Genomic DNA, 224,616 nt, shown 5'->3' on the forward strand with positions numbered 1-224,616 from the left:
CCCGTGTTACGAATGCGAGGTCCTCGTCGGGTCTTTCTTCCCGTGTTACGAATGCGAGGTCCTCGTCGGGTCTTTCTTTCCATATTACGAATACGAGGTCCTCTTCGGGTCTTTCTTCCCGTGTTACGAATTCGAGGTCCTCGTCGGGTCTTCCTTTCCATATTACGAACGCGAGGTCCTCGTCGGGTCTTCTTTCTTCCCGTGTTACGAATGCGAGGTCCTCGTAGGATCCTTCTTCCCAGGTGACACCCCCGTCGAGTTGGCGATCTTGTAAGCGTTCCCTTTTACCTCCGCGGGATGTTTATGGGTACTCGTCGATGATTTCCTCGGCGGTTTCGTGATCTGTGTGGTCGATAGACCGCTCACCGGGTACTTGTTCCTGCTGGAGGCGCCGCCGTTGGTCGTTCTCGCGGCGTTCTTCGCTGACGTCGACGAGGTCGCCTCGGTGGGATGTTTCGGCATCACGAACGCCTTGGTCTGTTTCAATAGATAACGATCGTTGCACAACGCCGATATCAACGGCAGATCGAGGTTACGGCTCTTCTCGCGGAGCGTGCGTATGTCCAACATTCCGTCCTCCTTTCCCTCTTCGTGTTCCTCCGTTACGCTCGACTTCGACGTCTTCTTCGGCGAGGAGGACGACGAGGAAGCCGACGGAAGCGGTTGATTCTTCTCGAGATTCTGCAACAAGGAAACAATATTTGTAAATAGATTGAGATCAGGACTGGATCACCTTCGTTTCGGTTCAACGAGTCGTGTCACCGGTTGGATTGTTTCTACCTGATGAAAAAATAAACGAAGGATTACTATAAATAGGACAACGAAGGGTGAAAGAAAATGTAAGGAGTGAAATCGATTTGAAGTAGCGTTGTTGATTGAGAAATCTCCTTAGATTCATTGTACAATATTTATTTCAATATATGGAATGCTGATAGAAGATCAATAATAACTGTTGCCCCTTAAAAAGATATTTGGCCTAGAAATGCTGTGGCTATTGATTATATATAAATTAATAGACCTATTGTCCGTACTGAAGTTTGTTCGAACGAATGGGAGTAAAAACTCCAAAAATACGAGTTGGAGTAAAAGTACTCGAATACACGAGTAAGTAAATACCCATCGGGTCGAATCCCGAAGGTTCGTCGAACGCATAAATATGTTCCGCTAGCCATACATTCCAAACGAAATTCTTGATTCGTTACACTCCGTTCGAGACGCGATTGTCAACGATTGTGAAACAATTCCTAGCGATCTCAAGTTCGGAAGGGTTTCGGTAGGTCGTGACTCGTATCTAAGAATCCCTAAAAAAAAAAGAAAAGAAACAGAAACCTGGCGAGAACCAGAACCGTACCTGTATCTCATAAGGAGGCGGCGGAGGTGGCGGCGGTAGCCTACGGTGCTTGAGCTGCGGCAGAGACTGCAACTTCATGCCGGGTGGAGAGTCGAAACACTTCAATATGTTCTCGTCGCTGCGTGTCCTCGAGAACGCGTGAAGCGTATGAGGGTGGGCCGGTGCCGGTGGTTCTCGTCTGAGGCTTTGACTACCCGCCGACGAGCAGGTGGCTCCACTGTAGAGGGAGCTGGTGCTGGCGGCGTAGTGGCTGCTCAGATTGCTGTGCGGCAGATAATTGTTGGAGCTGGTGTCGCTGCTGCTGAGGTTCTGATTCGAGGCGTACTTGGACGGTGAGGAGAAGGACGAACCGGGTAGGTACGGGGTGCTGCGATACATTATCAAAGATTTGTTATTGAAGGAAGGATAAGGGGGCGGTGGATAGGCGGCCATGGCCGCCAACAGGGAGCCCTGTTTCGCGTCGATGTACTCCTGCTTGGACACCGCGGGATCTTTCAACGGGAACATCACGTAATCGACGTCGGAGTAGAGCTGCTGTTTATACTGTTCGATCTGCGATCTGGCCACCTGGCTGGTGTAGACGGTGGCCAAACTGGGCGGCGGTGGTGGCGGTTGTCTCGGATGTACCATGGGCGGTGGTGGGGGCGGTGGTGGCGGCGGTGGCGTCAAGTAAGGCAAGAGAACCGGACCGCCGCGGGATGCGTGCACGTCCAGGTAATTGTTCGGTCCTACGACGAGTGCGGCGACGGGTGCGTGAACCGGCGTGGGTTTCATTTTGTCACCGGGATAGGTGGGCGGTTGGATTCTGGGAGGCGGTTTTGGGGCGAGGGAGGCAACGTCGTTGACCTGGGTAGCGATTGTCTTCGACGATGCCAGACCGACGTTCGCTTTGCTGTTCGCGAGGCTGGTTTGGATCTTGGTCGAGGTGACCCTCGAGACGATCTCCTCGCTGGTGGTCGGATAGAGGGTGGATATCGCTTCCTGACGCGTGACCTCGGATACCTCCGGGTACGGAGGTGGTGGCGGTGGTTCCCGTGGAGTGACTGCGTCGTTACGCGGGGGTGTGGGCGGCGGTATCTGTATCCTCTCTCTGGGCGAGGTGTACGGCGGCGGTGGGGGTGGTTCCGTTCTCCTGGGCGGCAGGGGTACGAATTCGCCGCGTGTCGCGTTGTACGGGGGCGGGGGCGGTGGTTCTCGATCGATGTCCGGTATCTTGGATCGGGACGAGTTGATCGTCGCGTAGTCCATGCTCACCGGATAGGGAGGCGGCGGTGGTAGCTGCCGGTCGCTGTCCGTCCGCGGCGGTGGGGGCGGTGGTGGCATGGTAACGTAGTCGCAGTCGGAGTCCATGGAGTTGCTGATGGTCTTCCGTGGCGGGTAACGTCCGACGATCAGATCCGAGAGCTCGTCGGCCGAGAGGAGCGGTCCCACGCTGGACGGATCGCTACCGTCCCCGCGGAAGCTGCCCGCGCTCAGTATGCTGTTGCTGCGCGATCTAGGATCGTCGAGTTGTTGGTCCAGTGAAACGGCGGTCATCGTTGCGACGACGTTCGCCACGTCGTCGTCACCCTTGCAAACGCTGTAAATCGGTTCCTGGTCCTCCGTGCTGACATCCTCCGTGTATACGTCGCTGGTCTCGGATCGTAGACCGCTGTGGATGGTGTAGAAACCGGACGTCACCGATGCCTCGTCGGTCGTGGACTGAACGGTGCTCAGGGCGCACACGTCGCTCGCCGCCGAGGATTCGTTCGCGTCACCGGTCGGCGAGTACAAGTCGCCTATTCTCTCGTCTTGCATCTCGCTGCTTCTCAGCGTGTACACGCCGCTGGTTTCGCTCGCGATGTCCGTACCTGGAAATTTCGCGTGTCGCGACGCGAGCCGTTATTAGCTAGTGTTTTCTTTTTCTCCTTTCGTTTCGTTTCGTTTCGTTCGTTTCTAGTCTCGAGAGAGACACGCGACCGGAAGAGAAACTTGTAAAAATTGTTTCGCTCCCGACGGGAAGGAAGAGAGCACACGTCGAACCTCACCTGCATATTTGCCAGCTTTTTTGCACCTGTCGTAAATGGCGCCAGGAAAGCTAGCGGTTTCCGACGAAACCGCTGAATTCTGTGCCGTATGCGAATAACCCAGCTCCAGACTGGATGTTGCCGATGTGCGCCGCATTCGCGGCGGTCCACCAGCAGGTGCGTTCACGACCACGACCGTGCTGCAGCTGCTGCTACATTGCGACCCCTCGGCCGCCGTCGCCGCGCTCGACGCCAACCTCAACGCAGTCGTCGTAGGTGTGCTATCCGCTCCGTCTACTTCTAAAAATCGTGCAATTGTTTTTAGAATACTCGAAACAGAGTTGCTGGTTATCGACGAGATCAATTTTCAACGATCCCGGGAGGGTGCATTTACGAGCGAACGTATCCCCGACCATTAGCCGATAAGAGCGCGTCCACTCTTGCAATGTAAGAGTATAAATACACTTTGGACGCGTTCCGTGTATATGGTCGAATTCCGATCGTTCTTCGGGGATATATTAATCGATGCGTTTCGAATTGGAGGGAATTCCGCCTTAGTTTTCACGATGTTACCGTTCTCTCTCTATATATATATATCTATATGTGTGCACGTGAACGGCGGTAAATAAAATGTATTAAATAAATTAACGTTTCGTTCCCACGATCGAGCGCAGCTACGACTATTGAAAACTAAGTGCCCAATAAGCGAACCAGATAAGAAGCAAAAACGAAGAAATTGCGAGTTCGAAAGTGGAAAATGTTCCCGTATCTTCTTCTAATTGCTTCCACGTATTAAGAACGAGAGAGAAAAGGAAACGGAGAATATTTCCTCGGACCTACCACTGGAAAATCACTCGTCGGAGAAGCGATTAACTTACCACGAGTGCAGCGATACAACGATGCTAATAACTGTAATTAACCCTTTCGCTATGAGGAGTAACTATGGTCGATCCGCGCAAAACCAAACATTACACGTTATAATTTTAACGTCGATCTATGTATACGCCCGGTTGTAAAACTATGTACGTACACCTCGTAAATTGCAACATTACGGGCAGGGAGGTTTAAGAACGGCGCCCATTTAAGACCAACGTCAACGTGTACGCGTTATTCGATATACGGTTCAAACGTGGATGCGTCCACCTAACCAGCCACGCATCGACATTCTCGGCGAGAATGTTTTGCCGGTACGACGACGATCGCACACCGATCGCGTGCTGTTCGTGCGGTGACAACCAGGCGGTCGGTTCCCTCCAACGTGTCGCGTTATCGCTTCGAGAAATTAATAGAAATGGTATTCAATTTTATACGACGCGAGACGCCGCAAAACATATCGGGAAAATATTCTCCAACGAATACTTCTTCAATATCGAAGTCCGACGCGATCCATATTACGGAAGGTTGCGCAATATGCAGATGAGTTACCAACGTATCGATATCGACACGTCGGATGTGCGGTAAACAATATCAACGCGCGGACAACCGACGGTCAGTGGTTCGATACTATTCGAATCGATTTTACGCGTGAGCAAAATAGGTCGGATATCTTCAGCTAAGGTAGTATTCGTGAACAAGAATCACGAATCGGTCGAATTCCAAAACAGAGATAGATGTCACTCCAGAAAACGGGTGCCCTCCGATCGCGAAAACAAAAACAGTCAACAAGAACGGTCTGTAACAGTCGGTCGATACGAGTCACAGTCAGTCGAGTTTTGTCCATTAATCGTTCCTACTAACCATTGTCTTGCGTACCAATCCTAAATTCGTAACCTCCGTCCCGTACAATACGGTTGTCCGATAGGATTTGCCCGTTACGAAAGTATTTGATATTTCCCCGCAAAATTGACGCGTATCTTCGACTTGTGCTTACCATCCACGGTGGAGACTGGCGACGAAGGCATGGAACGATCCTCGACGTCCGCGTTCGTACCGTTCACGACGCTCAACTGAACCCCCGGGTGCGAGGTGTTCTCGGTGAGCCGCGGCAGACACTCGGTCGAGGCAGGCGCCGTGTCCGGTTCGTCCTCGCTGTGAACCCGGTCGCTGACAATTCCAGAAGTCGTGTTGGACGACGTGCTCGAGATAACAGAAATTCGTTGATCGCCGCGCGCCCCGCGGGCCGTTAAGCTCAGCTTGCAACGTGCCGGATACATGTAGCAGTCGCGGAGAACCTTCCTCTCTGTTGGTCGCACCCGAAAGAAATCGTAAATTCGTTTTCGCTCGAACGATATATACATATACATATATATATTCACGGGAACTCCAATATAGTACCCGTGATAAATTACCGAGTCCGGTTAACCGACCGTACACCGTGCCGGAGTCACTGGTTCCGATCGAACTCTCCGTCCTCGGAGAACAACTCGCGCAGCAGCGTCACTGCGCGCACGTCAGTTGCAAATGATCGAACGACGATCTGCTACGCATCGAACTACCGTACCGACGCGAAAGATTCTTTGCGTTACCGTTTTTCCGTAATTTTTCCATCGAAAACGACGAAGAGAGACACACTAGGCGATTCGCGCTAGAACTAGCAAAGTGATGAATTTTACTTGTTTCGAACTTCTTTTTAAAATTACCTGATCATTCACGAAATCATTGCTCGCGATATTCTCGGATAAAATGGACAACCGATGGTACCCGTGAGTCGATTTACCCTTTCCCCGTTTAACATCCAAGATACGTACGTGGTCCGATACAAACGATAACACGATCGGTGGTTCGAGCGTTAACATCGACGCGAGTCGAGAATAATTCCGTAATCTCTGATCGAAAGAGTCAAAGGTAGCCGATCTCAGTCTCTCACCTTCCTCCTCGCGCCTCTTCGCCTCGTTCACTCGCGGTGCTATGGCCATGGAGAACTGATGGGTGTCGCGACAGAGTCCCAGGAGCAGCTTGCTCTTGTCGTCGCATCCGCTGTAGAGGGTGAGCTTGTCCGGCTGATCGACAGCCCGTATCTCGAACTTCTTGCGCTGGACGGAAGAGATCGTGGGTCAGACGGTAAGGGAAGTATTGTCCGTCGAATCGTGGACGTCACGGTAACACGAGAGAACACGACGAGTGGATCGATAGAGGGTGAACACTACTAACGTCGAAGCAGAGCTTGCCGATGTTGTTCCAGGCGAAGACACGCGGTGTCTCCTCCTCGGCGTACACTCGCACCCCGCGAGCGCATATCGCGAGGAGTATACGTCCCGGGCCCGGCTCGTTCTTGCTCCGTCTGAGCCGATAGAGGTGAGCGTTGAGCGGCGCCTCCAGCAGCACCGCCTCCCGGATGTATTGGAGCTCTGCCTCCTCCCTCGATAAGCCCCGGTTGTCTCTATGCTGAACCGCGAGCACGGCGAGCACATTCGACTCGAGGCACATCTGAAGCCCACACGATCATTGATTACGTTTAATCGGGGGATCCGACTACTGTTGCCGCTAAACTGTATAGCGTTCTTAACGGACTGCTTATGCAAGCCATCGAACTGTCCAGCAGGCTACTATACCGGATAGGGGTGGGGTGGGGAGGAAACTCGGACCGCGAAAGGTTTACGATCGAGGGGCATCAACGCGGGAATAGGTCTACATTCCAGAAGGTAAATCTTAGAAAAACGAGGAACTACGATTTATGTTTGCCGAGGAAATGATGCACGCTCCGGTATAATTGGAGGATCGCCAACTCGGCGAGGTATCCCGATACTTTGAAAACTCGAGCGCGCTTTACAGGACGTTTCAAAATTATAGCCACGCACCGGAACCGAGTGGGAGTACCGAGTGGTTCGATGCGCAACCTTTTTTTTTCTTTTTCTTTCTTTTCCGTCGCGATGATTAACGATCGAGATATCGAACGATATCTCGAGTGCTCGGCGCGACGACCGTCATTTTTAACGCGGGTTCACGGCGCTAACGATTATCTCGTACTCGCCACGAAACGAACGATCGACTTTCCTTCAATTTTTGCTAATTCGACTTCACTTCTCGCGAGAATCTATAAATCGCGAGATTTGGCTCGTACTCAGATACAGAGCAGTTTATACAAGGATACAAATACTAGAAGATACAAGTATCACCGTATCGAGACCCTGATGCGTGTTTCATCGATTCTGTCGAATTATCCAAACACCTGATCCTCTAACGAAGTTAGGGTAAAGCTCCAAAAGAGGTGAATCTCTGGCCAGTCTCTTCCGCGGATTTGTCAAATTGTTCGAATCTTTCCAACCAATCTTCCACGGTGAAAGTAGCTACATCGCTACTGTAGCTACTTTTGGTCAATGTAGCTACATCGCTGCTGCAGCTACGTTTAGTCAAGGTAGTTACATCGCTGCTGCAACTACTTTTGGTCAAGGTAGCTACATCGCTGCTGCAGCTACTTTTGGTCAATGTAGCTACATCGCTGCTGCAGCTACTTTTGGTCAAGATAACTACATTGCTGCTACAGCTACTTTTGGTCAAAGTAGCTACATCGTTGCTACAGCTACTTTTGGTCAAGGTAGTTACATCGCTGCTGCAGCTACTTTTGGTCAATGTAGCTACATCGAGCATCAGTTCGGTGTTTCCAGCGTCTCGAAACAAATACTTACGTGAGGCGGAAGGTAATCCGTGGGTTTGCAGTATCCCACAGATCCTGCGTGTGGCCTATGCCGTTCTTCGGAGTAGTCCCCAAGATCGGCTTGTAGGGCAAGACCCGCGAGTGTGAGCAGAGGCGTAACGATGGATGGCTCGTGCAGGGGATGGTGAGGATGGAGGCTCTCCACCCCGCCGCCATGCCTGACGACATTGTCCCGCAGTTGCAGGTAATAGTGGTGACGCGTCGTCTCATCGCTGAAACAAATCGTTATTTTTCGTTTTTAGTCACGATACGGGAGGAAGTACCGATATTATCGTTATTATTTTCTTTATTTACGGACTTGAAGCCCTCCTTCGAATAACACGTTACGGTTATTTTCAAACGACGACGGAGGAGTCGTTGAGCGCTTGAAAGAAAAATAAAAGGGAAAGAAGAATTGAAAGTATAGAATCGGTTAGAGCGAGACATTGACAATACACACATGCGAAAGGTTTTCAATGTATTTATGGAGAGATCGAAAGAGTTTATCTGTGCAGATGATTCGTTTGTCGTTTTGGTTATCACGAGTGGACAGTGCCTGGAGAAGTTCCGTTGGTACTTATGCCAATAATCTATTTTAGAAAATAATTGTATTGTATTAATATAAATATTTGCGATACAATAATTTTATTGTACTCGCCTATTTGGAAACACTTCACGGTACGGTCGTTCTTTATTGTATCGCATATATCTACTTCGTGTCAGACCGATTAACCCAAACTCGACACGTCGTCTAGACAGATGAGAAATTAACCGTGGAAGAGTGCACGGTGAGAGAACGCGTGCAAATTATACGAGCGTATTACGAAAGATCGTGATCTTTGAAACGATTCGAGAAGAAGTGTAAATATCGATCGACGACGATCGGGGCACCCTGTACAATCCACGAGTGTACGCTCGGTCCAACTCCGTTTCGTTCCCCAAAGCGGTGGAGGTAATCGAGTGGATGTCTAAGCCGGTTGAAACTCGATGGAACGATATCCAACGCGATCGACTTACGTAACAGCGCACGAATTTCACAAGACATCGTGTTTCGTACGGTGGAATGTGTCCGTAGAAACGTCGACCGGACGTTCTTAAATAAAGGTTTTCGAACGCGGGACGCGTTGCCGTTAAGAGAGAGAGACAAATGAGAAAGAAAGAGAGAGAGAGAGAGAGAGAGGGAGAAAAAAATTCATCTCTATGGAAGCACGGGATTTAATTATTCACGAGTCACGATACGATTCATTATATCGGCGAGCGTGTCGGAAACACTTGAAAACCATTCACCGAAGTTCGATCGATCCACCATCGTCCTCCCCGCTGGTCTCTCCGCTATGAAGAGAAGGAACGTTCGGTAACCGTGAGAAGCTTATCCCACGGAAATGGCAAGGTTATTATTATTATTATTATTTATGCAAATGATTTCTCGCGATTCGGTGCGCTATCCGTTATGCGGAACATATTCGTGCGGCGCGCCGCGGCGCCTCGTTGGCCGACGCCAAGTACGCGGAACATTTTAAAAAGGATCTAGACGGTGCTCGTGAAATAATAACAACGGTACGTTTTCGTTCGATCGGAGTCGCGGCACGATACGAATCGAGGAGTCGAAATTAGACGCGTCGAGGTAAATGTGTACGGTGATGGTGTTACGACGAGATACAGCTGTACGCTATTATTGATCCGATCTATTATAGTTTATAGGCGTGGAGAGGTCTGGACCCCCATTGTGGTAAATTGTGCATCGTTGTTCGATGTGGATCGTACGAAATTATTTTGTTGCTTCGTTATTTTAGCTTCGAAAAAAAAAAAGAAAAGAAACAAACAATGCATCGTTTAATGTTTCTCGAAGTCGTCTCGACTATACGGATATAGGAGCTTTCGAAAAGGTACACGCGACCGTGGATCGCAACTCGGAGTAGAAAGTATAGGCACATCGTATTTACAAACATAATAGGAAGTTCTCGGAGAACGAATTGCACAAGAGTTTCTCATCCTGTGGAATTGACGCATTCCAAACGCGATAATCTCGAGGTAAAGGTTTAACGGTGACTTAATAGTGAAATCGTTAAGAGCGCTGGATTACGCTCCTGGCGAAATTGTTGACACAATTTTAATGTCGAAGAAATACCATGAAAATGACAGAGTAACGGCACGACCGTACCGTGAAGTGTTTCCAAATAGGCGAATATCTTGGAAACCATTAGCTTCGAGATACGGGTACCTTTGATCTTAAAATTCGTTACACCGATTTCTACTACAAGTACTAGATATTTTATTTAAAAAAAAAAAGAACAATGATGACCTATAAATCACTTTTACATTTTCAGTCACGAAGAAAGCACAGTCGTTGCATTGCGTCCTCTTCGATGTTGGACAACTTTTGTACGCGGTACGTTTTATTATTTTAAACAGCGTAGACGCTTGGTGTATTTTTTTTTTTAAATCGAGCTACGACGGAAGTAACTTCTCGTGTTGTACAATCGCTCGCATCGTACGTCGAATCTCATTGTATTTGCACAATCGCTATTATACAGGTGCATGGTACGCGTACGTATGTTTTTCTACGAGCGAATGGGTTTTACGAACGAAGAAAAAATGATACAGGAGAAAAAGTTTCATTAATTTTTACGAGTTCGATGGCTTGTGCAAATTTTCAAACGTTACAATCAATTTCGGAATACAGAGACAAACTTAATAGTTTGTATTGGAAAGTTATAAGTTTGTTTATATCCCGCGAAAGCGATTACAAAGACGACTCTATCGACGTATGACATAACAATATTCAAGGTGACACGTGGCGAGGAATAAAAAACAGCAACGAGAATCTGATACACATTGGAATCAGAGTTGAGCAACGACCACGATCCCCAACAATCGTAACTTAATAAACATTCATATACCGTGCGTTGTTCAATTCATTTTAACCCTCTGTTAAAATGAATTATATAATCAATGTTCAAATTTCCACGGTGAACTTTACAAAAATAACTTTAATCGAGACTATCATGTATATAAAGAAAACTATATTGTTTATAAATTTCCCTTAATTGAAAATCTATTAAAAATTTCAAAGAATACGTATCTAAACGTCGATTTAGTTCGATGCATCTTCGAAAAATAATTTCGAGTCATCGTTGTTAAATTTCTTTCAAATTTCTACCGTGAACTTTACAAGAATAACTTCGATCAAGATTATCATTTGTAAAAAGAAAACTATACTATTAATAAATTTCCCTTAATTCGAAATTTCAAAGTTTCTTCGCAAAATAATTTCGAGTCATCGTTATTAATCTCCGATGGAATAAAAATACGTATTGTAGAGAGACACGGTGAAGAGGTTGCAAGTAACGCTGCAATGTGAAAAGAAGCGCAGATCGCGAGATAACGTAGCACGGTACTACAGGTTTGCCCTACGTTGCGACGTAAATCCGCTTATAGAAAACTAGACGTATCTGGTGGCGATGCGCGTCGAAAGACTCATCGTGCAACTTTGCGTAACGATAAACGACGCACTTCCGCCTGTATAGTCCACGTGAGCATCACACGGTGACGTTTGATACAGTTCGCACGCATCGTGCATAGCAATAGAAACTAACCCTGCAACTCAGCGAAACAACACGCCCGAGATTACGAAAGTGCGTCAACGTAGGGAGCGCTGCGACTCGCGTGTCGTGTTACCAATTCTCTCGTAAATATCTCGATATTAGAGATATTAATCAAACCTTGTTATTTCGATCCATTGTCCATTCGTACTAACTCACTGCCTCTCTACTTCTTCCTTTAACACGAGCTCGACGTCAATCCACAAGGACCGTACACTTTTCGTTTAGGTAGTGTCGGTCCATAGAGACTGACTATCAAAATTAAGAAATAAACGTTGTATCTAATGTAGTATAAAAAAAATATTCGTACGCTTCTTTAACGAATCCCTGAACATTGTAAAACAAAACTTTGAATAGACAACCAACTAAAATTCTTTCTACTCGAGTGGTCTTGAAAGTCACTATTCCGTGACTTTTTCTAACCGATCGTCTCTTGGTTAATCCCGGTTTAACGCTTGCTAGCTTATTAACGTCTGTGTATACTTTGTATATTTTTACATAGATTGAGTTAGCAACTAACGACACACAATATTAACTCTTGCTTCGAATAATTAAGGCTCTCTTTATATCGTTGGATAAGATTTTTCTCAATTGTGAATTTCAACAGCAGTTAAACGTAACTTTGACCGAAATGAAAATTTCTTTCGAACGAGTTGTACGTAATTTTAGCCAGTGCGATACGAGTGCATTAACTTTTGAAACGAGTAAAATATACGAACGTTCGTCCACGAGCGACAAGTCCTAGAAATGCACGACGAACACGTCGATGTCCGGTTCGTGCAATCTTCGTAAAAGGTTCTTCGTAACGCGAGGTCTGTCGTTGTCGCGAAGAAGAATGACATCGCGGCTATCGACGAAAGAGTTTTATTAACTTCGGTAAATTCAATATCCTGTGCACATGACTGGCAGTAATTTATCGAGCAAGTCACAATCCGTAATAGAAGGCACTGCGCACGATCGAGGGAACCGTATTCTTGCACACTCGCGCTGTATCGTAACGAGTTTATGCGTACAACGAACTAAATAGATTTTATTGTTGCTCGAGTCTCCGAGATAGATGTTTAAAAACCGGTTTCGAGGTAGCGAGGACGATTGAGAAAAAGTGAAAAAAAATAGAAAAGTAGAACCGTCGGAGATGAACGGGTAAACGTGGAAATCGAAGGTGGTCCCTGTCAATGTTTTACATATCGGTGGATACTGTGGCTGTAAATGTAATTTTTTTTTATTCGTAACAGCTCGTCCAGATCGGAATGCTTCTAAAAACCGAAGGAATCTTTTTACGAGGGTTAGCCAAGGAAGTCGTCTTGTAGAAAACTAAAAAACGGATCCAACGACACTGAGGAACCAACTGGAAGCGGAAGATGTCCACGAATACGTAAAGAAAGAGACGCAAAAAGGTATTTTATCGAACGCGAAGCGGTTCTGTGCCAACTGTAAAGAAAATGTATCTAAGGAAGCACTCGAATGGTGCACCAGTGTGCGATAAATGGCATCGGATATGTTCAGTTCTGATTAGATTAAAATGAAACATAACGGTAATTTTGCTTCGATTTCGTTCTTCGTCGTTTCACGGAATTTATTCCGCCTAATTACAAGCTGTTAATAAGGAAACTAAATATTTGTTCTTGGTCGCTTTACTTCGTTCCCAAAGTGCGAAACAACCATTGCCTATAAAATACTTGCTTTCGAAGAAAATCATGGATAACGAGACTCTCTATCGAAGACACCTGCATTTGCACGAAAAATATACAAGCACGATTACGTATCTTCCAACCTCGTGAAATATCAACGATTATTATCATTCTTGAATTCGACTCGATCGTGTTCGCACAACGTTTAACTCCTATATAAAAAATTAAAGCGATCGTGATATTTCTCAAGAGACGTCCTCCTCTAGACCCATTCAATAGTTTAAAACTTATCGGACTGTACTGTTCGATGTACAACAAAACTTATTAAGAAACTTAGTACTATACTGTTCGATAAGTTTTATCGAACGACTTATTGAACAACCATATACTATTGAACTAAAAACTTAACCAACAACCCGGTAAATCTTCAAACGCGCGTATCTCGCAAACTCGGCAGCCTCTCTGTGAACGAGAACGCAAACCTATCGCGAAATTCGTAAAAATGTCGGTTCGATCGCGAACGAACCGAGCAAGGAAACAGGAAAATGAAGGAACGGTTGGAACGGGTGTTTTCGGATGTGTTCGGCGCCCGGTGAGCCGTGGGTCCTTTCACGAATTAAACCCTCGTCGACGTGGACGTGCGGTGAATGCGGCGGGGCCCCCGATGTAAATCACGGGTTTCGGGTGGAAATCAGAAAGCAACTACGTATCAGTATAATTACCGGGACGAGTGCTTTCATTTAATGCGCACGGTCTATCTATCACGCGCCACGTAATAATTTATAATTACAAGAGTAGGTAGCACTTAGCTACCGGACAGGAGTCGAGATTTCGTTTCGCGAGTAAGAAGAGGAGGAAGATCGTCCAGGGAGAATCGAGCCACCCTTTTTGGCTTCGTCCTTCGCTTCCAGTCACTCCCCGTTTTCTCTATCCTCGTTACCCCGGGCCCTCGAGCCTTCCCCCCTCTCCTCGACCTCCTCCCCTACTCCCTTCAACGAACGGTTCCTATCGTCTCCCTCGCGCCACGACGCCGAACGCGTGTGCCCAACACTGTCAAACTCTCTTTCGGTTTGGTTTCGCTCTCGCCCCGTTGTCGATTTCCTCTCCTTTTCTTCGACTGTCCCTCCTTCTCGGGTCCTCCGGGGCAAGCCGGGGAACCCTTATAATCGCGATACACCGCGGCTAGGAAAAAAGGGACAAAAGGCGGGCCCGGTAGGCTACGCGGGTTTGGCAGTTTGGCCGGGCACCGGTGGCGCAGGGGAGTATTTGAAGCGGAACGCTAATTACTCCGATTAATTCTGCAATCCATTTGGGGGCCCGTCCGATGGCCGGAGCGTCCTCGACTAATTTAGCTTCCTGCGAGAGGCCAAGCCTCTTTCGAGTGAATAATTTGTCAGCCGGTGGGCTCGATCCGACTACCGGAGTTTTTATTCGCGCTTACGATTCGATCGCGGATTCGTCCGATGGGACTTTTTCTGCTTCCTAAACCCTTTCGCAGTTTCGTCCGTATCGCGGTACCGAACCGTGAGAGAACCGTCAGAGACACGGCCAAGGTGAAACCTTCCACTTCTGAGACGAACGCTGATCGAGAGTACACCTTTCAGATCGTAATCTCTCCATTTTGGTAAAGTAATCCGTAGTCTTTAAACTATAACGAAATTTACGATCTTGGTCGAAAAATAAAGTCGAGCTTTGTACGTATTCTACACGTTCACGAAGAGAATACATCAGATCGTGTATCTCTTGAAATTATTTAACCTTTGTCTGGAATAGTTTTTGGTATCGTCAATAGTACCAAAATGTACGATCTTGTTTGAAAAATAAAGTCGAGCTTTGTACGTTCTCTACACGTTCACAAAGAGAATACATCAGATCGTGTACTTCTTGAAATTATTTAACCTTTGTCTGGAATAGTTTTAAGTATCGTCAACAGTTTGGAAAATATTCTGAGCGTCTCGACTGAAACTCGTCACCCTGTATACAGAGAAGACACGAAAATACGTTTCGTCGACTCGTAGATCAAACCGTTTGGAATTCGTCCTGTATGGAAAAAAGGGAGGATCGAAAACTCGTTTAAAATTTCGAACGCGACTTGTAGGTATGCTAATAACAAAATATCACGGTACTGATTCACCAGACTCGAGCGAAAGAAATCGTCTGTCGTTCCGACACGATTACATTTTGCCAAATGATATTTAGTTCGTGTCGACATCTTTCGTACAATTTTTAAAAAAGTTTTTCACGAAACTTTTCTCTGAAAAATGTTATTAGTTTCGTGTTTCTCACCTACTGTTGCATTTCTACATATTTTCGTCGATTTTCGTTTATTTCTCAGCTAATAACTACTTATCTCATAACGAGTCAATTGTTTTCGTACTTGTTTGCGAAGTAATTTTGGCATATTTAAAAAACGAACTAATTTGATGTATTACGATCTTCTTCGAAAAAGTAAAGTCGAGTTTTCACGCCTTCGCTTCTATGCGAAGTAATTTTGGAAAAGTAACGTGCATTTGAGAGTTAAATGGCGTTCGTAAGGAACGATTTCGGTGATGTCGCTTGTAAAGGGGTTGGATGTCGAAGCTGCCAACGAGTGAGAATCGTTAGAACGCGATCGAAATCTATTTCGATATTTCTACGTTGAGAAATCTATGGATGGCTTACCTTAGGAGCAATGGCGTGTCGACGTAGTAACGAACGCGAAAGTAAAGGACGAACGCTGGCCGTCCGCTGCTGTCTAAACCCTGCAAATCACAAGACGATATAATTAAAATTCATTTCAATTAGCAGGCATCGGTTAACCAACGATGTTTCGCGCATCTTCGATCGGTGAGATCCTTGACGGTTGAACAGGTGCGTAGGAAAAATGATAGCTTCGAAGAAACTGTTAGACGTTACTGTAACGCGAATAGAAATAGAAAGGTTGCGCAAGGTATCGCTAATAAGGTACTTGGATGAAACTTGGCGCACGAACAGAGCATCGAAATCGATATTTGACCCGTATTGTTTTTCATCGGCCGATATTCCGTGACCACCACTTTTAACGTTTATGGAAGGAATTTGATTCGATTTCTCTAGAATTAAAATAATAAAAAATTAATCGGTAAGACACAATTCTTTTCTCGACTAGTATTCCCAAAATCTGAATGAAAATTTCTACAAATTACACGTGACACCAGAGTATTTAAATAGATCGGTTTTTTAAATATCTGCTTGCAATAACGTACGATTTGCCGAAATTTGTATCGAGATGAAATTAATCGCGACAAAAATTAAACCGTTCTCGTATTCAACGTTTCTGTTTATCTCCGTTAGTCTTCGAGTCGTTTAACTAAAATATATTACACCCAGAATTATCGGAGTAGTTTTCACCCGATTATAATATTTTTTGATGCTCCGTCCGTGGGTCTTGTTTCGTAAAAATCAAAGATGGCCGATGCGAGTACGTCCGCATCGCTACCTGGTCGTTTTATCCGCGCACCTGGCCAACCGTCTAGAGTCTCCCTAATCCAAGAACGTTGATATTAGCTCGAATTGCGGGACATTGATTCTCGAATCGATCGGTACTCATCGTGTCTTCATCGTGCAAGATCTCGCGGCCTTCGAGAGTCACCGATTTGGCTCAAGTGCATCTAACACGCACCGAGCGTGACACGTGAAACGCATAGTTCACGATTACTCGATAGAATCGTTTCTAAAATTTCGAGAATCGCGTTAACCACGCACGATCCACGTTCGCGTACCATTCTTCTCCATTACGTAGATTCGTTGTTCCATCTCGCAGCCACGCGTGTACGAATATACTTGATACGCTCGGAGCGCCTCGTATAACTCGTTCGACGCATTATAATCGAATCGGGACCGAGCCAAGGGTAAGAAGATTCTCGTAAATCAAATCGGAGCACCTGTTTTCGTTAATTCGATGCTAACAATAGCGGTAAGGAAAACTTGGACGTTCACCGTGTTGGCCTAACATCGACCGCATCCTCTCGAAGCCACGGCCTCCGGAGACAATGAATTGTTTCGATGATCGGATTGTTCCTAACTAGAATAAGTAACTCGAGAAGCGTTCGTCGACTAGATCGAACAAAGACGCCGCCGATCGTATTATTTCTGTCGTCGAATCGATAACAACCGATATCGCGACGTATCGTTCGCGCTCGCTGTTAACGATCGTTGCTGATCAACGCCGTCTCGATTCGTAAATCCTCGTTGCTCGACGGTGCCACGGATTTACGCTCGGTACCTCGTCGTGCCGAGCGTTAAACTTCGGCAGCCACTCGCGAGCTACCGCGACGAAAGAAAAACCGCCAACGTGGGCGAAACCACCAAACCGTGAATACGCCCACGCGTGTCCCGGCCCACGCGCGCTCAAGCACGGTAGCTACACGCGTTCCACCGAGAATCGGGACTAAATTCGACCGTAGGGATTCTCCAGCGGTCTCTGGGCCCCGTGAAACTCGGGACCGGGAGATTCGAAGATCGATAACGAGACCATCTGTTGGCTTCGGTGAAACCTGACAGGACGACTTTTTTAATATCTTTAATATTTCGCTGTCAGCGTTATCGAGAGATAAATACGGATTCTTTTTTACTCGTTCACGGTACCCTTTGGCGCGACGCGGACCGACCAGGAGTCTTCGAAACGATGACGAAACCAACGGACGACATTGTCGGGCGTGAAAATTACTCACCGCGTGGTAAGTTTGCGAATTTTGCGCCTTGCGCGTCACTATACGGACTCGAAATCGTAACGTGTAAACACGCGCGTATAGTTTCAAGGTATTTTTTATTCAACTTTTTACGAATTTCTTCTATCCGTGATCCCATGAAAGACGACTCTCGGTCGTTACGGAACTCGACGTAGAAACGCGTCGTTTTTCCCAACGTGGAACATTCCAATACTTCGTACCTTACGAATACATCAAAGTGGAAAAAATTACGCTCGAAAAATGTCTGTACGTACTTTTTGTTCGAAGAAATTTCAACGACCGGTTCTTCGTATCGGAGAAGAATCTTCGAAGGCGAATGGTTGACAGTTTGTGGCCATTTCTGACTTTCTTCGGGTCATTTAAATCCGATTACTAGGGCGCGTTCACGGTTCGAGGTGGGTGTTGGAAGCTGATCGAGTACGCGGGACAATGTTTCGAATATCGTTTGAAGTAAACGTTCGAAAAGAAAAATTGGAAGATTTACGGTTCGTGGAATTGGCCATCGATGCTTTCGTTTTCGTTTCGGAAGATACCTCTCGAATCTTTACAATTTTCTTCGACACCGTGAACTTGAATAAATATCACGAATCTCTACAATTGTCTTCGACACCGTGAATTTAAATAAATATCACGTGTCCTTTCCGCGAAGCGAACGATTCGAAAAATTGAACGCGTCTCGTTCCCTCGGTAAGCTGGACAACTTTCTCACACACCCTGCTGTAACTCTCGTCTCCTTTCGCCCGAGGTGTGCGACGATACTTTTACAAAATCAACGCGTTCTATTCTCTCGGTAAGCTCGACGCGTATTAAGCGTCGCGCACGGAATTAAAACGAAACGCGGGGCCGATCGGTTCGTTACACGAGAACCATCTCCGTAACGTAGAGAAACATCGATCTAGACCTAATTTCGTTCCCCACCGGCATCACCGTCTATCTATCTCGGCTTCTATTTAAATCCGGCAATCAAAAGGATTCGGTGGGTTTCGCCAATAGAAATTAGAAGTCACCGACACACACGTACGCGGGGTCCCGTCGCCTTTTCGAGCGTGTAACGAACGGTCGATACATCATCGGACGGAGACGAAAAGATGGAGAGGGGGCTTGAAATAAAAAGAAGCAAAAGAGAAAAAAAAAGAAAGAAAGAAAATAATACAGAGAACGGCAGGGGACAGAGGACCGAAGATTGGAGCCGAGAAAGAACGAAGAGGCAGAACGAGGGGAGACAGGTACCAATAACGAAGCCCGCTCCAAATTCGGTAGCCGAAAATTAAACCGAGAAGGGTTTCTCTCGGTTATGTCTAGACCTAGACCCTCCGGTCAAATCGTAGCAAATTATACCGTCGGGTCCATCCGCATATTTTACGAACCATAAATATTAATCCAGCTCCGGTGTATGCCTTTCCATCTTCCCACTTCTGTTCCTCGTCCGTTCTCTGGCCCTACGTCCTTCTCTGGCCCGACGTTCTCGTATGGCCCGCGGCTACGCTCGCCGCTAAAATCGAGAGTCCGGGACAAACACCCGGAATTTGCATACGCGGACGGCACGAACCTACTGGTTACGTGTAGCGCGGTTGGTTACCGAGCTATCGGAACGTAGACGATGTTGTCCAGCCCGCTATCGGGGCAGGTGTACCCGGTGCCGATCATCGAACCGATAGATCTCCCTTGGATCGAGCACGGTTACAAGCTCGACTCTCTACCGAGAGATCGCCAGGAATTAAATCAAAGGATCGGGATTAGCGAAAACCGTCCGGTGATTTACATATTTACGATTTATGGGTGTCGCGGGAACTGTATCGCAGAAACGATTACCGGTCTGGTTCCACCACGTCTCGATTATCGTACGATCGTACGCGTTCAACGATCTCGCGAAGACACTGCGCGCGTTAAACTTCCGAGAGACGTGCAATCGTTGCGTAAGGTTTATTTCGAACGCACAAAGGACGCGCGTATTTCACGCGAACGCTAGACTGTACCCTAGGAATAGAAGACTGTTTAATACTCGGTAGACTCGTATAGGGTGATCCGTGGTACCGTGATCACGAACTCGTACAATCGAGATACAGCGGAGACACCAGTCTCGGGGGTGATGATTGGACAGATCTCCAGACCGCCTTCGTTTTAATGGAACCGTTCGTCTTTTTTTCTTTTTCTTTTATCGAGAATACATTGAACGATCCCGAGAGGTACAACGACCCAACGAGATCTTGCGAACGATCCGGATTGTGAAATTGTTACGAAAAGTGTCATTGAGGAGAGAAAAGGTAGCGGTCCCTTTCGCGCGAGGTGAACATCAGAAATAGGGCGATACCTCGAATCGAAACACGATTTTTTTAGAGCGTATAAACGTTTCATTAAATTATATATTCTGCATTTTGGAAAACGAAATCACTTTCCGAACAACCCAATATTATTGTTCAGCGTTCTGGAATATTGTGGATTGAATTTAATGTTGTAAGTAAATGGTGTATCTATTTAAACGAAAAGCAACAATTCGTACCTGACAATGGCGTATGAAAGAAACAAAGACTGTATATTCTGTCCGTATATTGTTAACACCATTATGACACGCTGCAAAGACAGAAAAAGTGTGAAACGAGTCGTACGAAAACGATCTGTCAATTCAAACTTTGAACGATTGAGTGACTAGTGTGAGCCATTACTATAAGATGACATCGTAAGGTGACATCTACCAAAACTATAACGACGCATCGTTCCTAGAAGATTGATCCATCCAAGTTCCTAAACGTTACGTATTCTCCGGTATCTTGTCTCAAGGAACGATGAAACAAATTTTTCCAAAATTCGTGCTTGCTCCTCGATTCGCGCTGTAAGCGCCTCACCTAACCAGAATTACCCATACACCGGGAAATGCGTGCATCGCGCAGCAGCAACAGCGTCTCACAACTGTGAGACACAACTTGTCTCGTGGCAAGTTCTGGCTTCTCGATGGTAATGAGCAAAATCCTGTAGGCTTCTCGATCGTGGTCGAATACCAGCGTCGAACACAGCGGGACGAACGCGAGCAACAGCTGTAAAATTCGACGACAGAAGTCGGACGTCGGGAACGAATCGCTCTTCAAAATGAATACGGATACGTATGGCCGGAACGTTGCAACCTTTCACCAAGAGCAACGCACGTTGTAACAGACAGCATGAAATCGACGACATATTCGTACGCGAAACACAGAGGGGGTAGAGTCGGGGGGTAGAGGGGATGAGAAGTGAGCTCCCCCCTCTTCCAGCACACGGTGGCTTCTCAGGAATGTATTGTTGATGTTGACTACTGCCGTTACTTGGCGCCTGGCGTGTTGCCACTTTGTGAGAGCCATCGGGGAGAACGGTAATCGCCCACTTATACGTATTTCTACAGCATGCTCGACTGGATATAGTGCGTGCATGCACGCATCGATAAATCTTGTCCATTAGTAAGCAACGTTATACATCACCTCGCGCCTGCTATTTCAAACAATATCTCAATCACTTTTTTTTCTCGCTGTATACCCGAACGAAACGTTCGACGGGTTCGAGATCGATTTTCCACGATCCCACGGTTGGAAAATAATTCCACGAGAGGTCAGTTTACGTCGTTGGTGGTTTCCCGCGCATGCGCGCCGCTCCCGAATGTCGAAGTTCCGGTGCGCGCGCCACGCTCTTCGGAAGTCGCGACCGATCGACTCCGCTTTCCGCGGATATCACCAACGTGGATGAATCTTCGTAGACCGGTGCTCGAGGTGATCAATTTCCTCGACGTTTGCGCGGTGAATCGATTCGGATTCCGAGGGGCTCGTAGCTCACTGAGAAGTGCCGTGAAACGATCAACGAACGTTACAGGTACGTTACAAACCATGATTCGAAGGTGGATATTTCGATCAACGTTCGATCAATTATCTTAGATTAAGTATATCGTGGATCGATTGTATCCGTGTCTCGTTGTTTCTTTCGATGGAAGAATATTTTTAGTTATGTTTCTCCTGTTTAGTATATCCGAACGCTATTTCACAAAAGTCGAGATATAGCAATCGGAATACGAAAAAAAAAATTAGCGATCTTTCGTGGATCTTCTTGGGATTCAATCGATACCATTTAACGATGAATTAATCTTTCATCGAACGGTATTAAAGAATCCTCGTTACTCGACGAACACCCGGCGGTCCGCGGACCACACTCGGAGAAACATTGGTACGAACAACATGGAAGTGAGAGTTTTTCCTGCGTCGCGTGGGAGTGAGACGCTCAGAATTAAGAATTCGAGATGCATACGTGAATCGGAGCCACCGAATAGCGAGTGCGAGGAGCGTGTCGAAGCGAGGGCTCTCGAACACCGTTAGAATTTTTGAAAGCATACCAGTGACTTTAAAACGACGCTCGAGCCGGTACGGTGATCCAAGCGTCCGGAGATCGTTCCGACGAAATATTGCGGCCAAAGAACTGTTCTATCTGTATATTATATCGTTGCTGTATTTTATTCGACTGAAGTCTTTCCAAATTCGACTCGTTTTATCCACAGAGAAATATTTGATCCGTTCCGGAGTTACAGTGACCGTTTCTGCGTCAGAACTCTTCCACGTTTCAGCCGCGTGGTACAAAGATCGACTTCCGATTTCCTTCCGAATCCACAGAATCGTTTGGTAACCGAAATCGATCGTATTTCATCGACGAGTTGAACAAGATTGCCAACGAGCCCTCGCAACACCTGAGATTTTCGAACGCATCGGAAGATTTACGGCTAGACGTTTACAGGCTCGCATTCGAGTGCAAGGTGGTCATTCCGAGCACTTGATACGCAAGCCAAGCGGATATAATTTACTCGAACGCAAACACGACTGTAATGACTCGAATGGGTCGTACGTTTACACGGAACTCGTTTCCATTGTTTTATTTTTTTTCTTCGAATCCATCCTCCAAGTGGATCTCGCTCAGCGGGACACACTTCGTAGGTACGATCTTTCCTATAAAATCCTTCCTGTCCATCGGAACCGTTTACGCGAAGATACGAAAAATATAAAGGGAAGGAAAACTGTTTACGCGTGGCGATATCGTGACCCTACGTATACTAGAAACGGGGTCTCTACTAACCCCGATCGATCGCGCATTCACGGCCCACGGATCGCGATGCTCGCGAAACTTAAGGGAGAAACGCGCGCTAGGTTCGCGCATGCGCGATCGATAGGTTCGATGGGTAGATCTCGCGCCCGTTGCCGGACGCTCGCTTCCTGGTCGCGTCCGGACGCCACGGGCTTCGTGAAAGCACGGTAGAGAGAACGAGCGAGCGCGCCGGCGTCGATTGGATGGAAATCGAAAGTGTGACGCGGCGGCGGTGGCAGTGGCGGTGGCAGTGGCGGTGGCGGTGGCGGGCTCGACGGGGCTACGTACGTACGCGTCGCATTCCATCGGCGGCGCGTATACGCGCGGTTTGAAAAAGACCGAGTGCCGGTCAATCGATTACGCTCCGTTGTTAACGCCGGCCGTGGTCCGCTAACGAAATTCCGCGCGGTGTGCGCGCGCCGCCCGTTCGCGAAACCCCGTTGGTGGGAAGAGAAAGAGACACCGAGGGGAGGGGATGGAACGAGCGAGAGAAACCGAGCGAGACGGAGAGGGAGAACGAGTCCGATGGAGAGAACGGGAGGGAGGGAGCAAGATAGAGCGAGTGGGACCGAGAGAGAGAGAGAGAGAGACTGCTCGCGTAGAAAGTGGGGACCAAGAAAGCGCCGATAGGGGAGGGGCCCAGTTTTAATAGCCGAGGACCTCTCGCACGGCTGCAGAAAATCCTCGCGGCCGATGTTCCCCCGAGATAAGCACGTAGTCCGGTAGCCCGGTTTTACCGGGCCAGTATTTATTGGTTATTGGTGTGGACCGTCATTAGCGAAACGGGGGTCCCACCGCTCCGAGCAGATACAAAGATATCGCACGAGGCGGCACGCTCTGTCTCTCTCGGGGGCCCCCCGAAGAGGTCCCATTCGCAATTTCAGCCGGTCGAGTCCTGGTGTCCGCCCGATCGGACGCGTTCCGCGGAGTTGACAAATTCCTGCGGCTCTCGAGCCCTGTTCGTACGGGGAAAAGTTTTCGGACGCGGAGGGAATCTCGTTCGATATCGCGAGCGAGCGAAGAGGGACTGAAAATGAACGCGGAAAGGGGCACAACGACCACATGGCGGATTCGTACGATTGATCTCGAAACGTAGCACACCTCAAAATTCTATATTAATGAAACGAAACTCGACGAGGGATTGTTCTTTCGCTAATTTCAAACGCGAGCTTTCTCTTACGAAAGGGGTGCGTTTTTTCGAACGATATTGATCCTTTTCACTATGAGAGGCGATTCTCGATCGTCACTTAACTCGGTGCATTTTCTCCAATTTGGAAAACCATCGTGGTTTGGAATTTTAATTAATTTTAATTGTCCCGTTTGATTAATTAATTGATTCGAAGGATTTCGAAGGATTGAGGGAAATCGAGAATCGAATATTGGAAAATGAACACACTTACGGTGGACAAAGAAAAAGGAAAGTATCCGCGGAACAACGCTCGAACAAATGTCCAAATCATTGGTAATTTAACGCAATGGGTATTCGTTGGCGTAAATTTCAACGTTCGATTTCTGAAATTCCTTATAGCCTGCTGTAACACGTGTATATTATCAGAAAGGAAACCGATAATAGTCGCGCGAATTACGAGTCAAATCGAGAAGATTGTTCGTCGACGACAAAGATAAAAGACACGCTGTTAAATAACGAACGATGTTCGTTCCTTGGCGCGTACCCTCGATCTCGCTTTACCTATGTTCGAATTATTACTCGCCAAGAGTGGCCAACAGGTGGCTCGTGCCACTTTGGTTCTCTCTCGCGTTACATCTTCCTCCATTCGCGTATACGCGATCTATTAACTACGATCGTTCTCCCGAGTAAAACAATATTTACAAAATCGTTCTTCGTGGCTCGAAAATTTCAATCTTTTTGTACCCTTCACTCTGTCTACGCGCGTATCCAAATTGACTCGTAACATCGATCTCGACGAAGAAAGAAAACGATAAATCCGTGCAAATCGAAAGGAAAAAGAAACAAAGAAAAATACAAAAATTCAATTCTCTCGTTAACGCGATTAAAAATCTCTTTCGAGTTCCGTTCCACGGGGAAATTGTTCGATTACGCCTCCCTCGACGATCAAAATTAACAATCGGTGATTTAGCAACGGGTACTCTCCGAGAATAAAAGACAAAAGGGCTCGGAGAATATTATCTGCGCGAGTTCGAAGGTATTTTTACATCGGTGCTCGCCGAATGGACTCGAAGAGCGACGTTGCTCGCGGAATTGCCTGATAAAAAGTGATTTACCGTGTACCGGGTAATGGGTTAAAGAACCTACGTCTGTAAAATATGAATTGGTTCGGTGATAAACAGCATCGGATAGGTGTTTCACGATGCCGTGGCAGGGAGCCTGGCCGGCGAACCGAGGCAACACCGGTGTATCCGTGGTGGCGACGACGAGTTGCCGGGGTATATTGCGAAGCTACTCGTCTTGAAGAGGACTGCTGTTGTACGCTCGTTTAGCGCTACCCTCCGGGCAAAACCACGGCCGCCATCGTGCACCCGCGGATGGAAATGCTAATTTGACCGAAGAGGGCCTTCTACGCACCCTTCTCCTTTCGCCGGGAGCGGTGCTTCCTTCTTTTGCTCTTAAATCGTCTTTTTCTCAATACCTCGCGGCGAAACGTACCGTTCGAGACCGAGCCAATACAGCGAGCATTATACATACGTGGCAAAACGTATGTCATTGCGAAGGGCGAGGTTAATATTACAAAGGGGGAACCTCGAATGCTTTACGACGTGGACTCACCGATCGATACCACCGGCCAATTAAAGTTCCGCGGGGTTTGCTCGAATCTTTGAAAATAATTCTCGAATAATTCTCGGTACGATCCGGCCCGCGGTGATTAACGATTATCGCGTACCGTAATAAAAATTCGTACGCCGGTTCGAACACGGTGAACCGTGCGAAGTTTTCAATCCCTCGACGCGTTCCTTAATCCCGGACGGTTCTTACTTAATAGTCGTCGAGATTCGGTGTCTCGTCCCCGTTTGTGATATTTTGTATTTGTTAATAGGCTCGTAAAAGGTACGCCGGAGCGGTCGGAGTTTTTTTTTTTCTACACGGAAAAGTAGCACAATTTTATCGTTTTTTACGAGCGCGACGATACACGCGCGCGTGTATGCGTATCGCTCGCGAGATTTTAAGGACCCCTTTTATACAAGCGTACGATGCTACCGAATTTGGCGCGTTGAACGTTTCGCGCGATTCCGGTGCGCAACAGTTATTTCCGTCTACGCGTCGCGAGAACGATGTTCCTCGCGGTTACTCGCGACGCGTATACAACGAATACGTTTTGTAATTATATTAACACCGGCCGCGCGAACGACGTTCGACGCGTTAAAGCGCTCAGACTTCGAACGTTAATGTCGACCGATCGTCACTGCCCTGTTTCGTACTCGTAAGAAAAACGGTAAATACGATAAGAGAGTCATTCAGGGTTTACGGTCTACGTTAACTTCGATGCGAGTAGAAACATTAACGAGCAGCGTAAAACGGCTTATCCGAGTTTTTTACGACCGACCGAAATTATTTTAGATGGTTTCCCGATTGTCGAAAATCGAGGAAGACGATTTTTAACGGGACGGTGTATTCGGCTCGAATAGAACGATCATCGGAGACCGATCTCGTTTCGACTCGGAAATTCGCTTCGTTTTCAACGTTCGCTCGTAATATCAAGGACGTATCATATTTAGTCGACCACTAATGCACGATACGCTTCTCGTGCGTACGAATAATCGAAACACGTGAATTCCTTAAGTGTGCGCAATATAGTACGCAACCGGTGCGACAAATCGAGTTATCGTATTCTTCGCGTTTCTCGGTCTTGCGTTTCAACGTCACGCAACGTCACGTCGAGAGAAGATTGACGGAAAATCATCGAGCACGAAGCGTAATCTGTCTCCGATTCGTCGTCACGATGAATTAACGGAACGTTCGCGATCGATATGTCAGCGCAAGATTAGCCACTTACGTATGTATGAGAACTTCGCCAGTTCTTCGGTGCGTATTTGCTTAATTTATTCTCGGGATCGACGAAAAGGTACTCGCCGTCTGAAACATTAAAACACACAACAATTAATATCGGATCGTGGAGAAATTTTCTCGAATATTTTCCAAAAATATGTTCCAAGTTTCATTCCGATTACTCGGAATGTAAAGAAACAGTAGTGGTAGAAGTAAAGAAACTTTGGTGAGCATCTTTTCGAAGATGTATTTCCCGCGACTATTCAATTTTTAATTCAACGTTTTACAATCGATTTCACCGATACCGACAACCATCTACACAGGTAAAGGAAATGTTCCCAAGCGTTTCAACAATAAATTTTCCAATTCTTCTCCAGGGAAAACAATTGAAAACAAATTTTCCCAAGAGCTTCCAAGAAATATTTCTCGTTTCTTCTCACGTGTTCTACTTTGAGAATTTTCAATTCTTCTCCAGGGAAAACAATTGAAAACAAATTTTCCCTAGAGCTTCTAAGAAAGATTTCTCGTTTCTTCTACGTATTCCACTTTGAGAATTTCCAATTACTTTTCCAGCCACTCATTCAAATTCAGTACAGTGTTCTTTCGTCTCGAAGAAAAATTACCGATAAGAACTCAAACGGTTCCAAACTTCCGAGAACTCTGTCAAACGTTCCCAAAGATCACTTCTCGTGATCCAGTTTCGAGAATCGAGGGTTTCCGATCGTCTGGTACGGCGGACGAATTAATTACATCGATAACGTCTTCGCGGAAGCAAACTCGACGATAATTCCACTGGAAACGATCGCAAGATTTCCTCTCAACCTCGAGAGTTTCCGGTGATCCCCGCCGTAGAAGAAACGAACGTTATAGTTAGCGACGTTGTCCTTTGATTGTAATCAGGGAACGAATGCGCTGATAATTTCACAAACGGAATCCAATACGATCCGTAGCGGTTCGCTACGAAAGCATTCGCCGAAAGATTTCTTCGCGACGTCCAGTTTCGAGAACCGAAAGGTTCTGGTTTCCGGTCGTCCCCGCCGGGCTGACAAATTAATTTTATCGGTAGCGACGGTGTTCCTTTATTATAATCGCGGAGCAAATACAAGCTGCTCGGAACGGCGGGCCCGCGACATTCGGGGGCTTCGGTCGGGCCAAATGGGCCCGTACAAGGGCCCGCACATACGCGTTCACGGTGCCCCGATATGGTCGTTGCGTGGAGCTCGGAGACCCATTCTCCTCGCTCGACTTTTTGCACGGCTGATGGTCCGAAATGCCGATACCCCTAAACGAGCGAAACAATGAAAGAGCTTGTTGGCGAGGAGATGTTCGTGAATGAGAGGGCCCCCAAACCTGTCCTGCCCACATGGGGCCAGACACTCGGGTCCCAGACCCTCATGGCGCGACAACGCGACGCGCTTTCCGAACTGGAACTCGATCTGGAACCTGGAACTGGAGCCCCCATCGGGCTCGTGGGGATCGCGCGCTAGACTCGCTCGTTTGCGGTTTCTCGATCGACCGATCGACGGAAAACGTCTCGAGGTGCGGGAACGGAGGTGTACCCCGTCACCGGTGCATCGAAGGGGGCAACTTTCGGAACTCGGTCATCGGTAGGGTCCACGAACGCGACCGAAGTTCCTCGAACGACCCCGTTCGTCGTCGACGAAATCGAAGGACGTGGTATCCCGCTCCGAGAACACCGTGCAACGATCATCCAACGGGGGTGAGGGGTGGGTGAGGCGTGGAGGGGTTGTCGTTTCACAGAACCGTCGCGAAAGAGTATTCAGGGAACGCGTAAACCTAACCGCGTTCCGTAAAGGATGCCACGGATGTCACTGACCGAAACCGCTCGTCCCGTTTAGATCGCCAACTACCATTATCGGTTTGCGTCGCAATAAAATATGTTATCGTCACGCTCTTTCATCGTCAGAACCATAAACCGTGCGAGTGTATACCCAGGCGTTTCGTATATACAGCGTGGAATCATTATAGGTTACGTTTCAAACATCTGCTCCTCAATAAAACTCCACGTCGTGAAGCCGGTCCGGGTAGTGTCGTTCGTGTTCGAAGGAGCCGCGCCTCGATTCTTCTCTGCTCTCTCGCTCTCTCTCTCTCTCTCTTTCTCGCTCTCTCTCGCTGTCTCTCCTTCCCGCTCTGTCTCCCCTTGGTCCTCCCCCCTCTCCACCTTTTCCCTCTACTCCTCTTCCTCGGAGCAAGTAGGAGTCGAGGATTCTCGGACACCCTGTATTTAGCATATTTCGATTTGCCCGAGATACACCGAGCCGTCCACCTCGTCGACGTCCGGTGCCACGTGTGGCATGCTGCCTTTCAGACACGAAGGAGCGGATCGAGCCACATTCCGCGGTGGAGCCGGCCAAGGATGAAAGAAGAAGGAGCCGGGGGGATGTAATGCACTCTCCGTGGTGAAGAGGCCCAACCCGGGCCTCGCCGACGTCTCTCCGCTTTCCTTTCTGCTGCCTTCCTTCGGACGTGAAAGAAGAAGAAGAAGAGGTGGAGGAGGAGGAGGAGGAGCAGCCGGAGAAGTAGGAGGAAGGTGAAGACGAAGGAGCGAGTGAAGTAGAGCCAGAAGAAGAACGAGGAACGTAGAACGTGGAACGAAGAAGAACGAAGAAGAAGAAGAAGAAGAACGAAGAATGAAGACGAAGAAGAGCGAGCAGGAGGTGAAGGAGGAGGGGTCAGAGCAGAAAAGGGAGGAGGAGAACGAAGACGACGACGACGACGAGGACGAGGACGAGGACGAGGACGAGGACGAAAAAGAAGAAACGGGAGAAGGACGAAGGAGAAAAGAAAGATGAAGGAGGAGAAGAAGAAGAAGAAGGAAGGTTAAGGCGGACGGGAGAAGAAGGTTGGGGGTGGCGACCTAAGAAGGTCAGAACATCGTATTTCTTGCGGCCCGGCAAGAGTCAGCAGCGTCATTAAAAAGAAAAGTTCAGAGGGTATTGCGAGCGGGGGCCGAAAGCCACGAAAAATGTGCCTCGAATTACCCTGCCCGGCGTTCCCCACTCTAACCCCCCTCCTCCACCTCCTCCACCTCCTCCACCTCCTCCTACTCCACCTCCCCCTCGGGCCCGCTCCACGACTCCTCTCTCGGCACTCTCTCCCCGTTGCCCGTCGATGATACCACGAACGCTTTGGTACGCCCGGACGAAAATAAAAACTCGGCGGAAAGTAACGCGCGACTCGTTCAGTCCTTTCTTCGTTTTCTTCGGCTGTCTCGGGGATCGTATCGGTGTTACACCGCGCTCGTGTCCACGTCCTGCGCGCGTACCCCTCCGCGCGATAAAACCGCGTACGGACGACGTCCCGTTGCACACGGGTTTCACCTGTACACCCCGCTCGACGACCGTGTACACCCGTTCCCCGTTTTTGATCCACGGAATCGCCGCGAATCGTCGTAAGAGACGAACGAACGCTCGCTCGTTCGCTCGCTCGCTCGCGCGCACGCACGCATCCCGCAGCTCGAGTGATCGAGAAAGTCGTAAGTCAGCCCGAAGTTCTTCTTTCGTTGCGATCTCTCCCTCCGTAGCCGAGGGCACCTGTGTTACCCGAGGTATAACCCGACCATTACCGGGGAATGTTGCCCGAGGGCTAACCCTGGCCCTCGTGTAACCAACCATCGGGGCCCATGGGGTCCATCTTATCCCACTAGAGATTCCCTCCAGTCACGGACGAAGCAAGATCTTACGTCGTTCTCTCTTCTTCTGCGCCTTCTCCGTCTCCTTTCATCCTCCTTTTTGTCCGTCTTCGACCCATTCCCTTTCTCTCTCACTCTCTAACTCTCTAACTCTCTCTCTTGCTCTCTAACTCTCTCCTCTCTCTCTCTCTCTATCTCTCGCTCGCTCTTTTTGTCGACTGCCACGCCCAGAACGAGCCTAGGCAACGTTCTTACTTTTTTACGAGCCTCGACAAAGATGCAGGAAAGAGAGCAAGGTAGGGAAAATCGCGGTCCCGCGTTCGCGTAAGGCCGAAACAATCAGTCACTCCCGTTGATCGCTCGAAACGTAGCGCAACGTAATCGCGCGAAATGTAGCGCATTCCCTCCGTGGAGTAATTGACGGAGACAGGTGGATAAATTCTTGTCCAAACGAGTAACGGCGCAAAGAAGAGACAAAATTGCGTTGGAATCTGGACAAGCGACAGGAAGACCGCGGTACGATCGCAACAACGAGATGCAATTGGCCGCGAATCCTCTCGCGATGACCCACGCTAGAACGTAGTCTAGGTAACGAATTTAAATCTAACGAGTGTTCGATTTACGTATTTGAAACTTAACATTGAAAGATCGTACTTTAGAAAAGCTAGAGGAACTTTAGCCATCGGAGAACTCAATTCGCAGAGGATAGTTACTCGACAGTTGATGCTCTAGCTTCCTCGAGAGTCGTAATGGAAACTATGGTCGTCAGAGTACCGAGAAACGATTTTCGACAACGATCTGTCGCCTTATTACGCGCAAACAGGTATATTTCTTCTAGGCTCTAGTTAATGATAGGTTCAACGGGTTCGTTAACACAGATATCGAACAGGTGTTCAAGTTGGTCCGATTAGAAGGACTTTTCGTGTATCGGTGGTACGCAAACGATACATTTAAACTTTGAAAAAGTGGAGTCAGTGATCCAGTACATCGACAGGTGTAGATTTACCAGCGGTTGTATCTAACAATCTACCAAGCTGTCCAGCAACAAGAGTGGTGATCTACCTACCCTGCGACACCTCGATATCTTCCACCGAAACTTCTCCATACCTTGCTCCGTCCTTCGCGCTTGAAACTCAGCTTACAAAATCGACGAAATCCATCGTAGTTCCACGATCCTCGACGAAGCACCGGTATCGATCGCGATCGTTCGATCGCTGTGTCTTCCAATCGTTGCATCGTTCAGCTTCGCAATATCGTACCGAGTACGTCGAATCTCGAAATTGTCGAGTTTAACGAACAATCTCGTCGAGCACGCTGTTCGTTTATTTTCCCGTATCTGTTACAGTTAGATCAAAGCCAATCGACTAACCGAGACCACTTCCGCGGAGTGTGAAGCGCGTTAAACGCGAGTTTGAGCCAACCGCTACGGTAAGGATAATCTCGATGGCCTTGAGCGATCGCACGATTCCGATCGGATCACGCTTTTTGTCGATCGAGCGTAGTTCTTTCTCTGACCGTGTTTCGAACAGTTTTACCGTACCGGAGTTCTGTTTTGTTTGCGCTCGATCGAACAAAATGGAAACGACGCGCTCTGACGCGAGCGTATCCACTCGACGAACGTACCTATCGACGAAGCAGAGATCACCAGCGCAACGAAAAGTTGTGTTAATTGAAACCAATGTTAATTAAAAGGTTACGGACGACAATCTCGGAAATCAACCCGGACGAATTACCCCAACAATCCCTTTCGTGAATCGTTCGTTGTATGAAACTTCCAACAGTCTAAAATTATCCACCAGAAGTGTCTAGGAATTCCGTAGCGGATAACTTTTCAGGGTTGAAGATTATCTACCTCGTGCATCGTGCCGAGATTACGCGTCAGTAAATCCTGGATCGAAGTAACCGGGGTCTGAAATTATCCATCGTTCGTATTGTATCGATACCGACACGTGTCTACGAATTCTGGTACCAACTTTCCGGGATCTGAAATTACCAACCGTTCGTATCCTATCGAAAGTACCCGTCTACGAATCCTGTAACCATCTTCCGCGTAATCTGAAATTACCTATCGGTGCTACGTGTCCACAAAATCCGTCCAATATCGATCGAGGTTCGAGCGTAATGGTATCGACGGTTCGAAAATGGTACCCAGGTTACAATCCTCGGTGGAAACGGACGGTAATAAGGTCACCGTGGCCCGTGAAACGCTCGTAAAACGCTCGGGCCCGCTTCGCGAATGCGAAATACCGTTCGCGGGCTCGTCGTTTCGCGATTCACGGCTCGCGTTCCGCGGTAACGTCGTCTCGAACGTGGAACCATCGCCGCGAACGGTACGTACGCCGTAACGCGATCGAGATTCTTGGTAAAATCGTTGGATCGATGCGGGAAAATAACAAAGAGAGAGAGAGGGGAAGATAGATAGAGAGTATTCGGTGACGTCATTGGCGCGTACCAGCGGGAAATCACGCGATCCGAGAGAGGACGAAGTATGCGCGCCAGCGGGCAACGGAACGATGGAAAAGATCTCGTGGCGAGGATTCGCGCTTCGTGACGAGAAAAAACCGCGAACGAACGATCCCCGTAAACCCGTCGGTTTCCCAGAAAAGAAACAATGTTCTCTCTCTCTCTCTCTCTCTTTTCTCAGTCTCTCTCCCCCTTCTACCTTCTCGTGGCGCATTGCTGCGCCGTAACGGTAATTACACCCGTAATCACCCCTGATTGCCGGAGAGAGGGCTCTCCGGGTCTCCTCTACCTTCGCGCTCGCTATCTTTTACACGAGCGGGGCTCTTCTCGTCCGCGATGTGTACAACCACCACCTCTGCCGGCGTCCAACGAAACGACGGGGCCTTCTTCGAAAGGAACACGCTCGATGGGATTGCGCGGCATAGCTCGATTCTTAGGACCGTAATAATAGCGGTGAAAGAAAAAGAAAAAAAGAAAAGAAAAGGAAGAAAAAAAAAGAAAGAAAAGGACGAAGAGAAGCCACGGATAATAAACGGAGCGGACCTTGGCTCCGCGCGCGACCTTTACGCGGGAATCTACAAACGCGAGGATCGAAGCGTCGATCGTTCGAAGACGCGGGATCGAAAGATCAATCCCGAGTGAAGGGGAACGTGGACAGATTTCTGGCCGGGTTTCAAGTTGAGGCTAATTCCTAGAAGCTATCTATCATCGGATTTCAATGGAACGTGCGCATCTTTGCTACGTCTCGGGGAGCTTGAATAGCGACTCGGTAGTAAATCTTCTCGAACGTGTCTATTATTTTTCAAGCTTTCCAACGATAGATGCAACGCCGCGGAACGGCCGCGATCAATTGTTCGAACCGATGGTTGTGCGTTCGGTTGCACAAATCCGGCGCCAGCACCCGTAACGAAATTGAAACGCCGACGAAAGGAAAGCGTCTTTCTACCCGCTTTCGTGCGCCAACTTTACCCCGGAGTCTGGCAACGTGGACGTTGTTATGCCTTTTTACGTTTATACTGATCGGGGGACTGCGAGGACTATTCTCGGTGGTCTTGAGCACGTGAAATACCCCGCTTTTGAGCAATTCGGCTCGATTCTGTAGCTTTAAAGCGGGGTGTTTCGCGTACTCGAGATTTTACGATAATCCTCGCTTTCGAGCAACTCGATTCGATTCTGTAGCTTTAATACGGAGTATTTTACATACTCGAGATTTTACGATAGTCCCCGCTTTCGAGCAACTCGGTTTAATTCTATCGCTTTAAAGCGGAGTATTTTACATACTCGAGATTTCACGATAGTCCCCGCTTTCGAGCAACTTGGCTCGATTCTGTAGCTTTAAAACGGAGTACTTCACGTACTCGAGATTTTACGATAGCTTCCCCGCTTTCGAGCAACTCGATTCGATTCTGTAGCTTTAAAGCGGGGTATTCCGAGTACTTGAGATTTCACGATAGTAATACGTCAGCGACAGAGTCAGGCCGAGTTTCTCGAAAGCGGGGACTATCGTAGTTTCTCCCAATCGTTCCTAGCATCGATGTCCACGTTCGTCGGGTAAAACACGACGATTCGACCCGAGATACGCGATCGTATGGAAGTTCCGTAACCGATAAATAGCGCGAAAATATATATCGCGACGAACGATTCTTACGCAACATTTCCCATCGTAGGCAGCGATGACTCAAACGACCTCGCACCGCACGCCAATCCGTAGGCTGAATATCAAAGTCAAACCGTTTGAGTGGCCTTCGATCGTTGCACAATGTCCAGTAATTTTTAGCCTTTGAGCGTGAAAAAAGAAAAAAGAAAAAAAAATGGATTCGTGGAACTATTAAACGCGCATTCTCCGAAGGCGTACGAAACCATAGCGGAACGGAAGGCCGAGGTTCCCGCACGGTTCGTGGTATCTAAAAGAATGGAATGCGCCGGTAATGACGTGTAACCATTACCCAAATCAAGATACGATTGTGTGTCATTCGCCACGTACGTATAATTCACATCGAAGTTCTCTCGCGCAATCTTCGATCTCGGAAGCACGAGCGCGTAAAGAATTTTAGAAGAATTTACAGACAATGCACGATTCATTGTTAATGTGAACGGCGAGACAGTTTTGTTGCTCGATGAATATTTATGCATCCGCGTCGTTTCAGGGGGGAAGCGAAAAAAAAAAGAAAAATAATAATAATAAAGAAAGAAGACGTTTCCAAATTCTAGAAGGGCTAATTTGTCGCCCTTTTCGTCCGCGATCTTGCGCGTCGATCGAGAATTTCGATAGCGATCGGTGACGTTCGAACGGTGCTACGTGTCACGGAAATAACATTCTTTTTCTTTTTTTTTCTTTCCTTCTTAACCACATCGTCGAATACAGGAGCACGAAGATCGCACGGAGCGGGGCATTTGTATTCTTCGTACGCAGGGCGTTATTGCGACGACACGAAGGAGCAGCTCGATTCACTTCGAGTCGTCAAAAGACTGGACGGTCTAACGCGACCGCAGCCGCTCGCTCGCTCGAGAGAGACTCGCCAATTTCCGAGGTACGCGAATAATTCGGCGAATCGGATTTACGAAACCAATAGGAGGTTCGCCGGAGCGTAAAACACGAAACGTATCGATTATGTTGGGGAAGACAACGACGAAAAAATGTGGGTTCATCGACTCGAGTTACCCATCTTGCAGTCTAGATCAGCGACTATGGCGTATCTTCGAAATCGAAACTCGATCTTCGGGGTAGAAAATCTCGAGAATGAGTAATTTCTTTCCTACCGGAAGACTCCTACCTTTCTTTCCTACCATTGTATAATAATACAATGAATGCATCGATACGCCGCGATGAAATTAGTAAAGGTAAGAGACTGGGGAAAAATAAAACGCAATTTTTGTTCTCCCTCGAAGAGCCTTCCAATGATTTCGAGTGTCTCGGATCCTGTCGCGTATTCGAAATTCGGTGCGTTCGGCTCGTGAAGAAAAAAATATATACGATAACGCGCCCAAACAGTATTCAGAGCTTTCCGTGGGTTATTACGCGTTCCTGTGGCCGGTAACGAAGCGGACCTCGCGTTGCATTACGGAAGATAGATGGAGTTCCGTTGAACGGACCGAGGGGGATAAAATGTGGCTTCCACTAGCACCACCACCACCACCACCACCACCGCCACCACCATCGCCACCACCATCACCATCACCACCGAGAAACGTTGGTACCAGCAGCGCCACCAGCACCACTCCTCCACCGGAGGCCACTATCTGGAGCTCATCGCATATTTCATCCCGATCAAATTATTCCGAGGAACAAAACACGCCGGGTGCGTCGAAGCGAGAACGACGACGCTACGGCTTTCGGTGGACGGAGCAAGGACGAGAGCCGATCGCAGCTAAGAACAACAGAAAGGAAAAAGGTGGACAGGGTAGTTAAAGAAGACGAGAAAGTGAAAAAGGGAAAAGGACGCGCTCGCCCCGCCGGAAGACGGATTCGCTGACCGAACAGAGATAAACGAGACGAAGAGAGAAGTGTATGTGCGTGTGTGTGTGTGTTGAGAGAGAGAGAGAGAGTGTCCGTCGAAAGCAGCCGACTCCTAACCGATATATCGAGAGGTGAACCCTAAAACTGGCCGAGCAACGCGAACGGCTCCTTCCTGGACGCGTTCCTTCTCCTTCGTCCCCTTCTTCGTCGTCCGCAGTCCTTGCACCCCTCCCCACCGACCCCTCCATCAACATGCACGAGGCTTCATTAGCGTTCGCGTAATATAAATCAAACGACGACGCGTTTTAATTTATAAAACGCCATTACACCTTATGAATGACCCATTCATGTGAGAGCCCTCGCTTCGTGGACACGTGTCCCCGTTGTTACGACCACGAGAGTCGGAAAGGGAGACCCGGGACGAAGAGAGACGGAGAGAAGGGAGAAGGAGAAGAAGAAGAGGAGGAGAGAGAAAGAGAGAGAAAAAGAGAGAGAGAGAGACGGAAGGCCGAGGAATAAGAAACGCGAAGAGGGAGAGATCGACGAAGACGGAAGGATGTCGAAAAAAAGAAGGACGAGAAGGAGGACGAGGACGACAAAACGAACACGAACGGTGAGCCTTCCATGAAGGAATTTTCTCTCCTTCGTGAATCGATGGAACTCTGCGGTTCGATCCGGTGGCTACGAGAGCGCGAGGCGTGTGGGGTGAGGAGGGGCGTGGGGTTACGGGGGTAGATACGGAGAGGGAACGAACGAAGAAAAGCGGGGCGCGAAAAGAGAGAAATGACAGAACGGGGCGATGGAAGAAAAAAAGGAAGAAAGAAAGAAAGAAAGAAAGAAAAGAAAGAAAGAAAGGAAAACGTTGACGGATGGATTCCACGGTGGAGAGAGGAAAGGGCACTCTGACGTTCGGCAATTGGCGCAGGAGAGGTGCTGCTTACGAGAGGAGAACCGACGAAGGAGAAAGATCGGCATGTATAATGGAGGGGAAAGAAGGACGTTGAAGCCCTGTTGTGACGCAGCCTTAGCTTCATCGAGGTATATATCCACTGGACCTGCCGAGGCCCATTCTCTGCCGGCCGCCCCCCCTCTCTGCCCTTCCGCCTCTGAATCCCTCTCGTCCTGGCCCTTGCCCCACCAACCATGCTCGCTTCCACTCGCTGCCTCCGTCCCGCGTCGACGATTCCTGTCCTCAGAGTTCTCCTTCCACATTCCTGGGTCCCGAGTCGCCGTGCGGCGGAGACGCTTGGGCGGGAGGTGGAATACGAGAGGCCCTATACAAATCACCGGGCTACCGTCTTACCCGGGCTCATTCTTTCTCTACCGTTCTCGCTCTTTCCCTTTCCCGTCTCCGTTCAACACGGTCCGCTCCTCTTCCTCCTCTTCTCCTTTTATCCTACCCCGGGCCCCGCTCCGCCTGCCCGGCGGAGTTCCTTTTCTTTTTCGTTCGCTTTCTTTTTTCTTTTTTTTTTCTTCTTCTTCTTCTTCTTCTTTTATACGCGCGGCTATCCCTGTCCTTCTCGATCGCGAGCCAGCCTATTATCTCTCTCATTTATCGCGTTTTCTCCATCTCCTCGTTCGCCCCATGCATCTCTGGCTCTCTCCGTCCAACCGATCCCTCTCTCCTTCTCACCACCCTTCCCGTCTTTTCTATATAATACGCGCGCGAGGGGTGTGTCGCTCTCTTCGTTCCACCGGGTCCGCGGGGCCCCGTTCCTTCTCGGCCCGTTGCTGGCCCGTTCGCTCCTTCCTCCTCCTCCTCCTCCTCCTCCTAGTCTCCCCTCGCTGCCCCCACACCCTCGTCCCCCCCTCGTGCACTTTCATGTTCCTTTTCGTCGGTTCCTTTTTCTCTTGTTGCGAACAACACGCACCTCGACCCTCGGCCACGCACACGTACCACGCGTTGACGCCCAAAAAATTTGACGTTTCATATAAATTACTCGCGACGTCGCGGACCCCGCTGCATATCCGCTGTTAGACGGTCCCACCGCGCGCCGCGTCGGGTGATCGATCGAATCGTTTCCCACCCCAACACACACCCCACACCCAACCCCCCGGAAGAACGAAAATACATTTTTCACGGTTACCCGATCGCCGCGGAGAGATCGAAGCTCGGTTTCTTTTTCTTTCTTTCTTTCTTTTCCTTTCGAAATTTTTCGCTCGAGACCTTCTACTGGATTCCTCGAAATTTTTCGCTCGAGACCACCACTTTCCCCGCCAGATTCCTCGAAAATATTCGTCTCGAGTTTGAACGTTAAATCTCCCCGAATCCCGGTGCGGTTTCCGTAGACGATCCGCGAGCAAAGGGTCGCTACCGACGAAACGCTTCGACGGTACCGCGCGCGTCCCCCGCGGGCGATCTCTCGCGATATCTATTTTTAGTGAGAAGCGTCCAAGTAACCAGACGGTGGTGATTACAAAATCGCGGCAGCGATTGGTCTGTGTCATTTTACCGCCACGGGGTTCGGGACAGGAGGGAGGGGGGCCCAAGAGGAAGAACAAGAACAAGAACAAGACGAAGACGAACCGCGAGGCCGTAGAGAGGTGGCACCGGGGGAGAAGCGATAAAAAAAAGTAAAAATGAAAATAAACGGAGGGAAAAAAGCTCGGCTACGAGGACGGGGGAAAAAAGACGAGGACGAAGCAAAGACGGTAGTAACAATAACGTCGCGAGGAAAAAGAGGACGATGCCAAAGAAAGAGCTGACTCGGCCGAGAAGGCCACCCGTTCAAGCTCTGGAAAGGGCAGAGTAGTTGGCCAGGAATCGTCTTAGATGGAAAACACGTGGCGAACGGGACGAACGAACAAGGAAACCCAGGTAGAAAGCAAACCCGGGGAAACCGCGCACAGGACAAGGACGGGGGATGACGAAGAAACCCTACGGTGGGTCCACGGGGTACCGAGTGTATCTCGCGAGGAGACGCACGGGGCACGGGCACGGGCACGGGCACGGGCAGGGGCACGGGCACGGGCAAACGGCGCGGAGCCCGCTCGTCGTTCGCGCAAACCGAGGCACGCACGCATGCAGGGGTGCGAGCCACCTTTTTGCACTTGTTTTGGTTTTTCAGATGCATTTTTTTCCTGTCGTGGCATGGCTCGCGCGCCTCAAAACCCGCCAGCTCAGGCTCGCCGTGATGGGGCCCCGTTGGAATGTAGGAGGTAGGGGTCCCGCAGGGCCCTGCGAGGCCCAAGAAGGGTCTGCACGATGGTGGGGGTACCAGTCGGACCGGCTTGTCATGACTGGTGGGAAGGTAGAGTAGAGCGAGGGTAGTGGCGAGAGCGAGTATTCGGTGAAGGGAAGGGACGGCTCGCAACGGGGCAGAGGGCGAGGGAGAGGAAGAAGACCACGGTATGCAGAAAGATCTCAAGATTAGTCAAGAGTTTCAGACTCCTTCGGGCTGGGCCCGATGTTTATGCAACTTCGCTCTCCTTTCCGATCCGTTTCGTGGCCAAAGACGTTCGCCTCGATCCGCGTCTAGGACACTTTCTCCCCGCGGACGGCCACGCCGGATACAACCGCGAATAGAGGCGTCGCGTCGCGACGCGTCGCGTCGCGGTGCGTGCCTCGATCACCGGCCACCGGTGAAAGTATACTTCTCGCGTGGCTATCCTTTCGTTTTTCGGCACCAAACTTCGTACTTTAAACCGTCGAGTAACAACCGGTGTTCCATTCGCAGCTCACCGAGGGATCACATTTTTACAGACGTTTCTCGGTACTCGAATTCACTCGAACGCACTCGTATCGATTTTTTACGCGCCATATTTCGAAACTCGAACAGAGAGCCTTTCTTTTTTTTTTTGAGGTATGTTACGAACGGAAAAATATATTTAGGAATAATTTACCCGATTCTTCTGATCCGCAATATTCTTGGATATCGATCGAAACTGATTCCGAACATTTTTCGTTGAAAGAAATTTGTATCGGGTTTGTACGGAGAGTCGTTTCGTTTTGTTCGGTGAAAATGTAACACGATTTTCTCAGAGCGTATGAATATTTTATTAAATTATATATTATTCATTTTGGAGAACGAAATCACTTTCCGAACAACCTCGTGTATTTGAAAATGGTCTCGATACATTTGTGTTCTCTGTGTTTCCAGTATCGGTGTTACGGAACGTTTTCTGATTTTAAGAAAAAAGTTTCGTTTGACGAAAAAAAAAAACATTTTGTACCGTTGAACGAGGCAATCTTTTTAACGCAACCTAGAACGTATATTAACGGGTTTAACGCTTTGAGCGACGCGGGTCGGAGCGCTTCCGGAGTTCTTCCACGGCGATGAATCCGATAAGGCTTTCGATCGTAGTCTATGATCTTGAAAACTGTTTGGTCATTACGAGTATATCAAGAGCTTATTAAAGATCGAGTTCTTCGCTTCCGTTCTCTGGAATGCGGTACAACTCCGTTCGATAGCTCGGTTCGAAAGCACCGCGTCCCTGAAGGATCGACATACTCTGTTCCAAATATAGGTGTAGATACAACGACACGGGAGCGTCGAATATCTCGGACGCGAAATCTACCAAAATTTATCCAGACACTCCAACGAGAAATGCTTCCTATACGAACGTAAATCTCCTAATACGAACGTAAATCCCCTAATACAAACGTACACACGCGGTGAAGAGAACTACCAAGCGTAAAGTATACGTATAAGAATCTACGTCAGAAAGATCGGTTCGAAATTGCGTCGCGTGTACGCTAAATACAACAATTGATTAAAATAACAATTTTAATATTCGCGAAGTTTGGATCTACGTCGAAAAGATCGGTCCAGCATCGTTCTCGTTTAATTTCATTACCGAAAACGCGGATCTCGCGAGCGAATCGCGCGGTGATTGCTCCAGATGCCTCGCAGCATCGGCGAACGCGTTCGTAATCGTTGTTCGCGGAAGGCAAAAAAAAAAAAAAAAGAAAAAAATTCGGGACGATCGGTTCGAAGTCTGGTCTGTCAATTGGCGGCTAACGACGGTCTCGTCACGAAATCGAGCGGGCAATTTGACGTCCGCGATCGTGTCGAGGATTCGCGCTTTCGCGAAACGCAACACCTAATGACTCGCGTGAGCTTCGGTAATTCGATCTACTCCGAGAGGAAGTTAAAAAGTGGTGGGCCGTAATTCGAGGCGGATACGCTACCCCGCAAGTCATTCACGATGCTCACCGGGCCCGTCCGACCGCATTTCGTCCGTTAAACGATGGATCGACGGAAACGGGAACGTCGTTCCGCGAAGGGTACGTTTACGTTGCTGCAACAACACGTTCCAGAAGGTATTTCGATCGTTTCGAGGAGACCCCGCTGACGCTCGACCTCGGTAGGAAAAATAGCGACCGAGGAATTTCTCGATACAATGGTGAACGATCGAAACCGTCTTCGCTTTAAACGCGTTCTTCCGTTCGTACGTACGCTACGAGTCTTTGGGTCGGATATGTTTCGAATGGGTGAAACTTACATTTGTAAGGATTTGGTAGAAATTTGTAATTTACATGGTAAAATTTATTTTTCGTTTTACCGTACAACGAGAGGATCGAGAAAATTGCAGAAATGTTCAATCGTGATACATCCGTTGCAATAGTTTCGATCGTGGAAAGATAGTAGATTTTGAGAACGCGATGGGTCAAGAAAGACCCGAGATACGTAGCAAAGATACATTCCGAGTCTTTGGTTTGAATATGTTTCGAACGTGCGAAATTTATATTTGTAAAGATTTAGTAAAAATTTGTAACTTACACAGTGCAATTTATTTTTCGTTTTACCGTACAACGAAAGGATCGAGAAAATTGCAGAAACGTTAAATCGTGATACATCTGTTGCAATAGTTTCGATCGTGGAAACATTGTGAGAATGGGATGGGTCAAGAGAAACCCGAGAAACTAACCAAAGATACATTCCTATTCGAAGTGTCAAAAAATCGATTTTGCCAGATTTTGTTAAAGCACATCTCGAGTGTCCATTCGAAAAATTTTATACGCGAATTCGACGAAACGTGGTTACAACGATTCCCAGAGAACGATGCACGAAGGCTGCGGCGAGTACGTTCGTCGTTTCGGCTAAACTATAAACGCGTTTTTCTCGGAATCGTGTCTTTTAAATCGACTGTCTCGAGAACGGATCGACGAATCTTTTCGAAATTGTTCGCACGCATTAAACGGGCGTTAATGTCTACGATGGTTTGTCTTTCATCACCCGAACGAGTAAACAATTTTATAACTTTTTAATTTATACGACTGTTATTCCGTCAACGAATAAATTCTCGCTGAATTTTTTTAAATACCTCGACGTTGTAAGAAGGATTACAAAAATTGCAGCGTTTTATTCCCGTTTCGACTTCGTAGCTTAACAATCGCACGATATTCGAATCAATTTTACGAATTAAAAATCGCACGATGTTCCAATCAATTTTATGAATTAAAAATCGCACGATATTCGAATCAATTTTACGGATAAAAAATCGCACGATATTCGAATCAATTTTGTAGATTAAAAATTGCACGATGTTCGAATCAATTTTATGAATTAAAAATCGCACGATATTCGAATCAATTTTACGGATTAAAAATTGCACGATATTCCAATCAATTTTACGGATGAAAAATCGCCCGATATTCGAATCGTATTTCACGTACAATTGAAATGGGCTTGCCCGTACCTAACGACGGGATTTAGCAAATACGTTTGATCGAAACTGCGCAATCGCGGTGATTTACTAAGCAGTAATCGCTATCATCCGGTAACGATGTTTCCAGGATTAACGATATACGACACGTGTAAATGTTACTCCGAAACGCGGGACTAATAAAGCGTTACAGGCATCGAGCGTCTTCCGCGTTTGTTCGGACAGCGTAACGGCACCCTTTGCGAACGCGAACGAAGAATTAATTAACAGAAGAGGAAATGGACGTTTACTCACCGGACAGTATTGCCAGGCCGAACAGTTCGCAATCTCGCATGCCCTGCTGGCCGAGAAGCATGCATGTCTGCGCGTACACCTCTTTCACTCTCGACTTCGCCTGAAAGTATACATCGGAAACGTTAGAACCTCAGAGAAACGGCAACAAAATGAAGTAACGATAAAAAGGAAAATCATTTTCCATTCGATAATCGTTTACAAAATAATCGAGAATTACATCTACGCGCAACCTTCTTAAAAACAAAGCTTCATCCCTTAAAGAAATCTATAGAAAAATATATAAAATGTACCTCGCTTCGATGTATCGAAAAAATTATACAAATATCATCCACGTGAAAATAACTTCGTCCATCTCGCAAGTTTATTTCACCTGGACGGTTCGTATTCAAAAAAAAAAAACTTACGCATCAATAGTTTTTTTTCTTCGCGCGACAGATAAATATTCAAAGCTTGGACTCTCAACGCGTGGAAAAAAAGAATGTCTTTTTTTTCCTACGCTCGCGATTCTCAGCGACGTTGAAACGCGGATCGTTAAACCGTTTCGTCGTAAAAAAATGCTGGTCGTTCTACAGTCCGCGAAATACGACGTTTCCCGGTAAAAATGGAAACAAAATTCGCTGGCCGCGAGGCCCGTTTCACCCCGCTGGGAATTATGTTTTCACCGACGATCCCGGTCTAAACTGGATACTTTTTCGCGCGAACAGGTTCAGAGTGACTGTTCGCCGCGGACAAATCGTCGCCAGTGGACACGGAAAGTCTATCGGACGTTCCCGATAATAAAGTATTTAACGTTAACATCGCGGTGTCGTTACGCGCGTCTGTTTCTCGCGCGGGTCCCGGCCGGATTCGTCGCATAAATTTCCAAGGTGTTAATACTGGATTTTATGTTCCCGTTTCGGGCCACGGTTTCCTCATCTCGGATAGAGTCGTTCGAGATACCTTCGTAAACGTCTGTCAAAAGACCGCTGTAAAATGCGTAAACGCTAATGTCGTTTACGCGAGGGATTCCGGTTCCTCTAGAATGTGGGTTACCACCGAGCTTAAAGCTGTCCGCGTGAACGTTCATCGTTGCTTTATATTCGGTCTTCTCTCAATCGTTGAAGCGACGAAACGTTGAGAAATAAGTACGAGAAAGAATTCGTACGAGTTCTGCTCTTTCGTCGAAGAAATGTCGTTTACCGCGAATTCTGTGGTCTATGAACTGTTGGAAATAAGGACGATTTAGGATTCGCGATTTTAACAAGGTTTGTACGCTATTTCCACGTAAAACCTAATCATCGAGCCTGGTTTGATCACTTCCCTCTAGTTTTATGCTAGTACACTAGGTTGTTCGATAAATTTTATTTAATAAGTTTTGTCAAACACTCGCTCAAAGATTCGTCAAAATGAACGTCCGAGTAGTTCGCGAGCCTTTCTTACGAGTGCTCTACTCTTCGAGTTTCACAGAAAGAAACACACTGCGCGTACATTTCTTTCGACTCAAAATTTTTACGACTCGTACGAAACGTGAATTATCGATCGTTAATTTCGACGAATCTTTGCGCGAGTGTTCATCCAATCCAACGTGGTAACCACAGCCGTACCTTTCTTACGTTATTTTTCTTCTCCAAGGTAGAAAGCACCACTTGTGAAATTTTCTTTCCACCTTTTCAAGTTTACATTCGAATTCATAGAAAACGTCCGGTGGAAAAAGACCGCCGTGAAACGCTAATGTCGTTTGCGCAAGGGATTCCGGTTTCTCGAGAATGTGGGTTACCGCGAGCTTAAAGCTGTCCGTGTAAACGGCGCGTAAACTTCGCTCCCGTGTTACACGCGGATCGAAACGCGAATTATGCAACGGAAACTTGGCGGATTTTCCGCGTTCGTGGTGCCGGTGTTCGTATTTTTTCTTTTTTTCTCTCGAATCGAATCTCGAAACGGAATCTCCGGCAGGGCCGACGAGTGCCGATCGCGTGGAATCGCCACCGTGACTTCGTAATTACACAATGGGAGGGAGAAGATGTCTGACAAGGGTTTCTCGAGAGAGATACGATCTTATCGCGCGTGCTCTATTAACTCGCGTTTCGATCTCTCGTCCAGGAGGAGAGACCTCTTCCGTTTCGTCGTTCGCCAACGATTTCTTCGATGGTTTCGCTCTTTCGTCGAAGAAATGTCGTTTAACGCGAATACTTCGGTCTATGGGTTGTTAGAAATAAGAACGATTTAGGATTCGCGATTTTAACGAGACTTTGTATGCTCTGCTTCGAGCTATTTCCTCGTAAAAGTGTAAATTTCCAATTTGGAACGCGTTGAGATTTCGTTTTCCAAATTGGAGAATATATAATTTAATAAAATTAAAATTTAGAGTGTAAAAAAAGTTTATGCGCTCTAAAAAAATCGTGTTTCATTTTCACCAAGAAAAAGCGAAATTTCCTAACAACCCAATATAATAATATTTTACGTTAGCTTCGAGATATTCTCGAAGACACAATTTTAAAACCTATTTACGTAATTCAACGACACGTAGTTTTCGTATAGACGATACAAAATTTGTCAAGCTCGATTTGAAAACGTTCACGTCGTGCGGAAAAAAAAATTGTTCGCAACATCGATGTGTGTTAAATAATTCGTTGAGTATCGATCGAACGCGTTGTAGTTATCGAAAAATTTCATCGCGAGCAACGTTCGAGGTTCATCTCTTCGAGCGTTAACGTGCACCCTGGCATTCTGCAACACGCGCGCTTGTAATAACAATGCGTGGATGAATGAATATTGCAAACGGTGAAAGCGTACCACATACCAGACTCGTTACAACCGTCCCGTAGCAGCTCGCAAACGTGGCTCTGGTTGGCCGTGTCATACGTCGATCAAAGAATGTTGCGGTCTGCGCACTCGAAACATACTTTCGCTTCTTCTTGTCGCACTCCGATATAATATTGTGCGACCGATTCGAAACGAATATTATTCTTTCTTTCCTGAATGTTTCTTCGTACCTTTTCTCGATTTTTCTACGCTTTTTTTTTTTACATAAATAATTTCAAAGACAATTCAATTTCGTAGAATCTAAGAATGGCTACACGAAACATCGTTCATATAGAACAGAAAATAATTCGCACATCCGTTTCGTATAACCAACGGGATTAAATTACTTTACACTCGCGAGATCTAACGATCCAAATAAAGGAGATACGATTTGCGTTTCTTTAATTAAATTCCGAGTAGAAGAGAACGAGTGCCAGGAAGCTGACCGTACGATTAATTATCCACGAGAAGCGAGACGCGTTTTGAAGCAGTTCCGAAACACGCGAGGAATTCTTTTCTTTTCGCGAAGAAATTTCATTATGTACCAACGTGTTTGTTTACAATAGAATTTTAATTTCGATCGACGTTTAGAACGGGCAACTCGTTGCTCGGTTTAAGAGTAAAAGTACACCCGGTTTGGTCAAGGTTTAACGTGTAACTTATCGGTTTGACGTCCGAAACGCGACAGGTTTGCTCGGCTCGTTGGATGCAGTTCGTCGGTACACGGTGTGAAACGCGATTAATTTCGAGACACGATTCGAATACGAGAACTCTGCTGCGATGGAACGAACGTACGAACGTGTATTTTGCGAATATTTCGATTTACTTTCGGAGCAATCGCGACGATCGTCTTTCAAGAGTACCGATTCATCGGGCACGTGTACGGAAATTCCGTGTGCCTCTTAGACACGGTTCTCGAGCGGTAAAGTATCCGCGTGACGTAAAAAGCGCATAAATTTGTATCTATACGAGTGAACTCGGAAAATTGCCATCGAATGGAATGCCTTCGTTCCAAGCGCGCAGTTCCAATATACCAGATTCTTCGATAAATCATAATACTCTCGTGCACGTACAATTGCAACGTGGTACGTAATTCTAATTTCTGGAACGCGTGTAGCCGGATCCGTGTGCATTCGTGAAATTGCATCGTAAAATTACTATACAGCCGCGCGGCTAACTAAAATTCTCTTCCCTCTCGTACACGAAACCCTGAAACCTACATATCTCAACGTTCTCCGTACTAAATTCTCCATTTTTCTATTCTTTGTGTTCTCAACTGTACCGGTTATTATCGTTATTACCGTTGCACCGAGTGTCTCGATCGTACGAGATCTTCCGAACGTTTCGACACTCGAGGAACCGAGAAATATTTACGATAGAATTCGAACGGTTAGGAAGAAGTAAGGGCACAGGGAAGGAAAAACATCTCATCGACGTTTCTCTTCTCGTTTTTTTTTCTTTCAATTTCTCGAGGTCGTTATCGATCGGTTTTTACCGAGGAAGCGCGTATAAATTTGTTTTCTACGCGTAACCTCCATTAACCGAGACACCCTGTATACTCGCGTTTCGTACGTTCTCCGTTTACGTGTATTTTTGCGATCGTCGCGAACTCCGTGCGATAAAGACGTCGAACAAATAAAGGAAAGAGAAACGTATAAACGCCGCACGAAATACTCGCCTCGGTTAGAATATATTTCCAGCAACAAGTGGCAGTGCTCCTTAATCGTTGCATTTTTGCGGCCGGAGAAGGCGCGTCCCGCTCGATAATTATCCTACTCGATTAACAGTCTCCCGTGGAACGCGGCTCTGAAAAGTCCTACATTAAAGTCACTCACGTACGCCGGAGTTATTAACTCCGCGCGGAGTAATTCACGTAATACCTGCATTTAATTTCTTGCCACGTTTTTTCACCGTTTCTATTAATGAAACTTCAGTTTTCTGGATCTCTTGATCTGGATCGCACCGAGACGCTTTCGATACGAGCCACGGCGAATAAAGTTTTTATCGTTATTACGTAGAGGCATAAATTCATTCTACCGGCCGATCGGTTAATTGCCGTTCAGGCAAGGTGAACCTTCTTTTTTTTTCTTAACCGTTTCTTATCTAATTCTCCGCAATCCCCACCCTCTCGGCATCCGTCCCACCGATTATCCTTGGTTAAAGAATCTCGAAGATTTCCGTCATTCTTGGTAGAATCTCAAAGGCGGCAATTATATTCGTTGCAGCGGCCCGCTCGAACGTGCATAAGGAAACGTAAGAATCTATCCGACGTGTTTTAACGCTTCAAAGCGTACAGTAACGCATCAACGTTTTACACGCGCGGCTCTCCGTACCTCTCAACCGACGAACGCAACGTGCATGCAACACTGCTTAACGAGAGCTTCGAAATATTTCTAGTCGGAAACGTATTAAACTTGGCGAATTACAAGTCGAATTGTTAACCGCCAGCGAACGGATACCGAGAAACGGACATCCTTTCCCGTTCGGGCTCGCGTTACGAACCAAACGCCGATCGTACGAGAAAATTTGCGCGTTTATACACGACGATAAAATAGTTTAACGTTTCGTAAACTTACGTTACTTTGTTCCAATTAATATTTTTGTACTTTTATCTTTGGTCTAGTTTTTCGTAAACGTATCTTACAATATTCGACTTAATATTTTTGTACGTTTGTCTTTAGTCTAGTCTTCGTGTCGTTTCGATTAACTCTTCGATAATTCTCGATCGTTCGTGAATTTTTAACGGTGCATCCGGATTATTTCTAAACAATGAGAAGAGTACTATGAGAGTACACTTCGTTCCGAGGTAGAAAACGTTACGTATACGTATCGTAAACATTTCTCGGGCCGTTAAAAACACAAACGTTTAGACGTTCTCCGCACGAGACACTGTATAATTCCGACTGTGCTCCGTCACCTTTCCGAGATCGAATTTAGGCAAATTTTTTCAACGAGTGAAGCGACTTCGCAACGATGACGCCGTGAAACGTGGATACGCGGAGTTTTTTTTGCATCCAAAGAACCAGAATGGTATTCCAAAGGAATGCCGGTTTCGGAACGATGGCGGAAGACACGATACATTGCGTCCCGTTCGAAATCGAATCGACGAGTGGAAGAACGGTACAGCTACGAATTTAGTATACTTGGATGATCTCTCGAAATCGCGTGTAAAGTTCATCGAAAATTGTGCGTAAGAAACGTATCCGTGCTCGGAGCAGCCATTCGATTCGATGGATGCAAAAACTTATCTTCGTTGAAATACCTCGAAGCGTGGTTCTCGAACTCGTTCTTTGTACAACTTCGGTGATTCGATCTCGGTTACGATGAATCGAGATTTCGCGGCACATTTTCTCGCCATCTGCCGATATCGCGTTCGTATCCAACGGGACGAAACGACCGTCACTTTCCAGTGTATCGCGAGCTCGGAGAACGCCGGTCCTCGGCTGAAAAGATGGATCTTTCCCATCCTAGAAAGAGAATGCCGAGGAAGCACGGCGATTCTTTTTCTTATCGTTGCGAAAACTGATCGGCATACCGTGTGGCAGCGAGCTGACGGTACACCGCGGACCCGTGCACGGTAATCACGACTTAAGCACCGTATAATTATGGAAAAGTTTGCGGCGCAGCCGCCGCCATTGTTCCCTCTGCGTTCAATGAATTACAGATTGGATGGTAACAGGCGCGCGCGAGTTCGCGCAACGGAGAAAAAGAGAGGAAAAAAAAACGGAAGAAAGAATAAGAAAAAAAAAAAAAAAAAAAACGAAGGAGCCGCGCCGAACACCCACGGATATTCAACTCGCGATTCGCTTTGCCTCGCTTCCTACTGTACCGCGAGTCCTTTTTTCCACTCGCGAAATTAAATTAAACTCGAGAGCCGAATGGACCCAACGTGCACGGCGTTACTTCGAAAGAATCGATTTCGTTGCTCCGAATCGAGTACATTCTTCGAAAATGTTTTGGTAGAAGCTCGCTCCGGAATCTTTGCTCCTTCGTTATCGCGCGACTCGAAAGAACTTCGAAGGGGATTTTCTTGAATCTTTGGAAAGAAATTTCGTTCGAGTGGATGTTTCCAGGATTCAACGAAAGGAACGCCTTATTAGATCTTTGATACCTATGGAAGCTCTCAAATGTTCGATTTCTATGGAATTTCTCAGACCTTTGATACCTATGAAATCTTCTAGATCTTCCATGTCTATAAAACTTCTCAAAGATTCTCTATGGAATCATAGGTATCAAAGATCTGAGAAGTTCCTTAGGTATCGAAGATCTGGAAAATTCCATAGGTATCAAAGGTCTGAGAAGTTTCATAGATATCGAAGATTTGGAAGGTTCCATAGGTATCAAAGATCTAGAAAATTTCATAGGTATCAAAGGTTTGAGAAGTTTTATAGACATGGTAGATCTAGGAGATTTCATAGGTATGAAAGGTCTGAGAAGTTCCATAGGAATGGAACATTTGAGAGACTCCATAGGTATCAAAGATCTAGAAGATTCCGTAGGTATCAAAGGTCTGAGAAGTTCCATAGGTATCGAACATTTGAGAGATTTCATAGATATCAAAGATCTAGAAGATTCCATAGGTATCGAAGATCTAGAAGATTCCGTAGGTATGAAAGGTTCGAGAAGTTTTATAGGTATGGAAGATTTAGAAGATTCCATAGGTATGAAAGGTCCGAGAAGATCCATAGGTACCCAAAAGGTCTCGAAAGATATCCTACGAGTACCGTGTCGCGTGTATCGGTTGCCACATTGTTCGAGTAGCCTGCCTAGGATCTCGAGTGTACACTGTTATCTATCCTGCGGTTTTCTCTATCGACTTCCACGTGTTCGGGATCATCCGTATCGAGTCTCGAGGATCTTGACTCGGTCGAGTGGAGTCCTGCGAGTACCAAGATATACGTATACCGAAACGTATCGGGTTCTACGATTTCGGAGTAGGCCCCCTTATCGCGTCTCACGAATCTGATCGCCCGCGCACGTGGATCTTACCAGAACTCTGTGTTCCTCCAGTACAGAGAGTCATTCGAACCGAGCAATGACATTGGAATTGCACGAACGAAATGATGTATTCTTCCTAAATCGTTTCGACGAGTTCTTCGCAACATTTACGGTATCCCATGATCGCACTTCTATCGAGTTCCACCTAGTTCGAGATCGTTTGTATCGCGTCTCGAGGATCAGAACTCGGCCGTATCGTGTCCCTCGAGTCCTAGTTCGTTGGTATCGCGTTCAGAACGTCCAACGAATCTGTGGTGAACCTAATCGCGTCCCGTTAACCTAAATAGCGTTGCAGAAACGCAGCGAACGGATTCAGGATCGTTCTAACCGAGTCCCAAGAAGTTGGACAGGGCCTGTATCGAATACCGTGAACCCAAGACCGTTGCGTATCAAACCTTACGAGTCCTGGGACATGTGTATCGGGTTTCACCGTTTCGAGGTGGTCTATATCGAATCCCACGGAATCGGGGTCGTTTTTATCGATTCCTACGAGTCCAGTGACGTCAGTGTCGTACTCCACCGTACCAGATATCGTCGGTATCGAATTCTCACGAATCCAGGATCCACTCCTACGAATCCTTCTACCCTGAGAATTCCTGTACCGAGTCCTAGCTAGCCTCTCCTGTATCGTAACCTTTCAATCCTTTCACATCCGTATCGAACACCACGCGTCCGTAGTCTCCAGTTTTTCGAATCTCGAGAGCTTTCGTTTCGACTCTCCTTCTCGAGATCGTGTTCGATCGATTCTTCGAATTCCAACGTTATCGTTATCGTTCCCCTTGTCTTCTAGGATTCTCGACGTACGACCAAGTGCCGCCGTTACCGTGTAAATCGCAAGTACGTCGACGCGTTTATCGGCGAAACGGGTAACGCGAAACCGAATAATTAACGATCGTACAACAACCAGAATGGAATCGTGACGAGAGCGGAATCAACGAACCGTGTCTCGTTCGTTTCACGAATATCCCCTCTAGCCTCCGTTCGGATTCGAATTATCACGGTTCTATCGCAGCTCGCTCCGTGCATCGTAAACATTTCGTTTAACAGCGTTCCGGTCCGATCGGGGATCGAAAAAAAAGAAACAGAAGAAAAAATCGTTTTTAGAAGCGTACGGGAATTAAACGAGATCGTCGATTCGAATAAGAAACGCGGCACGACTCGATACGGTGCGCGATATACGTACATAGATCGTCCATGGCAATTGGCGTCGTTGCGGCATAATTTAATAAACTTCGAATCGCGTACGCGCGAAGATTACGTTCAAACGAAAAGCGCAAAGAACTCGTGATAATAGTCCGGCGCTACGGTTATTTAAAAGTTAAGTGCCGCTTATAAATAACGCTGTTACAAAACGACGGTGTGGGGTGGTGGGTGGGGGGAGAAAGAATCGTTTTACGGCTACTTTAACAGCTTTATTCCACTTCACAAAGGGGGAGCATCGTAACACGGAGGTGAGCCTCTTTACTTCGGTGATAAATGTACGAACGTTCCACGTCCTAGGACGTCTCCGACTCGGGCAACGTCCCAGGGCTCTAACCGTTCCTCCTTACGCCCATTAGCCCGAGCGAAAGAATTCTTCGATGCGGCCAATAAAAGCCATATTATTTTACATGATTAGAAAGTTACCTGATGTAACACAAGCTATCCCGCTCCACGGAAACCGGTTGAAGTTCCGCTACAGTAGAGCATCGGAATCTTTACCGTGTGTACGAACGAACGGAGAAGAAAAATCGGAGCAATAAAAGCAACCGGCAACGAAAGAATTAGACTCGGCGTGCAACGTCGAACAGAATCGTGGATTCGCGACTAGAATGAAACCGATCGAAGAGAGGAAGCTGTGAAATAACGATCGAGGAATAATCGATACGGTATAATACACTTATGGACAAGAGTTTCCGATCGAGATACTTTTGATACTTTGGAGTAGCGAGCAACGGTACTGTGCGAAAATCTTGGGAAATATTCACGTAGGGAATACAGTAGAAATCTTTATATTTTTCATTCGATGTGAGGAACGAATGCACGAAAATATTTCACTGTTTGGGTAGATGCGTTACGCGAATTGTAACGTTGACGTTTTTGAGGATTTTGAAATTTGTAGGTGATAACGTCACGATTCGAGGATGTTTCTTGTAGTATATCGAGTCGAGTGCAGAGACACTTTGAGAATCTACATCGTGAAAATTACCCTCGAGTGGCTATTTCGGTGCAATAACCACCCGAAGGGTTCGACCGAGTTAGGACATTTGTTTACCCTCGATGTAAATTTTACGTGCTCTGTACAAATTTGTACTCCGACGAAAACGAATCTCTTCGATAAATCTCGTAGCTGCGAAGTGTCGAAGGATCGCTGCGTGAAATCGTTCGATTCGATGTGAATTGCAACTGGAATATCCTGGGTTTGCTTCGCTCTCGATAGATCGGTATCGTTGAATTTTCCACGATTTTTCGCCACCGTTTCGCCAACGTTTCCGAACTTCTTCGTTACGGTGCGCGTGAAATTTTTTTCGCCACGATTCCCACGATTAGGCGCGCGCAACACCGTGAATAATTCATTGGAAACTAATAAACGTGTACGTACACCTAGGTTGAAAAATCGTGGCGCGATCGAGAAACGTGCACCCGGTTGACTCGTTCCCCGACTTTTGCGCTCAAGTGTACACGAAGGAAAAGGCTACCGCCGTTTACGAATTACGAAATTCTTTGCTCAAAATTCGTAACGCGCGTTCGTTCGCTCGTTAAACGTTTCGTTTTATTACACCACGGTCTCGTACGTGGCGAGCTTCATCGCGCCGCGAAACTTTTTCTTTCTTTTTTTTTATTTTTCACTTAATTCTTTCTCCTTTCTTTTCACTCGTTTTTCCCCTGCTCCTTTTTCGGTACGTTTCTCGATCCTGTTAACGCAATGGTATAATACACGAACGGATCGTCGTTTTCGCGATCGTTGACCGAAAGTTGGTTTCACGGGGCGGTGGAAACGGCAGAAACTAATCGAGAGACTGTACACGGAAACGTTATTACAATTGCTGCATTTGAAACGTTGCCCCGAAGGAAAAGGTCCCTCATAAATGCTCGCGGTGGAATGCGCGCGCCGATGTAGTGGAACAATTTATCGCCCCGTATCGAATATTTCGAGTCGCTCGACGCATTCCGGCGCCGATCTTGTCCGCACCAAATCTCTACGGGCCACCATAAAATATCCGCTGGAACAGCCTGTCGGCTCAGATTTACGGTCGATCCTATCGGCGCGCATTTCACGATTCCGTCCCGGACGGCCACGGGATAGATTCGCAAGATTGACAAAAATATCTCCCCGAACGGATCTTCCTCCCGGTGAGATTTACTTCGGCGGGCACAACTCGCCGGTTTTCGTTACAGAAGAATCGTTGCCTCGGAATAACCGAATTCATAATTAATGAGGGACGCGATCTCGAAGACTTCCGATCCGTTTGCGGGCCGATCCGCTAGAAACCGTCCTCGCCTCGATGGGAATACCGAAGCGGACGCGCGCGTTTCGCTTTTTCTTTCAATTCTATTTCTTCGTTTTCTTTTTCGGAAAATAACGAGAAAAAAAAATGGTGGAACCGCGCGTTTCGCTTTTTCTTAGAATTCTCTTTCTTCGTTTTCCTTTTCGGAAAATAACGAGAAAAAAAAAGGAATTGTGGAACACACATTTCACTTTTTCTTTTCATTTTCTCTCTTCGTTTTCCTTTTCGGAAAATAACGAGAAAAAAAAATTGTGGAACGCGCGTTTCGCTTTTTCTTAGAATTTTATTTCTTCGTTTTTTTTTTTTCGAAAATGATGAGAAAAAAAGAAATTGTGGAACCCGCGTTTCGCTTTTTCTTAGAATTCTATTGTTTCGTTTTCCTTTTCGGAAAATAACGAGAAAAAAAAGAAATTGTGGAACGCGCGTCGATTGAAGAGCGTTTCGACGCATTGTTTTCAGGAGAGTTGTTCAGGACAACGTCGTTGTGGATCCTCCACGGTAATTTATTTCGAAAGAAAAAAATTTCGATAAAACGGGAGTATTTTGTATTTTTCTCCTTGATACCTTGCGAAATTTTCGCAATTCGAGTTGTCAGATTCGGTTAAACCTAACGTGGAATCTCGACTCAAGAACTACGGGAGAGAAACATCGATCGATTTGTTTTTACCGATGCATTATCCTCGTCGGTGTTCCCGATCTCGGTGTGTGCGAGACTTTTTGCAAGTTTCAGTTTCCTCGTTGACCGGTGGAGGGAAATGTTTGCGTTCCGATCCTTGGAACAAAATGTACCGTGAAAACGTGAAATAATAAAGATTGCAAGATTCTAGACCGTTTTCTCGCAACCTCGGTCTCTCCGTTCCGAGAAACGAGCCGCGCAAATGACTTCGCATAAAATTAACGAACAGGGAAACATCGATTGCTCTCTTACGTTAGAAATTCCAATAAGCTCGCTGGATAGAATTAACATCGAAACGAGCTCGCGGTTCTCGAACAATAGATACGCTTTTTCCTTCCGAATGAAACACGAGTCGTGGCCGCTCCTCCGATCGTCGATTCAATTATCCGCGTAATTATTACGCTACCGCTTCGGTGCAATAAATTGGTATCACTGTGCAAACCTGGTCGATAGAAATCGGCGGGCGCGATCGTTGGAGAAAACGTGGCATAGAAAGTAGCAGATAACGTTACGGGGAAATTTAGCACGCCTGAAGAATGTAACATTTTAATTCGTACGTATCTTTTATCGGCGTTTTGCAACAATGAGTTCACCGATCTCCCGAGACTCGTACGTGCCGACCGGAAAAATGTCTATCGTTTCTTTGTTTCGTAGAGGCAACTCGAGGGAAACATTCTCACAGCGGTACGTACAGGGTGTTCGCGAGTTCGCGAGTTCGCGGTAAGATCTTCGAACTCGCAACATCGGATCATCGACCATCGATTGTGAACTCTTGCTTTCCCAACGCTAGAGTTCAATCTCGATGCGGGTACTGTGAATCGTACGAAAATTGTGGATAAGGTACTTGTATAAAAGTTTTGTCGAGATACTTGACAAAAAATGACGATTCTTGTCTCACAACGTTCAGTATTCAAAGTCGAGCCTTTAACTTTCGATACGTGACTCTAAACTTCGTAAGTCCCAACCCCCAACACTCGAGATTCGACTTTCGAATTGTGAACCTTTACGATCTCAATGCTCGAGTTCAATCTCGATACGGGTACAGCGAATCGTACAAAAACTGTGTACAAGATACTTGACAAAAAATTTACGATTGTTATCTCTGAAGATTCAATATGCAAAGTTGAGTCTTGAACTTTCGACGTTTGACCCTAGACTTCATAAGCCCCAACCCTCGACCCTCGAGATTCGACTTTGGGATCTCGACGCTCGATTGTGAACTTTTACGTTTCAAAAGCTCGAGTTCTATCTCAATACGGATACAGCGAATCGTACGAAAAGTGTATACAAGATACTTGACAAAAATGACGATTATTATCTCTCAAGATTCGGTCTTTAACTGTGAAAGCTCAAATTCTCGATATTTGAATTTAACCCGAACGAAGTTACCGTGGATCGATACTCGAGAAAAAAATAATAATCCTCATCTCGGCACGCTAAACTTCCAAACCTGCGAACCCACAAACCGTGAACTCTCGAATTCTCGATATTTAAATACGATCGTGTTAAGATTACCATCGTCCGTAAAAACTCGAACCTCTTCGAAAAAAGACAACGATCTTTGTACCCCTCGAGGGTGAACTCTCTAACGTAAAACCTCGAGACTCGATTCTCGACTCGCGACCCTCAACCCTTAACTTTCACCGTACGACTCCGACCGGGCGTTGTATCCGCTACGCTCGTCGCGACGAAACAAAGGAAACACCTGTTGTTTCTCAGTCTGCGAGCGCGAGTCGAAGAAAAAGAGTCTCAGCGACGCGTTCCAACGAGCGCAAGATTTATGTCATAACACGGAAACGGTCGTGTTTTCAAAGGCATGGTGCGTCGTCGTCCAGCCGCTTCGCTCGTTGAGAACACGCGTCCCGCGCGATCCCACTTTTCACGGTGACCGCGCGAACACCCTGTATAAGCGCGTACTTTCAGTCGATCGGCGTAACGAGGCTAGAATCCAGCCCGTGATTTCATAGCAGGCCAACGCATGCGGGACCACGCAGGCAGAACGAGGAATTTCCTTAGCAACCGGGAATTCAGATTCGTGGTTACAAATGAGCCTGGCTATAATTAGGGAGATGGTATCGTGTGAGAAGGTGCGCTACGCTGCCGGCGTGCCTCGTGTTTGCCCGCGTGCTGTGTGGATGGTTTGTCTAACGACGCGAGAAGGCAATAGCCTCGAACGAGCAAAATCGACGTTGTTGCGGAAACCTTGGCATTGAAACTGTTACCGCCTTCGCCGTCCCGCCACGCGTTTACCACTCGACCGCGCGGATCGTGACTCTTCGACAATGCGCGCCGGTGCTACGACGAGTTCTATCGATCGACGACGCAACAACGATGTCTTTATCGCCCGTGTCCTCGACCACGCGACCGTGAACCGAAGATTCGAACGAAACGTAACGCGTGAAAGTCGAGAGATAATTAACACGCGGAAACGAACCTGCACGGGGGGAAGCTCGTCAAACGACACGTGTGCCCGCACACGAACGCAATTGTGACCGATCTCTGCCATCTTTTGTCACGCGATAACTCGTGTCATCGATCGAGAGTCGTCAGTGTCTCGCGATCGTCGAAATTCTTTGGGGATAAATAATAAATGAATAAATGGGGATAATTAATTACCGGAGATGTTAGATTTGAATTCTCTGAGTCTTTGGTCGTTTAGGAGAATGTACGACACTAGTTTTTTAACGTTAAAGTATCGTGAGAAGATACCAAGGATGTGTACGAGTACAGGAGCAGTCGAACGAGCGTATTTTGTAATTTTAATTGCAAGGTGTACGATGTGTTGGATCGTCGCAATTGGTAATCGTCGGCGAAAAATTGTTGAGAGAAACTTTGGTTTCTTGGAAAATCAAGAACGTCGAGAATTACGGTGGAAAAATTCGGAGTATCTGTGAGTTGTGGGTTGATAGAATTTGACTTTTGTAAAAGTAATGGTTTACAAAGTAATGGTTTTCGATGGAAAACAACGCAGACGGGGATCTTGGCTCTTTTCACATCGTATCCACGGGAAGTGTCGCTGAGAGGACGACGGTGAGACGAATACGGTTACTTCCCCCCTATCTGTGAAAAACAGGGAGCCGCGCTAATGAGCTTATTACGGAAGCTCTATTAGGAACTGTCCGATCTCTTACGAAGCTTCTCGCTTTTATCGACGCGCGATCCGGTGTGTAACTAAAACTACGATCGTAAAAAAAGAAACTTATTCACGAGCGTACATAAACTTACAACGAACGCGCTACGAATCAAAGTGGACGAATCAACGTGTGCGAATCAACGTGGACGAATCAGCGAGTAAAATCTCGTCCAATGTGTATTCCGAAACACGATCGCCACGAGCGGAGCGATTCGACGATAATTAAACGCGAACATACGTCGAACTTCCGTCGCGAGTTGTTCGCACCGGGCACATTAATCATGTCGGCGACTAAACGCCGCGATAATCCGACAACATCTATGAATCATCGAATAAAACGTTCTATCAGCGAGCATTTGCCGAGACTTCGCTCTTCGTTAGATTTAATCGCAGCCTCTTTAACTCGAAACGGACCTCCCACTAAGAAGACGAATAACGCATTTCCGTCCCGCGCACGATAACCGGGCGTTCCCGTACGAGATCGCTCGTTTCCTTGAAAACGGGAGAAAAATGTGAACGACACGGGACAAACGACGCGCGAAAAACCTACGACAAAAATACTTTACCTTTGGTCAAAGGAGGAAGGGAGCTGGATAGAAATGCAGTGTAAATTTCGAGGTAATAATCGTTTCTACGTTAACAAAGCCGCGAGTGAGCAACGTCTGTTAGGTATCGACGCGTTCTAGCGCGTCCGATGCTCGGTTTGAACCGCGCGCCGTTAGCCACGCCCGCCCACACCCCCCACCACCGTTCCCGCGAAGCGTATCCGATTACTGGAAAAATCGGAGTGGGGGGTGAGTGGTACGGTCCTAGCGCGGCGGGAATTCAGTCGCGCGACAACTACGGCCAGCGCCGCCGCGTTACAATGTAAGCGAGCGCGAAACTTTTTCAATTAGCGATTCTAGTCCCTCGGCGATATTCTCAACGCTCGCAACCGCCGGTTGTAAATGACTCTTACCGTGGACAAGGCAGGTGCATGTACCTTCGCACGCCTTAATATATTGACTGCGCCGCGCGCGGAGTTTCTCCACCGCATCGGTTATTCCGCTCTCGCACGCCCACGCCGCGGATGTAACTAATCGCATTCCACGATTAGAAAATCCGGGCGTGCCCTCGACATCGCGATGCACATGTTCCGATAAAGTCTGGTATTTCGCGGCCGTGTACTGTTCGGTGCCCTGAGCGCAACGGAGGATGCGCGCGACCAACGATCACCACCGACGCGTTTCTTAAAAACGGGGTCGTCGTTTTTAGTTTCACGGTCGGGGGTTCGATCGCGCGCGAGACCGTCTCGTTTCGCGGGAAATTCACGTTTCCCTACGCGGAACGCCGGCTCGTTTCGCGCTCGTTTCTCAAATCGGTTCCCCGAGCGACGAGAAATCCGTCTTCGTTGTCTCGCGCGCCAAATTGCGCATCCGCGGTACCGTTTCTTTGGTTATTTTTTCAAACTTCGCGCGTTCGTCGTACCGTGGACGAAATGTAGGAACGAATAGGATGAGAAGCGTACGAATCCAGATGTACGTACCTTATTGAACCGGTGCGGAGCGTTCGATTCGTGACAATCGAGCTACGAGTGTTTCGCAACGGAATGGAAAGACGATATTATTATTTGTACCTCGCGTTTCTCGTACGTACGCGTCAATTGTATCGAATCCGTACCGTCGTCCGTGTCGTAAATTTTAAACGGAAAGATCGAGATCGAAGTACACGAGGTCTACTTCGACGGTATCGATCGATCGACAACCGTTTGCGTTTCGAATATTTCGCGAAAGTGCTTGGCTCGAAACGAGGGCACGAATTTAATACATCGTACTTTCTTTCGAAACGAAACTTTTCTTCGACACTTTCGCCGATACGAGGCGGAAAAGAAGTTGCGCGAAAACTTTAAAGAACTCTGCCCTTAAAACATATAACTCTATATATAGGTCGATAACTTGTTTCAAATACTTTTTGTTTAAACAAATGATCCATCACGAGTAAACGATATCAGTATGCGTGGAAAGTCGCAATTATAACGTTCCATGGACGCGAATTTCATGCAATCCTCAAAAATAGAATTTTTGAACTTCCGGGCGCATCCGCGTTAACGCGATCGTTTCTCATTAGAGAATAATGCCGAATCCCATGGAAAATACATGACGCGGAATTACCATGTATAACGGAACGAGATGGAAACGGTTATATGCATAGCGTCTTGAATATGCATTGTCGTCATGAATTATTCCCTTCCATTAACCGGTTAATAATGCGCGTTGGCTGTACTCACCTCAACGACGAAGTAAAGAGGATCACCAGGAAGGGCTTGAACGGCGAGGTAGCGGCTGGCGGACACCAGGGGTTGAAGGCAGGACCGCGCAGCCGTGACACCGCTACCACGCATGCTGCATGCTTCATTTCGTCGCCGCTACGCCCAGCGTCCTCACTGCGATAACAAAACCAAGAAAATACAAATCGATCGCAAAAATGTTTCGGGTATGGTCTAAACGTGCCGCTAAAACTTTCCGAATCTATTTAAATTCCGAATCTATTTAGATTCCAAATCTATTTAGATTGTTTTGGAACATCTCCGTTCCAAAGTCACAGAACGCGTACAAGTTTAAACAAATTTCTTGCAACGAGAATCTCGCTGCGATAACAAAACGAAGAAAATACAAATGGATCACAAAAATGATTTTCTCGAGTACGGTCTAAACGTGCCACTAAAACTCTCCGTTCGAATCTATTTAGATTTCTTTGGAACACCTTCGTTCCAAAGTCATACAAAGCATACACGTTTCAACAAATTTTGTGAATTTCACGTGAATCTCACTGCGATAATAGAACAAATAAAAAACGAACGGATCTCAAGTAAGATCTAAACGAACCTCTAAAACTCCGTTGCAATCTATTGCAGATTCCGAATCTATTTAAATTTTTGTTGGAACACCTCCGTTCCAAAGTCACGGAACGCGTTTAGACAAATTTCATGCAAGGTAAATTATCGAAATTACTTTGAAATCACCCACGATAAGTAACAATGAACTACAAACGAAACGTCGAAAGAAACGATCCGCGTTTCGAGGGCGAAGGTCGCTTCAAGTTCGCTTCAACTTAGCTCGGTTCCAGACGATCGAAATCGTTCTTCTATCAGGTGTAGCGCAACGTTAGGGGTTTGAGAAGTTCAAGGCCGCCTCGATATCCGCTCGCGGATCGATCGCGTTTCGTCTATTTCGTTTACGACGCAACGTTACGTTCGCGCAACGTACGAAAAGATTGTTTCGCGCTTAACCAGCGATTCTTTCCACGAGAGGGATCCGTTCCCTCGCGAAAGGAATGCACGGTCAGCGATCGATCCTTCGAATTTCGATCACGTTGCGGTGAAATCCGTCCCGTTGGCCGCTAAACAACGTCGATTACCAAATGTTCGCGTAACGCGGTCGAAATAGAAGTGGCCTACCGGATTGGCCTCGCGTCGGGCTATCGACCAGGGAGTACAACGCGGCGACGAAGATAACAATGTACGAAAGAGCCGATAGGAGTATGCTAATGGAAACGGTAACCGGTCGCACAAATCACGGTGGCATTTCCAGAGAATCCTGCCGCAGGAACCGGAGGAGGAGAGGACGTGGACGAGGACGAGCCGGAGTAGAAGGAGGTGGGACTACGGCTGCACGCTTTACGATACGTGTGCTGAATCCCCCTCGTGGGTCTCGGTCCACGGTAAATCACAGAATCGCTCCCGGCATTACTCCATTTTCATCTCCGTGGAACAAGAGGCGGTCGCGTGGACGGAGAAACGGATGGTCTCGCTCGCGCCGGACTCGGGCACCCGCTCGTAAATCGACCGGACAATAAGTCTTCCAAAAATGCAACCGCGAGGGCATCGGGCTCTCTCCGTGGAATTTCGAGATACACCCCCCTACACCACCCCTACCTCCACCTGGCGTCGATTAATTGTTCCAATTCCTGACCGAATCGTCGCGTTGTATCTCGATTCCGAATTACGCGCAAACTCGGGAAGATCGGTACGATCGACACCAAGAAGAGAAAATCGAGAACCTGGTGTATCGTTCGGGCGTTTCGCGACGAAGATCAACCGACGAGTTGGCTAGTTGTGCAATGGTACTTCTCTCGGGAGGAAAACGAGTTACGTGGAGAGGCCAGTTGACGCGGTAGCAGAGAATTTTCGTCGACGAGTTCGATATATTTGTATTTTTTTCACGAGTTCCCTGTTACGGGACATCGAAAGGATTGTTGGCCAACTCGTCGAAAAACCATGGTGAATCGCACATTGGTGATCTTTCCGCGAAGAAAACGAATTTTCTGTGAAAAGAACCTTCTTCTCGAGTTCTTCGTTAGAGGGTAACGAAGGGATTACGTTCTCGTGTAACTCGTTCGAAAGTAATAACTAACCGTACAGTGGAGTTCTTTCCACGTTTCGAATTTTCTTTCTAAGGAATTTTCTTCTTTACAAGTTCTCCGTTAGAGAGCAACGGAAGGGATTACGCTCTTTTTATACGTACAGAGGATACGACAAAAGTAATGCCAGACCGAGAAGTGTGCGAGACAGTGAACAACGCGATTGTAACCTTCTTTTCTTCTTTCTTTTCAAGTTCTTCGTTAGGGAGTAACAAATAGGATTAAGATTATAACTTTCTTTTCTTCTTCTTTCTTTTCGAGTTCTTCGTCAGCGAGTAACAAAAAGGATTACGTTCCTTTCGTACACAGAGAGGATACAACGTTAAAAATAACGCTAGTTCGCAAAGTATCCAAAACAGTGGACGACGCGATTATAATATTTTTTCCAAGTTCTCCGTTAGCGAATAACAGAAAGTATTACGTTCCTTTCGTAGACAGAGAGGATACAACGTTAAAAATAACGCGATACGGAAAAATTTGCGATACAGTGAACGAGGCGATTATAATTCCGAAAGATGACGCACTCTCCCGCGAAAGAAAAGAATGTCGAGGTATAGTTGGCTATCGGAACGGTTCGAGACGGAACGCGCGACAAAATTAGCCGCCTCGGTGTCTGGCAAGGCGAGGATACGGGTCAGTGTCGAACGAACCGCGTTCGACTGACCGCGATCGTCGATCGAGTTTAGACGATCGAGAAACGAATCGACGAGGAGGTTGCGCTCTAACGGCCGGTTCGATCGATTTGGTCTCGGTCGCGAAGCTCGGCCAGCACCGCGAGCTTACGGGGTCCGGGCTATTTCGGAGTCGCCTCGCGATTCGACGAAGTCGCCACGGGTAATCGACGAAATTGACTAATGGACGATCCGCGAGAGAGCAGAAAGGAGGAGAAACCATCTACCCGCGGAGGGATGATCGATGGGATCCATTACCGAGAGACGCGTGCAATCCGCCCACACCCTGAGGAGCCCTCGCTCTGTCCCTTTTCCTCGATCCTCCTCCCTCCTCCGCAAGCCCCCTTTGCCCCTGTTCTTTTCCACGTACATACTCGTAGCCAGAGTTGTCTATTTCTCTTTCTCGGGTGCCTCTCGGCTTGCAGCACGTTGATGCATTTACTCGCTTACCGGTATAACTGCCGCGCCATTATAAAAGCCGGTCTCTCCTTCTTCCTCTCCCTCTTGCCGCCTCCCCTCCCACCCCGCCACACCCCCTTATACACTCTCTCTCCTTTTTTCTCTCTTACCCTCCTACCCCTCCCCACCTCTTTTCCCTCGAGCTCTCGGTCTCTCTTTCTCTCTCGGACCCGATAGCCAATGCGTTTCGCAGCCGTTCAACCTGCGTCCCTGTAGCATTCTCCTCGCGATCACCGACCCCGCGTGTACCGACTTCGAAGGAAAATCACGGAGAGCGAATTTTTGCGCGCACGTGTGTACGCGCGTACGCGCGTACGTGGAACTTTCCCCCGGGTCGAGTAACGGGGGTGGGGGGGATTCGGGGTTGAACGGATCCGCGAATGGGAAACGGCGAACGTAACGATCCGAGATACGAAGAATCGAGCACGTGCTTTTCTACGCAACGTACTTTTCCTACCGGAACGGGGTGGATTTCGGCTCCGATCTATCGCGAAAGAGAAACGATCACCGATTCGGAGTCCTCTTCTTTCAAGATGATATTGTAACGCGAGTCAACGAACGAAAGCTTCCTCGAGATTCGAGGTAAGTGGTAATTAATGCACGTGTGCATAGGCGTCGAACTTCTTCCCGTTGAATTGGAAAATTTGGAGTACAAAGGGACAAAAGGGAAATAGAGATCCATTTAGAGTCGACGTTGCGAGCTGTGAATCGAAAGCTTCCTCGAGATTCGAGATTAGTAGTAATTAATGCATGTGTGCATAGGCGTCGAACATTTTCCCGTTGAACTGGAAAATTTGGGGTACAAAGAGATAAAAGAGAAACACAGATCGATTTAGAGTCGACGTCGCGAACCGTGAATCGAAAGCTTCCTCGAGATTCCAGATAAGTAGAAATTAATGCATGTGTGCATAGGCGTCGAACTTTTTCCCGTTGAACTGGAAAATTCAGACTTGAAACAGACAAAAGGGAAACAGAGATCGATTTAGAGTCGACGTCGCAAATCGTGAATCGAAAGCTTCCTCGAGATAAGTAGAAATTAATGCATGTATGCATAGGCGTCGAACTTTTTCCCGTCGAACTGGAAAATTCGAGATTGAAAGAGGCAAGAGGGAAACACAGATCGATTTAGAGTCGACGTCGCGAGCCGTTAATCGAATGCTTCCTCGAGATTCGAGATAAGTAGAAACGAGCGCGCGAGGATTCACCCTGCGAACGAGTACCGGGGTATCGAATTATGACGATATCGACGCCATTCCGTGCATCGCGCGGAGAAACGATCGCCCGACGACGATAACGACGAAACACGCGTTGGCGTATCATTAGCTGCTCTCTCGGCGTATCCCTCCCCCGAGCCTGTCCTCAGCGTTTCCTCGCGACGAGAGCCACTCGGATTATCAAGATTTTATTAGCCCGCGCGTACGGGCAATCGTGGAACGCTTTATCGGTCGCACCGTCGACCTTTGTACCCAGTCCCAACGTCCGACAATTAGCTCGCCTTTGGCATCGGTATGCAGACCTCCTCGCCGGCTCGGAAAACGCATTCCAGATATGGGGATGCGTTCGAGCAAACGGGCTAGGCCTAGTGCACCGACCTTACTTTACAGCGTGCTCGTTTTCGATGCGCGAATCTAGTTTAGACTAGTATCAAAAACCTATATAATATCGTTCGAGACTTTCCTTTCGAAAATCGCGCGCCAATGTGCCCACGATGGACCATAGTACTTCTTTGTTTCGACGTAAAGACCCTGATTTGTTTCTCCATTTTTCAACGATACTTCCACCGGAGAGTTTCGCTCTCGATATCCACCTTCTGTAGTAAACCTTTGCAAGTTGTCACGTTACATTAGACGACTAGACCAACCGAGTAAATATAAACACACATCCGTGCAACACCGTGCGATGGAATCTCTTCGTGCATCCGTCAGAAAGATTTTACACCGAGTCTCTACGAGCAAAAATCTCTCGTACGAGCAAACGACAGATCTAGGCTGACGGTTGGTTGGACACCGGTGTCGTCGAAACCTATCCTTCGCGAGGATGCTTTCTCCGTAGAGTTTCGCTCTCGATAGCGAAACCGTTCGAAGCTCGGCATTGGGCGTTGTTAACGGGTGGATCCGATTCGTATCCGAAAGCAGAAGTTTCCACGGATCGGCAGGGATGAAAGAACCTATCCGCGACGGGAGCGCCCGCGACTGGTTTTATCGTTCGACGAAGTGCGACGTGCATGCACGTAGGCGGCGGTATATAAACAATGTGAACTACATTCCAACGGCATGAGTAACCGTGTCTTGCGCACTCTCGCCACTCTTCTCGTCCTTTTCTCAGCGCCGATGCAGCCCGCGCGTACAAATCTAATTACCTAGCAACCTACCTACCGCCAGGGGGAACAGAGGGGAGGGAGCCCGACCGAGGAAGGACGACGAACGGAGCGCCTCTTACCTCCGTCCATGTTTGTCGCCGGCTTAACGACGTCGGGGCTGGAGAGCTTGATACGCGACCAGAGATCCAAGGGAACAATTTCCCTCGATACGTACGCGACAGAGATCTCATAAGCCTGTCGACGCTCCCTCAGGACGACGCTCGAGCGTCGCGAGTACGCTCGGTGAACGTACGACACTCTCAGAGGACACTTTCCAGATATCGCGGATTTGACGCCTCGCGACGATCGGGACCGACCGAGCCATAGGCGTAACCATCGAAACTTTCCTCGTATCATCGAGTTGCAACCGTAACGCGATGCACGATGCACCGTCGCGTTGCACTCGGTACCGAGCGAACGAGGTTACGCTACTTTTACTCTTTAGACGAAATATTGGCTTGTTCGGGAAGTTTCGTTTTCCAAAATGGAGAATGTGTAATTCAATGAAATGTTTGTACATTGTACAAAAATCGTGTTTCATTTTCACTAAAAAAAAAACGAAATGACTTTTCGTACAACCTAGTAGATCGACGTATATGTACTAACAGAGTCATCCAATTTTTTTGAAACACACTTTTAGGAGTATATTCCCAAAAGTGTGGTAAATTTAAGTTGGAAACTGTAGCAATGGATTTGAAACGTGATGCAAAATGTAGTGTCTTGAGAGATATTTGGAAAGTACTTTGGACGTTACAGCACGTTTGAAGTGTATTTAATAGTATTAGAGTACAAGTAGCGGACCCTACGATCTTGGAAACTTTATAATCGTCTTTAGAACGATCGTAGTGATCGATAAGTGTAACGTGCGAATCGTTGCACGAGAAATCGTTACGTTCGTGGCTTCTATAACAGTGAAAATTTTGAAGTGGTGCATTTAGAAATGAAACTTTTACAGTTCTAACTACTTGACAGATCTTTCATTGTAGCAATGGAGGGAAGTAACCTCGAGAGATCGATCGATATCGTTTCGACTGTAGTAGAAACGCTGAATACACAGCCAAGTGGTCCTGAACCATTCCTCTGCTCCCGCGTTAAATGTTCACCTATCGAATTTCGTCCAAAGAATCAACGGATGCGTTCTTGTCGTCCAATATAATTCCACGGACAAAGTTCGCTCGTTCTCACGGTTTCTTGCTCGCTCTCGCCGTCCCTCGACCCCGATAAAGGCGAGCGAGGCAACACCGATCGAATTTCACATATCTGTCCGATGAGTTGTCGCAGCTCGGTCCCGAGCGTGTGATAACTTCTCGGGCAATACCTCGAGATAACCATGGTCGCGAATCGACCCGATCTCGAATAAACTAGACAATATCTATCGTTGAATACTTCCCCGAAGCTAGCCACAGACTAGTCATAGCTCGTCTTTCATTTTTTCTCGTCGTTACTTTTCTTCGATACAGTCGAAAGTATTATTAGGTTGTTCGTAAAGTAATATTGTTTCTTTTAAGTGAAAATTAAACACGATTTTTTTTTGGAGTGTATAAACATTTTTAATTAAATTATATACTCTCCATTTTGGAAAACGAAATCACTTTCCGAACAATTCGGTATAATCCTGTGGTTGTCCGTTAATTTGAGAACGTTCGCGTTGATTTTCACGTGGTACTCCACGCGAGAACAAAATACCTCTCGCTAATGGAAAACTCGAAATCAACAATAATGATACGCGCAACGATCAAAATTTTTCCACGCCGAACGACGTTCTAGCCACACGAAAGGTATTCGTTTTCCTGGGGAAAAAGCACGTAATCTTCCCTGTGGTGATTTTCCACCGGTAGAATCAAAGGATTCGCAATCGCGTCGTCCTTACGGTGCTTTGGTAAAATCGAGGAAATTGTAATCGTCAGTTGCAAACCCGGAAACATTCGCGTTAATTTCCTTCGCGTACTTTCCCGTAGCCTCGCGAGAAACTCGTAACGCCCTCGTTGCCGCTAATGGAAAACTTGAAAATAACGACAAAAGTTCTTTCGTATCGAGCTACGCTCTCCCCTGCACGAGGTTCGTTTTTCTCGTGGAAAGAGCTAATCGAAATATCGAATACTTGCGAAAACGACCGCACTCGGTTCGATACTTTATCGACTTTTACCTCGTCCAGATTACGAAGACAGATTCTGTCTAAAATTTCAAACAAACACGAACACGACCTACCCGAGCTGAAACTTCAAATAAATGTAAACACGCTCAATCTGGTCCGAATTCCAAGAGACTCTAAAAACACCGTATAAAAACCCACTGATTTTGAATAAATTAATTCAGTTTCAATTTGTAACTCGTCACACTTACTATTATTATTACATTTACTATTATTTCCACCGATCCTAAACCTATACTACAATTATCATTGAAGTGATCGCGCGCATTACTTCGAGTTGTATAACGATCAGGGAAAAGATCATCTCGTTATTTCCTCACACCAACCCCTCTTTAAAGACACCGCATAAATCCCACTGATTTTGAATAAATTAATTCAGTTCCAATTTGTAACTCGTCACACTTACTATTATTATTAAATTTACTATTATTTCCACCGATCCTAAACCTATACTACGATTATCATTGAAACGATCGCGCGTATTACTTCGACTCGTGTAACGATCAGGGAAAAGCTCCTCTCGACATTACTTTACAGAAGGAAGTTCGATAAACGAACAGTAATTTCCACTCGAGACGGCACAAGGCCCGATCGTTTAAAGTTCTCTTTAAAACGACGAAAGTCTCGTGGCAAGATCGTCGCGTAACGTTACGCGCGAGGAAGTTCCCACCTCGTTCGGTTCCCCCGGTAGTAAGTGTCGCGCGCGTATCGACTCGCGGAGAGATCATTTTTTTTACCATTTTAGCAACGGTACGCTAATGAAAACGTAACGTCGGCGTTGGTATCGCGGTCCGATTGGTCGTTATCTACTGTTCGCGTTCGGCGCGAATAAACGCGCGATATCGCGGTTAGTGTCTCGTGGAACGAGAACCAGTACATCTCCCGTGTCATTCGAAACTGCAGAAGCCGGGTAATTAGACCTACGCGAGGAATGCGGTTTTCCCGCCTCGGCCCTCTTCCTGTCCGTTCTCGTTCATCTTCCGCGCCGCGGCAAAACGGAGAAATCGAGAAAGGCGACTCGAACAGAGACAGAGAGAAAGCCCCCGGGAGCGGGCCGCTCGGTGGACACGCACACGCCGGTGTTAATTAAAAGGCACCGGGGAGCAGCGTGCACCGTGCACCGTATTCGACCTACGCGTCCCTCCACCCACGGGCCGACGAATGCATCATGCGTGGCATACGCCGGCCCTCGCCATGCGGCGCATTCCAGTAAAGTCCCTGATCTCCTGCCCTTGCGGTTTAGCATTCTCGTTAAGCCGCGCTGGAATGCCCTCCGTTTTACCACCACCGCCACCACCGCCACCGCCGCCGCCGCCGCTGTTATTCGCGGCCACGAATAAATCGACGGATTTATGAATAATCCGCCGGCAAATTACAGGAGCGGCCGATTAGATCGTAATCGATTCGAGCCGGGAAACAACCCGTTCTTAATTGCAAAATGATTTCCTCTTAACGACGCATCGATACGGAGAATTTATTATCGGCCACGGTACCGAGGAGGTGTACACGTCGCGACACCGTACGCGCGTACAGATCGCACCACGTTCAACCGCGACGAAGCGGACAACGAATGCGCGAAGCGTGGCACGGGCGCTCCCCGTCCATGACCAATAAAACACCTCCGTGGAATGAATATCTGCCGAAACGATCATCCTGCATTCGAGCATTCCCCGTAATATCGCAATTTTACCAAGCGACGCCACGTTGCGTTAACGCGTCACGGACCCCAACACGATCAACGATGCGCGTACGTATAACCTCGGCAATTTCGAAAAAACGACACCCGTAGGGAGTGGCCCGAGAACGACCGGGAACTCGACTCGGGACGAGATTCGAGCGACGAAACGTCCAGCGGAGAACGGTCCTTTGGTCGAGTATCGGACCGAATTTTTCTTCTTTTTCACGGTCCATGTTCGAAACGATCGAATAATATTGCAACGCGAACGATCAGTTTGACAAAAGTTCGATCTTCGTACGAGAAGACAACGTGTCTACGGGTTGCGCGTAGATGTTTGGGAGAGGACCGAGGAATCGCGGAGAGTGTTGTTTCCAACGCTCCGAAACCCGTGTTTGTAAATTTCTGATGTTACGAAAGGATCGAAGAGGACAAGAGCAACATTCTAGCTTCGATTACAAAGGAACGAGGTATTGCGAGGACACGATGTATACCTTCAGTATACATCGAAAGAGGACGTTACAATTGGAAGGTTTAATATCTCGAGAACGATCCGGTCTCAGAGTTATGGATATTTCGAAGCGTTTGGTTCTCAAAATTTAAAAAAAAAAAAGAAATATATACACATATCAGTTTGCAAAATCTGTAAAAGATCAGTTCGATTCGTACTCGTATTATTTTTCTACAATCGAGACTTTTAATCGCTCCTGTGTCTCTGCAATTCTCTCGTTGCGTTCTGGAGTTAACAAACGCGAGTTTCCAATAATTTGGGGCGTTTTATTACCCGGAGACCTTGGACGTACATTCGAACGGAAGAACGCTTCAACGTCGAGTAGATTCCGCGTGTTCGAAGTTCAGAGAGCAAAACTCACGGCGAGAATTTTAATAACGTAACGCGACAATATCGTTCGCGATCCCGGCTCGTAACGTTTCAGATATTTATCGGAATGATCGAGTATCGGAACATTAACGTCCGATTTAATTCGAGCCGTTACTCGAGTAACAATAGCCCACCGCGGTTTATGTAATTGTCTAGCATCTTGGCTGGAACGTTGTACACACCTTGATGTGTTACACGACCGGCTCGTGACGAGGGAACTGGCGCTAACAGGCAACCGCCGTGGAATCGCTAATGTGTAGGTAAAATTGTTTATGCGAACAAACAAGTTCCCTCGGCCGCAATATATAACGCGATAGCTCGAATTACTCTCCCTATCCTGATCTACGATTATCGATCTAATTAACCCCGTGAACCGGCTACCATTACCGGCTGTAAACGCGTTATTGAACACGATCGAGAATATTCGAATCAAGATGTCCGTTTGCTCGTAACCGAACCACGAAAACCTCCAACTGGCACCGTTTCGAGCGAATTGAGCTAATCGAGACCATAACGCGACGAATGAATCGAGTGATGCTCGAAGGAGCTAGGTAAAATATCGATTACGATTTCGAGACGTTGAACGTTCTATTAAATTAATAAAAACGAGCTTGATTCGTCTCAAACAGTCGTGTCATCGTTGTCTTACCTGGAAGCTATAACGGCCATGTTATAGAAATAATTTACGATTCCATAGAAATATATGTAATTAAGTGTTCTTATAACGAGATGTGATTTTTTTTATCGATTTCTGAACACTAATGGAGAGCTGCAATAGGTTGCTAGATAAGTTTCGTCGTTCGATCAGAAACGAAGCTATTAAGTTCGTCGTTTTGTTTTTCGAAAAATGACACTATTGTTTGGCGAACATGTGCGAAGTTTCGTGTAGATCTGTTGATTCGTTTGTATATTTACAGTTGTTCAAACGTTGAAGTTTCGTAGGATTTTTTTCACAAGGAAAGAACGACAAAACTTATCGAAAAAGTCTAGTATAAGGGTATTGATGGATAGTTTTTGTAATGAGAACGAAGAAATGCGCTTCCTTAAGCGGGTTTAAAAAATATTGCAAACGCAAAACGCTTTCGCGCGACTTAAACCAACGATTATAGACACGTTCGAAATTGGAACGATATACAGCGAAATCGATTTCTATCCTTCTCCCACTAGAAGCACCAAAAACTATTAGTCTCTCGCCTAACGAAACATCGAAGTAACTCAAACGATTACGAAAACATTCAAACCTTTCCAATATCGTTCCAATGGAATAAAACGAAGAAAACGATAGCTTCCGATCGCAACAATTTTCACAAAACGCATTCGAAGTGTGTTTCTTCTTATCGACAACTGTTTATCCAAAAAACGTGAAAAACACGTTTCGTCGAATACCTCGAAAACTATTAAAAACGAAGCAAAGGTACAAATCGATACGATCGGTATCTTCTAACGAAAAAATCCACACGAGTGAACCATTTGATAATACCTTTACACATTCTCGAGTATTCTCTTCGTAAGGACAATACATATGAATTTATACGAATAAATTGGAATTTTTTAAATGACGATAAGAAGTTATCGAGTTTTCTCTACCGGAGAGCTTTGAAACGAACTCGTGTATTTGCGAGAACGTGGTCGTTGCTTGAATTTCATCGAAATCGGTGACACTACGGTATGTTAGCTCGTCAGCGGAATAAGAGAACGGTACAACTAACACGTCGGTTCGCTCGGATCTCGATGGTACCCTTTCGTTCGTCGAAAATCGTCGCCGGGGTGGTTGTCTAAAAATACCATCGACGATATTCCGTTCGTAAGGACAGGGGACCGATAGATCTATTTGCCGATTCGTACACGTAGACGCACGGGGGAGTTTCGAGAATGCGCGACGCGTCTCGGTCCCCCTTTCTCTGTTTTCTGCATACCGCGCATTCTATTCTAATGCGTGGTAAGGGGCTCGAGGAGGACGAAGAAAAGACACCCGTAGGTTACCGTGGAATTTATTTCGACGATATTCGTAAGAGACTCCCGCGCGCTCGGCTAGGATACGGGAACGCGGAAGTGCGTACGTGCACGTTCAACGCGTAGGTTTGTATAGCCGCGAACGTGCATAAGCCGTGGCTCCGTAAGAAGCGCTTGTCGTGCAAACAACACATTATATGATAGCACGCAGGAAATGGTTGTCGCGGGTACCGTAAAGACTGCTAAGACCTATGCGAGATCCGATATCTATGGTCTTTGACTTAATATTTGCGGTATACTTTATAACTGTAATCTTTATAGCGTAACTGTGCCTCTATACCGAGACGCGAGGGCTTCCCGATCGGACGGAAACAACTCGATGAAAATACAATTCGCAAATAACCGAGATCGCGGCACGGTGTTGCAGGACCAGTCGTTAGGAAGATCGGGTGGAAAATATTGACCGGGAACTTTGACGATCTTATCTACCGGCATTTATATTTTCGCGGCCGTTTAGCTTTGAAATTTACTGCCGCGATAAACGTAACAGCGGATTCACTTCGCGACGGGGACCAGACGTTCAGATTTTCTTTTACACGGGGATGGCGAGGCGCGACCAACGAATTTATACGACGCGTTTCACCGTTATAGATACCAAAACGACGGGTCAACGAATACCGACTCTCTCGATGATCTACGATCTTTTGCTAGGTTGCTCGAGAAGTTTCGTCGGTCGATGAAATCTTTTCAACAGTATAGTACTAAGTTGCTCGACAAGTTTTGTTGGTCGATGAAACTTATTGCACAGTATAGTACCAGGTTGCTCGAGAAGTTTTGTTGGTCGATGAAACTTATTGCACAGTATAGTACCAGGTTGCTCGAGAAGTTTTGTTGGTCGATGAAACTTATTGCACAGTATAGTACCAGGTTGCTCAATAAGTTTTATCGAACGACTTAGCGAACAACCTACTACATGTGTATACACATAAGTACAATGTAAATATTTTGAGTACTACTATGGTCTAAACTTGCAATCGACCCATTACGCTATAATCAAAGACAGTATTATGCAGGGTATTCTCTTTTTTTTTGTTGAGCATTTGAAACATTTGAAAATGTTTATTTCAGCTTCGATAGGATATACTAGGTTGTTCAATAATCTTTGTCGTTCGATAAAACTTATTGCACAGTATAATACCAGGTTGCTCAATAAGTTTTATCGAACGACTTAGCGAACAACCTACTACATGTGTATACACAAACGTACAATGTAAATATTTTGAATACTACTATGGGTTAAACTTGCGATCGACCCATTGGCGTCACACCTACCGAAAGACAGTCGGAGCAGTTAGGTATATTTCGCGTGTACGAGCAAAAGTGTACACTATAATCAAAGACAGTATTATGCAGGGTATTCTTTTTTTCTTTATTGAGCATTTGTAACATTTAAAGAGGTTTATTTCAGCTTCGATAGAATATACTAGCTTGCACAACAAGTTTCGTCGTTTGAAAAAACCTCTCGAACGGTACTGTTCAATGTAGTACTGTTCGATAAGTTCGACCGAACGTTAAAATTTCTCGAACAATCTATTAATACGCGTGTTCACGCACGAGGAACCGTACCATCGAGAAGTATTCGATCGTCGAACGCGGTAATATCGTAAACGGAGCGCCGTTTAATTAAACCGTCGGGAATTAATTGACCCGTACGGGTGTTCGAATATACCCGCGGGTCTTCGACTAAATTAACGACACTCGACGCGACGACGATCGACAAGTATCGTTATATTTACGCATCGTGCTCAAATATTTATTAAACGTCGAACCACCACCGACTCAGACGCGGTGAAAAAATCAGCGATAAAACACGAGAGGTCTCGGTTCTAACTCCGTGTACTTTTTTACATTTCGGTTTATTAACGATATCTCTGTTATCTGCGAGTTGATCTTCGTTACAATGTTTAAGATGTCGCCGCGGCGCTCGGTCGCTGGTTCGCTTCGATTCGGCTTCGGCATTCGAACGATGCGACGCGCGAGTTCAACACCGCGGGATATCGATAATTTTCTACCGTGTATCGAGTCGGCCATCCATGATAAGAGGAAGTGCGTGAATTATACCGATCTTGCACTAGGTCGACGATAACAAAGCCGTCTAAGAGCACGTGCGAACAAATACCGAACGATCGTCGGACCGATAAGGGGACAACCGAGCGACTCGTTTTATCGCGGCTAGAACGCACGCCAGTGAAGTCCGCAACTGCGGTAACGTGACTATTGAATCGATAACGGACGAGAAGAAAAAAGAAGAGGAAGAAAAAAAGAACTGTATCGTTCGCAGTCAAGTGCACACCGACAGGTTGAACCGTCGCGATCGTAAATAATTTTCGATTATCGTGGAAATGACGTGAACCGTTGAAAGCGTCGAAACGACGGCAACGATCGAACGTACACGATGCACGGTACTTAATCGTCGGTCAATTGATCCCAACGAATAAATATAATTGTATCCCTGGTCGATTGGCGATTGGACGCTGTCCGTTGGTCGAATTCAGCTCGAGGACACCGAGAACGAAACATGGCCACGTTAATGGCAGCGGATTACGCGGTGATCGTGGCGATGGTGATCGTCAGTTCGGGAATCGGTGTGTATTATTGGCTCACCGGTGGTAAACAGAAGTCCACGGAGGTGAGTGTTTGTTTTTACGTTACGTTCCAAGTTGACAATGTCGCCGATACGATGGTAATTTCGTTCTGTACCGCGACAGGAGTACTTTGTGGCGAACAGATCGATGGGACCGTTGCCGGTCGCGATAGGTTTAACGGTCTCGTACTTGTCCGCGGTCAGTCTGCTGGGAGTCAGCTCGGAAAATTACGTTTATGGTACACAGTACGCCGTGATCAATATTGCTTACGGACTGGCCACACCGTTCGTCGCCCATTGCTACATACCCGTGTTCTTTAAACTCGGAACGACCAGCGCTTTCGAGGTAAGTCCTCGAGGGGAAATCTGACGAAGTCGGTCTACGAAGCGTGACGAGTTTCCACGAATGTTTCCTCGGAGGAAAACGCGCTGGAAAAATTAGCAAATCGAATCTTGGATGAAAAAACAGTAAAACCGTACCTTGTTCCTTACATTTTGAAAAAGAAGCAGGTGTCCCGATCGTCACCGGTCGATTTACTTTTTGAATAAAACTAGAACGATTCGAGTGATCTTGATATTTCTTCTTTCGTTTAAAAGTACACACTTGGGAGTTAACAATGGAACAGAACATCTTCTTTATGATCATCCTCGGCTGTTTTCACGGATCACCGATCTTTTCCCAAAATTTATCATGTAAAGAATGTGAAATGTCAATTGTGACATGTCAGTGTCACCAATCATGCGTTCAATGTTGTCTCTAGGCTCTGGAATTGTCTCTCCCATCTATCCAAACAACGTACGTCGAGTTTGGGATCGATCGATTCGACGTTTTAAAAACAATATGAAATTCGAATCGACCGGTGACGATCGGGACACCCTGTGAATAAAAAAAAGAAAAAAAATCAAAATTCGAACGAGCAGACAATGTGGGAACACCGAACGCGAAACATCTGTCGAGAATGACGAGATTTTTTTTTTTTTTTGTTATCTTATCTCGTTCGATTTCAACAACACGAACGGACCCAGACTATTTGGACGCGATCTAACTTCGATGTTATCGAGGTCCCGTTAATTGGTTTCTCAAACAATGAACGTTGCTTCGTCTGTTTCCAGTATTTACAGAAACGTTTCGGCACCGTCGCGAAAACGTCGGCCAGCCTCGCTTTTCAGCTTCAGCTGCTTTTGTACAGCGGAGTGGTACTCTACGCGCCGGCGCTCGCTCTGGAAGCCACCACGGGTATATCGACGACCGCTAGCGTAATCGGCACAGGATTGGTCTGCACGTTTTATTCAACGATCGGTGGTATCAAAGCGGTCCTGATCACCGATGTGTTTCAAGGTCTATTGATGCTCACAGCCGTTATCCTGGTGATCGTCACTGCAGCGACGAACGTCGGTGGACTCGATCGGATCTGGGAGATCGCTCGCGAGGGATCGCGGCTAGAATTTGACAAGTGAATGTCGTTCGTTTCGCCATAATCGCGTGCCTTGACCTTCCTCTCGTTGAAATTTATGCGCTTTACGAACCACCTCCGCTACGATGAATCGCACGAATTTGAATCGAGATCGTTTCGCGATCCATTGTCGTCTTCGTGGATCCCTTACGCGTTACTTTCGCTGATCACGGTGTACGGAGTTGATTCGTAACTCGAGCGAACCTGTGACGATTCGAGTGAGAAAATCGTGATACGTGAATTTTTGTTCTCCACGCGAGATTTCCATCTCGTTGGTAACGAATAGTTCGCGAACACGTGTAACAGGTGCGCGCGCGTCAATGAAAGCCTCCGTGCTCGATAGAACGCGCATTACGCGGCGTTTAGCCGAGTAATTTCATACATTTTCATCCGCTAATGACGTACTCGCCACGTCCGACGATAAATCGACGAAAGTGTTTCCCGGTGACGCGTAAAAATATGAAATAACTTACTATATTACGCGACGAACTCGGTAAATCGTCAGCCACCTCGGGTACCGTCTCGAAGCATCTCTGGAAACGTGATACAATAGCACCCAAGTATAGTAATTGTCCGTACGATAAAACTTCCGTTACCCACGGCGGATGCGTTGAACGACCTTCGAGGATACTTTCCTCGCGTTCGACGACTCCCGCGACAAAAATTCGTTTCACGATCTTTGCATACTTCGTCGCGCGGAATCGAAACAAATTTTACCCCGAGTTACGCCTCAGATGCAATTGTCACTCTTGAATGACGTTTTCTAACCATTTTTAACATTTTCGTTCCATTCTATCGTAAATCGTCCTCACTTCGATCGATCGTTAACGCAAAACGCGAGACGCGACGCGATTAGCACACTTTCGAATATTACTTCGAGCAATACGCCTACTATTTATTTACCAAGGCATTCGTACCGTATCTGTATTGACAATAATATATACATTCATTCAGAATTTCGGTAGATCATCGTTGCATCGATCGATCGTTAACGCAAAACACGAAACGCGACACGATTAACACACTTTCGAATATTCCTACAAGCAATACGCCTACTATTATTTACCAAGGCATTCGTACCGTATCTGTATTGACAATAATATATACATTCATTCAGAATTTCGGTAGATCATCGTTGCATCGATCGATCGTTAACGCAAAACGCGAGACGCGACACGATTAACACACTTTCGAATATTCCTACAAGCAATACACTTACTATTTATTTACCAAGGCATTCGTACCGTATCGGTATTGACAATAGTATATACGTTCATTCAGCATTTCGGTGGATCCAACGGTACGACACACCTGGTGGAGCTTGACATTTGGCGGTTTCTTCACCTACCTCTCCTTGTCTGGCAGTAACCAAGTTCAAGTTCAGAGAATGTTAACCATCAAGTGAGTACACGCTGACTTTCTACCCGATGTACGTGTCCCGCGATACCGCGAATTATTGGCGTCCACCGGTATTCCATGCTTAACCGACGTAAGCTCGCGTCGTGTCGTGCTTCGAACGTTAACAGAGACACACCGAGAATTCCACCGGGAACGTTCGTAAATTTACGCAATATTATATATTTAACCGTACCGAGAAACTCTGTAACACGATAGACCGTACGTACGTCTAATCCTTTAAGCGGGGTTGTCCTCGAAGCGTTTATACTTCACGGTTCGAGAGTGACTTCTCTACCCGGTGTTCCACTGATCCACTTCGATCGTAAAGCGTTTAAACGGTGCGCGAGGAAAAGTCTGTGCCGTACGCGAGGTGCTGAAAAATGTTCAACGCTTCTTGTACGATTTAACGACGTATCGGTTTTCCAAATTTCCGGGTTACTCGATTTATCGTTAATTTATTTTCAATTCTCTTCTACGAAGGATACGAGAAAATGTGAAAGAGAAGATCAATTTTTTTCTTTTCGTCGCAGTGCGTAATCTGACGTGAAAAACTTACGAATTATGCGACACGGGATCAAACGAGATTGAATTGCGTTAATAATCACGATTACCGATTATTAAGCAATCTTTAATCATTGATCGACGATCGACGCGAGCGATCGAAATAATTGTAATCGAGAGTCGTGACTAAACGTCTCGAGAGTCGATAATCATTTATCGCGCAACGAATCGGTAATTTATTTCAAGCAACGATAAAGTTTATAAATATACACGGGACATTTGTCGCTTCGAGAGACGCTCGGTATCGACGGTGTGTTTATTTGTACGTTTGATTTTATTGCAACGAGTACGTGCACGCGGTGAGCGCTCAAACGAGTCTAGACAAACGGTTAACGATCACGGATTACGAATATTACGGGAAATTACTAGATCAATCCCCGCGACGATTGCACGATCGATAATTATAACCATTACGATTTCTTCCAGTGATCGATTACAGTGATCGTCGATCAAGTTCAGTTAATCGTAACCGATCGTAACTAGAATTCAAAATCGGCAAAGACGATCGAAATTTCTAGACCTCGCGAACGTTCTCAATCCTAATACATTTTCTCTAGTCTTTCTTTTTCCATACTTAAAACTCTGTTACAATAAACGCGATGGTATTGGATTGTTCGGAAAGTCGTTTCGTTTTCCAAAATGGAGAATATATAATTTAATAAAATGTTTACACACTCTAAGAAAATCGTGTTTCATTTTCACAAGAAAAAAAGAAACACAAACACCGTATTACTGTACCAATTTCCCCAACCGTGTTACACCGAGACCTTCATCGTAAGACTCTAAAGTTTAAAAACACGAGTTCCCGTACTATCAATATAATTTTCACCAAAAAAAAAAACGAAACAAAATGACTTTCCGAACAACCTAATACTTCCTCGTACCATTTTTCAACGAGTATACTTAACCCTCCTGTAACGCAAGATCATTGAGCCGTGTTACACCGAGACACTCGTCGTAAGACTCTACAGTTTAAAAACACGAGTTCCCGTACTATCGGTACAATTTTCATCTCGAACGTAGGAACGATTTAAGGTTAAACGCAAAGTATCGCGTACCGTACATTCGTCGTTGCATCGATCCCAGAACACATAATCGCGTTTCTGTTCCTCGTACCGTGACGATCGAAAAACGGTGGAATTTTCTTCCTCGATTTTATCCGAGCCACTACGTATCTCACGTGCGGCGAGCTTACGGTAGCGATCGTCCGATAAATCGTTACTATCCAGCCCGTGATTCGATTTAATAATAATCGTGCGTAAAATCGAATACACACCGGCGAGTTCTTTCAGAGATTTGAGAGGCGCGCAAACAGCGATCTGGTGGAGCTGGCCAATGGCGTCCCTGATGTCGTTGTCCCTCTGTTTCTCCGGACTGGCTATATACACGAAATATCGCAACTGCGACCCGGTCGCGATCGGAAGGATCAATTCGAACGATCAATTAATGCCGCTTTACGTGATGGACATGCTCTCCGAGTATCCAGGTGTACCGGGGCTTTTTATAGCCGGTATCTTCAGCGCTGGATTGAGCACTATCTCCGCTACAGTGAATTCCATGGCCGCCGTTATACTCGAAGATTTTATCAAACCCCTTTACCGTGTAAGGTAAGACTCGTAAAATCGCGGAATGAACCGAACTTATGACGCGTTTTGACCAATTATAGAAACTCGTAGGCCAGCAACGAGAACGAGGGAACTTTCGACTCGTGTCGTCTCGTCTACGTCGTTACGCGTATTTTCTACATACAGAGTGTCCGTTTCGTCTCGTTGCGATGGGATACCACGGGAGATGTTTAAACGACATTTTGAAGAAAAAAGAAAAAAAAAAAACGATAGCAATGGAAGAAATAAATTATCTTCTTTCGAGAACACGTTTTCGATACATTTCCCGAGAGATATCCCACCGTATCGTAACAGAACCGGACATCGGTGTGCAATTTACATACCGATTGAACCTTTTCTTCCATTTTTCTACACGCGAATCGATACGGACGAATCGAAATGTACACTTTGAGATAAAGTTTCTACATATAGTAGTAGTTACCTTTTGGAACGAGTTGATCGCGTGAACGGAGCGTCTGTTACATTCTACGTTAAGAGACCGATCGTTTAGTCGTTCGATCGTCTTTCTTCAAATCGTGCACGTTACGTTTCTCGAGGAAAGTCGTCACAACGGTGTAAATGTTCGACTGACGGTGCTCGATGGCACTGGATCGTGTCAGCGGAATTATTAAAATTGTTTCAGCGGGAAAAATTTAAGCGCGACTGGATCGATCGTCGTTAGCAAGATCCTGGCTGTCATAGTTGGCGGGGTCTGCATAGCACTGGCATTCGTGGGACACTACCTCGGCGGACTCCTTCAAGCTGCCTTGACGATCTTCGGTGTCGTCGGGGGGCCTGTCTTCGGCCTGTTCACCCTCGGCATGTTCACCAAGACGGGTAATCAGAAAGGAGCGGTTATCGGTCTGTTCACCGGCCTCCTTATCTCCTTGTGGATCGGATTCGGTCAACCGAAGCCACCGATTCCGAAATTGAACGTCTCCACGTCCGAATGCAACACCACTGTGTATTCCGATTACACGGAACCGGCGAATTCGTTTCTTGGATATCGGTAAGGAATTTCTTCGTTGTTTAACGGTTGAGTGTATGGTGGTCCTTGGGAACCGGTGCTTTAAAGTCACATAGACCCTCTAGAGTGTTTACAGGACGCAAACTCTAACAATTTTTCATTTTTAAAGTATTCTCTTTGGTAATATTATGAAACAAGTGTATTGAGGAATTATCGAATACTTCAGCTTTTCATATTACTTGCGAATTCTGATACTTGTAAACTTTTCAATCACTGTTGGTAATATATTATTATGAAACAACAAGTAGATCGACAAATTATCGAATACTTCAACTTTTTACACTACTCACGAACTCTGATACTTGTAAACTTTTAAATTACACTTGTTGGTAGTACTACAAAACAACAAGTACATCGACAAATTAACGAATACTTCAACTTTTTACACTACTCGTGAACTCTGATATTTATAAACTTTTAAATTACTCTAGTTTGCAATATCATTATAAAACACCAAGCACAGTATCGGTGATATCCATAACTATGGAAACCATGTCAGAGCGTTTAACGCGTAAACGATATGTAGTATCTTCGATCCAAACTCGACCCGCATTACTCCATTATCCTCGTTACCATCAAAGCTACGCTTCCATACATACTCGTCCATACGACGCGGGTATTTATCGATTTTCATAATTAAAAGTCCACGAGTAATCGTTTCCAATGTCGCGTTACATTTCGTTTTCGATGTAATCGTTCTACCCGCGTAATTCGACACAATTCCTTATCAAGAGACAATCGATGAATCGTAATTTGTTCTGTTGCAGACCGAGCGGCGACGATTCATACTTCTACCTGTACCGTATTTCGTACATGTGGTACTGCCCGCTTGGATCTGTCATCAGTTTCGCGGTAGGATGGATTTCCAGCTGGATTCTTAATTTGATCCTCGGTGAGGAGCCCAAGGAACTAGATCCCGATCTTTTCGTTCCCATTCTGGCGTCGAGGGAGCGTAAAAGGCGATCGAAGAGGAACGCGAATGAATTGAACAGCGCCGTGGTGTTGGACACGCTGTCTCGCGCCACAGATGAGAAAGAGAGAAACGCACTCGCGACTCGATAATTCGTCCATTATAGGTAATTTTCCAGCAAACGAACGTTCGAACCACCTTCTCAATCCACCCGACATACGATTCACAGACGACGACCGTGACTCAAAGTTTACAATCGATCGATCGGGTGGGTCGTCTCGCGGTGGAAATTCTCTCGCTCATTTTTCTACTCGTTTTTCGAATACTTCTTCGTTCTTCTTCCAGTCTTTTTCACGATTTTGTACATACTCTCCGATATAATCGGCCCCAATACAGTTAAGACACTATCCGAGCTTTCCGTCTCAGTGAACGATCTTCTCCTGCTAGAATCGCGTGGAATGTCTCGTTTCCTCGACATCGTGCGTCGAAAACCAAGCAACCTTCGATTCTCGGCCGAACTAGAATCACCGCGAGCGTGTAATCGAAGAACGCTTCAACCGGTTGCACTTGGAAAGTCATCGTTAGAGATATACAAGCGCAATTGGTGCAAAGTGTCGAAAGGCGCGCAAGATCCGAAGAAACGATAATTATCCAGCGATGCGTAAACACGAAACTGGAAGAACACCCAGAGAAAACCAAAAAGAAAAAACACGGAAAAATGAAATCGATACAAATACATTCCCAAGACTATTTCCCGATCGATCGACCCTAACGAACGCGGGAACACCGAGTGCGGGTCGCTCGGTTTATTTACAAGTAGATCCTTGCGTTCTCCGAGACGGAGGATTCTCGCGGCTGGCCTTCACCTAAAAAGAAACCGAAGTGGTCACCGAATTCGAGGAACGAGACACGTGTCTTGTAAAGGACAGCCACGGGGAGCCACATCGAGAGGGCAGGCGGCCCCGTTGAAAAATTGTAACCGAATCGAGCGATCCCCGGGCCCCCGATTCCCCGAAATCACGGCCGATATTGCTCGTACCCGTTGGTCGGGCAGCTCTTTCGGAATTCCGAGTCAGGGAGTCCGGCCACGAGGCGGCCGAAGGTTTCTTCTCCTCCCTGCAACGAGCAGACGTAAACACCCGCGGACCACGGGTGTGCCGAACGTTTACCGAAACGTTCGCAAATCACGATGGAATGCCGTCGGACTGGTGTTCCCGTGCGCGCCATACGGTGACATACAGAACGAAGCAACGACCCGTGCACTGTGCAGCGCTTACGTAAGGGAATAACGCCGACGGAGAGACGACGAGCACGGATCGTGCCAGGGACCACCTCCGGGGCTACGTTTCGTCGAACGTGCCGCCACGACGATGTTTTCAATGTTTCGACCGTCTGACTTTCGTTGAACTTTTCAAACGGAGCCCGTACGTTCCCTACACGCGACCAGACCGACGTTAAGCAACACACCGGCCCGTCCTCTCCTCGCCCGTAATTGCGTTACGCAATTCACGCGCGTTCCTTCTGCATCTTCGGGTTGTTCCTCGCTATTTAGCAAACAACCACGCGGTGTACACCGACTCGTCTTACGCAACGCCACGCGGAACGCTCGCCGGAGTGAATAATTCGCTGTACGTTTCTCGACGACGACAGATCTCACGACGAGAACGTACCAACAACACTGGAGAACCGACCGGAGCGATTCTTCCACGACGACGATCTGGAACGATTTGGCGCGGTTCCAAGTATAAGGAGTGCAACGTCTCGGGAACGAATCCACTGTGATCGTTTCGCGGTATTACACGAATGGGAGTGTTCGTCGAGGAGAGGACCGTGGAAGGGATTGTTGTTCTTTCGAAAAGAATCGGAAGGGATCATTCCAAGCGTCGAGAGGGTTAAGTGAAAGGGTGTTGATGCTAGAACTACCCGGTAGATTTCGGTGTGTATTGAGACGTTTGTATCCGTATCGGGAATATCGATGTTTGAGGAAACAGAGGAAAAGTTGAGTACACTTAACGGTATAGAAAAAGGTGTTCATGTCTTTTGAAAATATTCTAGGGAATTTCTCTGTCGAAGCAAAGTTGCAAATGGTCGTTTCGACCGGTTGGTGAATCTGGTGTCAATTTGGATTTTCTGGATACCTCGGGGGTACTCGGATTAAAATTTCGATGGATGTGTCGTTCATTGGAACGATTCGAAGTTGCGTTGTGTTAAACGTTTACAAAATGTTTGTGTCTCAGTATGTGCAGAGAATGATATAATTCTCAATTTATCATTATTCAGAGTGTAATATTCTAAACACTGCTGCGTTGCTAATTTGTAATTATATTCCTATACGATTGACGAATATTTTTAACCGGAGAATTTCGTCGCGATTCGTTCACGAGAGCACCGTAAAATTCGCGTTACGTATTTCGAAAGAATAGAACACCGTGGAAAAAATTCCTCGACGTTGGTGTAGCCGTACGTTTGGCGCACGAATGCTCTTTCGCTTGAAAAGAAAAAAAAAAGAAAAGAAAAAGAAAATTATTCCGAGCGTCGATCGAACGTGCCGAGATGCAATCGCTGGTTTCCGAGTTGTTTGCCCGTGAATCGGGAACGACCGGTATTTTCCACCATAAACTTGGAAGTTTCCACTAATTGAGCTCGACAAAGAATCCGGTTAATTTTTCGAGCGAACACCGGCGGTAATAGACCACTTCGGAATAGATTAAGATCGGAACAACGGGAGTCGGAAAACGCTACCGGGATTCACTACGAGATTACACGAGCCATTCGCAGCGGTACACCGTCTACTGTGCGTGGTAACACCGTGCAGTTACGTAAGTTCGAAACGATCAACCGACGCGGAGAAATATATGAAAAAAATTGAAACAATTGTCCGTAGCAACGGAACGCTGCTCCGATTCTTCGTTACCGCAGCAGGTAGAAATTTCGACGACACGGAGCGTGGCTTGGTATCTGAACGTAAAATCTGCGATATCTTGCTCAACGTTGGTTTTGCAATAAAATCGTATACCACAGAAATTGTTGCGAATTGAACACTTAAACTTTTTAGTTCTGCGCAAATTTTCGACAGAATGGACGGTTAGCGAGTAATCGATCCAACTTTGGTATTTTATATAGAACATATTTGATATTACACCGAGGAGTGTAGTTGCAGAGTTTATTTATAAAATAAAACAATCGTAGATTATCCGGTGATAAAGTAACATTTGCGTTTAAAACATAAACGTTTCTCTGGTTTGCAATATCCCGAAACGTATGGGGGGAGGAAGGGATAAAATGGATCTCGAAACACTATGTGGCAACCAGAGACAATAGTCGCGATACTTTTTGCACGTAACGGACCTAAGAAGCGTGTATCACCGCGAATGCGACCTTTTGTCCAACGTTCCCTGTAATTAAATGAAATAATCGAGTTGTGGCGTTGCATCGCGTCGACCCGCGTTCTCATTATAATGCCGCGCATTCCTCGGACGAAACGAGTCTTTCTCTCGGCACGTACTGCATCCACATGGAACACGGAATGTGCAAATGATGGATTACACGCGAATTAGCGCTGAACATTACGTTCGTCTTTGCGCGCTACTGTTCCATTTTAATTGCAACGCGCGCGCGCGCGTGCGCGTTTTATCATTTCGGGTTGAATTTTCGTGGAAATAACGGCCACCTTGAACGAGAATTGATCGCGAATCGAATGGTGACAACAATTTCGAGGAAATGTACGATCGTACGATGAAACTTCGTACGATTTCGATTACGTAAACCGTGACTTCTCCGTTGACGTACGCGAGATAAAATTCCCTGAAATCGTTTCGTCGATCGTGATAAAAATTCGATAATCGCTGCGCGGGAATCGAGCGAAATTAAGGACACGCTGACGAGGCGTGAAAGTACATAATAACGAATAATTCTTCCTTTTACCGGAAGATTAGGCAAAACACGAGATCGTAATGAGAAAAATAATTTATATTCCATTCTTCTAACGGAATTACGAACGATTCGCTTAAGGGAAAAAAGAACTGACAAACGATCGCGCTAGAACGTGTCGTTATAATCTCATGAAAGCCCCCCGGAGGCACGTACTCGCGTTGCGGTTACACGAGAGTATCCAATCGCTAAATGTTCCGACAATAAGTAAATTAATATCGAGGATCTCTGCATCATCGTTCCATCTTTCCGCAGTCACCATCGGGAAACGATTAATGCAAATTTTATACCACTCTCGTGCTCGAAATCGTGTACGACGCAATCTCACGGTTCCATAGTTTCGTCCAATACGTATCAAGATGTGAAACCTTGGAAAGCGAACTTTTCAAACATCCAACGGAACTCGATATCAAATTATTCGAACACGTACACTCGCGCGTACACATACCGGATAAAATCTTGATGTATTCGTGGAATTCGAAAGATTATTCACAATGGATAAGGCGACTCTGCTTTCTTCGCTTATGCATTTTAATCGTCTTCCCTCTCGATGGAAAACACACGTTCGAAACGATAGATGAGAATTTTACGATACCGGGACTGGTGCAACGCGCGAAACTTCAGAGGAGCGATGATTCTAGAATCGCGATGTTACGTAAATTTTCATGGAAATACATGACGTATCGCGATACACTTTCTCGTGGCTAACGTTTTAAAAGCGTCTCCCCCGATGAAAAAGAGGGAAACTTTCTTTCGTATCCCCTTAACGATTCGAATGAAAAGAAGGAAGAAAGAAAAAAAAAAGAGAGAGAGAAACTCCGTCACGACGACACCTGCAAAAACAATTAATAACCGATTGCAACACGGTTGCACGAAAACGTCCGCGTCGGATGCTAATTGCGCCGCGTTGCGCTTCTTGTTCGTTGCGCGAGGTGGCACGATAAATTTCTCAATCACGCGCTCGGTATAGCGATCGTGTCTGGGAACACTGACCGACAACCGCGGCGCACGGAAATGCCCCATAGGTACGGGGTGAACGCGGTAGATAGCCACCGGTGATTTTTTCGACCTCGCGAGACACACATAGTTTCCACGGCGAACGGCCCGTTCCGTTTCCTCATACCGTGCATACGTGCCTAACGAGCAACCTGGTATAATGCGCATAACGCCATTATAATAAACTTCGTACTCGCTCATTCACGCGCGCACGCTAAGGGAGTAGTCGGCTGCTCGCGGGAGCGTACGGCGCCTGCGCGCGTGTCGGTGCACGCACACGGTGCACGGTGCGCGGTGCACGGTGCACGGTGCACGGTGCGCGCCGTGGTTGCATACTATCCCCCGTTGCACCGAATGCACTCGACCGGGAGACGCGCACCGTGCCCCGCGAATTTATGCCGAACAATATTTTTCGCCGGGAAGGAGATGGGCCGCGTGTGCATTCTTGCTGATGAAGATCTCGTGTAAATACACCCGTATTATTTCTCAAAGTTAACAAGTTTCTCTACCTTTGAGGCCACGCTGCCGGGGCGACGGAGTGAAAAATATGGTAGCTTTCCGACATCTCTCTTCTTTTTTTCCAACCTCGAAGCGCTCTCACGTTCGATTACACGCTCGGAGCCTTTCGGTAGGAAACGTCTCGCGCGCGCGCGCGCGAAACTAATGTCTTCGATTTCACAGTGGAACGAGACGGCCGAGGAAAGACGGAAGCGTCTAGTTGCGTCTAGCGCGGTGACTTCGTATCACGGTGGAACGGGTATATTGCGGGGACGCGATGGATCGGAAAAGACTTTTTTTTTTTTTATATAGGGTCGAAGGTGGAAAGTTTGTAAAATATTTATCGGATGAAAGCGTGCCTGTGCGATACCACGGAAATTTTTAATTACGCGTTATTGGCGTTACTAACGACGAAGAACGGTTTAAGTTACACAGTTCGGTGAATTTAATAGAAGCGAGTCTACGTGAAATATTCGCGATATAGTTCCGGCATCGTGAGAAGCCAAAGAGCTTTCTACCGCAATGATAAGACAGCTGATAGAACCGAAGTCGCGAATGTCCTGCCCTCGAGGAAAGCTGAATCGAGAAACAGCCAACATTCTACGTTCTTCCAGTAAATATTTTCCAACTTGTTAACAATTACGTCCACGTTTATTGACCAATAGCCGTGCACTCGTATAAAACATCTTGCGCGCGATAATTGTCTCTTTTGAAATAACGTTCGTACCGATACGTTACGTGTCCGGTTAATTTATCTCTCGTTAATGTCAGCTCGGTACTTAAAAAAAAAAAAAAATAGCGACCTAGATATTATCAAAGCTACAATGTACACACGTCGATGACTACCTACTCGCTGTCTTCGTACGATTATTAAACGCTAAACGATCGCACTTGTTCCGCTATGGGTATTGCCTTAACAATGTGGTAAGAAAATAAATCGAGCCATCGGTAATTGCCGCGCGAAGCGCGCCACATTACGAAATGTATCCACGCGTATGCGTGTACCGATGAATGAAGCGATTCTCGCATAGTTATCTTCTGTACGGACGATTCGATCGACGATAACGACTCTATAGGAAAAGCATCGTTTGTTGCGCGATGCTACGGGAATTGAAGAAGAAGAAGAAGAACAGAAAAAAAAAAGAAAAGAATCTCGTTTCAAGCGTCCTGGGAAACCGTGGTCCGTTCAGTAAGAGTGTAATTCGTGTAACCAAGGCTGAAACAGTTGCTCTCGTTGAAACGGACAAAGAGAATCACGTATACCCGGGATCTCGGGATTGACTTTCCCAGTTCCTCGCTTAAAACGCATCGTTAATTGCATAAGTATTAGTTCCACGACTGTAGAACTAACGAGGCATCGGATGCATGCGCGGCCGCATCCCGTGCATACAACTATGCGTGCACAGATCCCGAGGCCGCGTAATTGAAACCTAGACTTTAGTTTGAGTGCTCGTCGGAAACGAAGAAACAAAATGCAACGGCTGTACGCGAAACCGGGCGTTTAACATCGATAGGACTTTACTCTTAAGTCTTTACTCTTATTACGGATGCCATCGATCAAACGGTATGGAACGATCACGCGAAAACGAGAAATCGTTCGCGATTCTCCCGCCACACCCACCGCGACCACCTCCCCAACCGATCAACCCCTCCCACCCCCGCCTCCTCCAACGAACGACGATGCTGGTTCGTTGATCCGAATCCGTACGAGCGGATGTGTGATTCATACGTTTCAATTATTCACGCGGTCGATGCAACATTCTCGGTAAGGATAAAACCCGTTCGTTCGAAAAATAAATAAGTACAGCTTCATTCTTAGAGGAGTTCGCGTGATGTAATTTTACGTTAACGCTCCCAGGACCGAGAGTGTTTCTCTACTCAATGAACGGTGGGGCTCTTTCATTAACGGTGAATGCACGTGCGGCCGTGGTCGTTCGGTTAATTGATTTTTCACGAAAGTGTATTCCGATTCGCGTAAAAACAACGTAACCAGGTTTCTGGGTCGATCCGATAAGAGTTCGACGTACGATATCATCGCACGGATTCTCCGTTTACCGAAACGGTGAAGCGCCGCGTTGAATATGCATCGTAATTGGGGCCACGAATTAGAGAATTCGATCTAGATCGAACGAAACGCGCTCGGTGATTCTCGTATAACGTGCCCGTGGATTTGTAATACGATTCATCGAGATGCTGCGGGGAAATTTTCATAAAATTCGAGTTTCACGCCCGATAAATATTCGATGTTCGTCCGCGGTGATGTATCTGGGTCGCGGGAGTTCCCAGTGCGCGAAATTATTCGCGATTTAATTATAGCGAAACGTACGCTACGGAACGAGTATCGTCGTTGTCTCTCGCTGATGGAAAATCGATTCGCTGATCGATTCGAACGTGATAACGTTACGTTCGTACGATCGACTGTATCCGCAACACGTTGCAGGTGTACGACAGATCGTACGGTCGAGTTTAAAAGGCTCGAGAAGTTATCGAGCGAATGGAAAGCTTCGATTAGGTGTGAGCGCAACGGACGTCGGTGTGGTGGGGGGCAATTCCTATTTTATTAATTACCGGATCGCTATAGCGTGTCCCGAGGTATGCAGTTGCTTTTAAAGCCCCCGTGTTCCCGCTCTTGAATCTCGGAAATTAATCTTACCTAGATTCTCCCGTTCTCCGAATCCCCCGCCTCCGGCCTCACACAGGTGCACCTGCAACACACAAATAAACGCTAGATTACGCTATTCTAACCGGCGTTCGATTCTGCTCGGATACCGGGAATCGAATGTTGAGTACACGTGCCCGCGTGAGCAAGAAATAATAATAAGAAAAAAAAAAAATGTATCGCATTCGAACCGGGGAACGGATCCCGCGATGTAGATAGTTTCGAACCGCTACGATCCGAGACACGTCTGCGCGAGAGATTGCACGTTGCTCTCCGCAACATTGAATTTCACCGCAACGTTCCCCGCGCGGAGAGAACGACAATTTTTCGCGCGTGAAAAAATATCTTTCAAGGGCCTTCGTCAACCATCGGGAGTGTTTATCGAAACAAACGTACAAAATTTATCGGAAGAGGTACCCCTGAAGAAAAAAAGAATTTTTACGTACGAGATTCGCGAACAATCAACGTTACAGTTCGTTGCAATCGATCGAAACTCACTTCTGAATGTAACAGTAATAAATCACACTCGCTTGAACTATAGATTGCAAAGAATGTAGTACGAGATAAAAAGTGATGAAAATTTTGGTAACACGTGTATTATTTTCTTGGACTAAAATTGAGAAACGAGGGCGTTTATTCGATGAGATAAGCGATATTTATAACCTCTTCAAGGATACCGACAGATGCGTGTACGTACGGTTCTTGTGTTACTTTATACACTGTAACACGAAGGTGAACCGTTAAAATTGTGAATAAATATTCCTCGTTAAATTTCCCAATGGCACCTTGGATGTCGTGGATCGATTTCGGTTAGAGATTTTGTTTGTACAAACCTATTCGTACCTGAGGAGATGGAAACGATACAAAAAGAATATATATATATACTCCATCGATTGAACTTCATCGATCATTTGCGAACGGACATTTTGGTGCAGGAACGTTAATAAAAAAAAACCTCAAGAAAAATAACGCGTACCTGAAAACTACTAGGTTGTTCGGAGAGTAATTTCGTCTTTTGGTGAAAATGAAACACGATTATTTTGGAATGTATAAACATTTTCTTAAATTACATATTCTCCATTTTGGTAAACGAAACGACTTTCCGAGCAACCGGATACTCTGTCCGCAGATGTGTAAAATAAATTCCGATCTATCGATGCGCACGTATCGAGGAAACTAATTCTCGCGTATAAATCCCCGACGTACGTCCGAAATGGTAAAAGTACGTCGTCCGTTGTATCGAGACACCGTGTCCGCGAATGTTCGTCGCGAGTATGTTCGTGTTCGAGCGGTCGTGATTTTTCCGGGGGAAAAAGTATCGTTTCGCGCCCCGTTTGATCCGCGAGGCGCCTCCCGCGGTGTTCGCGCGCCCCTACTTTGGAAACGAGCGGTGGATAGTGTAACGCGTAGGAAAAATAAATTGCCGTGAATCGACGCGCCGTTCACGAAGAACGCGGCGCGGACTGTTCGCAATCTCGAAGACCGCGGCGAGCCCCAATAAAACCGCTCTACTTCGACAAATCGCCTTAATTTCATCGTCAATAAGCCCGAGAAACCCGCACGAAGTATGCCGATCGTCTCCTCTGCACACCGTGACCGCCGGCACGCACACACGACGAAACGGAAGGCATGTCGTGTCGGTGCAAGCCGCGTGAGCGAGTTTAACGAATCCGCGCGGCGGAGGGAAGAGCGAGGCGGGCGTCTCGGCCGAGTATTCCAGGTTAATTTTACCGAGCCCTAAGGAGCGCATGCGAAGGACCGGCGAAGGATAACGCTAGCGGGGCTCATCGGTTGGACGCTGCTCGAAGCGAACGAAGGACGCCCGCATTCCACGCCGCAACCTGGTATAATACGAGGAATTGGCCGAACGGAACGAGAGAGGGAGAGAGACGCGAGGAACGAGCTGCTCCGCGTGCGAGATAAGGAGGTTACGGAGTAACCGAGCGAGACAGACGGAGACGACGAGGAAGCCGGAGAGAGCGAGCGATGCACGTAGAAAAAGAGAAGGAAGCAGAAGAGCAGCGAGTAGGGGTAGTTGCGCGAAGAGTTGTCTGCATCGTCCTTCTCCTTTTACTCTCTCCCTTCTCTCTTTCATCCGCTTTCCCTTCGTCATAATCATCCTCCGCATTCCCTTTGCTCTATCTCCTTATTCGTTTCATTTTCGCTTCTCTATCCTCGCTCCCCACCCGTCCGTTGCTCGTCGTAGCCCCACCCCCTTCTATTCCCCCCGCCCCATCACCCCACCCCACCCACCTACGTTTTCTCTATCGCGTTCGTCGTCAGCCTTTCTTTTGTTTTCGATGTGCTGTTTTTTCTTCTTTTTTTATTCTTCTTCTTCTCCTCCTCCTCCTCCTTCTTCTTCTTCTTCTTCTTCTTCTTCCTCCTTTTATTTGCTTCTTCTCGTCGTCCTCCCCTTCGTCTTGTTCTTATTCTTCTCCTTCTGGCCGCGCGCTCGGCTGAACCGCGTGCCTCCAGCGGAAGTAAACCACCGTGCGCACGCTGGTATCTCCGCGAGAGCATTCTATACAGTCTCAGCGGCGTTCCTTACTCCGTGCGCGCGTAACTGGGATTCCTCGTTTTGCGAGCAGGCAGCTGCAACTGCGAGCCGCACTGGAGTAGGTTATCGTCGTCGTCGTTGCTGTTACCGTCATCGTCGTCGTCGTTGTAGTCGTCGTCGACGTTGTCGACGTGGCTTTCACCACTTTACCCCGGAACGCGCCGACTCGACTCGCGATGTCAAGAGAAACAAACGGTTAAGCGGGGGGCTACCGATTTGCCCGTGATTTCCGATCGGATAAGCGTCGCGGAATTTCAATGCCCCGCCAGATTTCGAACGCGAAACGCACGCCTCGATCTATGGTGAATCGTCGCACGAACCGAAGGCTGCGCACATTTTGCGAAATGTATAACGCAATCCGGTCTCGAGCGTTGTAAAGTTTCGTGGGAATGATCACCTCGAGCGATCGAATATTGTTCGTACGTTAAACATCCCAACGAACGATTCAATTTTGTCCAGTCATCGCGGCACGAATAATTTAGTTTTTCGTCGATTCCTCGATTCGACTACGATCAGACGTACAAGTTTAAGCCGATGAAAAGATAAACTCGTCGATTTACGACCCACGTAACGAACGAGTTACAATCAGATTGTATATTAGTTTTTACCGCGGGCTATGGCGCAAGTGAAATATCATTGGGTTGTTCGGAAAGTTAGCTCGTTTTTTTTTTGAAACGCGATTTTTTTTAGAGTGTACAAACGTTTACCGAAATAATGCTTGAACGATCGCGTGGGTAAGAAATTCGAATGAATCGTTACTCGTTCGCAACAAGAGAACGAAGGCATCGAGAAAAAAAAACTAATATCCAACTCCGCGCTCGTGTACCGAATATTAACATACCACGTTTTGCAAAATATCGTAATCGCTCGCTTTGCTTCTTTTCTTTTTCTCTTTTTTTTTTTCTTTTTCGTGAAAAAGTACGGAGTCTTAAAATATACTCGCGCTCAGGAATGTAATCAGTTCCAGGATTGTAAACTATGTTAAGTGCTTGTGTTTATTGCGTTTCGTGCTAAAACAAAAGATTGTCGTTAAGGAGGCCTTGCATATTCATTGTCTTCCCGTGTTTCATGAAACCTGTTCCACGTGTTGTTCGTCCATTTAAATACAGCTTTCAACGAGTTTCATATTCCTTCGAGTCTACCGAACATAAAACGATATCCCGCGTTCGGTGGATCGGAGATTTTCATCAACTTCGTACAAGTCTGATAATAATTTTCCATCGAAACCAAAACCAAAAGAAAATCAAGCTCGTGTAACAGAAAATCGACACATCGATTGGACAGTTTTCATCAATTTTTACAAGCATCGAAACACTTCGATCCCTCTCTTCCGACACCCTGTACCGTTTACAAAGATCTCTCGAATCGATGGCGTCGATGCATCGTGGAATTAACATAATCCACCGGTTAGAAATTAAATAAGAGATAAGACGCGTCTTTCAACGCTAACGTTTCTTGCCCCGAGTTTCGTACTTGTTTCTTTTTTATTTTTATTCATTTTTTTTTCCAAAGAAAAAGTGCGGCGCGGTGAATACAGAAATTAAACACGAGGAGCGTTCGAGTTCCGTAATTTACGTTTACACGGGACGAAGATTGAGACGATGAATCCAAACGTTGTACGAGTACGGTCGGGCTGAGGTCGTACGATAATACGCGCGTCTTACACTGCCTTGTGTGTCTTCCCTTTTAAAGTTCTAGAATTTCGTATAATTCGAAATTAATAACAAAGATGAGCCAGCGGGATGAAGAAAGGTGAAGACGGTGGAATGGACGTCGAATGGAAGGTAGAGGCGTGTACGTCGTATTATTCGTAGCTGTCCAGTTAGGCAGAGGAGTCCCCTGATGGGATTATAATGTGAATATAATGGCGAGCTCCCGCGCTACGCAACCCTTTCATCCCCCACTCCTGCGGTATGGCTTAACCTTCCTTCGAAAACCCTCCTTCGCCGTCTGAAAGCTTAATCGACTATTCCGACGATTTTCTGGAGCTTAAACCGCCGCTTCCAGACGTAAAAAAGAGAACGAAAGTGTGATGAGTTCTAGATACTCGAAACTGGTCAAACCTGCTGCCGGCGTTCAAAGGATACTAATGTTGTAATTATAAAACGATTACAAAAATTTCTCTTTGATACTGGTAACTAACGGAATTGTAAACACACGAACAACGAATCTAAATAATATACATCGCTTTTGGTTCCAGAATCTCGATTATTTATACCGGTAGGGAATTCTTGCAACTTAAGAAAATGTAAATAAACGTACGTGGAAATATTGAAATATAATCGCTCTTCGTTTAATTTTTAAAACTCCACGCTTTTAAGATCCCTTGAAAAACTTGAACACCGTAGTAACTTTCAACGAGATTAATTCGTTTCGCTCGGGTATAGGTTCTCGCTTTCGTACGAAATAATTTTTCTACATTTTTCACAAAAACGCACAAACGAGTCCTACGTTTAAAATGAAATTTCGTCATTCGTGTGAAAAAAGAAAAAGCGTATCAAAGCTTAATTTGTAACATCTCGCACCGATTCGGATTTCACTCTCCACGTAACGAAAATTCTGAAAAGGGTCGATACACGGAACGAGAACATCAAGTCACAGTTCTTTCCTTTTCTCGTACCCGTCCGGCAGCTATTACATATTCGGATTACAGGTAGCTAATACCTATATTAAAATAGAATGTATCCGACGTGTTTTATAGCTATTCGAATTCCTAATGTCGAAATCCTTACCACCCTGGGCTGCAGTGAAATAACCGCCGCGCGAAAATGAAAACTCGTCGATTACGCAATTTCTCTCGCGCCTCGATGCGACGATAACCTGCGGCGGCTCACGATACTTCCTCCTTTTTTTCATCGATCGATCGCATGACGTAATCCGAAACACGCGTTTATTGGTATTTATAATATCCTGGCCGCAGCCGATGCCGAGGAATTTTAAATCGCAAATTACGAGTCAAATTAAGTAATACGTACCCGACTGTGTTTTATGTGCCAAGAAAACGAAAAGTCACGTTCTTATCCGATAAATTACTTTAAACTTGACACATCGGGACCCGCCTGTGTTACGCTTAATTACATTTCGAATACCGTGTTGCTTCGCGCGCAATCGTAACGCGCCCGATTGCATTACCGTGCTCGCTTGTTTACCATATACAATAATTAATCCTTTCGAAACAGATGTCCACGTACACCCGACAACATACCTCTACCTTTTTCGGGTGATATCCGAATACGTACAATAAAGGTTTACATCACGTGTAAAGAGTCGTTAAGTAAGCGAAAATAATATCTCGAAGTACGTCGAACGATCAATGGACTGTACGGCAATTTTCGTGGTACGGCTAGCGTGTCTGACAACGAAAACATTCTACTTTCGACGACGAAGGGAGAACCGTGTGACGAAAATCTACGCGAACGAGGATCGCGCGGTACGTTCTAATCGCAAACTCGACAAACGTAATTCCGGTTATCTGGTTATCGTTGCAACACGAATACCTGGAATTCGTATTGGCGATCACCGTACAGACACTCAGTAGATAACTACGAAACGTTCGTTCTTTGTACGTGTAAACAAACTTCTCGAAGCGAATGAAATTTACGAATTAGAAAAAGTTCTTCGATACGTCACGAGATTAACATCAGATTTACCAACCAGGTAAAACGACTGTTTTCAAATTGTTTTCAAAAAGAAATTTACCTTACATTCCATGGTATACTTTCAAAAGACGTTACGACTTTTTCTATTCTATGTATATCTAATCAATTTCACAAGTTCCTCTTTTTCTCCAATCGTCGAGTTTTCCGTAATCGTCGACACGTACGAGAAATACCTTAATCCTTCAGATTAATTCTTTTACACGGAAACTGGAAACCTCGAAGAGATCTAACTCAAAAGTAAGAATAAATCGTGGACACAATTTGTATCTTGCGTCTCTGTATATTTTACAAAGCATTTTCAAGTTGTGAAGTTTATCTTGAATATTAGAAGAATTAAAAAGATTGTAGTGCAAAAAAATTCCACTGCATTAATTAGCGAGCAAGAGTCGCCTCTCGAGCGCAAACGGTCAATACTGTCAAACACTATCGGTAGTGTTAATCGTCTATCGACACCTGGTCGTCAACGAAACAAATGAACCTGTCGTTACAATTACGCGGTCGTATTATATCGAACGAGATTAAAATCGATCAGTCTTTTCGAGGTTCTATCGTGCGATACGCGCCGTGAATTTATCGCGTGCTCGATCGTATAGAATTGGACGATTGTCCGGGTGCGAGGAAAAAACGGAACGTTCCTAAAAATCATTAGACACGGACCGTTTCGTTCCCCTCTACGTCTCACTCGCGCGCTTCAGTTTTTCCGCGCGGCGAGCTCGATTTATAATCTCCACCGTCTCAGTTTTTTGCGCTTCCCGGTTGTAATTCAAAGATCAACGCGCACGCCTTTCGACGTCTTCGCTCCGATAGAATAAGTTACGACGTCATGCAACGCTCGACGCTTCGACATTTGCACAATGGCACGATAAATCAGCCGTCAAACGTATGGTTTCATTTTGTTCGTCAATTTGTTGGATACCGGCGCACGCTTTGGTATTCGACTCCGAACTTCGCGGCGCTCCGCGCACATCCTCGCGGTCGTGTAACAGCGTGAGTTTACTGTCATCATAGATTCAAGTAGGGCTCCATATATACGATTCACCGTGTCACGTAATGCAAGCGCGTTGTATACTTTCGATGCGTGGAGCGCTCGTCTTTTGCGCGCAAGGGCGCGTTTGTGCTTCCATCTCTGCCCGCGATGCCCCGTAACGTAGGAAACGCTGATTTATCATCGCGACGTAACAAGCGCGCGTACATTTCCTTCTCTCTATTTACAACGTGGTCGCATCGCGACTCGCCTCGGGATAACTCCTTTTTCGCCTGGCTAGCCGAGGACTAGTCGCCAAATAGTTTAAAACGATCGCGTCTACCTTCCATCGGTAGGGTGACATTGTTCGAAATACTATACCCACCCTCGATAGACGGGGACACTCTGTAGAGTAGTCGGTTTGTAGAGAATAAAGTTTGCAGAAAGAATTGGTAAAATTTGTACGTCTTTTCGAGCAAACCTTTCGTAAATCTAACTTCACCTTCGATCGTTAGGGTGACATTGTTCGAAATACTATACCCACCCTCGATAGACGAAGACACTCTGGAGACTAGTCGGTTTGTAGAGAAAAAAGTTTGTAGAAAGAATTGGTAAATTTGTACGCCTTTTCGAACAAATCTTTCGTAGCTCCAACTTCACCTTCGATTGTTAGGGTGACATTGTTCGAAATACTATACTCACCCTCGATAGACGAGGATACTCTGTAGGGTAGTTGGTTTGTAGAAAATTAAACTCCGCGTTTCGTTCGTTCGAGAGGGACGAACAACCGCGGTGTTTGTTATTCGCGAAATGGAATTGCGCGTCTGTATCTTGTAATTAAAAACGAACGTTCCCGTGAATCATACGATCACATTATCCGGCAGTTAGTAAGACGCGAATCGTTCCCGTAAGAAGTTGAACGCGGCTCGATAATTCCAGTCACCTCGAATATCCGAATTACACGGTTGATCAAATGGTAGTGGCGAGATTTTTCTTTTTTAGGGACACTCGCGAGTTCTTTCCTAGCGGCACGGCTGATCGAATAGCGTAGAGCCAAGAGCGAGTGGCCCCATTCCAAGCGATTCCATTCCATTCCATTCCGTAGCAGACCCATTCGGCTCGGTCGTGCCGGAGGAGTACATAAGACATTATGTAAGAGCATTCACGAGCGTACCAGCAAAGGCGATTCCGAAGAATTTCGATGTCCAAAGAATTTCGTGTACCAATCGAGCCATTTGCCACGCGAACGTACACGCTGCCACAAAAACGATCGGTCGGGGACTCGTTTGTATTCGTGGAGCTGTTCCACTTGTATAACGGTAGGAAAATCTTCTCGCGGTGGAATACGAAGCGAATCGTTAGAGACGGTGATTCACGTTTTCGGGAAAATTTATACGGACGTGTCCGAGCAGCTCGTTCCACGAATACCTTTTGAAACTAATAGCTGAGCGTCCCCCAAATATTTACAACCGGCCGTTGCAAAACAAACGCGACACGACGTGTCGAAACGTACGATCTCCCGGTGACGAAAGAATTTCAATCCGAAGCAATTACTTCGTTCACGACCTCGCGCGGTGAAACACGCATAGATACAAGTTCACACACTGTGTACCGTTAACAGTCGGTGCTCCAATGTATCGATAACGTTCGTCGTGCTCCCAACGAGTTATTTATTGTTTCGACGTTTTCGATGCCGGCGGTTCGCGACCGTGTTTAAAACGATCGAAAAAGCATAATCTTGAATAACAAGACAAGGGGAAACGTAAATTATAGAAACTATCGTGCAACGAAGTAGGTACGTGTTCGGATAAGAAGAGATGGTAAATTATGAGAGTAAAATCGTTGCGTTATTAATTCATACAACGAGTCCTGTTCCGAATAATTATGTCTCGTAATATTTATACGTCGTCGTCGTTGCATCGACGGTGCTCCACGCATCGTGACACTACTATTGAATTTACGATTTCGAACACGTTCGTTACGTAATCGTACGAAACTTCCGCGATTATAATTATTGCAGTAAAGATTTTTTGCTACGCGTCGTAGGGGATTGGGACAGCCAGCGTTTAAAATCACGCACACGGCGATTCGGGCCTTGAAACTTCGATCGAGACCACTATCTCGAAAACGAACTGCCTCGAGGTAGTAAATAGTACAGAACTTTTCGATCGTTATTTCTTTTTACAAAGAATTTACATATTTTAACTCGTCGGGTAATTTTTCACCGATATTGCGAAATGCTCGGTACCGTGGTTGACAAATTGCGAACGAGACTGCAAAACGCGATTCTCTTCGTTCACCGATAACTCTACAAACACATTATCGATGAAAAATTTAAATACGACCGTATCGTCTACGTTTTACCGAAGAATATCGGATACGAAATTACGAACCATACGAAAAAGATAAATATATCACTCCCCTGTATTCCCTCCAGATTCGAATTGGAATTCATTTCGAGACAAATTGCACAGTACGTTGGAAAGTCTAACTCGTCGAACAGCTATCTATCGACGTACAGATATTTTATCGCGCCGCTTCAACTTGAGAGCAATTGCACCGCGGGGATAATAATCCGTGCAAAATTACCCGAAAAATAGCCCAAAAAAGGAAAAAGACATTCCAGTAAATCTGAACGAGGTACGCGTAAATCCAACGCGCGGAACGGCGTTGTAATTGAAAAGTTGCGGGAAAAGGAGAATATCGAAGCGACGTAGCACCGGTAATCGAACGGAGGTGTAACGACGGAGAGGTTTGCCGTAAATTTCGTTCAAGGTGCGCTATCGTTGCGTTAATTTCGCTCGGTAATAGTAACATTGGCGAATTATCGTCCTCTTAACGCGTATACTTAAAGCTTCCAGCGATAACGTATGTATCAATTTGCCGTGGGCACTTCGTCTCGCAAGCGCGGCACGATATCGGAACGAGAGGTCACTTCGCGTATAGAAGGAGAGGACACGGTGCGGGAAAGTGCGCGAAACGCTCGAAGAAAAGTGTCCAACCGAATAGACTCCGTGACGGTGAAGTTATACCACCTTTAACGGATTCTTCGCCGCGCGGTGAGGAGCTTTATGGTCGTTGATATTAAGAACGGACTAGCGAGGCGTTATCACGATATAAAGTATCGTTAAACCGACGGCATTGCTAACAAGCGCGGGCTGATAACTGTTGCCGTAATCGGCCGCAGTTATTGCCAGGACGCCGCTCGTTTACGACATTACGAAACATTCACCCCTCCTGTGAAACGATAAAAGCGCAACGACAGAGACACAGCCAGAAGGAAAGACTTTATGCTCCTAGATAAGCAGCGTCTAACAGCGTTAAGTTCGAAAACGTTCGTATAATTGAGTACAAATTAAAATGATATAAACCGTGAAATAAACCTAGATACAGCCGGTTAAACGGACGCCGTAATTAATTAAAACACGTACGCGCGTCTATTAAACAACGAGCGGTTGCAACGTCGAAAGAAATGCGTGAACATATTTCCGAAAATTTATCGCGCCCTGTTAGCATAATTAACGCCGAATATACGTTTAAGTAAAAGTATACCGAAGAGAAGGGGTAAGGGAGGAAGGGAGGAGGGATAGAGGGAAAGAAAGAAAGGGTGCACGGAGTCTTAATGACGCATATGCACGCGAAAGCGCGGATTGCTCGTTAAAACTGTTTAAACGCTGTTTACGCGGGAAGGTGAGTGCGGTTACACATTCGAACCGCATCGAACGAGTATACCCCCTGCGATGCGGTGCGTGAAAAAAACCACGCGACAAATATTTCCATCCAATGGTGTGTATACGGTGTCTCACCACGGACGATTAGAATTCCGAGGTTCCAATATCGGTGAATTTACGGCGACAAATTAATTTGTAAAGGAAGAGAAAAACAGTGTTCTCGCTATATATAGAGAGAGAACCTGAAGTAGATAGAGATCTTGAGGTTAGGTTTAGAAACAGCACTTCAGCCGCACCTTGCCTCTTTGCTCGCTTTAGTTCTCTTGTATCTCGCGCGCGGCGAACGAATGTACACTTTACGCGTATAATACCGCGAACTTTGCGCAATAAAGACGTTAAACGTTGAATAAAAATAAAAAGGGAAACGGTACGACACGGGGAACGTATCCGTTATCGTGGACGAGGTGTTATCTTCGATGCGTACGACCGACTGCGAATAAGTTTCAGAATGTCCATTATACGTCGGGAATTCGATCAAGGGAACGAAAAGTCGCGTAACGAGTCGATGAAAATTTATCGTACCGTCTTTTCAAATCACGAATCGGAATGAAAATCATTCTGCGTTCTGAATAACACCGGAAGCCTGTATTCTCTGCGCGACAACGCGAATTCGAGATACCGAGACGAAAGAAAAAAAAAAGAAAAGAAAAAAGGGATGAGGCGTGGAGGGAGAAAAGCCGTGAAAGTTACTCGGTCGATTTTCCACGGAGAGTATCTACGCGTTATACACCGACACACCGGACACGTCACCAGGAATTTAGTATACCGGAGAGTTAGCCTCGTGACGCACAAATGGACTCGCGTAATCTGCGTCAGCAATGCTGGCACTCCGGAGCTTAATGCACTCCCGCGATCGTACGCTTCAAAGCGGATGGGCCCATTCATCGTTAAACCCCTGCATACGACGCGGGGCACGATCAGGTTCGTGTATCAGGCCGGCTCTGAAAGTACTTTTAACGCCGGACGACGGTTTTAAGCGTCGAGTCGCCTCGCGTCGCGTCGCCTCGTGTCGCGTCGCGTCGCGGAAAAACAGATTTTATTACCGTAATTAACGCGATGCGCCTAGATACACGCACCGCATTCCGACGATGTAATACTTCAATTAGCCGACGTAATGCACGTCTAGTAGCGAAATTAACGAACGAAGCCGTAAGTGCCTCTTAATTACCGGATATCTACCGGGTAAGCGGAGACTGCGATATTCAAAACCTGAATCCTTATACGACTCTGTGAAATTTACGATTTACACAGGCAGCGCGTAGGTAACTGGGAAAAAGATCGTGGAATTCAGAGAGACGTATCGTAGGCGAAAAAGAGGCAAAAATGACCAATTAACGGGGGCCCGCAAATCAACTACGTCGTTGTAATTTGCGTTTCTCTGTTACAGCGACGCGAGCGACGCGTTTCCTCTTTATTCGTCGTGTGTTGCGCGTAACCGAAGATTTTTCTAACAGTACTTCGCGATCGTACGACGAGAAGAAGTTGTATGGAAACGGTCGACGTAACAGAACATTCCCTGGTAATAATCTTTTTTGTCTCGATACGTTCGACGAGGTATAAAATCGCGCATCGTTCCCTCGGAATTGATTTTAGAACCTTGCGCGACCGACCGACCGGCTGAAATACAGCCGCGCGATCCACTCGCAAAACCAACTTTCCAATATGACGTAAATCATGAAATTCGACGACGATCCGATAATATATTTTTTCTTAGACAGAACTTGTCTGCCTTTTAATTGGAATCGGTGGAATTATGCGAGAAGAGGCGACCACTGTCCGTCCGGAAACATAATTTACTTTCGATCGTAGAAACCGTGACTATTCCGAGAAAAAAGAAGAAAAAAAAGTCTAACGCCGAGGACGGAGATCCCGTACGCACTCGAAAGTTGGTAAAAAAAACTGGCTTCGATTTGAAACTCTTCCCGTGATCTGAACGATCGTCGTGAGATTCGCGCGCGGACTCGATTCGAACACCGTGGACAAATCGTGGAAAAGAAATTAAACAAGAGAAACGAAGAATCGTCGTTGAAAATTTGTCGAGCAGAGGTGCTGAAAAAAAAAAAAGAAAGTTTACCAAGGAAACGAACAAAGCACACCGAATCGATACCGCAACACGGGTAGCGTGTATTGGCGTGCAAAACCGTACATTTAGAACCATGGTTGGAAAAATATCGTACGAAGAAACAAATTTGACCAAGTAAGTTCGTACTCGGGCCCTTCCCGGTACGTTAACCGTAGACTTTTTGTCCACCGTTGAAACTTGGCGATACGCCCTTAAATTCCTCCGACCTTCCCTTTTTTTTATCATTCCGTCCGGCCAACCGTCAATCATCTCGGCAGCGATTACAATGAAACAATAATAATCGCGGCGCGGGACGGACGAAAATTCGACGAGCGTCGCTAGTTTCCTGGTAAACAATTTCACCGGGGCGCTCGACGCGCGAACAAAACAATAGTACGATGAACGCGCAATTAAACGTGACGTCAGCCGTAGAAGAAACGATTGCAAAAACCGTAGGAATCTGGCCCGTATCCCATTAGGAATGTTTTTCGTACGCGGGTTCAGAGAAGCCCGGCAAATGATCGACTTCGCGAAGTTCAAATTACGATCTAAACGAATCCTCGGGATTTCGTGTTGCATGGATGTATGTCGATTGGCGTCCCGCGGGCGTCGAGAACAGAGGAGAGTCGAATTAAATCGCCGGGGAACATCCTGGAGAGTCCGAGATCGTAATTATACGGCGGGGCCCCCGACTATTTTTGGGCCCGCACGGCCGCGGGCGAGGCGTCGTTAGTTTGATAGTTCCCGGATACGGCAGCCATACGGTTAACGTATAACGACGTTCGTGCCATTCGAGTTTAATAACAGAGATGCGAAAGCATGGACAGAAGAAATGAGCCAGACGACAGCGCGACGCCGGGGAGAAGCCAAAGGCGCGCGGGTCAATCCGCTCCAAGGGCCGAATTCCTCGAGCCCAAGGGTCGTGTCGCCCGGGCTGCCCTCGGGAAATCAGCCAGGTATTACCCTCTCTTCGATCCAACGCATACCACCTTTACCTACGCGTCCGCTGTTCCCTTTCTAATCTTTCAACCATGCGCCAAAACGTTCTCGAGTCAAGTACAAAACCCTCGAGGCGTCTCGCTTTAAAGTTGCTTTATTCTCGCGACGATAACAACAGGAACGTGTAAATTGGAATCGATTACTTTCGACGAAAACTTCCAATGGATACTTCCATCTTTGCTATCAGCGAGAAAAACGTTACAACGTTCGTTGAAAAACTTCCTACCGAGAGGGTTGAACATCGAGTTCATCTGTACGCCTCATCTGTACTCTTTCTCGCGTTAACCCGAATCTGTTCGGAAAGATACGGTGAAGTGTATCATTTTCCCGAGGTTTTCACGCTGCGAAACTATTCGCTGAGTCTCGGGTTACCAAGTTACTTTCCCGCATCGGGACGTGCGCGTTGTACGTTAGATATCGCGGATGATAAAAGAGAGAAAAAAAAAAGAAGAAACTCGAGTTACGTAAAAGACGCGTAAAATGGTACCGTAAACATCACGGAAGGTCCCGTAAGCGGTGGCGCGCGGTAAACGTCCATTACGTCCTACGAATAACTTAATCAACAGCAGCTAACTCGAGCTTGTGCACACAAAAAGGTGGGTATATTCCTTTAACGCGTACGGAACGCTAATTGCAAACCAATAGCATCAATAAGGAACGACGTGGCCGGTTCTTAATAAACGACGGAACAAAAGGCGTAGAGGGACGCGCGGCTCGGGCTTGGTCCACGCCTAGGAAGCTGGAATGCGTAAAAGATAACTAAAGATCGTCACGTCGGTGAAACACGCACGCTCACCGACATTGCATAAGCCGCGTAATGACCAGGCCGCGGTGCGCCTGTCGTGTAAAGTATAAGGGAGTTATGCTCGATTATGCTCCGTCGGGCGTATAAGTGGCGCGCATGCGCGTACATTACCGGGGAAAGGTTGTACGCGTGGGCGTTGCATTCGCGTGCACGTGCGCGCACACACGCGCGAAACGCTAAGTAGACACCGATAAATTGACAGATAGATATAGCCTATCGTGCGGTACACTGGACGGGGCAAGATAATCACACCTTCGAGCACGCTGCACCACGGTGTTAATTAGACCATAGACGCCTGACTCGGTGTAAATGCACATTAATCGGTCAGCTGGAGGATGCAGGGGGGAAGGGGAGCTGTTGTAGGAAAAAGATGTTGGCCAGAGCGTGGCTTACCCGAACCACGTGGAATCGCGGAATCGTGGAATCTCGGTGTAACAGTTTCCACGTTGCCGCGGTTATGATCCCGTTCGCGTAACGTAAAACTCGCGCCGACGGCGTGGAATTCGATGTTTATTAATGTCGGTGTGTTTCGTCGATTAGAGCGGAGCGGACTGGAGGGTCACGAGCACGACGTTGCTAAATAACTTCTAAGTGTGTTAAGTAATTGCTTATTTAATTCGACCAGAATCGTGAATGAAACGTTTCCTTATGAATTGCAGATAAACGAGAGAGATTGCACGGGCTGTCTCGTAATTCGTGGCACGAAACTGGTAGGCCTGCCCGTCGGGATTATCGCATAATATTTTCCGTTTTCGACGAACATCGATTTCATGAGACTCGCCCGGGTACACGTGCACCTGATCTCGAGCTGGGCATAGACCGCTCTTCTATATTCATGAACACGAATACGGTCGTAAAGTATAAATATAAAAACTTGAAATCGGTGCTCCGCGTTGCCACATACGAGCTCCTGCCCCGATTGGTCAGAATTTGTACCTCGAGTTTTCGCTCGTCGACGACACGCGCTGTTTCTTCCTTCAAACGGAAGCGATTTCGACCGTACTGGACGTCGATCACGATCTCGGTGCGATCGAACGTTGATTTTTCTCGAAAACGAAACCTCCGGCGATTTCGATCCAATTTGGAGTAGAAATGCCACGTTTCTCGTTTGTACCGAGAAACACACGTTTCGAGTGAATACGATTTTCAATTACCCGTTCGAAAAGTAGATCGCACTTTTACTCGTCCTCGATAATGCAACACCGAGAAACACAAACGAGTCAACGTCAACGCTTTTCATTTTCGTCGCGGTAGAGCGAGAAGTAAGATTTTTCGAAATCGTTCGTTCAATTACACCCAATCGGAGATACCCCGTCCGTTCGTAATTTTTCAAAAATTCCACGCTCGTAGAATCGAAGCGTCCACATTACCCGCGTCCGTCTTATCGCGAGATTGGTGAAAATTTCAATGAAACTATAGAAACGGGATCAAGGGGGACGATATCGTCGGTGAAATTTTTCGCCCGAGGATTTTGTCCGTTCCCTCGATCGGACGATAGATCGGGTCATAGCCATCGCTACGGAACACGTTATCTCACAGTCCGTGACGGATGACACAATGGAGTACATTGACACTACGTGCCACGCTATCTGGCAGTATCTCACATCGTGGCTGCACATACACGAGCGAAATCGGCGTGTGCGCGCGATTCTTGTACGCGCGTTGATGTACACGCACGCAGAACGTTGCGAAGGTGGAGGTACTTTCACCAGGTAGCCAAGTTCCACGATGCACGCCGATAGCCAAGAGCAGCCCACTTTGAGAGCTGCATTCCGAGTGCATACTGCACCCTGTTTCCAGGTTCGGATTAATACCGCGGAAGACCCGATGTTTCCTCGGTGTTGAAACTTTCCTCGCTGAATCGTCTACCTTCGAACGTCGAGTGTTGTATTTCGAATATTCGTATCGCGAACAAATTCGAGCGTGTATCGCGAGCGTACGCATCGAGCGACGCGTCCAGTACAAGAAACATTGTTGAACGTTGCTCGACCACGACTCTTTTTAAGTATCGTTTCTTATGGACCGCCGGGAATCGAAAGTAACGCGCCACTTTTCTTTTTTTTTTCGCGTTCACGTTTCGATCTTATTGCAACGATCGAGCGCCTAGGAACGAGGAAACGAATTCGCGAAGACAATTTATACGTGGCATGCGGCCGAGAGAAGTGTTTCCGCGGTGCATTGACACGACATGTCGCATTATTATTTTAAAACGTACCTGTTCGCGTATAGAACGGCACGGTGGTATCTCTGTACTTTCACCGGCTACCCAAGTTTCTCGATACTCACGATACATTCGAGAGGATGCTACGAATATCGCGCATGAATATTTCATGTATCTTACAGTCAGCGTCGTCGTCAACCTCTTAATTTCTACCGACGTTTCGTAAATCGTGTTTAAAAAATCCTCGACTCGAATCGTAGTTCTTAAAAGCTTCAGTCGCCAGTGTACGCTTCGAACCACCGTGAACATTTTACTTTTACGATAATCGACCGTATTTCGACCGTCGAAGATGACTTTAATTTTCACTCGCCTTTACGCGGGAGAAGGTCCCGATTTCAACGCGACGCTTGGAAAGCAGTCTTTCGCTCGATCGCAATTCGAGAAGAATTTCAATCGAGAGCAGGTTAAACTGGGTCTGTTTGGACCCGGAGTTGCAACGTCTAATTTCGTTGCGGGACGCACGAGACATTGACGAAGAGAGAAATAGACGAACGAGGAACGACGTTTATCTAAAATAAATCGAATCGATGTAACACTATTTCGTTAATTGTTTTATACGAGTCATAGTAAAAGAAAAAGCATATCACGGTTTCTTTAAAGCCGATAAATTATGGTCACACCTTTGGAAGTCTAATGGAAGATAAAAATTATTATTACGACGATGTTCGACGAACGAAGAATGCTTGTGCTAATAAAATAGAGAGTAATTCGAATAAATATAGTGTACAGCACGTGTCCAACACGCGAAATACAATAAGAGAAAGCAAATCATTCGAAGTCGAATAAATATCGCGCAATATTTATGAATCTCGTTAATTCCTTTAACCTCTTCGGTTAAACCTGCTGTACATACCAATGAACGTGGAATTTACCGCAAAATAATAAATGTCGCGTACTCGCGACAGTTTTTTCCACGATAATTACCGACATCCATCTAAAAAACAATACAAACAGGTTGGCACCGATGCGAGCAGCGTAACGTACCCAGCGAGAGACACCGCGACTTAAAACAATACCTTTATCGCGAAACGTCTCATATTTCTTACAAAAATTCGTATTTATTCTTCGCGCAACACTCCCCTTCGTATCCTCGAATGCGCTGGATCGCATTCGAACAAACATTCGCGGCGAAAATAATGCGCGATATCTCGTAATTAATACAATTCGCGTATCTCCTCCGTTGCGTACACATTTCTTTATCCTAAGAGAACAATTCCAAAGTCCAAGGGGCAAAGTCACCCGCGAAACCTAATCCAACAACGGGGAACGTTAACGCGTGCCGATGAGTCTCGCCCAGCAAGGGTCAGAAGCGACCCAGAGACCCCCACGGTCGTCGGTACCAGGGGTTAACCCGGTTCGAGTTCTCTCAACTTTTATCGGCGCGCGCAAGTTTTTCAACGGACAATGAGACGAAAGTAAGTCGAAGAGTCCACGAATGGACTTTCGAATGCATAGTGTGTCGCGTCTTCCCGCAAGTCCAGCAGTTACTGCCACGCGCGCCCACGCGATCTCGCGCAAAGAACGATAATAGCGCGTTTAAGTACGTATAAATTCCGTCGTATAACTCGCGACTCCGTAGGGCGCTCGAGTGCGCCGTTAATAACCCCGGCAGGGAAAACGGCCGAAGAAGCAATGAATTTTCAGAAGCGGGAGACACGTTCCCCCTCTTCTTCCTTTCCCATCTTCTTTCTCCGGTTCGGCTAACAACGTGGGTGGACGTCGCGGACGTGCCCGGTCTACGTTGCCTGAATTCAAACACGACGGGCCCCAACGTTGGCCCGGGGGGTATTGCCGATCGGTATTACCGGATGCTCGAATTCCGCGCGTAGGGGGACACGCGGATATTTTTAAGAAAGCTTCGGGCCACGAAGGCGCGGAGAAAGCAACGCGAACGTAACGGAGTGCCGCGGAAATTTATTCGACGTTTTATGGCCGGCTCTCGATAACGCGAAACGTAACGTACGACGATCGCGCTTTCGTCTAGCCGGTCGACTTTCGATCATTTCGAGCACTGTTTCGGCACACCGTGAAAAACGTGGCTAAACGTACGGTTTACACGAACGAACCGCGTCGACGAAAGAACGTGATTGGACCCGGTTTGATCTTGGTTTGGAAATCCACATCGCGATAGTAGGAAGCGAAGAATACAACAAACGCGAAATACAAGTGAGGTTGATAATACAGGTAATAGTACGAACGATCGTACTCGTGAGAAGTAATAGGAAAACCTTGGGAGTTTGAGACGCGCGGTAAAATATTTTTGTATCGAGTTTTTCGCGTTAAAATTGGAGCAACTTTGGGAAAGATTGAAACTCCGGAAAAAGCGTTGCGAGTCCTTGCAAACTTTATAGTTTGATAGTTTTCTGGGTAAGTGTTGTTGGTTGTTTGAGTAATTTATGCGTTGAATTGTCAAGACTGAAAATGGAGCGAAAAATAGGAGGATGTGGTATGTTTTGAAGCGATTCGATGTTGCGAGTAATGTTTAGAAAAGTTTTAGGGAACATTTCGTGGACCAAATAAAGGACAGTAAATACGAATCTCTGCTTAGAAAATAAAATAGATCGTTGCGTTAATCTCGATTCACGAATGATCGAACAGAACGACTGGTGCTTGAAAGAAAATTTCTTAGAAGAGGTAGAACTGTTCGAATAGTTTAATATCTGAGTAACATTACGTGCGATCGAGTAGTACGAACGAACTTGGAATATTAAGAATTCAAGTATCCCTAATTGAATATTATTATTCCAATAAGAGAGGTATTCGTATATCTCGGCTATTTGAATAATGCGGATATCGGTGATTAAATATTACATCTTGTCACCGGCTGATTATCGGGTTACGCGTACGGCGAACCGCTGCGGTGAGTGAAATCGATGATTCTTAGACGATCGGTAATCTGCGTGTATATAGATACAAACGTATACAAATGAAACGACTCGTTTGCGTAACGTGTCTCGCGTTAGTCTACGATAGGGCACGATGTTACGCGCAATAATTTAAGACTACTTACGAGCGAGCAATGCGATCGAAATTACAAACATTGTCCAAGATTTTCAAGAGTAAGAAAATTAAAAGTAAAACGACGAACTCGAAGAACAGGATTGGCAATTCGGTACGCGTTATTCGAGCGCACCGAGAATATCCGGACACCCGTTCGGTCCGCGAGTAAAATTGATTCGAATCGCATCGAACGAATTTATAACTCGTATCGCGATATTCGAGCACGCTCGTGTACACTCGTTGCAAGTAATCGACACCGTTCGAACGATAATTGTCGAAGCGGTCGCGACTAATCGTAGACGTAAAAATTGAACGAGCCGTAGTCCCGTCCGTACTCTCTACGCGCGTGAAAGTTCGTCGCGAACGTCCGGCGCGGATACAGGGGATCGGTGATCCGAGGAGTCTCGGGGCAACGTGGCTCGTAGGCACGGCGATGTTGACCAGCTCGCTCGCAAATCGGGTACAAGGTAAAGGATTCGTACGTGAGTGGCGTTCCAACGGCATCAGGTTTTATCGTGGATCGTACCGCGGCTTCATTATTCGTTTCTGGCACGTACGGGCATTCACACCCGTTCGAGCCACGATCGCGGGCTTGCCAGCGGGTTTCTTTCCTCCGCGAGAGCAGAACGAAGAAACAGAATCCACGACGATTCCTTGGCCCGATCGTACCAGCCCTCCCCTATCCGCTCGGTACTCGGATGCATAACGAGTAGTTCTCGCGTTCCTTGCCATTTCTACCGAGAAAGACGCGTACCTTCGGAGAGGATGGGTCCGCGAGGGAACGAGCGAGCAACGAGCGAGCGAGCAACGAGCCAACGTGAGCGTGCGCCCGCGCGCGAGTCCGCACGAACGCGAGCGCGAGCGCGGGCTCGGACCATTCTCCGCGGATGCTTCGTGGATATTTTTATCGCGCGGGCCATTGTTCACTGTTTACGGTAAAAGGGATTTATGCTCGCTCGTTGATGTACGAATCGATCTGAAATTGTAATCGCTCGGGAACCGGTGTGTCATTGATTCTCGAGCGAACCACCGAACGGCAGACCTTTCTATTCTCGTTAGGATGCTATACAGAGCGTTTCTTAACTCGCACGTTTCATGCAACGGAACTATTTCAGGACCGAGACGCGTCCATTTCCCGTAAGTCGTTTCGCACGAAACAGACATTTATCATTTTTCACTTCGATTCAATCGTACGCGATCGTAACTAGTCGCTCGTTGTTTCCGTTTATACGTTCTCGATGGTTCCTCGTCGTCTTTTCGAACCTATCGAAACGGTACGGTCCGAATTGAAGAGAAGAAAATATCAATTGAAAAGATATTTGTACCGGTTAAAGTACGAAATGAAATATACCTCCAATGTGAAAAATACGTAATACGGTGAAGTTTTGGAGTGAAATGTACAAACGAAATGCAATACGTCGTATAGAAACTGGAAAACCAGAGTGTTAAAATACCTATAAAATTGTAGAAGGTAGCGAACATTCGATGGAAGTCTAACTTTTTCCTCCTTCCTGTGTACGAAGACGTTCTTCGCAATTAATATTGTTGAACTTTACGAAAAGTTAAATTCGATTGGAGTTACACCAATTCTACAACAGACGCGCGTACCGAATCTGAGAAAAACGAACGGAGACCACGTCCAGTGAACGCGTACACTCGAGTCGAGACTGTTGCCGTAATTTGCAATTCCATTTTGGTAACGCAAAACTGGCTCGCAATCGACAGATTCGTTTTTACGTCGGCAAATACTCGACGTGTCCGAACGTAACGGGCCACAATAACCGAACGTTAATTACCACGATAAATGCTAATTAAATGCGCTTACCCTCGCAATTCGTTCGACACGATTACAGAACAACGCCGCGCGGCCGCGCCAAATAAAAGCAGAAATAAAGTGAAAAAAGGAGGACCGCCGACAATGGAATGCCTTTAAATATCCCATTGGAATTTTTGTATCGCGCGTCCGCGATAAAAATCGCTACGCGCGCTCGTACTGCACTCACACAATAGTGTCGTTCTATTCTGTGACCCGGTCCTGCGAGCCGGGGACAAGGCGTGGAATTGTTCGGAATAACCTTCGTGCGGTTTGAGGTCCGGCTGCAACGTGACCGTGAAGGTCGGAACACCGCAAGCCCTTCGCATAAATTCCTTTCTATGGCACGTTCTCCCTAACTTCACCCGAGAGGAGTCGTGCTCCTCGACGGAATATCAATGATGGTACCACATAAATTGAGAGATGCTTTCGCGATGGGCTCCTGAGAAATCGCCTTATCAAAAGAAGGTACTTGTAACTTATCCGCTCGCATGTGCGCGTCAAATTACTTTCTGCCAACCACATACTTACACCGCGCGATAATGTTACCTTTTTTTTTCTCTTTTTTTCTTTCCATTATTATCTCTTTTTCACCCTTTTACCGAGTCGCAGAAGCGTATATCGAAGAAAACCGGAGAGAATACCCTCCCCTTCCGCCATTGAATGAAATTCAGATTTTGCGAGCGGAATCTTTCGAAAAGGTTCACTTCGCTGTTGGTCTGAATTTCGTATCGCACGAAACGACAAATGGTATTTACTAGCGCGAGAATATAATTCGCGGGGCGAACAAACGAATTTCTCTTATATCGTGGACACGTCGTTCAGGGACGTTCTTTGTAATTCCGTGTAGTGTGCGCTGTATATCGAAATATTTCTATATCGAATACTTTACGAAATGTACAACGATATTTTTCATCTCCCTGTTATTGTAGTTGCAGAGTATACGATTGCATTTCCAAGTGCACTCTTCTCTATAAAAAAAAAGAATCGCGTCGCTATGCAACGTTTGATAAGATCAAAATTTATCGAGACAGGATTGTTACGAAAGAATTTCATTAAAGGTGGAGATACCCGAGGAGGTATCTTGTAACTTTTAAATCGTCAACAATTTTTAACGAACGAATATCTTCTCGATCCGAACTGTGGTTCGAATGCAGGAAAAAATTAATTTAAACCGTGTCTATAGTTTCTCGCTTCCCATTGGAATCACGACTTAGGTACCGGAAAATTTTAATTCAATTCGAAACGATCGCCTTTCGATGCAAATTAAGCTCCGATTACCATTTAATATATATTTTTTACTCGATTCGAACCGAACGGTCCTCGATCGGAATTAAGGCTCGTGTATTCGAAAGTTTCAAGCTGGACCGAAGCAATTGCTTTACCGCCTAAATTAGGGCTCGGGTACCTAAAAATTTCGACCTGAATCGAATCAATTACTTCTGGCCCGAATTAGGGCTCGGGTACCTGAAACTTTCGACCCGAATCGAACCAATTACGACCGTTTTCCGTTCCGAACCGAGTAACCGAGAATTTCAGGTATGTACCTACACATTCCTGTCCAATCTCTTTCCAAATCGTGCAAACGCTTACACACTCCCAACGAGTAATTTCCAACGCGTCTTTGTAACGAAATTAACTGCTAGTTTTTTGCATAGATTCCCTTAAAAATTTCACACTTGAAAGCATTATCTCGCGAGGAATTTCTTTATTTCGGACGGTGTAATTTTTCTCTATTCAATTATCAAATTTCTCCATTCGTTTCGATTCGTACGACAGAAACTTGTACGCGTGCTTCGAATCTTTCGAGATCGTCTCGAGTCCTTTCTCTCGCATGTCGTGTATTTCGAAAAATTAAATTCCTCGTACCGGAAACTTGGTAAAACGATAGTTCGAGATCAACGCGTCGAGTGGTTCCCTTGAAACGATTTCAAATATCGTTCAATATTTCGAAACCCGAACCGGGCGGACTCCTTAAAGATTATTAATCGCTGCCGATTAAACTGATTTACGCGCGGCCCGTCGTTGTTCGTGCTCGTTGAAGGAACGCGTTGCAAACGATCGCGCGTAGAAAAATGAACTCCTATGGCTGTCGCTAAATTGGAAAGAATTATACGCACGATGGTTTCCACGCGAGCGAAACGCGCGAAGGAATTTCGCGTCCGTAATATTCGCACGTAAATAACAAGACGCGGAGAAAAGCCACGGACGTAAATTCAATCGAAACGCTTACCTTGAGCGCCATTTAAATCAACGGAATTCCAACATGCTCTGCGAGAGAAGCTGCTAACTACCAGACTTGCAGCAACAATCAACGTGCCTGAGAGGGCAGGAAAGAAAAAGCTGCAGGAGATGCTTCGTAACTTGGCAATAAATTATAAATTGTGATCAGGCAGGCGGTGCTCATCGATGCATTATGGATCGTGCACCGGGATTATGCAGGTCGAACACGGCCGGCCATCTGTAAATCCTACGTTATACATACATAGAACACTCTACGTGTGCTGTTTTACATTTCGTATCGTGAGCCCTCGAACGATCGAATTGTGATCGTTACAAAGTCATCGGGGTGTGTGAAAAACGTATAAAAATTACGTAACGTTTGTCAGCATTTTTATGCGATATATTTTCCACACGCGTCCTCCGTATTTGTCGAAAGAATTTGGTAATGTCATTGTCGCCCAAATAAAGCGAATGAATCACGTCGTCGCAAGTATTTGTAGCCTTGGATTACATACGTTTTACAGACCTTGTAAATTAGCCCTCCGTAACCCACTGTCAGATAACATCTCGCGTGTTTACAGTTTGTTTTCGAGTCTGATTGCAAGTTTTCGAAATGTGCCTATATACTTCGAGAGATTTCAAGGCATCGAACACTCGACGTTGCGTCAATTTACTCGCGTTGATTTCTTCGTTTTTTCTTTTCTTTTCTCTTTTATTTTTTTGTTTCTTTTTTCGTCGTTTTTCGCTTCCAGAACTGTTTCGAATATCCTTAATTCAAGGCGCGTATTTAATTTCATCGAATTTAACGTCTTATCGAAACAGAATCTTCCGAGGCACATAATGGTTCGTTTATTACGATGCATCGCTCTTTTGGATTGAAACAAATACGTCGGGCGTTCTTCCTTTTTTCAAACACGTTCTCGGAACGGATCCGTGTAGCGTCTCAGATAAGATCTAAATTTGTACAACTTCTTTCGTCATTTTCACGCGTAGGTACTTACCAGCGATTCTCGAAACTTTCGTGTCACTGGATTTCTCGGATAACCGAACCACGGAATCGTCGGACACATTTCAAAGGATACATTTTGCAACGCATCTTCGAAACTGAACTCTCGTTCGTAACTTCGCACTTTGAATCCTTTCTCCATTTATCAAAACACTATTTTCAATCGAGACGAACCGACAACGTTTCGATACAGTAAACTTCTACGTAACTAATAACGTTGCAACGATGTGGATTCGATTTATCCACACCAGCGCCGAGATTGGTGTTGTTGCGACAAATGTTCACAACAGAGAGATCAACTTTTGACATTACGTTGCAATTGCTTCCTCTTTCCCGAGTAACAGTCGGTAACGTGAACGAATCACGGTTTCGTAAAAATCGTTATCTCGACTCTAGTTCCACGTACTCGAGTGAGTCCGCGGACAAGTAAACAAACTAGTATTCGCAACCGCGCTAAACGTAAACGTTTCGATCATACGTTTACATAAATCACACTCGAAGAAACAACCTAACATCGACGCGTGTACACGTAACGAGGCGAACGTTACTTTCTTCGTTCATGTGTCGTCACGTGCGTTCGATTTTTATCAAACACCCTGTGTACAACGGAGCGTGTGATTGCGTTTCCCTACACGGTCGATCGAAACAAACGAACGTACGTACGAACGATCGTGGAGGTTTTCGAGCGAGCGAGCGCGGTGCGAGAAGAGCGGATGATGCGAAACGATGCTTGCGCTCTCCTCTCGTTTTTCGTGTTACGAGCACACCCGAGTATGACTCATCGCATCGAGATATAATTATGATAATCGCGGACACCCCGTGCGCGAGCGAGCGAGCGAGCGAGCGAGCGAGCGAGCGAGCAAGCGAACGAGCGCGCGCCTGCCCGCGTACGTACCTGTTGCAAATTTCGAGAGGAGGATACGGAAAAGGAGGTACGGGGCGATCTCGCCGGGCCAATATTCTCCTCGGTGATTACGTTTCCATCGGGCCTCCTAACTGCCGCGGTTACGAGAGGACGGAAGGATGTGTTAAGCCAGAATACATCAGCTGTCCCGTGCCGAAAATTCGCAAAAGCCGTTAGCACGGTATACCGAATTCTCTCGGTCTCTCCCCGCGACTCGGAACCGACGGCCCGGTTCGATCCTTCGACACTGATTACCGGTACTGTTATCAGATATTTAAGCGCCTTATGGAGTAATAGCTCACGGCGGTGTCTCATAAATTTCCCGGTGAACCTTCAGATTAGCTTTGTTAATACACGCGACGTAAATCGAATACCCGAACACCGTGCAGAAACCTCGGGGAACTAATTTATCCGCGCGTACAATGGTACTTTGTATTACGTTTAGTTCAATAATTATTGTTTTCGAGAAGAAAACCTTCCTTTGTCTTTGCATAGAAATATTTACCGAGCGTCGATCTATTGCATTTGTGATTTATCGAATATTTTTATGCAGCAGTAAAGGTGTCGTGAAGAAAATAACGAGTTACTTAAGTGTATTGACTCTTGTAAAATAATATTTTGTAATAATAATATTTCCATCGATTAAAAATATATGTTTAGAATTTGCAAAGAACGGTGTAATTAAATATTCTCGACTTCGTCAGTGTTGTACAATGGAACGCGATTAACGATGCAACTGAAAAGAGATTCGTTGCGAAAAAATTAATCGAAAGCGCAAAATGAAAGTTCTTTACGCGAGAAAGAAACTTCTTCGCTGGAAGTGTGTCTCGACTAACGCGTCTCTGCAAGTATTATATAATTCATTATTTCTACTTCGATCCGCGTTCGTAAACATTGACAGTGACATAATTTGCTTTCTATCGGTAAACATTGACAATGACATAATTTGCTACCTATTTTATTCGACTCTAAACTTTCTATCAACTTCTTACGATACCACGACACTTTGCATCTTGTGCGAAGAAGTTTCACCAATTTTATTCGGCGAATAAAATTCCCGGCAAGTAAATATTGCATCTCGAAAGTGCTACAAATAACCGAACGGAGACAAAGTATAAACGTCGTTAACTTTGATTTGTTGGTAATCGATAATGGTCTCGGTTGTTATCGGTATTCAACGATACTCGCAAGGAACGTCCTTCGACCGAATCGAATTGCTTTTTTATACGTATCGAATTGGCTACAGTGGCGCCACCTATGATTTGGTGAAATATTTACTCGGATATTGCGGCTGCTGATCGAAAACCAAATTCGTTTTTCGTATCGAACGTTTGCTTCGATCTTCGTTGGTTTTCGAGATGTTTAACCAAACGAGTATTTCGTTCGCAAATTTGAGAACAGTTTTCGTATCTTGAACGCAAAACCGGCCGATAAAAAAGAGACATTTTTCGATGCTCCATCTGTCTACCGAATTCCACCAACATCGAAGATCGTCGATCTCGCGAGTCTCCGCGACTTCTATCAGACCTGTCTAATAGTACTCCTACTAGAGCTATCGTTACGAGAAAGCGTCGGGTACTCGAATACCCGAGTACAAGGGTTGCGCGAGTTCGGATCGATACCATTTCGGATCGAAGAAGAAACGAGGAGTAGGCAACGGTTCGTGTACCGCGTGCAAAAGCAATAATGGTTTACACCGCGATAACGTTGCGCAACAGCGAGCGTACGATAAAAATTCGATATTTACGGCGGACTTGGACTTAATTAGACTTTCATTTCGCGTCGTGACCCGCGAACTAGCGTTACCGGTTTTTACGATCGGTCGAACAAATCCGAGCGAGCTGCGTTCGGAGATCGATTATACGCGTGAAATAAGAGAGAGGGAGAGAAGGTAAAAAAGAAAAGAAGAAAAAAAAAGAAAGAAAGAAAGAAAGAAAAAAAAAGAAAAAAAAAACAAAAAACAAGCACGAAAAGAAGAGCACAGCTAGAGAAAAAAGGACGTGGAAAGGGTGGGGAAAGAAGGAAGGAAGAAAGAAAGAGGACGAAGAAGAGTTGCTGGTTCCAGACTTTATATAGAATCTGGACTGTGTAGCTACCGACCACCATCTGTCGTCCGACTATAGATACTAATCTTCAGCGCTGAAGAGATAAAGGGCGAAGAGGGAGATCGCGCTTTGTCTTAGCCGCCCCTCGGCATTCCTTCGTTCGAGGCAACTTCAGCCCAAGAATTATAATCACCCCGCGGTATCCTCCGAATATTTAGACCCTCGTAGACAAAATTTTTACAGCCGAGGAGGCTGCCGCTACGGGAGGGACCGAGAGGGAACGAAGCGGAATCGGTCCGCGCCGCGGGAGAAAGAAAGAAGGGCAACAGAAGCACCTGCGCGTTCCGCCTTCGACCACATTCTTTGTGATTTCCTCGAGAAAAATAGCTCGGAATTCTCCTGCGGCTTTCGGCGCGCGTGTGTATGCGCGCCGTTCTAATAACCGTAAAAAGCCGAAATACCGGACACGGCGATGAGAAAAAATTGTTCCATTTCTCGGATCACCGAATGGAAATACACGATCGCACCCAATCTCGTTCGCGTTCACGACGTCGAAGTACGCGAGCCAATTTTTCCACGAGTAAGAGTTTCCCGCGTTCTTGAGCCGATTCAAAATAGAACAAATCGATGGGGATTCTGGCCTGATACGGGCACCAACGATCGAACTGTTCGAGTATCGCGACAGAGAATTCCTACGTCCACGTTCACGCGGCTGACACAATCGTCCGACGATACTGCGACAACGCACCGACCCGTATCTCGCCGCTTCTAAGATAAAATTAATTATTTTTATTCGAATATTGCCTGCGCGAGATTACGGTGCCTTTGATGCAACGAAACGATCGAACATCGCTAGTGACAATTATCCACAACCTTTATCCGTTATTTCAGCCACTGTGAAAGAAACAGTTACCGTAAAAAAAAAAATGCCTGTGTTGAAAATATACCAGCACGTGTATTTGCGTGTCCACTCGTGGCGATACTATTGCGAACTTATCTATTACTTTTACACCCGCGGTGTATTTTAGCGATATTCTCGCGGTACGCGTGGGATATTTAGTATTTCACGAATGTGCACGTGTCACACTTTCGTGGTACATTTGACTTTTTTTATGGGGCGTGAAATAGTACTTTTGTTGTACGTCTGATGACTGGATACAACGTTGGATACGATAATCTATATTGTATCCACGATTGTAAAATATAATGATCAAATATATGTATAAGTATACAAATGGTAAGTAAACTAGGTTAATTTTACTTCACGTCGTGCTTTCAACGAAATACAATTAAATTCGCGTTACCTCGTTCATAGTTGTCTACATTACCCCGGTACGTGATACATAAAACCACTTCTCGAAGTGTCAACCAATCGTGAACGCGACTAAAATTGTACCCGAACATTGTACAATAATAAAATAGTAAAATACTAATATAATATCGGAAAGTAATTTCATTCTCAAAATGGAGAATACATAATTTAATAAAATGTTTATACACTCCAAAGAAATCGTGTTTCATTTTCAGCCAAAAAAAAAACGAATGACTTTCGAAACAACCCGATATAATATCCGGCTAAAAATATTGTATCTTTTACGTTTGAGAGCAAACTATGCCCGCGTTTCCCCTCGGTTGCTATCTTTCCGACCGAATGGAATCGAAAGAAGTGAAAATATGTCGAAAGAACCACGGGCACGGTTGGTATACCGTTTCCACGAAACCGTGGTTGGATCGGAACTTTAAGTGGATCCTAGAGAAATGATGGATTCCAGGCTAGGCCGGTCGTAAACTCGAGATGAGACTACTATGCGCCTCTACTTATCGTTAGGACAGTGTCGTTATTGTGCTTGGAAATTATAAGAACGCGAGGACGTAAAGCGAACCGAGGCCATCATTCAGGCATTCCTAACTGCGCCACGAACGTCGTTCAATCGCGAGTCTTCGATGTTTACCATCGATTACTAAGTCTGGCGAATTTTGTCGATTCCACGGTTTCCTTGGACGAAACCGTACGTGCGCGCGTACAGAAACGTTTCCTCGAGGTCTTTTTCTTCTCTTGGTTACCTCTCGGTCCTACCCGAAGGACCGTCGAAAAGGAGAAGCAAGCAATCACGTAGGAGGACCTATCGTGACATCATCGCAATATTATTCATTACGGTTCTGGTATCGTATAGTTAATCTCGCACACCGTGGTATGCCTAAGCCGTACGTGACACAGGTAGCGAATCTTTCGTGGACCAAATTTCCTCTCTTTTTACCCGCGTAACGTTCCGACCCTTCCTCGACCCTTCCGCGATTCCGTTGCAATCCAATTACAAGCTCGCGTACTATACTAATTTCGTCGTTAGGGAAAGATACGCGTCTCGTTGATTTTTAACGACTACCGCGATGTTGGATTCCGGTTAAACGAGACTTAATCTCGACGTGGTTGCGAAATACGAATTTCATAGCGTTAGATCGTATCGGGGTATACCAAACGTTCACGGTGAACGAAGAAATGTTCAAGGACGTTAAAACTACCATCTATTTAATACAGTAATATTTTGATTAAACGTTCAACCGGTACAGCACGCCGAGACCTCTAACGTATATCGAATACCTCCACGATGAGCTACGAAGTTATTACCTAAGTGGTTAATTTTAAGCAACGTATCGACCGATCGAGCGATTTCGAATATATACGAGAATTACTCCCGAGAGCCTTGAGCCGATGATTTCGATCTACATATCGATTCAAACACAGGCTAGAGCAACTACGATGAATCGATCATCTTCAGGAATGTCAAGGGCTACGCGTATTAGGACAAGAAACGATGCATTTGTACCGTCTCTCCTCGATGAATTGTCATCGATTGTGTCACCGATATGTACATGTAAATCTCCACGGATTCTTTTCCCAGCAAACGCGACTAAGACACATGCGAAATGAATCGTCGAGATAACGACGAGGTAACGTCTTTAACTTATAAAAATTCGATACGCATTTCGATGGAACACCCAAGAAATTTATCGCGCGTACCCCATGAACCCACGAGGTCGACTTTTTCGAGAAAGAAAAAAAAAGAGAGAAAGAAAGCAAAGAAAAAAAAATAGAATCCTGCATGGAAGAGTTTCCTTTCGCGGTTTCGATTTATTTTCGGTACGAAGAATCGTAGCCCGCTCGGTTGTACAAGAAATTACGACTCGCTCCGTAATTGTTCGTTACTTAAATATATACGGACGATCGCGGTGGAATCTCGCAGCAGCTTTCAAAAGTTCAAAGGAAGATTTTGTTGCTGGAGCTGAAAATACGACGGTGCCGTACTAAAGGTCTTTGGACGTCCTCTCGAATGTCGGCTGAAGAGATGCCTGGATATTATTTGCCATGGCACAACGGCCTCCAACGTAGCCTCGAAAAGTATTTTGCACAGGCGATATTTACGCAGGACAAACATACAAAAGTACAAGGCAGCAGCGAGGGTGCGAGAGATGCAAAGCTAACGTGGCCGGTATGACACGAGGAGTAATAACTTACGATATCGTGAACACTTGGTCACGCACGCTGCATCGTGCGGTTTTACACGAAACGAAAGAAGTATGCATTCCCTTCTTTTTTGCATACCTTCCCGGTACGTGAAATGAACGAAGCTGCAACGCGGGGTATACACACTTTGTCGAAACGTTGATAGTGTTCTCGTCGTAACGGCGATCGAAAATACAACCGTTTGGAAAGTAATTACAAATTAACCCTCGAAATCTTACGATACGTACGATTCTTTTTTTCTATTTTTTTTTTTTGTACACCTTCGATCGATCAAAATTTTGCATCCTCGGATATCGTGACATCGAAACTCTGCAAACAAGAAGAATGGATAAACGTTTCTCCTATACGGACGAATCGTTTATACGATTTTAATTGTTGCCTATCATCGGAGTACTTATTCCAATTATTCAAATTCTATTAATCTGCGCCGGAGAATATGAATTGCAAATGCGATGCAATTAGATTTTTTACAATTGCCCATTAACGCTGACGTTGTAACTCGGCATTAAACTATTTTGTTACAGAAAGAGGAAACTTGTTAATTATTACGAAGAAACGAGACACCGACAAATAACATTGTCGGTATGTGTTGCTAATCGTAAGTCGGATATTCCTTTGCAATTACCGGTTTGTTATGCGATCGATCTAATTGGAACTGTATTTTTTTTTGCGTTATACTATTATAAATTGTCCGGCAATAGGAGCTTAGGTATTAACATTCAGCAAGTTGGAAGATAGTTTAAGGATAGCAACGCCTCGACGAATTATTCTACGGCTAGAATCGGACATTTCTGGTCATACTATTACGGTTGAGCGCGGTGAAGAGTCCCGAGGTGTTCCAACGCATCAAAAGAACGAGTATTCTCGCCTCCGGATATAAACCACGCAGAAAAGAATGTACAAAGTCATAGCGTTGGAATTCCCTGCCGGTAGAATTACAGCAACTAATGCATAGTGCGCAAAACAGCGCCTGTTACTCTGAAAATATAAAATAATCGTAAAGTTTTATACAAACAGTTTCCTGCGGAGTCGTTTTCCGGTTTGCACGTGTAAAATCCACGGACAAAGTCGAGGCAACATAAAACATCTGTGTCCGTTAAACCTGGCGTAACGAATACCTTTTATCGTCAAATGTTATTTAGTTACGTACAGTTCGCATTAATTGCGAGAAAAGTAAATCAAATTTAACTTCGGATACGGAGTTTTTAACGGTGCTTTCAATTCATACGTTTTACCGTTGGGTTGAAATAGTACATAAAACGCGTTCACTGCAGATACGTGTGCGTCTATAAATTAATTAAAAGCAACGATCCATTCTGGTTCTAAGTGCACGATACACTTGTACGTACGCGTAACGCGTTGATCCGCGGCGATGTAATTATCGTGATCACGAGAATTCGTAAGTTTCGTACTAGGCGAAAATTATTGTCAAAATGTACATACGCTGCTTACCTAATGCCGAAGGTGTACCCAGATGCGGTTCACGTTCCGCAACGAGATTACTTTTTCCAGATATAAACCAGAAGAAGTTAACCTCAACAACACTGGCTACACGCGGTCGAATGCGCGGGTGCCGCGAGTCAGAATGCGCGCATGCGCATCCACTGTGGAATGTGCCCTCTCCCCACGGACAACCTCTTCCCGTCCCGCGACCAGCGATGGACTCGAGACGCTTCGAAATACTTCGAATATTATTCGAAATTGGAAGTCCTTGAAGAATTCGACAAATTTTTCGACGGTGTCTAAAATCTTCAAAGTCTCGACGCGTGAAATTCTTCCGTGTAACGTGAAACTTGTTTAAACGTTTAATCGAAATAATACAATCTTACGTATAACCTTTACTCGCGAAAAGGAAAACAAGTTCGATAGAAATTTTTCATAGTTCGATATTATGGCGCATCTCTATCGTTTTGAATACTCTACGAGCACGAATCATCGAATTCTCGTTCGTCTGCTAAGATTTTCCAAATTTTCGAACCTTTTGTATTCGTTAAGATCGTAAAATGTTTGAAAAACATCTTTCAAAATCCTTGCGGTTGAATTCGAATACTGTACGAAACGATAGAAATCCTTTTACGACTAAACTGCGAAAAAAGCCTCAGAGAGTATTGAATACCCATCACTCCGCACAGCCCGCCCTTCCCCTCAGCCGGTCCTCATCCTGCTGTCGACCCTTGCAACCCCTCTTCGTCACACTACAATCGCGCGGCTCATTCCACTCGGCGACATGCTGTCGTACGGTGGTCGTCGAAATGTGCATACACGGACACACACGTATTTAAAAGTATACGTCCGCCACGAAGAATTCTTTACGCGCGAATATCGTGCATAAGTGTACCTCGCCTCTCGAGAGTAAAAACTGTTCGCGATAATGCTATTATTTCGATTTTCGCGAAATTATTCGAACAAACTTGGAACGAGAGGAAGGGGTCATTAACACTTTTTGCCGACTGAATATTAAAAAAAAAAAATGATGGATTTTATCGAAGAGACTGCGTTTCGAAAATAATTTTGACGAATGCTACTTATCGAGTGTATCGTATCACCGATGAAATAACTCTTAGGTTAGAAAAACGGAACAACTATCGAACAATATGTAAATCCCTCTCTATCGACACGTTTGCTTACGAATGACTATTCAGCGTTTTTGTATTACACGGACCATCAATGGGAAGGTAAAAATCTTATAGACTACTTGGTAACGAAATTAAAGTAATAAAAGCTTGAGAATCAAATGTTAAATCAAAAGCAGTCGCGCAACAATGTGTCAAATGTACATATTACGATTCAAAGCATCATAACCTCATTGCCCGCGCTTTTCAAGAATGACGTCCCAGTTATTTAAATATGTCGTCGATTAAATGGGTGGTTCGAAAACCCAATTATAACAAAGATATTAAAATACACGAATTAAATACGGTAGAAAACTACGCATTTGTTCGGGTAATTCATTCTTATTGTGCGTATACGAAACATGAAATACAAAAGGAGCGTTACCTCTTCTTTACGTCCCCAATGATTTATCTCGGCGAAAAGAACATCCCGGCGATGCACGTAATCCGGTTAATCCAACGTAACACAAAGAAGCGTGCTTTAGGCGCGCAACAGGTGGTCGTAACGAATAAACACTTTTGAGTAAGGATACTATAAAATACACAGCACAACACAAATCGCACGTTTGCCGCCGCTTACACGAGACTGCGATCTCACGTGATCTTGGACGCGGACGAAACGAATTCCTCTTCCTCTCTCTCTCTCTCTTTCTCTCTTTCTCTCTCTCTCTCTCTCTCTCTCTCTCTCTCTCTCTCTCTTTCTCTCTCTCGCTCGCTCGCCCTCTCTTTCTCTCTCTCTCTTTCTCTCTGTTTTCTCTCACACGTTGTTTAAATCACGGTAAAGCCGTTTTCACGGCATCGGGAACGACATTCTTACTCGAAGAAAATTTGTCAGCTTCGCTGATAAGCGTGATACATGCAAGCTCGCTTTAGAAATTTAGGACACAGTCCTGTGAAACGAGACGTACAAGACTGAACAAAACACCAGCACAACATACTGCACCGGCGGCCGGCGAGTGACTGACTAGCGGCACACGCCGGCTTCCCATAGTCGAGGAGCTAACCTAACAGCGGAATCAACTTGCACCCCACGAAACTACACGCGAACTGCATGAACTATCGAAGTGCGCCGATAGCATAATACGTGAAGAATCGTATCGTTTCGATTGCAAACTTTTTCGCTAGATTGTACATACATATATAATGTATGTACAAGTATAACGACTATTATTATATCGATATAGTTAAAAAAATTAATGTTTCTTCATGATTATACATATTTTATAAATTCTATTTCATACGTATCGCAAGAAAACATTTGTTTATGGATCAAATGATAATTTTTCTTTAAATATTTATGTTTGAATTTGTTCGTATTGTATACTACGTTATGAATATTAGAAGAATATTAACATTCGTTGTCGTATAGTGACGTATTTAGTATAGTATTATAAATACATAATCTATCGATACACTGCAATGCATTCGTGTAATAAAAAATAATTAATTTCTTCGTTTACACGTGTAGTGATTAATTGATATGAAAAATACTTATATCATTTATACGATACACATTGTAGATCGTGTATGAAAAAATTATAGACGATAAAATGTTAAATTCTGTACTAATATTACCAAATACTAATATTTTTATTACATACTCGAATAAGAAACATGTATATGTACAAAGTAAGAAGTTTAATCGAATAAATGATTAAATTATCGTATTAGACAAATACATATTTTTATATCTAATTGAACTAACGTTCAAATTTTCTTCAATAAATTTTCGATGAAAAATTAAAATACCCGCTAAATGATTTTTCAGCGTACTGATGTTGCCATCTTACGACGGAGGCCCTAAGTAAACGGGTTTTACAGGTTGAGAAAGGCAACGTATGTGAGCGGACATAGCGGGCGCCATAGTCAGCGGAACTATCTGCAAAGAAGATCACAGTGTGACGTAAACGACGATCTAAACAAGTATCAGCTGTGTAGCAGTCATTGTTCGTATCCGTTTTGGCAGTCGTACAAGAATTCTGTTTTTCTTCGTTTTCTGATCGTCGGGCAGCAGGTCCGACGGGATAAACGGTATACGCATTAGTCGAAAAGACAAGTGGAAAAAAAAAGGGGGGAGGCTACGAGTTTTCCGTAGAACGCAACCGTGGCTGCGTGCGTGCTCCAGCCCCAGCCCCACCAACGATCTTAGGGACAATAATCGTGTGAAAAACGGGGCGGTACGCGCATAAGCCTGGCCTCGAGCGGCGAGTCGGACGACGGTGGACTCGCTCCGCCACCGCGCAAAAGGTCCCGTAGTTCTCTCCCGACTACCCTACGACCAGCGGACGAGCACCACACCGATCCCGAGATGGAGAACTATCGGTAACGCAATCAGGGCCCTAGAACATCGCGAGCGCGTAGTCAACACACGAAGGGGCTTACCCCCTTCGTAATGACGCTCTCACGTATATCTTCTTACTTCCAGAATCACAAAACGTATCAACGTCGGATTCCTTTCATATGTGCTGTCTCTCAAGCGGTTTTCTTATTTCTTGAAATCATTTCATCGAATAGTCATAGATCTTTTGTACGAAAACATAGTGTTTTAAGATTTTTGCAAAGAAGAAGAGATACTTGTGTCAAGATAGAATGTACCGATTAGTACCACGTATGTGTTAGTATTGCGGACCAGTTATTGCCATCACGGGTAACATTTCCGTGTGCATGACAGCGTAATGCAACAGCAGACCTCAAACGGTGGCATTTCCTCCGGACTTCAGCAAAATGGGGGTACAGCTGACTCTGGTGGACCTCATGCAAACGGCAACATGATACCGGATTCGGACAGTGACATCAATGGTGTAAATGGCGAAACAAATCAGAATTTGGGACCACCGAAAATAATGGACAAAACTAATCAAGATATTGTGAGACTCATTGGACAACATTTGAAGACAGTTGGACTTGAGTATGTATCGTTTTTCATTTGACCCTTATGTGCCTGTAAATTCTAGCAAGGAAGGTTGTATTCGTCGGACAATCATAAACATTTAACGTATGCTGCGTTTATAATTGATACATTAATTTATGTTACTTACATACCATTTTAAATGTAATATTTGATGTTATAATTAAATTTTTGCGATAATCCCTTTACTCGTATAAATGTTTTTAAGTGTTTCCTTTGTTTCTTGAGTTTTCTTTGTATGTACGCATTTATCAGAACTATTGTATCGCAACCTATCTGGACTGCATACTGTGTGGTGGGAGAAAGCTAATTATAGAACCTTGAAATATAGTCACTAGTATCTGCAAGTTATACTTGCTTTATAATGATGTAGGCTATGAAAAAGAGGCATATGCACGTAACAAATATATAAATTATTTTTACAATTAAGTATATTGTTATTGTTGGATATAAATTCAATTCAGACTTCCATAACGTACTACAAATATTTAATTGTTACAAGGTAAAATTTGTTGGTTACCCTACACTAAATAGGAATATGTCTATAATAAAAATTTGATGGTTAATTGATTAATTATAAAAGTTTTATAGTTAATCATACATGATGAAATGAAATGGTACTTTCAGTCGTACAGCAGATCTTCTTATGCAAGAGTCGGGTTGTCGTCTAGATCATCCTGCAGCTGCAAAATTTAGACAGCGTGTCATGGATGGAGACTGGACAAAAGCAGAACATGACCTTAACGAACTTCAATCATTTTTAAATGGTGCAAGTCAAAGTCTAGTGGTAATGATCTTTATATTGAAATCTTTTAAGTATGATGAAATATATATGTATACATACGCATGTACATTTATATATTATATTAATACTCTACGATTACAGGAAATGAAGTTCTTATTACTAGAACAAAAATACCTAGAATACTTGGAAGAAGGATTAGTACTGGAAGCATTGCAAGTTTTACGCAACGAACTTACACCTTTAGGTCATAACACAGGTCGTGTCCATCAATTATCTGCATTTATGATGTGCAGTGGACGTGATGAATTACAGGTACCAGTATATACATTTTACTAATAGTATTATATTGTAAGAATATATGCAGTGTAATGTACATTATATATTTAACTGCATTAGTGTTTGATTACCAATGTGCTTTCAAAGAATTAAATTTTGTATGCATATAAAAATATTCTGAAACTAACCTGCTACTGAAAATTTGATCACTAGCAAATAGACACTTGTTAACAGACACGTGCAGGCTGGGATGGCAAAGGTGCAACATCGAGAGCTGCTCTAATGGACAGACTACAGAAATATCTACCACCCTCTATTATGTTACCACCACGACGCCTTCACTCGTTACTATGCCAAGCTGTGGAGATGCAAAATCAGCAGTGCACATACCACGTAACACATACTCAGGTACGTAATTCGTTTTATTAATTTTTAATGATAAAATTCTGCTTAAAATATTTTGCTCGACATCAATCTGTGAAGCGTACAACTATTAATTTAACATATATATATATATATACTTAGATATCAACGCAAGTATTATTATTTATTATGTTTTACCTTTCAATCAATTTTAAATCGAGATCATCATTCAGTGGACTACAATGCCTTCAAATACTACTTCTTTAACTATGGTATTATTTTACACAGATATAATAATTGTAATTAATTTCTATTGTAAATTAGACGAGTTTAGAGAATGTGTCGCTGCTTGTGGATCACAACTGTAGCAAAGAGCAATTCCCGTGCCATACTATACAGGTGCTCAATAATCACTGTGACGAAGTGTGGTATTGTAAATTTTCACCCGATGGTCTTAAACTAGCTACAGGTTCTAAGGATATGACTGTCATCATTTGGGATGTCGATCCAGTAAGTAAATTATTAAACGTAATAAAGTAATAACTTATCACTACTTAAATAACGATTTTCTAATAAAAACAGGAAACATTGAGAGTAACTCATAGAAAAACACTAGAAGGTCATACTTATGGAGTAGCACTGATTGCTTGGAGTCCTGATAGCAGCCTTCTAATTGCCTGTGGACCTGAAGATTGTCCAGAGCTTTGGCTTTGGAGTATTGATCCACCCGATTATGAACTACGCGCGACAGTTACCCAAAGTACCGATGATTCACTTACGTCTTGCGCCTGGTATCCTGATTCGCGTAAATTTGTGGCTGGAGGACTTCGAGGACAATTTTACCAATTTGTAACATATCAGTCAAATTTATTATATATTCAATTTCACTATTTAGTTTAAGAAAACTTTAAACATTGAATATATAAATATAACATTTTAGGATTTAGAAGGTAATGTGTCAGAATCTTGGGAAGGAGTTAGAGTAAAATGCTTATGGTGCAAAAGTGACGGAAAAACTGTTCTGGCTGCTGATTCGCATCATCGAATTAGAGGATACAATCTTGATGATTTATGTGACTTTACAATGTAAAATTACAGTTACTATTATTGCAAATTGTGTAATGTCGTAACATTGTATTCGTAAAAATATTAATTTAATATTCTAGATTACAAGAAGATCATCCAGTGATGTCATTTAGTGTAAATAAAACAGACCGACTTGCACTTCTCAATGTGGCTAATCAGGGTGTACATCTTTGGGATCTACAAGATAGATGTTTAGTAAGGCGTTTCCAAGGTGTTACTCAAGGACATTTTACAATTCATAGTTGTTTTGGTGGTGTAAATCAAGATTTTATTGCATCTGGTAGTGAAGGTATGTTAAATTATTTAAAACAAACATCGTATTATTAATTATTATATAATTTCATAATCATGAAATTACAGATGACATGTAATTGTATTATTATTATATGGAAAGATATCATTTTTCTTTGTATTACAGACACTAAGGTGTATGTGTGGCATATCAAAAGAGAACTTCCTATAGCAACTTTAACAGGACATAGTAGAACAGTAAATTGTGTATCATGGAATCCTGTATACCATCAAATGATGGCTTCTGTATCAGATGATTGTACAGTGAGAATATGGGGACCTAGATCATCTTCTCCAGAAAAGGCTGAAAGTGATAAGACTGGTAAGTTCAATTTTATACAATAATGCTCTCGAATTTAAAATATTAAAATATCTACAAGAAAATATTGAGTATATCAAAAATAATGTTCTACATACACGAAATTCACGTAAATATAAATTAATAGCATTTTATAACAAAATAAGAATAGGCTTATCTGATGATGAGAAATAAATTAAATTGACGATAAAATTTACAATGCAATTGATTTACGCAAATTATTTTTAAATTTTAGCGCCATTAGAGAGCAACTCCTCAAATGGTAGTGGATGGCGTGAAATGATATCGTAGCGAACTACAGTGCATCAGTGTTCCCATGACCTCATGGTGTTCAAAAGACTGTCATATTGATCGTCATACTGACTTTTTCCTGCCCCCAGCAGCTATCTCTTTATGCCTCATTACTGTAAGTCTGGGTAAACGACTACTACTGAAAGTAAATGAGGGATATGTTAGCATTGACTGCTAACTGGTTACAAAACTAACAATCAGACGTTATTTGAAAACCCATTTCTTTCTGATTAACGGATTTTATATGAAACCGATCCGTTTGCCTGTCAAAATTAAATTTGAATAATTTACCGATGTGAGTTAATGATTGAAAACAAAGAACAGCATAATATGTTGACTAGTATAGGTTATGGCAGAATAGAAATTCAACAAATTCCGTCTTAGCGTTAATGTAAAGAGAAAAAAAATGATTGTGCATTAATAAGAACATTGCAGAAAGCAAAATTTGTGGTTTTGCGAAATTATAATAGAAAATTTGTTTTGGCAGAAATTATGTCAAATTAACCTTTCTAAAAATAAAATGTAAATAACAATTTTCGTGCTTGAATTTCTAATTAATTTTTTTAATCGTTAATGAAGGTGATACTACTCATTTTTCATCACATATGTAACTGCCATCTTATATACAATGATACTGTATGTTTCAAATTGTATGGAGATGTCTTGAAATATGGTAAAAAGTGTAGAAGTAATATAAATATTCTGTAAAACAAAATTTTATTTCAGTAAAATAATTTGCAGTGAGGGACAACTGAGGTAAATTGTGAACTTTGCAAATGTCTAAACTGTTTTATGAGACAGACAGTTTAATTCAAGATTAACAGAGAACAACAAATCTTGATGATTTTATTATAGAAATAAATAAACTGGCTTTGAAATTTGAACATCAATACTGAAATTAGTACCTTTATTCAATACTGTGATTTTATATTGAGATATATGCACTTGGTGTCAAAAATTTATAAATATTACATTTGCCTTAAAACTGTCACGCTTGTAAAAACTTAAAAATAGTATCGGTAGGCTGTATAGATTTCAAATATTTATTTCAAAGCATTGATTTCTTGATATAAATCAAATATCTTTATATATCGCATTTCTTTTATTACTAGTGTTATTGAATCCCATTATTACCAAGTGATAAAAATTGTCGTTCATAATGTAATAATATTTTGAAATCATAAATCAAAAGTGAACATATATTCTGTGAATAGCTCACAATTTGAACATATATAACATTACAGCATTTTTTCGCGCTGTACTTCTTACATTTATATGTGATGTGTATATTATATTTCTATTTTGATCATATCAAATCATTATAAACAGTAGTACTCCATTTTTTTTTAACGAATTGGTAAACATTAATTCCAAAAAATGCATGGACATGTGAAAAGGATAATAAATTAATAGAGTATATATTTGTTTTGATTAACACAATAACATCTCAAAATATGATCATAAATAAGGAAATAAAAACACTAAAATATTACCAAGTTTAAAAAATGGTAACAAATAGTTAAAAACAAACTGAAGGTCTCACAATATCAGAAACTGTAGAGTATATGTGTACAAATACTTTGAAACAAAATAATACTATAAATACATTTACATGAAATGAAAATGTCTGTAGTTTATGTCCTTGAAATTATAGTCAGATAATATGATGTCAATCACTGTTATCATTTGCATTTACCTCTGGTGCCTTGGCACTTTATAATCTAAAAATCTTCAGCATTTTGTCATAATTTGATTTCATCTTTAATTCATAACTTGATGTAGTTTGCAATATGACAAACAATAAGTAATAGATTCTGTCTAAAAATATAGCGGCATTCAAGTTCCACGTGTATCTTCATTGTTAACTTTTCAGTGATACCTTCCGTTTCAGTCATTTGTAATATTGAGAATGTAATACTAATTGTCTGTTTGTAATTAAGTACGTTTGTATTTGTTGGCGGAACATAGAAAAGCAATAAGGAAATGTCTTAGAAGTCTTCTTTTTTATAAGATTAATATAATACAATAACTTGAGATACAAAGTATGCCATGTTTGACAAAGTAAATATAGAAATTTGCATAAAATATTAATCATTTAAATTATTTTATGTAAATAAGGGGCGAAAATGTTTCATATAAATCTGCAAATTAAAGGAAAGTAATTTTATATTTAATTTATAACAAAAAGTATGAAATAAATAATTCAGGTGAAACAACTACTTTTTAAACAGTATTATATTATGTTGAATCATAATAAACGATTTTTAAATAATTTTGGTCCAAGTGTATCAATATTTTAAAAAAGTAATAAACAGTAACAATATCAGGTTGTAACAAATGTACTGTTTGCTTTAAACATTTATCTACAAATTTCCTTGCTATAATAGGATTTGTTATAATTGTAATCACCAGTTCATTTTGGGGTCTTTCAAGATGTCTTATTCTTTGTTCATCTTTTAAATTAAAATCTTCATTTTTTAAACTTGTACACCACCTTCTGCAAGTTCTTTTATTCACTGCAACTTCGTCATATGCATTCTAAATGTTTTTCACTCCTAAAAGCCTTTATAAGGCTTGTATAGCATAATATAGTGAATGTGCTCTTTTATTAATTCTATCATGCAATATTTCTAGAAGGAAAAAAAATTGTAATATTGTTTTCTACTTTACATAAGGATTTCTATTACTGAATGAACATTAAATTTCTTCAACTCTTGGAAATGGACAGAACTTTCGTTACAATCTGATATTTGGGCATTAAAGAATAATATATCTCCACATAACAATTTGTGTTTTCACAGTGCAATTGAAATATCTATTAAAGTAACAAATATAATTAGATTATAATATGATTCAGCTTTATCAAGAAAATAAAACTTGTTTAAGAACTTTTATGTATATTATTATCATTATTATTATTATTATTATTATTATTATTATTATTATTATTATTATTACTACTACTACTACTACTACTATTCTACATTACTTTCTTAATTTGTTAGATTTTACATTATTATTTCATATGTACATAAAATGATAAATATATGGTTTTATGAAAAGAACTGCCGTTTGTTACAATAGCAATGTGTGTTTGTTCTTAAAATATCTACTTTAGGTACTTCATATTAAAGTTGCGTAACGTTAGGTAGTAGTGGTATTATTTAAGACCAATAATGCATGAGCTAATTGCTTATGTTATTCATAATTTATATAAAATATTTTAAATAAACTATAAAAAGTCAGCCAAATGCGTGAATAAGTAGTTATGTTTATGTATAGTACATGTAACAATGGACATTTCCTATTTTTCATAAATGAGAATATACTTCGTAACTTCCTAAAATATAGCCTACGTTATTTAACATGTTGTTTCAGTGAGGCACCGCTTGTATTATTGCAGATTAAAAGATTGTAATAAATTTAATAATAGATTGATGTAATAATTGGAAATTAATCGTATTAAAATTAAAAAAAACTTTTTATACAAAATTTATGCTTGACTTTGAACTTTTAATATATCAAATTAAATAAGAAAATAGTGGTATTTCTTGTACAAATCACAAGAAAAATTATTTTGATGGTTATTCTTTTATAGTTGTGTATGTAATGAATGCCATTCATAGTACAGTTTTAATATTGCTTTAAAAATACGTTCCCTACTTGTATATTTTATCTGTGCTTACTTATGTATGAAAGGCTGTGTAATAAATATTCTTCTACAATCTTTAATTTAGACTATTTCCATAGGTACAAGGGCCTGTACTTTTTCCAAAATATGTACACTATTAAATGAGTAGTACAGTTATACAGATATAATGTTACGCTATGGAAAAAGTTTATTATGATACGTAATTTCTATACTAATTATTTTGTATTTATTTATACATCTCCATAGTCTATGAGACGAATATTAAATTACATCTTAAACAATATTAGACTTTAAAATACTGTGTGTATTAACAATTCATCACAATAAATTATATAAAACAGGGCCTAATTAATAAGGCTCGACGAATTTATTTTACGTGCTATTGATGATTAGTTACTACATTTTTTTTAGTTATATGTACAAAAATTTATATTGTGCGTCACTTTCTCTTACTTGCTTTAAAATCAATTTCATAGTATATTTTTTATATTAATCTGTTTCATACGAAACTCTAAAATTTTAAATTTACCGCCATTATTATCGACAGAACATAATCGAATAAATACTATACTTTCGAGAGTTTGCACAACGTGAGTGAGCCGGGTAAGATTGCACTATCCCTTCCTATCGCATTTGATCTCGATGTCTCGAGAAGCACATCATTCTTTACGGTATTGATGATTTCCATTTTAGGAAATCTTGTTATTAGCTAGTATGCTTTACAAGAAACCAAAATCGAAATATATATTAAATGTCCGCTGTAGCCTGAGTACAATTATCTTTGCTGAAATTGCATTTCTATGTGGATCATATGCAGTCTGGCACTGCATGAATACTTCTCGAAGTAAGTCGTATATCACCTTTCGTGATTCCTTTATGTTTTAGGTTATTTCTGCTCGTATTCATGTTCGTGTATCATAATTCGTACTTTTATAATAACATACAATTACATGCATCGAATAGTTAATTAAAAATACGAAGATAGTGAATGTCCATAATTAAAATTTCTCGTAATTTATTGAAATTATATTTGAACTGTCAAAAGTTGACAGTGTATCAAATTTTTATAAATTTGTTCAAGAAAATTTTAATACGAATATTAATATATAATAGATTGCAGATATTTTATGCATCAGAATTTACCATTTATACTAGAAGGATATTATACGGTCTGTGAAACATTGTCTAACGATAATACATTAAGATTATATGATCAATCAGTGTGGGAAAAGCAACGAAATGAACATTAGATCTTCATGGAGTTTGTGAGATGTTTAGTATTCTTAATAGGAAGTGGTGGTCCTAGATATTGTTTCCTACAAATTCAGTCTTGTAAGAAAAAAGATTTACAGAAGGTATGTATATATTTTAGAGGTAAATATAATTTACAAAATCTTGATAGGTTCTTTAGCGAGTCACTTTTTCATATATTAAGACATGAATTTATGAACAACAATTGTTATTTTCGAATATTTGTAAAAGTACAGTACAATATATTGTTGTGGTCTTCATTACAAGCTATTTCGCAACATTTTCTTCCAGAGGGCATGTTATTACAATAATATCATAATTATGTACACCGACAGACAATTAATTATCTTCTTTATATTGTCTACACACCATAGAATTTGTACTCAATCTGATTGCTTCTAGTATGATGTTATTGGTTAATAGGAACAGAGAACCTCATAGATTCTACTCACATGTCAGAGGTATAACACAAATTAGAGCAATGTTTGCAATATTTGCAAAAATATGTGTTACTCTAATTAATAACACTGTGTGTAATATACTGATTTATTTGAATCTGGTCAAAAAAATATTTTAATGAAGAATATACTGTGACCTTAATATAATATTTAAATATTTCATACTATTCACATTTACTCATCATAAAATAAAATAAAAAGAATTTTATAACCAACAGTTTTTATTTACATTTTCATGTTGTAAATATTTATCACAATTTGTAATAAAAAAATGTTACACATAATAATTTAATCTTCATTGCGGCAATTTAGCCTAATAGCTTGTGTACTTATGATTTTCAATCTTTGAATAGGAAATTTTCAAATATAAACAAATAAGAAAAAATTTTGAGTGTCTTAAAACAAAACATTTGTAAAAATAACTCTATATTTGTGACAAATACCAAGTATTTTAAGCTGAATTCTCTACAGGATATAACCTTTGTTGAAAAATAGCATTCAAACAGCAATATGGATTCCGCTACTCTCATAGAAGGAAGCTTATCAGACCGCATTACCAAAAGAGATCGCGAAAGGAAAAATATCATTGAAAGACGGAGAGAAGAACGGCAATCATTGGCTGTTGAAGCTGAACAAAGTAGTTATTTTAAAGACTCTTTTTATTCAATGTGCAAGAAGATCAAAGAAATGTTAGACGATGCACCTAGTGTTCCAACATCAGCTCTTCCTGGATTATTTGATAAAACAAACAAAGAAATTCAAACACTTAAAACTTATTTATCACAATCAAAAATGTTTCTAAAAGTTTACGATATTAGAAGAGCACAAGAACATTTACAATTACTAGAAAATGAAGCTTCTGATGTGGAATTAAAGTTATTACCTAAGAAAAAATTTGGTTTTAAAAATCGAAGAGTTGTAAAAAAGACTTGTGATAAAACACATGATATGACAGACGGTTTAAAGGATTTGAAAATATCAGAAGGAATTGTCAATGGTTCTACAAAACAAAATCACAAATTGTCAAGTAAATATGGAGACAGTGCATGTATGTTATTAGGAAAAGTTGATGAACAACTAGTTTTGGATGCTGAAAATGTGAATAAAAATGATATTCTGCTTTCTGATCTAATTCGTTGTACAGTACGAATTTATGGCACACCTAGTACATTGCACATGATAAACTTAAAACAGTGTACTGTACTGGTTGGGCCAGTAACATCATCTGTATTTACCCACGATTGTAATGAATGTGTATTTGCTTTTGCGTGTCAACAACTTCGATTACACTCTTCAACGGATTGTACTATTTATTTACATGTTACTAGTAGATCAATCATAGAAGATTGTACAAAGATACGTGTAGCGCCTTACAACTGGTCTTATGAAGATCAAGCAAATCATTTCATTCTAGCTGGTCTTGATCCAAAAATAAATAATTGGAATTGCATTGATGATTTCAATTGGTTATCTAATGAAAAACATTCACCAAATTGGTGTATTCTCGAGCCTGAATCACGTGTAAAAAGTTGGGATTAATAGATATAAAAAAAATAAACTGTGAAATATGAAATTCTGTTTTTGAAATAAGATTTTTTTTAAAGTTAGATACTTATTTTGTTATGTAAATTATTTATGTGTATACTTCGCTTTTTCACAGACATTACACTATGTAAGTGTTTTATATACTTACAAAATATTTAATAAAATTACTGTTTATGAATTATAGATAAGTAATATATTTTTATATTGCATGCATCATGTCCTATTAAAATCATGCAGAATCTGAATTTGTTTCCCTTCAATAAAATTAAAGAAGTAAGTATACTTGCTTCATTATTTTAATATGAAAAGTAAATGGCTGCAAATACCAGACGAGTAAATATCGTTTAAGAACAAATTTTAAGTTGACGTATGCATACAATTTATATAAAGTATGCATTATCATAAAAGTTAGGCATTTGGGTTAGATTTCAATTACATTTCATTTTCAACCGTTTTACTCAGTACAACAGAGGAGGCATATAATATACGTTACGACAATGCGATCTCTCGTCGCGTCACAGACAAGATATAGGATCAGAGTTGGCAGGAAAAATCCCACAAAGCGAATAGAAGGGGTAATTTGGAGATAGAGGGGAAAATAACGGGTGACCTTTTGTATTGTATTGTACTGTATTGTATTGTATTGTGTTACTCGGGGTAAACAAAGGCCTAAGTAAGGTTATATATGTAATATATATTGTGTGTGGGTGTGGGTGTGGGTGCGTGCGTGCTTATGTATTTTATGTATATTTTATTTTAATTTTATATAATTTTTATAAATACTTCAATAACTAATATTTTACATTACAACAATGATGTAAATAAATAATTTTTCAAACTTTATTCTATATTTTTTTCTACGTTTAACTAATATTAAAAATATTAATTTATATCATTAAAAGAAAATACCATTCGAAGTTTTCTATTGGAAAATCTAACTACTTTAACCCTGTAACAATGTAGTGAGATAAAACCAATGGAACATCTGATATTTCGTTCCCTACCGTTATTTCGCAAGTATGAACCACGGCATTAAGTATATTAAGCTCCTCCATTATTCACCTCGTGGAATTTTCCTGACAACCCTGTATACTGTAGTGTACAGGATAGACAGAACATTCAATAGAACTTCCTGGCCGATAATTCGAGAGCTTTAGAATATAGACAAGGTATAAAATAGATGTTTTATCTTATGGGAGTTGGTGTCACATGAATTGAATTACCAACCTCAAGAAAAATAAATAGTGTGAAGGACATTGTTTGTTTAATAACAATAACTCTGGAAACTGTATAATACAAGAGATATAGATTTCCTTTTACAAGTATTGTTGATGTAGATGAAATATGAGATATACATTACGGATAATGCTTTTCCGTGTCACACAGATTGGAAGCTTTCAATTCCTCTTATCATTTTTGTGTCTCTTCCAATGTTATTGATTGGCACCAGAATTTACCTTATTTAAATAAACTCTTTTTTTTCCTTCGTTTAATTCTATAGTCTTTGGCTCATTTTTCTTATTCTTATCAATTACCATATCTACATATGATATAGAAGATACCCTACAATTAAGCTAGACTTATGAAAAACTATATGCGAAAAATTGCACCCAATTTGCTAATATTATTTTCTATGTAATTAATAATTGTATTACACTCCTATTGGTTATACAATTACTAATTGCATATTAAATAATATTACTAATTGCGCAGATTTCACCATGTGAAGGTTGCTGTATTTGGAAATATGCCCAAATTCGTTAAAATTTTATTTCAATCCTAATCAATGACGTTAGAAGTGATACGAAAATGGTAAAGAGGTTTGTGAACCCTCGATTTGTAACATGAAAAAACATTGCAATGCTGTTTTGTATCTCACTTATGTCTGAAATATAAAATTAGCTCTAAGAGTAATTCAGTCCGTTTATCGCTAGATGGCTACATTTATTTCCATACCGTCTATTTTCTTTGTAAATAGATCACCCCGATGAATAGATTTTTATAAAATATGTATCATATCAATTTGAGAATGAATTTCAATATATGTGATCGAAATTTTACATATTTTAGATAAACGATGTGTATACAAACGTATTAAAATGAGATAATACATATTTAATTAATAATACTGTTGCTTGGATTGATATCCTTTAAAATTAAATCTTATAAGAGAATTCAGAATATTTTAACATGAATAGAGCATTTATACATGGCTAAAAAAGGGGAAGCAAACAATACCAAATTTGGAATATATAAAATTAATATATTTACTTTCATTTAAACTTAAGTATATTGTATTTACAGTTTTTTAATGCAATCATACTCCTTACTATAAAAATGATGGATAATGTAATTTCATACAGTACTGATGTATAATTACTTTAAAAAATGCTATTTTAATAGATTAATAAAATTAATTCAGTTCCATTTCTTGAGGTTCTTGTTCATCATTAGATTCCAGCATCTTTTCTTCTTGTTCTCCAGCTTCCTCCAATTTCTTTCTTTCTTTAAGTCCAACAGCAGGTGATCGTATGAGAGTTAAATCTCGATGAACTTCTTTAATATCTCTTTCTCGTTCTAATTCTCGTCCTTTACGTAGCCGCTGCATTATGTGTAGATTTTGCCTCCTATGTCTTATGGTTTCTATTTTCTTTATTGCTACGACTGTTTTATTCCATAATTCTCTATTATATTTGATAGGAATGTTCCTTCTCCTTTCAAATTCAAAAGATGGGTCCACCCCCAATTCTTTTCCAACTGTTTTTCTGTATGCTTTAGTCCATTTGACTTTTCTTGGATTTTTCTTCTTCTTAAATGCAGCATGACATTTTGAGCGACAAAATTTGAATATCTGTTAAAATTAAAATTTATGCCACTAGTTATGAAATTATAATATATATAGTCTAATCGTACAAAAATAATTTTCAACGCATGACAATCCAAAACATTCCAAACGTACACATAACCCGAGTAAAGGTTAACTACGAACATCATGACTGTAATATTTCAAAATAAAATTGTTTTTAAACTATTTAACTTAAAACATTCATATACGATACATTTAATAAAATACTGACCTTGCAATCATTTCTGACAAATTGAATTCCGTGTCCCGGATAAATTCGGGACGAACAAAAATAACACGTTTCTATGCGCATATTGCATTAGGTTATGAAAACTCTGGGTAAAAATGGTAATCGGCAAAACGAAACACTCATAAAATAGTAGTAGCAGGAGACAACGCCATCAGTGAAATATTTTCCAAACTGTAATTATACTTTATAAAAGAATTTTATAAATGTGCTTCAATTTTGAAAAGTATTTATTTTTAGTCGATATTACAAAAGAAAATTTATCGAGTACTGCACATTAATTGAACGAACGAAGAATAATTTTTAAGCTTTATTTTTATAATTATTTTAATTTATACGATGAATTGTACTAGGTTCCAATTTAAATACCAATTATCATTTTCTAAAATGAAAATATTTTACCATTAAAATTAAAAACTTTTTGGTGAAAAACAAACGAAACAATGAACTTATTTTTTTATTTCAATCTACGTTAATTAGATCACCTTGATGCATTTAGTATCTCTCGAGTCATGTAATGATGTTTCATAATATTGTTTAATCGTTGAAACTTATAAATTATCCAATTGTTGAGTACATCTTATTGTTGTGCATCTATTGAACCGCATGATTGTTGCATCGCAGAGCCATCTGACAGTGTAACTTCTTGGAGTCTAGTCAGTGTTCGAGAAGATCACTGCGTTCATTCTTACGTGTACAGTTAGTAAAAATGAACGTAGTGGCGAAATCGACGAATCTGTCGCCGCTTTTAAAGTCGGCGACAAGTGTTGTATCAAGTGGATTGCGTCCAGTAGCTGGAACTGGTAATGCTGTGAAACAAAAAATTATTGTTATGTCTAGCGTCAATCACAAGGTTAATCAGAGTATTTCTGAAAGCATTTTATCCGGACCTCTTCGTGTAAGCTCAGGAATTACAGGTTCGAAATCTTCTCTTAAACATCGTTTTATGAGTTTTCGTATTTGTTTTAATAAACTGCCATATTATATATTTCGATTATATAATCGCGCAGTGTACACAGTATGCGGTTTGCAGACCACTGTTCTACCAATCGAGTTTGCTGCCTCACAAATTTGTTGCAAAATTTGTTGAAAATGTTGTAATTCTGTTTTTTTATTTATTAATTAAAAATCTGTGCAAACCATTTGGCTGACGGACAAGTATTATTCTAAGTAATAGTATTTTCATTGCATCTTGTTATTGCAGGGAGCACACAAACATTACAAAAGAGGTTGGCCCATACCGATGTACAATGGCCAGATTTCTCTGCGTACCGTAAAGACTCTACACAAGACCCGAAAGTGAGAAGTAAAGACAATGCAGATGAACGAAAAGTCTTCTCGTACCTTCTCGCTGCTAGTAAGTAAAATTTGTTGTCATCGTCTATGTGTTTCTCGAGGTTCTACAGAGACATATTCTTATTTGTTACGTAGCTACTGGAGTATGTTCCGTTTATGCGGCTAAAGGAACCGTCTACAGTCTATTAAGTACTCTGAGTGCTTCGGCAGATGTAATAGCACTGGCAAAAATAGAAGTTAAACTCGATGCAATTCCCGAAGGCATGAGTGCTGTTTTCAAATGGCGTGGAAAACCCATATTTATACGACACAGGCAAGTATTTAATTAAACAAATTGTACATATTACTTTCATACATATTCGATAGAATTTTTATTTTGTAATAACGATAGGCCAGCACATGAGATCGAGAAAGAAACACAAGTCGATGTTGCGTCTCTTCGCGATCCACAAGCAGATGCGGAGCGTGTAAAGCGACCAGAATGGTTAATTATAATTGGTATATGTACGCATTTGGGATGTGTCCCAATTGCCAATGCCGGTGATTTTGGTGGCTACTATTGCCCATGTCATGGTTCTCACTATGATGCGAGTGGAAGAATTAGAAAAGGTCCTGCGCCTCTAAACCTCGAAGTTCCACAGTACGAATTTGTGGAGGACAACATGGTAGTTATTGGTTAATGCATTAATATCCGTAGTCAAATGATAACTTTATTTATAACAAAATAATTTGGCCGTGAATTCGGTCGAAAACTGTAAATTTGAAGGAAACATGTTATCCATGTTTCGAAACATCAAGACAGTAAAATGTTACCAACACAATTGAGCTGTATAAATAATTGAAATAAAGTTAAACCAAAATGGAACCAACCCATTTAATTTATTATTATGCAGAAACCATTATTTAACGAAAAATATTTGTACTTTAATCTTCCGAAGTAAAAAATATATTAAAATAATTATTTTCTATTGATTTTCACGCAAACTGAAATACTTTAAAGGAATATAATAGCACGCATATATATATAGCATCGATAAACGTTTTCAAAACTGCGTCTAAAAATGAACTTGCTATTCTAGCAGCATGAAAATATCGTATATGTTGAAAAGATATTAAAGGCAAAGAGAATCTTCCCGCTTCCGCTAGACGGCGCCACTTATTCTAGACTAAATTTTCGGTTTCCATGCAAGACAAGGGCGTCCATGAGACCGAGAATCTGCCGGCCGATTCTCTGTTTTCAGTCGCCTTCGCTGCTGGCAGCGTACGGACGGTGGAGTAAAATTTTTTCGCGGAAATTAGTTATCTTTCTTAACATTGTCACCACTTCACCACCATCATATACAATGATACGAAAATCCCTAACCCTCCGACGAGTGACTTTCGTGATCTGACATTTAAAGAAAGAACAAAAAATGTATTGTCGAAAATGAGTTTCTCTCGTGCGTGGTACCGGCGTTTAGCGGCACGTCGTGAAAGGGTTAGAATTGAGTAGCATTGAACGCTTAGAATTAAGGTGACACTTGAAAAATTAGGAAAAAGAAGAATACGAAAAAAGGCGGGAGGCGGATGCGAGGAAAACCAATTTTTGTAAGTTTAGCTTTATTTTATCTGATACTCTTGCGATTCTTTGCATTTCACACACACACAAGTGCTTCACCATTCGTCTAATACATCGTGATTTTTTAAATAAAAATATAAATATATAGATAATCTTGATACGCGGCTCGAATCAAGTTGTCAATTTGAAATATGAAAATTTTCTTTAATATTTATTCTCCGCGCTTCTTGTAAGTTGTGTTCGTCTATTTCTTCAACTTATCAGCATTTGTACATATTTTTACATATACACACTGTTCGGTAGCTTTTAACGAGATTCGTCCAACGAAGATTTTTGTTTAATCGTATGTTTTGGTACGTTTTGCCATAAAAAATCGATAGGTAATAACTTCGAAGACGATGTACAAAAATCGTAAATAACCAAATTTGAAGCATTCGGATAAATTATCGTTGTATTTATTAACAGAAATAATTATTTCGTTACAATTAAATCGTAGAATTTCGTGAAATATTTTGTTACGTAGCTGATTGCCATTGAATGGATCTTGCGTGTACTCCAGTACACAATTTCTAGCCCATTTATCCTTACAGCAACCTAGAACAATTGTTTTGGTAACCTTAACGGCACATGTTTATGTTCCTGCATGTTTAGTTCCGCCGACACGATGACTTTTGTACATTCGAATCATACTTTGCATCCTGTTAACGGTCCGAGCAGGGGTACACGGTTTTTGTGACACTACTTGCGTGCCTTTCGATTCGTGTAAACAAAGGCAAGCTCATAATTGCTCGAAGCGGGCATTGTGTTAAGGTCGGCTGTGCATATCGAAAGTCGACGCTCTTCGATACCGTCGTTACGTGTCTTCGCCTATAATATCCACGTTGCGCGAATAAACGAAACGAACAAATCGGGTGGTCGGTGCAAATCGAATCGAGATCGAAGATTACAGCGTTTACGGTGTCTTTGGTTCAACGTTTGGTAAGCGATTACACGAGAATCTTGAAATATTCGTTCAAGGAACTCGATACTTATTCCGATAGATGTATCATAATCGACGTTGCGTTTTTCACGCAAGTTAGTTCACGACGATAGAATTTCTCATAGAATTTCGTATTATTCCATTACGAGCGTGTTTCGGCAATCGATGGGAACGATCGTCGGTGTTGGCTTTGCACGCGCTACAAACGTTTATACCTCGTAATACGGTTCTCCCGATAAACGTTATTTCAGATGTATACGAGTTAATTACCCTCTCGATAACATCGGGCAGGCCCGTTCCATCAAAGGTGTAACAAAGTTGTTCGTTCGCTTCTTACACTTTGTTATTCGGTGTTGAGCGAGCGTGTTTGCGTCGATCTGGTTTACTGTTTGCAAAGCCGATAGCTTGCCCCATAGAATTTTCGAACACTCGGCGTTGTTGTCCAGCGAAGTTGCAAGTGCAAAGCCGCGACGAGTGAGGCTTTTTGGACGCGAGCCTCTCCCCTCCATCGGTCCTCGTCTCTATCCTTTCCCGGTTCTTTCTTTTTCTTTTTTTTCCTTCTATGCGTCTCCGCTGCGGCGAAACCACGTGTACCGGAGTTCTAATTCTTTATGCAGCCGGCCAAGGAAATTCACGGTAGGAATGCACGGAAGGGAGGTTGCAAAATCCAGTTCCCCCTTTCCTTTTTTTCCTTTTCTCTCTCGCAAGAGAGAGAGAGAGAGCGTGCGCGCGCGCGCGCGAGAGAGAGAGAGAGGCTGTTTCGTGCCCTGCATTCACGGGACGCACTCGTTCGTGCGCGTGTGTGCACATACACGGTCCAGCCACACGTGTCCGTGTGTTACGCACCAGCGGGGAAAGTGCGCGAGCGAGCGAGTGCGTGTGCTTCCGAAAGTGAGTGGGACACGCGGGCCTTCGCGCTGAAGGAGAATCAATAGATGTGCGTTGCATCTTGCCCCTCTTGTCCCCCTTTTCGGCTGCCCCACACACCCTTCTGCCACCGACTCGACCTTCGCACGAGTGCGCCGCCGACCGATACGCGCTTCTCTCTGTGCCGTCGAGCATCCCTTCTCGGCGATTCATTATTTCGTTTTCGTTAGAGGTGCAGTTCAACCGTCGTGGTCGGCTCACGGGAAATTTCGTTCTCGCGCGGAACCGATTCGGTGGAACCGTTTCTTTCGCCGCGACGCGATGGAACATCGCGCGTACTCGCTACTGCGAACAATTTATACAGGGTGCGCGATTCAGACGGCTCGTATCTCGAATTTGGTTAGAGGTGGAGGAAAACGGTAGAGGGAAAAGTTGAACGTTATTGTAACGTTTATTTTCCTAGGATTTTGCTTTTCTCGCGAATGCAACGATGCGCTCGATAAATGTAAATACACTTTATTTTCTTTTCTTTTCTTTCTTTTTTTTTTTAATTAAACGTAGGAAAGCGTCACGGTACAATGTTTAAGAAATCGACACGTTTCGAGAGACGTCTCGCGTTTTTGGTAAGTCGTGTACTTGTTTTATTAGCGTCCATTTGTTTCCGTGGATGACTCGAAAGAACGGATCGAACCGTATCGTGAAAACGTAAACAGTTACGAAAAAACGTAAAGAAACGATTCTGTACGAAGTGGTTACTACCGGGCGAGGGCAGAACGTTCGAACATTTTTCTTAATAATACGACTTGTAAAAATGCGAGATATCTTGCGGAATATTGATTTTTTAAGTATCGTAGCCTGATAACTTTTTTTTTTTACGCAGAATTTACCCACCGAGGAACTGATACGAGCGTAAAGAAACACGCGATTCCGTTTAACGTGGAACGCAGAATAAATTTGCATTCTTCGAGTGCCTCGTCGCACTTACGAGAAAAGCAAAGTCCTAGGGAAATAAACGTTACAATAACGTTTAACTTTTCCCTCTACGGTTTCTTCTAACGTTTACCAAAATTCGACGATTGTTCGATTCGTGGAGAAACGAAAATGTGGATTCGAACATCCACGGTTCGTACGAAGCATTATTTTACGCGAAAAAGTTATCAGTTTTCGATTTTCGAGCATAGAGAAAACCTCGACTTTGATCTCGATTCTTCGAAGAATCTTTCCTCGCGTTATTTGGAATTGTCGTTTTATTTTTTCGAAAATGTTATCCTTCGAAGTAGTTCGGTAGTCCCTCGATAACAAATCGCGCAAGAAACATCGATTTCCTTAATTACCGAGAACTTTTATCCCAAAGAAATATTTCTCCCCGAAAATCGACACAAATAGTTCCATCGAGAACGAAAACAAAGGCTCGAGTCTTCCTCGTAACATTACTTTCGCGCAACTTCGTTCAACGAACGTTTAATTCAAGGTGCAATTAACACGCGAACTATTGAATTATTCGGAAAGTCGTTTCGTTTTTTATTTTTCCGGTGAAAATGAAACACAATTTTTTTCTCAGAGCGTAGAAACATTTGATTAAATTATACATTCTCGAATTTTGGAAAACGAAATTACTTTTCGAACAACCTGATACGATATCGACGGTGTTCGTAGCGAACGTTATGTTTTCGTAAAAATGATTCGCCGATTCTCGCGACGCGCGCGCTATTGAAAACACGTAGCTGTATTGTTTACGAATATTTCTCCGAACGACGTTCGACCGAGACACGATTTTTGATCACGAAAACCGTGCACGATTTCGTTAAAGTTTCGATCGATTTTACGCGGTGTTTGTCCCGCGTTTCTCACCACCCTCATTTTTGTCATGTAGAAGATCCAATCGGCTCGAAACTCGATGCGTAAATCAAGATAGAGCGGCGGATAAACACCGATTGCCGTGTAGTCCTACAAAATAGAGTAACTCGGTGTACGTTTACCGTCGAAATACACGGTTTCATTGATTGGACGTTGAAATACCTATTCGAATGGCAACCGTTCGCGTCCGACTACTGAATTATTTACAGGAATCGTCGCTTAACGATGCTCGTCCCGCTTAATTTGTTCCTACGGTACGTTTCTCCGTTTTACACTTGCTCTCGTTCACGTTGAATCGACACGTAACTACAAATCGTGTTCAATTCACCGATCCGATGAAATCGTTGAAAAATCGACGCTCTATAATCGTCAAATATCGCAGCATTGATCGGTTAACTGTAAGTAATTAGCGATTATTTATCGGTTAACTATAATTTACATTCTATTGGGTTGTTTGGAAAGTAAATTCGTTTTTTTTTTTTGGTGAAAATGAAACCAGATTTTTTTTAGAGTGTAAACATTGTATCGAATTGTATATTCTCCGTTTTGGAAAACGAAATGATTTTTCGAATAATCCAATATTAACCCTTTGCACTCGAGGCATCTTTGTTACTGGAAACCGACACCTGGAAAGAATTCTTCAAGTTGTGAAATTAATCCGGAACGGAACATTTTTATATACTTTGTATACATGTGTTTACAAGAAAGTAATATTTAAATTCCAATTTGAATTCCAAACCGCGAAGCTTTTCCCGAATCAAAAACGGTACACCGAATTAGTTGACGATCGAGGATCTCCTCCCGAGTCCAAAGGGTTAATCGGCGCTTTATCGACAATTTGTCGATTATCGAGCTCGTAGTAATAAACTCGAGGACGTATATTTCAAGATAATCGATAACCGGCGACAAAAATTAACTTCGCGTATTTTGGAAAAATGAATAAACGAGTAATTCGATTCGAAAGAGTTTATTATCCACGGTGGGGAAGTGTACGAAGCGAGACGTTTAGAAATAAAACAATCGAATGGGATCGGAACGTAAACAGGTGAAAAAAAACAACTCGCGCACCTTCTTTTCTCGTATTTTATTTCTTCTCCGCGAGTTTGTACGAGTGGCGTGCAAAGTGCATAACACGTGGATACTACGTGCGTACCCAACTATTCTCGTATTTATTGATCTATTTGCTTCCGTTTATGTATATACGTAGCCTTCAAGTTTGGAGGGTTGCACAGGGTGCAATCTTTAACGTGGACGTATATACATAGAAAGCAGCAACAGGGTTACCGCGGCTTCGACCCTCGGTAGATTCCTGGGACGAATCTCCTAGGCGAAACCAGTTTCAAAGTAGTTTCAATCGTTTCGCATTATATCCATTTCCCTTCCCCCTCGTTCGTAAGAAGAAAATAGCGGCCAGCGTTGGCAGGAACGACGCAACAAACAGAACGAACGTAACGGAGTCTCCGTTAGGAGAATGGTGTAATGTACTTAAGAACGAATCGAAAACAAGCGAGCATTAAAGAGGTACGCGCGAAAGATCGACGAGCTGCCGCACGAAAGTGAAAACAAACGAACGGGGTGGCTCGATAATTATGTTTCCCGCGCGCGACGCGTCGATTTATTCATCGGGAGGGTTCGATGTTTTTCAAAATGTTCGCGTACACCGAACACGTAACCGGGCTCCAAGACGAGAAGAAAAGGTGTTCGAGTTCGTTGAAAAAGAAAAAAGAAAAAAAAAAAGCGCATATATTTTCGGGAGCGTCGGTTTCTTTCGAAGTTTCTCGCGACGAAGAACACACCCCGATTCGCAAAGCTTGTAAACAAACGTTGCGATCGACCGATTGCAACTGGTTGAAGAGTTCCCTCGTTGCATTTTCGTGGAACGCGCCGCGACGAAATCCAAGAACCGTGAAAAAAAGCGTCGAAAGCGAGCCCGGGTAATCGGTAATCGCGAAAAGCGTGGGTGGCGGAGCTTACTACTGTCGGGGAGAGGCGGCGGAAGCTTTGGGGTGGGGGCGGGAGAGAATGGGGAGAGAATGGGAGGCACAGGTGAAAGTGAAGCGAAGGTGGTCGAGTTAGAGCGGTGTTTGGGAGGGTGAAAGGAGGTTAATGATTAGTTCTTCCGAGGTCGGGGGCTGTTGCCGGGTGCAGGTTGCCTGGCTCCCTTCAGACCGCCCCCTTTTACCCCACCGCCCCCAAGGACATCGTCCCCCGCTCCCCCCGGCCCTCGTCACCGGGTTCCTCCGCTTTTTCGCCCTTCGAACCCCTCCGTGGCTCACCGATCCTGCCAACCTCCAAAATTTCACTCCCTACCACCGACGCAGCTACGCATACCGCGCGGGGGCGGAGGACGCGAGGCGGGAGGAGGGGGTGAGAGAGCTTGCAAGGTTGTTCTCCCCTCCATTCGTTCGCTGCTACCTTCAGGAACGTATCTACCGCGCGTGGAATTTTCTGACGCCCTGTCCACCACCGTGAACATTCTTTTTCCAGCGGATCGTTTTCGCTCTCCTCCGGTGCATCCAGTGGGCGGTTACGTTTCGATGGAAAAAAAATGTTCACCGGATACGGGAACCCGGAGCGTGGTATGCGAGATATTGTCTTAATTATCAAGCGATTCCAGTTATGCGCTACAGGGTGAACCGGGGAGGGAGACACACGGGGGCCACCCGCGATACTTGAAATTCGTTTCGATCGTTCGCGAAATTTTCACCGTACGAACGATTTCTGATTCGTCTATGAAATTACGGACAACGTTCCAACCCTTGCGTAATTTGCGGTACATACCGAACTCTTTTTTATATTTCGCCAGGTCGGGGAAAATTTGGTCAACGTGAAACACAATATGGTGTACGTAACGTGTATTTGAAAGGAAACAGAAATTTGTATTACTATATTCGTTTCGGTACAGCAGGTTGTATTGGGTTGTTCGGAAAGTAATTTCGTTTTCCAAAACGGAGAATATGTAATTTAATAGAATGGTGTTTACACTCTGAGAAAATCGTGTTTCATTTTCACCGAAGAGAAACTAAACGACTTTACGAACAACCTAATAGTATGTATTTGTTAGAAACGTATAGAAGGGAATGTGAGAAATAATTCGAGGAGACTTCCTCTTGAAATTGCAAGTTTCTTTTCCAACTGGTAAATCTTTTTCGTAGGTACGCAAGTAATGAAAAAAGTTCGCGGAAATGTTTATACGTAATACGTAAACAATCGTGCGAAATAATCAAAGAAACGCTTAATTTCATACATCGATATTCGATTCGTGCTTTAAACGCGCGATCCACCGATTATTTGGAGCAGAGGGTGTGAATAAGCCACGAAGGTACGAAGTTGACACAATTCGTGGAACGATATGCAAATGTTTCAACGAACACGTTCGCGGCAACGAACCGGCTCATATACGATTGAATAAACTTAATTAAACTTAAATAAACGTAATTATGGTACATAAATTTAGATACTCAGGTTTTTAATTCGCATGCCGGTAATTCTTCGATGAAATTCGAACCGCGATGGAAAACGATCCAGTACGAAACATTACGAATTTATCATTGGAACATCCTCGCGATTATCAGATCCTGTCGTTTATCGATACCTTTTCGTTCCTCTTAAACAGTTCCATCGACCGAAAATTTACACCGATACCCCACTCGTGCAATCGGTATTTTGTTTTTTCCAACGCGGTGACGCTCATAACTTAAAAAAAGAAACGAGCACCGCGAACGAGTCGGTCGGCCGTATCATTGAAAATCGTTCGCTTATCTCTCCGTATCGTACACGCAGTGAAAATGTGTGCGCGACAACGGACAGTCCTAATTAATACGTTGACGCCAGAAGCTGACCCATAAACCGAGCGCGAACAACGTCACCTGTTTAATCCGACCACCGGATCGCATACGGGACACGCATCTCGCGCTCGTGGATCTGCGATCGAAATACGTATCTCGAAAAACTAGAGACAACAGTCTCTCTAGTATCCCGCCCTCCCTCGAGATACGTGAAACGCGTCACATGGATTTCGAACATCCGTTTCGTAGCGAACGTGCCCCCGAGCTGGTAAAATTCCAAGTTCCAAACGAACATTGTTCATCGAGCACGAGGTATCGACCATCGTGACAATCCGTAGGTGTTTCTCTCTACCGTCGAAACGACAAAATCACCGATCGATCGAACGATCTGCTCCTCTTCGGAATCCATCGATCGAACGATCTGCTCCTTTTCGGAATTCATCGATCGAACGATCTGCTCCTTTTCGGAATTCATCGATCGAAATGACGCGTCACGGTCGATTTCTCGAGTACCGAAATCGAGCGGGCTCGGTGAAATTGTCTTATCGATTGGAAGAAACGCGGTCGACGATTCGCCGCTGGCGAACGCGGGAGAGCGCGCTCGGTTGTACGTACGTACGTTCGTTCGTTGGTTCGCGGTGGAGAGACGCGTGGGAAGAAAGAAAAAGGGAAAAAGAAAAGGAGAGTTGGGGGAAAAAAGAAGAAGAAGAAAAAAGGGAAAAGGAGAAAAAGTTTGGTCGTGCTCGCCCTTTGCAACGTCAGCCCCGTAGCCGAGAGGCGGCCCTCGTAACGGGCCGAGGACTTTCCAGCGCGAGCGACGGCTGTGGCTGGACGGTTGCCTGCGTAGGAAAACCGACGGGGGTGGTTGTGCGTCGCTCTTCGACGGAGGCGGTTGTTCCTCCACCTTGAACGCGGTCTCGAGGTGGGGGTGGCGGTCGGTCGCGGAGCGGAGCGACGGGGGCGCGCCGGTAACCTTGCAACCCTCTTGCGTACGTGGAGAAAGGGGAAGTGACAGGAATCCCGGGAGGAGCGGTGGGCTATGGGTTGAAGGCAGTCCGGGGTGCAGCCGCACGGGGCGGCAGTGACGGGCGTGACGTAGTCGGAGGAGGATGTACGCCCCTGTCGGCGAGGGCCACGGCAACCAACAACCATCTCTGGTCAATCCATGGTGGCTTCATCCGCCAGGTACACCGTGTTCACCCGTTCATTGTTCTCGCGGTATTTTCCGGGAATTTTCCGTCCGGACGATGTGCATACGATCGAACGACGCGCGACAACAGGGGGGACTCGTCATCGATGACCGATCGATCGATCCTTCTGGTTGTTTCTTCGTCGGTTTTTATCTTCTCGCGGCTCGTATCTGCGCGAGTGTGTCGGTGAAGATCGATGGGTCGTTAGAAACGATCCATGGGTCGCGATTGCACGCGCTCGAGGCGGGATTCTCGCGAACGCTCTCGGTGAATGCTCGTGCGAGGGAAATTAACCGTCGTTGGTCGGTCATCGATACGCACGGTCGGTTCACGGATGATAGATCGCGTTACAGGTAGCCTGGGGGGAGGGTGGTAGGGTGGAACGGAGTCGTATCGAGGCGCGATTGTTCCTTCGTCCCTTACCTGTTGAGAGTAGGATTTTACGCGGGATCGGGAACCGGCGACGCGATGCACCTTCGATGTACACTTGCGCGCTCCTTCCAGCTACCGAGCTTTCGAATCGCGTACGCTTCGTTCGCTCAACGACGCGCGAGATTCGATCGAAGCTGGACCCAGTATCGTGTTCGGTAAAATTTGATAAACTCTTTTCACAGTGTACTCGATAGTTCTCCAGCTGTAACGTTCTTACGTTGTCGACGCGCGCGATAGAGATCTTTGGATAGGAACGTCTCGAATTGATGATTCGACTCGTGTTTGGAACCTCAGAATGCAATTTAGGGATCGTGGAGATACAGGTGCTTCCAGATGCGTCTGTTTTAATAGCTTCGATTACGGAAAGATAGCGCGTCGTGCTATCGACGCGAGGGTTCGGAGTAATCCTTAATCCTTTTATCTCAACGTCGATCGTTGCCTCTAGGTAACGATGGTAGTTCGGCTGCGCTAAGGGAAAGCTTTCCACGGATTCTGATCGAATTCGGGCCAATCTCCGGCTCGAATCCTGTACGGTGATACAAAACTGAGACGCTTCTCTTTCGCGAGAGCTGTTCACCCGTTTCGTGAGAACCGAGAGTCCCGTCGTGTAGGCCCATTAACCGTTCGTTTCGTCGAAGGAATAGTTACGCGCACCGGTTTCGGTCCGCGCCTCGTGTCACCGTTATGTACATTTACATGTGCGCGTACACCTCTCGTTTCCTTTGTTTAATCTCATGCAGCGCGTGCACGTGCTGCCTGGCTACGTGCACGCTCATACGCGTGTGCAACGCGCGTAACGGTAACCGACGGAAACTACGCTCGTTTCGTGCGGCCCTAAAGGGACCGGTACACGGAGTTCTACTTCTTCCGCTTAATTTCTCTCCTAGGGTACCCTTGTGTCTAACGTCCGAAAAGAAAAAGAGAAAAAAAAAAAAAATAAAACGCCGCACCGTTGGACTCTCGTTTCGAGCGTGTCGTTTAACGATTTTCCGAACCCTTAACGATCTTTCGGGGAAAACGTATCGTCGCGCGTTCGTTTCGCAACGGAAAATCAAAGAAACGAATTGGTCCGGTGTCTCGAGGTCTCCGGGTTTTTCTGCGCGTTGTCCTGATTTTTTATGTCTCGACGAACGATGTAACTGGGTCTCTCGAGTAGACGGTAGAGCAGACCCGCGCGAGTCAAGCTCCGTAGCTTAGAGAGCTTCTTCCACTTCACCTTCGTCACCTTCGTTAACCGTTGACACGCGTCCAATACGGTTGATGCCTGTTCTTTTTCATTTATTACTATCTCTCTCCGAACTATCCTTGTCACTTACGATCGATGACAGTGGTGGGAGATTGAACGGGCCTGTAACCGAGAAAGGGACGGTAATACGGTTTTTCAATGTTATGTTTCTTCCTTAAATTTCATTCGTGATTCGAACTCCAAATTGTCGCTCCAAATGTATGGAAATTGTTACGGTTACGCGCAACGAGAAGTGAAAGCTTCAAATCGAATCGAATTTAACGATTCGTTGCGAAAATTATTTCAAGAACTTTCACGAATGTGGGGGTGATGTGTTTTCTTGAGCAAAATGTTTTAAAGTGAGTCTTTGGTAACGTTAGAGATCGAAAGTGAATCGATGGATTAAATTCTATCATTTACGAAGAAAAATCGTACGCAGATTTTTTGTTTTTTTTTCGGCAATGTGTATTCGTTGCGTGTTCATAACAGCATCTTTTCTTTCATGGTAATTTTCTACGATACGCGTTTACAACGAATCGCAACCGACGTGTTCGTAAAGATTTTTCCACCGCGTATATATCGAAGAGTCTTCTGTGTACCACCTATACGACGCTTCGGTGTTATCGTTTATTTATAGATATAAGAGCCAACATCGAGGCGCAGCTTCGTACGCATCTGCGAGTAATTGCGTTTTGTCGTTGTCTTCCCGGAGGCTCGAGCTCGGATCGATGATCAACGATTGAAAAATCTTTACTATTTCTGGACAAAGTACACCGTCTTCGATTCTATTCTTCGCAATAGAAGGAAGCGAAATCGTTAATTTCGTTGTGGCTTTCCAAGCTATGTACACATCGATCTCTTCGTTCGTAAGATTCGCTTTCGTCGAAGGAAAGTAACTCGTTAGGAAATACTCCGTGATTCGATGGTACTTGGTTCTATGCGACTTCGTCGATGATTCCACTGTCTCGTGCTTTCGAACTTTCTATCCAGAAAGCTGAAAATCTCTCTTCTCTTGTGCAAATATCGAGAGAAAACACGAAACGTGCGCAAACACGGATCAGAATGTTCTCACGAGGATCGTCTATTGTTAAACGAAAGTTAGCATCGGGGAAAGTAACAACAAAGCTCGTTAGATCTATTTCTAGACTATTCTTCTTAAAATGATTGCCATTTTCTCGAAAATGTTTGAACGTTCTCGTTTTTCTCTCGATACTCTTCGCGCGTAGATCTACGTCCAAGGTTCGTCGTCGATGGTATTGCACTTACGTTGCTTTCTGTATTAATGTTCAAGTACCTTCTATATCCAAGTGCCTTCTGTACTCATACTCGAGTACTCTCTGTATCGATGTTCGAGTACCTTCTGTCTCTCTTCCCTTTAAATGCTTTTCGCGCTACGTCCAAGATACGTGGCTTGTACGTTACGTTTTCTATATAATACTAGAACTACCGATGGTGAACGTATTACTATCGGACAAGATACGTATCTTCGAAGTTACAGAAAAGGGACGAATTAATTTACGAGTACCATTAATCGTCTATTTTGTCCGTAAACATTACAGGCAAAGGAATCGTTGATCGAGTAATTTTAAAAAGAAGTTTCAAACAATTCAAACTGATCCCTTTGGTACTTTTAGCATCAATATGTACAAATTCCCAATTTTCATATTTTAATATAAAACTTGTCGTTATCGTAACTCGTATTTGAAAAACTCCGCTCGGAGTTGATGCAACCTGCTCGCTACCGATCGAGCCCGAAGGGCCAGTGCCCTTGGAGCGAGAAAAAAAGAGGGTTACGATGCACGCCCTGGGCAAAACACACGAACGAGAGTTGCGCGATAAAAGGGCCAATAGGAGCTAGAATCGTTGGACGCTGCCGGGCGGGTTCGTTCCTAGAGAGACTACTCTCACTTCGATTCCCGCGCGAATCGTGAAATCCACCCCCGCCGATTCGTTCTCCGCGTGTATCGCCCCGTGTTCGCAATTTCGTCACCGTTTCCCGCGTCCTCGTGGCACCGATTCTCGTGCTTCGCGCTTTACGCCTCCGCGAAGCAGCGAACCGTCGTAAAATCCACGCCTCTCGCGACGAATAGTAGTAGACGGTCGGACGAGTGTCTCTCAACCCTTCCTCGTTTCACGATCGTACGATACGTGTCGTAATCGCGTGGATGGAATCGATCGGCGCTTTGGTAAGTTTAGAAAATCCAGAAACGGAAGAGCGCCGGGTACATTCGTGGGTGATTCCGAGAATCGAAACTCGGTCGAAACGAATCGATCGAGTCACTCGTGTGTATGTTTGCGTGTGTGTCTTCGTTGGCTTTAGAGCCTCTTCCGTTTCGCTGTACGTTCGAGGTCTTTGAATCGAAAGTGTTTACCAATTGATCTTTTTCGAATTGCGCAATGCTGCGAGGGAACTAAAGGAATATGTCTGTGTGTGTGCTACGGTAGCTTTAATTAAGAGTTTCTATAGTACGAAACTCACGTTTTTAACTTTGTAACGAGAGGATTGGGGAAATACAGGAAATAGTAGGGAATACTTCGATTATTGAAAAATAATGTATCGACGCACCGGGGTTAGGTAAATAATTTAATACTTTCATCGAACGGTAGAACGCAATTTTAAATTTAGCGTGTATTTTTTTTTTCAAACTTTCAGGCTATTTTCGGTAATGAAAACACGAGATGCAGTTTCATTAAATTTAATGCCTCCGAATGAACTTTTCTCGACCTTATTTCTCTTTATTTTTGCACCAGTAATTGCCAAGAGTAATTCACTTCGCACAGAGAGGGTTAAAGGCTTTTCTTTTCGAGTTGAGGTTGTTAGTAGCGAGAGGTACCCCACTGTACTTTATATAATATTATGTTAGAGCGAATGGATGTACAGTACAGGAATAATTTCTCGGGGCAAAGAGTATTTTTGTCGTTCATATTTTTGTGTATTATTACAAAATCTGCGTTTCGGTTGAAATTTACCAGGGCAATTTATTTATTTATCGTTCCCTTCCCTATACGTAATTTCGTCGATTTGATGCCAGTCGAGCAACAATTCGGAATATTACGAAGCATCTTGTCCGAATACACTCACGTGTTTCAGTACAATTGTATATACAATATGACAGTGCTCGATGACGTTCGATTGAAAGTGGTTCGTTCGATGAATCTTTGGAAAAAATAGTACGAGGAATACAACAGGTGTACCGTGGAGGGAATGCTTTGCAAAGTTAATAACGAATCGATGTTTGTTCGTTACGTACGAACGTATTAGATTCGTTATCCAGGCGTTTCGGTGACACTTTGTGGACAAACAAAGGGATCGGTTAACTAATCGCAGTGTCGTAGAAATAAATTGTACTCGTACGTGCATCAAGATTAAACCTTTGCATCGATTTGTAAGGTCTGTCGGAGTCTCGGCTGTTTTCGACCACGCTACACCTGCTCTTATAGCGTCACAGAATTTCCTGTTTACATTAATTTGGCTCTATTTGTTTTGCTTCCAGCGTACAGTTTGCCGGCAGGAAATTATTGCATTTTTCGTTCTTCTTCTTCTTCTATCGCATCGTGTTATAGAAATCATTATTATCGAATATTGTATAATTTACATCGTTCTCTCAACGAAACGTACACGCACGGTTTTGACGCGACACAATGGAGAGATTGAAAACTCTTTTGGAAATATTAATTCGTTACAATAATACGGCACTTCGTCGAGTTGTCGATGATTGTCCTCTCGATTCCTCGTATTTACGTATCCAACGATTCTTCGACAATGTTACCGTCGAATGATAATATTTCTAACGATTCTATAAACTCGATATTGTACGTTCCACACGAGCAAAGGTAAAGAATACTCCAATTGCGCGTTTAAAAATATTATTCCTTCTTCCGTTCGTACGGTACTTACTAAACATTCGGACCCGTTTCGAAACAACCTCTAATTAATATATTTGCCGCGTACAAATAACTTTCCATCTCCGCAGATTTTTATCGTTCTTTCGTATCGGTCGAAGTTTACACTGTGCCCGGGGAACACGTCCGCATTTTCGGGCGGAAATTTTCGTCGGCGGAACCCTTTCTTTGCATTTTCTCTACCCCTCGGCAATTATTACCGGGATTCAGGATTCACGCAAATCTCGTCGTTCTCTCTTTCTCGCTTTCTCTTTCATTCAGGCGCGGAAGCTATGGGGGATTGTCGGATAAAGGGGAAACAGTGCTGCGGTAGGCATCGTTGGCTGCAGTATTGACTATACTTCAGGGGCAGGTCCTTCGTAGAATGTATTTTCTACACCGTTATCACCCTTCATGCCACACAGCGCCGTTTCCACCTAACGCAACGTTGCAAGCCTCCTCGAATTTCGATAGGGGAAACTGAAGGAATGGTAAACACCTAACTGTGTTTCAGCGATTATTTCCTCGTGCATTCGGCATTGCGCGTTACGATCAAAATTCGAGTTCCCTCCGGGTATCGTTAAAAGTGAACAATATTTAGAGACCTTTTCGCTAGATACTTTTAAAATATTGTAAAATATTGTAAAATTCGGGACCAGTTTTTACCGCCGTTAGAAGAAATGGTAAACAGTTCGAACTCTGTATCATCTGTCAAGTATTTTTTTATTCACCAATCGAGAGTAGTCGTTATTTCGCGTTTGCAACGATGAGTAACTCTAATATTCGTTGTTGCGTTTAGTGAAAAATTATTGACGTTTCGTCCTGAGTTGTCGATGAATTCATTAGGACGACTGATCCTGCAAACCCTTAGACGGGATTAATCGTTTGAACGGTCTCCAATATACGGAAAATTCTGAACGTACTAAGAGGAAAAGATTTTAATAATGATCCTCTAATAGCAAAAATCTAAAACAAGGGAGACATTATTTGAATTTAATCGAAGGGTGGTAGAAGAAAGGAACGACCGGAAAGTATCTACCTTAATCGATACTCGATTTTAAACTAAGGTAAATACTCTTGTTTCGATATCGATAACGAGTAATATTCGTTGGGATTAGATTGGGATATATTAGAAAATGAGAACATTTTTAATATATTGTAATTTCTTAAACGTATCGGGTTTATTAACGTACGATACACAGCGATGTAAAATCACCAGAACGTCGATTGTACCTCTGGAAAGTTGAAACGACGTTGGATGCAACGTACCGCCCCTAACATCCGAATTATCCCCGGCGAACGACTTCTTTCTTCTCAGCGGTACATCCGTTTCCAAAGAAACTGCGCGTCCTTATATTTAGTAACTCGTACCTTTGCCCGATCCGTGGTAGTGGTTAATAGAGTGAGTTATCAAAGCAGTGCCACGCTCTCATACCTATTGAACACACCGAGTGGGGACCTTAATTGAATCGGCGAAATAACTCAGTTACCGGTTACACAGCGTAATGCATTAATGCAGCCTTTAGTCTGGGAGAAAAACAACGACGTTTCTTCTCGGAGAATACTCGACGGGAAAAGCATCGTCGGTCTGTGATACAATTAACGCATCTTTTGGGGTGGAAAATTACGTTTGGACAACGCTTTGTTTCGCAAATTTAATAAATCGTTGATCAATCGTTGTTCGACGCACCGTTGTAAAATGTTTCGTACGATGTATCGCGGGAGATATCGACGAGGGTCGAGCGAATCGCGTTTCGGCTAGAAGTTCCGTGAACACGGTAGCCAGCAGGGTGGGTGTTTGGCAGACGAAGTCGAATTTCGGCGACACGCTTGGTCGTTCGGACAAGGAATGCCGAATTATTGCGATTACGAGCGATCGCACTCACACGTTCACGCTTGTCTACGTTGCGACACGCGTGACAATATTGCGCGTGCTGCGTAGCGTCCAGTGCGTGTACTGCATCGCGTACGTAATTCTGGCGATCTTGAGCGTGTACGCGTTATCGTCAACGGTATAAAGATGCAGTTTGTCAATGTCAGCGGCGTTAAGTGGAGCAATTGTCTTCTCGGTCGTACGCCGCGTTAACTCGCGCGCCGGTTTCTTGGGTCTCTCTTGGTATCGTTTATGTTCGAATCGCGTAGTTTCTTCAACGGGTGCAGCCGGCTTTCGAGAAACGATTGCTGGTAACGTTGCACGACGAACGAGGATTCGCGCGAGTTTGTCGCAACGCGAGCATCGATCGGGAAAATCGGCAATTACGCGCCGGATCAACGATTCAATTTCGTCCCTCGAGTTTCGTCCCTCTATCCCTCGTGGAATTCCGGCGTAACCGTTTCTGTCGCGAATCCCAAAAAAATCCATACAACGCAGCGTGTTTTCTCTCTACAGCCCGGACCCGGTGACATAATACGCGTCGCCATAGGAGAACCGCCGAATTACGGTGCTCGACCGCGCACGCACCAACACACGCGGCCGTTCTCTGTATCGCGCGCGCGAAATCACCGCTGGTATCCACTCACACACCGTACCGAGGTGGAACGCGCGGCGCATTGTTGCGCGTGCGCGAAATACGTGTGCGCTGCAGCGCGCACACACCCCCGCCGCCCCCGTGTGCACACGCCCGGCCGTGTTGCAGCGTGCTGCGCAAGCGTGTGCGCGCGTACGCGCGGTTGTGTGCGTGGCCAGGGGCGCGCGTGCGGCCCCCCAGCGACCTTGAGCCTTCTCGGTCCTCCCGCGAACCTCCCCTCCCCCTCCCCGACCCCCTCCCACGCTTTCCAGCCGGCCTGCCTGCCTCCCTGCCTGCCTGCCTCCCTGCCTGCTTGCCCCCACGCGCAATATCTCCCTCCCCTATCGCCGCGCTGCCGCAATTGCTTCCCTCTCTTTCTCTCTCTGCCCCTCCCCATTCTCCCTTTCGCTTTCCTTTACTCGCGGTGCCACGCACCTAGCGATGAGCTCGAGACGCGTCGAATCGCCTCGAGCGAACGGTAAGAGGTATCGGGGTATAGTCCAGGTTCTCGACAATTTCTTTTACGTCATCGTGGCATACTTCGATAGACTCGAAAGGAACGATCGAAGCAACCGAAGCATCGCGCGTGTTTCTATTCATGGAAAAAAATCGTGTCGATGCGGTTCGATCGCTTGTAAGTCGATTTTGGGAAATTTTCACAACGTTTCCACCGTTCTCCGAGTTCGAACGTATCGTACGTTTCGAACGTCATTCGATTCGGGCAACGTTCGTAATACGGTTTACGATCTCTCGTACGAACCATTTGCTCGAAAATCGCGCTCGTGATAGAATCTCGCAGCCATCGCTGAACGCCACGCAGCGATGCCTCGAGCTCCTGAATTTCCATCTACCTACTCGCTCTCGCTCGTTCCCCACTCGTTCTCGTACCCCTTCCTTTCATTACTCTTTAGCGTAGCGCGTGTCTCTGTCGTTCTTTCCGTGTCTCTGTCGTCTCCCCACGACTCCTACGCTCGTCCCCCTCTACTCTTCGGCCCCTCGCGAGCACGACGCCTCTTGCACGCACGCAATGACGGGGCAGGGAGTGCACACTAAATTTTGGCGGATCAGGGACGTACGCAGCGGTGTTCCGTGACGGTGACGTTCTCGGACGCGGAATTCGCGGACAGCCGACAGTGTTATCACGAATGGTATCGTATTTGGGACGTTACTGAATCGGTCCAGTAACCAAGACCGCGAGTACGAGATCCGATTCGATTCACCGAACGCTCGATGCACTTTGTATTCAGTCGATTGGTACGAGCGAACGATTTTCTATTCGAACTCGCGCATCGTACATTTCTAATTTCGGTATCGTTTTTCACGCGAAGCGATTGCACGATCTCGACTCGACTCGATCGAGTTACCCGTTCGCAACACGTTCGACGCGTTGCTGCCAATGCGATCGGAAATTCGCTTTAAGCACGGCTCGAGAAACGTCAATCTAGCATCGAGAAACAAAAGCATCCGCGGTTTCCACCACCACGGTGTGTAGCTCGCACCAAACATTGGAAGGCTTATTGTCAGAACGGAGAATGACGCGAGCCGTTCATTTCGTCCCGATTCACTCAGCCGCTCGTAAATTCGCTCCGTGACCTCGACTTCAACGCGCGCCCGTGTAGTTGTTGCGCGCCGAGCAACGAGCGGAGGACACACAGGGCGTCGCGTACAACGTGACGTCGAATAATTGCAATTTCGTCGTGAATTTCGACCGTAGGATCCCCGGCCACCTCTGACAGGAAGAGACCGCTCGCATTACGCAAGGTGTTACCAGAACTGTCCGAGTACTCGGAAAAACCGAGTGGTGATTTACTTCGAAACGCGTTTCTACCCGAGGCTGAGAATTCGTTTATTAATTACGAATAAATTTGTACTGTCGCGACTAGAACGAGTCGCGATTGCGTATATAGGCGTGTACGGTGATAAAAAATATATAATACGAAAGAATAATATATAAAATCAGATGGAACGCGTTAGAGATAACTATTCGTTTGCGTGGAAAGTCATTTCGGTTTCCAAAATGGAGAGTATATAATTTAATAAAATTTTTGTACATTTTAAAAAAACCGTGTTTTTTTTTCACCAAAAAAAACGAAATCACTTTCCGAACAAGCTAATACAATATTTTATACAATTTTTAAAACGTTTGGATTACTCGACGAAGAGTTCAAACGAGTGCATAATCTGTTATATTTATATTCGCTTTTGAACAAGTTCAGAAGGTCAGAATCGACGATTTTTGAATCCATTCGGACAGAATCTCGGTTCTTTCGCACGCGAGGTGCTCGATAGGATCAAGCTTCGGTAGAACCGAGCTACTCGGAAGGAAACTGATTACGATACGAGTTTCGACTCAGCATTCGAAAACCGAATTCTTCTTCTCGGACTTCGACCTACTCGGATGTTCCAAGTTCTCGGACCGCCCTAACGAGTGAAATTCGGCAACCGAAGAGATTCGATTTCTTTTGAAATCGTGCAGATTTGTCGAGGGCTTTCGGAGAAGTTTCGAGCTATTTTTAGTATCGGCCACAATTCGTTTGTTTGGGATGAAAACAGCTTTTGTATGTAGACTGGTGTTTCCCTATTTATACGTGTACGTATCTTTAAAACTGTAGCAGGTATATAAAAAATGTAATCATTTTTATATTTCCCTTGAACTTATCGGATAACGTGTAACTTTAGCCGGTACGTGCACCTTGCACATCCTCCGTTGCACTTTCAACGATGCGTCGTCTGTTGTATGCACTCGGCTGCATCGTACGCGGATAACTGTTTTCAATCGCGTTCACGATTGCTTCGTATCGTTCGTAGGGAGTGTACGAACGTATTGAAAAATTGGTACGGATAAATTCAGCGTATTCTCGAATTCTCGAGCAATCGGTTTGCATTACTCTGGATATAATAACTAGAGACTCGGAAGAAGATATTTTTATTCGAATTAACGAAATCCAACTACAATACGAAACGATCTTCAACGCGGTTGGGAACGGTTGTATGCACACGGTACAACCGATAATGCATCCAATAATAGATGACGTATCGTTCGAAGTGCAACATTAAACACGAAGATACAGGGCACGACCCAAGTTATTTACAAATCGCGTTGTTCGATAAGTTCTACGCACGCATCTTCGTTTACAACGAGGTTCTCAGCGAGAGAAAAGATTCAAATGAATAATTCTAATAGTATCGTTTAGAAAAGCGTAGAAAACTATTCAATTTTTATTCCAACCACTTGTTTCGTATCTATCACAGTTTCAACGATATATAAACATCCGTCTACTTACAAGGGGTGTAGGTAGAACTAATAATTAGGCAAGGTAGGTAAAATTAATAATTTCAATAGCATCGTTTAAGAAAGCGTAAAAAACTGTTCAATTTTTATTTCAAAATCATTTGCTTTGTATCCGTTACAGTTTTAACGATGTATAAACCTTCATCTATCTACAAGGGGTGTTTTTATCTCGAAGAAACGAATTACCGACGATAATAAAAATAGCTCGAAACTTCTGTCAAGGTTCTCGAGGAATTTGCACGGTTTGAAAAAAAAATCCGAATTTTCGGGTTGCCGAACTTCCCTTGTAAGTGTGCCACACGTGCGTTTAGAATACCGCGCGCGGTTACTTATTCGTCGAACGCGTCATACAGTCATTAACGTTTGCTTTCCAAGTTTCGACAAAACCTAAGGCAAACACGCGATGCTTAGCCTCCGAATTCGACTCCGCGGGATCGCAGCAACCTGTGACACGCAATAAATCAATGCACGGTGTGCGCCACGGTTTGCTAAATCTTACTTGGGAGAATACGCCGCGATGAAACACGTAACGAAGCTCGCGTAGCTTCCGTAACGCGTAAGTTGGCAGGTTGCGGCTCGAAAATCGAATTCGTTGCGTTTCGTTTACGTAAACACCGAACCGTGGCGAGTAACCGGTCGTTGTTTCGTGGTTTCACGTTTAACGGATCATCGAGAGATCTCACGAATCGACGAGAATCTTCGACGAAGATTTCCGCGAAAGAGTTCTCGAAACTCGAGCATCCCGAGAAACGGGTACAGGTTTCACGTGGATTTTTTCGATTTGGAACGATCAATTTCCTGTTTGCCCCGATCGCGAGTAGCAAAGATGTGGAAATATTTCGGTAAACACCTGCAACTTTTGCATACAATTAACTTCCTCTCTGTTTGGTTACGAGCAGATAAAGGAATGGAAATATTTCGATAAATATTTACAGACAGGTGAACCGAGCATCGATGAACACACACCGCGTATCTAAGCCACAGTTTTCTCACTACGTGTGCCTATACGTGTCGTATTATATTATTATTATTACAACGTCTTTATTGCGCAAACAAAGAAAGCACACCTATCGTACGATCAAATAGAAACAATATTGCGCAAACGCGAGCTACGGTCGGAGCCTGTTTTTAAATCTAACTACGTATCAATCGTTGTACGAGAAGTGTTTGCAACCGAGGACCCGAACACCGTAGAACAAATATACCACGCGTACGTATATATACATATGTGCGTTAGGTTTCTCAATATCGAAGAAGAAATTCGTTTCTACTTTGTTCCGACTCGGTCGACGCCGCGAGAATACTTTCGACGAACGTTCGCTGCCAATAGGGATGTAACGCGGCGAATCGATCGTATTTAATGGAAAAAAAAAAAAAAAATACAATCGTTCGGAAAAGATAGCGCCGTGCGAGAGACGAAACTTTTTTTTCTTCTTACGCGATCGAATCGACGTTGGTCGAAAGCGTTCCACGGTGCATCTACGGTCGACGCATAGTCCGCACCCGATTAAACTTTCGACCAGCAGTGACGTAATCGCACGGCCCGTGGTAACGAAGGCAACCGTGCAACAAAGATCCCTTCCACGTCGCGCGGCGGTTCCTGCCGAGTGGCGCCACGTATCCGCGTTTCGGCCCTGGCACGTGTTAGATTAGAAAGTGGCGGGGATGCGCGCGATACCTTAGAAGCGTTAGGGAGGGGAGGGGGGTCGAGCGCGAAAGAACGACAGAGACAAGGAGAGGGTAAGGGGAGCGAGAAAAGGGCACGAGTGAGAGAGTGAGAGAAAGAGAGAGGAGCGAGATCGAGAGACAACCTCGTACGAAGGAGAAGAGACGGAGAAACGCGTCGAGTAGCGAGAAGAGCGCGCGACAGGAGGGGGCACAGAGAACCACGCGAACTAAACTTCTAGCCTTAAGCAATCTTGCCCCACCCTCGCCCGAAAAAGTCGAATCTTACTCTCCTCCCTCCTCCACCCTCCCACCGTGGTTCCTCCTCCACCAACCGCTCCCCTTCTCCCACCTACGCGACCTTCCCTCTTCTTTCGGCCGTGCTACCGCCACCGGCCCCACGAAACCACCGAACTCACACTATTTCGTCTAACCGCATTTGCATCGGCACCGATGACCCATATTCACGTTCTTTCCTCCGCGACACGGCACCACCGACGTCTTCGATCCTCCTTCTCTCTTCCGCCGGGCGGTTTTCTCGCTTCGCGCGATCAACCGTACGATCCTCCCGCGCGTACAGGCCCGACGTATATCTGTTTCTCCGTGGTTCGCGCCTAGTGGAACAGAGAGACCGAGAGTCGGTTCGCGCGAAAGAGGGAGCGCGCTCGTGCGCGCGCGCTTGCAAGAGAGAGAGAGAGATAGAGTGTGCGTGCGTGCGTGTGCTCGAGCGAGAGAAAAAAGGGAGAAAGAGATAGAGGGAGAGAGAGAACGAAAGAAAGGGAAAGAGCGAGAGAGAGAGAGAGAACCGGGCGACGGACAGTTACGCGTGATTCGTTTCTCGCCGCGACGATGCGCGATGCAAGTCGGTGACTCGATTTCGGCCGGGTGAAACGTAGAGACTCGGGGCCATCAGTGTGTACGCGAGCAGTGTTCGGATACACTTATCGAAAGAACCGCGCGAACCGACGACCGTCCGCTTCCTTTTCGTCGTCGTCGTTGTGTCGTTGTCGTTGTCGTCTCCACTTTTTTTTCTTTTTTTTTTATTATTTTCTTTTCCTCTCGTTCACCGCGACACCGTCGAGAGAGCAGCTCGTTATCCGTGCTCGCGACGAGGCAAACGAAGAAGCCGCGAAAACAGTGCCCACCGTATAGTAAACGGTTTCGGGGGATCATGTGCCGCGTGGACACGTGTACGCGAGAACGGTGCGGAGAGCACTGCCTTCAGTGAGTTCGGGGCCCGGTCGGAGCTCGGTTTGTTCAAGTGGTTCGATTCGCCGTTGAGGAACGCCGGTCTACGATTGTTCGAAGTGCGTTCGCGGATCCGTTTGGAGGTTCGTAGGAACGAAGCGCGGTCACCGATGCGTCGGTGCTGCCTCCGTTGAGCCTGCTGCGAGCGGACGGTAATACGGTCCTGAGCATTGGTAGGTTTCGCTCGATGTTTTTATCGCGCACCGCGGAAATCCGGTAGAAGTTTTCACGACACGGTGGTGTACCAAACGCGCGAGCGGTCGAGCGATTGGCCGAGCGGCACGGTCATCGGTGATTCGCGCATTCGTTCCTAACAGAGATACAAATACGTCGAGCGAGATTCGCGATCGATCCCGCGGCATATTACGAAGAGACGCGTTAACCGCGTTCGTGTTTTGGACGCATGTCGGTTCGCGCTTATCGCGTATTAGAATTCCCACGCGATCCAACGGAGCGCGAGCGGTGACGGTATTCGCGCGCGTAGCGTGTCACGAGTATCTCCCGTTCGGATCACGAATTCGACGATACACGGTACGGAACGCGGATCGTTGAACGACGATCGGTAACGAACGAATCGGGCCGCGAACCCGGCCGTTACGCCCGTAATACGCGTTGCGTTCGTTCCTCGAACCGAGACTGTATAAAAACTATTTTCTGTACAGCTGGACGAACTGTTGGGCACGAGCGCGATCAGGAAGGAAAATACCTACTCGAAGGTGGCAGAGACAGGGGTGGCGAAGGTCACGGGGTTGGGCCTAGGGGTGGCATCATGGACTCTCATCAGCACCAGTTCTGTCTCAAGTGGAATAGTTTCGGTAGCAACTTAGCGACAGCGTTCTCGAATTTGTTCAAAAGCGAGAGTCTGACCGATGTCACCCTGTTCTGCGAGGGTAAGTCACACGTTATCCTACATTCAAAGCGTGATCGTTTACCAATATACACCTGCGAACTGGACCTCGATGTTCGCGCGTACGCGTTTGCAAAGCGCGAGAAAAAGTTCCGCTTCGAAATTCCGCTCGGTCGGAAACTCTACGCGCGCGATTCAGAACGAAACGACGATCACCGACGAGACTCTCCGCTCTCGACGAATGTATTTATTTCGATCGACGAGAGGAAATATCGCTCGCGTCTAAAGCGTTACGATCGCGGACATCGAGGCGTATGCAACAAGCAGGCGCGTTTTTTCCGTCACCTTATCGGTCGCGAATAAAGCGAGCAGCGTCGCGACGCAAGCGTCGAAATCGCGGTAACGCGCGCGCGACACCGTTCCTCTGTCCTCCATGCCGGACCAAAGCGACGCCATCACTCCTTGCGCGCGATTCCGTTCACCTGACCGTGCGGCTGGTGCAGTTGTTGCACGCCGCCGGTTCGCAAACGGTGCACGTGTGCAGGCGAGGAGTGCAGGCGAAGTGCAGCGGGCTACGGATTGGCCCGCCCCTACCCCCGTTTCGCCCAATCACGCGGGGCGAGTCTCCACTCGCGCAGAGTCAGTCGGCGTGCATGCGAATCTCGGCGACTTTGCACGTCGTCGGGATACGCGTGTACGTACGCGTGTGCACTCGACGTACGTCGATGCACGCCGTTACACGTACGAGCGCGCACACGTAGACCGGACCGTGGACGGATCGGTGTGCGCGATTTCCCCCGACGAATGCAACATTCTTACGGATTCGTCGCGCGAAACCGCAGTTCGCGGCGAGCCGCGGTGCAACGAGCTCGGTGCATCCGCATCGGCCGGTTCGATTCGCGAGTCGCCACCGTGGCACGCGACGCGTCAGTTCGTCGATCGTCGATCGATCGCGCGCAACTGGAACGCGTTTCGTCGGATCCGTTCCCAACGAAAGTGGTGGCTCGTATCTGCGTGCCACGGACCGAGATTAAAGCAACGGGAATACACCGGCGATCGCGTCGATTTTATATTTATCGCGGCTTCCGGTACGAAAATAACACGTGCATGTGCATCGTTGTCAGTGACGAATCGAGCGTATCGCTTCGGTGTAAATTCGAGTAACGATTTTTTTCCCTTCGAGAGGAAATTTTTCATTTCGTTCGATGGATACGGGCTTGTTTTTTAATTCACGTGTCGATGATGCACCGGTTGTTCGGATCCGGTGATTGGCGGACAATCCGCGAACGATCGAACCAAGGAGCGGTAACAGGTTCGAAGGAATGAAAGCTACTGTGTCCAAATCGACCGATTTGTGTGCATTCGTTGTACGTCGTTTTTGGTGGCAATGATATTACGTACGGTGGAAATGTTTCATACGTGGCATGATTCCCAGTGTCGTGCATCGTCGTATATGGAACGATACTCGAATCTTACGATTCTAAAAGGTAAATAGATGTTTCCCTTAACACGATTCGCGGTGCATCGTCGTATACAGATCGATACTCGACTTTTACGATTCTAAAAGATAAACAGATTCTTTCGTTAACACGATTCGCGATCGTTTCGCGTTCGTTTCAACCATCGAGCACGATAACGTCATCTCCAATGTTCTTTACTGGAAAGCCTTTCGGTCTTTGCATTCGTGGCGTTAAAATTTACTTACCGTGTGCAACGGCTGCGACGAATCCCACGACGAGTACAGGCTGTCGGGACCGCGCGATTACGACGTCAATAAAATTCGGTACGATTTATCAGCGATGATAACGGGGCACTATACACCAACACGTGGGGCTAGATATATGTTCCTTTATCGGGCGCGCCGAGTAAACAAGAATGTGCAATTCTCGCGGCACACGATTTTCGGGACTTCTGTACTCGCGGTTCGTTCGACGCGAAAACGTCGATCGAATGTTGCAGATCGACGTTTTTCGTTGCATCGTTGTTCCATTTTGTCGTCGAAAGCACGAATCGTGTAGATTCGGGCCCGATTCAGGGATCGTTAACGGTGTTCCGTTAAGTGCAGCACGTTTAACAAGGGAAATTGCGAACGGTCGAGTCGATCGACGAATCGCTATCCTCGACGATGACTATGGTACGTTTGGTCGCTTAATTGGTCGGTTGGCTCATCGCGGCGGTCTTACTTCCCATAACGGTCTTACGGGTTATGTAGATCGATCGTCCAGATACGTCTGTTCGGTCGACATTTAACGTCTGGGGAACCAATATTCGTGACTGACAAGTTTAGCGAAACAAGTCAAGGTTCATAATATTAGGGTAATCGACGAGTAACGTTGACTTTTCAATTTTCTTTCGCGATCTTGCTCGATCGTTCGCTCTCCGCAATCTCGCGTAAAATCGATTGCATTGTTTAAAGTTCAAGAGCAACGTATCGACGAAAAACGTTTACAAAATTAACCGGGATGCGAAAATCGCGGAAGCCATAGTACGGAGAAGTGTGGAAAATTGAAAGGTGATTTGAAAATTTCAAAAGCGATTTTAACTTCTCGGATGAAAATCAAAGTGGAAAGTCTATTGAATCGAGCGCGGGAGAATTTAAGCCAGCAATTGAATTAGACCCAAAGCGAACCATGCTGCGAATTAATTACGGAGCACGAAACAACACGAATATATTATAACGAGATTTCGTTGTTAATAGCATCGGTAATTGGGCGCAAGGTGTTTTATAAAATGTGAATATGATTTGGAGGGTTCTGCGGTAGGTTCTGTCGTAATTTAAAAATAGCTACCGCAATCTTGCACGGGATACGAAACGTCGGTTGTAAATCACCGGTTAGAATCAGTTACTCGATCGATCGGCTACCACGGTTCGAAATTGAGAATTATAGAAGTGCTAACGATGGCCGTAACTTGTATTGTTGATTATTCGGATAGCACTAATCATCGATTTCGGACACCCATAGTATCAGATTCGATATTAGATAAGTACCGGCGGCGATACAAGTGTGAAATCGAATCGGGATGGCGAGTCAACGTCTCGGCTCAAATAAACGTCCTCGGAAATAATTTATCGCTAATTACTACAATGAAAATATTCGAGGCCGATAGATTATGGATGTACGAAAAATAACTATACGTTACCCGTGGCTACCGTTAATTAACGCGATATCGTAATGGTTAATAGATGATCGTTTCCTATTCGCGCTTAATCCTCTTACGGTTATGGCCAAGTCTTTTCCAATTCGAGCTGGTGAAGTTCGGACTTAGCTGCTCGACACATGAGTCAGCGTTTAAGTCGGAGCGATTTAGAGACGAGCGTGCCACGGATCGACGCATTTTACAACAGTATTCCGTGTGGCGCGGGAAAGGAAGGCCGTATCCGTTTTTATCTAAAACGTGTCACATTTCCGCGGCGTTATTTTATTAGGTTGTTCGGGAAGTAATTTCGTTTTACAAAACGGAGAATATATCATTCGATGAAACGTTTATACGCTTTAAAAAAAATCGTGATTCATTTTCACCGAAAAAGAAAACGAAATCACTTTCCGAACAACTTAATACCATTCACACCGGAGAAGTCGATGTACGAGCGTTGCGTCTTTAGGAATCCAGTGGAACATGAAAATAAATAAAACGATAAAATTCATCGATGTATCGATCCTTCGCAGTCCAAGTACCAGTTACACCGGCACTAGACTCTACAGACGAATTGTTCTTGCTATGATGTTCGATGATTCTAATAAATCGATCTTTCTCGTTCTATTAATAAATCGGATAGTGTCTTTGCATCCAGAAATACGTTCTTAACAAATTTCTAACAACTATCGAACACCCTCGTAAATCTTCCATAGAGTATAGATACACAAATATCGCAGTATTTTGTAATTTCCCCGAAGACGAGTACCGAAGAAACACGAAGGAAAATTCGTTGCTCGAGAACGCGTTGTAGATCCTCGTACGGGTCAGAAGTGACCCCACGCCGGCACCAATGTCCGTCCAAGGTGCGAAATAGGCGCGTATCGAGTATTTCGAGTCTCGTTTCGTCGCGTCTCGAGATGTTGTTTAGGTAAATATTAAACGGCGCGTGGACGAGTTTTCTGTGCGATACTCGTCGCATGCAACTGGTCCGCGGCCTTCATCTCGTGATGATTGAACATCTAAAGTCCACCACGCGATTCGCGATAACCCCTCGGTGGCCCACGAGGAGAGGACACTTCCGAAACGAGGAACGATACGGTTCGCGTTTCTACGATGTGATACGAATTTTTGTACGCGCGTGCAACGGGTCCCTCTCGGCCCTCCCATCGGTGGAGGGGCCCCCCTCGCGTCCCCCCCCCCCCCTCTCCCGTGATGCGACGCGAACTCTAGCCCCGTTTTCTCGTCCGGGGGACCCCGAGATCCTCCTTCTAACGCTTTCTCCGTGCTCGGTTCTTCCACGCGCGTGTCCTGATTTCACGAAAACCGCGGCGAACCGCGACGTCGCGACGCTGGAACGCGAGACGTTCCTTAGGGCGAAGGGAAAGGAAAAAAGTTTTCTCCTCCGGTGTCACGAAAGTAGCCACCGAAGGCCGAGTAGTTTGCTCGCTGGATGGCGAAAGTCGACGAAAAGCCGTTCCGATGGGAGAAACGGGAAGAGTAATTCGATGCTTTGTCGCCTGGTGAGTGGTCTTTCTTTTGAAAACAAAAAAAAAAAGAAAAGAAAAAAAGAAGCCAGAGAGGGTGAGAACCTAAAAGGGAGGTCGTTGGGTGGGAAGGGTTCAAGGACGACGGTGTGTGCCCGTTGGTAAGGAAAGGGACTCTCGGTTAACGCGCGGTCGGAAAGAGAAGAATCGCGGTTGAGCAACGTGTGCTCAAGCTTTCGTTCGCACAGTGTGTCGGCCCCCGCGCCTGCGCGACGACCGTACACACCACGGATATATGTAATCGTTCGAAAGCCCAAAGGAAGCCGAAAGTAGGCCCGGGTTACAGTTAGATCTAACAGTCTACGTCGCGCGGTCTTCTTCGGTCTCTATAGGCGATGCACACTGCTCGATGAGCTCCGACACGTGGTACACGCACTGGAACGCTGAACGCGGCTAAACGTGTGCGTGCGTGCGTGCGTGCGTGCGTGCGTGCGTGCGTGCGTGCGTGCGTGGGACCACGCGGGTCCTCCGAACTTGCGCGCAACTCGTCGAGGAATTCTACACGGAAAGCGTTGGTAATCTCGTATCGGGGGCTCGGTAACAGCTGGGCCTTGTCTCTGTAACACCTACGGCGTCTATCCCTTACTGTATTTCACCGATTAGAACCATTGTCGTTTCTCTCTTCCAGCTGCACGCTTTCCTACACGATTTTCCTACGGCGCGACGAACGAGTCGTTAATTAATTCGAATATTCGACGTTGGTAACAATTTTTACGTCGTGCGGTCCGAATCGTACGCTTTCGGCGCGGATCTACGTTCTCGGTTCGTAAATAGGGTTAAGTCGTAAAACTGTGATCGCCGAGCCTCGCTCTTTCATCGTCGATTAATCAGTGTCCAGATTGGTTTTCCTTTCTCTTTTTCTTTTCCTGTTACGTTTTCGGAAACTAATTAAATACTTTCGCGATTAATGTTCACGGTAGCGCTGAGCCTCGTAAACGAAGAATTGGTATACTTGTACGAGATGTATCTCGAACTGAAAGTCATCGGTGTATAAGATTCGAGTATTCTGTGAAGTAGGATGTGTATATTCCGTTAGTTTCTTATATTTTTTGTAAATGAGGAACAATTACAAGAGCGTTGCAAAATGTACAAATGTAATAAGATCAATTCCAGCCGGAGGAGAGTAGAAAATAGTAAAGGAATTTCTCTGGAATATTAATTTTATATTTTTCCCCAATTGTCGTTTAAATTTCCCGAGTAAGCGTACGCGAACAATTTGCATCGCCAGAATCTTTTCAAAGATTCCTTCGAAAGTTCGCGTTACGAAAATTTTGCATTTTACGTTCCATCGTTTCAATCGTTAACCATAAAATACACGTACGTTTCTTCGATACGACCGATGCACGAACGCGAGAACGTTTATCCGTTTACGATGCGAGCTGCGAAGCACGAATTAGTCGTTTGCATCGATAATTGTTCAATCGGGGGTTGCGTAACGCGAGAAAGAGAGAAAAATTTTCGACGTAAGAATCGTCGTCGAGCACGAAGTAGGAACGAATACATGTGGCACGCGATACGAGAAGTATCGGTGCCAAGATCGAAGTAAAGACCGATTTCGTACGAATCGTAAGTTACGAGTGTTATCATCGGCGCGCGAGGATGTGCGCGCCGGCGCGCACGCGCGTATGCGTGTATAACGTAACGCGAGATTAAGCGGAGTGTGCAAGCGACACGTGGAACGTTAGACCAGAAACATTCGTATACCGTTCGCTGGTATTCGAGCGGAACTATCCCGGACGCTGTCCTTAGATGCGGACACCGGTTTCGTATGCGGTCGACACGATGGGAATTTATTTCACCAGTGCGACCTAAATAGTTGCATTCGCGCGCGCGAAACAATCACTCGGCGCAACGATCGTTCGATGTCACGGAACGCGAACCAGGACGTACAATATCGACGATCGTTTTCAATAATTCGATCGAAACTTAGCAATTTCGACGATCATTTTCAATAATTCGATCGAAACTTAGCAATTTCGACGATCGTTTTCAATAAACTTGCAACTTAGTCGCGTTTAGGTTTCCAAGCCAGTGGATCCTCGGAGCAACTCTTCGAAGGAGTAACCTCGCGATTGAATTTCCAATCGTAATTGAAATTAAACTCGGTGTAAACGGTTCTCGAACGACACTTACGATCGGAAAGATAAACAAGATTTCTTGTCTACGCATAATTACACGCGTTCTCGATAACCTAACCGCAGATTAGAGTTAGAAATTCGTGCAGTACGCGCATTTCTACAACCGTAACCGAGAAAACACTATTTCCATTCGTCTACCTGTTGCCGGGCGATTCGAGATCGTATTCACGCGTGTATCGCGCTCGTGTCGCGTTGCTGGTCGTTAATTCACGACGTATAATAACAATAATAAAGCGATACGTGGACGCGATCGTTATCGTACGGATCGATCGTTCTTATTGGGCCAACCGTGTCCGATGCAACGCGTTAACGTACGGACGGACACGGTTTCGAGAGGTCTCGGTATCTGGGTGAACTAAAAGGGTCGATCGTAAGCAGGAAATTAAGTAGGTCGTGTCGTTGGTTCACCGTTGTGTGTTGCAACCGTAACGCACCCAGCGCGGAAATACGCACGAACGCGTTGGCCGTGATGCGTGTTGCATATGCACGCGTCACGAAAACACTTTAAACGCGCACGCCCGCGCGCGCGTCGTCATCGTCTTATCAATGGCTTATTAATTATCGTAGAGTTTCGAAGACCCTCGAGACCGTACGATCGTAATCATTTTTCACGGCGCGACGTCGGTTTGGTCGTCGAAGGTAAGCGTAATCGTCGAACGGGCGAAAACATCGATGTTCGTAGGTAGCCTATTTCGGGCATCGGTGTAAAAATAGCGTGCACGAGTTTTTTGGTAATTCGCGCACGGACACGAACGCGTTCACCAGGGAAACGGTGTTCGCTGTTCCTTGGTTGGTTCTCGTTCATTGATCGCGAACGTAAACGACACGCGCTCTCGGTGTTCAACCGCGTACATAAATAAAATATAATGCGCGTTATCTGACGATAAGGCCACTCGAGCGCAGATACACTTCCGTTATTCGAATTTTCGTACGGCGATTCGAAAATATAGAGAATACATCGCGGAAGGTTGCGCTCGTGTCTATTTTCGTTCCCGTACATAAAGGAGTCTGTGTCCAACGGGGGTTCCGCGTTCTGGAAACGAGTTTGTCCAGGAAAACGATCGACAATCGCGTAAACATTTCGCCGGGAACACTTTCGTGCAGGTAACTGATCCTTGTAAATTTCCACGAAAACTCGCGTCTTTCGCAGTAGCGAGGATTTGATTTACGCGAATGCGTTTCTTCGTAGGAATATCCAATTACGCGAATAAGTTTCTTCGTATGAGTATTATATTTTCGTTTCTGCTGATCGAGGTGTTGGAATTCTTTTTTCTGTGTTTTTTTTTTCTTTTTTTTTTTATGCAGAACGATCAACGCGAGAAGAGCGAGAGTCTTAAATAAGTATCTTTCTTTGTTCTCGTCTTCGAATCAGTTCGCACAACGAACGTCCAAAATTTCCAGGCTTGGTACTCGGACCGTGGCAAAAAGTCGTAACAAACATGAGTATGCAAATCTGTGTTTTCTGAGATACAACCACTTTGAGTTATCGCGGTCCGTTATTTGGCAATTTTGAAGTAGGCATAAAAACTATTAGAAGGAACGCCATGAAACCGTATCAACGAGTTCGTTTGACCCTCTCTCGGTACAGACTCTTCAGAAATTATAAAAACGCATTGACGTAATAACAGTTTCGATACGTGCATGTTGATCGGACATTCTATTGGGTCGTTCGGAAAGTTATTTCGTTCTCCAAAATGGAGAATACATAATTCGATAAAATGTTTGTACACTCTAAGAAAATCGTGTTTCATTTTCACCCAAAAAAAAAAACGAAATCACTTTCCGAACAATCCAATAAAAATTGTATTCTCGACTAGGAGACGTTGAATACGATTGAAACGATGATTCGAGGTATACTGCGAATAGTTTCTTCTATTAGAATTTTTTCAAACTTAACGAAAATAAACTCTATAGTTGTGTTTCGTTGTATTGGGTCGGAAAGACATTTCGTTTTTCGAATATATTTCAAAACGAATATATAACAAAAAACGAGATCACTTCCTGAACAACCCAATAAAAATTGTTTTCTCGACTAAGAGACGTTGAACACGATTGAAACGATGATTCGAAGTATACTGCGAATAGTTTCTTTCGTTAGAATTTTTTCAAACTTAACGAAAATAAACCCTATAGCTGTGTTTCGTTGTATTGGGTCGGAAAGTCGTTTCGTTTTTCGTTAATAAATACGAACATATTCGTTCGTACTTGACTTTTTCTGGAATGAAACTCGAACGAAAACGTGAACAGGATGTTCGTCGAGTGTTCGATACGCGTAACGAGTACTTTCTAGTATCGGACGATCGACGTAAATAATGGCGTATCGAGTTGATAGGATAGGTCCGATGAAGACGTATAGTATCGAATCAAAATAGTACACGGTATTGAACGTCTTTGCGCCACTGTAAACACTCGTGAGGTTCGAGCTGAATTACGGACAAGTGTTCTGCTCGTGTCACGGTAATAGATTCAGACCCGAGAAATCGAATAGATTGTAAAATTGTAAAATTCTTTCGTGCAAAGAAAGAGTAAAATTCGATCGGATCGTGTCGCACGTACAATAATTATTTGTACCTTTTGTCGAACGTTCCATTAAATTCGAAGGTGAACTCGATGGACACGAACGCTCGATCGACACCATTTTGGTCCGAGTGTAAAAAAATCGCTACGATTTTGAACGATAAACGAACGAAACGCTGTTCAAGACCGGAGAATCGAAGGAGTCGAGCACAAAGGCAATTTTACAGGCTCGATGCGCGACCGATACAAGGGGGATAACCGAGAAATGGGGAGTGAACGTACTTGACTCGTAAACTCGTGAACTCAGTCAAGCAAAGTACACTCCTTAGAGTCAAGGTTAGTTCTGATGCAACAGGATGCCGGCCATTGACACTGTATCGTGTTTCTCTCTCCGATTCGTATTCGAGGAACGCGGCCGGGTAATTCACGAAACTTCGCAAACAAATGGCTTTTACCCGTTCTCTCGAATTATCATTCCGGAATTTCTACCGCGATGTACGGAATAAAAGTGTCGCGAGATTTCTCGAGTTACTTCTCTGTTCTGTTTTGATTCAAAAACGTAACGATGTTCCATCGATGTCGCATCGTAACTAACACGATATCGATCTGGACGATATCTCCGTGAAATGGCTTTCGAAATATTCTATCGAAATTCTCGGTGAGTGCAACAACACTGAAAGTAATATTTAAACGTCGAAACGTTAAAGCAGCGGTGTCTATTATGCTTTCGACGAAACAATACGTATCGTTGCGTACAGTTATGTAAGACCGTATCCGTATCGATGGGATCTCCGCTTCAGAAACGGATTCGATGTTTCGTCCTCGTCTTACTTTACAGCGTTGACGAGCTATCGTTGTCTCTATACTCGGTCAATTTGTATCCCCTTATCTTTGTATCCAATGCTCGAAATGCTTCCTTTGTTTCGATGTAAGTTCACCAGTGTCCGATAATTAAAATTTTTTTCACACCGAAACAAAGCGTGTGTATTCTAGTTTATTGTCACACGGATCTGATCGCGTTCAATTATTGATTCGGGGCTTGTCATCGGATCGATCATTGAACGAGACGATAACACGGTGAAAGATTGTATCCATTATGCACGGAAAAAAAAAAGAAGAAGAAAAAAAATCGTTTCTCGACGGTTCAACGAATACGGACTCGTTATCGCAACGTTTTGTCGTTGGTTCATCCCGTGCGTGTAACAACGATCAATTGTATCGCGTATTTATAGGCGAAACTCCGAAATATCGGACTCCGTTTCGAAATTAGTCGTTAATCTGTTGTATCTACGTGTGACGCGAAGATTTTTCATGTCCGTTACGAGTAGCGATGAGCACAAGCCACAATGAATCACACCGTATATGTAACCTAACTTTCGACTCGTTTCGAGTATTATTCGAATTCGGAAATCTCGACGAGTTCTCGAAATTGTTTCAAATTTTCCACGATCTTGGAGGAACTGTCGTTCGCGATACAATTTCCATACATCTATTTGTAACAAATGTAATTTTTCAAAACCTTAAAGCTTCTTTAAGAAGACACTCGAAGCTTCACGATTCCTTTCGAACGATGTTCGAAGTGATTCCAATTTCCACAACGTATCATCAATTGAATCATTTATCAAAATCATAGATTTTTATCTTTTTCGCGGAGAAAATAGAATTTTACACGAAAGGTATAACAATTTCTCGTAATTATCTATACGTAGAATATTTGGGTCGTTCGGAAAGTAATTTCGTTTTTTTTTTTTGGTGAAAATGAAACACGATTTTTGTAGAATGTATAAACATTTTACTGAATTGTATATTCTCCATTTTGGAAAACGAAATCTTTCTCGAAAAAGAGATATCTTTTGGGATAATTAATAAATATACAAGATGGAGTAGCAGGGTGTTGCAAAGACGAGTCGCGAAATTTATTCGCGTTTAGAAAAGAGAGCGAGTGCATCGTAATTTGGAGCAGTCGTTGAAACGGATCATTGGCGATATTTGAAAGTCATTGATACGGCCATGAATAGTCATCGAAGTGTTCGAAAATGTTCAAGCCGGGGATTCGAAGCGTAGTCGGTTGCCAAAGTCCTTCTTTGCCAGCTGCCATTTCTGTTAGAAACGTGACGTCCATAACCAGAAACGTTTAGCCGGCTTCGCGGGCACATTATGCGTATTTGGAAGTTTGGAATTCGTGGAATATTATGGAGCCACGGGCGGCATAAAAGTACCGTAACTTTACAATTACTCGTCACGCAAACAGTATTTTTAGAGATGCTGGCGTGTATACGTTAGAAGATGTTTAACCGGAACAACGTGAAATCATTTTCGGATGACCCCGATGCGATACGAGTAACGCGTATTTTGCTCGATTCGTTCGCCGAGAGGAAGCCTCTATCGGGCGAAATTAATATTATAATTTCGTAGAGCGGTGTTGGTGTGAAAAATTTCGTTTCGTTTACACGAAAGTGGACCGTACACATGTACGTTTCCAAATAAGTTATTGCGTTTCGTTCTTCTAATCGTCGACATTACGACCGTTCAATTATCAGTGGAATCGCAGTCGATCGAGCATCGAGGTTGGAAAACATTGCGTCGAGCGTGTGGAACTATAATTTCAAGGACCGGGTATTCGTTAGTATTACAAGGCAAACGCAGAGTTGCGAAACACCACGGTGTTGATAGCACTGCTGCTGTTATCAGATTACTAAAGTATTACATACCATGTGGCGTTCGAGGTAGATCGATAACATTATGCGTCGCCCGTTTCGGAAAGGAGCGTGTCGTTCTTCAAATAATACAATATACGTATACACATATATACATATATATATATATAAATATACACACATATGTATATATATATATAACAAAACACGGTGAAATTCACGCGATACGATACACGGGTGAAATTTCTCGGAATGCAGGTGCCCCCTTGCCGAAAATTCTCTCGAATCGAGAGTTAATCATCGTGACGGGCAAAGTGGGTCAATGACACAATTACACAACGCTTCGGCTTACCCACTCGTGCCTGCATTTACGGGCTTTTGTTGGAACAGACGCAACGCGTACAAATATAACTCCGAAGCGGCGATATCTCTCTCGATGTCGCGAGACACGTTCGAACTTTTCGTTAAATATGTTTCTTTCTTTTTTTTCCCCGCACGGAACGACGTCTTTGTAAAAAAAAGCGTTGCCGCGCGCGTTTCGGTTACGTTCGATTGACCATCGGCTCGCGGGGAATCGCGGATCAATTTTTGTAAATAATTCTATCGAAATTCTTGAAACACGTCGCGTCACGTTATTCGGGAAATTTGATTATTATTATTATCGTAACCTCGTCGGTGGACGAATTGGACGAATTTGTACATAGCAGAAAAGTAATTACATAATTGAGCGCAGGCAAGACACGGTCGAAGGTTGCTTTCGAATCCGATCTCAAAAATGACCTCGCGTCCGTGGGGAAACATTTTTTCTTCTCTCTTTTTTTCCTTTTTTCTTTTCAGGGGTACCGTCCCTCGGACACCGTGCGACCGTCGAGGTTAAAAAAGGTCGTGCGCCTTTCGTAAGATTAAATTAAACCGAACGTACAGCGTGGCCGTGTGGTTACAAACCGAAGAATACCAGTTGCAAATATTTGATTCTCATCTAGCACCGGCGATACACCGAACCCGGAGATTCGTTCGAGCTTGTTTCGAGATACGAAAAATAAACGGCGGTGTTAGGTTTCAAAGTAAACGGGCACACTTGGTCGCCAATTTGCGAACAGATCTCAAAAAATCTGTACATCGAGTTCAGTGTCCACTCGAATGCTCCTAGTCCTCTACTCGCTTTCCGATCGGGATCGGAATGTTCCGTATAGAAACGAATCTGGTGAAATGTTTACGTAGGAAAATTGGAGTACGATGTCTTCGTAGTCTGGAAATAAATTGTCCGGTGACCGAAACCAGTGTGTCCGGAGATCCTCGTTCCACGAATCAATAACATTACTGTCGCCCGGAATCGTCTCGGTTCTAATCGTCGTCGAGGTTCCAACGTCCGTAGAGCGATTAATGCAGTCACGGATTGTCCACGGACAGAGTGTTCGTTGTTCATCGAAGGCGAGTAGGTATATTCGTTCGTTCGGTCTATTCCGCGAAGCGTCCACGTGCAGCCACGTGCGGTTGTGCACGGTGATATCCACGTGGTCGCGCATGCCGATTTCTCGGGCCGCGCGATGAAGTTTCAAAGCTCACGGCCACCCCCTCTCCCACGGTGGTCTCCCCACGTGTTGATTTTCGCGCGTTCGATTCTTCGTTCTTTCTCGCCTCCTCGTTCGTTCGTTCGTTCGTTCGTTCGTTCGTTCATTCGTTCGTTGGTACGCTCGGCTCGGAATCGTCGTCGTAATACGTCGGTTGGAACATGTGCGAGCGGAGCGACCTTGGTGCTGCGCGGCCATTGGCCGGAACCAAAGGAAGCCGAGCGTGCCGATTGGCCCGCTCGGATTCTAGCCGAGCTCCGGGGCTCGTGCATGCGTTCATCACGCACCCGTTTAACGTGGAATCTGGCGGCAAAATTTAGGCATAGAGGGGAACTAGCTCGCGCGCTCTGCATCGCCGACCTTGTGCGGGCATTGACCGTCGTTTTCGCCCCGTTGACTGCCTTTGTCGCTACACGGCCCGTCTTTCGATCGAATCGGGCCCCCTTATCTCTTTCGCGAGGCCACGAACCGCGTGTCAACGATGTATGTATCTATCTAGCGCGGATAAAGGAACGACGGAGATCTTCGGACCTGCACGCGATGCAGGGGGATGGAGCTTCGTATCGGGGACGAAAAAGGTTTCTTCGTTGTTACGCACAGATACCGTGGCGCCATCGATAAAACATGGACCGACCAGGGTACACCAGATATAATTTTTTTTCTTTCTATTTACTCACGGAAAGTATCCCCCGATACGGAGTACAAGAGAGGTTGAAGAACGGGAGAAGAACACAAATATTGCAGAGTACGAGTATCGCGTAGATTGTAGACCGATTTTACGCAAAAAGAATTCTATTCGCGTATACAAACCGATCGCTATACGTTCCTGGAGCGTGACGATCGCTCGGTGCACGAGACGAAATTTTCCGTACGCGATTACGCGATCCAAGTTCCGATCGTTGATGTTTCGAACGAGGGCATATCGTCGCACACCCGTGAAAGAACTGATAAATTTTCGTTTTATATAGAGCGCAGGACCATTCTTGCAAATTTATCGCTCGGAAATAGTTGATTTTATATTTAGTACGGCGATGCTCGCGATTCTAATTCCACGGGCGAGAATAAAATTCTAGAACGGTGTTCGAGTTATTTATTTGCACGAATAACAGGAAGCCTCGAGGGAACTCTATACACTTCGTCGGTTGAACGATCGTCGCGCGCTAAAGTTAGTCCGTATTTACTATGGACGGGACCACTCGTTAAAAAAAAAAATTTAATTTTTCGGAGCGGAGCGCTCCGATTGGCAAAAACTTGTTTACGGCCGACCGGTGTCGGACCTTCTAATAATAATAATGATAACTGGGCGCACGTTCGGGGAATCTTTTCCTCGTATTTATCGCGGAAGAATCGAATGGTTCGCGAGACACGTTTCGGCGGGAAACGAACCCGGAGATGCGATCGAGATCGTTTCCGTCGAAAACGGTACGGGGAAAATTAATTTATGCCACTTCCGGGTCCGCGGACACAGCGTTAGACGTGCGCGGAGTAATAGAATCATCGTCCGCGATGGAGTAGGAAACGATGACCATCGTAGGTAAACCGAAAAACCCTAGCCCATAAAACTCTATACCAGCTGGCCTTGGTGTATGAATAGATCGCCCGCAAAGAGTGCATTGTCCCGTTGCGTAACTGCGCGCGTGTTATTTGCAAGTTTCCTCCGACAAGAAGGCTCTAGGTATCGTAAATTAATTTCTCGTTCCGAGGTTAATGGCTTCCATTAAGAGATACCGTCCACCGATTGTTCGACGACGCTCGTCTGATCACGATGACGCCTCGACTCGATGGATTTTCCGTGCGTGAAAAAAAAAAAGAAAAAATAAAATAAAATAAAAGGAACATTTCTTCGTTCTCGAACGATATTTTCCCGCGTGAATTTTCGCCAATTCGATCGTTTCTTTATTCTTTTTTTCTTCCTTTTTTTTCACAGTCGCGTGCACTAATCCCCCGGTCGTAAAATGTGCAAACATTGCGTCGCGTAAGCAAATTTGTCGCAATAACCGAAAGTTCCACGGCGGTTGAAGTTTCGATCCGTGGTGTTTCGAAAGCCAACTTCTTGTTTTGTTTTACCCTAGCTATCAATACGATATAATGTATTCGATTATTTATTATCGTACGATTCAAACGGGCTATTAATACGAGCGATTAGAAACTTTGTAGAAATGGTTGCGCGATAATGTTGCTCCGACGATAGCGGTAAAACAGCAGTATATAAACAATGAGAAATATCCGCGCATTATCTGTTTACTGGTTCATTCAGCTAAAATCTTACTCGCAACCGTCCAATGACTGGATGACGGTACGACCGTACACAACAAACACGCTCGCGAGATCTTTTCGGTTACATAATCGTTCTCGCAATACTTTTTGCAACGCGTGTCCACGTTACATCGCGACTCGACGGAGAAATATGCGGTGCACGTCAAGATTCGAGTAAAATTTTCGTCAGGGACGTTGCGTTTCATTAATCGATACCGGCTGGTATTTTATAACGGTTAACAACCGATCGAACATCGTTTCGAACGAAGGTGAATCATCTCGGTGAATCAATCCTTGAACCGGCAACGGTAATTCGAAGAATCGATTGTAATAAAATCTAAGCTATAATTCGAGATCATTTTACGAAGGTAAATTAAAATATTTTCTTTCAAAATACGACGATAATTTATCGGTACGCAGCTCGAAGCAATCGGTGTACAATGTCTTCTCGAAGAGCCAGAACGAATGGATCACACGTACAATTGGTAATTTTCAAGCAATTATCAATGGTAATTCGAAGAATCGATTGTAATAAAATCTAAGCTATAATTCTAGATCATTTTATAAAGGTAAATTAAAATATTTCCTTTCCAAATACGACGATAATTTATCGGTACACAGCTCGAAGCAATCTGTGTACAATGTCTTCTCGAAAAGCTACAACGAATAGATCACACGTGCGATTGGTAATTTTTAAAACAGGTTCGGTTGAAAATCGGGAAAAAATTTTCAAATACATTTACTCGAACTACTTTCATAATCACCGACCCGTTCGAATGGAAGGTGTACATCAAATACTTGATATAGTAATATTTTCGTCGAGTGTCTAGCTTACGTAACGTACTGGTACATTCAAAATATTGGATGCTCATTCAGCGAGAAAGTTACACTTAATCAGACGATCGTCCAATTATTTGAATCGGTAAAATTTGCGCGTTCGTGTCGACGATCGTGAAGAAAAATCTGCATTTTCTTCGAAGGATATTTAACATAATAGAAATAAATTTTATTTAAATACAAAAGACTATTCTCGAGTCTTTTGTCTCGAGATTCGTCGATCGAACTCGCACGAAATATTTCACTTTTTCTTTTTTTTATTAATTTCGTTATTTCTCTCGAAGCTACGAGAGTAATTGTACCACACTGTGGTACACAGAAACTCTTAGGATTTTTTTCGAGAAGCAATCATTGAGACACGTTCTCGTATTATTCTCGCTGCGCCGAGGCACACAAAGGACGCGAGAATGCCACGCGCGTTTTCCGGGTCCTGGTTCGCGAGTCGTTGGCATAAGCGATGGCATAAGCCAGGAACACGGTACGCAAAACGCCCACACACGCACACGCGACTGGGTCGTTGGCCCCTGCACACATCCAGGATGTATATTTGGCTCGGATACCTGTAACGATACGCACGATGCTATATTTGGCAAGTTGCAAATACTCGAATCCTTGTGTTTCCGCATAAATCGTTACGATTCGACCACCCTCCACTTTCCACAGACGATTTTCACCGCGAGTGTTTTTATAACTATTATCTCGACCAATCGCTCTTTCTCGTCCCGTTACCAGGAAATACAAATTTTCGAAGACGCGGTCATGAATATTTAACATTGTTCCCGGACGAAAACGAACACGATCGGATCGAAATCATCGAAACGTACTTTCGATATACTAAATGTAGATACGGAGCTGTTGCGTCGAAGGTGATCCCGTGTTCGATCGAGCGATCGTTTTCCCGAATTTTATTTCGATCGAGCGAAACGAAAACGAAACCATTTGTTTATGTACACGTGGAGTTTGGAAGGTTGCGCCGGGAAGTGTTCCGAGTTTGCTTTTTTCTACGCATCTTCCGAATACCAAGGAACCTTGAAGAACCCGATACGCTTTAGTTAGGCGAGCCATTCCGAAAGGCAGGTGGTTTCGGCCACCTGGCCGGGCGCTGCTTGCACGTCTTCTTCTTCTTCTTCTTCTCTCTTTTTTTTCTTTTTTTTTTTGGTGTTGCTTGATTTCCTTATTCGGAAGATATCGTGTTATTGCGTCTCCTCGCATCTTCCTCAATTCGTGCATAGTCGAGCAGTGACAAGGTTCTCGTGGAGTTTGTCAGGTGTCTCGATCGAAAGCGGTAATACGATAGACTACGTAATAAATAATACCTTGTCCCTTCGGCTTGTTACGTCGCGTCTCTTTAATTATTTATACACGCGTGTCCACGTTAACATCGCTGGACGCGAACCGTCGAAAAATGTATCGACCACGTTGGAATATCGCGAAGGGAAAAGAATTCGATCACGCGTTCTTGCGTATATTTTATTTTTCGCAATTCGAGTGAAAAAATTCGCATTTTCACTGTCCGTAGTACCGAATTATACCGCTCGAAACTATTACGGTATCGTATCTATACCGGTGACTTCAACGCTCAGTAAGGCATCCAACTCCTAACTGTAGAAGTTAGGAGATTCGCGAGATATATCGCTATATTAAATACACGTTTCTTGCGTTTTTGTTATTCGATTTAACGTTTAAAATTCTCTCGAAACGCGATTCTCTGATCGTCTCAACCTTCTTATTCAAAAATTATTCAAAAGTTAGAACAAATTTCAACGTTTTTAGAACATTTTAAGCGTTCTTTTATCAGTTTTATCGTAAATATGTATATGATAATTTGTATTTTAAAGTTTTTACACACCTTTTCCTCACCTGTGGTTCGCGAATCCTCCTAAAATATTTCAAGGATGTTATGTTGTTATACTTCAAAGTTTTGCGAGCTTTTAATGTATTTACGACGACTCTTATCACCGAACTGTAACGACACTCAAACGACCGATGGTAATAAACTCTGTTTTGTCGAAATGATTTTTAATGTATGTCAACACTATTTATAAAAATCGAACTATATTATTATAGTGGTAGTAAAAGGGTTGAGCGGTGTAATATTGAAGAAAATATACTACATCCGATGTGCACGTATTCATCAAGTATTTATCGAGTTCTATTCAAATTGAACGATTGAACAAACGCATCGATGTACAACGACGAATCCACCGAGGTTGAAATAGTGAATTTGCCTGAACGTTTAATAAATGAATATTTACATTTTTTCTTTCGTCTCCCATTGATCGCGATTGTTCTAGTTCGAATCTACGATCGGGGGAACAAGACGGCAAAAATATTTTCCTCACGGATTTGTTTTACAAGCTATACGGTGCCATATACGTTAGACGCGCACCATATCGTATTACACGCACGTTACACTTGCGTACGTGAATTGTAAATTACGGAAGATCGTGTCCGAAGATGACCTAGATATCCAACGGGCTGCAAGAAAGGGCATCGACGTCAAGCTGGCATGCTTGGGTTCTTTATGCTCTCTCGGAAAGGGAAATAGAGAACGAGTGGAAAAAAAGGGTTCGACGGTCACCACTTCCTTTGCACGCCAAAATTCCCGCGGTCCTCCGGGACGATGAAAGCCGTGAGAAAAAAAAGGACAGAACGGGGAGTATCTCGTGGAAAACGTCACGGTCCAACCCTATCAACATTAATCGGTTTTTGTACGCGTGGAATTGCGTTGTCTAGCCTCGTTGTACACGAACATAACGTGGAATATTCAACTCTCAATTCCTACCAAACGGATTGTTCATTCGTTCAGTCGCACACATCTTACGTTGTTTTTGTACAAACGAGACCAAACCGTGATTTAGAAATTAACCCTCCATCGTCGTACTGTAACAAAAATTCCTGTAAAGTTCCCTATGGGAATTTTAAAGGATTTCCGCGTGGTATTTTGTTACAGGAACGTCTACTAGTTCTGCAGATTGTAAAAAATAGAATTCATGCAACGGACGGTTTAATATGGACGGTAAATTTGTACAGTGTGCTCTGAAAAAATCAGTCAGTTACTTCACATGTTTGCGATAAGACGCAATACTAAACGTGTAACTGGTAGTTCAGGGTCAAACGTAATGGCATTCTACGCGGTGCTAGAAAGATGAGAATAATATACATGAACCAGTGAGGAAGAAATACCCCGTGGACAGTGAATTCGTTACGAACGATCAATTTTGGTAATCGATAGCGTAATAATCAACCAAAATCAAGATTCGAAGCTATGCTACCCTTAGTATCGTTAACTCGTGGAAAAATACCTCGATAATTTGTAAAAAGATCCAACAACGCGAAACAATTGAAACTCCTTCTAACTCGATGTTCTTCTTGTTTCTACTGCGGGGGAGCCTAACTCGAAAGGGTACAAATACACGTGACTCTAAAAATAATTTTTAATAGCAATTACATCTTTCTCTGTTCACGAGTCTAAAACTAATGTTTGATAGCAGTTACATCTCTCTGTGTTCACGACTCTAAAACCAATTTTTGATAGCAGTTACATCTCTCTGTGTTCACGACTCTAAAACTAATTTTTGATAGCAATTACATCTCTCTGTGTTCACGACTCTAAAAATAAATTTTGATAGCAGTTACATCTCTCTGTGTTCACGACTTTAAAACCAATTTTTGATAGCTGTTATATCTCTCTGTGTTCACGACTCTAAAACTAATCTTTGATAGCAATTACATCTCTCTGTGTTCACGACTCTAAAAATAAATTTTGGTAGCAGTTACATCTTTCTCTGTTCACGACTCTAAAAATAAATTTTGATAGCAGTTACATCTCTCTGTGTTCACGACTTTAAAACTAATTTTTAATAGCAGTTACATCTCTCCGTGTTCACGACTCTAACACTAATCTTTGATAGCAGTTACATCTCTCCGTGTTCACGACTCTAAAACTAATCTTTGATAGCAGTTACATCTCTCTGTGTTCACGACTCTAAAACTAATCTTTGATAGCAGTTACATCTCTCTGTGTTCACGACTCTAAAACTAATCTTTGATAGCAATTACATCTCTTTTTCTCCGTCTAAAGAAAATTCAATACGAAATTTGTGATCGAGTCGAGGCAACCTCGCCAAGGAAACACTAGGAGATAAACTTCGATCGAAGTATCGTTCGCGGTTGTCAGAAGCAACTGCGCGACAATGTGTATCCCCTTGCGATATTCCGGATGAGTAACGAATCGTTGTTTTTGCATATGTTTCAGGGGTAACGTTCAAGGCACATAGGTTAATCCTCGCAGCATGCAGCAAGCACTTTCAAGAGCTCTTCGAAGGAATGCCTCCTTCTCCCGCGGGACTGATCGTTATTCTCGACGGGACGAGTGCCCACAATATGGCCTCCCTTCTTGAATTCATGTACCGTGGCGAGGTACACGTGTCCCAGGAATCTCTCAGCTCTTTCCTCAAAGCGGCCGAATACCTCCAAGTATGCGACTTATTCCTTTTTCTTAAATAATTGCCTCGAATAGCAGTCACGTGCGCACGGACGCGGACGCGTACTTTGCATTCCTCGGTGAACACTTTCTTTTATTTTTGGCCACGATTAATGGTCAGGAGTTCCTGTTTTAAACGTCGTAGGGAGGAACGGGAAGACGCTGCGTCGATGCTCGTTCGAGAACCGGGATGAGACTCTATTACCAGTCGCGTTAGAAAACCTCCAATGCTTTGCTGCGGTAGATAAATCCTGTTGTGCAATACTGCAGCACTGCACTTCTTATCGGTATAGTTTTTCCGCATAAGATACAAGAGATCGCGTCTCGTGTATCTGCATGCAGTCGAAATTGTCTTACGAATCGTATTTAGAATTCGGATTTTTCTGTGAAATTAAAATCGTCGAATATTGTAATTCTACGTGTTTTCGTATTAAGAAAGTATCGAGAAGAGTCCAGGAAATTATAAATTTATCACGATTCTTATATTGTAATGTCACTTATATCTGTGAGACGAAATGTTAAACACCTAGCCAATGTTAAACACCTGCATGTGATCATCGTAATAGTTGCACCGATCTCAATGTTATAGCGTTTAGAGCACAATCCCGAGCGTTGCATTTCTCATTTCGCTCGAAAGTGAATACAATAAGAACATGTAATTGGATACTTGCACGAATGGAGACGACTTCCAAAAATCAATTTGGAACGATAATCCGTAGTAGAATTTAGTCGGTGAAATATTTCTGGAAAACGAATTTGTACCGACTATACGTTTTCGAATTTCCCTGTAAGCCGATTAATATCCTTAATGTCAGTCTTGGAATATGTTTACGCAGCAGTGGTCCAAAATAGCTCAGTCTTGCCGGTAGTCTGTTGCGCGAGACAAGATGAATCTCAAAGGTCTGACAAGGGAACAGCGTGAAATATTAGACATCGATTTTAATTAAATTTGTTCGTCAGGTCGAGTATCAAAAGTTACACACGATTGGTCGTTATACGGAGATTCGATTATTTACCAGACATTTCACGGCGAAGATCGTGTCGTTCGTGGGTTGCATTCGCCATCTGACCCAAACGTGAGATTTCAATTTCAAAGTAAGAAATCGGGTTAACGCGTTTGTACGATTTTAGAGAAAAGTAGACACTTTGATCGTAGTTTGTAAATTTCGACGAATGCAATAGAAAAATCACCAAGATAGAGATCACTCTTAGCACCGTGTAACGTAAATTTAATAAAGTATGGCGCGCCCAGAACGATACACGATACGGGATATATACACAGATGTAGTATATTCCATTCCGCGGTGAACGTGTTAAATGAAGGAGAAATCATTACGAAATATTATTTTCTACATAAATTGAAACGGACCTCGACAAGATTCAAACTTCAGGCGCATGATTACGAAGCAACGGTCATTACAAGTTGCTTACCGCTTTGCTTGAGAAACGCGCGATGGCGCACGTACATCGGTGTGCGAACCGTGATCTTTATTGTGAAACATCTCGTAAATTACTCGCTATCTATGCAAACGGTCGACCATAGGTGTAACGTTTCTACCTATTCACGAACCTTTCATTGAGATCGGGCTCGTGACAATTTATCAACGCGTAAACTTTATCGGTGCACGAGTAACGAACAATTCATTTCTCGACGTTTTCTCTGCCTCGCGTTGCAGTGTATCGGATTTTCAGCCTCGAGTCAAGAATTTAAAGTTGGAGACGTTACAGTCAATAGTTCTCAAAAAAATTCAAAGCTCGAAATGTTACAATTACTGATTCTCAAAAAAATTCAAAGCTCAAAATGTTACAGTCGCTGATTCTCAAAAAAATTCAAAGTTCGAATCGTTACAGTCAATAATACTCAAAAAAATTTTAAAGTCGAATCGTTACAGTCAATAATACTCAAAAAAATTTTAAACTCGAATCGTTACAGTCGATACTTCTCAAGAAAAATTCAAAGCTCGAAACTTTACAGTCGCTAATTCTCAAACAAATTCAAAGCTCGAAACGTTACAGTCAATAATTCTCGAGAAAAATTCAAATCTCGAAGAAACGTATCCGGTTCGATACGAATAACGATACGTTCACCACTAATAGTTCTAATGTTAAAATGTGGAATTGTTTCTCAGGTAAAGGGTCTGTCCATCGAGCACGAAAAATTGGCAGTGGCGCAGAGGCATGCCGCGGAGAGCAACAACTCGTCGACGGACACCGGGGGTGGTAGCGGCGGCGGCGGTGGCGGCGGTGGTGGCGGTGGTAGTGAGAACAGTGGCGGTGTCAGCGGTAACGTGGGCGGTAGCGTAAGCGGTAGCGTGGGCGGTGGTATCGGCGGCGGCGGCGTCGGCGAGGTGAGCGACTTGGCCGAAGCGGGTGAAGCAACCATGGTGAGAAACACCATGAAGAGGACCCCCACACCGGCACCGTCGCCCGCCCCTGCCTACACCGTGCCCAGCGTCTACTCTACCTCTCACTATTACGAAAGCCCCCCGAAAAGGCTGATGAGGTAAGCCCTTCTTACCTTACGCCTTTACGCCGCGAAGGACTTCGTTTCCGAGCGATACGAACGCACCGGGCAAACCGTACGACCTTTCGACGTTCTAATACCGATCGAATCGTCGCGCGCATTCCACGCATCGTAATTGATCGTCTCACGGCACACAGCGCCGCCGCGTAATTAATTGCCGCGTTATCCGAGAAATCGGCGTCCTCGCGAACGGAGGAGTATCCTTTTCTACGAGTTTCGAAAATCGAGGACACCTAACGGGCAAGGTTCCTTTCAAAGGTGGTTCTTTCTTTTTCTTTTTTTTCTTCGGTTACTTTCGACGTAACGTTGCTTCGTGACGGATCGATAACGGACTGATAACTCTCCAAAAGTCTCTCGCGACTGTATATTACATATGTATATGTATCGGGTTGTTTGGAAAGTGATTTCGTTTTTTTTTTGGTGGAAATGAAACACGATTCTTTTAGAGCGTATAAATACTTTATCAAATTGTATACTCTCCATTTTGGAAAATCACATTCCGAACAATTTAATACAATAAATACGAAATCGTTAACACCGAGAACCAAAAAGAGTGGATTGAACGCTCTTCGGATGAAATCGTTTCGATCGATATCCGAGTGACGAACAGTGAACTAAACGTATTCGAAGATACGTTAATTTTTGAACTTTTGATTGAAATAGAATCGATCTCGAGAGGTGTCTGTATTTCCGTAACGAGATGTGAAACGAGATCGTAAGACGGATTACTATATCGACCGTTTGGATTTTTAATTTCGCGCGCGTTCGACAGTGTTACCGTGCTTTTCTTTTTTTTTTTTTCTTTTTTTCCTATCGACCGGAAGGTGCGAATACTCGTTCCCTCGGATCGAGTATTCTTTTCGTAATCGTTATTTAAACACGCTTTCGCATCATGGATCTTCTATTGGGGCGGGGGGGATATTTTTAGATCGCCCAGCGACGTTGATGCTTTGGGAAGGGCGAGTGTGTTACGCGACGGTACTGCCTTCCGGCCCGCATCCGCGCCACATCCGCTTCTCCTGGAGAACCACTTCTATCAACCGTTTACCCACCCCTCGGAGACGCCCGCACATCCCCACACTGCGCCGCACACGCCAACGGAATTGGAACAGGAATTGGAACGATCGAGGTCCGAGGAACGTAGCAATTGCGATCTTAAGGAAAACGTAGCCGAAGGTAAACACTCCTTGTACAACATTGTTGTTCCTTCCGATCGGCCGGTTAACGAAACACCTCCGGATACTTGAGAATTGGAAACACTTTCTCCGTAGTTCGGGCTTAATAATAAGACTTTCCTTACGATCATTTTCGTAAGTTCCTTACGAAGTTAACGGCGTGCAAGAGTTCCCCTAGAGTCGTTTAGCAAGTACACTTTGGGAATGAATTAAAATTTAACAAGAACAATTTGTTCTACGTTTCGTTTCGTTGTTGTTCCTTAAATATTATACAACTTCCGCTACATTTTACACCTTGGATTTATTCTTCTCCCAATTTTGAATCCAATTTTGATTTACCTGTTCTTGGACCAGTTACGATCGATTCGAGCGAAAGTTAATAATCAACGAGAGCGAAATATGAATAATCTAGAAACGTGTAGGGTCGTCGGATGTTTCGAGACCCTTCCAGGGTCTTCGGAGATGTTTCACCCTCGTGGACGAACAATTCTCCGGAAATTCGTGCGTGGTGTTGCGTGTATATATTTCGACCAAATGTTTATATATTTGTGCAGATCTTCGGATAAAGCAAGAACCGGTGGCGCTGACCGATCGGGAGAGGGCAGAAAAATTGGCGGAAAGATTGTCGGGCGAAGTTTATTCCGGGGGTAGGGGGTTCGATGGCAGTCACTATGGCTCGAACTCGGACCACCTTCAGCATGGTGCACAAATGGGCTCCGCTATGGTGCCGTTGCCCCCGGCTCATCCACCGACTCCTGATCTCAGTCCTGCACCCACCACCCCCGCTATGTGGAACACGAAGATCAACAAGGCTGGCACTGTTTCTACTCCCGATGGTAAGCGAAACGACTCCATTTTCTTGCAATTTAAGATTTGAATTTTCGCTCATGGCTGTGATCAAACAATATTGGTTTGTTCGTAAAGTTATTTCGTTTTTTTTTGGTGAAAATGAAACACTCGAAATTATATATTTTCCATTTTGGAGAACGAAACGACTTTCCGAACAACCCAATAACTCGGTATTTTTATTTGATCGATATATCGAAGTTTATTAATATTTTTGAAGGTATAGCTTTTTCGCGCGTTCTTCGCGAGATTCGAAAGTCATACGTTCGTCGTGGTAACAAATTCTTATTTTGTTTAATAAATAACACGTATCCGTAGAATAGAATCTTCCGTATAGATGCACATTCGTACATACAGCTACCAGAGATGATTTTTGTTGCATCATCTTCAAACGGTATTGGAAATTCAACGTATTCCTTCGCTCTTGGTAGAAGATCTTGGTCGAATACTATGACGAACTATGGAAAAATGTCACTTGGATTAACCCTTTGCACTCGAAGCGTTTTCGCTACCTGAAACTGGCGCCTTGATGAAATTTTTTAAATCGCAAAATTAATATGCAATGGAATATTTATATTTCAATGCTCGACGTAGATATATTTACATCTTAAAAAAGTGTATTGTCTAATTTCCAATTTCAATTTCAAATCACAACAATTTTCCCGATGTGGAAGAAGTACACTGAATTGTGGTGGTGATCGAGGCTCTCCTCTCGAGTTCAAAGGGTTAAAGATGAACATATTTTATTACAATTGACATTATCAAACCGGTGTAAGTACATTTTCGTTCGCTCACAAACTTTCACGAATAAGTTCCGTGAGAAGTTCGTAGAAATCGTACGTTAAACGGATGTTGTAAAACTATCTCTTTCGTTGTAAAAAAGAAAAAAAACTTGTTTCCAACTCGGGAAACGGATAGGATCTAACTTGTTTTCATCGTCGAAACGATCGCTGCGAGCTTGGAATATTTAGATACTCAATTTTGGAACATCCTCTACGAGCTCGAGGATCGTCGATCGCGTAGGTTTATCGTAGTTTTCGCGAGCGTACCACGTGTCTTCGGCTCGCTTTTTAAAGCGTAGAACGCGCGTGTAAACGATTACGCGAACGCGTGTCGAGGACGCTCAAAAATATTCTCTACCAAAGGTAAACCTCATTCGGTTCGCCCCCGATTCGAAATAAAAATATTCGCTTGTTTAACACGCGTTGTACAACCGAGACGTGATCGTTCGAACAACGACGACGACGCTGTTAATTAAAATTCAACGATTACCGGTAATTACTCTCTATATAATAATTCTCTCGATCGAACCGGACCGAGAACCGTGTCATCGTTTTATCTGGGCCAGTGCGTTGCCAGAAGGCAAGGATCTCCGGATCTAATGTTACAAAATGCACGGCTAATTGTTGCATCATCGGTTGCACGTGGAGCTTTCTTGATGTTGCAACTACGAGTTCTCTCTTCCCCTACCAGTTAGATCGTTCTGTTCGATTGCTCGCGGAGTGTTTGGAATAGCGATTCGGGCCACAGGATGGAAAAATGCACGCTCGGAAATCCTTGAAATCTAATTTGTGATTCGTTTGTGATACGCGTCCCAGAACCCGAAACCTCTCTGCAAAAAAAATTTACCCGCGTACCGCGGTTAAGCTTCTCTCGCGTGAACGCGTAATTTATACCGCGCGATGATATCATTTATTCACCATCGGTGGTATTTTCCATAAGTGTACATAATATTTTCGTTAACGCAGTTCCGTGAATCTGCAACAATCGTGGTATCTGACAAATATTATCAACCGTATTTCGACACGAAAATTCTCGATTTACGTTTCGTACGATATCTTCGAAACGAGTTTCACAATAATTGAACGCGACTTTCGGACGATTCGAACTTGAATTCGTAAACTCGCGGGAGAAACTAGTTCTCTCGATACGTAGGAGAAGGGGTAGTTTGTTTGCAATTCCATTTTCGATTTTCGTTTATATTTCGATACAAAGATCGAACGATGTATCTTTCAGCTTGATGTATTTTTGTATTTTAAAAAAAGAAGAATTCAATTTCTAATTCCTCGAGTGCCCTTGTCAGCGTATCGACCGTGTACCAAAGTTCGAACAGTCCCTTCGGAAGGGTGCGCTGCTCGATCTATCTTCGTCGGCCCTTCGTCGTCTGGAAAATTATTTACAGAACGACCGTCGATTTTTCGTTACAGCTACGATCGGGTACGTTCGCCGATCATCGCGCGACGTGTTATTTAAAGTATTCGGTGCATTTGTTAAATTTTATTCCTGAGTAAAGTCTACGCTACATCGAACAAACTTATTAGAAACAACGAGTTCCGTGGCAGACGATTTTCCATCAGAGATGGCAGTACCGAACGACGCTCGATTTTCTCGAGAGAGAAAGATCTTATTTCTATATAGTTAAAATTGTGCACTAGATGCGGTGAATAAAATTACACGTAAACTTGGCACGGTCCGTGGCGTACATTGTTTACCACCAGGAATACCGGTAGCGAACGCGAAAGGTCAACGTCACGTTCGTGTGACGCATTATTTAAAATATTTTGCGTATTAATACGTCTCATTTCTACACAGCTAAAAGTATGTACTATATATATATGTAGACAAGAAAGTAAAGTGTATGGTAGGTATATATTTACGAAAAAGTAAAGTATACAGTACATACATATTTACGAAAAAGTAAAGTATACAGTACATACATATTTACGCAAATGCAAAGTATACGCTATACATATATATTTACGGAAAAGTAAAGTGTATATTATATATATGTATATAACCGATCTCGACACGGTCGGTACCCGGACGATTCGTCTTCGATATAATACTGTAGGTATTTTATAAAAAAATTTTGTAAAATTTGATTGTACCCTATATACTTTACAAGAAAAAAGGTATACCCTAGGTATTTTATAAAGTAAAGTATACCTTAGATATTTTACAAAAAGAAAGGTATACCTTAAGTATTTTATAAAGTAAAGTATACCCTATATACTTAACAAAAAAAAGGTATATCCTAGATATTTTACAAAAAGTAAAGTATACTCTATATATTTTACAAACAGAAACGTATACCTTAGGTATTTTACAAAGTAAAGTATACCTTATATACTTAACAAAAAGAAAGGTGTACCCTAGGTATTTTACAAAGTAAAGTATACCTTATATACTTAACAAAAAGAAAGGTATATCCTAGGTATTTTACAAAAGGTAAAGTATACCATATATATTTTACAAAAAATAAAGTATACCCTATATACTTTACAAAAAGTAAAGTACACGCTATATGCTTTACAAAAAATAAAGTATACCTATATACTTGACAAAAAGTAAAGTATACCCTATACACTTTACAAAAAAGTAAAGTGTACGCTATATATATACGACTGGATAAAAAAAAGCGCAAACGCAGCACGGTTCGTAGCGTAAGCGTTAAACGTCAGAACCGATCTCGACACGATCGGTACCCGTACGATTCGTCTTCGAAATTTCGCCGATCGCCCCGTACCGTTTTCATTCTTTCGTTATTATTCTTTTTTCGTTCCGATCGTTCTTTCCTGGTCGCGACGCGATCCTCGCTTCGGCGATGCTCTAACGCGCAGAAAGAGAGCAACGACGCCGTTAGGCAGGATTTACGAACGGTCCTCGACACCCACCTGGGGACAGGTTGGTTATACCTTACGACGCCTCGCCTTCACGGTGTGAACAAAGTGTACAAAGAGGATGCAGGCGACAACGGTGCAGCCACTGGGAACATCTTTTGCTCCGGCGAGCAAATCACCGGGCGTGACGCCGCGACGCCACGTAAAACGGGCCACGTAGGGGTGGCTACGGGCTACAAACACAACCGAGACACCAACGGCCCGGCAGGATCGTGCGACGTCGCGGACGACGCTTTAACCATTTTTAATCGGTGCTAGATGAGCGGCCAGCCGCGGCGGTAAAGAAAGAAGCGAACCGGCAACTAATGCAACGGTTATTGACATTAACCGTGCTCGAGCTGAGCCGCGCTCCACGAGAAAAGGAAGCGACCGTCCCTACGGTGGGAGGGACACGGGGCTTGAGGACGGTGTCCACGGAAGAGGAAAAGACCGAGGAAGCCGGCCCGAAAGAGAAAGCCTTTTTTTCTTTTTCTTTTTTCTTTTCGTAAGCGCGTTTCGTAAGCCCAGCCTCCGCGAGAACGTACCGATGCCCAGAGACCGGAGCGGAGCGGAGCGAGGCCTCTCGGGGCCGAATCGTCGCTCGCGGTCTAGCGGGAACCGTCGACTCGTGGCTCGGCTTTCGAGATTGTTGGACCATTCTATTAAAGTACAGTTACGACAGCTTTGATTTTGTCGTTAGGAGTTCGGTTTTTGTCAGAGCTGCCCGACCGAACCGTCTCTCGCGAGAACGATTCGTCTCGTGGCTCACGGTTTTCGTAAAGCAATCTCGTACGAGCATCCACCATTGCGATCGATTTTGCACTGTTGGGTGTCCATGCGAAGAAGTTGTAGATTTTTTTCTTTTTTTTGTAACGAATCTTTGTAATGGAAATTTCGTGATAAATTTTCTCTTTTTAAAAGTTTCGAAGGCAACGCGTGGTTCATGTATAGATCGTCAGTCGCATCGTCGTTCCCGGAACGCGTTGACTTTCTCCTAACGTTTTCGGGCATTCTGCGCGTCCTTGTTTCGCCTCTGGCTTTCTCACGGATCGTGAACCGCCTAATTTCGTGTCGTTGGAATGCTCGGTCGGAAACTGGAAGGATATCGGGAATTCGGACCACCGTTTAGAGATCGAATCGATGTACGGTGCTTTCGGTCGATAATAACGTCTCGTTCTCGTGCACGATCCTCCGTGAACGCGAATTTTTGCGTAACGATGCAAAACTCACCGCGAACGTCGAATACGTAACATCGGGGAAGTTGGAGAAAAAATTTGTTTAAAAAGAAGAAACGAAACGGAAGATACGAGGCGGTTGTACGTTGCGAGGAAACTGGATATCCGAATCGATGTTGAAAGATCTCGTTACGATACTCACGCGTACTTAGCGTATCGGGTAGAAGTAACAAATCAAATACATCTCGATGGTGTAACTGCTAGATACAATTTGAACCTATTTTTTTTCCTTTTTGTTTCTTTTTTTTCTTCAAAGACGGTTCAAATTCAATTTCGAACGTAATCGAGCGAAGCAAGTTTCGCCCGCGATCCGTTCGATTGCTCGTACGATTCACAATCGAGGCGGAGATTGTAAATATCGATTAGCCGGTCGAATTTACCCGTTAAATCGAAATGCAAATACAGCGTTCGTTTTGAAAATGGTGTAATTCTATTTGCTTGAGCTCGTCGAAACGATTACAAAATAAATTTGCATTCGTTAAGGACTACAAAAACACGGGAGGCTCGCGTTACCGTTTATCAATATTCTTTAATCGATTGAAATCCAAAGAGACGAATAACTGTACGTTCGAACGGAGCTGGTTCGAAACGCTGTAAAAAAAAAAAGAAAAGAAAAAAAACTTCCACCGAAAATTGTCATCGAGTTGTGTACTTTGTCCGTTGGTAAAGGTCGGTTCTTCGACGCTGAAACGACGCGCCACGATATTGAATTATAGAGGAAAAAGGCCGTAAGTTGCACTCGCGTGGCGTTGCACGCCGTGACCGCGTCCAATGTTGTCCACTCTTCCACTTCTACCTTTTCCCTTTTTCCTGCCAAGATTTCAACCCCTCGGTGCAATTTCGCGCACGTGCCTCGTAAAAGTTTCACCGAGGCGTGCACACGCGCTACACATCGCCGGAAACCCTCCGAGTACACTGACTCCGCGTGGCTCGCTTAAACATTAATTCGTGGTTTCCGACTATTAATTCCGTATGCGGGATCGCCGCGACGTCTGCGCGTCGACATCTAATGCCGGTCGCCTTCGTGTTCCGAGAATATTCGACACGGGCCCACGAATTCGCCTCTTTGTCGGTACATTTTCGTGAGTCGCTCGGTGCTCGTCGGGTTCGAGAGAGCCTCGGCAATTATCGTGGCCACGATTCGATGAAATTATTCCGTTCCGTATCGTGCCTAGATGCGCACGAACCTAGCAAACTTTCGTCCCATTTGGCACGTGGCTTTCCTGGAGCGAACCGCACGACCGTGGCTCGCCAACCGACTCCATTTTGCGATCGTGGTAACGAAATCCAGCTGGTAATTAACCCTTTCGCTTCAACGGGCGTATATACACGCTTTCGAGGAATGACCGTTTGTAGACGAGGGGCGTATATGTACGTTTTGGAAAAGTGGTTGGTTGGGTATGGACAGCGTGTATGTACGCTCTGGAAAAGTGGTCGTTTAGGTATAGGGAGCGTATATTTACGCTTTGGAAAAGTGGTCGCTTAAGTACGGAGAGTGTGTATATACGCTCTGGAAAAGTGGTCGCTTGGGTAGGGAGAGCGTATATGTACGCTCTGGAAAAGTGGTCGTTTAGATACGGAGAGCATATATGTACGCTCTGGAAAAGTGGTCGCTTGGGTACAGAGAGCGTATATGTACGCTCTGGAAAAGTGGTTGTTTAGGTACGGAGAGCGTATATGTACGCTTTGGAAATGTGGTCACTTAGGTACCGAGAGCGTATATGTACGCTTTGGAAAAGTGGTCGTTTAGGTATGGAGAGCGTATATGTACCTTATGGAAAAGTGGTTGCTTAGGTAGGGAGAGCGTATATGTACGCTCTGGAAAAGTGATCGCTAAGGTACGGAGAGCGTATATGTACGCTCTGGAAAAGTGGTCGTTTAAATACGGAGAGCGTATATGTACGCTTTGGAAAAGTGGTCGTTTAGATCCGGAGAGCGTATATGTACGCTTTGGAAAAGTGGTCGCTGAGGTACAAAGAGCGTATATATACGTTCGTTCGATATACACTTTTGTTTCATACTTTAAACGAGATACTTTAGTTAATTGAGTATCTGGCATCGAAAATGCCTCGAATGAGGCATAAAAAAAAAAGAAAATGAAGTACGAAAATGGGTCGTTTGTGATAAACGCGGAAAAAGACGCGAGTCGAGGTACTATTGTTCACAATGTGACGTTGGCTCATGCGTGATTCCATGCTTTGTTATACCAAACTTGATTATTAATATTGCGTTTGGCTTTAAATACTTTAGAAATAAAATTTTATATTTCATAAAGTAAAACGATATTACCGTATATAATAAAAATCATTGTGAAATTTCGAGAACAAGAAACCAGTTCTATTTACTTCTAACTACTATGCTAACTACTGGCATTCCGTACTTCAGTGTCAACTACTCGGTAACGCGCTCCGTTCACAGTTATCGAATTTTGTCACAAGCACTCCGCAGCGAAAGGGTTAAGAAGGGGGCTCGAAGGAGAAAATTTAATAAAATTTCGCGTTGGATTCGCGGTAGTTTTTTGAAAAATTTCGCGCCAAATATATCTCTTGCGTATCGTCGTTAATTTTGATTGATTTTAACTTCGGTTCTTTGCGAAAATCGTCGCTGTTGAACTATCGAAACGATTTTGAAACAATCTTGGAACATTCCTATCGCTAATTTCACTAATTTCACCGTTCGTAACGTTTCGCAGAGGAAACATCACCGAAGTGTTACGTTTATTCGTTACGAATATTCATCGTAGAATTCCATCGACTCGAAATTGAGGATTCTTTTAAGGTAGCTGTACGCTTCGCGGATCACGCGCAAATCAGGAAGGTCCAAGAATACCTAACGCGAGTCGATTCAGGCCACGGGTTCTTAGAAACGATTAGTTCTTCTCGGTTCTCGCAACGCGCGAGCCTCGAAACCGGGTTTAACCTTCCATCGTTGGAAATCATTGCACAATGCAGTAAGAGCGCGAAGTCCTTGCCTGGCACATGACGTCTCGAGCAGTAAACCTCAAAACTCTCTTATTCGAAGGTATACTATACATTTCACGCGATTACGAACCGCTCAAGGTAGACGAGAAACAACGGGAAAGAATAATTACCCTGGCTCGAAATAATTAGGGGTTCGTTCGAGCGATCTTGGCGACACTTACGAAGCTAGAAACGCTTTTAAGGCGTATCGATCACGATGTACATCTCGTACGAAACCAGCGATATTTCTTTCAACCTTGATATTAGGAATACATTTCGTAGATATGACGTAAGAGCGTTTCTTGGTACCAACTATGCAAACCTTACGAATTGTGTTCCGCAGCTTCTTGCCTACTTGTTCGCTCATGAGTAAAATGGAATTCACCGGGTGATTTTTCCCACTTTGGATCGCGGGAACGGTGATCGTGGTATCGTCCGTACGGGTATAGTCGAAAATTCGCGTTAGAAATTCGAAGCTGGTTGACACGCGCGAGAAGTAATCGTGTCCCTTCGAAGATTTTCGAAAAGGTGCGAGAAAATATCGCGTTCCTCCACGAGATAAGACGCGCGAGGTTTTGAATGAGTTACGAGTATAGGCCGGTTGGATGTTTTTTCAAGAGAGGATGCGAAAGGCTGGTCCCTATGTGTGTCATGGCCAAAGCGGCTCCAGTGTGTTTTAGAAACTGTTAGAAAAGTTTGGTCGACTCTCGTTCCCGCGCTGCAAATTATCGTCGGACGAGAAAAGATTTGTTTAACGCGCGCCTACTTTCATAACTTCCTGAACACGGTAAATCTTTCGGAGATTCGCGAAACTTTCTGCTTCGATTCAATACCTTGCCTGTTTCGAGACCATCCTGTAACATCGTGCAAGGTGAATACAAGGACGTTTAATTTGAATAATTTTTCAAAGATTTCACCCGGCAGGTTTTCATACTATTATTATATTTATTTTTTTTTTAAATAGTTGATCACCTCGAAGTATCAATAGGTACTTTCGTTCTCGTAACGCAGTTCGTTTTCAACGCGCAATCGGTAACACTCGATCGAAAAGTCAACACAGTGCGATCATCGTCGAACGAACGCATTGACTTTGCCCAAAGTACGAACGAAATACGACGTGACAGCCATCCGTGGGACTTGTATTGATCGAGAGAGCGTGGTAGTGTGCAGGAGAATCGCAGTAACCCGAATTACGGACGTGTCCACTGGACTTGAAGTTACCCTGGAATAATGGAATTGCCGTGATACGTGAATTGCCCGTAACGATTCGAGTTTCTTTCGAACACGATGGTGATCCGAACGAGAACGAAAGATTGTTAATTCGAGAACGCGATACTGTGACAGAAACTCTATATACATTTTGTAAATACACTTTCGAGTAACCTGTTCCACTTAAACGTACACAAGTACAACAAGAACGAAACGTGTGTTACAGAATAAATTCGACTGGTGTAACCGTCTTTGAAGAAATATAATTGAAACATTCCTTCGGTTACAGGGATCGTAACATTACTTTCAATCGACGAAAGAATTATTAAATTCCAGTAACATTTATGGAAAGAACCGTGGAACTTGGACGAAAAGTTACTAATGCGTGAACCAAGTGGGTTAAAATTCATCGATACCCTTGAATCGGTTACAAACGTAAATGCAACTCTTCCGCGAGGAATATTCGAGATTTCGAAAGATGGGGTGGTGTTCGAGGATCGTAGCGATCGGTAACATCCTTCGAGGAATTAATTTCGATGCTTTCGCGTAGAATTTTTGCAGTAGTAATTTTACAGAATCGACGAACGAATCGTCTCTGTGCAGAGAGCCACGTGTACGATCACCGATCACACAGATTGCAACGATTGCACGCGTGTACATGTATCAATCGGTGAAAATGGAACCGAACACGGGCGAAGAGGGAGGGGCGTAATCGTTGGATTTGTCAGCGATAACGTATAATCTTTCGGTGAGCCACATCTGGGCAACGATCGGGCCCAAGTCGGGGAATGCTCGTGTTTTTTTTTTTTCTTTTTTTTTTCCTCCTTTTTTTTTTATTCGCACTCGCGGTCAGGACTGCACGTATCGTTTCTACGCACGCAAGCGGGCACTGTACAGCCGATTCTCACGCACACGAGCTGGTTGCGTTAACCGTTAGAACGGCCGATAGGATGGAGAGTGGATGGTCTCGTGCAATGCCGAATTCGGGTCACGAAATATTTAATGATAACACCGTCAGAGGGCCTGTCGTACGACCGTGCCTGATAAACGGTGTATATCCGTACGAAAAGGCACGCTTGCTCGTTCTTGCCTCTTTCCACTTGCCTCTTTCCTTTCAATCCGCTCTGCGTGGACTCTCGCGTGTTGGTCGCATATTTTTTCACAAGGTTTCGAATTAGCGTCTTATTGTACGTCGAAGCCACCAGATACGAAGATACCGGTTCGAATCGGACCGACCGACCATTTTTATGGGAACTAGCGATACACCGTTAAAAACAATTTGGAAACGAACTTTCGCTGTAACAAAAATAACGTGTACTTAACGGAGCTCTATCTTTATAGAACCGTTTTACGAAACCTTTTAATGTAATGGATTCACCTCTCGGTAAATTGAAGAAATTTCTACTTCACTTTTCATTGGTTACAATTTCCTCGTACCGTGTAATTGGTTATTTAATTTAGGGTCGAAGCGGTACTTATTCATGGTACGTTAATTTAATTCTGTATTTAGGAATCTACCCCGGGTATATGTCACTTTTTCGGGGGTTTTTTAAATTTATAGTTTTGCACGATTACTCGAATTTATCCTAGGTAACTCTGATATTTTAATTTACTTCTGACTTACTTCTCCTTGTTTTCTTCTATCGTTCTTAGTTGTTGATTTCAAAGACAAATACTTCGTTCCTGGATAGAAGGTTCGCTCTGAAAATCGATACACGGTCGAAATTGAACAATCACCGTCGACTTCGAATTGTTTAAAATTAAAGAAAGCAAACACAACGATTGGAAAAACGATCTCTCGCCAAGTATTACTTTCGATTTCCGCGATGCTCGTCACCGTTGCGAACGATCGAATTCCGTCTTTCTTTTCCACGAAGAAGCGACTTCTCTTCGAAAATAATCGAGAAACACGAAAAAGAGAAACGTTTCACTCGTGTAATTTTCTTTCTACCGGCCGTAATTCTCGCGACGTCGAAAACAGCGAAGATTTAATCGTTCCTTTCTAGCCACCTTATCTTACACGCGAAATTATTCATATTAACGATCTCACGAGGAACGATTTTAATTTTTATTATACGAGTGCTACGACGACTATCACAAAACAACAGTACATCTCGACCCTTCCGCAAGCTTTATTACTATGCTTCTCGCTCTGACAAGTACGAATAAAACAACGGACGGTCGTGCTAGCCCGACGTTACCCTCCTACGCACAATGCGTAACCCTATCTTCGTTGGAAATCCTCAACCCTCGTACCCGCCCTTCCTCCTTCAGTGGGCTGCCCTCCCTCGACGTCCTTTCCCTTCCTGTATCTATCTCTTTTGCACGATCCCTCTCGTTCTTGGTCCACGAATTTTCTACGCGCGGACCAACGATACCGTGCTACCATTCCGCGTCGGGTTACACAATCAAAGAGACGATGGATCGGAAGAATATTTTCACCGTACTTCCTTCATCGACCATTTCGATCCAGATCCAGTGATTTTTCCAACCCCTTGTAAACTTTCGTTACGAAATACACCGTGCGTGATTATAAGGTAACGATTGATAGAGTACACGAATCGATAGAAACGGTTACTCGCGGACTTATGCTACTGCCGTGCTCATATTTTTCCAATTGTATACTTCTCGAGACTGTTGGGAGGTTATACCAGCAGCTCGGTGGAAAGAACCGCGATTAAAAGAACCAATGTCGATTCGATACGGTATTTTTATCAAATAATGGAAAATTCATGTAGCTCCAATGGTTTGTTTCTCGGTGAAAAATAATGTAACGTTGGAAGTGAATGACTTTGCAACGAGTGAATAACGTGGCTAGTGTGGAGCGCGCCGAGTAACTAATATCGAATCGTGATTAATTTAGTTATTTTTACCAAATTACTTCTTCGGTGAAAAATAACGTAACGTTAAAAATAATTATCTTCATAACGAGTAAGTAAACAATGTCAAGGAATAACTTGTAATCAATCGACTCGTTTAAAGTTATGGAACGCACCGAGTAACTAATATCGAATCGTGATCTAATTTAGTTACTTTTACCAAATTACTTATCCGGTGAAAAATAACGTAACGTTAGAAACAACTATCTTCGTAACGAGTAAATAAACAACGTCAAGGAATAACTTGTAATCAATCGACTCGTTGAAAGTTATAGAGCGCACCGAGTAACTAATATCGAATCGTGATCTGATCAAGTTACTCGGGGTATTCTGTAAGAAGGAAGCTGTTCGATTCACAGTTATTTGGAGTCCTTACTCGAAGAAATAAAGTTCTATCGTGGTATCGAGTATTGTACTCGGTGAAAACGAACCGAGAACGAAATTTTCTCGTCGCACGAACCGACGTGGGCTTCCATCGGGAATCCCGAGCGATTCGTGTTCGCGTTCGCGTTCGCGTTCGCGTTCGCCCTTATCGTCGCTGCATCGTGTTCCTTGGAGAGAAGGTGCGCGCGCGTGGCATTGCGGACGATTCTAAACGCAGCCGCGAGATAGCGCCAGCCGCACGCGGGCCCGGTGCGTATATTTTTGGGGCGCAGGGTGGGGCGCAGGGTAGGTGGAATTGGGCGACAGCCAGGCGTGGGTGCAAATTTACTGCAGCGCCCGCGATTCCGCAATGTCGGTCGAATTCGACGTATGTATTCCATGCGACCGGACGCGCGGGAGGGGGAAGTGTTACACACACGACCTGCTCGAAAAAAATTATCTCCGGGAGAATGTCGCGTTATCGGTTCTCGTTCGGCGAGAGGAGAGCCGGGCCAGCGAAATCGAAACGTATTTATGAATTACATTCTCGTCGTTTTAATTACGTCGATAATTACGAATCGATGCGTTTCATCTTTTATCGGCGCACAATCGTCCGCCGTGCCGGTGCACTTCTCGCGTCGACACGCGTCTCTCTAACGAGCCGACGATATCATCGCGAATAAATTCTCTAAACGTATTTCGGTATATGTAACGCGACCCGCGAACTTTATTCCCCGTTCACGCGAACGTTTAACGTCGGTATTCGTTCTCTAGCCGATTATTCTATTTATAAAACGATCGAACTTATCAACATTCGAGCGAACGGTTGCAATCGATCATTCGTGGCCAACGATCTTTCACCGAAGGATAGAAATTCAATTATCACCGTCGGTTAATTTCATCGACATCGGAATTCTGATTCCCGGGGGAGCCGGGAAAGAAGTACGCGATTCTCGATAGTTTCGCGGAAATCTCGACCGGATCGAGAACCGTGGTAATTTTGATCGATCGAAACTTCCGATCGCATGGAATCGTAGTTGAGTCGCTTTAACGACGCGTGGACGTTGAATTTTATTTTTACGGGAGGTTCGTGGCAACGGAAACATTTACCCAAAAATTCAACCGATCGCCTCGTCGTAAGAAACGGTTCCGTAATTATTTACAATCGATCGAAGGAGGTACCTAACCTCTCTACGAAAATTGTTACGATCGTCGGTGAATTTTTATTTCGAGCGAATGTTTCGTTCGCGTAATACTCGCGCGGTGCTCGTAAACTATCCGAGACGAACGCTACCGTTATTATTTTTAACTCGTATTTCGATCGGGATATTCGGTTTTGTCCCCGGCCGGGAATGCACCGGGAGTTTTCCGGAGCACGTTGTGGGGTGCCGAATTTCGTAGAGCCGAGCCTACCGCGGCACGCACCAATCAATAAACGAATGCGTGCGTGCACGGACGGGCCGGGCCGCGCGTGTGTACGGCCGTCGGTCGCGTTGTGTGAGTGCACGTGCCGCCAAAAGTTCGTGAACGCGCAAGGTTTGCGTGCTCCCCGGTCGTTTGTGTGCGCAACTATGTGGAGAAGGCCGAGCGTAGAACGCGCGTGTACGTGCACACGCGCGGCACGGTGTGCGCCCGAGGAGAGCCGAGGAGAGGCCTTTGATGGCTCTGTGCCTCGCGCCGCAACCCATATTTTTCTTATTTTTTTCTTCTTCTTCTTCTTCTTCTTCTTCTTCTTCATTTTTTTTTTTCTTCCTTTTTTTTCGGAGGCCATCCATCCACCTCTCGCGGAATATTTTCGCTGCACCGTGGAAGGTCACTTCCGAAAATAATAAATTATCGTTGTGCAAACAGCGCGAGCGAAACGCGGTTGGCGTTCGTCGCGCGGGGGACACGGGCCCAGCCCGCGTATTTTGCAATGGAAACTTTGCGCGCGCGTGTAATTTGAAACTCTAATCTCGAGATCTCGCCGATTTCGCGTAATCTCTAATCTCGGGGATCTCGGCGTGGCCCTCTCGCGTGAAAAGTTACCATTGCGAGGTAGCCGCCAGCGTGCGTGTACACGCGAGAGGGCACGTTTAACCGCTAGCGGGTAATCGACCGTGGCGATACCGATGCTCGAACCTTAGTTGCAAGTGGACACGGCCGAGGACATTTTGCGAACCTGGATCGATTCATCGAGACCGCGCGTGGTACTCACCTGCGTGTCACCGCGTACAACGAACACGCGCCAGAAACTACGGCCGAATCGACGAATAATTCGAGTCTTCGTTTCGCTCGCGCGAACGGATCGTCCGCGGCTCGACTCCTTTTCTCTTATCTGTGTCTAATTACAGGGGAAGATAAAAATATCCACTCGTTCGATTACAAATATGTAAAATCTACGCGACTTCTAACGCCAAGATTTTAAATGCTTCCATTTGGCTACGATTCTTTATTTCCGTTGCTACGATTATTCGTCGTTTGTTTTTCGGAGTGTTTTCGTATCCGAAATCTACGCGGAGTATTTTTGTTACTCCAACGATCTTGGAACAGTCACGAAAGATCTTTCGAGAGCGTTTTCGTAGACTTAGAAGCTGCACGATTTCTAATTTCAAGTTTTAAATACAGTTACGCTTATTATTTATACTGTTCGGATAATCTTGGAGCAGCTGCCACGTACAATTTTTCGATTTCGAATATGTAAAAGAGAGTACGTTTTTTTTAATACGGAGCGCGTTTCCGTAGTTAAAATCTACACAGCTTCTAATGCCAAATTTGAAACGTAGTTACGCTCGTTATTAATATTACTCCAACAATCTTGGAACAACTACGAAAGATCTTTCGAGAGTGTTTCGTAAACTTAGAATCTACACGATTTCAAATTTCAAGTTTCAAATACAACTACGCTTATTATTTATACTGTTCGAACAATCTCGGAGCAGCTGCCACCTACAATTTTTCGATTTCGGAGCGTATTTTTATATTCAAAATCTCCCCAACTTCAAATGTTAAATTTGAAATGTAGTTACTCTCTAACAATCTTGAAACAACTACGAAAGATCTTTCAAGAACGTTTTCGTAAACTTAGAATCTACCCGATTTCAAATTTCAAGTTTTAAATACACCTACGCTTATTATTTACTACCACGAACAATTGTTCAATTTCGAATCGCGTTTTCGCATTTCTCCGTCCAATTCGGTCCACAATCCCTAGTCGCTTTTCAAATTGAATTACCGCGTAAACGAACCAACACCTCGGATTACTTCCCGGTCGATTTTAATTCAACGTAAAAACTACTCCCGCTATTAATCTAAAACGAATTCAACATAAAAATGATTCCCGTTAGATCGTCAGGATCGTTGCGAACGCTAGAAATTCATTAGCCATCGGTATCGAGAAAGTGGAATCGGATTTTTGCGAGCGGACTCGTTTCCGCCGATGTCGTACATGTATCGTTACACTCGTGGACGTTTCTCGCAACGCTGAGATAACGATTTGCACGACGCACGTGTGTGCATTATCGTAACAGGTACATCGTAATCCCCGCGAGATATGTAGGTCAGCGCGTACGATTCGGCGCGTTTAATTGGAAATCGACGATGATCGCGAGTTTCGACGTTACGATGTATCGGTTATTGTTATCGTCGTCTAACCGGGCGCCGTGTTGTCGTTGCGTTCGCGTATCGCGATGGCTCACCGGCGAGACAAGAGCGAACCAGGCAAAGGTAAACAGGAATCGAAACACGAACTCGACCTTGCCAGCGCCAACTTCCTCCCCGTTACGTTGAATAATTTCCCAAAGTACGGGCTTCGGTTCATCCGTTGGCGTTCACGGAATCGTGCTCGATCTCCATAAATAATTCAACGCGTGGCAAACGTCGACACGTCGCCTTTAACGCGAGGTTCGCCCCGTGAAACCGAAAGTCGACGCGGTCAAAACATTGACGAGGAATCGTGGCCAGGACTCGACGTAGGAGACACTCTGAGCTAGGAACACCCCGAGGTACGTGAAAGAGATGTCCTCCCACCACCCCTCTCTTGTTTCTCTCGATAGGAATATTCCGATTCGGCGTGAGGTCTCGAAAGTGGACCGTTGTGCAGGTTATGGTTTTCTCTGGTCTCCGAGGGGGTACAGGAGGGTTGGCATCCCTTGCAACCGTGGATCGACCGGGGTTCGAAGGAAAAGAAGGGTGGTCGGTCCGTGGCTCCCTTGATTTCGGCCTGCAGCGCGCCCTGGCTGACATTGATTTTCTTTGCCCTCTTCTTCCACCGCGGTCCAAATTTCCTTTGCGTTACCGTCTTCCTGCGAACCGAGTCTGTCCTATCTCGGTTCGCTTTCAAGAAACGGGTACCTCGATTTTTCGTTAGAGACGAGTTCGTGCGGGAGGATCTCCTGCGTGTACAACCGGACACCATTTTCTTTACGATGGAGGAGATCGACCAAGAAAACGTGTCTACCGAATTCTCTTTCAAAGTGTTTCGCGTGAAGTCGATTCGAAAACCCAGTTTTGTCTTTTCAATCCAATTACAATAATTTCCAAAGTTTCTATTCTAAACGGTGTCTCCGAGTTGTCGAGAGAACCGAAGATACCCAAGATTCGCGAATCATTCGGTAATGTCGCGAGTTTTCCTCGTGGGGTTGTTCGTTGTCGAGTATAATCATCCCTCTTTGTTCCCTCGTCCATCGAGACACGGTGGTTCCTTTGTTTCTTGTCTGGTTCGCGAGGAATGGTGGTCGGGCCGGGCTGCCGCCCGACCAACGACCAATTTGGCGCCACCGGGCGAAATGTGTCAAGGACTGGCGATCCACGGGTTCGTACGCTCCCCGCGTGTATTTGTCGAGTTTCCTCGTGCGATCACGAATCTCTCGCGCGTCTTGGAACGCACTCGGCGTTCCGTTTCGTCGACGAGAGCGTTACACATCGCGCGCGTTTCCTCCTCCCTCGTCGAGGAGACCGTCTTGGCCTCGGTTGGTAGCTCGGCCAGAGATTCGGTAGATTTCCCACGAGACCGGCCGCAACCGAGACTCTTTTTATCCGTGCGCACGTGTGCCCGCGGAAAGCGCTCTTTATTTTGGCTTTCGGTCGAGAGAGAGAGTTATGTCATCGGCGCGCGAACACGCACACCCGCGAGCTCTTCGAACTATTTCTACCAGGTGGCCGGCTGTTCGTCCGGTTCACCCGATGATGCATTGCAGAACGCGGTTCATTTCGAGGCTACGGACTGACGGGGGTCTTCTACACCGAAACACTAAAAAAAGACGTTTCTTCGTGAATTTTACATACGAAACGCGTTCACCGTTTGCGTCGACCGATTCCTTCCATCTAATATACGAAGGAACGAGATTTGTCTCGCTCTTGGATAAATTCTTTCGAACGTTTCGAGATTAACGAGGAACTGTAGATAGAACACTTTGGAGATCAACAATTGAACTATAGATTTTAACATTTCGTGTTTGGAATTTTTTTATTCGTATTTGGAGATTAACAATGGAACTACAGATTGTAACGTTTCGAGCTTTGAATTTTTTCACTCCTCTTTGGAAATTAACAATAGTACTATAGATTGTAACCTTTCGAGCTTTGAATTTTTTCACTCCTTTTTGGAAATTAACAATAGAACTACAGATTGTAATTTTTCGAGCTTTGAATTTTTTCACTCCTCTTTGAAGATTAACAATGGGACTATAGATTTTAATGTTTCGAGCTTTGAATTTTTTATTCGTCTTTGGAGATTAACAGTAACTATCGACGGTGAACGTATTACTGTTTCTATCGAAACTAATAAAAAATTTACATTTTTGACTCGTCTTTGGAGATTAACAATGGAATCATAAACGGTGAACGTACTACTGTTTCTATCGAACCAGACGCGTACACTTGAAGTTAGAAAATGGTAAATTGATTCACGAGCACCATTAGCTGTCTACTTTGATAATTGTCCATGAATATTGTAGGCGAAGATGTCGTTAATAATTGAATAATTTTAAAAAGAAGTTCGAAACGAGTCAAATTGACCACTTTGGTCGTTCTACTCTTCATTAGTCGTCCATTTTGATAATTGTCCTCGAATACTGTAACCAAAGACACGGTTAATAATTGAATAATTTTAAAAAGAATTTTCCAACAAGTCAAATTGACCACTTTGGTCGTTCTACTCTTCATTAGTCGTCCATTTTTATAATTGTCCACGAATATACTAGGCAAAGACACGGTTCGGTGGTTCCAGTGTTAAGAGGCGCTTCGATTCCTGTAATTTCGCGAATTTCTCGAGTTTCTATCCGGTAATGTGACATTTTCTTCAAAGCTCGAAACTTCGAAAAGACACGAAGAAAAAAGTTGTTCCTTGGAGCGTCTAGAATGGAAACGAACCCCTCTGAAGCGAATTCCGTGATACTTCGTGACCGTGTGATCGTTCGTACCGACGAGGAACGTTTCGTTCGTTCTTATCTACGATATTATCGGGCGCGGTCGAACGATATTCCCTACGCGCGATTCTTATATCATCCGTGTTCGACGATAAGTTTTGTCATCGATTTCAGGAAATTGTTGTTTCGACGAAATTTCACGATTAACAGGTTCGAACGTTAAGGAAGCGATAACGATGATATTGTTGTCAATCGTGCGAGCTGCGTTACACGTACAATGAAAGTACATGTAACGCATTATCGAATACCGATAACAATACGAGCAGTATCAATGAAAGTCTTGGTATGGAAGTGATCCGAACGCGTTTAATTTATTTAGTCGACGATCGACCAGGTAAAACCCATTGTAGAGGGTGTCTGTTTTATCTCGACACGAGTAGAAAAAAATGTTTCCACAAATGATCCGTTTCGCGCGACGAACGATGAAAAGATTATTTATAACGTGTAGTGTCCCCCGTTCGTGCGAAAGAATTTTTTTAAAAATTATTCCGATATCTATCGTTCTTCGTGGGACGTAATATCGTTTCGAGATAAAACGAACACTTTGTATACATCGATTTCGAAAACATTTTGTTGTTATTTTATCGTTGCAAATTTTCAAAAATTTCTTTCCGCGAAGTTTTTCTGTGAAGTGAAATTTCGTTCGTGTAAACTATTACTCAATAACGGAAATCCACCGGGAGCATAGTATTCTCTCCGAGGAAGGAGCACTTTTAACGCAAAAGAATAAAAAACTTTCGGTAGGATAAATATCGGAGCTTGGAAGTTTCGTACGGTAACGTACCTAACCGGGAAAAATAAAATTGGATACGACGTAGCGAATGAAACGTACAAAGTGTTTCTGAAATTGGTAGTGAAACTTTAGGAGCACGTTCGTCGCAAAGATGAAAACGAGTGGCTCGAGCCTCGGTTGAAAAACAGTTTCTCTCCGAGCGATAACAGCATTTGTTTACGGTAGACTTTTCGAAGAACACTTCCTCGATGAAATTTCTCGGGATAATATTTTTTGCATAGAGTTTCCGTGTCTTGGAACACGCGACGATCCGTACGGATCACTTTTGAAAAAAGAAAAACGAGTAAAAATAATAAAAGATACTGGCATTATCCGCGCTCACATCGACGAACGAAACGATACGGTTAATTGAATCGCGACACCAATTTATCGTGTTGCAAGACGAGGCAAAATCGGATTTCTCTCGAAGTGTCTAAGTGGCGTAATTGGTATTAACGCGTTGAGAGAGAGAGAGAGGTTGTTAACCTATCGTTGGTAAACATAAGAAGAAACGTTAATCCCTGCTTAGAACATTCGACGCGCGTCGTAATCGGAGATCCTGTACTCGCGTTCATTAAACGTATTAAACGATCGTTCGTGGCTGTTCCAACGAACGCGATTCACTGTTCGATCGAACGTACATAAGACACACGTAATACTGAAAACGTTGAATCGGTTGTTATTCTACCGACGTAACAGAGTCATCGTGTTAACACGTTGGCTGTTAACATAATGTGACCTGTTGGTAGGTCGCGTTTTTTTTGTGCTGGAAATTCCTGAACGAAATCTACAGAATTGAAATACACTTTTGTTAATGTACTTTGAAAAGTAATCGGAATCAATTTAGAAATATTATTGTACTAGAAAACGTTATTGTGCTGGAAATTCGTAAGAGAACTTTAGAAAATTGAAATACACTTATCTTTCATTAACGTAGTTTGAAAAGTAATCGGAATGAAATTAAAAACATTATTGTGCTGGAAATTCGTAAAAGAATTTTAGAAAATTGAAATATACTTATCTTTCATTAACGTACTTTGAAAAGTAATTGGATGAAACTAAAAACATTATTGTACTAGAAAACATTATTGTGCTGGAAATTCGTAAAAGAAATCTACAAAATTGAAGTACACTTATCTTTTATTAAAGTACTTTGAAAAGTACTCGGAATCAAATTAAAAATATTGTTTTATTAGAAAGTATTATTGTGCTGGAAATTCGTAAAAGAACTCTACAAAATTGAAATACCCATATCTTCCATTAAAGTACTTTAAAAAGTGATCGAAATTAAATCGAAAACTTGATCCAACTCTGCAAGTTGAAGCAACTCAACTTCGAGTTGTCTCTAAAATTGAACTAAAAGCATCTTCCAAAATCTAGAGTTCTCGAATACTCGGTAGGAACGTATAACCGAATCTAATCAAACGTGCTTCAAGATCGATGCTTTCTTCGATCTTCGCACGAAATTCTCAACTTATTCTACCCCCTGGATCGGACGTTTGCAAGGACAGGTGCACGTTACGCACCTGTCTCGACCTCTACCGAGCGTCACCGATTTATTCTCGCTCTCGTTGCACGTAAGCTGCTCATTCGGTTTATTCCATAGAACGATTCCGATGAGGAATCGGTTCTGTAACACGGATCTAAATACTAGGGTAGTTCCTCGAGCCATTTCGTTGTTTTTGGTAAAAATAAAACACAGTATATTTAGCGTGTACAAACATTTTATTAACCCTTTAGCTTCGAAAAGATATCCCAATTTAGTGTACAATTTTCAATCCGGGAAAACTTCGCAGTTTGGAATTCAAATTGGAATTCAAACATCACGTTCTCGTAGAATGTAAACCCATGTATACGAAGTATATAAAAAAGTTCCATTTCAGATTAATTTTACTACTCAAAGAATTTGAGTAGTAACCCAAAACTTTCCTCGAGTAACTCGAGTCGTCGATTTCTAGTAGCGAAGAATCTTTCAGTGCAAATGGTTCAATTACATATTCTCCATTTTGTCGAACGAAAAACGACTATCCGAACAACCCGATAGTTTCCACGAACCAATTCTACACGAACGGTCCTCGTATCCACCGTAGAGCTCTGTTCGTTCATCGATCGTGACTTTTCTCGCACCTCGTTGTTTCGTTTTCCTCTTCGTTGAACCGTTGCCGCGAGAGAGGAAGGATAACGCGGTGGACGATGTTGCGTAATCGGAAACAACGACTCGAACAGAGAGAGAGAAAAAGAGAGAGGAGACAAAAACCCGGGGTAAAAATTCCGTTGATAAGAAACCCGGTGATATCCAGCGAGCAGGTCGGTCGATCGATCGAACGAAGCCGCGGCGAGTTGTGGTAGGGCTGCGTCGAGAGTTTCTCGATGTTATTCGTTGGTTCGATCCATTCAGCTGAAAAGGGAAAAAGGGTCAGACCTCTCGGTCGATGGGTGGGGAAGACCTTGGGAGGCTCTGCTGCGTCTCGTAACCGAACCTTTCCATTTTCCCCTCTCTCTCTCGAGCCGGCGCGGAACGGAGCCGACCGGACGCGGACTGTTGCGGGCTTTCCTCGCCTCGATGGCTTTGCTCGAACACGCACGAGGAATCGAAGGCCGAATCGGGAATTTCGTGTTTTCCATCGTCTTTCACGGGCCGTGTTTCAGGGCCTCCGGTAGGTACTGTTCGAGGAATCGACGGAAACTAGTCAAGTTTGCCCGATTGGGTCACTATGATCCGGTACTCGCTCTTTCGTCCATCTTGCTCCGCTCCGCGAGTTCGAATCGCTTCGACGTCGATCTTGCTCTGTGTTTCGAACGATCGAGCTTCAAATAAGCGCACGAATGTCCCGCGAAGTCGAAGTCGAAGTCGAGATATGAAAAGCATTTTTGAGATATTTTTAATAATGTAATCTTACGCGGAATTATGCTCGATAATGATTACAATTGTGAAGAATACTTGTCCAAATTGAGTCACTATGATCCGATACTCGCTCTTTCGTCCATCTTGCTCCGCTCCGCGAGTTCGAATCGCTTCGACGTCGATCTTGCTCTGTGTTTCGAACGATCGAACTTCAAATAAGTGCACGAATGTCCCGCGAAGTCGAAGTCGAGATACGAAAAGCATTTGCGTTGAGGTATTTTTAATAATGTAATCTTACGCGGAATTATGCTCGATAATGATTACAATTGCGAAGAATACTTGTCCAAATTGAGTCACTATGATCCGGTACTCGCTCTTTCGTCCATTTTGTTTCCCTCCACAAGTTCTTGATGTCTCTCGATCGTCGATTTTCTCCCGTACAAAGTTGATCGTCGATTTTCTCCCATACAAAGTTGATCGTCAATTTTCTCCCGTACAAAATTGATCGTCGATTTTCTCCTTTACAAAGTCGATCGTCAATTTTCTCCCGTACAAAATTAATCGTCGATTTTTCCCCGTAGGAAGTTGATCGTAAATTTTCTCCTGAACAAAGTCGATCATCGATTTTCTCCTTTACAAAGTTGATCGTCAATTTTCTCCCGTACAAAGTCAATCGTCAATTTTCTCCTTTACAAAGTTGATCGTCGATTTTCTCCCGTACAAAGTCGATCATCGATTTTCTCCTTTACAAAGTTGATCGTCAATTTTCTCCCGTACAAAGTCGATCGTCAATTTTCTCCTTTACAAAGTCGATCGTCAATTTTCTCCCGTACAAAATTGATCGTCGATTTTTCCCCGTAGGAAGTCGATCGTAAATTTTCTCCTGAACAAAGTCGATCGTCAATTTTCTCCCGTACAAAGTCGATCGTCGATTCGAATACATCGGATGCACCAAGGACGCGATGTTAACGATCAAAGCGACCCATAACGTAACATTACGTAATTGAAATAATGCGCGGCGACCACGCGCCAGCGGTTCTTTTTTTGTTGTGGTAACACTTCCACGTAGCCTGATTATCGCCGCCTACTCGTGGGCGAATTATTCGTCTTCCAGACTGTCCAGAAATAACGCCTCTTGTCTCATACTACTTGGCGTCTTGCTCGTGTTCCGTTACTACTGCAACCGTTGCGAGCGATTCCCTCGCGCTATCGAGTGGTACAATCGCGGAAACAAGTTCGATAAACAGAAACACACAGCGACACAGCATACATTTATGCATTCGCTTCGAATACCAAGAGTGGACTGTTCCTCGAAAACGAGACACTTGTTTCCTCTTTCTAGCAGCTGTCTTATTCACCGCGAGGAAAAGCTTTCTCGATTGCTCACGAACCTACGTACGTCCCGAGCTTTTGCCACCCATCGTGTTATATAAACGAGAATTTACATTTTCGACGATCGTCCTGTGTGAAAATACCGTATATCGAATTGCACGTCACTGATCGCGAAACAAACCGAAGGGAAGAAATTTGGATCGATTTATCCTTTATCTCGAGTCGTGTTTCATCCGCGTTAATAAATAACACGGTAAAAGTTGCATTGAAATATATTAATTGGTCCGTATCGAGTGATCGTCTGTACATTTCTGAATATTTAAGTTAGGATTCAACGATGTTTGATCGTCGATTGACTGTTTCGTTCCGAGTTTTTGTCACCCATACTGTATAAGCGAGAACTCGTATTTTCGACGATCGTCTTTCGTGAAAATACCGTATATCGAATTGCACGCGGGTCAGTAATCGCGAAAGAAACCAAAGGGAAGAAATTTGGATCGATTTATCCTTTATCTCGAGTCGTGTTTCATCCGCGTTAATAAATAACACGGTAAAAATTGCATTGAAATACATTAAATTGGTCCTTATCGAGTGATCGTCTGTACATTTCTCAACATTCGAGTTACGAATGATTCAACGACGTTCGATCGTCTATTGACAGTTTCGTCGCACCGGACCTCGGATCGTAAACTCTCGAATTGTTGTAAACATCGATATTGAAGTAAACTTGAAATATTGAAAAGCGATATCCATACTGAAATTTACCAAAATACAAAATTACCAAGTCGCCTGTGATAAATCGTCTCCCAGATGGACGAACCGAGGGAATCGCTCAAGAATCCTCGCACCCTGTGCAACGCTCGTTGAAGCTTCGAGGAAAGAAAGAATCGAGCGATCGCGGTGTCCCGATCGGAAATTTTCTAACATCGTAGTCGGTGTTATAATAGAAAAGAAAAAGAGCAATAGCGAGAAACGCGTTCTCGAAACCCGTCCGAAACAAGAGGTTTCGAACAAATCTGTCAACTGCAAGCCGCACTTATCCTATCGACGAGGTCTCGGTATACTCGGGGATTTAATCGTCCTACGTAGCACGAAACCGCGGCGGGCGGTCCTGTTCGGCGCAGATTAGACAGGTCCGTTGATATATTCGGGGGATGTCCCGCGATAATCACCGATACATGCGAGCAATATCCCGAATTCCCCGATATCCAGCCAGAGCTGAGCAGATGGCGCGCAACCTTTCGCGGAAGCGGTCTTTTAGCGTTTCTGCATGTCTCAGGGGCGTACGTACCCCGCGGGGGCTACCTGCTTTCCTTTCTCCCCCACCATCGTTCGTCACCTAGCCTCGTCCACCTCGAAACACTTCCATTTCTGTCTCGTTTCCTCCCCAATTTTTTCCCCTCCGATTCTTTTCCATCCACCGTACCATCCGTTTCACTCCGACCTTCGAACCGCGTCGGCTTCTGTCTTCGACTCGCACATTTTCTCCTTGGGTCCTCCCTTCTTCCTCCTCCTCCTCCTCCCCCGTGCTCGGTTCCACGTAGAAGCGTCTTCACGGATACGCCTTTGTTTCGCCACCGATCCTTTGTGAATTTCGTAGTCAGCTGCTCGAAATCGAGCCCCGCGGCCCCGTTTACTTTTTTCTAGGATGCCCCGGCTCTATTTTTAGCCGCTGTCCGCCGAAAACTCGAGGCGGTTCCGCGCCACGACCGACCGCCGCGTATCGTTGCACGCGCGGATCCGCACGCGCGCGAGAGATACCAAGCCGTGGATATTTTCCACCGGATCGAACGTTTCGAAAACATTGCGCGCTCGAGTCCTCGCGGCCACTCTCGAATTTTTAGAGTGACGAACCTCTTGGTAGCTTTCGATCGCGTACGCTTCAGAGTGTACCTTTGAGTACTTGAGTATTTGAGGTTGTTCTTTGCGCGGAGAAATTCGCAGGGCTGAAAATATCTCGTGTATCTATCTCCTCTGTAATCGTTTGGAGAACTTTGTTGCACACGGTTGCACGATTCTCGAAGAGAAATAAAAATCTGCATCCGTGTGCAATAAAGGTCGCGAAACTTTTCTTCGTCCACGACGTAACGAAACACAAACTCGCGAGGACGTGGTATATAGTAGGCGAAACGCGTTGAAAAGAGTTTCGAAGAGTAGTTACCTAATACCGGTAACGAGACAAAGTAAGCCTTAAGAGAAGTAAGTTAAGTAAGAAAAGTAACGGACAATACGGAAAATTAATATCGACTCCGATGCAAAAGGTATTAGCGATTTATTCCTCGAAGCTACCCTCTTGTATACGTGCGTTTATTGAAGATATTTTATACATCTTCACCGAATTTACCGATAAGGTAACTCGATATTCGTTGCAAGGTACAAATGTCACGGATGGAACAATTTTTGGTACGATTATTCGTACGACTCTGGTCGATAGCAGTGTTCGAACGATCAAAATGCGTGGGGTTGTACAATCTGTCGTACGACACAGCTGTGTCGAACGACACTACTTACGAGAGCTGTTGTGCGACATCACGTTACAACCGTGACGTACGATTCGTTGTTGAACGAATAGTTGTTTCTACGCCCTTTGTCGAACGTTACGCGTCGATATCGGTTCGAACGTTTCTCCATTTCGAACGAATTGATTCGTCCTCGGGTAGGTTGAACGTAACCTTGGAAACGGTGAACTGTAATTACGTTGCTCATCTCTGTCGAAGAGTTCGTGGTGTGCAAGTCGAAGGTAACGCGTGTCCATTACGACGTATTCGTTTCTCGTAATTGTAATTATGACGTCACAGCCATGATCGCGCGCACGACCTCGTCGTTCACATCGATTCCTCTATCGTACGTGGTTGTAACGACACTCGGTTGCGTTTCACGCTGGACTAGCGTGTTCCATGGCTTGCCTCTCTTTTTTTTTCTCTCTCTACGGCCCCTTTTGTTTCTTTTTCAACCTTCCGCGATGTTCTCCGGGACCTGGCAATTTCCGAGGTATCGTCTCTACTCTATCATTTGCAGCGGGACAACTATTAGAACCTAATTTCATTGTAATTTTAAACGGTGGCCCCCCTTAACCCTACAACGAACAATTCTTTAAACTTCACCGTCGTTCTGTTCGTGTGCGATGCTAGAAAAGACGAAAAAAATGATTTTAAATGCCTCGAACCGTGCACTTAATCTGGAACGTAACATTTTCCTTTCAATGTTTCCCATAGCTGTGTTTACATTCTACGAAGGTATAATATTTACGTTTCGATTTGAATCCACCGAATTAGACGGCGACCAGAGAATCTTTTTTTATAAAAATCGTAGCTCGAACGGTCGCTAGTTTTCGAGATAAACAAAACGTACAATTAACAAATTTCAACGATGTTTGTTCGATGAAACGAGTACAAAGTCGTCCGTAACTTCGAACCAACACTTACACCTAAACGCACGATTCTTTTATCAAATCGTAACTAAATCGAAAGTCTAGCTTTCCACGAACACGTGAGCAGTGGTTTCAAAAAACTAACATCGTATAAAAATTATCGAATCGATGATCGCGAATCGAAGGTCAGAAATATCTCTGTATTCAACATTTACCTACGATTGTTACTACCTACGATCCGAGTGCGTGGAAGGTTTCTCAAATCCCCTCGGTGAAGTCCCAGAGTTGGTCTCTTTCTTCTCTGGTCGTGGATTCCTTTAACCTCTCGCTGGGAAATAAAATTACCGCCACGTATCCTCGTAACTCCCGTATCGGTGATAATAAGAGCGGTCGTTCGTTCGCACGATCTCGTCGCTGGATTCGCGCGTTTTTGCTGGATACCCCTCGTGGGATTCTCGAGTGAAACGGGAAGAATTGGGAACAGTCACGGTTGGGTCGCGTCGACGCCAACTTGTACGAGTTAACGATCGGTTCCGCACGTCTCGAGAAAAATGGTAACGTTTGTAAACGGCGCCCTCGACTCGATCGTGACCGATGGATCTCGGCTGCGTTCCACGATGGCCTTACACGTGCCAGCGATCCGGATGCCATTGCCCTGTAACGTGAATTTCGCTCCCGTCGAAGGGACTGCCGGGGAATCTCGACCAGAAACGCTGAAACGAGATGGCCGATTGCGTAACGTGCATTCTTCGCTTCGTCCGGTGCTCGAAGAACCTTGCACGTCCGTTTGATCGATGCACGCCAGAGGATACGTCCTCCGCGAAAATTCTGATAAATCTTTACCGTCGTTTGGTAATTGAAGTTAATCGTCCACGGAGAGCTCCGTGGGACGACATTGATGCATCGTCGAAAACGTTGCCGCTTGTATTCTAGGGGATCTCGGTTTTGCGCGAATTGGAGCGTCTTACGGAAATATTTTTCGATCATCGTTTCCGAGGAGATTCACCTCTAATTCTAGAGAATAATCTAAGACAATTCTCTATCGTTCTAAGAGAATAATCGAGACAATGAACGTTTTCCCACGCGCGCGAACAGTACCGCGAGGTGTGATTCAAGGTGCAGAAACAACGAGAAACTTTTGCAAAAATCTGTGCACGACGCGACTTTGTTTCTGGATTGTTTGTCCACGTTTTATCGTACGTTTGTTTTATTTGGACTTTGGGAAACGTTTGAAGCGATATCGATTTAAATACGGTTAATTGTAAATCATCGAACGCTTTGGAAACGCGTTGGTACGTACCTGGTGGCAAATCGAGCGGATGTTCGGGTGTCGGTGGACGAATCTTAGGAATGCACTTGGAGTTTCAGGGCATGATGACACGTGACGAGCTAATGCGCGAAATCTCGAGAATGGAGAACTATCGATCGATCGGTAGTCGGAGCGGAGATTGAAAATTTGCGTTGCGAGAACAAATTTTGCCTAAAAATACTAATCCACGAAGTTGTGAAATAGCTCGCGATAATACGATGAAATTTGTTCAGAGGAGGCTTGGTTTTCGAGGAAATCGATTTATGAAAATTATTTTTATTCACATCGATGTACTTAAACATAGATTACGGTACGGTATTATTTATTTTTCGTTCATCTTGTCTACTTCTAACTCGATGGAACCAATTCGAACGGATAATACTGTACCGTCTTCGATGGTTGCACACGCAAACTCAAGTGGAAACAACGAACAATGGACAGACTCGATAACGCGGATACCCGTTCAATCTTGAACGTCATTTTTCTTGCAAACCGGGAGTCGAAGATATACATTTTCTTCTACATTTTCGACTCATTTAGTGGAGTATCGCCATTTTATTGCCAATTACCATACAACTTGTACAAGAAAACAAAAATCATGCAATCAAATCAATTTTCTTCCATTTACGACTTCTTTTGTTTCGTAGAACGACCATACAACCGCTAGTATCGCCAGCTGTAGCGGACATCTTTTATAAAAAAAAATCTACTAGATATCTTGTACAGGAAAAAGAATCCTCCGGTATAAACTTTCTTTCTGTACTTTCGATTCGTTTTCTCCTGTAGGACGACCATACAACCGCTAGTATCCCCGTTTCCCGTCCACCTTCAACGAGAAAAAATCCGCTCCGCAGCTCCACCGAATCTAAACACACTCCGTTTCTCCCGTTTCAGGCAAGAAGCTGAAGTGCCCGTTCTGCGAGAGACTGTACGGCTACGAGACGAACCTGCGCGCCCACATACGGCAACGTCACCAGGGCATCAGGGTCCCGTGCCCGTTCTGTTCGCGGACGTTCACGCGGAACAACACCGTCAGACGGCACATCGCGCGGGAGCACAAAGCCGAGCTCAATCTGAAGGCCTTCCAGCAGTCGAATCACTCGGTAACGGACACGGTGCCGCAGTAATGAAAGAGAGGGGAAGGAAAGAAGAAAAGAAAGAAAGAAAGAAAGAAAGAAAAAAAGAAAAGAAGAAAAAAAAGAACGACGTCCCCCGTCGTTTGCCGTGGTCGTGGTCGCCGCGGCGCCGTGGACCAGCGGCCTTCGTCGCTGCGCGAGTTACCAGCGAGCGGCACGGAAACGTTGTACGCGGAATCGCATCGTGGATGGAGCGAAGAACGAGCGGGAAGAACGGGCGGGCAAAAGGTGTCGCAGGGTCCACCTTTTCCCTTGGTCGTCGTCGTCGTCGTCGGTCAACGTTGTTCCCATCCCCGTGTCGCGTCCGAGTGGCTCTCTGGATCCTCCGGCGTCGTCGAGTCGCGGCTAGGCTGCGCTTGACAAGCCGCGTTACAATCTCCCGATTCAAACGGGGGCCGCGAGTTTCGCTTAGGCGAAGAGGATCGCCAAAGGGCTGGATCCTTGCGACCCGCTGGGTCAACGCGGCGATCCGTTCGTAATAGTTGTCAATTACGCTGCGAGAGCGTCCTGCGGTCGACCTCGTGTCACGGTTGAAAGCGTCCGGAGGAGATATCGCGCCCAAGGAATACCCAGGAGGACGCAAAGGACCGTTTGGTTCGCGGTCGATCGAGTACATCCCTCTCGATCTTCAAAATTCGCCGAGGAGAAGGGAGGGGAAGAAATGGTCGGAGATATTTGGCGAAGGAACGATTCGATTGGAAGTTTTCATCCCCGATTTCGAGAGTCGCTGGCTTCAAAATTCTTCAGTTCGAGGAGAGGGGAAGAAATGGTCGGAGATATTTGACGAAGGAACGATTCGATTGGAAATTTTCATCCCCGATTTCGAGAGTCGCTGGCTTCAAAATTCTCCAGATCGAGGGTAGAGGAAGTAGCTGGAGACATTAAGAGAACGGGATGATTCTATTGGAAGTTTTCATCCCCCATTTCGAGAGTCGCTATCTTTAAAATTCTCCAGATCGAGGGGAAAGGAAGAAATAGTCAGAGACTAATTCATCACTTCGAGGAGAGGGGAAGAAATGGTCAGAGACATTTGATAAAGGAACGATTCGATTGGAAATTTTCATCCCCGATTTCGAGAGTCGCTATCTTCAAAATTCTCCAGATCGAGGGTAGGGGAAGTAGTTGGAGACATTAAGAGAACGGAACGATTCGATTGGGAAGTATTCATCCCCGATTTCGAGAGGACTCTCGCATCCACAAGATCTATACGATCGAAAAGTAGACTCCTCGCGAACCAATCGCAGTAGAGACGGACGCCGCGCGAACTCGGACGCGACGTAACAGGCGTTGACCGCGCGTAATAGGAAAATTTGTGTCCCCGGTGATCGGATCGCACGGAACACGGAAGAGAGAAAGAAAGAAAGAAAGAAAAGAAGAAAGAAAGAAAGGAAGAAACGAAGAAAGAAAGGAAGAGAAGCGAAGAGAAGCGAAGAGAAGAGGAAGACACGGAAACGAAGCTCGGGAAAACGTCGACGTCCGATTGCTCTGAGCGTAGCTTGCACCGCGGTACAAGGACGGGTTAGGGGAGGGAGATGGGTTGTTGGAGGGGGGGTATTGCGCGCGTCGCGCCTCGGACACGCTCGCGGATACGCTGCAAATCACAAAACTAGTCAATGAAAGTGCAACGTCAAGTAAGAATTATTAACTCTAAGCGTTTAACGAGCGCGATAAACGAAGCAAATAGAGAAAGAGTCGAGGGAAGCGGACACCCGGA

General features: G+C 44.5%; 7 protein-coding genes and 1 long non-coding RNA gene across 20 annotated transcripts; 6 read left to right on the plus strand and 2 right to left on the minus strand.

Moving 5' to 3' along the window:
• Positions 1–204: 204 nt before the first annotated feature.
• Positions 205–125,793, minus strand: LOC143154095 (protein expanded). 5 transcript variants are annotated; one of them, XM_076325907.1, is made up of 14 exons: positions 125,645–125,790; positions 125,213–125,359; positions 90,698–90,749; positions 60,742–60,897; positions 43,400–43,499; positions 26,932–27,011; positions 15,825–15,904; positions 7,923–8,163; positions 6,448–6,723; positions 6,164–6,329; positions 5,228–5,536; positions 3,379–3,657; positions 1,352–3,201; positions 205–681 (listed from the first exon to the last, which is right to left on the minus strand). In XM_076325907.1, exons 4-14 carry the CDS (start codon positions 60,853–60,855, stop codon positions 205–207), a joined length of 3,972 nt encoding a protein of 1,323 aa, XP_076182022.1. In that variant the 5' UTR covers positions 60,856–60,897; positions 90,698–90,749; positions 125,213–125,359; positions 125,645–125,790. The 5 variants fall into 5 exon arrangements, with proteins under 5 accessions (XP_076182022.1, XP_076182025.1, XP_076182021.1 ...); XM_076325910.1 differs by having other exon boundaries at positions 3,379–3,654; positions 125,213–125,793; XM_076325906.1 differs by having other exon boundaries at positions 125,213–125,793.
• LOC143154099 (uncharacterized) lies at positions 9,429–13,129 on the plus strand. Its single transcript, XR_012993990.1, has 4 exons — positions 9,429–9,554; positions 9,625–9,961; positions 10,258–10,319; positions 12,768–13,129. It is a non-coding gene; the product is annotated as an uncharacterized LOC143154099 (long non-coding RNA).
• LOC143153895 (putative sodium-dependent multivitamin transporter) lies at positions 75,154–84,423 on the plus strand. The gene is made up of 8 exons (XM_076325529.1): positions 75,154–75,711; positions 75,791–76,012; positions 76,780–77,120; positions 78,402–78,521; positions 80,372–80,686; positions 81,327–81,692; positions 82,478–82,786; positions 84,271–84,423. Exons 1-7 carry the CDS (start codon positions 75,601–75,603, stop codon positions 82,770–82,772), a joined length of 1,770 nt encoding a protein of 589 aa, XP_076181644.1. The 5' UTR covers positions 75,154–75,600; the 3' UTR covers positions 82,773–82,786; positions 84,271–84,423.
• A 905-nt stretch (positions 125,794–126,698) lies between the features above and the next one.
• On the plus strand, positions 126,699–132,245 carry LOC143153941 (WD repeat-containing protein 26). Of its 3 annotated transcripts, XM_076325606.1 has the most exons (11): positions 126,702–127,149; positions 127,499–127,735; positions 128,363–128,522; positions 128,622–128,792; positions 128,991–129,164; positions 129,444–129,629; positions 129,702–129,968; positions 130,060–130,205; positions 130,286–130,494; positions 130,624–130,818; positions 131,051–132,240. In XM_076325606.1, exons 1-11 carry the CDS (start codon positions 127,136–127,138, stop codon positions 131,104–131,106), a joined length of 1,815 nt encoding a protein of 604 aa, XP_076181721.1. In that variant the 5' UTR covers positions 126,702–127,135; the 3' UTR covers positions 131,107–132,240. The 3 variants fall into 3 exon arrangements, with proteins under 3 accessions (XP_076181719.1, XP_076181718.1, XP_076181721.1); XM_076325604.1 differs by having other exon boundaries at positions 126,699–127,149; positions 127,253–127,735; positions 128,363–128,792; positions 131,051–132,245; XM_076325603.1 differs by having other exon boundaries at positions 126,700–127,149; positions 128,363–128,792; positions 131,051–132,244.
• Positions 132,246–135,366: 3,121 nt separating this feature from the next.
• Positions 135,367–138,846, plus strand: Tbcc (Tubulin-binding cofactor C). 4 transcript variants are annotated; one of them, XM_076325670.1, is made up of 4 exons: positions 135,367–135,602; positions 135,872–136,113; positions 136,301–136,470; positions 136,939–138,846. In XM_076325670.1, the coding sequence occupies exon 4, from the start codon at positions 136,978–136,980 to the stop codon at positions 138,004–138,006; it is 1,029 nt and encodes a 342-aa protein (XP_076181785.1). In that variant the 5' UTR covers positions 135,367–135,602; positions 135,872–136,113; positions 136,301–136,470; positions 136,939–136,977; the 3' UTR covers positions 138,007–138,846. The 4 variants fall into 4 exon arrangements, with proteins under 4 accessions (XP_076181785.1, XP_076181783.1, XP_076181784.1 ...); XM_076325668.1 differs by having other exon boundaries at positions 136,963–138,846; XM_076325669.1 differs by lacking the exon at positions 136,301–136,470 and having other exon boundaries at positions 135,368–135,602; positions 136,939–138,845.
• Positions 138,847–140,260: 1,414 nt separating this feature from the next.
• Rpl24-like (ribosomal protein L24-like) lies at positions 140,261–141,690 on the minus strand. The gene is made up of 3 exons (XM_076325535.1): positions 141,590–141,690; positions 141,090–141,278; positions 140,261–140,863 (listed from the first exon to the last, which is right to left on the minus strand). The coding sequence occupies exons 2-3, from the start codon at positions 141,168–141,170 to the stop codon at positions 140,426–140,428; spliced, it is 519 nt and encodes a 172-aa protein (XP_076181650.1). The 5' UTR covers positions 141,171–141,278; positions 141,590–141,690; the 3' UTR covers positions 140,261–140,425.
• A 3-nt stretch (positions 141,691–141,693) lies between these two features.
• Rfesp (Rieske iron-sulfur protein) lies at positions 141,694–143,269 on the plus strand. Of its 2 annotated transcripts, none has more exons than XM_076325534.1 (4): positions 141,694–141,907; positions 142,309–142,461; positions 142,536–142,713; positions 142,792–143,269. In XM_076325534.1, exons 1-4 carry the CDS (start codon positions 141,814–141,816, stop codon positions 143,078–143,080), a joined length of 714 nt encoding a protein of 237 aa, XP_076181649.1. In that variant the 5' UTR covers positions 141,694–141,813; the 3' UTR covers positions 143,081–143,269. The 2 variants fall into 2 exon arrangements, with proteins under 2 accessions (XP_076181649.1, XP_076181648.1); XM_076325533.1 differs by having other exon boundaries at positions 141,695–142,021.
• A 500-nt stretch (positions 143,270–143,769) lies between these two features.
• Positions 143,770–224,412, plus strand: Chinmo (Chronologically inappropriate morphogenesis). 3 transcript variants are annotated; one of them, XM_076325265.1, is made up of 7 exons: positions 143,770–143,987; positions 167,553–167,780; positions 188,654–188,874; positions 191,011–191,384; positions 192,334–192,581; positions 193,135–193,416; positions 222,661–224,412. In XM_076325265.1, exons 2-7 carry the CDS (start codon positions 167,660–167,662, stop codon positions 222,891–222,893), a joined length of 1,479 nt encoding a protein of 492 aa, XP_076181380.1. In that variant the 5' UTR covers positions 143,770–143,987; positions 167,553–167,659; the 3' UTR covers positions 222,894–224,412. The 3 variants fall into 3 exon arrangements, with proteins under 3 accessions (XP_076181380.1, XP_076181379.1, XP_076181381.1); XM_076325264.1 differs by lacking the exon at positions 143,770–143,987 and adding an exon at positions 152,559–152,634; XM_076325266.1 differs by lacking the exons at positions 143,770–143,987; positions 167,553–167,780 and adding an exon at positions 168,658–169,224.
• The last annotated feature ends 204 nt before the right edge of the window (positions 224,413–224,616 follow it).

Source organism: Ptiloglossa arizonensis, chromosome 13 (assembly GCF_051014685.1).
Source record: "Ptiloglossa arizonensis isolate GNS036 chromosome 13, iyPtiAriz1_principal, whole genome shotgun sequence".
Classification (NCBI taxonomy): Eukaryota; Metazoa; Arthropoda; class Insecta; order Hymenoptera; family Colletidae; genus Ptiloglossa; species Ptiloglossa arizonensis.

Excerpts from the sequence above, each read along its gene's own strand:
- LOC143153895 (XM_076325529.1), top strand. The coding sequence starts at position 75,601 with ATGGCCACGTTAATGGCAGCGGATTACGCGGTGATCGTGGCGATGGTG. Across the intron at positions 75,712-75,790 it reads GTAAACAGAAGTCCACGGAG|GAGTACTTTGTGGCGAACAG; the intron begins GTGAGTGTTTGT and ends GTACCGCGACAG. Across the intron at positions 81,693-82,477 it reads AATTCGTTTCTTGGATATCG|ACCGAGCGGCGACGATTCAT; the intron begins GTAAGGAATTTC and ends GTTCTGTTGCAG.
- LOC143153941 (XM_076325603.1), top strand. Across the intron at positions 127,736-128,362 it reads TTGAAGACAGTTGGACTTGA|TCGTACAGCAGATCTTCTTA; the intron begins GTATGTATCGTT and ends TGGTACTTTCAG. Across the intron at positions 129,165-129,443 it reads ACCACGTAACACATACTCAG|ACGAGTTTAGAGAATGTGTC; the intron begins GTACGTAATTCG and ends ATTGTAAATTAG.
- Chinmo (XM_076325264.1), top strand. The coding sequence starts at position 152,559 with ATGTACGCCCCTGTCGGCGAGGGCCACGGCAACCAACAACCATCTCTG. Across the intron at positions 192,582-193,134 it reads TAAGGAAAACGTAGCCGAAG|ATCTTCGGATAAAGCAAGAA; the intron begins GTAAACACTCCT and ends ATATTTGTGCAG. Across the intron at positions 193,417-222,660 it reads CACTGTTTCTACTCCCGATG|GCAAGAAGCTGAAGTGCCCG; the intron begins GTAAGCGAAACG and ends CTCCCGTTTCAG.
- Rpl24-like (XM_076325535.1), bottom strand. The coding sequence starts at position 141,170 with ATGCGCATAGAAACGTGTTATTTTTGTTCGTCCCGAATTTATCCGGGA. Across the intron at positions 140,864-141,089 it reads TTGTCAGAAATGATTGCAAG|ATATTCAAATTTTGTCGCTC; the intron begins GTCAGTATTTTA and ends TAATTTTAACAG.
- Rfesp (XM_076325533.1), top strand. The coding sequence starts at position 141,814 with ATGAACGTAGTGGCGAAATCGACGAATCTGTCGCCGCTTTTAAAGTCG. Across the intron at positions 142,022-142,308 it reads TGTAAGCTCAGGAATTACAG|GGAGCACACAAACATTACAA; the intron begins GTTCGAAATCTT and ends TTGTTATTGCAG. Across the intron at positions 142,462-142,535 it reads CTCGTACCTTCTCGCTGCTA|CTACTGGAGTATGTTCCGTT; the intron begins GTAAGTAAAATT and ends TTTGTTACGTAG.
- Tbcc (XM_076325667.1), top strand. The coding sequence starts at position 136,015 with ATGGAGTTTGTGAGATGTTTAGTATTCTTAATAGGAAGTGGTGGTCCT. Across the intron at positions 136,114-136,962 it reads AGAAAAAAGATTTACAGAAG|CATTCAAACAGCAATATGGA; the intron begins GTATGTATATAT and ends GTTGAAAAATAG.
- LOC143154095 (XM_076325906.1), bottom strand. The coding sequence starts at position 60,855 with ATGCGTGGTAGCGGTGTCACGGCTGCGCGGTCCTGCCTTCAACCCCTG. Across the intron at positions 15,905-26,931 it reads GGCGAAGTTCTCATACATAC|GGTTTAGACAGCAGCGGACG; the intron begins GTAAGTGGCTAA and ends TGTGATTTGCAG. Across the intron at positions 682-1,351 it reads CGCCTCCTTATGAGATACAG|AATCTCGAGAAGAATCAACC; the intron begins GTACGGTTCTGG and ends TCCTTGTTGCAG.